This window comes from Puma concolor, chromosome C1, assembly GCF_028749965.1.
Source record: "Puma concolor isolate L17-30 chromosome C1, mPumCon1.1.hap2, whole genome shotgun sequence".
NCBI classification, from domain to species: Eukaryota; Metazoa; Chordata; class Mammalia; order Carnivora; family Felidae; genus Puma; species Puma concolor.
The window spans coordinates 21,519,545-21,807,902 of record NC_141674.1 but is presented as its reverse complement, the minus strand read 5'-3'; the positions used below and the strand labels follow the sequence as shown (position 1 = coordinate 21,807,902).

The window sequence follows — 288,358 nt, the reverse complement described above, 5'->3', positions numbered from 1 at the left end:
CCTGGGTGGCTCCGTCGGTTGGGTGTCCAACTTCAGCTCAGGTCATGATCTCACAGCTTGTGGGTTCGAGGCCAACATCAGGCTCTGTGCTGACGGCTCTGAGCCTGGAGCCTGCTTCGGATTCTGTCTCCCTGGCCCTCCCCTGCTCATACTCGATCTCTCTTTCAAAAAATAAAATGTTAAAAAAATTTTATTTCTATGAATCTTCTTTGCAGAAAAACCACTGATAATTAATACCACAACTTAGGTAATTTTTGACAACTACCTCTTATAACTCAGTATAGGCTCATTAAAAACAGTTCCTCAAAGAACACTCATCTAATAAAATCTGGCTATAATCACCTACAACTCATTCTTCCTCATCATTTGACTCCACACTAAATGATATGATAATCTGGTCAAAAACTGCAAAAACACATTCTGAAAGCCAAAATCCGCATCTAGTGATTTTCTATGTGCTCTTCATATCCCATACCTCAGGGTACTAGGTAATTGATTAAGACTTGCAGACATGAAAAGTCCAGAGTAAGAAAAGTAAAAGTCATGCTTTCATTTTCTTATCAACCAACACACTGAATATCCTAACACATATTTCTTGGCATAACACATGTCAGACAGTTGTAAACATTTTCTTTTGGTTACACAACATGCAGCCAATCTCTGGATATTTTGGTTTCCCTACTTAAGACTAGAATAACTCATCTCAAAATTAAACATAATTGTTTAGGTTAGAAATTTCCCCAGTAGACTTGATTTTCCAAAAAAATACTAATCTTTGAACCAAACATAACATCGAAACCAGTTATTTCAATCATTTCCCAAGAAACATTTTACTATCTGATTTCAGGTGATATATATTTTTTGAAGTTTATTTGTTTTGAGAGAGAGAATGAGTGGGGGAGGGGCAGAAGGAGATGGGGACGGAGGATCCAAAGTAGGCTCTGTGTTGACATCAGAGAGCCTGCTGCAGGGCTTGAATTCACAAACCATGAGATCATGACCTGAGCTGAAATCGGATGCTTAACAGACTGAGCCACTAGGCGCCCCTCAGGTGATATATTTCACTGTCTGTTACCTAAGTTTCATCAGGTGCTTCCAATAATTACTCTGACAGTTACACCCAAAGCAGAAAAGAGCAGTTTAAATTCAAGACTAACGTTCTCTACCCAATTTAACATTTGTTAACAGCTGTGGTAATTGGGCTACAAGACAGCCACTAACAACTCCTATAAAATGTTAAAGTCTTCGGAGAGCCTAGGTGGTTCAGTCAGTGAAGCACCCACCCAACTCTTGGTTTTTTTGGCTCAGGTCGTGATATCACGGTTTCGTGAATTCCAGCCCCACATGGGGTTCTGTGCTAGCAGCATGGAGCCCACTTGGGATTCTCTGTGTCCCTCCCCTGCTCATGCACTCACATGCGCTCTCTCTCTCTCAAATAAACTTAAAAAAAAAATACTTTCAGATGAATGGAAATAAAAACAAAAAATACTTATGGAATGCAGAGAAAGCAAAGCACAGAGGGAAATTCATAGATATAAACATCTACACTGAAGAAGAAAGATATCAAATCAACAAGCTAAACTTCCACTTTAAGAAATTTTCAGAAAGAAGGGCACCTGGGTGACTCAATCAGTTAAGCTTCCAACTTCAGCTCAGGTCACGATCTCACAGTTCATGGGTTCAAGCCCTGCACCAGGCTCCACGCTAATTTTCAGAGCCTGCTTGAGATTCTCTCTCTCCCTCTCTCTCTCTGCCCCTCCCCAACTTGTTTTCTCTCTCAAAAATAAGTAAACTTAAAAAAAAAGACTCTTAAAAAAAATTAGAAAAAGAGTAAATTAAACCCAAAGAAAGAAGAGAAAGAAAAAAATTGATAACAGTGGAAATAAGATAGAAAAAAACATTTAAATAGAAAAAAATTTTAAATTGGTTCTTCATAAAGATCAACAATTGGGGTGCCTGGGTGGCTCAGTTAAGCATCCGACTTTGGCTCAGGTCATGATCTCGAGGTTTGTGGGTTCGAGCCCTGTGTCAGGCTCTGTGCTGACAACTCAGCCTGGAGCCTGCTTTGGATTGTGTCTCCTTATCTTTCTGCCCCTCCGTGCTCACACTCTATCTCTCTCTCTCTCTCAAAAATAATAAATAAACATTAAAAATAATAATAATTTTTAAAAAAAAATCAACAAGATTGACAAGCCTTTGGCTAGACTAACCAAGATTAAAAAAAAGAGAGAGAAAATTGAAATTACAGAAATAAGGAATGAAAAAAAAGAGACATTATGACCAACTTTACAGAAAAAAAAAAAGAATTATAAGAGAATACTATAAACAACTGTATGCCAACAAATGAGATAATCAAGACAAAATAGAAAATTCCTAGATACTAACTACCAAAACTGACTCAAGGGTAAAACAGAGAATCTGAGTAGACCTGTAACAAGTAAAGACATTAAGTTAGTATTAAAAATCCCTCCCACAAAGAAAAGTCCAGGATCACATGGTTTTACTAGTGAATTCTTCCAAATGTTTAAAAAATTAACACCAATCCTTCATAAACTCTTTGCAAATAAATAAGTATGAGAAGGCAACATTTCCTAACTCATTCTATAAGGCCAGTATTACTCTGATACCAAAACCAGACAAAAACAATATCCCTTATAAATATAGACAGAAAACTCCTCAACAAAATACCAGCAAGCCAACTTTAGTATATAAAAAGGACTATTAACCATGACAAAGGGGGATTTATCCCAGGAATGCAAGGTTGGATCAACATAGAAAAGCCAATGTAATACACCATCTATAAAGACAAATTCTTCATGATGTAGAAAAAGCTTTTGACAAAATCCAACATGCTTTCATGATAAAAACTCAACAAATGAGGAACAGGAGGAAATTTCCTCCACCTGATAAACAGAACCTATGAAGACCCTAGAGCTAACATCAATATGTCCCATAAAATAGAGAAAAAGATTGAAAGTTTTTTTTTTTTAACGTTTTATTTATTTTTGAGACAGGGAGAGACAGAGCACAAACAGGGGAGGGTCAGAGAGAGGGAGACACAGAATCTGAAACAGGCTCCAGGCTCTGAGCTGTCAGCACAGAGCCTGACGCAGGGCTCGAACTCACAGACCGCGAGATCATGACCTGAGACAAAGTCAGCCGCCCAACCAACTGAGCCACCCAGGCGCCCCTGAAAGTTTTCCCTCTAAAATCAGAGGGAAAAAACTAGGATGTCTGCTCTTACCACTTCTATTCAATACTGTAGAGGAGGTTATAACCAGCACAATTAAGCAAGAAAAAGAAATAAAAAGCATCCAGATTAAAAGGGAAGAAGTAAAATTATCTCAATTTTCAGATGACATGATCTTGTATATAGAAAATTGTAAGCAATCCACAAAAAAAACCTACTACAACTAATAAGCAAGTTAGCAAGGTTACAGGATGTAAGTTCAAAATTCAAAATTCAATTGTATTGGGGCACCTGGCTGGCTCAGTCGATAAAGCATGCGACTATGGATCTCAGGGTTGTGAGTTCAAGCCCCACACTGGGCATAGAGCTTACTTAAAAAAAATTCAATTGTATTTCTATAATGCAGTAATAAAAAATCTGAAAATTAAATTAGGAAAACAATTCCATTTATAATGGCATCAAAAAGAATAAAATACTTAGGGGGCACCTGGGTGACTCAGTCAGTTAAGTGTCTGACTCTTGATTTCCACTTAGGTCATGATTTCACAGTTTGTGAGATCTAGCCATGCATCGGGCTCTGCACTGACAGCATGGAGCTTGCTTGCGATTCTCTCTCTTCTCTCTCTCTCTCTCTCTCACTCTCTCTCTCTCCCTTCCCCTGTTCACACTCTCTCAAAATAAATAAGCTTAAAAAAAAAGAAGAATAAAATACTTAGGAATAAATTTCACAAAAAAAGTATAAGACTTATACTAAAAACTACAACACATCAATGAAAGAAATTAGAGACCTAAATAAATGGAAAGGCGTCCCATGTCCATGGATTGCAAGACTTAATAGTGTTAATATGGCAAGATTCTCTAAAATGATCTACAGATTCAATGCAGGTGCTATCAAAATCCTAACTGCCTTTATGCAGAAATGGACAAGCTGATCCTGAAATTCATATGGAAATGCAAGGGATAACCAAAAAAATCTTGAAAAGTAAGACCACAATTGGAGGACTCACACTTAACTGATTTCACAGCTTACTACAAAGATACAGTAATCAAGACACTGTGGTACTGGCATAAAGACAGATTTGTAGGTGAGTGTAATAGAATGCAGAGTCCGTAAATAAACCCACACATCTATACCTAATTGGTTTTCAACAAGGGTGCCAAGACAATACAGTGAAGGAAAGAAAAATCTTTTCAACAAATGATGCTGAGACAATTGGAAAGCCACATGCAAAAGAATGAATTTGGACTCCTGCCTCATACCATATAAAAAATTAACTCAAAATGGATCAAAGATATGAATATAAGAGCTAAAACTATAAAACTCTTAGAAGAAATCATAAGTATAAATATTCATGATCTTGGATAAGGCAACAGTTCTTAGATATTTGGGTAGCATAAGCAACCCAAAAATTTTTTGATAAACCGAACTTCACCAAAATTAAAAATTTTTGTGCTTCCTAGACACCATCAAGTAAGTAAAAAGACAACTCACAGAATGGGAGAAAATATTTGCAAATCATATACGTGATAAGGATCTGGTCTACAGAACATATAAGGAACTCTTATAACTCAATGATAAAAACACAATCCAATTTTAAAATAGGCAAAGGACTTGAATAGAAATTTCAACACAGAAGGTATACAAATAGCTAATAAGTATACTAGAAGATGTTCAACATCAGTAGTCATTAGGAAAATGCAAATCAAAGCCACAATGATATAATGATGTACCATTTCACACCCACTAGGATGGCTTTAATTTTTTTTTTTTTTAAGGAAAATCACAACTGTTTGTGAATATGTAAAGAAATTGCTACCCTCAATTGGTGGTAGAAATGGAAAATGGTGCAGTCACTGTGGAAAACAGTGTAGCAATTCCTCAAAAAGTTAAACATAGAATTACCATATGAAACAGCAATTCCATTCCTAGGTATATACTCAAGAGAACTCAAAACAGGTATTCAAACAAAAACTTGTACATCAATGTTCATAGCATTCACAATAGTCACAAAGTAAAAACAAGACAATATCCATCAACTAATGAATGGATAAACAAAATGTGGTACACCCACACAGTGGAATATTACACAGCAGTAAAAAGGAATGGAGTACTGATACATGCTACCACATGGATGAACCCTGAAAGCATTATGCTAAGTAAAGGAAGCCAAACACAAAAGCCACATATTATATGATTCCACTTATATGAAGCATCCAGAATATACAAATCCATAGAGATAGGAAGTAGAATAATGGTTGTCAAAGGCTGGGGGGAGGGGGAAATGGGAGTGACTACTAACATGTAAGGGTTTTTCTTGTTAGGGTAATGAAAATGTTCTGGGATTGAAAAATAATGATATGAATACTAAAATCCACTAAATTATATATTTTTTGAATTATACATTTTTTTTTAATTTTTTTCAATGTTTTTTTATTTATTTTTGGGACAGAGAGAGACAGAGCATGAACGGGGGAGGGGCAGAGAGAGAGGGAGACACAGAATCGGAAACAGGCTCCAGGCTCTGAGCCATCAGCCCAGAGCCCGACGCGGGGCTCGAACTCACGGACCGCGAGATCGTGACCTGGCTGAAGTTGGACGCTTAACCGACTGCGCCACCCAGGCGCCCCTGAATTATACATTTTAAAATGGTAAATTTTATGGTATGTAAATTATACCTCAATTTTTTACAACAGGCTACAGGGTGGGGGGGGGGGGCAGTTGCACATGGTGAAAAGAATACTGTACAAAGTGAGAGAAAGCCAAGGATCAAGTTCTGCCTCAGCCATGACATACCCCATGTGCTCCAGGTTTAGGGGCCACACTTTCCTTATCTCTAAATGAGGAAATGAGCCAAATGATGTCTGGAGTTTCTTCTGTAGATTTGACTTCTAATTTTGACTATTAAGTATCAAATAATATGATAAACATGTAAGTCTAACCATTCAAAAAACTAAAAAACCCAAAGATAAGAATACGGAAAGTGGGAATTAGCTTTGCAATGTTAGAGAAAAAAAAGCAAATCGTGCCAAGATTGGAACAGCATAAGAAGGAAATGAGAGATGAATCATTTAATAATGAGAGAAGTAAGTTAGATAAGGCCATGAAAGATAAACTAAGGATATCTGATCAGAGAAGCAGTACTTTGCTACAGTAACTCTTAAGGAGAGAAACTACCTATGCCCTGGAAGCTCTATTAAAGGAAGATAAGGGGCACCTGGGTGGCTCAGTTGGTTAAGCGTCTGACTCTTGATCTTAGCTCAGGTCATGATCTCACAGTTCGTGAGTTTGAGGCCTGCATCAGGCTCTGCACTGGCAGTGCGGAGCCTGCTTGGGATTCTCCCTCTCTCTCTTTCTCTGTCTCTGCCCCCTCCCCTGCTCATTCATTCGCTAAATAAACAAACAAACAAACAAACTTTAAGAAAAAATAAAGGAAGATGAATATGGCAGGATACACTGGAAGGAAAAAGACTAAAGGCAAGAAGATCAACTAAACAGTTAATATACACATACTGGTTCTAATACTACTCTCCAATAAAAGGAACGAGGGCTCCTTGGAAAAATGACTGATTCTACAACTGGGGCAGGAGCGGCACCTGGGTGGCTTAGTCGGTTTAAGCATCCAAATTTGGCTCAGGTCATGATCTCACAGTTTATCAGTTTGAGCTCCGCATCCGGCTCTGTGCTGACAGCTCAGAGCCTGGAGCCTGCTTGGGATTCTGTGTCTCCCTCTCTCTCTCTCTCTGCCCCTCCCCTGCTTGCACTCTGTCCCTTTCTTTCTCTAAAATAAATAAACATTTAAAAATAAAAATAAAAACCAGTGAAACAGGAAAAGTGAGACTGGCCTTAGAAATGCCTACTGAACATCTCCCCTTAAGCCTCCCCTCCTTGTTTTCCAAAAAGGAATACTTTTTCAATTAGAATCAATTCTCCCTGTATTCATCTTTTTAAATTTTTGGTTTTTCATAAGTTGAGCTTTCCTAAATAGATTCAGTATGTTTATAATGCAATTTACATAAAAATCAGAATAGTGGTTGCTCCTGAAAGGGTTGAGTAGGCAGGAATTAACTGGGAAAGGATGTGAGGAAACTCACTGAGATTAAGATAATGTTCTAATCAGTGATTCTCAAATCCCCAGACTAGCATCATTGGCATCACTGGCATCATTGGGGACTTGTTAGAAATGCAAATTCTCAGGCCCCACTTAAGATCTACTAAATTAGAGACTCTGGGGATAAGGGCCAGTAATTGGTTTTAAAAAAGGCCTCCAAAAATAGAAAATCACCATTAGAACTCCACAGTAATAACTACTGCAGGCAAGATCCCTGGCAAAGATAAAAATCAACCCACGACACTTTAAGAAACATATTTGCATAGCTTCAAAGTATCTCCCCCAAAATATTTATTAGTTATTGTGGTGGTTTTAACATATATCCATAAATTCTTGCATACTCTCCCTCCAGGAGATAGGGTTTGATTCCCTCCACAATGAATGTAGACTAGACTTAATAACTTGCTTCTTAGAATATGGAAAGCAAAAAAATAGTAACTTTACAGTGGAGCAACCTAGCAGATACTACCTTAACCAGTAATAATTTATATAACCAGTAATAATAATTATTGATATCATATATCCCCTAATATGTGATAAGGACATATCGCCTCTGTAGTATTCTTCCCAAAATGCACAACCTACCTACCTAATCATGAGAAAAATCAAACATGGTGAGTCTGTTATCGCTGGGGACATGCCTGGGCTTGGCCTGGTAAGTGGACTTAAGGCCACCAGAGCCCTGTGTCCAGCCTCCTGCTCTTGTCCCACTCTCCTTGGGGGTCCCACCCCTGCCCACCTGGCTCAGCATCCAATCCCTGGACTTGTGGCTTGTTTTTCTGCCTTGACCCCAAAACAGGAACAGCCCAACTTGGTTTTTTTTTAACTTGTTTCTTATAACTCATTTTTCCTTTGTACGAGTAGCATGCCCTGATCACTCAACTGGAGTTGAGATTAAGGTTTAGGAACAAGTCACCCATTTCTTAAGAAACGGTGATTCAGGGTCACTGGGTGGCTGAGTTGGTTAAGAATTTGACTTTGGCTCAGGTCATGATCTAACAGTTTGTGAGTTTGAGCCCTCTGTGCTGACAGCTCAGAGCCTGGAACCTGCTTCAATTCTGAGTCTCCCTCTTTCTCTGCCACTCCCCACTCATGCTCTCTCTGTCTCTCAAAAATAAATATACATTGAGAGAGAGAGAGAGAGAGATGGTGATTCAGCCAAACTTTATTAAATGCCTACTACATATGGAAGCTTTCCAGTTTTTATAACCTGTTATTTCCAGTCTGCTGTGCATTTGTCTTAGACAAGTTTGCCCTACCCTCACCCCATAAATGCCTAATGGCAATATCTGCAACTTTTAAAGAATTCATTATGATCTCAAGGCAACAAGCATTAATGACAATATCAAAGTTTGAAGGATTTCTCATTTTAATCAATGTGCATGCATTACGAATTTAAAGTACATTCCTAAGTTATAGATTGCATTTTAGTACTATAAAGAAACAAAAGTGTAGAAATGTTCACCTGAAGCTAACCATCTGTAGTTTTTAAACCAAGCAAAGAGTGATATATTGGTGTCACAGGAAAAATAAATATTAGAAATAACCATAAAACCAACTTACTAGGTTTATTCTCCCCAATCATTTCTTTAGAAATAACCTATTTCAGGGGCACCTGAGAGGCTCAGTTGGTTGGGCGTTGCTCTTTAGCTCAGGTCCTGATCTCCCCATCCGTGAGTTCAAGCCCCAGCTCAGGCTCTATGCTGAAAGCTCAGAGCCTGGAACCTGTGTCTGTGTCTCCCTTTCTCTCTGCCCCTTACCCGCTTGTGTTCTCTCTCTCTCTCTCTCAAAAATAAACATTTTTTCAGGGTGCCTGGGTGGCTCAGTCGGTTGGGCATCTGACTTCAGTTCAGGTCATGATCTCACGGTTCATGGGTTCAAGCCCCGCACCGGGCTCTGTGCTGACAGCTCAGAGCCTGAAGCCTCCTTCAGATTCTGTGTCTCCCTCTCTCTCTGTCCCTCTCTGCTTGCACTCTGTCTCTCTCTCAAAAATAAATAAACATTTAAAAAAATGTTTTTAAATAAATAAACTTTTTTTAAAAAAAGAAAAAGAAATAACCCGTTTCAGGTGCCTGGGTGGCTCAATCAGTTAAACAACTGACTCCTGACTGTGGCTGAGGTCATGATCTCATGGTTTGTGGTTTCACCCCCACAATGGGCTCTGTGCTGTCAGCATGGAGCCTACTTGGGATTCTTTCCCTGTCTCTCTGCCCTCCCCTGCTCGCTTGCTCTCTCTCTCAAAATAAATAAATAAATATTAAAAAAAAAAAAAAGAAATAACCTATTTCATTTGAATAACAAGACTGACACTTTAAATTAGAATTTCCTTTCATTTTTCACGATTTTTAAGGTATTTAGAAAATAGTTATTCATCTTCAGGAGTAACAGAATTCTAGAAGGGACACTGAATATCCTCTAATTTGGACCATTTTTTTATGACAGTAATTTTTGAATTATACTCTACTGGTAACTCATCCTGAATTGAAGTTAATGAAAGATTTGTTCCAATAAAGTGAATATCAATTATTAAATGTTCTTTTCCCCAAAAAGAGTCATTTATTTTACTAATATGGTATTTTGCTTATGTAATATTTTATTATCTTTTTTAATTTTTTTAATGTTTATTTTTGAGAGAGAGAAAGAGACAGAGCACGAGTGGGGGAGAGGCAGAGAGAGAGGGAAACACAGAATCTGAAGCAGGCTCCCAGGCTCCGAGCTGTCAGCAGAGAGCCCGACACAGGGCTTGAACTCCTGAACGGTGATACTATGTCCTGAGCTGAAGTGGGACACTTAACCGACTGAGCCAGCCAGGCGCCCCTTGTTTATGATCTCAGTAAATGTACTGAATTTACCCTTTTAAATAAACTGCTCTTATATCTTAAGGAAAAAAAAAAAGGCAAGAAAACAATCAGACAAACTCAAACTGCAAGACATTCTACAAAATACCTGGCCAGTACTTTTTAAAAGTATCAAGGCCAAAGGGTGCCTGACTGCCCCAGTAGGTAGAGCATGCAACTCTTGATCTTGAGGTTATGAGTTCGAGCCCTATGTTGGGTGTAGAGTTTACTTAAAAAATAACTAAAACCTTTAAAAAAAAAAAAAATATATATATATATATATATATATATATATATATCTCAAGGCCATGAAAGGTGGAGACTGAAAAACTGTCACATAAGGAAGACATGACCACTAAATGCAATGTGGTATCCATAGACTGACTCCTGGAAGAAAAGACAACAGTGGAAAAACTGGTGAAACTGAAATAAAGACTATAGTTGTTAATAGTATCGTACCAATGTTGATTTCTTACTTTTGATAAACGTGCCAAGGTTATGAAGGATGTTAACATTATAGGAAGCTGGGTAATAGGAATGAAAATTTGTACTACCTCTGCAAGGCTTCTGTAGCAATGATTCTAATGTAAACTCAAGTTTGAGAACGACTGTGTCCTATATCTTTTTTTTTTTTTTTTTAAGTAATCTCGACACCCAATGTGGGCCTCAAACTCATGATCTCAAGATCAAAGAGTTGCATGCTCCACTGACTGGGCCAGCCTGGTGCCCCCATGCCCCACCTAGATCTTGATAAGGATGTGGGTTACACAAGTATATGCACTTGTCAAAACTCACTGTTCACGTTGAGATTTCTGTATTTCACCATATGTAATTTATACCTCAAAATTAGGTAACTGTAAAAATCCAATCACAAGTGTTTCCCTTCCCTGCCCCAACACACAATTTTGAGAACCAAACTGCTACATAATAATCAAAACAGGTAAAAGAATGCAAAACAGGCAAAGGAATGCACATAGACACTTAAATGAGTCAAGTATTTTACCAAGCAAAACATACTAATTCATGTAGGAGGCAGCTCTATATTAAGTATTTCATAATTAGGATAAGATTGACTATGAAAATTCTATTCATCCTCAAAAGTAAACCAATAATGAAAAGCTCAATGAAAAGTATTCAAAGCACAGTCTGGCACATAGTAGATAATACTTCGGCTCTTGGCTCTTCCTTAACTGTAAGATTGCATCTACTTCTCTAGTGTACATAACACAAAGTACCAATGCCTGGCAATATCAGAGCAAAGTTATCAACAGACTTTCTGTGTCATCCTTACCAAACATTATGAAAAAAAGAGATGTCTTATCTGTCTGTTCTATACCTGGACTCTCACCCTTCCCTTTCTATCATCTTAAAATGGAGACAACTGTTCTCTCATTTAGCAGGGCCTTAAGACTCAAAGTATGGCACAGACCAGCAGAATAGGCATCTTCTAGAACACATTAGATGGCAGAATCCCAGGACCAATCCCAGGTATCTACTGCATCAAAATCTACATTTTAACAAGATCCTCAGGTGATTTACATGCACATTAAGCTTTAAGAAATATTGAAAGAGGGCATAATTAATTTAGTATGATTTCACCCAAAATATTTTGCCTAAGAACACCATTGTAAAATTTCAATATAGATTACAATAAATTATGATTTCTGAAAATCTGAATAGAATGAAATGAAAGTTGGCCACTGCCCATCCATAGTAGAAGGAACTACCAAATCTAATCACCACGTTATAGAACACTTTTGGATCAGCTAAACCTGGATTTGTTTTAGCATTTGGTTATTAGTTGCATGAACTTCAGACAAGTTTCTTCACCTCCCCTAGCCTCAGTTTACTTACTTATAAAAGGAAAATACTACTACCTGACTCATGAGACTGCTATAAGAATACTAAGTGAAGTACTCAGCACAAGGATACCCAATAAATCTTACTTCTTTCCTTCTTCCCCCCTTTCCTGTTTTTTTGAGCAGAGTAAGATAGACTCAAAAGACAAATGTTACCATCTATTCAACATCAAAATACAATGAATATAGCAAATATGTTTTGATCCCAAATGCTTTTCTGATGTTGCTTTTTATTAATTCAAGTTCAAATATAAAAAATATATCAATGAAAGACAAAAATTCAAATATTCACGGGGACACATTATCAGACACTTTTCAGTGGGATTTGGAAATCATTTTCTTCTTTGAAATATTTAAGTGAATGTTTTAAATACAGCATATTATGTAAAATAATGCACTAAGAAGTAAATTACCTGACGTAAAATTAAATTTGGATTAGAATACGTAATGGTGCAGGGCGGCTCAGTTGGTTAAGTGTCCAACTCCTGACTTCACCTCAAGTCATGATCTCACAGTTCACAAGATTGAGCCCTGCACTGGGCTCTATGCTGACAGTACAAAGCCTGCGTGGGGATTCTCTCTCCCTCTTTCTCTGCCCCTCCAGCTTGTGCTCTCTTACTCTCCACCTCTCTCTCTCAAAATCAATAAACTTAAAAAAAAAGATGTAATGGCGCTTCAAAACTAAAATAAATAAATACACAACTATATACAAACTATACAAAATATACTGAGCTCAAAATCTAACTGTATTGGTCTCTCAATATGTATTTATTTTTAAATGTTTATTTATTTCTGAGAGAGCAAGAGAGCATGCATACAAGCTGGGGAGGGGAGGAGAGAGAGGAGACACAGTATCCGAAGCAGGCTCAAGGCTCTGAACTGTCAGCACAGATCCTGACACAGGGCTCAAACTCACAAACTGTGAGATCATGACCTGAGCCGAAATCAGATGCTTAACTGACTGAGCCACCCAGGCGCCCCTGTGCTCTTAAGATTTATTTTTTATTGAATTATAATTGACATACAATATCTTATTAATTTCAGGTGTGTAACACAATGATTTGATATCTTTATACATTATAAAATGATCTCCACAATAAGTCTAGTTACCATCTATCACCATACAAAATTACAATAATATTGACTGTGTGCTCTCCCTATTTAAATTGTCAACTGAGATATTTAAAAATCTAACAAAATGTTTAGACTTTTATGTACAAAACAAAGTATGTGCCTTGGAAAAAAAGCGTTAGTTCTTCGACTGTACTAGCTTCTCATATTTTTCTGTCCTATTTATAAACCACTGACCTCCAGAAAGTCATACTATCATGAAGCAAGTTTACTTCTAAATGACTTGCAGAGTATATAGTCTTTTAATACTGTACTTGATCTACACTAATAGCAAAAAAAGAGATAAACAGGATTAAAACTGACATGAAAGAATAAATGTACTGAGAGCCTGAACAAATAGACTATTTAGTCTGAAACTAAACAGAAGAGACATCTCAGGCTGAAAATTATATGGCTATATCAGACTCTGGCTTGGACTGTTTTTTATCCCCACACTAATACTACAAACTATTTGGGAAAGAAAGATACCTGCATTTGAAGTAAGGGGAAGGTGTTAAAAAAAAAAAAAAGGCTTTTGCAATTAAGGGTAATTAATACTGCACATTCCTGATAGAAAGATAAAGAAATGTATACAAATAAATTTATAATTGAATATTAAGTCCAAAAAATAATTATTCACAGGAAGTAATTTATACTAAACAATTGCAATCACTGACTAGAACACAGAAAAAGGCATATTTCAACCTTTTGGTTAATATCTTAAGATTACTTAGTATGCAGAGAGACATTTACTATAAAACTAAAGAAGCTTAAGTTTCAGGGCCCTCATTTAAACTGGTCCCTACCAAGACCAAGTGATACTACAAAGCCATAATATGAAAATCTCTAGAAGAATATAAACCCAGAAATTATAGGAAAAAATTTAAAATTTTTATGCTATTTTCTGAATTTCATGATGGTTGTGCTATTTTTCAGCTTTTAAAAATATGTTATTTGAGGCACCTGGGTGGCTCAGTCATTAAGCATCTGACTTTGGCTCAGGTCCTGATCTCACGATTCATGAGTCCCACATCAGGTGAGCTCGAGCCCTGCTTTGGGCAAAAACAGGAGCCTCACTTCACATGAGCCCTGCTTCTCTCTCTGCCTCTCTCTTTCTGCCCCTCACAGGACACACACTCTCTCTCTCTCTGTCCCTCACTCACTTGCCTTGTGCCCTCTCTCTCTCTCTCAAAAAAAAAAAAAAATTAATTTGTTGGGGCACCTGGGTAGCTCAGTTGTTTGAGCAACCAACTGGATTTCAGCTCAGGTCATGATCCCAGGGTTGTGGAATCAATCAAGCCCCCCATCCAGCTCTGCCTGAACATGGAACCTGCTTAAGATTCTCTCTCTCTCCCTCCCCTCCTCTGCCTCTCTCCCCTACTCTCTCTCTATATATAGAATAAAATTTTTAACAAACATAATTAGTGGATTTATTTTCTCATTCCAAATATTTATTTTCACCTCTAATTATGTACCCATCATCTTATATTCTTTTTCTTTATCTTTTTTTTTTTTTTTTTTTAAAGTAAGCCTGACTTAGTTCAACCTTGTGGAACTTTCTGTACTTCTATTTTTTTTATTTTTTTTAATGTTTATTTATTTTTGAGACAGAGAGAGACAGAGCATGAACAGGGGAGGGTCAGAGAGAGGGAGACACAGAATCTGAAACAGGCTCCAGGCTCTGAGCTGTCAGCACAAAGCCCGACGCGGGGCTCAAACTCACGGACCGTGAGATCATGACCTGAGCCGAAGTCGGCCGCTTAACTGACTGAGCCACCCAGGCGCCCCTATATTCTTTTTCTTTAAAAAGCCGCTGTTGTTAAGCATCTCAAGTACTGATGGAATAATTTAGCCTGCCTCATACTTTTAGTATCACTGTATTAAAGATCTATTTAAAGATCTCTCTTCTCAGGGCACCTGGAGGGCTCAATCAGTTGAGGTTCCAACTCGATTTTGGCTCAGGTCATGATCTCACAGTTCGTGGGATGGAGCCCCATCTGACAGTGCAAAGCCTGCTTGGAATTCTCTCTCTCCCTCTCTTGCTGCCCCTCCTCCACACATTCTCTCTAAATAAATCAGTAAACAAATAAGTAAATAAATAAATAACTCTCCTCTCATCACAGATTTTGAGTTTTCACCACCAGGTATACCATAACAAGGCATGGGTCAAATTTCAGTGGAATTTTACTTAGAACATTTATTTCTTAAAACCATTTTTACCAGAGGGGAAAAAAAATGGTAAAAAAAACTGATGAAATGGAAAAGAACGTTGCATGGATAGGTGTTACATATATAGAAAAATAGAGATTCATTTGCAATGACATTATCTGTTTAAGCAAGATGGGGTACAAGTAAACAGTAAGAATGTAATCAAAAATAGTTCCCCAAGAACTACTGGTGAAGATGGTTGATAGAAAACAGGAGAACATGAAATCAAAGAGAAGAAAATAGGGCACCTAGGTGGCTCAGTCGATTAAGCATCTGACGCTTGATTTCGGCTCAGGTCACGAACTCACATTTTGTGAGTTCGAGCCCCGCGTCGGGCTCTGCACTGGTAGTGTGGAGCCTGCTTGGGATTCTCTCTCTCCCTCCTCTCTGCCCCTCCACCACATACATGCTCTGTCACTCTCTCTCAAAAATAAATAAATAAACATTAAAAGAGAGAGAGAGAAATGGTTAAAAAACAGCCAAAAGCAATTCTTCAAAATGTTAACATAGAAGTAGGTACCGTATAACCAGCAATTTCACCCCTAGGTATATACCCAGGAAAAATGAAGACACATGTTCACACAGCATTATTCGTAACTGTCAAAAAATGAAAGCCACCCAAATGTCTATCAGTTGATGAATGGATAAATAAAAGGTGTGGGGGGGGTGGGGAGGTGCAACAGATAAAGATTAAGAGATATAAACTTTCAGTTATAAAATAGTCATGAAAAGTACAGTACAAGGAAGCAATAATACTGTAATAATGATGTATGATGACAAATGATGATTGCACTCATCATCGTGAGCAATACTATATAGAACTGTTGAATAAATACATTGCATGCCTGAAATTAATATAACATTATGTTAATTATAAACTGTTTTAAATTGGATAAATCAATAAAAATAAATAATAGAATGTGGTATATTCATATTCATACAATGGAATATTATTCAGCAATAAAGAGGAATGAGCTATTCATACACACTACCATGTAGATAAATCCTGAATATTCTAGGCTAAGTGAAAGAAGCCAGTCACAAAAGACCATATATTGTATGACTGTATTTATTTGAAATGTCCAGAATAAGTCAAACAATAGAAACACAAAGCAGTCAGTGGTTGCCTAGCACTGGAGTTGCAGAGTAGGGAATGGGAATTGACTGCTAATGGGTTTGGAGTTTCTTTTTTTAAAACTTTTTTTTTTCAACGTTTATTTATTTTTTGGGACAGAGAGAGACAGAGCATGAATGGGGGAGGGGCAGAGAGAGAGGGAGACACAGAATCGGAAACAGGCTCCAGGCTCTGAGCCATCAGCCCAGAGCCTGACGCGGGGCTCGAACTCACGGACCGCGAGATCGTGACCTGGCTGAAGTCTGACGCTTAACCGACTGCGCCACCCAGGCGCCCCAGGTTTGGAGTTTCTTTATGGGCTGACAAAAGTGTTCTAAAATTAGATTGAGATGATGGCTACAAAACCTTGTGAACATACTAGAAAACACTGAATTGTATAGTGTAAATGGGTAAATTGTATGGTATGTTCATTATATCTCAATAAAGCTGTCAAAAAAAAAAAAAAAAAAAAGCCAAGGTCAGAACATATATAAGTCAAAGTACAAGCTAGATTTTAAGGGAATGTCACTTAAAATAATAATTAGTTTCTACTTGTTAAGTGTCCACTACGTGTGAGGCACTATGTTAAGCATATTACATTTTACCATTGACTCAAGCAACATGAGTTTGAACTGCACAGATCCACTTATATGTGGATTTTTTTTTTGTATAAACACAGTACTGTAAGTATTTTCCCTTCCTTATGATTTTCTTGATAACATTTTCTTTTCTCTAGCTTACTTTATTATAAGAATTCATCTGTAATATATATGCCATACAAAATATATGTTAATCGACTATTTATCAGTAAGGCTTTTTTGGTCAACAGTAGGCTAGTAGCAGTTAAGTTTGGGGGAGTCAAAAGTTACATATGGATTTTTTACTGCGCAGGGGTCAGTGTCCCTAACCCCGAAGTTTGTTTAAGAGTCAATTATTTCTAATCTTTTCAGTAGTTCTAAAAGGTAACTTATAATGTTAAATGTTGTATAAATTAAACAGATGAAGGAACTGAGAAACAGGAAGGATAACATGCCCAATTACACACAGCTAATCAGTACCAGAGCCAGGATACCAAACCAGGCCTGTGACTCCAAAGGTCTTTGACCCTAATACTCTTTGGCTATCTTAGAAATAAGCCCATGAACCTTGTATCAATAACCTAGTTCCATATCCTCTTGCACAATTAATAGTCTGTGATACAAAGGACACCTCCTTTAACATTTAAACTCAAGCCTGCTCAGGGCACCAGGTGTTCCATTCTGATCGCACCAGCTATGTTCATCACCACTGTTCTCAGCCAAACTTTGGACCTAATTAAGTACTAGAATCTCCTCAACCAAAACTCTGAGATCAAAATTACAATAAACTAAAGGGTAGCTCCTCAGGTATCACACGGTGTTAAGAATCAAAGAATGGGAAGGGAATATTTATTCAGAGCTATTTTGTGCCAAATTACTAAACTATGATCAGAGATATTATGATCTGGGGTAAATGGTTAAAATGAAACTCCCCTCCCACCTCTACCCCAAATTCCCTCTACTGTTTGTGTTTCTCTTCAGTGAATAGTAATTTGATATTCTATGAGTAACCGTGGTCTCCCCTAAGAGTTGTAGAGACCTGGTGTTGATCACCAGCAAGGAATGGGTCTTCTCTCATATATAACCATATGCTGGCAAGATAAAGAATCCCTATGTCCTCTGAGCCTCCTCCTATGGGTTGAGAGCAATCTGGATATGCTGCTGGAGGCACTCCAGGTAGAAGAGTTAGAGACGGCTTCTGCCACTGAAAGGCAGGTATATGTGTTAGGGTCAAGAAGGGAGGTATTCCGATAGAAGAGCACAAATTGAAAAGGAATTTTATCTTGTGAACCAGATTATATCAAAGTGTACCTCTGTGTTTATTTCCTTTTGGTATCTCCTCGCCTCTAGTAAAGTACTAAATGTTCCAGCCTGGTCTCAGCTGTGTACTACAGGAGTATTAAGAGAAGACTTCACCTTTGGGACAGAAAATTAAAGAGAAAGGAAGAGTCCCTGAGGTCAGCAAGGCATTTCTCAAGAGAAATCTTGAATCTTTGGGCACAAAAATCCCTACTGTGAGCTCCAATTATTCCACCACATGTGCAGAATGTCCTTCTAAAGCCAACTCTGGAGGTTCTGGGCTTTTATTTATTATAAAAGAAAGGTTTTTTCCTATCAGAAACAATCTTACTGTAAACCCAGGTCTATCTGATTCCAAAACCCCTCTCTTTATTGACTGCTACATCACACTGCCTCTGAAACGCTATTAATAGAAAACTGTTCAGCAAGAGTATGAGAGAGAATCATTTAAGAAAGGAAGAGGAAGGAAGAAAGGGAGGGTATAAGAAGGAAGAAGAAAACGGTAAAGAGGAAGGGATTTCACCAAAGCAATAAAAACTCATTATGAATTGAATGTCAAAGATGGATTTATAATTAATATATGCACCGAGTTAGCATATATGGAGAGTATTACCTGATATATAGCTAGCGTTTGATATGTGTTAATTCCCTTCCTTAGGAACAAAGACAAGAGCCAACTAGAAAAGTAGTGTCTTAAGTTTTGACTTTTGAATAAGTTCAAGTATAATGATATTAGGACAGATATCAATAACAATAACAATAACAAAGAAGTCTGTACTTTCTCACTGAAAAATTATTCCAGGTAAAAAGAACCCAGAATTGAATTGGAGTGACTATAAAGTTATACATCAGTTTGCTGTTCAAACGAAAAGAGGAACACACTCTCACTTCTCCAATATGTTTAAATGCAAAAATATATGCAAATTCATGAGTTGGTTAAACTTCACAATCATTTGCTTTTTTTATTTACTTTAACCCATTAATGTATATCTTATTGTATCTGCTAAAAGTCGCAAAGATTCAAGGCAGTTCAGATTTCAGGTGGCTTGTGTGTAAGCTCCCCTGCAAAAATACCCTCTCAACGAAAATCAGCCAAACCCCTTCCTGTTTTTCAACCTCGTATGTTTACTTTCACATCTGCTGCAAAAGATAAAAGCAACAATGGGGACATCAACCACATGATCACGTCCTACCAACCCGGAAATGAAGCTATGAAGCCAGAGTTGCTGTGAAATGGGTCTTTAGAAAACTCACACTTAGGCTTAAAAATTTTATAGAAGTCTGAATCAAATGCAAAGATCACCACTAGACACACATAAAATCCTGTAGAGCTAAATTACATTTATTTTTATATAATAATCATAGATGCATGTAGATACCCAATTTAAGTAGAAAAAAGATATGGATCAAGAAGCAAAAATTATTCTCCTTAACTATAGATTATTTCCCATCTCTATGAGGCCATATTTTATCGAGGGGAAAAGGAACTAACACTGAGTATCTGTAGGCACACAATAATGTTTGTTTTTCTTTGTTATTACTATGTAATGTGGGTATCATCCGCACTTTACAGAAGAGGAATCTAAGGCATGGAAAAGTACTTTCACAAGAGCATAATCATTAAATCATTACCTTTGACAGAAGGCCTGTATCCAGATCTCTTTCCCTGCTTGCTCATGCATATACTGAGTAAGCAAAGGTGCAGCAGTAAAGAATGTGGCTTTGAAGACCATTTTCACTTGCTAATCGTCTAACTTTCTACAAGCTACTTAACTTTTTAACCTGCTCCTTGAAATGTAAAATGGGATTATAATCATACCTGCTGCATAGGGGATGTGGTGAGGTTTAAATGAAAAAATAATGGCTAGCATTTATCTGGTGCCAATGTTCTAACTACATATATTAACTCATTTAATCATAATAATCTGTAAAAGGTACAGATATTTTTATCATCCCCATGTTATATAATGAGTATTGAGGTGGGGCGCCTGGGTGGCTCAGTCGGTTGAGTGTCCGACTTCACTCAGGTCATGATCTCATGGCTCATGAGTTCAAGCCCTGCGTCGGGCTCTGTGCTGATAGCTCAGAGCCTGGAGCCTGCTTCCAATTCTGTCTCCCTCTCTGCCCCTAACCCACTGGCATTCTGTCTGGGTCTCTCTCAAAAATACATAAACATTAAAAAAAAAAAATTTAATGAGTATTGAGGTACCAAAATTAAGTAACTTGCCCACGGTCACCAAGCAAAGAGTGACACAACTAGAATTTAAAACCAGGCATCCAAGTGCTGGAGCTCACTCTTCAACAACACCTATGTCATATCTATAAAGCACACAACACAGAGCTCACTCAGTTCATATAGGTCATCAACAAACACTAGCATTATTTTATCTCACATATAATACCACTTAGTAAATAGTTGCTTGAAATGTATGAAATCAAGTAGAAGAGCGAGGATTTTAATCCAGGTTTTACTCTGTGCTTTTCCCATAACTACATGTCTTTCCATGACACAGTGCCTCTATTCTTAAGTTTTTTGTACATGTCCAGTCATTCCTACTAACACTAGATCATTAAACTTCCTTAAGACAAGAGTCACGTCTTCTACATTTTTGTGATCACATTACACCCACAGGGTCCTGCTCATTGTGCATAATCAATTAATATGCATTAAATGATCATGCCATTTCTCTGCTCAAAATCCTCCCACGAATTCCCATCTCAGAAAAAAACGCAAAGCCTATAGCATAGCCAACAAGGTACTACATGCACATCCCTTCTCCTACCTACAAGCTTTCTGAACTAAATTCCTACTATTTTCTCCTAGATCATTTTGATCCTGCCCCACTGGCTTACTTAACATTTCTCAAACACACCAAACATGCATAACCTTTGTACCTATTGTTCTTCTGCCTGGAATGCTCTTCTCTAGATATCATTCTACTGCTCAAAAGTCACCTTACCAGACAGGTCACCTCTGACCACTCTCTCTACTATCTAAAATAGCCACCCCAGGGATGCCTAGGTGGGTTAAGGGACTACTCTGTCTACTATCTAAAATAGCCACCCCAGGGATGCCTAGTCAGTTAAGCATCTGACTCTTGATCACAGGGTCGTGAGTTCTAACCCCACGTTGAACTTGTGACCCCACACCCAGCGTGGAGCCTACTTAAAAATATAAAATAAAATAAAATATCCACCCCATCTCCCTCACTCTTTATCCCCTTATCCTGCTTTCCCTGATCCTCACGAAAATCTTATACTTTACCCCTGATTTGTATACTTATTATTTGTTCTCTCCCACTAAAAGGTAAGCTCCAAAAGAAAAGACATTTCTACTTTATTCACTGCATGTCCCAATGCAATTAGGACAGTGCCTGGTAAATAGCAGATGACCAATAAAAATGTATTAAATTAATAAATGGTAGATGTATTAGTATCTATTGTACAACAAATTACCCCCAAAACCGGGCACCTGGCAGGCTCCATCAGTGGAACATGTGGCTCTTGATCTTGGGATTATGAGTTCAAGCTCCACATTGGTTGTAAAGATTACTTAAAAATAAAATCTTAAAAAAAAATTACCCCCAAAACTTGGTGGCTTAAAACAACAAACTTTTGTTTGTTTATTTTTAAATGTGTATTTTTAAGAAAGCGCGATGGGGCGCCTGGGTGGCGCAGTCGGTTAAGCGTCCGACTTCAGCCAGGTCACGATCTCGCGGTCCGTGAGTTCGAGCCCTGCATCGGGCTCTGGGCTGATGGCTCAGAGCCTGGAGCCTGTTTCCGATTCTGTGTCTCCCTCTCTCTCTGCCCCTCCCCCGTTCATGCTCTGTCTCTCTCTGTCCCAAAAATAAATAAACGTTGAAAAAAAAAAGAAAGCGCGAGCTCACACACAAAAGTGGGGGAGGGGCAGAGAGAGAGGGGAACAGAGGATCTGAAGGGTGCTCTGTGCTGACAGCAGAAGAAACTGACTCAGGGCTCGAACTCATGAACCATGAGATCACGGCCTGAGCTGAAGTTGGACACTTAACAGAGAGAGAGAGAGAGCCATCCAGGTGCCCCAAAACAACAAACATTTATTATTTTAGTTTATATGGATCAAGAATCCAAGCACGGCTTAGCTAGGTGCCTTTGGCTCAGGGTCTCTCACGACACTGCAGTCAAGTGTCAACCATGTTTGCATTCCTCTCAAGGCTCAACTCCCGCCTGAAGAATCTGCTTCCAAGCTCACTCACATGGCTGTTATCAGGCCTCAGAAGATCTGCCTCCAGGGGCGCCTGGGTGGCTCAATCAGTTAACCATCCTGTTAAGCATCCGACTCTTGATTTCAGCTCAGGAGCCTGCTTGGATTCTCTCTCCTTTTTTCTGCCCCTCCCTGGCTCTCTCACTCTCAGTCTCTCAAAATAAATAAATAAACATTTTTTTTAAAGTTCCCTTTAAAAAAAAAAAAAAAAAAAGGAAGATCTGCTTCCAAGCTCACTTACATTGTTGCTGACAGACTTGGTTTCTCACCATGTGGGCTTCTCTACAGGCTGCCTGTACATCTTAGGATATGGCAGCTGGTGATCCAAATGACAGGAAGAGAGCCAGAAAGTGCCCAAGATGAGAGGTCCCAAGACAAAAGCCAAAGCCTTTCTCAACCTAATTTTGGAGGTGACATCCCACCACTTGTGCTATATTCTATTCATTAGAAGTTAAGTCACCAGGTCCAGGCCGCATTCAAGAGGAAGAGATTACACAAGGGCATGAATACCAGGAGGCAGAAATCACTGGACGCCATCTTAGAGCCTGCCTACCACCGTAGGCATAAGAAAAGTCTAAAAACCAAACAAAATAGAAACACCTTGCCCTTTGGCCACCTGATATATTCTATAGTATATTTATTTATAGATGATGTTATGATTATTGCAATCATTCACCTCAATGCTAGTCTTTTCAATTACATAAAACATCAAAGGGAGTACTTAATTACTGAATATTTCTTGTTAAGCAGTGTTCATTATGGTCATATTAGAGACAATACAACTAGCAAGAATAAGTCAACAAAAATAGCATCTGGAAAAAAGGAATCATTGGATGAATCTTGCTAAGAAGATGACATTGGATTTGATATTGGTTGATATAGAAAGATTGTTAATTTTCTTAGGTATAATAATAGCATAATTATGTAGGATAATATCTTTATTCCTAGGCTATGCATACCAAAGTGTTTAGGAGTAGAGGGTCATGATATCTGTAACTTACTTTCCAAGAAAATATCTCACACACACACACACACACACACACACACACAGAAAGGCAATCAAGAGCAGTCAGAATTACAACCCAAGTCTTAAATCTTAATTACCCTGGGAATTCACATTCTCACTACACCTCTATACGTCTAGTGTGTCCCCTATGTTATGTCTCTAGCTACTGTACTATGCAATATCTGTGTTTGAGGTGATGAGGATGAAATGACAGGATACTGACACTCTGTCCCTCAGAAGCTGGCAATCTCATTGGGGAATAGCAGTTTTATATACAATATAAAACAAAACACAACAAATCTGATACATAACAAATAAATGCTGCACAAGTTTAGAAAAGGATACCAATAAGCCTTCAGAGAATAAAATATCTTTGAAACCTCTTTCTTCTAACAGGTTTCTTATTCTTGGCATCCCTTCCGTTAAGTACTTCTCCTTTATTTTATCTACTTGGCAACAACCAACTGATTATTTCCTACATTTTAACAAAATTATCTGGAGACCATCTAAAAATAAAATACATGTTTGCCTGTTTAGAACACAGGACATAATTTTTAAAATAAAATGCTATTTACATTTTCACTGGAAAAAAACACTAACTACACTATGTGGATTTTCTTGCCTTCAAAAGCAACTATGTTATTTCAGGAGTTGAGGATGCCAGAAAGCTTGAAGATTTAAAAATAACCTCACAAAGAGCTCATTTCCAACAGCAGATGGAAAGAAATTACTCTAAAGACACACATGTGGGAGGGCATATATACAACATCATATGACACCATGCAAAAGGTTTATATAATTACATAATACCATCAAGATTATCAGGACTCACAGGTAGTAAGTTAGCAACACTGTCAATTCTCTGAATCATTAAAAAAATTGATAAAAGGGCAAGAAATGGCAAGTGGGGGGGGGGGGAAGGGCCTTCACTTTTAAGATCCCTTCCATGAGTCCCTATTGCATACTGAAATAGTTGGCAGGTAAAATTTGAGGGCTTAAATTGTTGGAGCTCTTGACAGTTCTGCCTGTGTCTGTATGGTCAAAATTAGAGGGAAACATGAAATTCAACAACCTGTGCCAAGTGTATTATTAAGTAAAAAACTTCTCACTTGAATATACATAGAAGTTCAAATTGGTAAATTAAAATACTTGATAAGGGCATCTGAGTGGCTCAGCCAGTTAAGCATCCAACTCTTGATATTGGCTCAGGTCAGGAACTCTCAGTCGTCAGATCAAGTCCAGCCCCTGTCAAGTTCTAACGCTGAGTTTGAAGCCTGCTTAGGATTCTCTCTCTCTCTCAAAATAAATAAACAAACATTAAAAAAATACTTGACATACAAATTAAAATGGCAATTCTTGGGGCGCCTGGGTAGCTCAGATGGTTAAGTGTCCCACTTTGGCTCAGGTCATGATCTGGCCATCGGAATTCGAGCTCCATGTGGGGCTCTACGCTGACAGCTCAGAGCCTGGAGCCTGCTTCAGATTTTGCGCCTCCCTCTCTCTCTGCCCCTCCGCTACTCACACTTTGCCTCTCTCTCTCCCTCAAAAGTAAATCAACATTAAAAAAAATTTTAATGGCAATTCTTTATAAGATAATATACTCAAAGATTACTGTTAAGCTCTCATTGCGTTAAAATGATTCTAATAGGGGTGCCTGGGTGGCTCAGTCAGTTAAGCGTCCGGCTTCGTCTCAGGTCATGATCGCGCAGTTGGTGAGTTCAAGCCCCGCATCTGGCTCTGGGCTGACAGCTCAGAGCCTGGAGCTTGCTTCAGATTCTGTGTCTCCTCCTCTCTCTGCCCCTCTCCTGCTCATGCTCTGTCTCTATCTCTCAAGAATAATAAATAAACTTTAAATTTTTTAGAAAAATAAAAAATAAAAAAATAAAATGATTCTAATAGAGTTATTTAATTTATATCAGCATTAAGTAGTAGCTGAATAGCAATCACAACTCAACCTTGACATAGTACTATATATATTCATAAATTACCCAAAGTATGCATTTCTATTTCACTTGTGGCTCACAGGCTTAAATTTAACCAATTCAAAATAACCTTATGCTTTCTTTTTTTTGTTTATTTATTTATTTTAAGAGAGATGGAGAGAGCACTAGCGGGAGAGGGGCACAGAGAAAGAGAATCCCAAGCAGACTCTGCACCAGCAGCCCAGAGTCTGACGTGGGGCTCGAACCCACAAAACTGTGAGATCACGACCCTAGCGGAAACCAAGAGTCCAACATTCAACCAAATGAGCCACCCGGGCACCCCAAAATAACTCTATGCTTTAATGCTGTTAAATCACTGAGAATTATTCAAAACTTTTATAATTTTTTATGACAATACAGGTATTATCAAAATAGAATATAAAAGTTTTCTGTATGAATATTAATGTAGAAAGTATCTCAACCTCTATGTTGTATCCAGTTCACAATTCAGACGTATAGAGAGCCTACCAAAAGTCGGTTTAGGGGCGCCTGGGTGGCGCAGTCGGTTAAGCGTCCGACTTCAGCCAGGTCACGATCTCGCGGTCCGTGAGTTCGAGCCCCGCGTCAGGCTCTGGGCTGATGGCTCGGAGCCTGGAGCCTGTTTCCGATTCTGTGTCTCCCTCTCTCTCTGCCCCTCCCCCGTTCATGCTCTGTCTCTCTCTGTCCCAAAAATAAAATAAAATAAAAAGTTGAAAAAAAAAGTCGGTTTAGATAAGGACACTTTTATATTTTAATTTTTTTTTAATGTGTATTTATTTTTTGGAAATAGACATATTGTGAGCAGGAGAGGGGCAGAGGGGGAGACACAGAATCCGAAGCAGGCTCCAGTGTCTGAGCTGTCAGCACAGAGCCCGACACGGGACTCAAACTCACCAACTATGAGATCATGACCTGAGCCGAAGTTGGACGCCCAACTGACTGAGCCACCCAGGCACCCCTGGATAAGGACACTTTTTGTAGACGATGGAAGGTGCAAGAAACAGGCAGTCTGCATTTATAAATCAAAATTAACTTCAACTTCAAGAGTATACATTATACGCTATTTTATCTTAGTATTTCCAACTACTTCCAAAAAGAAACAGGTGTTCTTGTCCCTATTAATAGATAGTATTATTAGATAATAGAATTTTACAGAAACATTGAATATAGAATAGAATTAGATAATATTAATAGAGCTGCTGCTTCTACTGCTTCTTCCAATCTTATTTACCAACATAAATAGTCATTGTTCCTATCTATTCCATCAGATAATCTTGCCTTTTCCTACCCACTCTGCCAAGATTACTTTAACCCTACCCAAGGCTCCACTCCACATAGCTCAGAAACAATTTTAATTTCTACAGAGATTTCCCCAAGAGTTGAGAATGATAGAAGAGGGCCTAGATTAATTTGGTGGCAGTGACCCAAAGAACCCTCAGCCATGAAAGGGAGAGAGTCATAAACAATCACAGTTTAATCCATATGGATTTATTCTGGAGATAATTAAGAGATAACTGCAATATGAGAACTGGTCTTAATAAGTGCAATAACAAAATAATAAATAATAAAATAAACATGATGCCAGAATGGCTCTGGAATTTTCATATATAGGGGACTTTTAGGGATAGCATATTTACTTAGGGTAACTTTGAAGGATGCTGATAAAGATTAGGGGGTAGGGTATATTAAAGTGTCTCCAAGTCATTCATTGAATTGTACTGGCCACACACTATATTGGGATTTTGCTTTTCTTTAAAGTCCAAAGAGCTACCCAGTTTATTTTCAAATACTTCAAGGTGAATACAATCCCATTTAGCAAAAATAATTAACAAAAATAAGTACAAACAGACTTTCATCATAGTCAGATTCTCTCATTAAACTTTCCTAAAACCAACATGTGAAGTAGCGTCAGTGAGGCAGCTAATTCTAAATAAGATCAGCACTCAAAATAAAGTATCAAAGTTCTCCTTTCTAACGCCTCCAGTTTCTAAATACTGTTCATTGCTATAGCTTCTTTAATCTTTCTCACTGTGTATTCATTTTTTGGCCGCAGAGTAAATCAAAATACTAATTTAACCCAGTGAGTACAACAGATTATTTGTTATACTGCATTTTACTGAACATATCATAAATCCACTCATAAAAAGGACATAATGACATACTTTCAACAAACTTAAATAAAAAGCAAAAATTAACAAATGTATTTGGAATCTGGCTTTTCGCCAACTAAATGCTATTTTAAATATTATGAATCAATTACCTTCTAATAATTCTAGATTCTCTACATAAATAAGACCCAAACCTGATAAATTCAGAGACCTCTTTTAAATGTTTTTAAGTTTCATCATTGGGAGTGTTTGAGAAAAAAGCAAAGATGTCATTAGAAAAAAGCTCTTAAAATTATTGCTTAGCTCACAAAATAAGGTGATTCCATTCTCAAGCAATAGAGGAAAAAATAAGTTCTTTAGAAGTAGAGATGAATCTGAATCTGAATTTGCCATGTGACCAATCACAAATTTGATAAGGCTCTTGGAAAAATACACTGGCAGCACTTGGGCTGGACAGCTTCTTAGATAACAGGGAAACAGATTGTGGCCTAACCGTATGCTCCTCTTGATTTCAGAACAAAATTCGGCGGCCATGGCCACTGATACACCAAAGTTATAAAATCAGATCACCAATATTAAATTGGATTTGGACATTCAGAAAACAATATATGCAAGCCCTATCACTCACATCACAAATTATAGACCTATATCTTATTTAGATACATTTTTTAATGTTTATTCATTTATTTTTGAGCAGAGAGACAAAGTACGTGCACCAGCAGGGGAGGGCCAGAGAGAGAGAGGGAGACACAGAATCTGAAGCAGGCTTCAGGCTCTGAGCTGTCAACACAGAGCCCAACGCGGGGCTCAAACCCATGAACCATGAGATCGTGACCTGAGCCTAACCAAGTGAGCCACCCAGGTGTCCCTAGACCATATATTTTAAATTACAATCTATGGGTACACATATCAAAGTACCTGCAGAGAATTCAAGAATCCTGTGACTTTTAGGCAACACTTCTGATGGACTTAACTGTGAAGCTTTCTTAGCAAAAGTAGGCAGTAAACACTATAAGCACACCACGTCCCATATTATTATGAATTTGTTTAAAATTAAGACCATAAAAACTGAAGAATGGGATAGAAGGCTAGCTCTGTAATTTCCAAAAATGTTAAACTCAAGCTGCACAAGAGAAAACATCACACTGGTGAACTTTAAGTGTAGGGCACAAACCCGACAAAAGAGAATAACAGGAAAAAATATATAGGTCATACCTCAACAAATACCACAACCATTTTTTTCAGAGGAGACAGGAATCATTTAAAATCATTTGTTAATTTAGATATTAGCTTAGAAGTGTTTCATAAGGAAAAAAAGGGATAAGATGAAAGCACTTTTAAATATGCAAAGAGGAAAATTTGTGTATTATTTTGCTAACATCATATAAATTGTTATATTATGTTATTTCATATTTTATTTTGAGGATAAGCCTACTTTAAAAAATAGGTTTGTTCAACATATCTTCTACTTGACCACCACAATTATGATTTAAGTGCTTAACAAACATTAAGGAAATGCTGACCCTTAGACCACCAAGAAAGAGAAGAGAGACATGCATAAAGCAAGCAGAGACCTACCTAAAAGATGGGTCTATTAGCTTAGATTAGCTTAGTCTATTTATAGTAGCTTAGTCTATTTGCTGACAGCCAGAATTTCCAAGCATTAAACTTAAACTTACCAACTGGCAGAGTTCTTAGCTCTGAGTAGAATGGAAGCCTAAGTAGTTTTCCCAATCCATCATCGGCCATCATCTATTTACTAGTAAGGGCTGCACATATCAATGGGACACTTAGGACCTAAATCCTTTTAACAAACACCAGTTAAAGAAAACTCCATCAAGTTCCTTCCATATATGGAACTTTTCCCCCATACTTCAAATTACTAAGATATGGAGCATTTTTAAGGTAAAAGACTTTGAAAACAGTCAGGAAGAATATATATGACAAGCATAGATGGAACCGCATGGCCAAAGGGAAAGCACGAGTTTATTACTGAACAGTTCTTCTTGGTTGAAAAATACAAGTAATAAGGAGAATAAAGGTGGAAAGGTAGATTGGGGACTTATCTATGAGATATTTGGTATAAAACACTGGTATAAATGTTGGGAGAATTTTGGCAAGGCCTAAAAATTAAAAACATTATTTCTAAGCCTGAATTCAATTATAGAAGGGAAGAAAGTGTAGAAGAGAGAGAAATCAGAAGGCTAGCACGCTGAGCTTGGGTCTGTCGGTGAGCTCACTTTTAACAGTGGCAAAGATATACCCTACTTTGGCTTCCCCAGAGATATGAATAACTCCTGCTCTTTACTTTAATTATAACTTTCTTGTAGAAAGCACTCTGAATTTGTACCTTGATGCCAAGCAATCTGATGTTCAGTTGTATCCACTTTTTTATCTGTCATTTATTGAGTGCTGACTGCCAGCACCGCTATGTACTCTACGTGAATTATAACACCCCAAGAAACTATTTTACAAAGCCAAAAATTGTACAGCTGGCAAAGAACTTACGATGTTTCCAATTTACAGAAAAGGGAAATGAAGAGTACATCAAGTTCCCATGAAAAGTAAGGGGGACTATAATAATCTGCTTGATTAAAAGCATAAGCAAACTAAATTTTTTGCCAGGATTGAGAATACAGAAAACAGTAGTGAGTAACAGCATATATAGTATATCCTCAAGAGGAGCATAAATCTCTCTATAATAAAATCCAAGACACAAGACATAACCATTTCTTGCAATTTTCCCTAAAAACAGCAAGAACAAAATAGCAGCTGTGAAATCACCCAGACTACTAAAAAAAGGCTCAGCATCTCTTAAAACACACACAGACACGCACACACACACACAAACCCCTATCTCCTAATCAGCAGTACATGCCAAAAACGACAAGTCCCCACAGACTAGACATTTCTGGTAGGGCACAGTTAGGGGAACAACAGGATGACAGTGGCTATCATGTGGCCAGAAACGAATCCGTCAGCAATTTGCTGCACGTGAGATCACTTTCTCTCCAGAGAACGCCGGTTCCTGGGGACGAGGAACCCGGTCGGGCAGGCCCCCCACCCGGAACAATCGCCGGGTGGTGCAGCTCGGAGGGCGAGCCTACATCCAGCCTCCCCACAGGTAGAAGCAGCCCAGCAAGCAGGAGGAAATATTTCCAAGTCGACAGATGCAGGAACTGAAAAAGGAGGTCACGATGCTGAGAGAATAGATTTAACCCTTTGGTTCCCTGGGAACCGCGAAGACTACGGGGAGCGAGCGCGGCAGAGCCCCCCGGGGTCGGGGGATTCTTTGAACGAGGCGGGTGTCTCCGGCGGGAAGGTCTCCCAGTCCTCGCGGGGCTCCCTCCAGCCCTCAGATCGTGCCAGACTTCTCCAGACAGCCCAGCCACCCCGTCACGAAGAAACTGCTCTGCGGCTGCACCCAACACCTTCACCACCCGGAACCCGCAATCCTCCTCCATTTGGTTTCCTTCCAAGGCTCCTGCCCGCGGACAGTGATTGGCAGACCTCGTCAAAAACGGACCCCAAGCCCAACTTTGCAACGCTCCCTCCGCGCAGCCCCCGCCTCCTTCTCCTCAGGCCAGCCGCGTCTGGGCTCCAGCCCCTCAGCCTCTGGCGCGCGGAGGCCCCGGAGCCCGCGCCCCCCGGCCGGGGCCTGCGGGGGGCTGCAGACAAAGAGGCTGCGGCGCCGCCGCGGCCGCCCGGACCGTCCCCTCGGGGACGGTTCCGCGCCCCCCAACCCCGCTCTCGCGCCGCCGCCGCCTCGCCTCACCGGTGGCCCAGGGGCCCGGGCTCCCGAGCCCGCCGCTGCAGCCGCCCGACGAACAATAGCAGGAGAAGGCGCCGGCGCCGAGACTTGGGCCCTCTGCGGCTCGCGGGCCCGCCGGCTGCTGGCGGACTGACTGACTGACTAACCCACCGGCGGAGGGAGGGAGCGAGCGAGCGAGTGAACGAGCAGGCGGCCCCGGCGCGCGCCCTCCCGCCTTCCCTCGGTGAGGCGAGGCCGCCCGGCCCGCAGCCAGCCAGCCCGCGCGCGCCCCTCCCCCTCTGTTCGCCACAACATTGTAGTAAATTTCTATTGGTCGGCAACTGAGGGAGGGAGGGGGCCGGGCCCGCGGCCCGTCAGCCCATTGGCTGAGGCCAAGTTCTTGGCTCCTCTAGTTTCCCCCCTCCTCAAGGCCGGTAAGGGCAGGGGAGGGGAAGAAAAAGAGGGGGGAAAAGGCAAGGAGCTGGCCGCGTGTGCGCAAGCGCAAATCGAACTCGCTCTGGAGTCCCGGTGTTCCTGGCTCCTGCAGCACCCACGTGGGGAATGAGGTAGGTAGTGACCGGGACCGAGGTGAGGCCCTTTCCGCCCGGAGGAGGCCCAGGTAAGAGTCCGAGATTTGAAAGCCTCAAGGAAAAGCCGAGGCTGCTGTCAGGCTGCAGCAGCTGACTGCCTACTAACGCACCTCATGACCTTGGGTAAGTCACTCAGCTTTTCTGGGGCTCAGTTTACCCATCTACTAATTCGATGATCTCTAGGCGCCATTCCAAACCTGACATTCGTGGAAGCTTCACCTCTCCTGACAGCTGTGTAAGGCCTGAAACGGACGCCGAATGTTGTGGCCATGCCAAGATTTCACCTGTCTTTTGCATTTAAGGGTCTCCTAATTCCACCCTGGCACCCTCAAAATCATAAAAACCTAGCTTCCGAGATCTGGGCTCCACCTGAACTTAGAGTTGCTCTGACAATTGCCTGATGTGCCTTTATTTCCCTTCGGAAGTTTCAGAGGCCGCTTGACCCTTCACACTCCCTGCCAGGCTGGTCTCTGAACAGGCTGGGACCCCACAGAGTAGAATGAAGGCTCATGTTTTAAGCACAGTCCCTAGATGGTAAGATAGGTTCTGGTATTCCCATTTTAGAGATGAAGAAACGGAAGCAGAGAGGCTTAGACCTGCCAGGATAAGAAGCTGGGCAATCTGACATCAGAACCTTCCTATGCCAGCTTCACTGTCTCCTGGTATCTGATCACAGGCCCCTCCCATCCCAGCTCAGCCTCTAGAAACAGACACCTGCTGGGTTCAATTCTCAGCCTCCAGCCCTCCCTCATTGTTTGGACTTCTATGTGTCAGTTTCTAACCCCATAAAAGGGGATAATCATAGTTCCTACCTCATAAGAGTTATTATAAGAATTAAATCAGTTAAAATATGTAAAGGGCTTAGAATAATGCCCAGCTCATTGTAAGATCTACATAAGCGTTAATTATTACTGCTATTTAGAGACTAAAATATGGACTGAGAGGTGTAGAGCGGGCTGACATAATACTATGTTTGTTAAGCTCTCAATTGTTGTCAACACTGAGCTGAGCACATTACATGAATTATCTGTCTTAAACATCCTAAGTGAACCACTTGAGGACTACCTGACTACCCTATCTAAACCAGCCTCCACCCACACACCCTTGCCCTGATTTTTAAAAAGAGTTTCTTTTTAAGTAATCTCTACACCCAACATGGGGTTCAAACTCACAACCCCAAGATCAAGAGTCACATGCTCCACCAACGGAGCCAGCCAGGCGCCCCCCACTTTTTTTTTAAGATTTTATTTTTCACCTTGTCCTGCTTTAATTTGCTTCATGGCCTTTACTTCCTGACTTTCTATATATTTAATTATTTGTTGCTCCTCTCAATAAATGGTTGCAGTTTAGATCCACTAAACGGCAAGCTCCAAGAGGACAGGGATTTTGTCCCTCTTATTCATCTCCCAGAACAGTGCATACTCAATAAATATTTGATGAACAAATGAACAGATTATCCCCATTTTATATATAAGGAAGCCGAAGCTTAGTAAGGTCAAGTGAATTGGCCAAGTTCATTCTGTGGACAAGAGGTGAAGCACCTATTTTTGAATATTCTGGTCCCCTGCCTCAGGTTCTCAGGTTAAGCCATACTTTTGATTCAAGGAGCTCTAGCCCTACCATGTCTGTGCCTCAGAGGCTTCCTTCATATGGACCTGGAAATCTGGTACCTGAAGATCAATCACCAGATGGCTCGCCATGACCACTATGTTATCCAGCAAATTCAGATTCATCAAAACCAATATTCTCTATGCCATGAAGTGCTAGCCACTGATACATCATATTTAAGGAAGCTTGTTTGGGTGAATGGAGTGTGTAGTATTTAGTAATCGTCACCCTGAAAAAAAAAAGTAGGAGTTTCAGGCTAGGAAAAAACAGCTACACTAAGGCAGGTGTAAACCACTCTTATATTCAGAGTGCTGTGCAAAACCCCAAAAAAACTGTTGGCACAGGCTTTAGAATATCAAAGACCAGGAGCGCCTGAGTGGCTCAGTGGGTTAATTTCAGCTCAGGTCACGATCTCACAGTTCATGAATTCGAGCCCCACATGGCTGAGCCTGCTTGGGATTCTCTGTCTCCCTCTCTCTCTGCCCTTTCCCTTCTCCTTCCCTCTCCCTCCCCCACCCACACCCACACACACACACCCCCATCTCAAAAATAAACATCTGGGAAAAAAAAAAAAAAAGAGTATCAGAGACCTGAATTCCGGTCTTCCTTTTTAATTCTCAGCCTGGGGGCGCCTGGGTGGCGCAGTCGGTTAAGCGTCCGACTTCAGCCAGGTCACGATCTCTTGGTCCAGGAGTTCGAGCCCCGCATCAGGCTCTGGGCTGATGGCTCAGAGCCTGGAGCCTGTTTCCGATTCTGTGTCTCTCTCTCTCTCTCTCTCTCTCTCTGCCCCTCCCCCGTTCATGCTCTGTCTCTCTCTGTCCCAAAAATAAATTAAAAAAAAAAAAAAACGTTGAAAAAAAAAAAATTTAATTCTCAGCCTGGACATGAAAGGACTTTGTAAAGTACTATGCATGTATGACTGGTTTTGTTATTAATTAGGTTATACACCATCACCTATTAGGCAAAGTGCTCAATCCCTGAGCGTAGCTGGGCCCCCCACATAGTAGGTAGTGGGGGGCTAAGTAATGCCCAATCTGAAGGCAGAGAAACTACCCATACCCATATGCCCATCTGCCCTCTAAAAAGACTCCTCCACAAACCAGACATCTAGTTCTAGTTCACCCTGCAGAGGCAACCCCTGGGTTCCAAGGGTAAAGGTCCCAAGCATCATCCCTGAGTCTAATTTTCTAGGCAGAAACTCAGCTCCCTCCCTGCCTGCTCCATGCTCACATCTGGATGGCGGCTGTGCCATGCTCCAAGCCCCAGGTTGGGGTCTCCAGGGGCCATCTCTATCCCGCCTGCCAGCTGAGCCCGCCGCTGCCTCCTCCACCACCCCTCCTGTTCCTTCCTAGGGAATACAGGCCCTGCTAGCTGCCTGTCAGCCCCTGGAGCGGTCAAGGGCACTAAGAAAAAAGAGAAAAAGACGGCATGAAAGGGTCTTAATCCTTTCCCACTGCAAACTGGGCTCAAACACCAGCTGCACGGGAAAGGGTGAAATTAGATGGTGAAATTAGGTGGTGACCAGCAGGGAAGGCCAGGGAGGGTTATATGGGGCCTCCGATGACCTGGAAGAGATGAGATTGGGAGAGAGTGGGGGTAGCGTGGGGGAACAGTTGGAGTCCGAACCATTCCCAAATCTGGGACGTGGGCGGATTAGGGACACAGCTGGCCTTACGCCCCAGTGATAGGGCTCATGGAAAATATGTGTCTGTTGTGGGGGGTGGCTTAAGATGAAGAGGGCTTTTTGAAAAGCTGGGCCTACCAGGAAAGTGTTCTCACCAGTCACTATTGAATAAAAACCAATCCTTGTAACAAAAGTACATGAAGAATAGTTGTCTTTCCGTTCTGCCCATGGTCATAACATTGCAGTTATTTAGACCTTTTAAATACAAATGGTAAACAAGCTATGATAAGGCAGGAAAATTACTATTCATACAATGGTATGACTTTGTAGGCAATTATTTTTAGTAGTAGTATTTGAATTGGTCGTAGAAAATATAGCTAAATAAGGGGCACCTGGCTGGCTCAGTCAGTGGAGTGTGAGACTCTCAATCTTAGGGTTGTGAGTTCGAGTCCCATGGTGGGTGTAGAGATTTAGTAAAAATAAAATCTTCAAAAAAAAAAAAAAGGAAAAAAATATAGTTCAATAAAAAGAAAAAATTAAATCATCATAAACCATCAATCAGAAATAACCACCATCGGGATGCCTGGGTGGCCCAGCTGGTTAAGCATCTGAATCTTGATTTCAGTTCAGGTCAGGATCTCACAGTTTGTGGGTTTGAGCCCTACCGCAGGCTCTGCACTGAAGCCTGGAGACTGCTTGGGATTCTCTCCTCTCTCCCTGCGCCTACCTCCACTTCTGCGCACACACACTCTCTCTCAAATATAAATAAATAAACATTAAAAAAAAAAAAAGAAGGGCACCTGGGTGGCTCAGTTGGTTAACATCTGACTTCAGCTCAGATCATGATCTCACGTCTGTGAGTTTGAGCCCTGTGTCGGGCTCCGTGCTGGCAGCTCAGAGCCTGGAGCCTGCTTTGGGTTCTGTGTCTCCCTCTCTCTCTGCCCCTCCCCGACTAGCATACTCGTAAGCACACTCTCTCTCTCTCTCAAAAATAAACATTTAAAAAATTTTTTTTACTTAAAAAAAAAAGAAAGAACACCATCAATATTTTGGTGGGGGACTTCCCTTCTAGTACCTTTTGTTATACATATACTTTTTTATGTGTATTAAATTAAATCATATGAAATTGCTGATTTTATAAGTTAAAAATGATCAAATAGCAGCCATAGTGTATAGTTCAACCTAATGTGGTTTTTTGTGGGGTTTGGTTTGTTTTTTTTTTTTTTTTTTTGGTTTTTTGTTTGTTTTAGATCATACTGTTTTGGAACTGACTTTTTCACCTAATAATATACTGTATTGTGACATTTAACAGTGCTCTCAAGTGGATATACCACAGTTTAGTTAAATCTAAATGTTGGGCATTTAGGTTATTTCCCATTTTAATCTTTTATACTCAGTAAACATCCTTTTATCTAACCATACTCATGATTATTTTTTTTTAGGCTGCATTGACTGCAACATATTTTTTTTTTTAACTATAGCACACAGGTCTGCCTGTTCTGGTCATTTTTTGAGATAAAGGCAAAGGAAATCAGCATATGCAGTAATTTCATACAATATCTTATCTTTTGTATTTGAGCAGGCTTTGACCTCTTTGACACAACCACTTTGCTTACAATAATTGCATTAAGCTCAGTCCTAACACAATAAGAACAAAAAATGTGATTGAAATACATACATTGGAGTTGGCAAGTTATGTCCTTTTTGCTGTGGAGACACTCCAAGACACAAGAGCAGAAGGAAAGGAAGTTGAAAAGGTAAAAGAGGACCCAGTAGACGGTAGCTAAGAGATTCCTCTAGGCCTCTAGATTCACAGAATCTTAGAACTGGATAGGCCCTTAGAGACCATCAAGCCCAAGCTGCTAACTTTTAAACAGATTGGGAAATGGGTACAGAAACTGGAAAGCACTTGTCCAAGGTCACACAGCAAAGAGTGGCAGATCCCAAACTTGAATGCAAGGCTTCTGACCCTGGATTCTGTGGTTCCCTGCCTTCTTCTGAGCCCACCTACTTTTCCCTTCCAAAGCTGCAATCCAGGCTAAATTCTACAGCCATAAAAACCTAGGAATGTCTGAGCTGGAAGGGCCCTTAGAGATCATTTATTTTTTTATTAAAAATAAATTTTTTTTAATGTTTATTTATTTTTGAGAGAGAGACAGATGGAGCGTGAGCCAGGGAGGGTCAGAGAGAGAGGGAGACACAGAATCTGAAGCAGGCTCCAGGCTCTGAAATGTCAGCACAGAGCCCAATGCAGGGCTGGAACCCAGGAACCGTGAGATCACGACCTGAGCTGAAGTTGGACACTTAACCAAGGCACCCCTAGGCACCCCTAGAAATAATTTATTAATAAAACTAATGATAACAGCATTTATTAGGTATTTACCATGCGCCAGGCACATAGTAAGTACTTTATATGCATTTACTGCATTAAGACTCACCACAATCCTACAAAGTAATATCACCCTCAATTGCAGTTGAAAAAAACTACAGCCTAGAAATGTGAGGTGATTTTCACAACCTCACACAGCTTAAACTAGGTCCGTCTGATGCCACTGTCCTCTGCTGTGCGCTGCTTTCATAGCACTCTCAGAAGAGCAGTTTGGAAATGATATGAACGAGCAATACCAACATCTGTCCCAGGACTCCAAGGAAAGGCTGTTGTGACTACTTCTGACTACAGCCCTGGGACATTCAAGGCGGGACTCAAGGATCTGGCCTCCAGTGACCCTCCCCAAACCCCTTCTCTTGCCAGCTGGAATGAGTCTGATGGCCCTGATCCAGCAAAGCCTCCAGCTCACTCAAGCTTAACCCATTAATTCTCTCTCCCCGGGACCAGGTATCTTCTAGGTCTAGAGGGTTTCCCAAGAAACATGGGGAAAGACTCCGTGCCACCAGCTAGCCTGGCCCCTTCTAAACCTGTTAAAGTCAGCCTGGTGCAACCCTCACCTAGGAGAGGGCAAAGGAGGAGTTACAGGGAAGCAGGCAGGACTGAGCACCCCCTTCGTGTAGTCACTGGGGATCACGGAATAAATGAGATGGGTCCCCTGACAATAAGAACAATCGTCATTATCATCATCCCATAAATGGGTGATGGTAAGAAGTTAGAAGGCAGACAGACCTGAGTTCAAATCAAAGTTCCACCACTGAGATGCTACATGAGTCTAAGCAAGTCACTTCTGCCCTCTTCCTCATCTATAATATGGGGGAAACGTGTGCCAAACGCTGTGTACTAAGTACTTCTTATTGCAATATGTCACTGAACTGTCACAACAGTTCCTTGAAGAAAGCATGACTGTAATTCCCATTTTACAGGTGAGAAGGCAAAAAACTTACCCATGATCACCCAGCTAATAAGTGTCCAAGTTGAGATTCAGATCCACCTCTGCCTGGCTTTACTGCTAGTACGCTTCTTACAGTTTACAGATTGCCTGCATTTCCACAGTGGTCATTGTACTAATGCCAGCAAAGATATACGGCTCACTCACTAGGTGCCTATGTACCTTACCCACATTCTCTTAGTTGAGAATTTCCAGCTTTGGAAACTGAAGTCAGAGCGATGAGGCACTTTGCCCAATGTCATGTAGTTAGGGAGGGCTATGGTTGGGAAGCCAAGTTTGTCTGACTCCAGAACCCTATCCTTTGCCCACCACACTATCCCGCCTCTCTTTCCAGTGAGGCCAGGTAGATGTCTTTATCTCTGACAGATGAGAAAGCTGAGGCCTAGCAAGAGGTAGTGACGTGCCTGTAGTGACCCAACAATCAAGCAGCTAAGCAGGGACTTGAACGCAGGCTCCGGAGTGTTAAACCCAGGATTATTTCCTCCACCCATAATACTGTATCCTGACCATCAGAAAATGCCCCTGTCCACTGGATATTTAGAAACCTTATACCGAGCTTCCCCAGGGGCAACGGGGAACCCCTGCTATACCAGGCCAGGCATAGAGAGCTAAGGGTGTGGAGGAGAAACTTTCAGGATACTACCTGCGGAAGACAGCGGTTGAGCTGGTAGCCCAGATGCCCCTAGCTTTGGACACCTCGGTCTTGGTCTGCCTAAGGGATGGACCCATAGCTGGGAAGGGGGGAGTTACAGAGGAAGCTGCCTGAGGCCTGGGCTTCCCTGACTGGCATAGCTTTCTGCTGTGATTTCTGCTGAAAAACAAAAAGCTCAATCCTCTGGGCCTATGTGCTAATTACCAATAATGACATAATAACCATTGTGGGCCCAACAGCCAAACAGCCCCAACTAGAAATTCTGCATAGCTCAGGCTCCGGAACAAAAGATTTGGGTACTCCAAATGAAACTGATGCCCTGGCAGAAAATGTCAGAAGCAAAGGGCTTTAGGGTTGACCCAGACAAAGTATTATCTGGCAAATGGAGAGGATGATGGCCACTGAATACAATTATTTACTGAGAATTATTTATCTGCATAGCATGGTGCCAGACCCAGAGAGAAGAGGCTTCATGTTTTCATTAATTCACTCCACAAATATTTATTTAGCACCTACTATGAGCCAAACACTTTTCTAGGTACACGGGAATAACACTGAAAAAGACAGACAAAAATCACTGTCATCACTGAGCTTACCATTCCAATGCAGGTGACGGGGGGTGGGGGTGGGGGACAAACAATAAACAAATATTCCATAAAATATAGTATGTCAAAGGATGATAAGTGCTATGGAGAGAAAAAAGTAGGCCTGGAGGGAAGATAGAGAATGTTCGTGTTGTGGTAGGAAAGGGTGTTACCATTTTAAATACGATAGGAAGGTCCTTTCTAAGAAGGTGACATTTAAACCTTCTTAAAGGGGCACCTGGGTGGCTCAGTCGGTTGAGCACCAACTTCAGCTCAGATCATGATCTCACAGTTCGTTGAGGTCAAGCCCCACTTCCAGCTTGCTGCTGACAGCATGGAGCCCACTTCGGATCCTCTCTTCCCTCTCTCTTTGCCCCTCTCCCACTCATGCTTTCTCAAAAATAAATAAACATTTAAAAAGATAAAAATAAACAAAAAAATTAAGGACATGAGACAGCAAGTCATGAAAGTATTTGGAGGGAGAGAGTTCCAGACTGAGTGAATAGCAAGTGCAAAGGCCCTGGGGTGGAAGTGTGCCTGGTATATTCAAGGACTTGCCTGAGATCATAGATCCAGTCATTAACAGGGCTGGGAGAAGAAAGGAACCATACACAGACTAATCACCCACTGTGTACCTGAACTCTCTTAAGCCTTAGGACAACTCTGGAGGTAAAGATCACCATCTCACAGATGAGGGAGTGAGACCCAAAGAAGAGAAGTAACTGATCCACATCCCACAGCTAGAATAGGCAGGTCTGTTTGGCCCCAGCCTGTTGGTGCCTCCCTGCTTCTCTTCTCTATGTCTTGCCCATGCAAATCCTAAGTATTTGTCGAGTTAATTAAAGAATGAACAAATTAATTTCTCAAGTCATGCCCTTCCAATGAACTGCTTGCTGGCTGGCCTTCTTGTCTCTACTAATTATAGAATAACAACAACAATAATTCCAATGTGCTAGCTGTGGACTGAGTATTTTACCTGAATTACCTAATTCAGCCCCCCTTAGGTAATCTTAAGAGAAGGTGCTAATATTTTTCTCATTTTATTAGTAAGAAAACTAAAGCTCAGTGAGGTAGAACTCACTAGAGGTCCCACAGCTGGTAAGTGGTGAAGCTGGGATTTAAACCGAGGTCTGTCTGCTCCCAAATCCCTTCTTTTAATCCTATAATATTAGTAGAAACCTCTGACATCAATCCATCCCCTTCCTTTTATAAACCAGAAAACGGAGGCTCAGCAAGGGCAGGTGAAGAGCTAGGGAGGGGCGCAGCCCTCCAGCCCCCCCCCTCTGCCCCCCCATCTGGCCTCCCTCCTACTCCACCACATGGGGGCTGTGGACCAGGTTTTCTTTCCTGTGCCTGCCTGTTTCCCTGCCTCTGCAGAAATCTTGTCCTAGCTCCTTGAGGACGGTTGCAGGGAGCTTACACTCCACCTCTGCCCCCTCAGCCTTGGCCTGGGTAATGCAGGACCCTTCCTACTCTGCCTTCCCAAAGTGCTTGCAGTGGCATTAACCAGTGGCGGCTGCAGAAAGGAAACTGTCCCCGTGCAGCTCCTGGAAGAGAGACAGTGCAGGCTTGGCGCCAAGAGGGCAGAGGTGGGCTGGGGGCAGGGGCCAAAACCAGGCCGAGGGTGAGGCTAGAGTGTTCCAGCCAACCAGAAGAGGGGGGAACGGGGGAGGAGGGTAAAAGATCCTGAGCCTCTGGCTTTGAAACCAATTTACTGGGTGTCATTTGTTCAACCTTAAACTGTGTCAAATACTTCAAGTCCCTAGACTGGGAAGAAACAGGACAGAAGAAGGTTCTGGACAGCATTTATAACAGCATTAATACTTCGTACCGACCACTGAAGCCTCATAGTGCTCAGGACTGAACTGAGTGCTTTATCTACATTGTTGTTAATCCTCACAGTAAAATCAGCCCCGTTTTACAGCAGAGGAAACTGAGGCTCAGAAAGGTGAAGTGACAGCCAAGGTCACCTCATCACACTCATTCATAGGGTAGTGCCACAAGGGCCCGGAGACCTGGGTTCCTGCTGTGTGACCCTGCACCATCTACCACCCTCTCTGATTTGAGGCTCTTGCATGTATACCAAAAAGGACTTGCTCAGAAGCCTTTATTATAAAATGCAGGAGGCTCAGGGATCCAGTTCTGCCCAGACTATGGGGCCTCCCACAGATACAGGACATCACACTTACTCTCCTTCCCATCACCCCCAAAAAAAAGGGCCTGGGGATCATCTTCCAGGGGGAAAAAATAAAGCCACAGATTTTCAAAATATTTGTCCCTGTTTCAAGGCTACTGCTGGCTTTGGCCTCCAGCCAGGAAGGGGCCCCTGAGATGGGGAGTTGGGGGGAGCCCAGGCCTCAAGACTGAGAGTCCTTGGGCCTGGGGCCAAGGAGGGCAAGGGGCAGGAGGGGGCGAGCTCGGCAGTGGGCCAGGACCCCTCAAGAGATTTGGGCTTGTTTCTTAATCCTTTCCTCCCTTTGTTGGCCACAGCCAGCTGCCAGGAAAGTGGGGGGGGGTGGGGGGGGTGGGGAGGGAAGAAAGTGGGCAGGACCAAGGAGATTGAGGAATCCAAATAATGATGGCTGAACTGGAGCTCCTTTTCATGGGTGCCCAGTACAGGGAGACTGTGCAAGGCCATTGGTGAGGATTTTCTCATTGAAACCACTGCCTGTCCACATGAGGAGGGCCTGCTGTCCCTTTTACTGAGGTGAAAACTGAGGTGCAGAGAGGGCAGGTGACTGAAGGTCGGCCATACAGCTCATAAGCGGCAGAGCTGGCAGGGAACCCAGGTTGTTGACTCCCATGAGAGGCAGCCACTGGGATTGACTGGGGTGGGGGTGAGGTGGGGGGATAGGGGGAGCAGGGTGGAAAGGGCCCTAGCAGTCTCAGGAGAGCCGGCAGTTACGAGGGTGATCACCTCCAAAGTGACTGTCCCCAAAGCCCTGTATGATCTGGGCCCTGCTCCCCTGCCCAGCCTCAACTCCTGTCACAGCATCGCCTCTCCCTTTCTGTTCCGGCCATACCAAACTACGGTACAAACGTGCCCTGAGCACATTACGTGGCTTTAAGCCCTCACACATGATGTTCCCTATGCTTACAAAATTGTTCTCTCCACTGCCCGCCTAGAGAGCTCTTGCTTACCCTTCAAATCCCAGCTCAACTACCCAATGCCTAGAAGGAGTTAACCACCCACTCACCTGAGCTCACGCAGAAGTGCTTCAAGCACCCAGAGTGGCAGGAACCCCACCTGAGTCATCTTTGTGCCCCTAAGAACCCTGCACACAGTCAGTGCTCAGTAAGTGTTTGTTGTCTCTAAGTGCGTTTTATCACTGAATCTTTGAGGCAGGCAAAACAGGTTTTCTTGTCCTCTCTCTCAAGGCTCAGAAAAGGAGGGCAAGAGAGAGGGAGTGACTTCCAGAGGTCACGCAGACATTCAGTGACGTGACACTGGTAGAGCCGGAAGCCAGGCCTTCTCTGCACCACACAGGTCCCTGCCTGGCCCCCACCCCAAAGAGCTCCCTCATCCCTGCCAAACCAGCCAGGGTCACCACAAGGGGCCCCAAGGCAGGAGTGGGGGACATGGGCCCTGGTGGCCAGAGGTCTTGCCCGAGTGTCCAGCTAAGACATAACTGCTGCCTGCGGGAACCGACACAGAGGATGACAAAAAGCAGACAAGTGGCTTTATCCCCCAACCCCTCTTGGACTCGTCTTCCTGGGTATGTCCCTTCGCCAGAGACCCCAGCAGGCCCCATCCGCCCCACAGACCCCACCTCCTTCCTCTCCTGCCTGCCCACTGCAGTCTGTTATCACATCCTGCTGGCTCGGCCTCCTAAACAGACGTGCTCCCCATCCCATAGCTCAGTCCCAGGCCCCATTTCAGCGTCCCTCACCTGGAGAGTTGCCCCTACCTCTCCTCTCCCACTAGTCCTCCGAATCAAGCGACCCTCCCCAAATATGAGCCTGATCATGTTGTTCCCCGGCTTCATATCTGATGGCTCCCCACTGCCTCTGGGACAAATCCCCCTAACTCTCCTGAGCCTGTCCCTCTAGCTGCAATCCCACAAGGGCAGGTCATGACTCTGTACCTTGGCAAAACAGTTCCTTCCACTAGGAATGCCCTTTCTCCTGGTCTTTGCCTGAAAAGATATTCACGGTTCACATTTCGGTGCATCAGTCAAAGGTGGAGTTGGTAGTTCTGTGTCTTTCTCCCCAGCTAGACTCTGAGCTAGGACAGGGCGAGGAGGCAGAGACCACACAGATTGATCTCTGTGCCCCATGCCCGGCACAGGGCCTGGCACAAAGTGCGTACGAATGAAAGCAGATGGGTAGGAAAGAGAGGTGTGTCCTTACTTCCAAGAGGCCTCTTCCCTCCCTTCACCCACTGGTGTCTTTCAGAACCTGTCAGACTAGGTTGCTACCTGCCTGTCCCCAGCAGGCCCCTCCCAGACCTCATCTCCACTATCCCAAGAGGGATCCTAAAATAACACCCAAAGCTATAACTATAATAATAATTACATTGCTCAGCATGTACCTCATTGCATTATTTAATCCTCACAAGGACTCTAGGAGGTACACAGGTTCTTTTATTATCCCCATTTTATAGATAAGGAAACTGAGATTCCAAGAGGTTAAATGTCTTGCTCAAGGTCACACTGGTAAGCAATAGATGTGGAATGCAAAGCCAGATCTGTTTGACTCTCAACCACTATGCTATCTGGCCTTCTCTTGCTTTCTGGTGTCTCCTCTCTTCAAAACTCTTACAGCACCGGCCTGGGTGGGGTACACTGTGTGCGCATGTGCTTGTGCGTTCAGCAAACAGTCCTGTAGCCCTCACCAGCCCTGTGCTGAGCACTGGAGATAGAGAAGAATCAGGCACAGTCCCTGCCCCCTTAAGAATTTGGGCCTTGGGTTGAGCAGACTTGGGTCTGAGCTCCAGGTTTACCCCTAAATAACTATGTGAGTCTGGGTAACTCACTTGATTTACTCAGTACCGGTTCCCACATCTGCAAAGCAGGGACCATAATGCCTGGATTGCCAGGAGGACCAGATGAGATAATGCATCTGAAATAGCATATAACAACCCACCTAGCATATGAGAAACATCTGAAGGCAATAATACATATGATGACTAGAGACTCCCAGGATCCCAAGGCCAAGATGGGATGTAATTCTCCAGGGCCCTCCCTTGGAGCCTCCTCAGCCCGACCCAAAAGTAATAGTAATAATAATGCCTGATCCACCCATTCGCTCATTAAATAATTCTTCCAGGGAAGTGTTCTTTATTAACCCTCTTTTGTAGGTGAGGCAACCAAGGCCCAGAGAAGGTAGGTTACTGAATCAAGTCACACAGCAAAAGAATGGGACCTACTTTCACACTGGGTAGAGCCCAGCCCTTAGCCCAGGCCCTGGCCAGACTGCTTGAGAGTCTGGGGCTCCTGACTCCTAGATTCTAGTCCCGGCTGGGTGGGAAGTTAAAATAGTAGAATGGAGGTAAATAAAGGTATACTTTACTTAGCCCCCTCCCAGAAAGAGTTCAGGACTGGGTGGAAACCAATAATTACCAAACAGGGCCCTGTACTGGGCACTTCTCACCGGCTCCTTCCCACGCCCATGTGGGGGAAGTGTTATGATATGCATGTTGCAGACGAGGTCTCCAAGACAAAGAAGTCAATGGCTTGTCCACTGTCACACAGCAAGGTTAGTGGCAGTACTGGGGGGCAGAGTCCCTCCTCACCCCTCCCTCCTTCAGCCCCAGACCTTCCCAGCTGCCCCTCTCTTCTGATGACACCTAGAGGTTCTGTCCCTCTCTCCCCAGTTCTAAGCAGAGGCCCTGCGAAGGCCCTCTCTCTGCTGATTAAAGGCCCCACCCTCAATTCAGAGGACCCAGAGCTCACTTAACCGAGCCCTGGCCCTGAAGGAACTCACAGTCTAGTGAGCAAAGACAGAACACATTTCACTGAGCCCCTTTGATGTTGGTCATTTTATATCCATTAGCCATTTAATCCAATACAAAGCACATTGATGGGGCATAGTGACAGTGAATGAATAAATATGCTCATTCGTTCAGAAATATTCATTGAGTACATACTACATGCCATTATACCCTGAATGCTGGAGATATAACAGTGAATAAATAAACAAAGATCCCTGCCCTCAGGGGTCTTACATAAAGAAAAGAACAAACATACCGTGTCAGGTAGACACTGAGATTCCCATTTTACAGACATGAAACTGACATGCAAAGAGCCACCCAGCTACCAGGTGCAGAATGAGGATTCTATTCCTGACCAGTCTGGCCCCTAAGACCTTTGCATTGTGTTACGTGTCTCAAAAATCAGCCAGTGTGTTAAGCATCTGGAAAGAAGTCAGCTGGTTGTGGTAGGACCCAAACTTCACAGAATGCCCTCCCTCAGTTCCTCCACCCCTACTGCTGGGCTCCCTTTACACCTCCCAGTGGCCTGGGAGCTACAGGACATGCATTAGAATCAAGCCCCAGAGGCAGTCATTTAGCCAAACCAGTACTCACCCAGCAGCAGCCGGTCGGGGTCATACAGCCCGTCAGGGAGAAGTCGTGGAGCCATCACCGCAGGGGCACATGGAAGCAAAGGACAGAAATGAGACACAGGCACAACCACCCAATAAGCTCTTTGGGGCCCCTCTTCATCCTGAGCAGGGGGAGATCCTGCCTCTGCCTCTGTATCTGCCTCTGGGGTTCTGCTAGGGCAGGTACCCTGTTAGTCAGCAATCTGATAATCTGATATTGCACCCAGAGCTCCTCCTAGGACCCAGCCCACTGGAGGCAGCAAGATCCCTCTAGACAAATATTAACTCAACACCTAGGTGTTGGGGATACAGGATGAAAACAGACATGGCTGCTGCCCTCATGGAGCCTATGGTTCAGTGAGAAGGAGATCATGTAATTTACGAATGGATTACAACTGTGTGAGTGCTTCAAGGAGGAAATTTAAGAACCCAGGCTGGGGGGCACCTGGGTGGCTCAGTCAGTTAAGCATCTGACTTCAGGTCATGATCTCACGGTTTGTGAGTTCAAGCCCCACACCAGGCTCTCTGGATCCTCTGTCTCCCTTTCCCTCTCTCTCTCTACCCCTCCCCCACTTGCACTTGCTCTGTCTCCCTCAAAGTAAATAAATAAACTTAAAAAAGAGTCCCGGGTTCAAACCCTGGCCCTCACTCACTAACTTTGTGATATGAGGGTTCAGCTTCTCTGTGCCTCAATTTTTTCTCTGTAAAATGGGGATTGATTGCATTAGTGCCCACCTCCAGGGCAGTTGTAAGGATTAAATGACTTAATATATAAAAAACGCTTTGCACAATGCTTGGCACACAGTACACTGTTCATAACTGTTAGCTACTGTCATTACAGGGAGCTGGAGGCATGGGTTTTGGAGGGACCTAGTGTGGGCCAGACCACCACCTACCTGACAACATACAGATTAAAAGAGACAATAGAGGTGAAGCTCTGGGCCCAGTGCCTGGCACATGGTAACCAGACGATAAATGGTGATGGTATTCTTAGGGCTGTTCTCTAGCACATCCCCAGGGTACAGCATCTCAGCAGAGGCTGTCAGAAGTGCCCTCTCCCCACAAACGCAACCCAGAACTGCAACTCTGGACTGAAAAATAACCAGCATTCTCACCTAATGCTACAAATACCTCATCTCCTTTGACCTTCACAATGACCCAGGAAGTGGACCAAGGCAAAATTATTCCTATTCCCATTTTACATATGAGGACAATGAAGGGAAGGTACTCCTCTCTCTTGGGTGTGTCACTTCATGTCTCCAAACCTAGGTAAGTGGTCGAGCCAGGATTCCAACAGGCATCTGCCTGGATTTTGTTCTCCAGGTCTCCCCTTGTGTTTTTCCCCCAGTGCACAGCCCCACACAAGACTTGGAACCTCTCCTGCATCAGTCCCTTCATCTGAAATACTTACAAATAGCCCAGGATCCAAGCTGTTCCTGACCCCAACTCTTCTTCCACAGGCTCAGCCGCTGCTACTCTGACCCTGCCTCTAACCTTTTACCCCATCACCAACTCCAGCCACAAACCCATGGGCCAAGGAATGTCTGCACTCAACTACTAAAATCCATGTTTTACAGATGGAGAAACGGAAGTCCAAAGGTGGGCCACATATCCAAGGTAGCCTTTTGGTGCCCAGCTCTTATACCTTGGCAGTAGTCGGGTGCGGCTGGCCCTCTGAGGAAACCTTGGGTAGGGTCCTGACCTGCAGGTTGCACCCTCTGCTCTTCTCCCCCCCACACTGGGCCTGGTGGGCACCTGCACAGCCTGGCCCCCAGTTCCCCAGCCTAAATATCCCAGAGCTCTGAGCATACCCAGAAAGAGTCAGACAGGTTCCAGAGGTAAAGTCTCGGCATCATGTGAGCCTTGGTACCTTCCAGGTGGTGGCCTCCCCTTTCAGTTGAGTCTGGGCTTTGGAGTCAGACAACCTAGATTTAAATCCCAGGCCAGCCACTTCCCAGCTGTGTGACTCTGGTTAAGTAGATTCACCTCCTTAAACTCCTAAGAAATAGGAATAATACCTATTCCCTCATGGGGTTGTAAGGATATTAGCTAATGCTGCATATTAAAGGCTTAGCACAGAGCGCTGTGGATAGTAAATGTGGCTCTAATTATGATTAGAGAACACAGGCCAAGAACAGGACATGAAGGCCCATCACACTCTACCTTGCCCTTGCCCCATTCTTTCGCCTCCCCCTCCTGTGGGGTGGACTAAGCCCCAAAGCATGTCCTGGAGGCTATAATAATGGGTGCTGCAAGACCCTTTGAGGCTCTAAGCTCATCTCCCCTTCTCATTTCACACAAAGAGAAACTGAGACCCAGGGAGGAAAAAATGGGCCCACAGACTATATAGGAATAGAATCCTGCCCCCTCTAATAAACATCAGAATCCCAGGACCCAAGAAAAATCTGAAAGCCCCACCCTCACCAGGGAACGATCATAAAGACCCATTCTGCAAGCCCCCAACAAATCTCAGGCCACCATGACCTTTGTGGCGAGCCCTTTGTGGGTATCCTGTTTAGCTCTGTGGCTAGCAGACCCATATGTGGTGCTCAGGAAGGGCTTAGGGACAAACCCACGCAGTTCCTCTTCGGTTCCACAGAGAAATTCTGCTCAGGCTCCCCCTCCAGAGGTGTCTCCTTGCATCTCCCTTCCTCACTCCCACCCTGGCCTCTGTCTCACCCTGCAGCCCGGGTCCCATCAGCTGGGCGCAACCCCAGCCAGCAGAGCTCTGGGCCTCCAGAGGCCTGTACAGCGTCAGCATTTTCCCAGCCAGACTGGGATGTTCCTGCCCAGCACAGCCAGCCAGGCTCCTGGCCAGGGTCCACTCTGCAGAGGGGGTGCTGGCCCTGGCCTGCCAGGGGCCCCACCCCCACTGGCCTAGCGGGTGGGGCAGCCTGGGAGCCCTGGGAGCTTCTCTTGGCACCTGCAACCTACAAGAGGGAGGCCAGCCTAGTCTAGGCAGTGCAAGGATGGGCTGATCAAGAGACAGATGGGTGTGGTGCCTCTTCACCCCACAAGCAGGTGCTCCACCTGCACCGCACATTGCTGGGCCTGGGCAGGCCCTGCCCCCTAATACACAGAGGAAACCTCAGGACCTCCCCACTCCACTCTTAAAACACCCCACTGGCCAACTCCCAGACCAGCTATCGTTCTGGTCACTGCACACTTATTACCTCAGTTGATTCTGCTGCTAATGCCTGTAAGGTCTGGATTATTGGAGAAGGAAGAACCTGGGACTCAGAGAAGTGAAGTGATTCATGCAAGGTCACACAGCAAAGTGGCAGGGCCAAGATTTAAACGCAGTTCTGCTGCATGCAAAGCCTACAGGGCACCAGATGTCACCTTTCCTTCCACCTCTCTGCTCCCTAAAGCTTCTGGATCCCCGTCTTCCCAAACCTTCCACCTCTCTCTGCAAAGTCTCTCCCTCCACAGTGCTAGTCAGAATTAATCATTTCCCACCTCATGGCTGCGCTAGCACCCTGTTTACACAACAGCAGCAGGGTACAGGAGTTATTTCTGAGGTGTCTGCCTCACTGGCACTCAGAAGGGCCTTGAAGGCAGGGGGTGAACCCACTACATGCTCCTCAGACCTGAGAGTCTGTCACCCCAAACTCCACCCTCTCCCTACCCCCATGCAAAAGTCCTCTGACCTCCTCCTGTTGATCCCCTCCCCACCCCTAGCCTCCTGCCCAAGCCTGTAACTGGGGTGAAGGTAGGGAGCTTGCTAAAACCTCAGGGGCTCTGTGCCAGTGCTCTGGCCCCTCCTTCTCCCCTTCAGTAGCTGAAGGTGTGACCCAGACCTGACACCAGCCGGTTCTCACAGGGACTCCCAGCTGCCCTCAGCACCAAACCCGGCCAGACATTCCCCAAACCTTCTCCTTCTGGAGAAAAAGGCTCTAGAAGCAGAGAAAGGGCTGCCTTCAGCCCTAGTCCGGGAATTTGAGGGGTCACATTCAGCCACTGCCACGCCAGGAGACACTGTGGGCCTTGAAATAACCCCCCGCCCAAACCCTACCGGAATAGTCCTACCCTTCCCCCCTTCTGGGGCAAGCTAGGGCTGAGGTTGGTCTGGACAAGTCCCCGCCTCCAATTTGCCAGAGGGGAGAACTCTTGTTTTACCCCAAAAGAAGTGGGGTCTGCCGGAAAGTATAGGTTAGGACGAGAAAACTCCCGGGGAAAGACTGAGAACAGGGACAGGAACACAGACAGAGGAGAGATGAGGGACACAATGAATCGGGGGATGAGAGCAAGCAGGAATCTGAGAGCGATAGAGAGACTGGGGAGACCAGAGACAGAGGAAAGTCCCCGAGACCAAGCCTGGAAGGGAGCGTGTGGGCCGGGGCGGTGACGGGAGGGCCACCGTGGTAGGCAGAGCAGGCGCCCCAGCTCTCGGGTCCCTCAGTCCGGAAACCCGAAGTCAGTTACGTAAGGGGCCGGGCGCGGGGCTCCAGGCCCTGGGGGCCCCCTCCCGCTGCGCGCCGCCCGCCCTCCCGCTCCCGCCAGCGCTGCGGCGGGCCTGGCAGGAGCATGCGGGCCGGACAGGGCGGGGCTGGGGGGGGGACACCTGGGGCCGCAGCAGTCTGCAGACACCCGCCCGCGCGGACCTAAGCCGGGACCCCGGCGCCAGAGAGGCCGGCACTGCCTGGGACCGCCAGCGGCAAGCGTCCACCCCCGGACCTCCCTCTCCTCTCGCCCGCGCCCCTCCCCGCACCCTGAACTTGGAGACTTCCAGACCCCTGTCGACCCCCAGTTCGGACCTTGTAAGCCAGGACTCCTAGAGACCCTCTCCCCTGACCCTTAGACCCTAGTCTCGCCCCTACCGGGGCGTCCCGGGCCCTTGGGAGTGGGTTCATCTGTCCGTCACCCCGTCCCTCCCGGGGACCCAGGATCGTCCCCAGAAGGTCCAGGCTCACCTGGGCCGGACGGGGCGGGGACCTGGCCGGGCCGGGCCGGGCCGCGTTCTCGCTCTCCGCCGCTCTCGCCCTTTAAGAGGTTCCTGCCACTTTGCCCCGCCGGGGGCCTCCACCTGCACTGACAGGGCAACTCTGGAGTGAGGCCCCGCCCCCGACCCGGGAGACCTTCTGATTGGCTCAAGCAACTGCCAATCGGCGGGGCGGCGGAGCGGACGGTGCCGAGAAGTAGGAGCGTCGTCGCAACCGGGAAAGGGCTGGGGCTGCAGGTGCGGCCTGACCCGGACGCCGAGCTCTTGAGCGGCCCCGGGTTGATCCGAAGGCTCAGGAGAGGACTGAGTAGGGAGTTCCTGGATTGGGTGGTGTGGTGTCTGATGTCATACGGCAGAAGTATGATGCAATTTGTCACGTGATGCTGCTCCTAACCTAAGGGCTGGAAGGGTGGTAAGAAGGGAGTTGGTGGTAGGAAACCTAGGGAAGTGACCCTGGGGAGTCTCACCTCGATCACCTGTCCCACCATTTAGCCCTGTGTGACCTTGAGCAAGTCACTTCTCTGAATCTGAGTTTCCTCAACTATAAATCTTACAATACTTTTCTGAGCATTGGCGGTATACGTTAAGTGCCAAGCACACGTTTGGCACAGAATAGGTGCCATATATATATGGGGTTTCCTGTTCCTTTCATTCTTTCATCTTTCCACTCTTGTCAGAGACTTTCGCCCTCCTTATGGTCCATCCCATCAGCACTGGGAGGGGCTTACATGGTCACTGGTACACGTCCCCTGTCCCCTCGCTACCTCATTTTCGGGCAAATGGGCAAAACTGAGGCCCACTGAGGCCAAGTGGCTTCCTGGGAGTTAAGTAGTCCTCGTATTAGATGAGAGCTGGAAGCAAACTGCCTTGTCTCAATCCACAGCGCTGCCCTTACTTTGGGCAGGCTACTAACCCTCTCCACGCCAGTTTCCTCCTCTGTAAAATAAAAGTATTTTCCTCAAGGGTTGTTGTGAGAATTAAATGAAATGATCCATGTAAAGTATTGCCAGTCTCATAAGCATCCAAAAGGTGTTAGCATTTATTATGATTATAATGTTAATATTATATCAAGGTCATAAATTAATGTATTGCCGTGACCAAATTCACTGCAGCTTCCGAGTCCGGTTTTGTTTTAGGCATCAGGGCCCTGGTCCCTGCCTTCAAGAAGCTCACAGTCTAGCAGGGGGTCTGACTGAGCCCCTAGATCTAGGGGATGCTTTCTGAAATCGGTGGGTAGACTCCAAAGCACCAGAGAAGCTTTAGTTACTTTAACCAGAAATCTGGACACTTGAGACCTTTTCAGTCCCTGGCCCTGTAGACTGCATGGGGAAAGCTGACATGCACATGCAGGCTCCCAAGCGTGTTGACAAACCTTTCACTTGCCCACATTTTCACCCGCCCACTAGGTAGTAGTGATGCCCAGTGGTTAAGAGCTTGGGCTTTGGAAGCATTTGAGTCTGGGCTCAGCGATTCACCACTTTTGTGCCTTTGGGCAAGTCACTTTCCCTCGGGGATAAAATGGGATAAATAATAGCCCAAACTTTGTATAGAGCTGTTGCGAAAATTAAAAAAGAGAATGTGAAAGTACATATGCAAATACCCAATAATGCATCCAGTATTGTTTTTTTAATTGATCCCACATGTATTCAGACGACCCAGGAGAGAGCAGGCTGTGAACGCCTAGGTTCAGCCACTGCAAAAGGGGTTTCCTCTCTCCCTCCCCGCATTCTGACGCTCCGCCTCAGTCGAGGGGGCGGGGCGAGGAGGATCCCCGCAGGGCCGCAGGAGCTATTCCGAGGATCTGCCGCAGGCCCCGCCCCCCCGCCCGTCCCCGATTGGGGCGGGCTCGCGGCTCCGGCTTCTGGGGCCGAGCTGTGCGTGGGTGACTCAGCAGCGCCCGCGCCTGCCCCGGCCTGATAAGTGTGTGTGCGGTGAATGTGTGTGTTGGGGTGGCCGGGGAGGGCTCTGTGTTAACGAGTTTGTGCGTGGGGAGTACATGTGGGGCTGTGTTTGTGATCTTGATCTTGTGTGTGGCTCTCTGTGCACTTAGGTGTGTGTGGAGGGGTGCATCTGTGTCACGGTGTGCCCCTGTTGTGAGTTTGCATAAAGGGTGTGACTCTGTTTGTGTTTCCCTCCCTGTGTCTTATAAACATGTGTGCCCCCCTTACTCCGCTCCCAGGCCCTGGGGACCTAGAGAGCCACTGCCGGGTGGGGGTCTCTCTACCTAGGCAGCCTCTGTGCGTTTCTTGTTGAGATGATTTATGAACTTGTGTGGGTGAACGTTGGGCTTGTTGATCACTGGGAGGGGGAGGAGGGTTGGGGTGCTGTCACTGCCTGGACTTCAGGCCCTCCTGCCCCAGTACCTCTGCCTATAAAGCCTCCACCTCCCTTCCCAGACTGTAGAGAGCAATTTGGGGAGACCTCCAGAGGAGATAACTCACATTTAGTGATCTCTGTTATTTTACATGCATTTTCTCATTTGATCTGTCTGAGTCCTTACAGCCAAAAGTGTTCTAAAGAGGGTCTGAGACTTGAGAGAGTGGAAATGACAACCCAAGGTCGTGCAGTTTAAGAGCAATGGAGGCCGTCAAGGTAACAGAGGGCAGATCTCCTCCTAAGCTGAGCACCCAGTTTGCCTGGAGCCTGTGGGGCGCTGATAAGCTTGTGAGGCAAGGGAAAGAACCTGTTTGTGTCCCCCCTCCTCCTCTGAGTTTCCTGGGCCTCCAGCCAACTCCTTATCCTGCCAGAGCCTGAGCACTGCCACCAACTTGGATTGGGTGATTGGGTCTTGAGCTGAGTGATAAAAAAAAAAAAAAAAAAAAAAAAAAAAAAAAAAAAACCAGGGGACAAGCTGGGGGCTAGGGAGAGGGGCCAGGGCCAATGTAGAAGCATCTGTTACTTCAAAAAGACTTTATTGAGCACGTTATTAAAAACTGGCCAATACCCTGCTCTGTCTAGGAAGGGAAGAGAGTCACAAGACCAAGCCACAAGGAATGGTGGAGTGGGCAAGCTCAGGCCTGAGGCAGGGGGTGTGGCTGGGATCTGTTGCTGGTTTCAGTCCTGACTCCACCATTTAAGGGAGGCCCTGAGACCTGGCCAGTCATATTTCTCTGTTAGCCTGTCTCCCTGTCAGTCAAATGAGGTAATGGCGCTAACCCTACCTGCCTTCCCGCACTCCAAGATGCTAGGAGGGAAATACATTTATAAACAGTTGTTCTCCAAACATAATGGGCGGTCCTGTTGTGACTCATGGCCTCCTATGAGAAAGGCCTTAAGGAAACTGTATACCCAGAGCCCAGAGAGGGGAAAGGGTCCCAATGGAGGGACTAGGGAAGGCTGCCTGGAGGAGGTGACCTACTAGCTAGATTTTTAAGGATGAATTTAGTATATGGAAATAGAAGAGGGTGTCCCAGTACATAAAGAAATAGAAGAGGGGGTTCCAGCCTACATAAAGGCCTGGAAGTAGAACAGTGAAGTTGTATGTTGGGAACAAAAACTGGTTTGGTATATTTGGCACAGAGTGAATGCCAGGTTTAGACTGGAGCAGGTGAGGGGCCGGAGGGAAGCAGATGTGGGGACAGCCAGGAGGTCTTTGGTCCTGTTTGGCTGGGGTGTGGCAGTCCTTTGAGGAGGGCAGAGAGGAGAGGGAGAATGGGCAGGCATCAGTTCAAGGACCCCCCTCCCCAGAACAATCCATTTGCAGCCTGGGGCAGATCCCCAGGATGACATCGAGGTGGGCACAAGGCTGTGGAGCTCCCTCCAAAAGAAGGATGGAGAAAAAGATAAGTCAGATGCCCTGGTCCAGGGAACAATCCAGACATGGGCACAGAGGGTGCCCACGAATGAACATTTAAGGGGTCTGGAAGGCCCCGCTGCCAAGGAGTTCCTCTGGGTTTGCTCCAGTGTGGGGAGGGAGTCATTCCCACCGGGAGCACTCCTTCCCAGGGAAGGCAGCCTCTCCAGAAGCCCCTGTTGAAACAGCAATGGTTGGTAATGATTGATTAGCCTATTATGTATCTGCCAGGTACTTCGCTAACCTGTTCCCATGAGGTACCCCTGGTATACGGATGAGTAAAAGGGGGCTGAGAGGCGAACTGTTCTGTTCTCCATCACACAGCCAATAAGTGGCGAGGCCAGGACTCCCCGTTTCCTGAGATGTCAGGAAAGAGCTGATGGAGGTGTTTGTGAGGCTGAGATTCCGTGGGGCAGGAAACTGGAGGAACCCTCGCCAGGGAGAAGGAAACATGGTGTCTGCTGCCACCTCGTGGTCACAGAGCCACTTGGGGCAGAGGCGCAGAGCTGAGCTCACCAGGCTTCTAAGAGGGTGGCTGCTTTGGGTGCAAGGTGTCAGCAAGGGTAGTGAAAGGGAGGGCACGCAGGTGGGACTGCATCCTGGATTGTGAGACCCCAGGCATGCCTCTTTTCCTTGCTCCTCAGTTCTCAGTTCCTTCAAGAGGACTCAAAGAGATCAGAAGATCTTTCACAGCCTTTCCTCTGTCTTTGCAGCTGGGAAAACTGGGGACCCGGTGGATCCAGGATTGTGGGACCTAAAGCTTATCTGGGGGGCCCCCATTAAAAAAGAATGACGGGATGCCTGGCTGACTCAGTAGGTCAAGCAGCTCCTTTTTTTTTTAAATTTTTTATAACGTTTTTAATTTATTTTGTGAGAGACAAAGTGTGAGCGGGGGAGGGGCAGAGAGAAAGGAAGTCACAGGATCTGAAGCAGGCTCCAGGTCCTGAGCTGCCAGCACAGAGCCGGACGTGGGGCTCGAACTCACGAACCGCGAGATCATGACCTGAGCCGCAGTCGGATGCTTAACCAATTGAGCCACCCAGGTGCCCCCATTAGAGCAAGCAACTCTTGATCTCAGTGTTGTGAATTCAAGCCCCAGGTTGAGCACGAAACGTATTTAAAAAGAAAAAGAAAAAGCTAGAAATGCCTGGGGCACCTGGGTGGCTCAGCCGGTTAAGGGTTAAGCTTCTGACTCTTGATGATATCAGCTCAGGTTATGATCTCGCTGTCATCCCATGGTTGGGGTCTGAGGACTGAGCATAGAGCCTGCTTGGAATTCTTTCTCCTTCTCCTTCTGCCCCTCCCCCTCATGCACGTGCCCTTGATCAATCTCTCTCTCTCTTTCTCTCTCTCTCCCTGTCTCTCCTTCTCTCTCTTTCTCTCTCTCTCTCTCTCTCAAAATAAATAAATAAACATTTTTAAAGAAAAGAATACAAAATACCTGTAGGCACTCAAGACTATAGAACACAAATTGGAGGGAAGGGAAGTCAGAATGGAAAGACCTTAGCCAATTCAAATTAATATATTTTACTTTTGCAAATTTTACAGAAACATATGACTTTGTGAACACAAGACCAGGGTTCCTTTAGGGCCGATGCTAGTATGAAGTCTTGACTGATACATAAGCCTCACGGTGAGCCAAGCATGAGGTCCCCCATGGGAGATTTGGGGATTCTGAAGCCAGAGCAGGATCCAGATTCATGTGTCCCACCTCCCACCCCCTCCAGGCAGGCTTTCCCCTAGATTTTCCAGAGCTTTTACCTGGAAGTGAGTCCACTCTCACCCCACCTTCTGTGTGGCCACATACTAACAGTCGGATTTCTCCAGCCAGGACTGCTCAGGGATCCTCCGTTCCATCCGGTTGAACCCTCCTTTGCTTTCTAGGCATGGAGGTCCAACCGCATAAGCCCCGGGAAGCCTTCTCTGCCCACCCTTGCCTCCTCTGGTAGGGCCAGCACCGTGTGTGGCATGGAGGTCTGTGGTCAGTACAGAGCTGTTGGCTGAGTCCCTGCAGGGCTATCAGTCTAATGTCACCCACATGTGGGCAGTCTGCATGGACACATCCTGAGCCCCTCCTCTTGTAGCCACGCCTACAGAATTGGGGTTGAGAGACAGAGAGAGGACTCAGACCCAGTGCCAGCCCTCCTCCAGCTCATAGTCAGGTGACCAAGTAAGGCATGGACTGAGTCTTAAAACTTTTAGACCTGAGAATAACTTAGAGATCAACTAACCCAAGTGATTGTCTAACTCATTTAGCCACAGAAGCCCAACGTGGGAAACAGAGGGAAGCGGAGCTATTCGGAGTGAAGCAGTGGGTGTGTAATGGGTGGGGGGGGTGCCGTTTTCTGGGCTTCCCCCCAACCTCCCCCAGCCCTTCTAAGGAACCACGAGTTGGAACAAATGTTGAAGTTCAATGTCCTTTGCTTTAACTGAGGCCCAGCAAGAGTAAGAGATTTGAGGGGCATCTGGGTCAGTTGGTTGATCATCTGACTCTTGATTTCAGCTCAGGTTGTGATCTCACGGTTCATGGGATCAAACCCTGTGGTTGGGCTCTGCACTGATGTGCAGAGCCTGTTTGGGAGTTTCTCTCTCCCTCTGCCTCTGCTCCTCCCCTGCTCACATGCACAGCTTGCTCGCTCTCTCTCTCTCTCTCAAAATAAATATAAAAAAAATTTTTTTAAGAGATTTCACTGAGGTCACAAAACAAGTTCATGGCTAAGGCTCGATTCAGACCTAGGTCTGCCTGACTGCAGGTTTGAGGCTCTCTTTGCTCAACCTCAATCCTGGACATTTGGGGTGAACCATCCCTTCTGACCCACATCTCCCTGCTGTCACTCTGGATCCCCATCCACTCAGCACAGCCAGCAAAGAGAAGTTCAGAGGGGTCCCAGGGAACCCATGGGGGTGGGGCAAAAAGCAAGGAGCCCTTTTGGAGCTGCTGTGCTGGAATGAGGGCAGAGACTAGACTTCCCTCTGCTTGTTCACTGCTCATCCTCAGTCTGAGCACAGAGCCTGCTACACTGTACATAAATATTAGTTGAATGAATGAATTTGAAGCCATAATTCAGGGCAAGGGAACATTGCTGGGAGGAGAAACTATCCCGCCAGTGCCTCATCCACCTCTGGGCACTTCTCCTCTGCGGGTGGGATCTGAGCTGGGTCTCCACAGCTTAGTAAAGATTTTCAGCTTTGCTGCATCTTCCTTTTCTTTCTCTTCAGAGCAACACCTTGACTGTCAGAGGGAGCTGTTGTGTGACTTTGGGCATTTGCCCTGTCTGAACCCCCATCTCCTCATTTGTTAAAAATATCCTACATTAGGGGCGCCTGGGTGGCTCAGTCGGTTGAGCATGTGACGTGGGCTCAGGTCATGATCTCACAGTTCGTGAGTTCAAGCCCCTCATCGGGCTCACTGCTGTCAGTGCAGAGCCTGCTTCAAATCCTCTGTCCCCGTCTCTCTCTGCCCCTCCCCCACTCTCACACTTTCTCGCTTAAAAATAAATAAAACGTTAAAAAAAAAAAAACTTACATTGGGGCGCGTGGGTGGCTCAGTCGTTAAGCGTCTGACTTCAGCTCAGGTCATTCATGATCTCATGGTTCGTGGGTTTGAGCCCCACGTCAGGCTCTGTGCTGACAGCTCAGAGCCTGGAGCCTGTTTCGGATTCCGTGCGTGTGTCTCTCTCTCTGCCCCTCCCCCTCGCTCACGCTCTGTGTCTCTTTTCCTCAAAAATAAATAAACGTTAAAAAATAGAGAAAGGAAAAGGAAAGAAAGCAAAGAAAGGGGTAAAATAAGGTTGCTGATTCCAGGCATGGCCAGTAGGTGGCAGCAGCTTCTGTGACATGAGCTTGTCCTGCCTCCTTTCCTCAATTTCTTCGAAGACCAGCTGTTTGGCTGTGTTCACGTGCGCGAACATAGATGTATAAAGGAGTGTGTGCCCCAGTGGGAGGTGTGTGTACAAAGAAGTGTGTGTGCATGCCTGTGGTATGAACACACGTGTGCATGTGTGTGTGAGCAATATGTATACAAGTGCCAGGAGTGAGTCTGTGTGAGAGAAGAGAATGTAGCCAGTGGTGAGAAGCAGTGTGTGCATGAGGAGGATGTTTGTGCACAATCGGGTGTGTGTGTGTGTGTGTGTGTGTGGCCTCCAGGTCTGTGGGTCTATTTGCATGTGACTGTGTTGTGTGTATGGACCCCCCCCCCCCGCCCCCGCTCCACTCCGTGAAACACCTCTTAACTTTTCAGTCCTGGGCCCCCGGAACATCTAGCGAATCCTGCAGCCAGGCACACAGTGGCGCACACCGCACACACCCTTGCAGAGGGCTCTGGGATCACCTGGGAGCCGCTGGGGTTTCCCCTGGGGAAGGAAGAACACTCATATGCTAATTAATAGGATGGGGAACCATGGGTGATGTTCTTTACCTCTTCTTTTTCTTACCAGGTTTCTCAGTTTTTCTAACGAGCATCCTGTAATAACCATAAACACTGGGGGGAGAAAACCCACCTGTGTACCTTTTCATGGGTCTTTCCTTTCCCCTTAGGGGGTGGCAGGGTTCGCATATGTCTGGCAATGCAGGCCAGCGGCTTCCACGAGGGGGCCCTGATAGCAGCTGTGGCGGGATCTAACCAGGGCAAAGGATCGGTACAGAGCAATCAGAGAAGGCTTCCTGGAAGCAGAGGGAAGCGGAGCGGACCTGGAAGGGTGACGAAGCTGGCACATGACAGTAGTCTGCCCTGCCTGCTGCACTTTCTCAGAACTGCCTGCCCTTGGGCTGGGCCTCGGCCGTTCTCTTCCCGAAGTGCGTCCTCATCTCCCTCTGAGGGAGTTTGAGGTTGCAGGCAGGCAAGACTGAAGTTAGATTCCTAGAATCCCCCATTGGGAAGGGGCATGAGAGGTCATCTGGGTTTTTCAGGCAACTGGGAGCTATTGAAGGTTAAAGGCAGACTGTGCCCCCCCCCATCAATAATTCTGTGCCCCGCTTACCACGTACAGCTGTTGGGTCACTGGGTCTTCCGGAGACTCCTGGTACGTTAGCTATAATAATTATGCTATTTTACAAAAGAGAAAGTGATGCTCAGAGTGGTCATGCAGATGTGCTTCTCCTCAGGCCATACACAAAGGTGAATAAAAACCTCCACAACATGTACTGGGGCACCTGGGTGGCTCAGTCGGTTAAGTGTCTGATTTCGGCTCAGGTCATGAGCTAGAGGTTCATGAGTTCGAGCCCTGCATTGGGCTCTGTGCTGACAGCTTGGAGCCTGGAGCCTGCTTCGGATTCTGTGTCGCCCTCTCTGTCCCTCCCCTGCTTGCACTCTGTCTCTCTCAAAAATAAACAGTTTTTTTAAAAATCTCCACCGTGCACAAACACTAAGGTGCTCTCACACATGCTGTGCAATCTCCCTCTCTCTCTCTCTCTCTCTCTCTCTCACACACACACACACACACACCCTTCAGAGCAGTTCTTTCTGGCCTCAGTGGGAGCTCTGGGCAGAGGTGCCAGACCTCTGTGAAGTCTTCCGCACCTGAGTCCCTGTCTGTGAGCCCCTTCCCCATGCTGGGCAGTCCGCAGCCCTGCCCGTGCCCCTGCCCAAACTGTGCGGGGGTGAGATCCCAGTCTGGGTCAAGGCCACCCACCTGCATTGGTGCTCATCACCTTGACACAGCAGGCCCCAGGGTGGGCAGCCCCCGCTGAGGCTATGGGTCTCTGAAGGGAGGTTGCCTCAGCAGGGGAAGGGGGGAGTCTGGGCTCTGGCGCCCTCTTGAGGACCTGATCACACCTGGTGGGGAGACGGATCCTGGAGCAGGAATTTCCCTTCCAGAGAATTACTTATTAACCATCAGCAACCATTTGAGGCGGGAACATGGAGGAGGTAGAGGTCTCCTGGGACATCAAACCCCATGCCCAGGGCTGCCCTGAATGCACCCAGAGGAGGTTTGGGGCTTCTATGGCCAAAAGGAGGGCCAACAGGACAAGAGAATGGAACGGAGGTGGGAGTAGGGTGGAGAGAAAAGGAGGGGGGCTAGTGGGAACCCCAAGAGGCACGTGAGGTGGGCAGGACTCTGGAGGACAAGGGACTTAGATTAGGGGGTGGGCCACAGAGAAGAAGGAGGAGCCAATCTGGAGGGTTGGGGGAGAGGGGGCTCCTGGAAGCCTGCTTTGGTTTGGGGCATGCTCTAGGAAGTAGCTACAGCTACCTTGTGTATGTCTCTCTCCCATCAGATGGTTTGGTTTGGTTTTGTTTTGTTTTTTAGATTTTATTTTTAAGCAACCTCTATACCCAACACGAGGCTTGAACTTACAGCCTGAGAACAAGAGTTGCATGCTCTACCAACAGCCAGCCAGGCCCCCAGATGGGGTTCTTAGGGACAGTATTGCAGCTCCCTCCGAGATAGTCCTGAGCATAGGACTATTCTCTCATTGTGAGCAACCAGGTCTGTGTCACACACACACACACACCCCCAGACTAGCCGCACCCCCCCCCCATGAGGGGACCACAGAAGGTCAGCAAAGAAACAGCCAGAGATGTGGACACCGAGAATAGTGCTTTTCTTTATTGGGAAAACAGAAGGTTGGTCCTTGGTACCATGATAGGACCTGGGATAGGCAAAAAGCCAGGTGTATGAGTCAAGCTTCATTTTGACATGCCTGCCTCCCTCATCCCCAAAGCAGGGCAGCTCCAACTACAAACACCAGACCCCCAGGCATCCTTTCCTCTGCTTTGGACAAACGCCCAGTGGTTTTTACCAGCAGATGTCTGTTTCTGGGATCAAGGAACAGAAGGGAAAGTTCTCTGTTCTCTCCCAGCATGTCAGAGCCCTCAGAACCCATCAACTCCTACCTCTGTCCCTCCATTGTATGAGGCCCAGAGAGGGACAGAGGCCTGCCCAAATATACATAGCAGGAAGTGGAGGACAGAGTCAAACCCACGTTCCCTGTCTCCTGGCTTGGGACTTATTCCAAGAGGAGATCCTGGAAGATGAGCCCCATCAGGTGGATGTCACCTGCATGGACACCTGCCAAGGGGCTCCATCCCCATGACTCAAGCGTTCTGGCCAGAAGGCCCAGGCCAGTGCCACCTAGGGATCTTTCATTCCTCCCAGACTGTGCCTCCCTCTTAGGTGCCGGAGAGGGCAGTCTTGGTGAAGACAAAAGGGGACAGCTACGTATAAAGCACTTGGGGAGAAGACGTCCTCTTGAAAATTGCCTCTCCAATGCATGCTGTCCCATCTCCTGAAACTCGAGGAGACGGTTAAAAGAGAAAGTCCTTTGCTCCTGACCCACCTACAGCATTAAGAGATGTGGGTCAGAGCAGGTATAACCTAAAATGTTAGATCACATAAAAGCTCCACTGTTGAGCATTTACTCTGCATCAGATGCTTCTTTCATCCACTCAGGAGAATACTGTGTGCCAGTTACAGGCAACATTCGTGCGACTGAAACAGACAGGCCTTTTTGTAAATCTTCACAACTTCTTGTGTTGTCATCCACGACTGAGGAAAGGGGCTCCAAGGGTGAAGTGACTTGCCCAAGGTCATACAGCAAAGTCATAGCAGGCAGCTGAAAAATCATAGAACAAGCAAGCCTTCCAAGGCAGAGAGGGAATGGATGGACAGAGGGACCTGCCAAGGTCAAGGCAGTTTCTTGGGAAACTGGGAAACTATGACTACCTCATCACCTGCCCAGGTGATGAGACACAGAACCCAGCACAGGGAAGGCTCAGTCTGTGACTATGAGCTGGACACCCATCCAGTGCCCTCTGCGTAATCAGTTTCCTCGTGGGAGGAAGGCGGGGGAAAGCAGAGGAAGTGAACTTGACCGATCTAAGATGGGATCCTAGCTGGCGCAGCCATGGGCAAGCCATGTGGCCTTGGGCAGGCCACTCCCCTCGCTGAGCCTCAGTTTCCTCATCTGTAACGTAGGGGTAATCATTGTAATAGTGCCTACCTCATAGTCATGCTGTGAAGATGAAATAAATTACCCATGTAAAGTGCTTGGAACAGAGACGGGGGCTGTGTATCGCACACTATTCTTGCTCTACTGGCCTCTCACTGAGGTGGGTGGGAGAGCACTCTGCACCAGGTGGGGGGCTCATGGCCGGCACTGCTGATGGGGCCAGAACCCGCGCAGCACCCAGCCCAGCGCTCTACCATGTCAGGATAAACGAAGGCTCTCACCAGCCCCTCTGGGCCCCATTTTCAACTCTCAAGCTGCCTGCTGCCAGAACCCCACAGCGGGCTGTGCTAGTCCCCAGTCTCCTCCGGTCCCCCAACATCTGTAAGCTCGGAGTTGGGGTCGGGCCCAGGCCCTCTCTCCCCACACTCCCCGGAGCCGCCAGCACTATGTGCTCAGTGCCCAGGAATTAAAAAATAATAATGAATAAATAAGTGACAAGAGAAAGTTGTGTGTAGTGCTGTGTGTGAGTGCTGGGACCATGTTCTGGAGGTGGGGGTGGGAATGGGGTCACTCCCTAGGGGTTTGGAGCCTCTGAGCTGGTTCCCAGCCTGGATCTGCAGTAGGTCCAGGCAGAGAAGGTGGCCAGAGGCAAGGCTAAGGATCCACTGCTGAAAACAGAGAGGTTGGCCTTTGGGCAGAGGCCTGGTGGGGGCTCAGTCTGGACCATGCTCCTCCAAGTCCTCTCGGGGCCCTGGGGGCTTCCTCCACCTTGAGGAGCATTTCAAATTCCAAGCTAAGCAATCCTCCTTAGACAGCTGCCTCTGGCTCCCCACTATTGTCACAGAATAATTCTGTATTGGGGGCCTACTATGTGCCAGGCACTTTGGCAGGCACCTCCCTCACCACATCCCTAGTCTTCAGATGGGGCTCGTGGAAGTGAAGTTACCTGCCTAAGATCATACTGCTGGCAAGCAGTCAAGAATCCAGCAAAACCAGGACTCTTATTAGAGACTGAACATCATACTAGAGACCCATCCATTCCCTCGTCTTAGAGCTAAGAGAAAACATAAACTCAGAGAGGGCAAATCCCTTGCCTAGGTCACACAGCCAGTTAGCTTCAGAGCTTTGAATCCAGATTTAGGCCTTCCCAAGCCACATAGGAAACTCAACTTGAAGGCTGTCGTTTATTCCCATCACCCTCCTGCCCTCCCCACCTCCAATCTCTCTTCTATGACACCTGACATTATCCATCATTCCCTCCCCCCCGGGAACGCCCTCCTCCTCCAGTTTCCATGGCAACACATTCTCCCCATCCTCCTCCTGCTTCTCAGGCAGCTTCTCACTCTCCACTGTGGTTCCTGAGCCTAGAAAGCAGGGGGATCCCCAGGGTGGGTCCCCCGTCTCTTTTCTCTTCATTGCTGTCCCTGAAAGCTCATCAACTTTTCCCTCTAGGTCTCCAGCTCTGACCTTGTTCTGCAGCTCCACTTCTAGGTAATAAGAGCTACTTACCATGTGCTAAGAGCTTACCTGTGCTCTGGACCCCATCTATACATTAACTCATTAAATCCTCACAACAACCTTGTAAAGGAAGTCCATTCTGCAGAGCAGGAAACTGAGGCACAGAGAGGGAAAGCCAAAATCTGACTCCAGCTTTCACCACTACTTCTGTTACAAGAAAAGATACGAAATTGTAGGGCATTTTGAAGCCAGAAGCAAAAACTTGCTTCTACCTCCTGAAGAGAGAGGAATGGAAACCTTGGGGGAAATCAGACCTACTTCACTTTTGAGAGCCCTGTGATGATCTAGAATTACACTGTCAATTTGGAGCTTTAAAATGCATCATGCACTGTACATTTTGAAATGTGAAGATTTGGAGAGCTTCAGGAGGAACAAAAGGTCATGGAAAATTGCCCTTTTCCTTCAGATTTTTCCATTTGGTTTGAAGTCTTCGAAAATCCTCATCCCAGGGTTCCAGCAATTAAGGCTCTTCTATTTCAATGATGCCTGGGCTTCACCAGAACCTTGGACCCTAGAGTCCTACTGACCTGAGTTCTGCCACCACTAACAGGCTCTGTGACGGAGGGGTGAGTGGATTGACCTCTCTGAGCCTCTTGTGTAAACTGGGCTCTCATGAGGATCGGATGGGATAACGTTCATAAAGTGCTTGGCTCAGAGCCTAGCACTCGGAAGGGCTCGGTTAAGCCCCACGCTTCAAATGCACACAGCTTTTCTCAGGTTCACCAAGCACCGGAACATTTCCATGCTTTTGCACATGCTGTTCCCTCTTCTTGGTAGCCAACTCCTACTCTTCCTTTAAGATCCTTTGACTGACTCTTTTCTCTTCTAGAATTGTTATGAATGTGTTTTAGTATAAAGCTAGGAAAGGCACTTCCCTACAACACTCTCCCTGGGGCTTGCAGTCACTGCATGCATCACACTGAGATGCAATGATCTGTTCATGCCTTGTCTTCCAGCATGGGCTTGAACTTTCTGAGGGCAGGGCTGTATCTGACTTATTTCCAAGTCCCAGTGCCCAGTGTGCACAGCCCCTGGCGTGATGTCGATTTCAGTATGTTTGCTTTACCCTAGATGCACCTGGCCTGGACGCAGCCTCTGCTGACCCCAGGACAAATTTGGACAAATTTATGTATGAGAAGTAGTAAAGAGCAGCCAGATCTGTTACAGCCATAGGAAATGGCAGTGAGCAGACCCAGAGCAGCCTTGAGAGCGAGCGGAAGGGGACACAGTCCTTGCAGAGAGAATCAACAGCCCTGACTCCAATGTCACCTTCTTCAGAAGTGTTCCCCAGTTCCTAAATTGTCCCCTCTCTGTGACATCTCTCAAAGGCATTAGTAAGAGGAGTCCCATGTGATGAGGAGCGCCCCACCTTGCTGATACACCCCCAACCCCCATTCAGACACAGAAGTCTCTATGGTCACTGGGCACTGTCCTACATCTTCCCGGGTGCTACTGGAGCCATTTGCTGGAGGAAGAAAATTCCCAGGTCTGGAGCTTCTGGGGCCTCACCCTGAGAAGGGGGCTGTGCTTTGTCAACTAAGGGCATCCCTATCCCTAATGTGCAAAGCTCAACCTGGTGCCTAAGCCCGCAACCTCCTGAATGTCAGTTCAGCCCCTGCTGGAGTGACAGTCAGCCAGACAAGGGAAAGGCTTTTGTTCCTAGGAAATGACTGTCAAAGAGAAAGAGAAAAAGAGGTATCTTGTTTCCTTTTTTTTTTTTTTTTTTTTTTTTTTTTGTGGTTTGAGACAAAGACGTCAATTTCTCTCCATCTGTCCCAAAAAGGGAAGAAAGTTAATTTGTTTCTACAAGGATGTCAGCTCACTGCTTCAATAGGGAGTCAGGGGTGTGTGCGCCTGTGGGGGGAGGGGGCGGGGAGAGGCGATGGAAGCACGGGGGAGGCTCAGGGAACAAGGACAGACCCCCATATTCAGGAAAGCAAAGATCTGGGAATGCCTGAATAAAATGCCAAACACATGAAGAGAAAAACCTCTATGCCTTGCTCGGGGTGGACTCGCCCTCCGCAGCTTGAAGGGGGCAGCTGGGATAAGCGGGGCTGGGCGGGGCGGGGGGGGGGGGCGGGGTGGTGGTGGCTGGGGAGCACACAACATTGGAAACACTGGACACACTGGGCGCAGCCAGGGGTTGGGAGAAGGGAGAGGATTTCTCCTGGAGGTCCTTACCAGACACCCAAGACTGGGAGGAGAAAAATCCACATTGGTGCTTCAGATGCCCCTATCCAGTCCCAGGGTCCATGGAGCTCTAACTAGCGCGGTCCTCCGTCCTCCGGTACCTGGGCAGAGAAGTCAGGCCCCTGGGACACCCCCCCCCCCCCACACACACACACAAGCGTCTGTCCTCCGGTTTGAGGACCTAATGTCACAGCGGAAGTTCCCCAGCCTCAGCTCTGCCCGCCCACCGCCCTTGGCTCAGAGGCTGACTTGTAGCTCTGGTGTTGGAGCTGCAGGACCTCCTTCTTAGCCCCACAGAGCTCAGGGCTGGAGACCCTACCCCAGCTGAGGCCCTGCCTGAAGCCGCTAGCCCTGCTCCACTGTCATGTCCCAGGGCCCACTGGCACAAAGTGCTGGGGACACTACGTCGCTGCTGAAGCCATTCCAAGAAAATGGCTGTCAAGGACAGAAAAGGTATATTCTCTCTCCCTCTCTGTTTTATTTTCTCTTTATTTATAAAGTCCAGTTGGACCTAGGGCTCGGCAAGCCCCGCCTCTTGCTAGAACTCAGGGCTTGGGACTCTACCCCAAGGTTGAGGCGCCCACCCCCTGCACACAGGCCCTATCCTATCCTCATGACCCAATCTTGAGCCGCAGGCCGCCTCACTGTCCTGTCCGTCCCCCTCGCCCCCAGAAGAGGCCCGGCCCCACCACACAGAGACCCACTCTTGCAGCCCCTTTGTCAAGCCTCCAACTCTAGCACTGCTCCCTGGGTCCCGGGCCCAGTTCTTCAGGTCCCAGGCCAGCAAGCCTGCTCTGGCCAGAACCGGAAGCTGGCTCACCGCAGAGGCCCCGTTTGAGCTGCCGAGTCCCAGAGCCACAGGCCCTGCTCCACCAGGGTCGCCAGCTCTTCTCACCCAACACCAAGCCGACCGCGCCCCCACCCAGCCCGGAGGCACCGCGCCACCGCCTTGCCCGGTGCCCCGCCCCGCACCCGAGGTCCACCCCGCCCCCCCCTCCCTCGCAGGGGCTCCAGTCTCTCGGCCCCTGCCTCCGCTCCAGCACGGGCCCCCTTCTCCAAAACAGGGGCCCTGTTCGCCCCACTCCGCGTCGCGGCCCCGCCCCCTGCGAGCCCGGGGAGTCGGCCAGGTCACCCCGGGGAGTGGGAGGACGGCGGCGGGGCGGGCCGGCGCGGTCACGCGGCAGCCCCCCCGCCGGGACCGTCGGACGGGGTGCAGGCGGTGACCCGTTCGCGGGCCGTGGTTTCGCGGGCGCGGCTAAAGCTGCTCCGCTCCGGGCGGCCGCAGGGCATGCGGCAGAGCTGGCGGAAGCAGCGCTTGAAGTTCTCGTCGAGGAAGGCGTAGAGCACGGGGTTGAGGCTGCTGTTGGCGTAGCCGAGGGCGATGCACAGGTGCAGCGCGGCCACCACGAGCGGGTCGCGGCGGTCGATGTCCACCAGCGTCCAGACGATGACGAAGATGTGGATGGGCGCCCAGCACACCACGAAGGCGCCCACCACCACGAGCACCATGCGCGTGATGCGCCGCAAGCTTCGGTCCTTCTCCTTGGAGCCGGAGAGTAGGCGCACGCTGCGCAGGCGCAGCAGCATCAGGCCGTAGCACACGGTGATGATGAGGATGGGCACGACGAAGGCGAAGAGGAACACGCAGATCTTGGTCACCGTATCCCAGTACCAGCTGGGGCTGGGGAACTGGAGGGTGCATACCACTGCCCCGTCTGCCGGGGAAACAAGGAGAGACAGACAGCAGGTGAGGGTTGTGTGGGCCTGAGCATACCCTGCCTGCTTGCTACCCTTCTTGGTTTGGGCAGGTCCCACGCCTCCTCCTGGCCTTTGCTCAAGGTAATTCTTCTGTCTGAAATGTCCTCTTACACTTCTGTACTTGATGAACTCCTACTCATCCTTAAAGACCCCAGCGGGATTGGCCCTAATCTAGGAGGTCTCCTTTCTATATTTTCTTCCAGTCCCTTCCAAAGCCTCTACATCCATGGCCAGCAGCAATCATATAGTTTAGCCCAAAGCCCCCAAATGCCAGTTGTTGTGAGAACTCAAAACACCCTACCCATTTCCAGACTAGCTGCAATGGGGACAATACTGCTAAGATTGACCTAGAGAGCATGAATTAAGAGAACTCAGGCCTTACTAAACCTGTGGTGTGAACCTGGGCAAATTATTCAGCCTCTAGGAGAGCTTCCACAAAGTAGGACTGATAACAGTACTTAAGCCTCACAGGGTTGTTGCAAGGATTCAATAGGCTACGGCATGTGAAACATTAGTACAAGGTGGTTCAAGCTCTTGGTGTAGTCACAGGGCAGAGGGACAGATACATATAGGAGTCCAGAAGTCAGGGCTAGGTCAGGGAGGCAGATCTCAGCTTAATGGCAAGAAGAGCTGACTGCTAGATTTGTCCCCAGGTGTACCCAGGGTGGAATGAGCTCCCTGTTCCTGGAGTGTGGGTGTGGGCTGGATGAGCACCTTAGTGGATGTTTTGGGATTCAGAAACAGGCCTGAGACTCTCCTGGGGAGCTCCCAAGATCTCTTGGAACTCTGGGATTTGAGGAGCCATGCTGTGGACTTGGATCCTGAGAGTTGTAGAAAGGGTGCTGGGGATCCACAGAGGGGGTCCACTGGACACCAGGATGGCAGGACCCCCAGGGATGACTGAGTCCAAGGACTTCATTGTGCAGATGGCAGAACAAGGCTCAGAGAGGAACAGCACTTGTCCAAGGTCACACAGCAAGCTGCATACAGAACCAAGTGCTGAGCGGGGAGGATGTGCAGGGGATGGAGTGCGGAGAGAGGAGGCCCATCTGGTCTGACCCCTAGCAGGGCTACAGTTAATGGCCCATAAACTGAAGGCTGGCAGTGAGCAATGGGGCCCAGCTGCTGAGTCAAGACCAATTACAGGGAAGCTGTATGTGATGGTTAAGGTGGTCAAAAGGCCTCCCACCAAACCTATTCCCCTTCCACCCACAGCACGACCCTCTGCAGACCTCCAACTCAGGGGGCAATAGGAGTAACAGATACAAGGGCAGGAGCCTTGGGTGCTAGGCCAAGTTCCATCAAATGCCTAGCCACGTGACCCTAAGTAAGCCACCTGACCTCTCTGATTCTGGATGTATTCCTGCCTTGTCCTGAATATTTTACACATAGAGCCTCATTTAATCCTCTCAACACCCCATGATACAGTGTGGCTCAGATAGGTTAGTGACCAAGGTCTTTAACGTGGTTAAAACTACTTTCTGTCCCACTTCCTTATGTCAAGCAGGAGCCACATAACCAGCTATCACTAGGAGGAGATGGGCCATAACGTCTAAATGTTGGCCATACTCTATCACTCCTTCTCCATATTCATCTGCTGGCCAAATGCCAGCAGTGGAGGATTCCAAAACCTTCTTTAGGAGCCTGGGTTCCTGAAGAACTGTGGAATAAGAGCTCCTCCTCCTCTGATTCACGTTAGACGGTGATATGAGTGAGAAATAAACTATACTGCTAAGCACTGAGCTTTGGGGATTGCTTGTTACAGCTGCCACCCTGACTGATAGAAGTAGTTACTAAACTAGTTACCATTTTTACTCTGAGGGAATGTACCTGTTATTCTCTAACGGCCATTCTCTAGGGCTTGCTTTGGTCATCTGGGCCAGTGGTTTTCAAACTGGGGTGGAAGGGCATTTGGGAGGAGACTGTAGATCTTATGGCCTCCGCTGCTCCCTGGTCAGTGACACCCTCACCCAATTGGCCACCCATCTCCCTTTAAGCCAGTCATCCACACACTCCTGGCCAGCTGCTACATCCCCATAGATCAACCCTCCACCATCCCATTCATAAATTTCCGTTGGCCAGCAACCCATCTGACCACTGACCAGTCATCCGTTGTCACAATAGTCAACCATTCATGTCCAATTGGTTGACTACACACCCTCTCACTAGCCAGCCACCCACACTTTGATCAGCAATCCACACCTCTACTGGTATGGAGCCAACTACATCCACTCTAGTAAGTGGCCTGCATACCCACAGGGGCCCCCATGCTGCCTTCTGTGGTCAGTGGCTGTACCAAAGCTTCCTCACTCACTCACCCCGGGGGCGGGTCACGGCCATGACCATGATGGGTACACCAACACCTGAGGCCAGGACCCAGATGCAGATGTTGATCAGCTTGGCCTTGGCAGGTGTGCGGAAGTCCAGGGCCTTGACAGGGTGGCAGACAGCAATATAGCGGTCGACACTCATCATGGTGAGTGTGAAGATGCTGGTGAACATGTTGTAGTAGTCAATGGAGAGCACAACCTTGCAGAGCAGTTCTCCAAAGGGCCATGTCTCCATCAGGTACTTGGCACTCTGGAAGGGCAGTGTGCTGGTGGCCAGTGCATCTGCCAGGGCCAGGTTGAAGATATAGATGTTGGTGGCTGTCTTCATCTTAGTGTACCTTAAAAGGAAGTGCGTGTGTAATCGTCCCCATTTCACAGATTTCAGTTGCACATGAGACTCAGAGGAAATGATTTGCCCAAAGTCACACACAGAAGGTCAGTGGCAGAGGTGGGACTAGAACCCTAAACACTCTGACTCAGCATCACTCCTTCTCACTATAACAGATGCAAAAGGATTTCTCTGGCTGCGGGTGACTTTGGCAGAAAGTATTTTAGGAAAAAATCCTTTGTCATCTGAGGGGTACTAAGCAACATGGTTAAAAACAAAACTGGGCTCCAGAGGAAAACAGGTCTAGGTTCTAACCCTGCTTCTACTAGTTAGTAACAGAGGGACTCTGGGCTGGTAATTTGAACTCTCTAAGCCTCAGAGTCTGTAAATTGTAAAAAGGGAGTGATGCTTTTACCAACCTCATAGAGTTCATAGATCATACAGCACGTATCCCTGAGCCCAAAGCATGCAAGGGCTCACTATATGATAGTTATTATTCTTCATATGTGAACAATGAAGCTGGGGACTATACGAGAGTGACCTGACCCTCTGGCTTCTTCCACTGACCTTTTGGAAATATGACTGGCCAGCTCTGAGGAAGGGACTCTGCCTAGCAGACTGGCTGGGGCCTTGGACCTCCTGGGATGCCCTGTATGGTGGACCAGGGCTCCCAGTCCTTCCTGTGGTTCCTTCCAGACCTTCTTATCCCCATGCAGCTGGACTCACCCATACATCCAACCCAAGGCATGAGCCCCGGTGTCCAAGCCAGATGTCTGCAACTAAGCCTTCCTGCACCTGAAACATCCCTCCATGATCTACGCTGCCATGCAGCTGCCTGCACCACAGCTGCCCGCTTGTTTGGCCTACATTTCCATCATGGCCCTCTCTGTACCAGGGCCTGTGCTGGGCACAGGACATCCTGGGGAGGGGGGGAGCGGGGGCTGCATACACTGAAATACTGTCCCAGTGCAATGTGATCGGCGCAGAAACACACAGGTACACCGAGGCAGGGAATAGGACTTCTTTCATGCCCCTAGAGTGATCTGAGAAACCCAGAGAAGGGTTGCACGAATGACTCCTCAAATTTCAGAGCAGGAAGAGCCCTTGAGAGATTGAGGGAAAGTGATTTTATGCAAGTATGGTCCAAGGACTCCCTTCAGAATTCCTAGAAGTACAGACTTGGACCCCACCTCAGACCTACTAAAATCTGAATCTATGGCACCCAGGCCTAGCAATCTTCATCTGTTTTTTTGTTTTTGTTTTTTTTTAAGTAAGCTCTAGGCCCAACGTGGGGCTTGAACTCACAACCCCGATATCAAGAGTCACATCACATGCTCTACCATGTGAGCCAGCCAGGTGTCCCAGAAATCTTTAACAAGCACCACCCGCAAGTGATTCTTATGGGCTCTAAAGTTTGAGAAACACCACGTGGCCTAAAGCCCATCTTGAGAAAAGACGGGGAAACTGAAGCCCAGAGAGGGGTCATGGCTCACCCAAGATCACACAGCCACAGTGGCAGAGCCAAGGCGAGAACTTAGACCTCCTGACTCCCAGACCAGTGCTCTCTTTCCACTCTGCCCCAAAGGTGGAACCACACTGCCTGCCTCCACCCCTCTAGAAACCCCCTGCTACCACGCTGGCCCTGGGTACCCAGGACACTGTTGTGGCAACTGTGAGAACGTGCAATGAATGCACACTGAGTGCCCCCAATGTGTTTTAAATGACTGAATTAATTCGTATCAGCGAAATCTCTTCCTTCATGAAGGGACTGATTTTTTTCAGTTAAAAAAAAAAAAAATGGACTCTCTCATTGTCCTCCAGGGCCAGCATCTGTCTCACTCCCTCCCCGAATAGCTGTCATTTGCCCCAGGGCTGGAGAAGCAGAAAGTTTTGCTCAGAGACAGCAGAATTGCAAGTCTCGGGAAGCCTGTCTTCAGCGGGGTGCGGGATCACAGCTGTGTGGGAGGCGGTCTCAACCCCACAGCTGACTCGTCTAATTTCGCTTCTTTTACGCAGAACAATTAGCGGCTGTTCTTTGCCTGCTATTTTGATTTGTGAGGATCCTTCAATTCCCAGAGGGGGCTGGGATGCTGGGAAGTGGGTGATGAAGCTGCTGTAGCTGGTCCAGGCAGGGCTGAGTGGCACCGCACTGACTGCTGGGCAGAGCCCCAGAGGCTCCCGTCCTAACCAGTGCCCCCACATCCTCCTCAACTAACCGACTGCCAAGCCTGGCCCTACTGGCCTCTTGGGACAAATCATGCCGTTCTCCCACTCTCAACGCCCCCAGGAGCTCCCTGGGGTTCTCTCCGTATTCCATGAACTGGTTCCTACCACCTCTCAGGGCCTCGGCTCCCAGAACTTTCCCCTTGCCAGATGTGCCCCGCCCCCACCCCATTGGCCTCTCTGCAGTTCCTTGGGGCACAGCAAGCCCATTCCCACCTCAGGTCCTCTGGACTGCTCTTCCTTCAGCCTGGAACCCCACATTTTGCATGACTTGCTCCTTCCCTTAATTCAGGACTCTATTCAAATGTCACCTCCACAGAGAGGCCACGCCTGGCCGCCCTGTCTAAATACCCCTCTCCCCTCCATCTCTCCGTCTCCTTAAACTGCTTCATTTTTCTTTATAGCACGAGCCACCACCTGACTTATACTTCTTTTCTCTCCGTTTGCCTCTCTCACCCATGTAATCTCCCCGAAAGGGAGGGGACTTGGTCCATTTTGTTCCCTGCTGCATGGCTGGGCATACCAATAGCACCTGGCAAACAGCAGGCCCTTGATAGACATTTGTTTGCGTGCAGGTCTTAGTCCAGGCTCTCACGGAGACCATGCAGCCTCCTCCCTCCCCCACAATTCATCGTCCAGGTAAGTCAGGGTGCTCACTACAAAAGTAGATTTGCTCAGAATACTCTACGGCTTATTAGTCTTCCACGACTCTCCATTGCCATCTGGATGAAAATCAGACCCCTCAGACTGCATTCCAATGGGGTAGACTCCTTCCCCATAGTGCCTTCCATGTCCCACCAGATCTGTAGTTCCTCAGATGCCCAGTCTAGCATGTCCTTCCTGCTAAGGAAAGCCACTGTAATGGTTTGGTGGGAATCCTTCCAACACACACACACACACACACACACACACACACACACACACACACACAGATTTTTATAAAATTTTCTTTGCCAATGTAATGCAATTACAAATTACTTTGTGTAAAAAAGTCATATAGTACTATAAATGAAAACAGGTTCCTAACTCCTCTTTCCTGCTCCCCAAAGGCAACATTTTTAATATGTTTAATTATTCTTCTAGTGATTATCTCCATAATTCTAAGTAATATGCATAGTTGGCTATTTCTTAATTTATCAGTTTTAGACAGTATGTGTTGAAGTTTGTATCAGTTAAGCCAGGCTACACAGCAGTAACAAATATTTCAGTGGCTTCACACAATAATAAGTTTATTTCTTATCCTTTCAGACTCCATGCAGTGTCTCCAGGACAGCTATATTCCATAAGGCAATGCCAGTTCGTTTCAGACTTGTGGCTCTGCCATCTTAACCCAAGTCCTCCTTGATTAACACAGAGGAAAAGAAACAGCTGCAGGTGACTGACCAGAACTAGTCACGTGGCTCCACCCAATGACAAGGGGTTGAGAAGTACAGTCTTCTATGTGCCCAGAAGCAAGGAAAACCAGATATTAGTGAATACTAGTAATGTCCTCCACAACCCCTAATACACTAGATGAGTATTAATTCTCTTACACTACCCAGCTCCATTTCCTGTCTCCATCCATTCAATATAGTTTTATCACAACTTCTAAATTTTTAGTTAAATTAAAATCTGGGATATAATATCTCTTTTTTGGGGTTTACATTCTCACTACTTTATAGATATTGCCCATTGCTGAACCAAATGGTATACTATAATTAAGTTTATTTCTCTGTACATATTTTTGGTTTTCCTGGAGTTGACAATTGCCTATCTTTTCCTCATTTGCTTAGTTCTACGTACATATTGTGAAATCTCCTCAAACATTCCAGCAGACTTGTAAAATGCTTTTTCTACACAGTCACATAATCTATCAGTTCCTTTTGTTTTGCTAGTGACTCACCTCCTGGAATCTTCCTCCTCCCTTTTAATTTGGGACTAGTTGCTTTCTAGGCCAGCTGCATAGCTGTCCTCCTGTGCTGAAGAGCCTGATTCCTGGTTTGCAAGTCTTTTCTATCTTGGATAATGCCCTCACTTTAGTGAAACACCTCTTCTAGTCACTTCCTAAGAAAGGACACATAGGAAGTAAAATTTTATACCCTTTTTATACCCATTTACACATGTCTGAGAATGTCTTTATTCTATCCTCACTTCTGATTTGACTGTATATGGAACAGTAAGTTGGAAATAGTTTTCCACCAGAATTTTGAAGGCATGGCTCCCTCATCTTCTAGCTTCAAGTGTTGCCACTGAGGTATCTGAAACCATTCTGATTCTTGGTGATGTGTATATAATCTGTTCTCTCCACCTTCAAAACATTTAGGGTCTTCTCTTTATCCCTGGTATTCTGATATTTTGTAATGAGATGCCTTAGGGTGGTTGTTTTTCATTTGTATTGGTCCCTCTCATTCTGAAGATTCATGTCCTTCAATATGAAATATCCTCACTTCATATCTTTGATAATTAACTCCCTTCTGCTTTCCCTGGAATCCCTAGAAAATTTTCAGTCAGATATTGGGCCTCTTGATTGATCCTTTAATTTTCTTATCTTTCCTGTTTTCCATCTCTTTGTCTTTTTGGTACATCCTCTGGGAAATTTACTTTTCATTACCTCTCAACCTTTCTATTGACTTTTTTATTTTATTTTGGCTCTCATGTTTTATTTTCCCAGTGTCATTTCTCTTTCTTTTATTATTTCTTTTTTATATAGCATTTATAGCATCCTATTTCATGGATACAATATCTTCTCTTATCTCTCTGAGGATACTAATAATTTCTGTTTTGTATTTTCTTCTGCTCACTGCACTATTTGCTTCAAACATTTCTATTTATTTGTCTACTCTGGCCTCCCTCTTTTATCCTGGAGACTTCCTTCAAATATCTAGTGATATGTGACTAAGGTTGATCTTTGAGTAAAGCACTAAATAACTAATTGGCAGGTGTGTGTGTGTGTGTGTGTGTGTGTGTGTGTGTGTGTGTGCACATGCGCACATGTGTGCATGTGTGCATCAGTGTGGGGCTCCTGGCAACTGCTGCGCCTCACTGTAGGGGGACTAAGCAGAAACCAAGCTTTTATATTGGGAAACATCTAAATATCAATGTCAGCATGTCTCTTCTCTGGGACCTTGAGAAAAAGTCTTCTAACCTCCTGCCTGGGGAGCATACTTCTGGCTGTCGGGATTATGGTAGCAGAGCTGGAGAGGAAGTCTGTGGATCCCCCACTTTCCATTTGGTACCTCACTCTGATCCTTTCTGTGTCTGCTGGGCCCAAGTTCAGAGTTCCTCCAGCTTAACTTGAGGCAAAAACCCTTAACCTCCTGCAGAGTGGAGCATTAGTCACCTGACTGTGCAGGGTACAAGAGTGGGGGGCCTAAGGGTCTCAATGCTCCCTCTATAGATAATCCATCCCCTGCGCCTGTTTTCAGCCCTATACCTCACCCCTGCTCAGCCTGGCACTACCCTTCGAATTGCTCTGCATCATCCAAATAGGTGTTGACATCTCTTCAGGAACATAAACTGAGGCAAAAGAGATGAAGTGACTTGCCCACAGTCACATGACCAGTAAGGAGTAGAGCTGGTATTTAATTCATGCAGTCTAGTGCCAACATGTGGTAATGACTTTTCTATACTGCCCTTTAGTGCATGTTACCTTCCTTCCTGCCCCCCTCCCCTGCCCAGAGTTAGTGAAAAAGTCAAGGAATGTGAACTCACTACAGGTTGAGGTTTGTTCACTCTTCCAACAGGTAGGTTATTGATTAATAATCAAGCATCTGGTATGTTCCAGGCACTGAATAAGGAATACAGGAGTGAGGACGACAGTCTAGTTTCTTGAAATTCATGGTCTCAGGGAGGAGACAGACATTAAACAAATTGCTGCACTGATTAGTGTACAGTTACTCACTATTATGGCTCTACCATGAAGAATAAGAACAGGGTATGGTCATGGACACTACCCAGAGGGAGTGTGAGGGGGGTTTGTGGAAGGAGTCTGGCTTCGATTGGAAGGTCAACAGTGGCTTCTCTGAGAATGTGTGCTATGAACTGAATTATAAGAGACACTTGAGAGCTTGCTCCTCTCTCCCTCTCCTTCCCCTGCCCTCTCTTCTTGCCAAATGAGGACACAGCAAGAAAGTGGCCACCTAGAAGCCAGAAAAAGAGCTCTCATCAGAAACTGACCATGCTGGCACCTTCATCTTCCATTTTCAGCTTCCTGAACTGTGAGAAAATAAATTTCTGTTGTTTAGGCCAACCAGTCTATGGTATTTTGTTATGGCAGTTTGAGCTGATTAAGACAAGGTGACATTTCTACCAGGTTGGAAAGAATAAGGAGTCAGCCATGTGAAGATAAGGAGGTAGGTTGTTTTAGGCAGAAAGAACAGCATGTGTAAAGGCCCTGTGGCAGCAAAAAGCTCAATGAGCTGCAGGAAAGATCAGAAATTAAGTGTGACTAAATGGCAGTAAGCCCAAGAGGAAGCAACAGAAGATGTAGCAGGAAGTCAGCAGGGGTCAAGTCATGCACAGCAGGAAGTTTGGATTTTATTCTGAGTGCAACAGGAAGCCATTGGAGATTTTAAGCAAGAGAGTGATGTGGTTTGATTTGTGCGTGTTTCTTAAAAGATCACTTTGACTACTGTGTGGAGGCTAGATGAAGGGAAGAGCAAGACTGGGTGAGAGACTGAACTTTCTAGAAAGATAAATCATTTACTGCCCCACCCCTCAAAACCCTACTGTTGGTCTCTAATTTTTTTCCTATTTCAAAAAGCTGTAGATATGACATTAGATCCTTACCTTATGCCATATAAAAAAATTAACTCAATGGATGAAAGACTGGGCACCTGGGTGGCTCAGTTGGTTAAGCATCCAACTGTTGATTTCAGCTCAGGTCATGATTGCATGGTTCATGAATTTGGGCCCTGCATCAGGCTCTGCTCTGATAGTGCAGAGCCTGCTTGGTATTCTCCCTTCCCCCCCCCCTCTCTGCCACTTCCCTGCTCATGCATGCATTCTCTCTCTCTCTCTCTCTAAATTAATTAATTAATTAATTAACTAACTAAAAAAATGGATGAAAGACTTAAATGTAAGAGCTAAAACTATAAAGCTCTTAGAAGAAAATATCGGAGGAAAAGCTACATGATGCTGGATTTGGCAATGATTTCTTGGATATGACACCAAAATCACAGGCAATAAAAGAAAAACAGGTAAACTGGACTGCATTCAAATTAAACAACTTGGTGCATCAAAGGATGCTATCAACAGAATGAAAAGGTCCCACACAGACTGAGAGAAAATATTTGTAAATCACATACCTGATAAGGGCTTAATATGCAACATATATAAAGAACTTCTACAAGTCAATACTTAAAAAAAAAAAAGCAAACAACTGGTTTAAAAATTGGGCAAAAAACTTGCAAGAAATGCAAAAACTTGCAAAAAAACAACTGGATTAAAAACTTGGGCAAAAATAGACATTTCTCTAAAGATATCAAAATGACCAATAAGCACATGAAAAGATGCCCAACATCATTAATCACCAGGAAAATGCAAATCAAAACCACAATAAGATACCACTTGATACCTATTAGGATGACTACTATTTAAAAAAACAAACAAACAAAAACAAAAACAGAGGGATATCTGGGTGGGTCAGTCAGTTAAGAGTCCGACTTTGGCTCAGGTCAGGATCTCACAGTTTGTGAGCCTGAGCCGGGCTCTCTGCTGTCAGCACAGAGACTGCTTCAGATCCTCTGGCCCTCTCTCTCTGCCCCTCCTCAAAAATAAACATTAAAAAAAATGTCAAGTGTTGACAAGGATGTGGAGAAATTGGTACACTGTTCGTGGGAATATAAAATGGTGTAGCCACTGTGGGAAAACAGCAATAGCAATTCCTTAAAAAACCTGAAAACAGGATTGCCATATGGTCCAGCAATTCCACTTCTGGGTACATACCCAAAGCATTAAAACAGGGTCTCCAAGAGGTATCTATATACATTCAAAGTAGCACATTCATAATAGCCAAAAGGTGGAAACAACCCAAGTATCTATTGACAAATGAATGGATAAACAAGATGTGGTCTATACACACAACAGAACATTCCTTTTTAAGGAAGAAAATTCTGACACATGCTACAACATGCATGAACCTTGAGGACACTGTACCGAGTGAAATAAGCCAGTGACAAAAGGGCAAAAACCTCTGTGACTCCACTCATAATGAGGCACTTAGAGTAGTCAGATTCATAGAGGCAGAAAGTGGTTATCAGGAGCTGGGCGGCGGGGTTGGGGGGGTTCTTATTTAATGGGTAGGGAGTTTCAGTTTGGGAAGATGAAAAAGTTCTGGAGACGGATGGTGGAAATGGCTGCACAACAATGTGAATGTACTTAACGTACTTACAATTCGTTAAAATGGTGAATTTTATGTTACTTGTATTTGACCATAATTAAAAAAAAAGTGAATCATAAAGTGCTGTTATTGTGTCTGTTTTCTAAGTTTAAGAGTGTGGTGTGGGAATCCTTTAGAACTTGGCTCCTCAACATACTTATTACTTCACCTCTCTGAACCTGTGTCCTTGTTGGCAATTTCAGCATAACTGGCTTTTTAGGAGCAACACATGTGAAAGTATCTAGCTTACTGGCCGGCGTGTAGACAAGAACTGACAGCCCTTGGGGTTCTTTTTCCCCTGATACTATTCTGCTTTTTTCTCATAAGGTTCCCACTGGGTCCACCTCTGGGGGTGAGGATAGTAAGCCTGGCAAACCTCTACTGACTGTAAGATGCCCTGGGAAATCCTTTGCTTTTCTTCTAAGTCAAAACCCTCCATTAGGTCATCTTGAATTACACAGCTGCTAGGGGAGTTTGCTCTCTACAAAGAAGGATAATGATCTAGTTTCTCAGTCCTCAGTGAAGCCCCCTTTCTATGAAGGCCGGAGTGACCGGCCACGTTCATTCCACAGCCTTAAACCCATTCCATCATCTGTCGGACAAGCCCCATTGGCAGGGAAGATCATCACCACCTCAACGTGATGGAGACCGGGTGTGCTCTGTGCCTGAAGCACATTGTCCATACATGCTCCTGCGCCTCTGGAGAGCTGCACTTCTCAGCTGACAAACCCCTAGTAAGAATTTTCACCCCCGGGGAAAGCCACGCACTTGGTTAGAGCGGCTGCTATCTTAGTGCCTGGTGCTCAGAAGGTTAAAACGCTCCCTCCTTCGTGCAAGGCCTGCATGGGACGGGTCTGACAGCTTTGGGTCGGTTGTTTGCGTTCTTTAAGCAATATTCTCTGTGTGTCTTTTCCTTCATGGGCCAGGCACCATGCCAAACCAGTGACTGCATGACTTCATTTCCTTCTCACTGCAGCCCTGAGTGCTAATTCCGTCCTCACTCCACAGATGAGCTAAGATGGACGGCTCGCCCAAAGTCACGCAGCTCAAAAGTGCCAGCAATGGGATGCAGCCTTAGATCTGGTCTCTGCACTTTGCTGTTCACTGTCCCCCAGCCTCCCTGCCACCTGCACTAGCTCATCAAACAGTAGCCAGGGAGAGGGGCCCAGCCTGGAGGCCAAGACCAAGTGGAGTAAACGTCTGGACGTGGGCTAGCTCCACAGCGTCCTTCTGTTTTTCACACATTCCTGCACCCTGCTATGGTCTGGGAGTGTGGAGACAATCTGCTCACAGTCCAGGTGGGGTTGGGAGAGACAGACCCACAAACCTCAGAACAATGTCACAGGCACAATGGCGACACATGAGGAAGAGAGGTCAATTCAGAACTAAACGTACACAAGGGGGTGGCAACCAGCATTTACAGACAAGCACAATGTGCCGGGTCTTTCCCAGGCATGATTTTCCATACTCTGTACACCTGAGTTTTGTTTATTTTTCTTTTTTTTAATCTTTATTTTTGAGAGACAGACAGACAGATTGAGAGCAGGGGAGGGACAGAGAGAGAGAGACCCAGAATGTGAAGCAAGCTCCAGGCTCCAAGCTGTCAGCACTGAGCCCGACGCAGGGCTCAAACTCACGAACCTTGAGTTTATGACCTGAGCCAAAGTTGGGCACTTAACCAACTGAGCCACCCAGGTGCCCCCCTCTTTTTTTTTTTTTACTAGATAATAAGCATTTATTGGACACAGAAGATGTGCCAGGCATGGGGAAAACATTTTCCATCATTTAGTCCTCCCAACACCCCCACAGGGTAGAAAGTATTTATTATTCTCAATTAACAGAGGGCAGTAAAGGAGCAAGGTTGCAGAGTCAGAAAGAGACTGAGTAGAGATTCAAATGGAGTGCTTTTCCCTGAAAACCCGGCACCTTCATTTTAACTTTGGTTTCAGCTTCTCTCCCAGGGACCCAAAATACTCTGTGCCCCCCTCACATACTCTTGTTGACAATTAAAATATAAGCTCTCTAAAGGCATGGTGTTTCTCTTGCTCACCACTATGTATCTAGAACCCACAGCAGTTCCTAGTACAAATAATAATGTGCTCAAAACCCATTTGTCAATGAAATAAATGTCATTGTGTGTCTTCCACACTAGACTGGGGCATCCTTCAGGCAGGAACTGTGTCCCCTCCATGCTGTATCCCAGGTCTCAGCACAGGGCCAGGTCAGAGGAGACACAGGATTTACTGGAGGAGGCCCAGTGGGACGGAGGAGTCCAGGTGCCTAATCCTTGAAAGGAACCAGCCACAGACTGAAGAGCTCACACTGAGCCAATTCTTCCTCCCCACCTCCTCCTCACTTCTATCCTCAACCCAGACCAACCCAGGTTCCCTGAAGGACACCTGAGCCTGACCCTGTTTGCCCTGAATCTGAAGTGACTCAGATCTGCCGTGGCGAAGGGAAATGTCAGATCATTTATCCAAAGCAGCTAATTTGTTTCTAACTAAACAGAGGGGTATTTTCTCCCCTTAAGACACCACAGCCCATGGGGATCAAAGTGGGGGCAAGAGACCTGAAAAGAAAAACAATAACGGCAACAAGGTAGGAGCACCACCCTCAGTCCGATCCAACCTTGGGGACAAATCAAACAAAATGGCTTCAGCCTAGATCGAAACACATTTGGTTCCAAACAGCATGGTTTGCTGGAGTATTTAGAATCAATTTTGTTCCAAATGCTTTTTGAGATCTCAAAAATAATAGCTGCTCACTATAAAATGTTCAAATAATACAGAAATCATTTAATAAAGAAAATTTAAAACCACTATTAACATTACAGGCCATTGTTACAGATAACTTGCAAACACTCATACCCTGTTTTATATAAATGGGATCTTGCTCTAATACTGTTACATAACCTGTTTCTTTCTCTCAAAAGTATGCTGTGACCATCTCTCTATATCCATAGATACAAATTAATATAATTTTTGATGACGGACTGTTATTCTAACCCAGAGGTCAACAGACTTTTTCTGTAAAGGGCCAGAGGGTAAATATTTTAGGCTTTCAGGCCACATAAGATCTCTGTTGCATATTCTTGTTTTGTTTTTTTACAACCCTTTCAAAGCATAAAAACTGTTTTTAGCTCAAGGACCACAGAAAAACAGACTGCAGGCTGGGTCTAGTCTCACTTATGGACACTGAAGCTCCTGCATGAAATAATTTAATAAATTCCCTATTGAAAGATATGGACGTTGTTTCCACTTTTTTGTTATTATAAATAACGTTATGATAAACTCCTTTGTGCACTCAGATATCTGTTGGTCTCCTTGGGAAAAAGATTCCTAGAATCTCAGAGCTGGAAGGAACCTTTACAGTGACACGGGCATTCCTTCTAAGGCACTCCAGACAAATGGCCTTGCAGTTTCTGCTTGAGTGTGCCCAGAGAGGGGGAACTCACCACCCGCAGGCACAGTCCAGCCCACTGTTGGGACGACTCACAGGGTAAGCAAGTTCTCTCTCTCTTTGTTGGAACTAAGGGCTGCCTCTTTTTCACCCAGTACTATTGTTCCCCATGCTGCTCATGGAATCACAGAATCTAAAACTAACCCTTCTCCCTTCTGACTGTTGGAAAATAGGAGGTATTAACAGTGCACATCTCAATTGTGGCTCCGTCGGTTAAGCATCTGACTTCGGCTCAGGTCATGATCTCACAGTTCGTGAGTTTGAGCCCCATGTTGGGCCCCCCTGGGGCCTGCTTCAGATTCTGCCCCCTCTCAGAGATTCTCTCCCTCTCTCTGCCCCTCCCCTGCTCGTGCTCTCTCCTGTCTCTCTCAAAAACAAATAAACATTAAAAAATTTAAAAAGAAAAACCAGTACGCACCTCATCCAGCTGTGGTGAGATCAGAGCTAATACAAGTAAGTGCTCAGTCCAAGTGAGCTGTTATGGCCGGTTGGTTAGCTGCCTTCTCAGCATCACAGGGCCATACCTGGAGCCCTCAGGTACGCTCCTGACTATCTGAGTAAATAGGATACCCTCCTCTTGGGTTAACGGAGGGCCAGAGATGATGCAGGTAAGCTACATGGCAGGCACACAGATGGTGCTCAGGCCTGGCCTCCTCCCATCTCTCTAAGCAAGTAAGTGAGGCCAAATCCATTTTCTGTGGGATCTAAAACCTCAAATCCATTAACGTGGACATATGCCCCAGCAAGCAGGGCTGGCCTCTGCGGACAGGTGTCCAGGTTTCTGCCTCGTGACTGGCTGCATTCTGCCCATACCCAGATGAGGTTTCCAGTGTTTCCTACCTCACCCATCACTGCTGGTGGGGCATCAGCTTAGGCTGCACCCCCTGTCACACAGGCCCCCAGGTGGGTCTCCTCAGCTCACAACTCTGTTCATCTCCTCCTTCTGAACTGCTCCAGAAATTCCCTGCCCCCTGCACATCCGCACTGTGGGCCAGGGGCTCAGCAGAGATACTGTCACCACCAAGCCTTTAATAACTGTGGTGGGTGGAATGGTGGCCCCGAGAAAGACACTTCCATGTCCCAACCCTTAGGGCCTGTGAATGTACTGAATTTACTTGGAAAAGGAGTCTTTGCAGACATCATTAAGGATCTGGAGATGAGACCATCCTGGATTCTCTGGGTGGGCTATAACGCCAGTGACAGGTGTCCTTGTAAAGGTGCAGACAGAAGCAGAGGCTGGGGTGATGCAGCCACAAGGCAGGCCTGGAGCCACCAGAAGCTGGAGGAGGAGGCAAGCAAGGACTCTTCCCAAGCGCCTTCAGAGGAAGCACCGCCCTGCAGACACCTTGTGGACTCTTGGCCTCTAGGACTGTGACAGAATACATTTCTGTTGTTTTAAGTCCATGTTAATTTGTTAGGGCAGCCCTAGAAAACTAAGGGAGGTGCAGCCCAGAGAGAAGCATGGCCTTTGGCACCAGGTACACCTAGATTTAAGCCTCAGCCCTGTCTCTAACTAACTGTACAACCTTGGGCAAGTTCTAACTTGTCCCGAGCCTCAGTCTGCTCCTCTGCGAACTGGGAATAATGATCCTTCCTCAGGAGGGTGTGGTGAGTACCAAATGAGTTCATGCTTATGATGTCCCTAGCACACTGCTTGGCACACTCATATCATAGTGGCTTCTCTTGTCCAGACAGGGGAAAAGGGCCCAGAATGATACCTGCTGACCTGCCCTGGGGGTCCTGGGCTCCCTCCTGGCTCCTGTGCTGGCCTTTGGTAACCTGTCACCATTTTGGTGAGACACAGAGCCCTGTGCTGGAACTTCAGCACTGGAAGAGGCTCTGATCTATAACACTGAGTTCTAACCTCCTCTCCCCCTTTACAAATTGGGAAACTGAGGCCAGGAGAGGCAAAGACAGTTACACGAGGTTACGCAGAGTGTCAATTCTCCTGACTCCCGAGAGGCCAAGTTCTTTCTTCTCTACCAAGCTGTCCTCCTAGTAGCTAACTCTCAGATGAAGGGTTCAGGTGGCTGAGGCCAAAGGGAAAGGGGCGCTCCCGTCCAAGGCTTCAGCATTCCTGATGAAGGCCTGGGCTCTTACTAGATGCCCACATTCTAGGTCCCTGTGTCCAGTGATTAGCCAATGTCAGGGAGGTCCGTGGATGGAACCATCCCCCTCCCCATCATTTTCACCATCTCTATCACAGCAGCTACGCTGACTCAGTGCTTACACGGGCTTGACATAGTCTATAGAATTCTATCGTGACATTTACATAGATTACCTTGTTCAATTGCTCCAACAACCCTATGCAATTGCTCCATTATCATCCTTACACACAGGAGGAGAATGAGACTCGGGGAGTGTACTGGGTTGAATAGGTCCCCCCCCAAATTCATGTCCACCTGGAACTTCAGATGTGACATTATCTGGAAATAGGGTCTTTGTAAATGTCATTAAAATGAAGTCATACTAGATCAGCATGGGCCCTAAATCCAATGTGACTGGTGTCCCTATAAGAGGAAGCACAGAGACATACACGGAAGGAACATAGCCATGTGAAAACAGATGCAACCACTGCAGAGATGCAGCACAAGCCTAAGCGATGCCAAAGATTGCCAGCAACCACCCGAAGCTAGGTAAGGGGGAATCCTTCCCGAGAGCCTTTGGAGGGAGCATGCCATGCCTGATTTCACACTTCTGGCCTCCTGAACTGTGAAGGATACATTTCTATTGTTTTAAGCCACCCAGTTTATGGTCATTTGTTACGGCACCCCTAAGAAATGAATACAGAGGGGTTAATTGTCTTGCCAGCCGTGGCCTCAAACACAGAAGCAATCAATGTCTGTTAAAATGGCTCCACTCCCCAGTTCTCCCAACAAAGGGACTTTTTTTTCCCCTCCCATCGGGAATATAGAATGTTAGCACTGAAAGGAAAGGTGGCTGGTGAGAGTATTTACTGAGCACTTACTATGTGCTGGTTGTGCTGCTAAGTAAGTGCCACAAGTGTGTTCCTATCCCACTGAATCTGCACAGGAGGTGAGCATTATCCCCATTCCACAGGTGAGGAATGTTGAGACTCGGGGGGTGAAGAAACCCACCAGAAGTCCCACAGCTAGGAGTGGCGGGATTCGGCCTTGGCTCCCACTGACTCCAGAACCCACTAGCTTAACCTCTACCCCATCTTCTTCTCCCAGTTTGTCAAGGTCAATCCCTCTGCTTTACAAATGAGAAAACCGAGGCACAGCCACAGCAGTGATCACAAAGGCTCGGCCCACTGTGGGGAATAAATAGCTTAAATAAAGCATCTGCCAGCCAGCCTGGGTCCAGTTGGGGCTCCCTGTGTTTGTAGACAAAGGACGGTTGCTCTTCCCGCTGATAAAACAAGCCAGGCTGGGCAGCAAGGGCTGCAAGCTGTGTCCCTGCCCACCATTTAACAGGAGTGGCAAGTCGCCAGAAATTAATTAGCTGTCTCAGTTTTGGCAAAGCCTAAGGAAGGAAAGTGGTTAATTATAACAAGGCATGTCACAGGAGATGATTAAAGGCTGGAACATGGAAATAAAGGGCCCTGAGTTGAACATGAGTTAGGGGGCAGGGAGGTCAGGTCAAGCTCAGCAATAAACAGAGCAGACACCTTGTGCAGTTCATGCTCATGTAAGCCAGGGAAGAGAAGCTCCTCTCCATCAGCCCAGCTCTGCTTCTGGCTTAACGATGGCTGGACCAAGGAATGGGGCAGCCAGACACAACAGAGGCCCCAAGAAAGCAGAGCTCCTCAAGTGTGGCATGTCAGCCCATGGGTCTCTGGAAATAGGACACATCCCTCCTACAAACACCTACGGACATGCTGCCTGAGGGTCAGACCCTAGGTTGGGGCTCCAGCTCTGAACAAAGGCTACTCCCCCTGCCCCACACCTGCTCATCTGAAGAGGGAGAGATGAGCAGTCAAGTGTTTGGAAAAATATGTGCGGACGGGGGACACAGGACACTGGTGGGAACACAGAGGAGGGGGGTCTGTTGGCCTGGGGGCAGCAGAGAAGGCTCCCTGGAGGAGAGATTTACTAAGCTGAGAGGCAAAGTGTTAATCTAGAGAGAAAAGAGGTCTGAGGCTCCCACACATCTTCCCTCTTGTCTTGTAGTTGGAGGATTTTTATTATAGATCCCAACTACTCCATAGAGAGAAGCTCATTAACAAAGTGTCAACTAGATATTTAGGAAACAGAGATGTCTCCTTAGGACCAGGGATTGAACTAGGAAATAGGATAGAAGATGAACGGGGCACAGTTCCCACCCTCCAGGAGTCACCAGTGTAAAATGGAAAGCAAACACCACATTACAACTAGAAAACACTGTGTCATGACCATGTGTGTCTCCCCTCATTCTATGCGACAGGCACGGACAAAGGCACTTGATTTACATCATTGCATTTCACCCTCACAACAAATGACTGTGGTGAGCACTATCGCTGCATTTGGCAGACTAGTGGACTGAGGCTCAGAAAGGCAGAGAAATTTGCCCAAGGTCACACTGCCTTTAGGTTGTAGTACCAGGACTTAAGCCAGGGTCTGTCTGATTCTATGATGATTAGTTTTATGTGTCAACTTGGCTGGACTATAGTACCCAATTATTTAATCAAAACGAATTTAGGTGCTGCTGTGAAGGTATTTTGTAGATGTGGTTAATATCTGCAATCAGCTGACTATAAGGAAATTATCCTTGGTAACGAGGTCAACCTTAAGAGCAAAACTGAGCTTTCCCAGGGGAAGAAGAAATTCTGCCTGTTGATTGCAGCATAAGCTGTTGCCAGAGAGTTTCCAGCCGGCCACCCTATCCTACAAATTTCAGACTTGCCTTGCCAGACCCCACACTGCATAAGCCAATTGCTTGAGATAGATGCTACTGGTTCTTTTTTCTGGCAGGACTATGTCTGATACAGACCTGAAAGCCCAAACTCTAGGCTAAGGTTGATGCTGGGAGCCACACACTCTCCTCACGAGAAAAGGGAAATGACACCAGCCACCATGCAAGCGTTGTAGAGGCTGAGATTTCACAAGGTCCCCTGTATGCAGCCTTATATCATTACCAAAGCACATGCTCATTTTTGCCATAGTTGTATGTGATGGATCCTTGAATTATTCTGATTCTGAGTCCTTCCACTGCTAAGTACATGTCCCACAATTCCATGTAAAAATATTGCACACCAGGTTGTCATTCTTAGTGACCACTCTGTGGGTGATACAGGGATGGTTCAGTTTGCCTAACCTGTCCCCGGCCCCCAAGGGATATGCTTTGAGGACAAGGGGCAAGGCAGGCCCTGTGCAGAGGACTTCACATCCATTCTCTCCTTTGACCCACACATATATTCCCACTTTGTTCATGGAAAGAAACTAACCCACAGAGGAGAGGTGCTTATCTAGGAGTTCAGAGTGGACAGAACCAGGATCCAAAGTCAGATATTCCAAAAAGCCCAGGTTTTCCACCTCTAGGCCTCAGACCATGCTGTACATTACTTAGGACATATCCCTCTACCTGACACACGGAATTTCACCTGTATTTTATTTATCAACAATTTATCATTTTAATGACTCTACAACTCAGTCTACCCTGCTCCGTGGCCTCCCCTAAACGCCAGCAATATACAAAAGTCATTTTCCACAGTTGGAATCAGAGGGTGTCATGAATTTGACCTTCTTCTCAGCCATTGCTTCACGGTCTCTTTGCACACGCAGGCTCTGGGAGTTATGGGGGCCTCAGTTCAAAGGCTGACTGCCATTTATTAACTGTGGCCCTGGGCAAGTGAATTATCATCTCTGAGCCTCAGTGCCCTCCTCTGTCAAATGGAGAGAAACATGGTGCCAACCTCATAGAGTCGGGAGGATTAAATGAGATAATATACAGGAGGCACTCAGCACAGAGGTGGCCACCTTGTCAGCATTCAAGAAAGGTCAGCAGTGCTATTTCTGGTGTGAAGCCCTGTGGAGTCAATATGCCACGCTTTGCCATTGAACCCTCTCTTATCTGGGATGACAGGACTGAGCAGGTGAGGAGAGTGTCTTAGGACTACTTGCCCCTCCCAGCAGCATAGCCCTGTGGCCATGTGCTGGCCTCCACTTCCTGCCCTGCCTCTCCCAAGGAGGAATGGAAAATCACTAGATGTGGGGCTTTCCCAGCACTCCAGGAGGATGAGTTTTTGTAACCAAGGGAAACAGATCATCTCCATCTGTACTGCAGGGGCATCTGGGCCAGACGAAGCAGGTTTTCTCCCTCAGCTTAATCCCTGTCCCAGGTTCCCAAGAGCTGGGAAACCAGCCAGAAGACATCATTATTACCAACAACTTCCTGTTCCGGGCCAGGCCCTGAGCTAGGGCCATACATCATCTCCCTTAACCTTCACTGTTCCCTCTGCCCAAAACACTTCCACCCAGGGACAGGCCTCTGCTTAGTTGTCTCCTCCTCCCCAACCTCACTAGACACAACTGCAGCCCCGCCATTCTCCCTCCCCAGTGCTGTCTTAGTTGGCTTCATTGCCTATAGCCTTGGCCTTACACCAACTTATGTATTGTCTATCTTTTCCCCCACTAGAACGTCAGCTTCATGAAGGCAGGGACTGTGTCTTGATCGCTGTTACATGCCCAGCCCCTAGAACCATGCCCAGTAGGAGGAGGGGCTGCTGAATGTATGCCTGCCACAACCCCACGATGCACGTGATGGTCTATCATCCCCATTTTACAGATGAGAAAACAGGCTCAGTGAGGTGAGCCCAAGGGTGGATGGCCAGCAAGAAGCAGACCTAGGTTTGAACCTCAGTCTGTCTGCCCCTGACAGATGTGGCCACCTTGCCAGGTGCTAGCTCTGCCCCAGGAATCTTGGACTTCTCTGGGCCCGTGAGATGTTGTCAGTGGCCCCCAGGCCAGGCTGCCCTGAGCAGGAACCCACTGCCCTTGCTCCTGGGTACAGCTATTTCTAGATACCCTTTGGCTCGCCCTTAGCCCAGTTAATCCCAGGTGTGGAAAGAGATGCAATAAGGGATAAGGGGTTAGGAAAGGCAAGTTCCAGTCCTGCCCTGACCACTAACTCAAGAGACACTGAACCTCTCAAGCCTCTGTTCCTTCATTTTTGTTTTTATTTTTTTAAGTATTTTTCAAATGTTTATTTTGAGAGAGAGAGAGAGAGAGAAAGACAGAGAGAGAGAGAGAGAGAGAGAGAGAAACATGAAACGGGGAGGGACAGAGAAAGGGGGAAAGAGAATCCCAAGCAATCTTTGCACTATCAGCGCAGAGCCCAATGTGGGGCTTGATCTCACCAACCATGAGATCATGACCTGAGCCAAAATCAAGAGTCAGTTGCTTAACTGACTGAGCCACTTCGGCACCCTGGTTCCCTCATTTTTAAATCGGAGGGGCTGAACTTGACATACAGGTGGCAGAAGATAGGGTAATGGTTAAGAGTATGGGCTCTGAGATCAGAATGACCCAATTTCAATCTGACTCTGGGCCTTTGAGCAGGTTGTAGAATTTCTCTGTGCCTCAAGTTTCCTCATCTATAAATGTGGGCAACAAACTCACCTCATATGGGTCTGGGAGATTAAATTGGGATACTGTATATACATCTCTAAGCAGACTGCCTGGCACAAAATAAGTAAAGAGAATCATCATCCATGATTCAAAGCTCTAAGCCTTGGTGAAAAGGTTACCTCTGCAGGGGAGAAGGGGGTGCCGTCTCCACCTCTCCCTGTGTTGTGTTTATTAGATGGGGCTTTTTGACCTCACAGGACTTTGAAGTTTGAGTTCTTTCAATTTATCAAGACTCAGAAAGCTACAGAAGACAAGACTCTTTCTGTACACACCCGCCCTGGCCAGAGACAAAGCTGTTGATTTCTGCAGCTGCACTGGGAACTATAAATCAATAGAACCCAACCCAGACACCCCATCCCACCCCATATCCCCCAGCTGGTAACAGGGCTGCTGCAGCCTGCATGATGGTAAATTGCTAATTTAAGCCAGGCTTTCTGCTCAAGCCCACGATTATCCCTCTTCCTGTGCATGTTATGATGTTCTGGGTAGCCAATTGGATTTAAAGGTCCCAGGACTCGGAGGTTAATGAAATCATGCCTTGCCCTTGCACAGCTTCCAGGCATCATCTGCCAGGAAGGGGAGAAGGGAAATCTGAGATCACAGCATCTCTGAATTTCAGATTTGGGAAGAGGAGCCTAAAATTATGTTTATCTTTTCTCCACCCAAATCCCCAGTGCCATGCCTCCACCAGGTGGTTTTCCAGTGTCCTCTTGCATACCTTCAGAGATGGGAAGCTCCCTACATTACACAGCAGCCCGTACCTTCTTGGAGAGCTTTGACTGTTAGAAAATTCCTTGTAAAAATAATAAGAGGTGTGCACAAATGTAAGTGTTCAAGAATGTTCACAGATGCATTGTTTAGATTGACATAATATTGGAAATAACAGAAGTCCCCCCCCAAATAGAACACATTTATACAATGCAGCCATCAAAAAAGTATGTTTTCAAATAGTGTTGATAACTTGACAACATGCTTATGATATAATGTCAAGTGAAAAGACAGCTTACAAACTACTGTATATAACATGATCACTATTCCAATACTGTGATCCTGATGTTATTAAAACACACAGACACAGAAGCAGAAAGAGAGAGAGAGAGAGAGGGAGAGAGAGGGAGAGATGGGAAGGAAATACACCAAAATAACAAAGCTTTTCTCCTTTAGTGAGATTAGGGGTAATGACTGTCTCTACTTAAACTTCTCCATATTTTCTGCAATAACTACTGTGTTACCTCTACAGCAAAAGAAAATTTTTAATATTGAGCTAATAAAACTTCCCTGTAAGATCTACCCAATAATTCTAGTTCCTCTGGGGCTCAATAAATGTTGGTCGAATGAATGAGAAGCAAGCCTTTGAAATAGACACGACAGAAAATGTTCACTGAAAACTTGCCAAACGCCTGGTTCTGTACTGAAGTCCTTCACATCACGCCTCATAAACTTCTCAAAACCACCCTATGAAGGTCTAATGCTACTCCCATTTCACAGATGAGAAAACTGAGGCTCAGAGAGGTTGTGCATGTATTGCCTACGCTCACTCGCTTAGGAAACGGCACAGCTGGGCCATGATCCCAGGTCAGTCTTGCTCTGATGTCAGGGCTGTCGACTGCTGTCAGCCCACACAGAGGCCTCGGAGATTTGCAGACAGCAATCCACCAGTTCCTCCCTTGCTCTAACTAGACGTTGCCAGCTCTCGCTCCATGTGTCTCATGGACAGTGGTGGCAGAGTGGACATGGAGTGCGTTTGGAGTCAGAAAGGCCTGGGTTTGCACCTTTCGGGCTGTGAGGGCCACCTGCTCCCTCTGCGTCTCCTGGTCCTCATGTGTAAATAAGAATCTACAGCCCCCATTGCAGGGCTGCAGAAACCTCTGGCACATAGCAGGGCTCAGGAGAGGCTTCTTGGTGCCCTTGGTGACTCTGGGCCCACCCCAGCAGATCTGTGAGTTACATGCTCCCCAGGGAACGAACCCGAGAGCTGGAAAAGTGTCCGGCTGGGGGCAAGGCCAGGAGAAGCAGTGGAACACGGGCCAGGGCAGCCGCTTGCCTTCCCCGAGGTCTCACCAGGGCTCACCTGGCCCAGCCTCCGGCCTTCTTGACAGTCTGACAGCATTCCATTTTAGAAAGGGGACAACTGAGGCCAGGGTTTGATGACCCATTCAAGGTCCCACAGCTCTCTCCTGTCACCCTGAGCCAGCCTCTCGGGTTTCCCTGCACTGAGGCCCTCCGCCTCCATCCTGCCCCGTGCCCATCCACACCCAGTTCATCATCCTCTTGAACACCATTCCGCACAGATCACTCTGAAGTCCTCTTCACCATGACCTGTGACTCAAAGCTCCCACATTTCCCACTATGGTCCCCTTCCCGTGGAACCTGAGAACCCATCCAGCCTCAGCTCCCACTGTCCAGACCTGCAGCCTCTGGCCCCTAACACAATCATGCCACCCTGTCTCCAGGCCTCTCCTCAGACGCACCTCATCCTCCCCACCAGAGCAACTCCGTCCAATTACCTGGGGCTGGGCCATGTTGCTCTTTGAACATTCCTCTAACACTGGGAATTGTGGAAGGCAGAGACCAGCCCGGGTGGATGCATCACTGGCTCCAGGGCCTAGCCATGCTGAGGACATCTACTTGCAGGGCATATGTTGCTTTTGTCCCTGAAGCCTCTCTGCTTTCACAGCCCCCTGAGCCCCTGATACTCAGCTCAACCACTGTGACATTCCCTGCCCTCAGCAGCTCTCCGTCATCCTGCAAACCTCTCTTTGCTCTTGCTGTTCCCTCTGCCTGGAATGCTCCACCCCCACCTCTCCAAGTAGCCAACTGCCATTGCTGCTTCGCGACTCAGCACCACTCAGCACCCGCAGTACCTCCTCTGGCCAGGTCAGGGGCTTGCCCTGGACTCCCCACAGCTCCCAGAAGATTCGATTGTCCCTGGAGCTGTAACTAAGGGGCGGGGGGTGGGGGATGCTGTGTTAGAAGCCAGAGGCCAGGCTGAAGCTTAAGCTGAGGGTCTGGGCCATGGGACCTAAGGCTGGATAGACCCGGAAGGGGTCAGCATCAGCTGATGCTTGCTGTATGAGTAAATGGGCAGACGATTCAGGAAGCAGGAAAGAGTCCAATATGGAAAATGTAAATAATCAGGTCCCACAGTCATGCTCTGTCCGCCTGGAGCAGCTGCAGGGGTGCTGGTTAATCATAGCACCTGACACACACTGAGGGCCTACTATGTGCCAGGTGCTGTGCTGTGGCCTTTACATGCATGAGCTCATCTAATCATCCCCAAACCTATCCTGATCACCCCAGTTTCACAAATGCAGAAGTGAGGCTCAGAGAGGGTAAGCTGTTTGCCCAAAGCCACACCACTAGGACATGGTCGGGCTGGGATGGAGACCTGGCAATACCTGATCCCCAGATGTGACCTCTACCACTGCACCATGTCACCTCAGTGGGATCTCTCCTGGCCTAGGGACCCTGGGTCCACAGACCCCAACCCAGGCAAGAGAGGGGAGGGAGACAAGAAGTTAATGGCCTCCAAAAACAAGATGGGGACTCAGAGCTCCCAATCCTGCAAAGTTGACACTTTAACACCTATCCCAGCAACCCCTGGCACCTCAGTAGTAGAAAGAGGGGACACCCAGAACCCATTCACCTGTCACAACCCTGCCCCAGTCCATGCTGTCTGGCCCACCCTCCTTTCCCTGCTCTGCACTGCAGTTAGGATGGGAGGGAAAACATGATGCTTCACCAATATCAGCGTGTCATCTTTAGGAAAAAGGTGTTTATGAGTCAGATACTATGATCCACATTTTGCAAATGAAGAAATTGAGGTGCAGTGTGGCAATCCAATTCATTAAAGATCTTAGTAGGTGGCAAAGCCCGCACTTGATACAGGAGTCGTCAAAAGAGACAGGGGCCGAGGGCGAGACCAAGTGGCAGAAAAGCACATGGCCTAAAACAGTCACGAAGAGGCAGGCTGGGCTAGTTACATGCAGCGGGCAGGGTGGGAGAGGTAGGGATGGTCTAAGACACACAGCAGGGTCCAAACCCCCTGAAACCAGGATCTGGGAGAGGTGCAGGCAGGGAATCAGGGCAGGCTGTGGAACAGACAGGAGGCCATGTGGAAAAGCATCAACTCCATTCTCCTGCCTGGATTCTGGGGCCGATGAACCAGGAAGTCCTGGGTCATGCAGAGGGAGGATAGACAGGGTCACCTGTCAGAGATGGGGACCTGCTAAGCCCTTCACACTCTGGCCTACCCAGTGAGCCACCAGTGGGAACTCCTGGATTCCAGCCCTGCTCAGGACACTGACCACCCAGAAAGAGGGGCTGTTGGGAGACTGCTCTGAGGACCCACAGGGCCACCATACTGGCTGAACTCACACTGCAGGACTAAGGGGCGATGCTCTGCCTGGGGACTAGATGTCCCCCCAAATCCTGCTCGTATTCACAGAAGCCTCAGAAGCCACAGGCCATTTGTTAAGAGCACAATTCCCAGACACCCCTCTCATGCCTCTGGAAGGATGAGTGGGTTTCTCAAACGGATGCGTGATGTAGGGAGAGGGCCAGAGTGTGGGGGAGACAGGACTGGAGGGTGCTTCGTGATGTGGGATTCCAAGAGTCTTTTTTCTCAGCCCCTCATCCATGTCAAGCTTCTCATCAGGGGCTCCTCTCTTTGTTTCTTTTTTTTTTTTAATGTTTTATTTTTTGAGAGAGAGAGAGAGAGAGAGAGCGAGTGGAGTGCACGACTGGGGGAGGGGCAGAGAGAAAGGAGGACAGAGGATCCGAAGCAGGCTCTGTGCTGACAGGCTGACAGAAGAGAGCCCATCTCGGGGCTCCAACTCACAAAGTGTGAGACCATGACCTGAGCCAAAGTTGGACGCTCAGCCGACTGAGCCACCCAGGAACCCCCCTCTGTTTCTTATTACCCCCTCCTCATCCTTCAGCTCCTCAGAGACACACATCAGGGGCTCCCAAAGCCCCCCCCCCCGCACCCCCCCGCACTGTCTCATCGCCTGCTACAATTACAAGTCTGTTAGATGACTAGCGGATGATTGTCATTTCTCCCACCGTGAGGGCAGGGATGGTGTACTTTCCTCACCATTGTATCTCAGCATCTAGCACAGTGTACCATAGAATTTTCTTGAATGAGTTAATTCTTTTCATTCCTTTGCATACAGACGATTCCTTTCTCAAAAGCAGTAAATGGCTCAGCTACAACATGTTAATCCTCACCACAGCCCCGGACACATTGTTCTTATTCCCACTTTACAAGGGAAGAAATGAGCTCCAGAAAGGTAAAGTCAGTAGCCCAAACACACAGCAGGTAAATGGCTTTGAACTCAGGATTCCAACTTAGATATGTCTGGCTTCAGAGCCCCACCTCTGCCACTGTACCAACCTGCTCTCCCACCCTAAGGGTTTCCCTTTGGAAACCTACCCCTGCCCTCAACTGCTGGAGCTCAGGACTGGCACGCAGAATCCATTCCTTCAACCATTCATTCATTCAACCAATCAGCTAACTCACTTTTTGGTTGTGCCAAGCCCTGCATGGGGTGGCAGGAAACCAGACAGATCAGGGGCCTCTCTTCAGCCTGGGCTCCCTTCTCTCCACTGCTCTCAGGACTTTGCCAGCAGAAAGAGAGCCCCAGGCAGCTGCCCTACCGTTAGTCTCTCCATCAGTGGGGGAAGAATTAAGTGCCAGCCCCATCATCACCCCTCCCTCCAAGGACAGCACCCTAAACTACACAGGCCAAAGAATGTGTAGGATCACAATCTTTTTGTCTCCATTGTTCTCTGATGATTCTAGGACAAGAGGAGGAACAGAATTCTGCCCCCTTCTTCCGTGAAATTCTTTGACTGTCCTCTACCCCAGACAGCTCTGGAAAAAGTTCTAGACTTGGAGTCACAAGACCAGGGTTTTCGCTCCAGGTCTGGAGCTAGCTGTAGGACCTTAAGTCACCCTGTGTCTCTCTGAACCACAGATTCCACATCTGTAAAATGGAGGCATCATATTGAGGATCTGATGCTTATCCCACAGGCTTATAGGTGAGGATTAAATCATTCAGACCCAGAGATAGCTATCACATAGATGATTGGCCCAGGAAATGTCTTAGCAACATGGGGACCTATGGGGGCCAGCTATATGGCTTGCAAGAGGCATTCGATGATGGGATTTGGGGAAGGTTGGTTGGAGCAGCCCTAGCAAGCTGAGCCCAGAGCATACGCTGAGGGGACCCTCAGAAGTGAGAGGCCTTCCCCTGGCTCACAGGTAGTGGGGGAGATGTGCTCATCGGCCCAACATCCAGAGCCCCCGGAGAAGAGGCCGGGAATGGCACTGAGCACATTGACAGGGCTCTTCCCAGACTCCAGCACCTAGAGTTCCCCAGAGAGCATACGTGCCAGGAACCTGTAACTCAGAATTTTAGCTGCCCTCAGGCCCACTTAGGACAAGTACCTCCTTCTTTAAAAGGCACTAGATTCCGAGGCATCTGGAAAATTCCTCCTCTTCATCACACAGACAGCTTCCATTTATCGGATCCAGGCACCAGGCCAGCTGCATTTTATATGTTTGCTCACTGACACTTCCCAAAAACTCTGTTGAAGAAGGTTCTATTATTACCCCATTCAAAAATGAAGAAACTGAGGCTCAAAGCGGTTAAGCAATTTCCCCAAGTCACAGAGCCATTTCGTGGCAGAGCTGGGATTAATACTCAGGTTGGCCCCACTCTAAAGCCTGTACTACCTCCAAAGACAAGGTGAGGAGAATGATGAACAAAAATGCACAGCAAAGATCAATCCTGTTGTGCTTGGGGGAATTTTCCCAGGGTAGCTGGTAATGAGTCATTGAAAGCACAGGAGATTCTTGTGCCCTCCACTCTTCCTGGGGGAGCAAAGATTCCCCCAGAGATAATTGATGCCAAAGCTCCTTCAACACCCACACACCCATCCGATGCTCCAACGCACGTGGCCCTCCCCTGCAGAGACCCCATACTCTGCAATTCAGACTCCAGACATCGGGTCTCCATTCTTCAGACAGGGAAAATGAGACAGATGGGGCAGATGGTGTGGGACAAGAGGACTGGGGTGCCCTCTGTGATGGGCATCAGTGACTGGACTGAGACCACAGTTCACATTCCCAACCTCTGAGTCCACAATCTGCCCTCTGCCCTGCTTGGTGGCACCACAGCCCAGAGAGGTTTAGGGCTGTGCCCTTGGTCAACCAGCATGGATGACCCATTTCCACCTAACAGTAAATACAAGGGCATCTTTGTTGTTATAAGGATAGGAGGTTCCTTTCTATCCTTTTTTGCCCATGTCTGAAATAGCAGAACTGGGTCAGGAGGCTGCTGCTTCCAGGCAAGCCGATGATGTTTTAGATTCTCTGAGAAAGTCCCAGCACGCTACATAGACACCAAGAAGAGAACTTCTCTTCCGGAGGCAAAAGCTCAGCTCCACTCCCACCCAAATAAAACACCGTTGCCTCTAGCAGAAAGAAAAGCCTGTTAGAGAAGAGGAGAGAATGAAACAGGGCATTTGTGAGGAGCTGAAGCCTCGCTGAATCGCATCCAGACCTGGAGAACAGATGGCCACTGAGGAGGGAAGCAGATTACTACCTGGCTGGCCCACAGCTGCTGCCCCCTGCACCCAGGAACCACAGGCCCTCCATCAGCAAATGCACACACAGGGGAAAAAACACAAAGATCCGAAGCCACTCCGGATGCTCTCCTCCCCCTTGGGTTTCAAAGATTTGACAAGAAACAACACAGTCACGGGCTCATATAGAGAGAATCACCAACTGACAGTGTGGGACAAGCACACACCAACACAGGAACCCCAAGAGACGGGCATCAATGGGATTTGGTAAGTGCCCCCACTGAATGGTGCAGATACACAAGCACTCCCCTGTCCCCCGACCAGCACAGACAGCTGTCTCCCCAGAAGCCCGCCCCCAGGACGTTTTTAGAGGTCCAAACATTCAATACATTTGTACCGTCACAAACACAGAATCACCCACTCATATACTGACAGACCACTAACTGTCGCCAAACTATCCCACATAGCCTAATGCAGAAGCAAGGGGGGCGGGGGCGCGAACAAATGATCAAATGTTATTTAGACACACACACACACACACACACACACACACACTCACTCACTCACTCACTCACTCACTCTCGGTGTCCGTCTCCCAATGGAAGCGGTCTCCTAACTGGCCCCCGGGCTCCCCCTGCAGGAAGTGCGGGGGCGGGGGGCCCGGGGAGCCCCGGGCCCGAGGTCAGGGGGGGCCGGTCCCCGGTCCCCACCGTCACCCCGGGGTGCCAGCCCGCAGTGGACTCACCGGACGATGCCAAACATGACAAGAACGTTGCCCAGCAGCCCCACGGCACACACGGCCGAGTAGAGCGCGGTGATGGCGATAGCCAGGGCGAGGGACGAGGCGCTCCGGGCGCCCGGCGGCCCCGACGCATTGGCGCCGGCGCTGGGGAAGGCGCTGGGGAAGGCGTCTGAAGAGTTGGCTAGGAGCGGGGGCTGCAGCTCGGCGTCCGCAGAGGGGGACGGCTCCATGGCGGCCGGTGCCGCGTCCCTCCCCGCCGTGCGCCCTGGGCGCAGAACCCCGGTGCGAGGGACGCGCCGAGGGCCAAGGCCGGGGCCCCGACGCCGCGGGCTGCAGCGCCCGGGCCGCCGGGCTGGCCCCGCGCCCCCTCCGTGCGCCTGGCTTCCCGCCCGCCTGCCCCCGGCGCCCGCCCGCTCTCCTCGCCCGGAGCGCTCTGAGCGGGAGCCGCTGCGGGCTCCTTGGACGCGCCCGCCGCGCGCACCACGTGGCCCGGAGGCGGCCGCCAGACTGCGCCCGCGACCGGGGGCGGGCGCTGCACCACCGGTTTAGAGCTGGGCCGGGGAAGCTTCCCACTCCTCCCTAGGGATGCTCCGCGGGTTCGGGTGCACCCCTACCCTGGACGGGGTCACCTCCTCACCCTTTGCCGCTTTGGAGTCAGAAGGACCTGGATGTGAATCCCACCTCCGTACACTAGCGAAAAGTGACCTTGAGCTAGTCACTTAAGCTCTCTCAACCTCATTTTCCTCGTCTGTAAAAAGAGGATCATCGGACCACCTCTCTCAGAGGGTTGTTGTGGAGATTGAGAGGACTGGAGTAATGAGTGCCAGGCACAGAGTAAGTGTTTCATAAACATTATTAGCCATGATATTCTTGCATCCCATTCATTTGTTCAACAGTTATTTTGGGGTTCCGAATATAAGAACCGGGTGCTATTGGGGATCTATCCATTAGAGCACAAAAACAGATGTGAAGCCTATTCCCTAGGGTTTACAGCTCATTGGCGAATCAATCCTAAGATTATACTACTGAAGACAAAGTGAAGCAAAGCAAGACATTCCTGTGGCAGGATCAGCAACACCCACAGGTAAGCACAGTTTCCCCGAGGAAATGACAACTCAAGCGAGATGTGAAGTTTGGGAAGAAACTAACTTAGGGAAGAAACAAGTAAAGGGAATTCCAGACAAAGGGACCACAGGTACAAAGGCCCTGTGGTCAGAGGAACTAAAAGGAGGCCAGGAAGAAGAGAAGGCACAGAGCAAGTGTGTGGAGAATGGGATGATGCAGTAGGCAGGGTCTCAAAGACTACCTTAAGGATCACTCTGGCTGCTGTAGGAGCACAGGGAAGGGGGAGCACTTCCTATACCCTTGCCCTAACCTGACCAGCCCAGACCCAGAGCCATCCTCCTTATTGGGGCTCCTGTCCTTCCCAGAACATTCTCTCTACCAATCATTACTGTGTTCCAGGCACTGTGATAAGCACTTTATCTATGCATCAACACTTTGAAGTAGATTCTATTACTAGGGTGCCCATTTTACAGATGAGAAGTCTAGGCTCGGTACTAAATTATCCCATAGGGCAATTATTTCTATCTGAGCTTGTTTCCTCCTTGGGAAGACCAGGCCTGATCAATTCCCACACCCAGTAGAGGGCTGGGGTCACAGTGGCTGCTCAGGAAATGCTGGCTGGATGAATAAGAGTCTGAAGGGGGAATGGAATGGGCTAATGTTGAGGTTCCTAAGCTCTAGGCTCTAGGGAGATGCTCTTGGCTTTGTAAGTGGCTGGGCAAGGACCCCTCACTCATACCACTCTCCAACCTGAGTCATCCATTTATGTGCAAGGCTCTTACCTTTTCCCAGGAAGAGCAAAGCCGAATTTCCCAAGTTCACCCTCCTCTTCATTTTCTTTGCCTCTCCCAGCTGCTGTCCAACCCCCTCTACCAGCTACAGCAGACTCCTATCCAAGGTTTTCCCACTCAACCATCTAAGGACTCATCAACTAAGCAAAAATTTTAAGGTTACTTTATTTTTTTTTTAAGTAAACTCTACACCCAACGTGGGGCTTAAACTTATGACCCCAAGATCAAGAGTCACATACCCTACCAAGTGAGCCAGGCAAGCACCCCTAGATAGGCAATTTTTGCTCTGTAGTCACAAGGGCTGCCAAAACTCTCCCTTGTCCCAAAGGGCCTGGTACTCTGGTGGCAAGGGAGAGAAACTGGGATAGAAGGAGGAGGGCTACTTTAAAAAAAAAATGTAATATTTAAGCTGAAACTTGAAGGATGAATAGCATTTAGCCTGGAGAATTGGCTGAGCCTTGCAAGTAGAAGAAATAGAGTGTGTAAAGGTCCTGAGGTAGGAAAAAATGTGGCTTATTGGAGAAATAGGGACTGGGGCAGAACTCTAATAATGTTTATTTTTGAGAGAGAGAGAGAGAGAGATAGGGTGTAAGTGGGGGAGGAGCAGAGAGAGAGAATCCAAAGCAGGCTCCAGGCTCTGAGCTGTCAGCACAGAGCCTGATGAGGGGCTCAGACTCACAGACTGTGAGATCATGACCTGAGCTGAAGTTGGACGCTTAACTAACTGAGCCGCCTTAAATATTACTTCTTCCATGAAACCTTCACTGACTGTTACCCCCAACTAGAGCAGGTGCCCTTGTTATTTGTTCCCATGGCATCATGTGCCTCTTCTTTACAGAAGTTCCCACATATTTATTTGTGTAATCATTGGATTTTTGTGCATCACCTTTACAACAGGTCTTGTGAACTTGTGTACCCCTGCCTTAGTACAGTCCCTGGTGCTCAATGAGTAATTAAAATAGGAAATTCAATTCCAACTTTGGCGAACTCCCATTTTGATGAGGAAGAAAGATATAGCATAACATAGGACTTAGGAATCCTTTTAAGCAACTAAAACGCGTTGCATAAATTCTGCAACTACATCTTATTTGGAACTGAAATACTAGTTTCCAGTTCCATCCCTCCTCTCATTGGCTGGCTAGCACCAAGCAAGTCTGTCTAACTCCTTAGCATTGCGTTTGGGGCCCTCCCAAGTCTGATCCCAACCAGGGTTTATCGCTGCCCTCTTCTGACTCCTTCCCTATACTGGGCTGAAGGGAATTTTTAAAAACTGCATTCCACAATGTTTTTTGAGTTCCTCCTGGGTACAGAAATGCTATGGTGCCACGGCTATGGTGGAGGCAAAAGACAGAAAAATAATCCCCTTAACTTCTCTGAGCCTTAGTTTTCTCATCAATAAAGCAAAGAGGTGCAGAATTGGGATGAGGATTTGGTGAAACAGCAGATGCTCTGCCAACCAAGAAAGGCTACGTGAGCATAAGACCATTGCTGTCTTAAAGGAGCTCACAATCAAGAAGCCAGGAAAGATATGTAACTGGCCAAGTACATGAACAAAATAATTTGTAGGGAAACATACATGCTGTTATGGACTGTGCCTTTTAAGAGTTTGCTTGCTGTCTCTGCTGTCTTGTGTGAGAATACAAGTCAGCAGTCTGCAACCCAGGAGAAATTTCTAACCAGAACCCAACCATGCTGACGCCCTGATCTCTGACTGCCAGCCTCCAGAACTGTAAGAAATAAATTCCTGTTGTTTATAAACCATTCTGTCCATGGGACTTTGTTGTAGCGGCCCAAACTGACTAAAACATATGCCAAGTGAGTATGAATTGCCCCCATTGAGGACACCAGAAGAACACATGGAAACTTGAAAGACATCTAAAGGGGTTTCCCCCATGGCCTCCCCAAGTGGGTACTTTGAAGAGATCAACTCTTACTTGAATGTAAGCATTCTAGTCTATTTATCTTTAAAAGGCAGTCTCATTTCTGTGGTTACAACTCATAGATAATCCTATTGGCTACCACTTATAGAGAGTTTGCTACGTGCCAGGCACTGGGCAAGTGCTTTGTGGATTATCTCATTTAATCTTAACAGCCCTATAGGTGTGAGGTTACTACTATTACTATTCCATTTTACAGAGGCTAGGTTAGCTGCCCAAGCCGGATCTGGGATGCCAAGCCAGGTCTGTGTGACTCCAAAAGCCAATCTCCTGACTACCACTCAACACTGCCTCTCAGAGCGAAAACTAGGAAGTCCCCCCACCAAAATATAAGAACCCATCACTTCTGTCTCTGCTCAGCAGAATTTCCCCACTATGGAGGATGATGAGTCACTTGGAGCTCAGGAGATTCTTGAGTCTGACTCTGCTCTTGGAGCAGTTTAGACACAGCCCTCCACCCCTAGGTTACCAAAGGGTTTCGCTCTGCATGGGGCTCCTCCCCATTCTTGATTTCAAGGGAAAACAAAAACAAAAACAAAAATGGATGGGAAATCCTCGGCGAATGTAGGCATCAGCAGGCAGGCGTCAGCAGTAGAGAAGCAGAAATCATTGAAGGAGTCAGAGCAGAAAGGAACTCCCTGGGGAAGCTATTAACAATTTAGTGTGTGGGAATGTGGCTCCCACCTGCCAAAGAGACAGATCTGCCTGATGGAAAATACTGTGAGTGAGCGGGCAGCTCCCCTGGGCTGCCTTTCAGTCTGGCTTTATCTGCAAGCCCCAGGAGGGCGATGACCTTAACCATCACCATAAAATAATAACCACTTGCATTTGCAAAGCACTTTTGACTTTCCAAAGCACTTCCAGATTGATTACTTCATCTTATCTTGACACCATCCATTCGCATGGGGAGGTCAGGTTTCATTATCTTCAGTTTCTAGCTAGGAAGACAGACATCTAGAGAGCCTGGGTGAGATGCCCAAAGATACACAGCAGATTGGTGAAGGAAATAGGGTTGGCACCATCCATCTGGCTGCCCAAGCCAGAAACCTGTGAATCATTCTTGACTCCTCTCTCTCTTCCCCCTCACCAACCCCCACTTCTAAGCAATCACCAAGTCCTGACCATTCTTCCTGGATAACCCATGCAACCATGCTGCCACTGTGCTTAATTCTTACTAGCATCTTCCCAGTTGGACGTACCACCACGTCTCACCGAAGCTACTGAAATCGCCCCTGAAGCAGCCTCACTGTACCCAGGCTTTGCTGCATTTGAGCAGAACTATGGCTGCAGGTGCTCCGTCCGTCCCTTCACTCTCCCTACCTCGCTAGCCCCTTATCCCACCTTCCCCTTCACATGCTGTGCTCCGGCCAAAATAAGCTGCTTGTGGTTTTCCAAACAACCTGCTTCTCCCACCTCCGGTTTCATCCAAATAGTTAAGGGGACAGCGGTTGGTTTGGAGACAGCTGGTTGAAATCCCAGCTCAGCCACTTACTAGTTGTATGACCTTGGGTGAGTCATTTGACTTCTTCCATAAGCTTCATAAAATGGGGACAACAGAAGCACCTGCTTTACAGCACCCAGCATGCAGGCAGTGTTGAATGTGTGTGAGCTACTGCCGTGGTGACGGTTCCTCCACCTGAAGCACTCTACTGCAGGCTCCCAGCCTCTTGTCACCTAACCCACTCCTACACCACCTTCACATCTTAGCTGAGATGTCGTTCCTGTCCCTGCCCCCCCCAGATTAGTTTATGGCACACACTGTCTGTTCCCTTGAGGCACATCTCCCTCCTGGAAGCATAGTCAGGTCCTGGTTTTCTAGAAGACCATCCCACCCAGATGTTGCCAGGGCGGTGTAGGTCTGTCCAGAGGAAGTGGGAGTGGAGTAGATGAGGGAGGGTGACTCCCTGAGGAGAGGATGGAGGAGGTTGTAGGTTTCTTGAGTAAGGGCTTTGATGGGTAGTAAGTAAGAGCCTGCAAAATGTCTGCAACAAGTTCAGGGTCAGGGGAGGAGAGATAAAGGCTCCTGCTCTCAAGTGGACCCCTAGGTCATAGACAAAAGCACCTTAGAGTGCTTGATGGACAGAATGCCAAAGGCCTCATGTTTCCTGGATCATGCAAACCTCAACGAAGGAGAATGCCTAATCCATACCCCTGCCATGCCCTCTAATGTCTGACACAAGATTTTCCCACAACCCTGCTAGATGGGAACAGGGGCGGAGTTTGTTTTGTTTGTTTGTTTAAAGATTATTTATTTATTTTGAGAGAGAGAGAGCAAGAGAGCAGGAGCAGGGGAGGAGCAGAGTGAGAGGGAGAGAGAGAATCTCAAGCAGGCTCTGCACTGTCAGTGTGGAGCCCGATGGGGGGCTCGAACCTACAAAACATGAATCATGACCTGAGCCAAAACCAAGAGTCGGACACTTAACTGACTGAGCCACCCGACACCCCTATTTATTTATTTTTAAAATTGTTTTTGTAGCACTGAATGTCAAGGAGGAAAAGTATATACCTGTTAGAGGAACCATCATGAGGCCCTGACCATGCATGGACACAAAGACAGACGAAAATCACTGTCTTCAGAAGAAAGAAGGTGATAGGGAGACATCCAAGCTGCAAAATGTCCCATCCCCTCCTCGCACCTGGGATTAACCCCCTGTCTAGACACTATCAGCCACCTGCCCAACAACCATGTCTTCCCCTTATTCTGTGCAGCTGAACTCTGACCAGGGGTAGGTATGTGTTCCCTTGATTTGGGGGAAGAGAGCTCCTTCCCTGCCTCAGGGGGTGAACCGGTCCAAATACATCACAGTAATCTGTAGTAGATTGCAAAATGGTCGTGATTCTTCATTCCTCTCCATGTCTAGGCCCTTTGGAATGTGACTTTACAATTTTTCCCATCAAGCAGTGAAGTCTATTTCCTACCGCTGTACTTGGGCCAGCTTTGTGACTTGCTCTGCCCAAAAGATGGGATGGAAATGACAGCACACCAGTTCAGAGTCTGGGATCTGAAGTCCAGAGGCCTTGTATGTCTTCCAGCCAACCTCTTGGAACTCTACCCCCACCATGAAAACACGCTTGGGCCGGCTTGCTGGATGAGAGACTCACCATCCATCACCCCATTTGACAACCAGCCAACACTAGGCATATGAGTACATAAGGCCATCCTAGACCAGGCAAACCCTAACCCACCCGACAGCTGACCACAGGCACACAAGGAAGACCAACCAAGATCGGCCAGGTCTGACCCCGATCACAGAACTACTTAGCTAGCTATTGGCAGACAGCTGATGGGTAATAAATGGTTGTGGTTTCAAGCCACTATATTTGGGGATGGTTTGTGAAGCAGGAGCCACCATAATACATACTTTCCTATATCATCCTGCATCCTAGGGGTGGATATGTAACCAATGAGATGTAAAAACAAATCTGCTGATGGGCTTTCCGTATCTAGGATAAAAACCAAAGTCCTGCCAGAAGAAAACTGTTTGTCTAAACCCTTGGGATGCTGATATGATGCCTGGAGCTATAGCAGCCATCCTGCAATCATGAAGCCATAAACATGACAATGAAAAGCCAATATGGCAAGGTTGGCAGTGGGAAGACAGGACAAGCCTGGGTTTTCTGTGATGTTGTTGAGCTCTAAGTACACCAGCTCTGGACTGCCTGCATCAAGAAATCTTGTGTAGGGGCACCTGGGTGGCTCAGTCAGTTAGGCGTCCAGCTTCAACTCAGGTCATGAGATCTCACAGTGAGTTTGAGCCCTGCGTCGGGCTCTGTGCTGACAGCTCAGAGCCTGGAGCCTGCTTCAGATTCTGTGTCTCCCTCTCTCTCTGCTCCTCCCACACTCACGCTGTGTCTGTCTGTCTCTCAAAAATAAATAAACATTAAAAAAATAGTATGGATTTTGGGGTGGCTCAGTCAGTTGGGGTGGCTCAGTCTGTTGAGTGTCCAACTCTTGATCTCAGCTCAGGTCTTGATCTCTGGGTCATGAGTTCAAGCCCTGTGTTGGGCTCCATGCTGAGTGGGGAGCCTACTTGAAAAAAAAAAAAAAAGAGTATGAACTCTGGGTTTGAACACTGGGTCTGCCACATGCTAGTTATGTGACTTTGGGTAAAGTTACCAACTTTACCAAGCCTCCATTTTCTCCTCTATTAAGAGGAAATGATAGGGGGGTCTGGGTGGCTCTGTGGGTTAAGCATCGAACTTTTGGTTTCGGCTTACATCATGATCTCACAGTTCATGGGTTTGAGCCCTCCTTTGGGCTCTGCACTGACAGCGTGGACAGAACCTGGTTGGGATTTTCTCTCTCTCCCTCTCTCTATGTTCCTCCCCCACTCACTCTCTCCCTCTCAAAATAAATTAAAAAAAAAAAGAGGAAATGATCATAACACATATTTTATAGGATTATAAAGGAGATAAATGGGGGAATGCAAATATGGAGCTGGTTACCATGCCTGACACACTGGAAACATTTGATGATTTCCTATCTTGGCTAGTAGTAGTATTACAATAACCATGTTTATATCAACCTTCCTTTCTCAGTGTGAGGCAAAGTAATCCCACACTGAGATGGATCCCTCCCTGGGATATGGCCATTGTCGGGTACACGTACTGAATAGTGTGCTGGGTCCTGCCTGGACTTAACTTGCACGCGTCAAATTGCAGGATTTGTTTCTTTAGAATGGGGGGTGCTGGGGCGCCTGGGTGGCGCAGTCGGTTAAGCGTCCGACTTCAGCCAGGTCACGATCTCGCGGTCCGTGAGTTCGAGCCCCGCGTCAGGCTCTGGGCTGATGGCTCAGAGCCTGGAGCCTGTTTCCGATTCTGTGTCTCCCTCTCTCTCTGCCCCTCCCCCGTTCATGCTCTGTCCCAAAAATAAATAAACGTTGAAAAAAAAAAAAAACATTAAAAAAAAAAAAAAAAAAGAATGGGGGGTGCTGAGGCGAGGCGTAGAAGGGACTTGAGTGAGCAGCAGGGAAGGGACCCTGGCTGGGAGGGGAGTATGAGACGGGCTGAATTCCCCAGGCCCGTGCCAACTAGAGATGCATGAATAGAGGCCTCGGCGTTACAGAGGGGAGGCAATGGGCCTCTGAGGCATGGGGCTCCAGCAACCCAGGCAATGGAGTGTGACGCGGTGGGGAGAAGGGCCTTCTGGAGACTTCTACTTGGAGAACATGCACAGTGCCTCGGCTGCCTGCCTCCTGGGGGGAGTGGGGGGGAGCTGCCTGAGGGAAGCACATGATGGCAGAATGAACATGCTCTGTCTCCCATTTTTTCTATCAAGCTGTCATTTTCCTTAGACAAAAAATCAGTTCTCACCTTGCCTTTCTCTACTTTTTCTTCTCTGCTCCTTCCCTTCAGCTTCTCTCCCTATCCCAAACCCCCTCCTACCTCCATTTGGAGTTCCCACTCCCTCCACTGGAATCACCCCCTGCCTTCCCTCCGCCTCCTTTATCCTCAATAATTACCCTCTGGAGCACGGAAGCTGCCCATCTCTCATCTGCACGTTCTGATGCTGAGGGTATTAATAACTGCTTTCACCTGACCTTGTCAGATGGGTACTCACTACTGGGAAGTCCCAGTCTCCTTCTTCCAAAGTATCCCCATCCTCCCCAGCCTCTCCCCACAAAGCCTAGGCAACACCCTGAACCAGAAAGGGGTGCCGGGCAGCCAGACGAGTGCCCACAGCCCCAGCCCTCATGGTAAGTTCCTACCCTCAGAGGCATCTCTCTCTCCTAAAATGGCCCTCAGGCTCAGGGAGCTGGCCTTCTGGCTGGGCCCCAGGGCCATTCTGGTAGCAAGACAGGGTGGTGTGGTAAAGCAATGACAGCTTAGGGTCCCTGGGATTAGCATTTTGTCACCAGATGCACAGAATTGTAGAACTGGAAAAAAAAGCTTAGGCATCGTTTAGTCCAACCCTCCTTTGGTTTATAGATAAAGATGCTGAGGTCCAAAGCAGTAAAGGGATTTACACACAGCAAGTCAGAGTCAAGATCAGAACCCATGTCTCCTGAATCTGGTAACAATGCCCCTTCTCCTACACTGGGCAAGCTGACCTTGGGCAACTGCATCATTCACATGGCAGGCACTTTGTAATTTTATGTACATGGTTTGACTTAATCATTCATCTAACTCTTTCAAGAGAAGATGGCCATGATCCCTAGTTTACAGATGAGGAATCCAGGGATCAGAGCAGTTCAAAAGCTTAACGTCGTGGGAGCGCCTGGGTGGCTCAGTTAGGTATCCGACTTCGGCTCAGGTCATGATCTCAAAGTTTGCAAGTTCGAGCCCCACATCAGGCTCTGTGCTTACAGCTCAGAGCCAGGAGCCTGCTTCAGATTCTGTCTCCCTCTCTCTCTGCCCCTACCCCACCCATTCTCTCTCTCTTTCTCTCAAAAATAAATGAACTTTTTTTTTTTTTTTTTTTTGTAAAGAGCTTACTCAATGTCATACAGGGGCTGGATTGGAACCCAGGTCTCAGTCCATAGAGCTTCCTGGTCCAGGTACAAAATCTCTCTGTGGAACTCTAAGCACACTGGCCTTGGTTTCCTCACCTGTGAAATGGAGCAATTGGACTCGATGGGCCCAAGACCCACCTGTGAGGCACTGAAAGAAATTTTGAGGAGAGGCAGACTGCCAGTTGCCCACATTAGTGAGAAAATTTCTCTGTTTTCCCCATTTGCTTCAAAACAGCTCGCCCCCAGGTTTACACTGAGAGGAGCCTGGAGAAGGTGCCATGGCAACCACAGAGGCTCCTAAGAGCCAAATTTGCCTGACTCGGCCAGACTGGTAAACTGAGTGACCTGAAGCCTGCGGTGCCCAAGGAGGTCAGCAGGACCAGCCCAGAGGGCATGAATCAGACCCCAGAGGGCCTGGGAGAGGGATGAACAGTCTGCACTCTGCCCCTGATATCCTGGCTGGGCAGACAGAACATGGGTTTGCAGCCTGAAAACAAGGCTCTGTGGTCAGATATGTGACATATAAATTTGGGGATCCTGGGCAAATCACTTACTCTCTCTGAGCCTCAAGGTATTTTTTTGGTCACCTAGCACATAGAATGTACTTAAAATAAATAGAAGCTGCTATCATTATTACTAATATCCAAATTTTGAAGAGTTGGATGCCCATCAGATAATGAACTTGAAAATGCTCTGTAAACTGCAGCACCACACAAATGCAAGAGATTATCATTACCCAGTAAGAATATCCGCATTCCCCTGGCTGTGTAGAACCCCTTGCTTGCACATAATAATTGAACGGAGCACTTTCTATACAAAAGACAGGGTAGATACTATGTTTGGGGAGAAGTACAAAGATGAATCATACTTGAATTTTTACAGCCTAGAAGGTGACATGTGAGATAGAGGGGAGGGGTGTAAGTGCTACGAGAGAGGGTCAGAGGAAGTTGCTGGGAGTTGACAGAGACCATCAGAAGCCCACTGCAGGTAACTTAATCCAACAGAGATTCATTTTTGTAAATCTTTATTCTTTTAATGTTTATTTCTTTTGAGAGAGACAGGGAGCGTGCACGTGAGCAGGGGAGGGTCAGAGAGAGGAGAGAGAAGGAATCCCAAGCAGGTTCTGCACTGTCAGCACAGAGTCCTATGGGGGTTGGAACCCACACACCGTGAGATCACGACCTAAGCCGAAGTCGGGGCTTAACCAACTGAGCCACCCAGACGCCCCAAAGGAGATTTCATTTTAAGGCAACAGGGGTGTCTGGGATGTAGATTACTTCTGGGAAGACCCTGTGATCCAGCACTCTGTGCTTCTCCATTCTCTGTCTGCACATGGCCCTCCTCTGCGGCTGCAGCCACAGTGACAGTTCTGACCACCTCCCCCAGCTCCTAAATTCTCAGGTTTAACACTCAGCCTGGTACAGAGCAGACAGGGTGACCAACTTTCCGGGCTTGCCTGCGACTCTCCTAGTTTTACCATAGAAACCTCTCAGTCGTGTAAAAATCGGCACGGTTGGTCAGCCTAACAACAGCTGCCAGGGGGCAGTTCTACAGAGTTAATGAATGTTCTAGTGCCAGGACCCATTCAGCGGTCCTGAGAGAGGGAAACCTCTCTTGGTCCTGTTGAAGCCAAGTGATCCCCCTGGGCCAATCAGCCATGGCCGCAGGATGGGCTCACGCACCACAAACATGGCTGCCAGGGGTCAGCAGCCCTGGAAGGTAAAAGAGTCCCTGGGGAAAGTAGAGGGGAGGGTCATTGATTCATGGTTCAGGTACATACCGCAAAAGGTGTCAGCTATAATTTCTGCCTCCCCGCCAAAATAATGAACTCTTTAGGACAAAGGACCGTGCCCTATGCATCTTCATGTGCACAAAACCTAGCACATGCCTGACAAGTATGCGGTACAGTTTGTTTGGAGTTTTTTCCTCTGTTCTTCTAACAAATCAAGCCTGCTCTGCCCTACACCTTGGCACTTGCTGTCCCCTCTACCTAAAACGTTCTTCCACCAGTCCCCAGGTGGCTGGGGGGGTCTCCTCAAACACCAGCTTTGAGTTCATCTCTCCCCCACCCTAGCACTATCTTTCAGCTTGTTGCAACCTGTTATTACTTCCTGGCTTTCTTCCCAGTGCTAATCACCACCTGGAATCATCTTCTTCATTTACAGCTTGAGTTGTGTCTGTTTTCCCAGTACTAGAATGTGAGTTCTGGAAGGGCCGGCACCTTATCTCTCTCGCTCATCACTGTATGCCCAGTGCAAAGATAGTACCTGCCCCCTTAGGTGCTTACGAAATATTTATTGAATAAATAAATAAATGGATGAAATATAGGGGGAGGTGCATTCCAGGTGTGGTAACAGTACCAGATGAAACAGGAAGAGGGAAATTAATTGCAGGGTCTGCACAGGGAGCAGGAAGTAGCTTAGTTTGGCTGGAAGGTAAAGAGCACAAAGGGAAGTGGGCAACAATGTACTGGGCAGGTAAGTGAGTTACGGCCAGATCTTTGCACCACAGTGACTAGCTCATTGCTGATTCATGTGGCAGGAGATTTTAGGAAAGGCTCTCCCTTTAGTAAAATAATTTTTTAGTTGCTTCAGGTAACACAGGTGAAAATTTGTATCAAAAGGCCTACTTTGTAATAATTCTAAACAGGAGTGTTTTGTAATGACGTGAGATGTGAGCATAAACCTTTGTGGAATGTCAAGAGCTTGCAGGAGAAAGTAGGAACCATACAAGTCCGGTTCTGGTCACTGTTCAGAAAAGCCATGTGGTGGGGTGGTGAGAACAGCTGCCTGCCTCAAGTTCAGAAGACCTGCACCTACTTAGGGGCACCTGGGTGGTGCAGTTGTTAAGTGTCCGACTCTTGATCTCAGCTTAGGTCATGATCTCACAGTCTCTGGGTTTAAATCCCACATCAGGCTCTGTGCTGATGGTATGGAGCCTGCCTGGGATTCTGTCTCTCCTTCTCTCTGTCCCTTCCCTCGCTTTTGTGCATTCTCTCCCTCTCTCCCTCTCTCTCTCCAAACAAACAAAACAAATAAACAAACAAACAAATATAAAAAAGCAAAAAAAGAAGACTTGCACCTACTTTTTGCCAGCTGTGTGACCCAGGCAGGACTCTCACCCTCCTAAAGCTCATTCATTCATCTATTTATTTATTCAGCCACTCATTCAACAAAATAGTTAACATGTGCCTTTGTGATGGTTAATTTTATGTGTCAGCTTGACTAGGCCACACTGCAAAGTTATTTGGCCAAACATTATTCAGGGTGTTTCTGTGAGGGCGTTTTGGATGAGTTAATATTTCAATTGTTGGACTTTGGGTAAAGCAGATTGCCCTCCATAAGGGAGGTGGGCCTCATCCAATCAGTTAAAGACTCGAATAGAACAATAGACTTCCCTCCCCCGAGCAAGAGGGAATTCTCCAGGGTGACAACCTTCAGACTTGAACTGCAACATCAAGTCTTCTGTGTGTCTAGCCTGCCAGCCCACCCTACAGACCCTGGACTTGCCAACCTCCATAATCTCATGAGCTAATTCCTTAAAACAAGTCTTTCTCTCTATATATATTTATACACACCTCTTCATGCCTCTGTGTCTTTGGAGAACCCTGAATAATACAGTTTACTAAGTGATTAATTCCAAAAACGGAGCAGTGAGCAAAACAGATCCAGTCTGTGACCTCACTGAGTTTACATTCTAGTGGGAGGAGTAAACAATAAATGAGAAACATGAAGCATGCCATTTCGAGCTGTTTGCAAGTGTGTAGAACCCAGGGAACAGATCTGACTGGCTGGGAGACCTAGACAGGTAAAGATCTGGGCAGATCTTAGGCAAAGGCCGAGGCTTCATTTCAGCTCCTCTTCTGTAAAATGGAGAAAAGAAGATCAGCTCTGTTGTCATAGAGAATGTTTAGAATGAGCTCATTTTTGTTTTAAAAAAAAAAAAGACATGTCTAGCAGGATGGAAGGAATTATCGCCTTAGCAGATGGCAGCAGGCTCCTTAGAGAAAGAATTGTCTCTCTTTAGGATAACACTTTGATAAACCACTTGAAGGGAGAAGCGCTATGCACCCAAGAGCATTAGCTCTCAGTCAGATCAGCTTAAAAGGTGCACTAGAAACAGTATGCTCTCGGGCAGGACCTACAAGGAGGAGAGGAAGGGAAGGAGGGCAGCAGGGCAGGCCCTGTCAGAGGGCCCAAGGGCTTTTCCCAACAGCAGGTCAACCTCAGTTTTATTTATTTCTCTTTATTTAAAGTTTTATTTATTAAAGTAATCTCTACACCCAACATGGGGCTCAAACTCACAACCCCAAGATCAAAAGTCTCCCGCTCTACCCAGCAAGCCAGCCAGGTGCCCCAAGTCAACCTCAATTTTAAATGGTGTGTATTTCTGCAGTGTAACCTCACTCTTTGTCCCTCTGACCTTAAGAAGGTTTGAAATACTTATGTGGCTTCTTGTGAATGAGAATTTTTCTGGAAATGGAAGAAAGGTGCTAAAATTCCTGGTCTCAGCTACTACCAGACCTTGTTGTCCTAGAAGTTAGACACCAGGACAGCCAAAAGGATGCAGAGACAAAGAATTAAGTGGTTAGGGGTGCTGCAGTGGCTCAGTTGGTTGAGCATCCCCCTCTTGATTTCGGCTCAGGTCATGATCCCAGGGTCATGGGATGGAGCCCCAAGTCAGGCTCCATGCTGAGCATGGTGCCTCCTTAATATTCTCTCTCTCTCTCTCTCTTTCCCTCTGCCCTCCCCCCCCCCACTCATGCTCTCTCTCTCTTTCTCTGTCTAAAATAAATAAAATGGAAAAAATTCACGGACTTCAAGCTGTTTTACAAAGCTATAATCATCAAGACATTATGGTACTGGCACAAGAACAGACGCTCAGATCAATGAAACAGAATAGAGAACCTGGAAATAGGCCCACAAACATATAGCCAACTAATCTTTGACAAAGCGGGAAAGAATATCCAATGGAATAAAGACAGTCTCTTCAGCAAGTGGTGCTGGGAAAACTGGACAGCGACATGCAGAAGAATGAACCTGGACCCACTTTCTTACACCATACACAAAAATAAACTCAAAATGGATGAAAGACCTAAATGTAAGAGAGGAATCCATCAGAATCCTCGAGGAGAAAGCACGCAAAAACCTCTTTGACCTTGGCCACAGCAACTTCTTACTCAACACGTCTCCAGAGGCAAGGGAAACAAAAGCAAAAATGAATTATTGGGACCTTCTCAAAATAGCAAGCTTCTGCACAGTGAAGGAAACAATCAGCAAAACTAAAAGACAACCGACAGAATGGGAGAAGATATTTGCAAACAACATATCAGATAAAGGATTAGCATTCAAAATCTATAAAGAACTTATCAAGCTCAACACCCAAAAAACAAATAATCCAATGAAGAAATGGGCAAAAGACATGAATAGACATTTCTCCAAAGAAGACATCCAGATGGCCAACCAACACATGAAAAAATGCTCAACATCACTCATCATCAGGGAAACATAAATCAAAACCACAATGAGATACCACCTTATACCTGTCAGAATGGCTAACATTAACAGCTCAGGCAACAACAGATGTTGGCGAGGATGCAGAGAAAGAGGATCTCTTTTGCATTGTTGGTGGGAATGCAAGCTGGTGCAACCACTCTGGAAAACAGTATGGAGGTTCCTCAAAAAATTAAAAATAGAACTACCCTAGACCCAGCAATTGCACTACTAGGTATTTATCCAAGGGAGACAGGTGTGCTGTTTCGAAGGGACACATGCACCCCAAAGTTTATAGCAGCACTATGAACAATAGCCAAAGTATGGAAAGAGCCCAAATGTCCATTGACAGATGAATGGATAAAGAAGATGTATATATACACAATGGAGTATTAGTCGGCAATCAAAAAGAATGAAATCTTGCCATTCACAACTACGTGGATGGAACTAGAGGGTATTATGCTAAATGAAATTAGTCGGTCACAGAAAGACAAATGTCATATGACTTCACTCATATGAGGACTTTAAGATACAAAACAGATGAATATAAGGGATGGGAAGCAAAAATAATATAAAAACAGGGAGGAGGACAAAACATAAGAGATTCTTAAATATGGAGAACAAACAGGGGTGCCTGGATGGCTCAGTCAGTTGGGCATCCGACTTCAGCTCAGGTCATGATCTCGCGGTCTGTGAGTTCGAGCCCCGCATCGGGCTCTGGGCTGACAGCTCAGAGCCTGGAGCCTGTTTCGGATTCTGTGTTTCCCTCTCTCTCTGACCCTCCCCTGCTCATGCTCTGTCTCTCTCTGTCTCAAAAATAAACAAATGTTAAAAAAATAAATAAAAATATATGGAGAACAAACAGAGGGTTCCTGGAGGGGTTGTGGGGGGGGGGATGGGCTAAATGGGTAAGGGGCATTAAGGAATCTACTCCTGAAATCATTGTTGCACCATATGGTAACTTAGATGCAAATAAAAAAATAAATAAAAATTTTTAAAAAGAAGGTACACAACTGGAAAAAAAAAGAGTTTTAGAATTCTAAAAAAAAGAGAGAGAGAAAAAAAAAGAAAAAAATTTGGCAGTTAATAAATAGGAGCCACAGGTGACACACCCAATTATGCTCAAAAAGCTGTTTTGAAGAGAGAGTGGAATTTCCACTGGGTACAGAATAAAGAGTTCAAGCCCATTTTATCTCATTCCTCTTTTTTTTTTTTTCCAACGTTTATTCATTTTTGGGACAGAGAAAGACAGAGCATGAACGGGGGAGGGGCAGAGAGAGAGGGAGACACAGAATCGGAAACAGGCTCCAGGCTCCGAGCCATCAGCCCAGAGCCTGACGCGGGGCTCGAACTCACGGACCGCGAGATCGTGACCTGGCTGAAGTCGGACGCTTAACCGACTGCGCCACCCAGGCGCCCCATTCCTCTTTTTTTTAACCTCAGTCTTTAAAAATTTTTTGAATATTTAAATTTTTTTTAATAATTTTTTTTGAATATTTATTTTTGAGAGACAGAGACAGACGGAGAATGAGTAGGGGGAGGGGCAGAGAGAGAGAGAGAGGGAGACACAGAATCCCAAGCAGGCTCCAGGCTGCTCAGAGCCTGACGTGGGGCTCAAACCCACAAACTGCGAGATCATGACCTGACCCAAAGTCAAACGCTTAACAGACTGAGCCACCCAGGTGCCCCCCCATCTTATCTCAATCTTAAGAGCCCAGCCGTCTTCTGGGTCATGAATGCATAAGAAAACATGCATAAAAGAAAACAAAGTGTGGAAAACTTGACACTCTGGATGATGGAATGACAGGATTTTGTTGTATATGTGCAACACCCTAAACCTTTTACAATAAGCAGAAAATATCCAAATCTATCCTTATTTTTCTACAAGTTAATAAATGTCCTCCTGCTGCCAACCCTGCCCAAGTGGCCGAGACATCAGGTCTCTCCACACCAGGAGGGGACACAGGGAGAAGCTGGGTCTCCTTCCTCCATTGCATTTGGAAACATGACCCATCCCACTCAGTCAGGCTTCTTTCTGTGAAAGTGAAGAGAGCTCCCAGAGAGACTTGCAAACTGCCCGTCTCTCTCTCTCTCTCTCCTCCCTTTCCACAGTGACAATGAGAGGAACCTGTCCTGCTCTTCTCCCGGGACAGCTAATTCCCAGCCATTTGACGGCCAGGCACACCTGCCTCCCACTAGCTCTCAAGGCCAGACAAGTTATGAGGTGGGATTTTGTTTCCATTACTTCTCCTCCCAGTTCCATAGTCAGGCCTGGGATCTAGAGATCTCCAGCACCCTCCTGAAGCCCCCAGCACTTTGTGGCCCACAGACCTTGATGTCAGAGGGAGCCACAGGCCTCAGAGGAAGCCAGGCCTACCTTCTACTTCCCTTCTGCCTGACCCTGGCAGCATTTCCTTTTTTTCCACAGCCCAAGTTACATAAGATTCCTCCTCACCTGCCTCCACAGGACCAGCCTCCTCCTCAAATTACGGTTCAGGTAAAATTTGGTTGCAAATGGCATTTGGAGAGAGGCACCTGGCTGGCTCAGGTGGTAAAGCACACATTGTTTGATGTTGGGGTCATGAGTTCAAGCCCCACATTGGGCATAGAGCCTACTGAATAATAATTAAAAGAAAAAAGACATCTTAAGGTCCCTCCGCCTCCCTCCCCACCCCCACTCCCTGCACGTTAGTGGGGACTTCTCAGCTCAGATCAAAGTCCTCTGTCCCTGCCCTTTCTTCTCAGTGTCCAAACTCATTTCCTGGGTCCTCCAAGGAAGAAAAAAAGGACAGCATTTATAACCAAACAGAAGCAACAACCTAACAACCTTCCCACCCTTTATCTCATGGTGCACCGTGTTCAGTTATTTCTTTTGGTCTCAGCTTCACTTCTCCCTGCACATTCATTCCAAAACTTGCTCTGCGTAACTGAAAGGCCAAGTAGGTATGTTGTCCCAAAAAAGGCAGTCTTTCACCAAGATGAAGTCTGGCTTAGTATAGAAAATGCTGTCAGGCAGCACTTTTTTTTCGTAGTTAAATATACATAACATAAAATTTACCATTCCAGGCAGCTTTTTAAAATAGCATTTTTCCTCTTCCCTGCTATGTTATGAATAAAATGGGCAAATGAAGTCTGAGAAGAATGTGAATGATGGGCGGGGGGGATATCATTTTGCCCAGCAAGTGGCCCCAGGTGCCCAGCAGGTGGCATGCACTTCTCCCAGGTACCCCCTGAGTTACTGCCTACCTACCTGGTAGCCTTGCTGCTAAGAGTGGCCAATGAGGAGACTGCAAAGTTGTATTGAAGCTCTGTTGTCGAGGCATGAAATGTTACTTTTTTAATCCATGGGGAGCCATTGAAAGTTCCTGAGCATTATCAGAGCTACACTTTACTAAGATTCATCTAGTATGAGGGTAAAGAATAGCATGAGAGGCTGGGGGCGGAGGGGGGTTGGATGGTTTAGTCGGTAGAGTATATGACTCTTGATATCAGGGTCATGAGTTCAAGCTCCACATTGGGCAGAGATTATAGAAAGAAAGGAAAGAAAGAAAAAGAAAAGAAAGAAAGGAAGGAAGGAAGGAAGGAAGGAAGGAAGGAAGGAAGGAAGGAAAGAAAGAAAGAAAGAAAAGGAAAAAGAAAAGAAGAGAAAAGAAAAGAAAGGCAGGGGAAGATTTTCAGGGTGGGGAGATGAGTCAGGAGATGGCAAAGGGGCAGGTGAGTCCGGGTTCTAGCGGTAAGTGATAGAACTGAAACCCTCATGTGAACCAGGACCCTCAAAGGACAGTGCCGTCAGTGAAAAAGATGAAGGAAACTCTCCGCTGGCACAGGGAAACAAAAAAATTTACATGGCGAAGCCTGAGTGGGAGTGTGAGGGTGGGTATTTCCTGGGGAATTTACAATCCAAGCTCAGGTTTGGAGTTCGACTTTACACTACTCACATGTCTGGGAATCACAACTGAAGAATTAACCTAACACGTGTCCTGGACCATAAGCCTGCTCCAGAGAAACTCATGTTCAACCCAGGCTTGTATAGCCCAGGGGCAGTGCTCAAACTCTCCTCAGAGGTGGAGGGATCCCTAGGGGGACTTCCAAGCAGCAGAAGGCTGGCTCAACACCTTCTGTCTGGGTCGTTCCTCATCTTCGTGCTTTCGTGCCAGCCTTGCCCCTGGGGCTGGGACTGCACTCAGCACCCTCCCCAGGTTGAGAAGCAGAGCCAGGTGGATAACCCTGGACTCCTGACCTACATGACACAGCCTCATGCAGAGCCCTGGACTAGGTTCTGGAAGAGATGCCAAGGACAATGAGCTATTGCTCTCATTGGAAGACACCAAACGAGGAATTCTAAATCACCTGTGAAATATGCGCTACAACGGAATGCATGCAAACCACGGGGCTACAAAATAAGCCAGTGAAAGTGCTTCTCAGAAGAGACATGTCTACGCCAGGTTGGAGAGAAGGGCCCTGGGTGGGGCAGATGAGACAGACTTTTGCGATTGGCTCTGCCTCCTCCTGGCTGTGTCCTTGGCAAGTCCCTTCCTTTCCCGCAAGCCTCTGCTTTCCCATCTAAGGTCTCCTCCGATGCTAAGATTCTATGTCCGACTGAGGAAACAGACGGGAGGAGAGAGTTCCAGAGAGAAAGCTCAGCTCTTAGGCAGGGGGTAACTGAGGAAGGGAATGGGAAGCCCAGAAGCGGCCAAGGGCAGTAACAGGCCAGGTCAGGAGGTAGAGAGCTTGAACTGGAGCCCTTTGTTCTCATCCTCCTGAAACTCCACATCCTCGGCACCCACTGAGTCCTTGGCTCTCTGCAAACCAGGCTGGCCCCAGCACACTCCTGAAACTGCTTTCTTCCTCCTTCCCAGTGACCCAGGCCCAGAGCCCTTTCTTGGTCCTCCTCCTCAGTCTCTCAGGAGCAGTTGACACTGGTGCTTACTGTTAGCTGGCTTTGGTCCCAGCTTCCTGCTCCACACGGTCCTCTGCTGGGTACCAGGTTATTCTTCCTAAATTACGAATAGAAAATCTCATTCCCTTGCTCAAAAACCTCCAGTGGGTCCTTTCGCCCACCAGTCTAAGTACAAACTCATCACCCAGGCATGCAAAGCTCTCCACAATACCTCAACCTGCCCTCCCAGCTTTTCCTCTCCCTGTTCCCTTGCATGAGTTGTGTACCCCAAGCTCCTCCTCACCATCCTCTCCTACCTCCCTACCTTGGGCGTGCAGTGATTCCCACCTGGAATCTCCTTTCTCTGCTGGTCAAATTACCTTTCATCATCCCTGTCCGTGCCACTGCCTCCTAGAAAATCTGCCTTTTCTTTTCTAATGGAGGTCTTTTTTTTAAGGTTTTTTATTTGTTGTTGTTGTTAAATATTTTCTTTATTTTTGAGAGAGAGAGAAGGGTGGGGGGGGGCAGAGAGATAGGGGGACAGAGGATCCAAAGCACACTCTGCCCTGACAGCAGTGATCCTGATGCAGAGCTTGAACTCGCGAACCACAAGATCATGACCTGAGCCAAAGTCTGACACTCAACCGACAAAGCCACCCGGGTGCCCCAAGGTTTATTTTGTGCGTTTGGTTTGTTTTGTTTTGTTTAATAGTCTCTGCACGCAACACAGGACTCAAACTCACAACGCTGAGATCGAGAGTTGCGTGCTCTTCTAGCTAAGCCAGCCAGGCACCCCTGGAAAACCTGTCTTGATCATTTCCAAATGTACCTGTATTAGCTAGGCTGCTGAAACAAACACCCTAAAATACACGGGTTTGAGTAAGCCCTCCCTGATTCCTGCCTGTTCTCTGACCCTCATTCTCCAGTTTTTCTTTTGTTTCTGTGAGCTATTTGATAACCTTCTAATAAACTCCTTCTCTGCTTAAGCTATTCAGAATTGGTTTCTGTTGCTTGCAATCAATAACCATGACTGATACCCCTGCCTCCCTCCTAGATTGCTATCGAGTGAGATGCTGTGTGCACAGGTGCTTTGTGAAGAGTGAAGCCCAGCAGAAATGTGATTTATCATTCCACTCTCTATTCCCCATCCATGGCCTCCCATCATCCCGCTGCCTCTGACAGAAGAGAACCAGCAAAACAACTAGCAATCACATTTAGGCAAAGGGAATGAAGGGCCAGAAGAGCTAGCGATGAAGCCCAAAATAGAACACTCATGTTACACTTGATAATTACCTCCCTGAATATGACTTTTGCAATTATATAATCCTAAACTTTTTTTTTTTTTGCATTGTAAACAGATAGCAAATAATCTCCAAAACCACTTACTGATGATTCCTGACTCCATTAAGGTAAGTTTAAGTGCTTTGTTTAGATCCCCTGTTACTGAGCCACCAAGAGAGAGAAAGTGGCTATTTCCCCCCTGCAGTTCCTCTCCAGGCCATGCAGCCTTCACTGTCCACTTATGCTAGAAGAAATCACTCCCTTTTCTAAACTCCTCTGACACAATTTTCTTCCAAATATCATTTACATACAGTAAAGTGCACAAATCTTAACTGGACCTTTGGTTAAATATTTACATATTTTGCATATGCCCAGGATTCCACTACTCAGATGAAGACACGGAACATTTCCAGAAGGTTCCTTCATGCTTTCTCCCAGCCAGTACCCTAATATGAACCTCTGACCTCTATCACCATAGATTGTTTTGCCAGTTCTAGAACTTCATAAAAATGGAATCATGTAGGAGCACCTGTGTGGCTCAGTCAGTTGAGTGCTCAACTTTGGCTCAGGTCAGGATCTCACTGTTCCTGAGTTTGAGCCCTGCATCAGGATCTGTGCTGGCAGCTCAGAGCCTGGAGCCTGTTTCAGATTCTGTGTCTCTCTCCCTCTCTCTCTCTCTCTCTCTCTGCCCCTCCCCTGCTCACGCTCTCTCTCTCAAAAATAAATAAAAATTAAAAAATTTTTTTCTTTAATGGAATCATGTAATATATGCTCTTACTTCTAGCTTTTTTCATTCAATAAGTGTTTTAGTCTCCTGGCTTTTTTTTTAAATAAAATTTATCACCTTGCACATGAAATCTTCCTCACTTATAGACATGTTTTCTCTCTTCTACTAGACCTGGGGTCTGTGTCAGATGGCAGTCCCTTCAGAAGCCCCTGCAAATTAGATGATAAACAGTCCCCAGATGATTTCACCAGTGAAGATCAGAACTGTGGACACCATTTCTCTGTCCCCCTTACCATCTCTGTCATGATGCTGTGCACATGTATTGGGTACTTACCATGTGCCAGGCTCTGGGCTGAGTCCTTCATACACATTAACTTCATATAAGTGCCCACCATACCCCCAGATGCAGGTATGACTTTGTCCCCATTTTCTACATGAGGAAACTGAGACTAAGATGTTATAATACTTCCCCCATGGCCAACTTCCTAAGAAGTGACAGAGCCACGCTCAGACCCTGCTGTCTCTGACCCAGTACCCAGACTGCTAACCACTATCCCACACTGCCTTATGGTTGGGAAAAAAGCTAACATGAATGGTCTGCCTGTCCTTTGTGACAGCTTGTGAACCCCTCCCATCAGCCCAGCAATGTGCATATTATTATGCCCATCTTCACAGGTAGGAAGGCTGAGGGTCAGAAAGGTTGAATGACCTGATCATATAAGCAAGTAGCCATGGCTGAAGACCAGAATCCCTCTCAGGGTAGGCCTGTGCTCTTTGACATTCATGAGCCTCCTTTCTGTGGGACAAGCTAACTGAATGAAAGGGCCTTAGCAGCACATCTCTGTGTGGGCTGGGTATTTGTTTTCTTGACTCAGGGAGATGTCAGGATCAATAGTCTCCTTTAAAGCACAGCATTCGGAACTGACTGGCTGACTTGACTGTGCAAGGCTGACTAGGGTGACTGTGTCTATGGCAACATTTAAGATATACTCAAATATGGAAAAAAAAAGTTTTCAATGTTTATTTATTTTTGAGAGAGAGTGGAGGAAGGGCAGAGAGAAAGGAAGGCAGAGGATCTGAAGCAGGTTCTGTGCTGACAGCAGAGAGCCCAACACGGGGCTCAAACTCAAGAACCGTGAGATCATGGCACAAAAACAGACACATAGACCAATGGAATAGAATAGAAACCCCAGAACTAGACCCACAAACATATGGCCAACTAATCTTTGACAAAGCAGGAAAGAACATCCAATGGAAAAAAGACAGTCTCTTTAACAAATGGTGCTGGGAGAACTGGACAGCAACATGCAGAAGGTTGAAACTAGACCACTTTCTCACACCATTCACAAAAATAAACTCAAAATGGATAAAGGACCTGAATGTGAGACAGGAAACCATCAAAACCTTAGAGGAGAAATCAGGAAAAGACCTCTCTGACCTCAGCCGTAGCAATCTCTTACTCGACACATCCCCAAAGGCAAGGGAATTAAAAGCAAAAGTGAATTACTGGGACCTTATGAAGATAAAAAGCTTCTGCACAGCAAAGGAAACAACCAACAAAACTAAAAGGCAACCAACGGAATGGGAAAAGATATTTGCAAATGACATATCGGACAAAGGGCTAGTATCCAAAATCTATAAAGAGCTCACCAAACTCCACACCCGAAAAGCAAATAACCCAGTGAAGAAATGGGCAGAAAACATGAATAGACACTTCTCTAAAGAAGACATCCGGATGGCCAACAGGCACATGAAAAGATGTTCAGCGTCGCTCCTTATCAGGGAAATACAAATCAAAACCACACTCAGGTATCCCCTCACGCCAGTCAGAGTGGCCAAAATGAACAAATCAGGAGACTATAGATGCTGGAGAGGATGTGGAGAAACGGGAACCCTCTTGCACTGTTGGTGGGAATGCAAATTGGTGCAGCCGCTCTGGAAAGCAGTGTGGAGGTTCCTCAGAAAATTAAAAATAGACCTACCCTATGACCCAGCAATAGCACTGTTAGGAATTTATCCAAGGGACACAGGAGCACTGATGCATAGGGGCACTTATACCCCAATGTTCATAGCAGCACTCTCAACAATAGCCAAATTATGGAAAGAGCCTAAATGTCCATCAACTGATGAATGGATAAAGAAATTGTGGTTTATATACACTATGGAATACTACGTGGCAATGAGAAAAAATGAAATATGGCCTTTTGTAGCAACGTGGATGGAACTGGAGAGTGTGATGCTAAGTGAAATAAGCCATACAGAGAAAGACAGATACCATATGGTTTCACTCTTATGTGGATCCTGAGAAACTTGACAGGAACCCATGGGGGAGGGGAAGGAAAAAAAAAGAGGGTAGAGTGGGAGAGAGCCAAAGCATAAGAGACTGTTGAGAACTGAGAGCAAACTGAGGGTTGATGGGGGGTGGGAGGGAGGAGAGGGTGGGTGATGGGTATTGAGGAGGGCACCTTTTGGGATGAGCACTGGGTGTTGTATGGAAACCAATTTGACAATAAATTTCATATATAAATAAAAAAAAAAAAAAAAAAAGAGAAGTCAGACTTGTACCAAATCGTCAAGCACCTGGAAGTAAATAAAACTTTTACCTAGGAAAAAAAAAAAAAAAAAAAAGAACCGTGAGATCATAACCTGAGCCAAAGTTGGATGCTTAACTGACTGAGCCACCCAGGTGCCCTATCCTCAAATATTTTTAAAAAGCAGATCCAAATGAAGGGGCGCCTGGGTAGCTCAGTTCGTTAAGTGTCCGACTCTTGATTTCATGGCTCAAGTCATGATCTCATAGTTCATGAGTTCGAGCCCCGTGTCAGGCTCTGCACTGTCAGTGCAGAGCCTGCTTGGGATCCTCTCTCTCCCTCTCTCTCTGCCCATCCCCTGCCCATCTCTCTCCCTCTCCCTCTCTCAAAAATAAATAAATAAACTTAAAAAGAAAAGAAAAGGAAAGAAAAGAAAAGAAAAGAAAAAAGCAGATCCAAATGAAAAGGACATGTGCTTTCATTCAAGCCTTATGTACTGAGTTCATGATAAGAGCTCAGCATAGTTCCAGGTACTGGTGAACACGGAAGGCCTGGTTTTCAGTCTCTTGGGGCCTCTGGTCCCAAAGGGGAAACAGACATGAGTAATGAAGGGCAAGTTCAGGACTGCGGCAATCCACAATAGGCGTTCCTAACTAAGCCTGAGTTAAGGAAAGCTTCAGAGAGGAAATGACATTTAATTTTGGTCTGAATGATGAACTGGAGCTAGAGGCTAAGGCAGTAAAGTGTGTATGTTGGAGAAGAGAGTTCAGGCAGAGGGAGCCACATGTGAGAAGAGCCTGAAGCAGGAAGAGAAAACACCAGATACTTCATGAGAATGAAGTCTTTCTCCTTGTTCACAATGGTTCACACACTATTGGCATAAATTAGGCACTATAAATTCCTGGTTACCGGAATGAATTAATGAATGGATGGGTGGGTGGATGGATGAATGAATGAATGAATGAATGAATGAAATTCAAACTGGCTGGAGCTGAGAACAGAGCAGCAGGAGATGGAGGCTGAGAGGTGGTCCAGATCATACAAGGTCTTGAAGGTCATGGTTAAAGGGCTTGGATTTTATATAAGGGAAATGGGAGAGTATTTGAAGAATTTTGAGACATGATCTTATTTGAATTTCTAAAAAGTCACCTTGGCTACTGAGAAGAGAATGGCCCCCAGAGGGGGCAGCTCGAGATAATGGCAGTGGTGGGGATGGAGAGCAGTAGAAGGACTCAGGAGTTATCAAGGGGGTGGGACGATCAGGATTTGAGTCAAGGATGACTCACACAGGCTTCTGGCTGCAGTGACAGCTGTGTGATGCGACCATGCACCATGATAGGGACCCTGGAGGGGGAGCAGGTGGGGAAGATGAGGAGTTTTTATACATGTTGAGATTCAGATGCCTAAGAAACACCCAAGTGAAAAAGTCAAGTGGGCTGGTTGTTAGATGTGTGGGCTGGTGCTCAGAGAGAGAGCTCCGGAGAGAGCTCTGAGGACTGTTGACATCTGAATAGTAATTGAAACCTCAGGAAGAATTAGCCCAGGAAGAGAATAAAGCAGAGGAAGCTAGGGCCCAGAACTCAACCTTTAATGGCTACAGACAGGAACTGGAGAAGCTGGCAGATGAAACCAAGAAGAGAGACACAGGTGGTAAACTGGAGAGCACAAGGGTCACACAGGTGGGAAGAAGGTTTGGAGAAAGATGCAGACTGAAGTGTTTCCAGTGGATTTAGCAATATGGAAGCGATGGATAACATCAGCTATAAAATATAACTAATGATTACTGCTATCTAGTCCTAAGGAAGGAGACTGTGTTCTAGGGACAGGACTTGAAAATCCTCTATAAGGCTCTGGATGCCAGGTTATTGGAACCTGGACTCCCCCTTGGGGTCAGGATTTCTTGTCTTTGGTGGAAAGAAAAGCTGCCTGTGAAGAGCTTTGGACACAGAAGGAAAGATTCTTGGAAAACCTGCTCTTAAAACATCAGTAAGGACATGTGATTTAGCAAAGAAACCACCTGAAGTTCCATGATTCATTCCCTCAACAACACGTTTATCCAGCTTCTACTATTTACCTGATACGTAAATCTCAATCCATTGACTATTTCTTGAGCCCTTACTGTATGCATTAACCAATCTATAAGTCTTTTGTTATTTAATCAAAAATGTAAACTCTTGGGGTACCTGACTGGCTCAATTGGTAGAGTGTGTGACTCTTGATCTCGGGGTCATGATTTTGAGCTCCATGGTGGGCATAGAGTTGACTTAAAAGAAAAAAGTAAACTCTCAGAGCAGAACTTTTTCTTTACCCTTTTATCTCCCAACAAATGGGGAAAACCCAGCAATCCTTGTCAATTTGCCATTCTCCCAATTTCCCGGGAGTCTATTCCCTCTACCTAGAATGTCCTCCAACTGCGTAAATCCTCATTTTGAAGGCCCAGTTTGGATGTCACTTCCTCTGTGAATTTCCCCCAAAGGCCTCAAACAAATTTAAAAGGTTTTTCTCAGGGGTCCTAAGGGTCAGAAAAGCACTTGTCTTCCTATGCAGTGTTGATCTCTGTGTGGGGCTTCTATTTCCCTGTTCCAGCTGTGCCTCTTCACAATCCCTGCTGCCTAGCAGAGCACTTAAATTTGTCAAAAATCAACTACCCTCTTCCTTGGTCAAAATAGGGCTGTGTTCCAGACTGAAAGGCTCAGGCTCAGCCAACAACTCAGAAAACACTCCTCCAGCGCCACCTCCTGGCTAGATGGGGTATGATAGCTCCTGATTCCAGGCTTTCTCTCCTTGTTCTTGGTGCCCTCTCCTTCAGCTTTTATTCTTCCATTCACTCTTTTGTTCATTCTATGCCAGGCTCTGAGTGTACTAGTGAGCAAGACAAAGTCAGTTCCTGAGCTCAGGGAGTTCCGAATCTAGTGCAGAAGTCTCCTAACTGGAGCGTGCTACTACAATCTGTGATCCTGAATGTTTTGAGGTGGCAGGAAAGGGGCTGCTTTGCCTGTCCCTGAGGCTGCCATCCCCAGAGGCCATGACTAGAGCATGACCGAAACAGGACATGGCCCTCCCGTGGCTACCTGAGCTCTCACTTGGGAAGTATATCTGTGCCAGGCAGGTTCTCCACACTCCACTCCACACACTCCACATTCCACACTCCACACACTCCTCCACACACTCCTTTTTTTTTTTTTTTTTTTTTTTAGCTTATTGATCACAACAAAGAAAAACAGTACACCACACCACAGAACATTCTGGTATCTCTCTTGGTGCCTCTGAATAGCTAGGCCCTGGGATCCATGTCTCATATTCTTTTTTTCTTTTTTTCTTTTTTTTAAATGTTTATTTATTTGAGAGAGTAAGGGGGGAGGGGCAGAAAGAGGGGGATACAGAGGATCCGAAGCAGGCTCTGCACAGAGCCCAACGTGGGGCTCAAACTCACGGACTGTGAGACAATGACCTGAGCCGAAGTCGGACCCTTAACCGACTGAGCCACCCAGGCACCCTTCCATGTCTTACATTCTTGAAGCCCTAAGATTAGAACCACAGTGTTAGAGCTGGAAGAGACCTTCATTCTTTCTTCCATTATTTCTGTAAATACTTACTGAGTACTAGTAGGTGCCAGACATGGTTTTAAGTGCTGAGGATATAAAAGTGAACAAGGAAAGTCATGGTATACACTCTCAGAACATTTATATTCTCTTTAAGGAGATAGGAAACAGAGAAAGTACACAACTTTTAAATATTTACTGATTTTTAATAGGTGGTACTTTATGTGATTCAAAATACAAAAAGATGCACAGTGAAAAGCCCCCCACCCCTCCCCTAGCCACCTAGTCCCCTCCATAGAGGCAAGCAATGTTACCAATTTCTTCTGTACCAATCCAGAGATAACATATGTATATACAAGTAAATGTATTTTCCCCCCACCCTTATTATACAAATGGTGGTATGCTGTACACTCTGTACTGCACTTTGGGTTTTTTTTTTTTTCCACTTAACAGTTTATCTTAAGACATCATTCTATATCAACACATAGATTCCTATCTTTTTTACAGTGGCATGGTATCCCACTGTGTGTTGCATGACTGAAAATAATGTTACATTGTAATCAATGTTATGATGCAAACAGAAAGTAAGTAGTGAGCTGAATTTTAAAATAACAAGGGAGATCTGGCTTTAGATAAGGTGGTCAGGAAAGGAAGTTTGCACTTAGGAAATGACACTGAAACCGAGTCCTAAAATATGAGGGAATCCACCAGGGGAACACAAGGAGGAAGAACATGCACGCAAAACAAAGGATTGCCAAGGCAGGACTGAGCTTGGCATACTGGAGGGGCTGGAACTATGGCTGGAACCAGATGGGAGAGAGGAAGCACAGAACCAGATGGTGAGGGGCCTTGTAGGCCAGAGGGCGCAGCACGGGGGAGATTCCAAGTGCAACAGGAAGCCAGTGGAAGGTTCAAGAGAGAAATGGGCATTTATATTTGTAAAAACACTTTACTTGGGCAGCTATGTGAAAGGTGGAATAAAGGACGGAAGTGAACTGGGGAGATCAGTAAGGAGCTGAGGCAGTAGCCCAAACAGGAGAGAACAACAGCACGGAGAGAGGGTGATGGCAGGGGGATGAGAATCACTGACAGCGCTGGGTGGATTCTGGAAGTAGAGTTGACAGGATTGGAGGTGAGTGAACCTCATAGGTCACTGGGCCCAGCTCCTGCCCTTCCCAAGCTCACCAAGCCTGACTGGCTTGCCACAGGTCACAGAGCTGCTTAGTGACGGATCCAGGCCTAGTTTCCAAGGTTTCCCAGCAGTGCTCTATCACTCTAGGAAAGCAGGAGTTGGAATTTAAGGTTAGAAATCGTTTTGTTTTGTTTTGTTTTTTAATTGTTAACCAGAAATTTCGGATTCGACTTTTAAAACTTTTAAACTTGCTTGACAACTTTTTATTAGCTTCCTGGTCTCCCTGCCTCAGAGTAGAAAGAGACAGATCCGGGGTGGGTGCAATTTCAGGTCCACTGCTGGCTATGGCGACACAGGGTGTGAGATGGGGACAGTGAATGTAAACAGGGTAGTCAGAAGAGACCTCGATGATAAAGACAACCCTGCTGAAAAACCGGAAGGACATGAAGGAGTGAGTGGGCCTCGCAGATATATGAAGAAAGGTATTCCAGGTGGCAGACACAGCTGAGCAAAGACCCTCTGACAGGAACCTGGCATGTTTGACGGTCTCAGGGAGGCCAAGGTGAGTGGAACACTTGAAAGCAGTACACAAATAAGCATGGAGAAGTGTGGGATGAAATGTGGGAATGCAGGGTCAGACGCCATAAGGCCTTGTGAGCCATGGAAGGCTTTGGCCTTTATTCTGAGTGAGATGGGAGCCATGAGAGGGTGTAGGCTGAGAAGTGGCATGATATGACATGCATGTTCACAGGAGCTCTGTGCTGCCATGTGGAGGACAGACTGTAGGAAGCAAAAGTAGAAGTGGAAACCCACTACGAGATTGTGGCAGTCATCAAAGTGAGAGAGGAGAGTGACTTGGCCCATAGGATGTGGCAACAAGTGGTCAGCCAATAAGATCTGCTGACAAATATGATGCAATATGTGAGAAAGGGAGTCAAACATTACTCCCAGGAGAAATGGGAGAGATGAATTTGTTACCAAACGAGATGGTGTAGGGGCACTGGGGTGTTCAGTCGGTTAAGTGTCTGACTTTTGATCTCGGCTCAGGTCATGATCTCACAATTCATGAGATGGAGCCCTGAGTCTGGCTCTGCACTGACAGTGCGGATCATGCTTGGGATTCTCTCTCTTCTGCGCTCTCTCTCTCTGCCCCTCCCCCACTCATGCATGCTCACTCGCTCTCTCTCAAAAATAAAATAAACAAACATTAAATCAGATAGGGCAGATGAGGAAGGAAGGGGTTTGGGTTTCGGAGTGTTAGGTTTGAACTGTTGGTAAGTCATCCAGTGGAGTGGCTGGGCTAGCAGCCGAACATACCAGAGTTCAGGAGACACATTTAAACTGGTTCTAGGGCACCTGGTTAAGCATATGACTCTTGGTTTCAGCTCAGGTCATGATCTCACAGTTTTGTGGGTTCAAGCCCCACATCAGGCTCTGCGCTGACAGCATGGAGGCTGCTTGGGATTCTCTCTCCTCCCCTCTCTCTGCCCCTCTGCAACTTGCACTGTCTATGTCTTTCTCAAAATAAATAAATAAACTTAATTTTTTTTTATTTAAATAAGAAATAAAGTAGTTCTACTTGGGAGATATTGGCTCATGGATGGTGTTTAAAGTCACAGGACTGGATGAAATCCAGTGAGTGTACAGGGTCAAGGACTGAGCCCTGGGTCACTCTAGTATCAAGAGGACAAAAAAGCAGAGGAGGAACCAGCCAAGGAGACTAAGTAGGGACAACCAGTGAAACCAGATGAAAATCAGAGGAGGTATGCTGTGCTAGAATCCAAAGGAAGAAAGTTTACTAAGGAGGAAACAGCAACAATGCCACATGCTGTTTATAGGTCGAATAAGAGGACTGAAAATTAACAATGTGAGGTCCCTCATGACCTTGACAAGACCAGTTCCACTGGGATGAAGAGGATGAAAGCCTGACTCGAGTGGGTTAGAAAGAATGGAAGGAGAAATAGAGCCAGAGAGTAACAGCTTCCTCTTTGGGGGTTTGCTGCAAATAGAGAAATGGGTGGTAACTGGCAGGAAGAAAGGGGGGAAACAACAGCATGTTTGCATGCTGGTAGGAATGATCCGATAGAAACAAGTAAAATTGGGATGTGGAAGAAGGGAGATGTGGTGGAACCATGTTGAGTTGGTGAGAAACTGGGGTCTAGTGCACAGCCAGAGGGATTTTCTAGGCAGAAACATGCATAGCCCAAGGGCATTGCTTCTCAAACTAGAAGGTTTGTTAGAATCACCTGGAGCACTTATTAAAGCACAGCTTGCTGGACCCCACCCCCTGAACTTCTGATTCTGTAGGTCTAGGGTCCAATAATTTGCCCTCTGACAAGTTCCCTGATGGTGCTGATGCTGCTGGCCTGGAGACCAGGCTTCAAGAAACATTGATCTACAGTGATGTAAGTGAGTAGATGTAGTGGAGGGAGTCTGTGGTGTTTCATTTTGATTGCTTCAGCTTCCTCAGTCAAGTAGGAAGTAAAAACAGTAACTGAGAGTAAAAGTGGGATCTGAGGTGCTGAAGGTTTGAGAAAAGGGAGAAGGTATGAAATGGTTGTCTCGTGAGTAGGAAAGTGAATACAGGAGAAAATGTCAGTGATTCCCCTTCTGAAACTGATAATCAAGAAATTAAAATAGGACACTGCTTGCATGTTTTTCTCCAACCACTCTAAATGGCACAGGTACAGGTAGTGAAGAGTTGTATGTAACATAGATTGTAGTTTGTCAGTTAAAATCAATGAAGTGAGAGGTGCCTGGGTGGCTCAGTCAGTTAAGCGTCCGACTTCCGCTCAGGTCATGATCTCACGGTTTGTGAGTTCGAGCTCCACATTAGGTTGTCTGCTGTCAGCACAGAGCCTGCTTCGGATCCTGTCTCCCTCCTCTCTGCCCCTCCCTTGCATGCACTTTCTCTCTTTCTCAAAAATATACATTAAAAATAAAAATGGGAGGGGCGCCTGGGTGGCTCAGTCAGTTGGGCGTCCGACTTCGGCTCAGGTCATGATCTCACGGTCCGTGAGTTCGAGCCCCGCATCGGGCTCTGTGCTGACAGCTTAGAGCCTGGAGCCTGCTTCAGATTCTGTCTCCCTCTCCCTCTGCCCCTCCCCTGCTCATGCTCTTTCTCTGTCTCTCAATAATAAATAAACGTTAAAAAATTTTTTTTTGTAAAAAGTGGGAGTGCCTCACTCTTCAAGTTGAAAGGCTTTGGGGAATAAGAAATTCGGAAAAATTTGGATTCCAATGCTTCAGAGGAACAAGGTTAGAAGGACAGGCTTCTGCCAAGTTGCTTTTGATGACAGAGACCTAGGCCCTTGGAGTGCTGCTCACCCCAGGATGCTAGAAGACCATCCATATTAGATCGTCATAGAAGACATGTGTCCTTCTTTAGCAAACCAAAATAAAAAATTCATGGAATTGTGACTGGGAGTGGTGAGGGAGGAGGACCCTGCAGATGGTTGGGTGTTGTTCTATTTTTGTAAAATAACTTATGTGGGTTACATATATTTAGGAATACACACATGCTATATGTATACACTGATTTTGTATGTGTCATAAAGCAAAAAAAAAATTTAAGTTTAGAAAGATATATAGAAAACTGCTATATCAAGATATACACCTTTTTATTCTATATATGTAACTGTCTGAACTGGTTATTTCATTTCTTTCATCAGAAAAGCACTCCTAGGGGCGCCTGGGTGGCGCAGTCGGTTAAGCGTCCGACTTCAACCAGGTCACGATCTCACGGTCCATGAGTTCGAGCCCCACGTCGGGCTCTGGGCTGATGGCTCAGAGCCTGGAGCCTGTTTCCGATTCTGTGTCTCCCTCTCTCTCTGCCCCTCGCCCGTTCATGCCCTGTCTCTCTCTGTCCCAAAAATAAATAAACGTTGAAAAAAAAAAAAAAAAAAAAAAAAGAAAAGCACTCCTAGTTAAAATGAATTTAAATCTCTCAAAAATCATACATCAACGAGCTTCAGAGGTCATTTCCTTTTTCCAGTGAGGAAACGTGTGCAGAGCAATTCCCTGACTTGCCAAACATCACACAGCGCCTTCATCATGGAGCAGAGTGCCTAGGACTGAGCTGAAGCTGTGCAGGAGGATGAAGAGGCAAGGGGCGCATGCGGTTTCCACTGAGTGAAAAAAGGCGAGGAAGGAAAATCCAACACAGAAAAGGCTATCTTCTGGATAGATGCCCCTCTTCTCTTCTCGCAGCATCCTGTATCTCCCCCAGCATCAAACGGTATTACAGAGGAATCCTTAAACTGAAGTCTGAGAGGACGGGAACCTCCTACTTCCCTCTCTCCGGTGCCCAACAATAGCACCCACAGCGGCTCACAAAATACAGGCCAAATAGACGGATAAACCAGGAGTACACTCACACGGCAAACTGGACAAACAGCAAAACTGAGAGTTTCTTCAAGGAGCTTCCCCTTAAAGGGCAATTTTTAAGTAACTTTTTCTTTTTTGAGCACACGAACTGCTCCTGTGGCCAGCAGGTGGGTTCAGGGTAACAGCTTTCCAAGCTTCCGCTAGCCAGCCACATATTTGAGCATTATTTTAAACTTAAAATTTTTTTATGTTTTTTTTTCTTAATTTTATTTATTTATTTATTTTTTTTTTTGGACAGAGAGAGAGAACGAGAGCGGGCGCGAGCAGGGGAGGGGCAGAGAGAGAGAGGGAGACACAGAATCCGAAGCAGGATCCAGGCTCGGAGCTGTCAGCACAGAGCCCGCGGCAGGGCTCCAACCCACTAACCGCTAGCTCAGGACCTGAGCCTAAGTCCCACGACGCTTAACCGGCTGAGACAGCCAGGCGCCCCATGAGCATTATTTGAAAAGGTATTAGAAAGCAATAAACCATGCATGACACTAATGACATCTCTGCCCCGTTAGCAAGTTAGTGCGAAATCCCATTTGCCGGCCCCTCAGGCTACCTGGCTTACCTGTGAAGGTAAGGGGTTTGGCACAGGGGGAGAGACCGCATCCTGAACCCAGTTTCTGGAGGTAAAATAGCCATTCCGTCAGGGCAGGGGAAAGGCATACAAAAACGAAGGTATGCAGAACAGCCCCTTAGGCTGCGGCGGCCTACTGCAAGCCAGGTCGCAGTAATATGGAGAATCAGGTTAGCAGGACGCAGGCTCGCCCGACCGCGGGTGAGGGAGCGGCGCACGCGCCGTCCAGGGTCCTAACCCGGCGGCTGGGCGGGGCGGGGCGGAAGGTCCGCCCTAAGCTCCCCCCCCCCCTCCCCCGCAGAGGGGCTGCAGAGCCAGTCCCGGAAACGTGAAGGCAGGGCCCTGCAGGTTTGTGAGACCTTCTCCAATTCAGTTAATCTCGCTGTGGTATCTTACCCCACAATGACGTCAGCGTTCCACACGCAAGCCCAGCAGCTACTGTAACATAACGGTTCTAAAGGCAGGCTTCTCAGAAGGAGTGTCACCAGCTGCCTAGAAACCACTAAAGATGAATGACACAGTTTTAAGTGGCATTACTTTCCAAGGCAAAAAAAAAAAAAAAAAAAAAAAATCAGAATCCTAGGGACACTATAACTCTTTATCAGAAGGGTCCTACATTCGTGACACAAACATTTCAAATATACATCTTCCTCAACTTCTGATGGGGTTAGATCCTCCTGATAAATCCATCAAGTTGAAAATATCCTGAAAACATTTAATACTTAACCTATGACAGTTTTGCCTAGCATACCTTAAATGTGCTGAGAACACTTCCATTAGGCTATAGTTGAGCAAAATCATCTAACATAAAGCCTACCTTAAAGTGTTGGATACCTCATATAATTTATTGAATACTTTACAGAAAGTGAAAAACAAAACGGTTGTGTGGGCACTAAATGGTTTAAATGTATCAGTTGTTTACCCTCCTGATCATGTGATGGGACTGGCAGTCACACCAGCTGTGCTGCCCAGCACCAGGAGAAAGTATCTTTCTTCTGGCATAATGCTAGCCTGGGAAAATATCAAAATTCAAAGTATGATTTCTACTGAATGCCTATCACTTGCGCACCAGTGTAAAGTTGAAAATCTTAAGTCAAAACATCCTAAGTCAGGGACTGTCTATGTATCATTTTTCAAACAACAGTCAAAAGAATTGGCAGTATCCAAGTGCCATATTAACTCATGAAATACAGAAAATTTTAGTACTCATTTATTTTCATGCAGGTAGAAAAATCTCTGAAAAGTAAGTGAGGTGGGGTGGAAAATAGTTCTTCCAACATTTGGGGTCTCTATTTACAAGGCCAAAAGTAAAAATTATGGAAGGGCACAAACCAACCCACATTTACTGGGCCTCACTCTGGGTGAACCATGATGCCAAGTGAAAGTTCTCTCCGTAACTCCAGAAGATTTATACATTGCTATGAAAAGGACAGAAAAGGGGCGCCTGGATGGCTCAGTCGGTTAAGCGTCCCACTCTTGATTTGGGCTCAGGTCATGATCTCATGATTTATGAGATTGAGCCCAGCATCACACTCTGCACTGACAGTGCAGAGCCTGCTTGGGATGCTTTCTCCCTCTCTCTGCCCCTCCCCTGCTTGCATGCATGCTGTCTTCAAAACAAATATTTAAAAAATAATAAAGGAGCTCCCAATTGCCAAAGCTGGGACAATTTGTGCAACAGAATAAATGACAGCACTGACCCATGGAATTAAATATCCCTGAGTCCACACTGATACAATTTTTAAAAAATGGGGAAGACAGCTCCTCCTTATAGGATTCTAGTTGGTATAAATGTAAAATACACAGTGAATAAACATGTGGCAAATGCCACAGTAATACAGGCAGTAACAATCCAGATGTCAAAATCAGTGAACCCAAGACTGATTTTGAGTATACTCAAGTTACTTATTAATTACAAAGGGGAAATCAGTAACTACAGTGGAACAGTACGGCAGACACTACCTTAAACACCAAGTGATCAAAGTCAACAGTAGTAAGACATATGGACATCATGTTTGTTAATACAGTGCAGTGAGAAGGGCACAGAACTCTTTTGGTATTCTTGCCCAAAAAACCCTCAATCTAATAGTGAGAAAATATCAGACAAATGCAATGCAAGGGGCATTCTATAAAATACTTGGCCAGTTCTCTCCAGTGTCAATCATAAAAGGGAAGATTGAAGAACTCACAGGCTAGAGGCCTAAAGACAATTAATGTAATATGGAATCATGGACTGGATCTGAGCCAGAGAAAAAGGGACATTCCTTGGACAACTGGCACAATCCATAGGTTAATAGTACTCTATCAGTAGTTTTTTGATAATTGTACTATGGTTATGTAAAACATTGACAGTTTGGGGAAAGTCGAGTGAAGGGTGTATGAGAACTCTTGGTACTATTTTCACAAAAGTCTAAAATTATTCCAAAGTAAGTGTTTTTTTTTTTTTTTTTAATGGAATGATGTTAGAGGAAAGTAGCCAATCAAATGTGACTAAGATTAAATTGAATGAATTTAAGATTTATGCATTTTGTTCATCTTAAAAGTCAGAATGCTTTGAATCAACACTGGTATGCGTGGTAAGATTGTTCAGTTCCCGGGGCACCTGGGTGGCTCGGTCGGTTAAGTGTCCAACTCCGGCTCAGGTCATGATCTCGCAGTACGTAAGTCTGAGCCCCATTTTTGGGCTCTGTGCTGACAGCTCAGAGCTTGGAGCCCACTTCAGATTCTGTGTCTCTCTGCCCTTCCCCCGCTCACATACTGTGTACCTCTCTCTTTCCCTCTCAAAAATAAATAAACATTAAAAAAAAACTGTTCAGTTCCCCCTCAACAACGGAGAAACAACATGGCTATCCAAAATCTTACATTCACAAATGACAGAACAAAATAAAGCACTGAGGGCAAACAATTTCCACTGGCAAAGTGGTCATTGGCAAGTAAGAGAATTCATTTTAGCTGCACTGGGGGTTCTGCATCAAACCAACTTTTGGACCAAACTTAGAGTGAACATAATCTCGTTTTTTATACTACAAAAGAAAGCCTCTGTGTGTGTGTGGTTTTTTAAATACACAAATCTAACATCTGGACCTTTTCAACCCTCAGGGAGAGCTAGGTGAGCAGCCTTTAGAGAGGCTCCAAATTCCTTTCAGTTTGCCCCCAAAATCATTCCAGTATTTCCTATGATGTGAAAAGAAAAACTGGGAAGCACTGGCTTAAACTTACATTTCAAACTGCAAAAACAACATCCTGAATGATCTCATATCCAACTTGAACACAAGGTAGAAAAATGAAAGTAAAATTGCTTTTGAATTTGCTTTTCTCAGGATATTTTCCCTTTTGAAGGTGAAATACTGGGCAATTAAGCCCATGATAGTGCTCTACATGTCACAGAAGTTTGAACTAAAACTGTAAACAATGAATGTTAAATTTCTAAATTCAGAAATTGGGCATCTTCAAACTGAGCAAAGGACTCCCCAATTTTGGGTGAAATGTATTTTAGAAAAAGTTTGGCAAACAGGAATACCTACGTATACTGTACTGTGCCTCAAGCAGAGAAAAGTTCTCAACTCGAAGCGACAACTATAATGCTAGTCGCTAATTAGCATTATTACTTTTATCACATCCTATATTTAGTAGCCTGGGCTGTGCAGAATAGCCAAATGAATAAGTCATTTGAGGACAAAACACTGTCCAACATCATTAAAACCCATTTTCAGTACCTTTTCTTATTACATGAGTTTTCACACATTTAACACACATTTAGCACAACTGGGACATCTTAAGAACTAAAAATCTTTTACTTATTTATTTCATTTTTTAAAGTAATTTCTACACCCAACGTAGAGCTCAAACTCACGACCTGGAGATCAAGAGTCCCATGTTCTACCAACTGAGCCAGCCAGGCACCCCAAAGGGCTTAAACTCTTTAAGGCAGAGAAGCCCCAAACCTTGGGAAATAAACAAAGATGAACCAAATACCATTATGTTTTTATGGTTCACAAAGACCCAAGCCTTACTGGGATTTATGCTTGGACCTGCATCCACATGAATTACTCTTTAGATAAGCCACATTTCAAATTAAACACTTACATCCTTGATACTGGACTCTACCTACTTTGCAAATAAAATTATAAGCTATCTGGCCAGATTTCTACAGGGTTAGACAAGTGCCTGGCACCTAATAAGCACTCACAAATATTTGCTGAATGATTTCCCAGTGGCTCTACCTTCTTTGGGAAGCATTATGAATTCTGGCCCACCTTTTTCTTTACAGAGGTCCCGGATACAAAAGCAAACCTGAACTGTTTCATTTCAGCAAACTTTCTAAACATAGTTGCCATCTCACCTCTTAAAAGTCCTTACATTCCAAATCTTTCATTAAAGATAGTAGACTCAAATCATACTAATAAATGGTACTAGAAGTGATGCTCAACAGGATCTCACGTTTATTGAGAAGTGATTAATGGTAAAAAGAAAGGCAATGCCCTTTCCTCATTGGCTGAACAAGAAACTGAAGAAACATTCACTACACGTTTTACAATATTTTTCTCTTCCAAAATGCATTTCTGTAAACAAATTTTTACCACTGTTCTTAGCTTTGAAATCAAATTAATCCTGACTTAATCAGTATAATGTACAAGAACAGAAAATTTCTTAGGACTCCTAGTAGTTTACTTTGAGTAACAAAGGGTCAGAGAAAATGAACCACCCTTAAAGACACAACCTTGGGTAACACTGTTAAATTCTCCAAGACAAAAATTCTTCATAAAAATGTTCTTCCAGTTCGGAAGGGGAAAAACCAAATTCCCACTTTCTGGGGTGGAGGCCCAAAATCTTCGAAACTCAAGTGTTCTCCAAGTGCAAATGTCAAAATGGGGAGAGGAAAGGGTTTAAAAATTAGAGAAAACTGTATGCACTTACGGACTTTAAAATCCGAAAAACATAGTAAAAAGACAAAAAAACAAAGCATTATGCTCTGAAATCACAACCAAAGCCAAAATAAAAGGGACATTTTTCACCTAAACTACCTAGAGGGATTTTTTGTTTAGTTTTTTCTTTTTCTTTTTTTTTTCATTTTCCAGTTAAGTCCTATGTCTTTTGTGAAATTCCAATACTTAAACTGCAAGTCTGCAATCGTCTCTGAAGTCAATGAGATTAAGAAAAAAGTCCTAATTCTCTTGAAGGTCATTTTTTTCCTCTTAGGATATGCAGATGCAACCGTTGCTGCAGTCTGTGGAGAACTGCCTTTTATTTGCCACGACCTTGACGTTCCTACAGAGGTTAAAAAAAAAATGAAATCATTAGTTAAAACTTATCTGAACATGCTTAAAAATTAGAACTTTATAAACAACTCAATAGAAATTTAGTTATTTGTGCTAGATAGAATACTCCTTACAAATAAAAACTTTTACTTCCTGTATTTTAAACCAAAGTAGTAACACTCAATCACACCAATTAATAAAAAAAATGTTTTTCACTTTAAAATTTCTTACATGACTGAACAGATTTATTTTCCAACTATAGTTGGTTTAGGCTAATACTTGTCAGTCCCCCAAAATATGAACCCTTGGAAGTAATTCAAACATAATCAAAAGCCTAAAGAAGGAAAGCAGCATATAAGGAATACTAAAAAAAACAAACAAAAAAAAAAAACAAAAAAAAAAAAAACAAAGAACACCTAACAAGGCTCTAGGCATATTCACAGGTTTCAATTTCCTTCTTTTATGAAATGAGGATACATATCTCACAAGACTGTGGAAGAATTAATGGACTGACATACAGAAAGCTCTTAGTCCATAACAAGAAAGAAAATTATCCTCTTAACCCCTAGGGACAGTTTAAAATCCACTTAGAGACAGAATTTTGAAAATTGACTGCAATACTTAAGTTTTCCCTGAAAAAAATCTACATGCTTATTTCTTAGTAAAAATCATTCTTTATGTGCCTTTCATAAATTTATCCTAAACAGCCTCCCATTTCACACACTACCTCATGTATTAGAATTTTTTAAACTATGATTCAATCCATGTGCCTTTTAAAAGCGAAAACATTAAGAAGCACAAGGCCTGAACTTATTACTTGATTCATCAATCTGTTGGAGTAGAATCAATCATCTGCTCCCATTTACCCCATGATAAATACGATTCCTACTAAGAACAGCAACTACCACTTATGGGATTCCATGTTCCAGACACTGTACGTAATAATGATCTTCATAACCACCCTGTAAAGACTATTATTCCTGTGATAAGAAAACTAAAGTTCAAAAAATTTACTTGACCAGGATTACCTAATAAGAACCAAGATTCAAACCTAGGGCTATATATGACTATATAGGCTCTTTCTCTACACCAAGTTATTACAAATATTTATATAAAAATCAACAAAGTGAAGCTTTGTGATGAACAGACTACCCCCACCACTAAATTAATCCATAGATACAAAAACAGTATTAAGAGCAGTTATCTTTTTCTTTAAATAGACTCCCAGCATAGAGCCCAATGCAGGACTTGAACTCACAATGCTGAGATCAAGACCTGAGCAGAGATTATGAGTTGGACACTTAACCCACTGAGCCACCCAGGTACCAAGTTACCTATTTCTGATGTTCCATTTCACATATCTGGAATTCAGGGATAAACTCACCAACATACCAAGATGTGGGATGGATGGATGGATGGATGGATGGATGGATGGATGGATGGAGATTATAGAAGTTTTATTTATTTATTTTGAGAGACAGAGTGCGCAGGGTAGGGCAGGGGCAGAGAGAGAATACCAACCAGGCTGTCACTGTCAGTGCGGAGCCTCATGCGGGGCTCAAACTCACAAACTGTGAGATTATGAACTGAGTCAAAGTCAGAGGTTTAACTGACTGAACCACCCAGGTGCTCCTGGGATATTATTTAAGTCATTGTAACATTTCAAATTTAATAAAATAACTCACCCATACACTCCTATCTCTTGAAATTAAACCCAATTCAAGAATAAGAAATTCAGTCCAACACAAAAAAGACCTCAAAAGTTTTGATTCCCCTCATTTTTTTGCCCTTCCTGTATAATCTTCCAAAGTTTTGGTAATAAACATACTGGTTATAATAGGAAATTGCAATTAAAAAAAAATCTATGCAGCTGACCAAAGTCAAGCTTTATTGTTTATTTATTTTTGACACAGAGAGAGAGAGAGAGAGAGAGACAGAGCATAAGCAGGGGAGGGGCAGAGAGAGAGGGAGATACAGAATCCGAAGCAGGCTCCAGGCTCTGAGCTGTCAGCACAGAGCCTGACGCAGGGCTCAAAGTCACGGACTGAGATCATGAACTGAGCCGAAGTTGGACGCTCAACTGACTGAGCCACCCAGGCGCCCCCTAAGTCAAACTTTAAACAGCACTTCACTTCTCATTAATTTTAAGCTCATCTACCTGGTTTTATCCTTCATAATTTGGATGGATACGATTTACCTAACCTGTCTTCTATTATGGACCAAAATCTACCCTTGGGCTTCAGAAAATCTGGATTTTTCTTTTGTTTTTTAATGTTTATTTTAGAGAGAGAGAGAGAGACAGAGATACTGCACACGATCAGGGGAGGGGCAGAGGGAGACACAGAATCTGAAGCAGGCTCCAGGTTCCAAACTGTCAGCACAGAGCCCGACGTGGGGCTTGAACCCACAAACCAGGGCTTGAACCCACGAACCCCTTCCTTCCTTGATACTTAACTACCACAGTTTGCATTATCCTTATAAAATCTGCACCCACAATTAAAAAATTAAATTGCATTATTGTTTTATGTAAAATTAGTCCCAACTCAATCAAGAGCTCCTACAAAGCAAATAGGTCTTCAACTAACCTCACTCACAAACTACTTATGAATTTAGCAATAGGTAACAGGCTACAGCTGACATTTATTTATTTTTAATATTTATTCATTTTTGAGAGACAGAGAAAAACAGAGCATGGGGGGGGCGGGGGAGGGTGGCAGAGAGAGAAGGAGACACAGGATCTGAAACAGGCTCCAGCTCTGAACTGACTCAGCACAGGGCCCAAGGCGGGGCTCGAACCCAGGAACCATGAGATCATAACCTGAGCCAAAGTCCAATGCTTAACTGACAGAGCCACCCAAGCACCTTCCCTACAGATGACTTTTAAATAAAATTCTGGTGCTCATCACAAGAAAACAAATCATTAACTATGCCAAGTGACAGATGTTAACTTATTGTGGCAATCATTTATATCTAACCATTACACTGTATACCTTTAAACTAATACAATGTTATGTCAATTACATCTCAATAAAACCAGGAAAAAAATTCTGCCTACTATCTCTTATTTTAATATAATGTAACCCCTAGGAATACAAATAAACGTATGTACCCCAAACTGCACTGCTAAATTAGAAAAACTAGAATTTGCTAAGAATGCAAACTGGTGCAACCACTTTGGAAAACAGTAGGAAGGTTCCTCAAAAAATTAAAAACAGAACTACCCTATGAGCCAGCAATTACACTGCTAGGTATTTATCCAAAGGATACAGAAGTGCTGTTTGGAAGGGGCACATGCACCCCAATATTTATAGCAGCACGACTGACAATAACCAAACTATGGAAAGAACCCAAATGTCCAGCGACAAATGAATGAATGGATAAAGATATGGTACATATACACAATGAAACATTACTTGGTGATCAAAAGGAATGAAATCTTGACATTTGCAACAACATGGATGGAGCTAGGGTGTATCATGCTAAGCGAAATAAGTCAGTCAGAAAAAGACAAATATCATATGATTTCACTCATGTGGAATTTAAGATACAGAATGGATAAATATAAAGGAAAGGAAGCAAAAATAATATAAAAACAGGGGGAGACAAAGCATAAGAGACTCAAATACAGAGAACATACTGAAGGTTGCTGAAGGGGTACTGGGTGGGGGTATGGGCTAAATGGGTAAGGGACATAAGGAGGACACTTGCTGGGATGAGCACTGGGTGTTATAAGTAAGTGATGAATCACTAAATTCTATTCCTGAAATCATTATTACACTATATGTTAACTAACTTGGACTTAAACAACAACAAAAAAAGATATATATATTTATGTGTGTATACATATGATGTAATCATCAAAAAAAAAAAACCTAGACATCGCTAAATTTGTTTTTTCCTAATATAGTTATATGTAAGTTTATGAGCATGCTTAGTAACAGCATTTACAGTATTTAGTCAGAAGAAACTCAAACCAGCATTTTGCAATTGCACTTACTGCATCATCAGATTTTTAAAACTAAGTCTTTTCTTCTTCATAATGTGCTAAGTCCCACAAATATCTATGCTCAGTTTTGCCCCAAATACAATATAAAACTATTCCTGAATCTTAACTACACAATGATACCAAGAAGGCAAGTACAAACTTCTGTCCTAACGTAAACCTGTATGCCAGGTTTATTTTAAATTACACAAATTACATACAAATACATGACATTAGTGGTCTTAATCTCCTGATCAACATCAAGAAAGCATTACACTGATACAATTCAGCAAGCTGAATTAACTGGTATTCTACTTCCAAATACAGCTTTGATGTATACACGAAAATTAAGCTTATATATTTACAAATAATAAAGATAACATCCATCTTCTCAGAGATTATAAAGATATTTAAGCATTCACATCACACTACCTTGAAAAGTAAAATAAATTTAGCACCAATAAAAAAGCAATTCACAGGATTTTAAATACTAGATTTTAAAAATATTTTCATTAGGGTGCCTTGCTGGCTCAGTCCGCAGAGTATGCAACTTTGCAACTTTTGATCTTGGGGTTGTTGAGTTTGAGCCCCATGCTGGGTGTAGAGATTACTTAAAAATAAAAAAAATAATAATAAATCAAAATTAAATATTTTCATTAAAAAATTATAGATTGGAAACAGAAGCAATGGGATCTTGCTTGAAGGGCTTCCCACTGCCCAAATCTGTGACAATTAGAGCATTACATAACCTTAATATAATAAGTAAACTATCATAGTAATATCTGAATTAGGCAACAATCAGCAATGGATGCTAAAACTAAAGGGTGAAAATTTGATGAGGAATAAGATGTTTACAATCTCAAACTATTTTCCCAATTAAAAGAAAAATAGCTTTATCTTCGAGAACTTGATGACATTTTAAATAAGTGATCAAAATTAACATTCCCAGTAATGGAATAAACTGTCTTCTAATGTGAGGCACTGAGGACACGAAATCACTTCTGTAATTCCTGCCAGAAGCACAATCAGAATGTCCATAATGAGGAAACCTTAGACAAACTGAAGGACATCCTGCAAAAATAAACACCATAGGGGCACCTGGGTGGCTCAGTCAGTTAGGCGTCCGACTTCAGCTCAGGTCATAATCTCACCTCAGGTCACGATCTCACGGTTTGTTGGGTTCAAGCCCCGCGTCAGGCTCCGTGCTGACAACTCAGAGCCTGGAGCCTGCTTCGGATTCTGTGTGTCTCTCTCTCTCTGACCCTCCCCCATTCATGCTCTGTCTCTGTCTCAAAAATAAACGTTAAAAAAAAAATTTTTTTTAATAATAATAAAAAAAAGACCAAAAAGACATGAAAACTAGAAGATTCTGGACTGGAATCTGGACCACTAAAAAATGGCTATCAAGGACATTAAGATTTACTGGTAAAATATAAGTAAGATCTGTAGATAACGGTATTGTGTGTCAATGTTAAACTTCCTGATGTTGATAACTGTGCTGTGGTTTTAAGTGCATGTTGTTTTTAGGAATTAAACAGCAAAATATTCAGAAGAAATGGATCTAGCTGCAATTTACTCTCAAATGGTCAGAAAATTACACATGTATCTCCAAAGAGAACGATAAAGTAAATGGGGCAAAACAATACACTGGCAAATCTGGGTGAAGAGTATACAGGCATTTGTGTACTATTCTTGAAATTTCTCGAAGTTTGAAATTATTTCAAAATAAAGTTAATAAAAATGGGAAGAAAATGACAATTTTCATTTATTCTTCTGCAAAGAGTGACTACCCTAAAAGTTATGTTTAATAATTCATAAAACTTTGAAATGAGTTTTTCCTGAGACCTACACTTAAAGTCATTAAACACAGGGTATTTTAGCAAAAATTAAAATAGGGGTGCCTGGCTGGCTCAGTCAATAGAGCATGCAACTCTTGATCTCAGGGTTGTGAATTCAAGCCCCACACTGGGTGTAGAAATCACTTAAAAATAATAATTTTTTAAAAAGAGTATAAAAAACCAAAAAGTTTACACCTAGCAGCTTTTTACAAGTCTTTCAGAATGAGAAAAGAAGACAGAGAAGGTAACACAAAGACCATCATATTTCTATACACTTTTGGACATTAAAACCTTTTAGGCTTGGGGCGCCTGGGTGGCGCAGTCGGTTAAGCGTCCGACTTCAGCCGGGTCACGATCTCGCGGTCCGTGAGTTCGAGCCCCGCGTCGGGCTCTGGGCTGATGGCTCAGAGCCTGGAGCCTGTTTCCGATTCTGTGTCTCCCTCTCTCTCTGTCTCTCCCCCGTTCATGCTCTGTCTCTCTGTCCCAAAAATAAATAAATGTTGAAAAAAAAAAAAAATTAAAAAAAAAAAAAAAAACCTTTTAGGCTTCAGGGCACCTGGGCAGCTCAGTTGATTAAGTGTCTGACTCTTGATTTCAGCTCAGGTCATGATCTCGTGGTTTCTGAGTTCCAGCCCCGCGTCGGGCTCTGCAGTGACAGTGCACTGTCTTGGGAGCCTGCTTGGGATATTCTCTCTCCCCCACCCCCCTTCCCTGCACTCTCTCTCAAAATAAACAAATAAAATAAACTTTAAAAAATAAAAATAGCTCAGGTCATGATCTCCACAGCTCGTGAGTTCAAGCCCCACATGGGGCTCTGTGCTGACAGCTCAGAGCCTGGAGCTTGCTTCAGAGTGTGTGTCTCCCTCTCTCTCTGCCCCTCCTCCACTTGTGCTCTGCCTCTCTCAAAAATAAGTAAACATTAAAAACAGAAGACTTCTCTTACAGCAGCTTTCACTTTTATGACTATTTCCTATTACCACTGAGAACAATTCCACTAAATGCTTTGACAATTTATGGTAAAAGGGCTTCACTTGTAAGTCAGCTGTATTTATTGACATTTCTAGTCAACCAATCCTACCCTAGTAAAAATAAAAAGCAAAGGATGGGGGAACTAGGGAAGTGATGGTGGATATATAATAAAAGGAAGAGAGAAGAGCACATAAAAGCAAAAGGGTCCAACTCCCAGCCAGAATTGCCATGAGCAAAACATAATTTGTCTTGTTGGAACACTCAAGCTTTTAACATAAAGATACTACTGACTCACTGCAGCAGGGAAAGTGGTATGTCAAGTTGTTTTTCACCCATGGTACTGTCATGTGGAACCTGCCTACCCCTTTTTTTAACCTACTGCTCCTAGAGCCACAGGCTAGACAGTTACAAGGATATCCGTGTTAAGAACAGGCTGAAGCGGTCAATCGAGGTTAAGCTCTTGCCATGGATTTGCTGTCCACAGAGAGGTAAACCTAAGATCCTCAAAGCACAAACACAAAATTAATTATAAAGTCCCAGTTAAACCAGAAAACAGCCCAAATGCTAGAAGGGCAGATACATGCATTCCTAGGGCTTTAGGATATTATGCTGCTAATAAACAAAGAATAGAGGAAAATCGTAGAGCAAGATCTTACTGAATTCACACCCATCCCCAAAATCTCCATTAGGACATTCATTCTAATCTCTGAATCAATCCACCATCTCAACAAGAACAATGAAGAGACTAAAGAAACAGTCTTAAGAAATAAATTTAAATATAGTAAGAAAGTGTAAACCAAGGGAAGAAGTTTCTAGCCCTCAGTATCTGGCCTGACACTTAAATAGAGGTAACCACGCATCCCTCCTGAGCCCCTCCCCATTTTACACCTACTAGTGTAAAACACAAAATTTCCTAAAAATATCCTAAAAGCCACAAGGTGGCAATGTTACTTAAAATCTGCACGTTTGAAAACTCTTCCTAGAATACATATAGATCTCATTTTTCCTCCATTTAGCTTAACACCCTTCTCTCATGTTTCTACCACCCACTCCCTACACTTTTAAGAAGCCATGAAACACAACGGAGGCATATATTTATTTGTTGGCTATGATTTTATTAACTTTAAAATCTGATATTCACCCCCCAAATTAAATTTACTTATAAGCCCTCAACTAATTTTCCTATGTCCCCAGGGGCCTTGATAGAACAGAAATTTCAGTGTCTCTGGCTGAAAATTAAAAAATGCTGAGATAGGCTAACATGAAAAAAATTTTAATGTTTGTTTATTTTTGAGAGAGAGAGAGAGAGAGTGTGCATGTGGGGGAGGGACAGAAAGAGAGAGAGATACAGAATTCAAAGCAGGCTCCAGGCTCTGAGCTGTCAGCACAGAGCCCGATGAGAGGCTCGAACTCACTAAACTGCGAGATCGTGACCTGAGCCAAAGTCAGATGCTTAATGACTGGGCCACCTAGGTGCCTCTATACTAAAATCACTCTAACAGAGACATATACCATATGATTTATTCACTTGTATGTAAAATCTAAAAAAACAAAACAAATGAATAAAAAAACAAAAAGCAGAAACAGACCCATAAATACAGACAACAAACTGATGGTTGCCAGAGGGGAGGTGGGAGGAGTAGGCAAATAAGTGAAGGAGACGGATAGTCTTCCAGTTATGGAATGAGTAAGAGGATAAAATGTATGGCAAAAGGAATACAGTCAAATGGGACTATAATAGTCTTGTATGGTGACAGTTGGTAGCCACATTTGTGGTGAGCAGAGTGTAACATATAGACTTGTCTAGTCAAATCACTATGTTGCACTAATGTAACACTGTGTGTCAATTAGACCTAAATTTTAAAAATTTGATAAGAAAACAAAAGTTAAAAAAAATCACTTTCACGGCTTTATGTGGCTTATGAAATCAACCTTTGTAGTCTGTGGTGCTGTGAATGAGTTAAACGAGCCTAATGACAGTTATATACAATATTCCACCATCTATAGGTGGAGGGAATAAAAATATTTTCCGTCAATTTTCCAATTTAAAGCTGAGCTATAGTATTTTATTAAGAATATTTTCTACTGGGCACTGCTGGATGGTTCAGTTGGTAGAGCATGAGACTCTTGATCTCAGGGTTGTAAGTCTGAGCCCCACATTGGGTGTAGACATCACTTAAAAATAAAGTCTTTAAAAAACATATGTATTTTTATTTTTTTATTTTTTCAACGTTTTATTTATTTTTGGGACAGAGAGAGACAGAGCATGAACGGGGGAGGGGCAGAGAGAGAGGGAGACACAGAATCGGAAACAGGCTCCAGGCTCTGAGCCATCAGCCCAGAGCCCGACGCGGGGCTCGAACTCACGGACCGCGAGATCGTGACCTGGCTGAAGTCGGACGTTTAACCGACTGCGCCACCCAGGCGCCTCTGTATTTTTAAAGATAAGACAGATAAATCTTAATCTTCTACCAAAAATATTTACCTTCTACCTTCTCAACCCCTGTTAAGTTTTTACAGGTACAGAAATGTATACTTATTTGGAATGAATTTCTGGGAAATGAGCAACAAGATGAAGTTAATGTATTAACTAATAACATTTCCTACTATCAAATTTTTTCAAGACTGCTAATTAGAAGCTGAACTCCTATCCACATTTTACCAAAAGGGTTGGAAGTAAAAAGCCTAGATAATCCACTATATTCAGTACCTGAATAATAAAGCTGACTAATAACAGAACAAAGGGTAAAAGAAATGATACATTAACATTTTTTAGCTTAACTGAAAGTAAAATTAGCAAACACTAGCTCCAAATCAAGTGAAATCGTTTGACAGGCTTGATACTCTCTGAATCACTCCCTGGCTTTCCAGTAAAAACTATATTTGAACCGAAACTAATTTCACAATAAAACCAATTTCTCAAAACACTTCAGAATTAAACAAATAAGTTTTTAATAGCTTGTCAAATCCCCTCTATTCCCAGTACAAGTATATTTTGCATTCGACAGATAAATTCAGAATGAAGTAGTCATTAGAATATGCTTCCAGCATTCTGATGATATTCCCCAGCTCCACCTCCAAAAATTTCCTGTAACCATCCTCAACACCTCCATTAATACCTCTCTAGTCCAAGCTATGGTCATCTCTCACCTGGAATTTGCCAAACTCTTAACTGACCTCCCTTTTACTCTCATGCCTTCTTCATGTATTTTAAGGGTTGGACCCTAAAATAGAAACTCAGTAGCACTATTAAGTACCATGCCAAAAGTTGTTGAAGAATTTAATGAATGATCGAAAATAAACAAAAGTATGTGCATTATACATATATGTGTATATGCCTAATACCACAAATCACAATCATTCATAGAAGACCTATATGCAAACAATTCATACATAATTTAATCCTAACAACACAATAGTATTGTGGTATTTTTCTGATTTTTAAAAAATACTAAGACTCAGAGTTTACTTGCTCTAATCATAGTGGTAGATACAGTATCAGATCTTCTTCTAGAGTCCTTAGCCTTTCTGCTACTATACATTTGATACATTAACAAGACCACAGAATCTAGGGTTCATGCTCTCTATGAATAGTATCAACCTAGTATACACACCTAAATAATTTAAGGCCCACAATATGTAACATACTTTATAGAATCCCTTCCCCCATCTGAAGAAAAAAACTGATCACCTTTAAAAATCAGCCTTGAAACATCTTACTTTGGGCAACTTCAAGATGGCTGGTGGCCACAAAATCTTGTAGTTAAATCTTATCTAACAACTCTCTAAAAAATTAATGTGCCAGGGCACCTAGGTAGCTCAGTCGGTTGAGTGTCTAACTCTTGATTTTGGCCAGAGTCATGATCACACGGTTAGTGAGTCTGGCCCTGAGTTGGGCTCCCCTGCTCTCTTGGTTCTCAAAATAAATATATAAACAAACATTAAAAAAAAAAAAAAAAAGTTTCAGGGCGCCTAGGTGGCTCAGTCAGTTGAGCATCCAACTACTCTTAGTTTCAACTCAGGTCATGATCTTGCAGTTTGTGAGATCGAGTGCAAAGCCTGCTTGGGATTCTCTCCCTCTCTCACTGTCCTACCACTTGCGCTCACTCCCAAAATAAACTTTAAAAAAAAAGTTTCATTAAAAAAAAGTTAATGCCCCTTAGAGCCGTAACGCCTCTAAAAAGTGGATTATAGCATCAAGTTACAGATGTAGGATATTAAGCCAAAGAGACTGCCACCTTTTAATGAACAAAAAAATATAGGCAACTCACTAGAGACTCATAATATTGATAGCTGATTTAAAAAGGGCAGGGATAGGGGCACCTGGGTGGCTCAGTTGGTTGAGCATCCGACTTTAGCTCAGGGCATGATCTCGTGGTTCACAAGTTCAAGCCCCGTTGTCGGGCTCTGTGCTGACAGCTCAGAGCCTGGAGCCTGCTTTGGATTGTGTCTCCCTCTCTCTCTGCCCTTCCCCTGCTGAATCTCTCTCTCTCTCTCTCTCTAAAATAAATAAAACTTAAAAAAAAAAAATTAAAAATGGGCAGGGGTGACTGGGTGGCTCAGTTGGTTAAGCACTGACAGCACAGAGCCTGCTTCGGATTCTCTCTCTTCCTCTACACTCACACACACAGGCTCTCTCTCAAAATAAATAAACTTTAAAAAAAAAAAAAAAAAAAAGGAAAGCAAATTGGGGTGCCTGAGTGGCTCAGTCAGTTGAGTGACTCTTATTTCAGCTCAGGTCATGATCCCAGAGTCATGGGATCAAGCCCTATATTGGGCTCTGTGCTGAGCATGGAGCCTGCTTAAGATTCTCTCTCTCCCTCTGAACCTCTCCCCAGCTCTCACAGGCTCTCAAAAAAAAAAAAAAAAAAAAAAAAAAAAAAATTCAATTAAAAAAAAATGGGCAAACGGCTCAAAAGATCATCCTTTCAGCCTTAAGACAGACCCCAACCCCAGTACTGAAAGGCACAGCCAGGCTTATCAGACACAGGTGAATTCTAACATTGCTTTTAAAGATAAAGTCTTGAGACAGAGACTTTTGAGGGGGAAGACAGGACTACAATACAAAGAAACTTTAGAAACCAAACTTGGTAGAAAAAAATGCATGAGGAACTTAGGTAAGAGGCACACAAACCACTGACTAATGATATACATAATCTACAAGTTCTCAAACTTTAAAAATATGAGAGTCACCTACAGAACTGGTAAAATGCAGATTCCAAGGCCTTGGCTCCAAAGATGCTTACTGAGTAGGTAAGAGAGAACAGGAATCTGCAGTTTCAGTATTCACAGATGGTAATTTATGTAAATTGAGAAACTTCTCTTCCATCAACTTTTAATCCCATAAAAAATGCCCAGGAAGCTTACTAAATTAAATTTCTACTTTAGTAAGTCTGGGTGCAGAGCCCAGTTATCAGTATTTTTACAAATACTTTCCAGATGACTCAAATTTGACTGTCAGTAATTATTACCATCTTTGTGTGTATTCTCTGAAGCACTCACATAGGTCCACCCTGCTCCCCTCCTCATCCTTCTACAGGCTTATGGATTCCAAGTAAAGTAACATTTATCATAAATGACTTGAATTACCCAAGAACTTGTCTAGGTGCTTGTTCTGCCTCTCCCACTAAACAGAAGTAATCTTGTGGCACCTCAGTGGCTCAGTCATTTGTCCAACTTTGGCTCAAGGTCATGATCTCACAGTTCGTGGGCTTTGTGCACTGACAGCTCAGAGCATGCTTCAGATTCTGTCTCACTCAGCCCCTCCCACTCATGCTTTCTCTCTCAAAAATAAACATAGAGATAATCTTGCAAGTTCATGTACAAAATAAAGAGTGGGGTAGAACAAAACCTTCCAATTCAACTTTATAACCTTTTCAGTGTACATTATAGCCAGAGCTACTTGTGTTCCTCCTTATTCCCGATGCCTGTCATTAGCAGCAACTTAAACAAGGTTAGAGTAGATCTAATTAGCTCCATTTTGATGCTAGTGATCAGGGAAGTACAGCCTGAGTGCTTAAACAAAGGTTTAAGTTTCAATTAATTATGCTCGCCTCATATACCCACAGAGAGGTGAATGGCATCAGTAGGTAACAGAACATCCTTGTTAGCTGTTTTAAATGATAAATGTGGGGGCACCTGGCTGGCTCAGTTGGTAGAGCATGCAACTCTTGATCTCAGGGTTGTGAGTTGGAACCCCATATTAAAAAAAAAAAAAAAAAAAAAGACAAATGAAGGAGTGCCTGAGTGGCTCAGTCTGTTAAGTGTCTGGCTTTGGTTCAAGTCACGATCTTACAGTTTGGTTCCTGTGTTCAAACCCCACACTGCGCTCTCTGCTGTCAGTGCAGAACCTGCTTTGGATACTCTGAATCCCTCTATCTGCCCCTCCCCCTGTGCACACCCATGCGCAAGCATGCGCTCTCTCATTCTCTCAAAAATAAACAGAGGGACCTGGGTAGCTCAGTCAGTTAAGCCTCAGACTTCAGGTCGTGATCTTGCAGTTTGTGGATTTGAGCCCAGCGCTGGGCTCTGCACTGACTGCTTGGAACCTGCTTCGAATTCTGTGTCTCCCTCTCTGACCCTCCCTCGCCACTTGCACTCTCTCTCTCAAAAATAAAAAAAATTTTAAAAAAATTTAATATCTAAAAATAAAAAATAAACATAAAAAAATGATAAATGTAAAGATGCAGCAAAGCAGAAGAACAATAAAAGCGCTGGGGCAAAATAAATTCTAGCTCATCTACAACTTAGCTGGTGATCCTGAGGAACTTACACCTTCCCTTTTTTTTTTTTAAGACACTTCTTTTTAAGTAATCTCTACCCAACGTGGGGGGTTGGACCGACAGCCCCTACTAGGTCAAGATCTGATCTACTGAATAAGCCAGCCAGGTGCCCAGGAAGTTATACCTTCCAAATTACAAGTTCCCTAACTGTAAAATGAAGATAATCTTATAAAGATTATTAGAAGGGATCAGAGACAAGATATGAAAAGTGCCTAATACACAGATGTCTAAAATATGGCTAAATATGGGTATATACCTACTAAAGTATTAAGAGGAAAAGGCAAGACAAAATACTATACAGAATATGATTATTATTGTATAAACCACTTGAATAAAATAAAGACAAGGAAAAAATATCAAAACAATAAGTGGTTTCATCAGAGTAAAGAAATCACAGGTGACTTTTTCCATTTTCTATACGTTTTATAATTTGGTTCTATTTTACAAGAGATAAATGTAAGGGCAAAATTTGTGATTATTAATATAAAACTTGCACACTGCAAATTTTTCACATACAAACATTTTAAAAGTTCTATATGCTACCCATACTGTTTACCAAAAAAGTTCACATAAAGTCAAAAAACTTATTACTAAATCTAATGTGTATTACATAAGTGACATGGTCAAATTTTTAACTTTGACATACATAGTACAAAAGTAAATATCTCATAAGAACCATCAGACCTTATAAAAGCAGTGCAAAGGAGTTGGAAAGATTAACTGCCTGCCTCTTCCCTTTCACCACCTACCTTATATAACAACTGAAACTTGGGGTTTAGACATTTTCTTTCTTCGTTTTTCCACTATCTTTCCTATCCATTCTTCACACCCAACTCAAATCCAGTGTTCCATTAATATGTCTTGACTCTAGCCCTAACTAGTCTTGTTATTCTTCTCTTCTACATTTGGTCTCATATTGTAAAATTAACTTTTTAATATACATTGTCCTACAGTGCTTCTTTTCTTCTCCCTATGGCTAACTGTAGTTAAATCAGTTCAATTAGGAACTATTTATTCAACAACAGATGAAAAACATTAGGGCACTATTTACTGAACTAGTTATGTTATAGAGAGAAGATGTTGGTCCACAGGAGGTGGCAGCAGCAAGCAAATTTAAACTGAATTACTTGCTTCTGTGGAGAAAGGCAGGCGAGATGATCTGAGTTGATACACTCAAGGCTTTTCTCCTTGCTTATGTGCAGACTTGCAGGATTCAATGGTGAAGAAAAAGATCACTTTTGTTTGCCCTAATTCAGGGAATAGAGCTTTTTCCTCCTCTTCTGCATGAAACTCCTGAACAGTCTGCAGGTAACAGGGTAGTCATACTAGGGCAGTCAAAACCAATGCTACAGCCTACTCACTTCTTAGGAGATGTAGTCTTCCTCATATCTCCCTCCCCCCAGACTAAACAAACCAACACACCTAAATGATGCTGAAGCTGCAGAAATTTACATTTCTTCAATTTCAAAACAGATCCACCCCAACTTCCATGTACCATCCCTTCATTTAAAAGAATTCATATCAGCCAATAGGTTCCAAATTATGCTTCAGAGGGGAGATGTTTTGGAGATCTCCGGGGGCAAGGGGTGGGGGAGCACCAAAAGTTAGCAATTCATGGGGTTTTGAGTAAGGTTTTGTTGGGAGGAAAAGAAAAATTCACAGCTAAAAAGGTTAAAAATTGTTATGGGACTAATCTTTACTCCTGGCAGGTAAGCACAAAGGCTTGCATCTGAGTAATTCTTGGTTTACACTATTCAAAGTAGATAGTAAATGATTCTAGAGTTGCTAACTAACCTTATCCCAAAATGGTGATGTTTGGAAAAACAACAGTCCCCTCTGGATCAATCTTTAGCCATATCAAAAAACAAAAACAAAAACAAACAAAAACCAGAATACTATCATTTTTAATACCTAATTGAATTTCAGACATTTTTATATGGTCTAATTTATCATAAGAGCCCATACTAACTATATAAAAACCGGTCTTGGGGCACCCGGTGGCTCAGTCAGTTAAGCGTCCAACTTTGGCTCAGGTCATGATCTCACAGTCTGCAAGTTCCAGCCCCACGTCAGGCTCTTTGCTGGCAGTGCAGAGCCTGCTTGGGATTCTCTCCCTGTGCTCCTCCGCGACTTGTGCACATACTCTCTCAAAATAAATAAATAAACTAAAAAAAAAAAAAAAAAGCTCTTACTTCCAGCAGCTCAAACTTCACTAAATCTCTTTAAGGCTTGGAACACTTTGTGGGTGGAAAGGAAACAATACAGAAAAAAACAAATACAAAGTCTGTTGAATGATATATAGACACCAAAACCTTGAAACACCTAACAACAAAGAGCTCTCATGTTACTGTTATTCAAGAGAGCCACTGGCATTCCCAATCATCAGTTACCTCTCTGCACTCTCTGAATAAGTTGATTATACTCCACTGCTCTATTTAACCCATCCTGCAAACTGGGTTATGGGGGTTCTTTCTCTGGCCCTCTTCTCTGTGTGTTGGCTCTAGAACCGGACTGCAGAAACAAGTACAACAGCTCGGCTTTCTCAGCTTACCTGACTTCACAAAGTTATTCTTAATATTATTTTTCTTTTTAATGTTTACTTTTGAGAGAGAGAGCATGTGCACAAGCAGGGGAGGGGCAAAGAGACAAAAGAATCTGAAGCAGGCTCCAGGCTCTGAGCTGTCAGCACAGAGCCCGATGCAGGGCTCAAACCCACAAACCATGAGACCATGACCTGGGCTGAAGTCGGACGGTTAACCGACTGAGCCACCCAGGTGTCTCCAAAGTTATTCTTTTTTGTGCTTCAGTGTCTTTATCTGCAGAATCAGATAGTTGTACCTACCTCATAATAATTAAATGAAAACTTACAAATATGTAAATTAATCAGGACAGATGTATGCTTGATATTGTATAGTGTTCAATTTCAGCCATTGTTTTTATTACCAATATTCTTAAATAATCTTAAACTCTTTCATGCCTTTAGCTATACTGAGGTCTATAAATACAAATTTCCATCAACAGTTTTCTCTCCTGAGCTCCAGACCCTACCATTACCTTACTGCCCCCCACATGTACCCCAAACACTATTTCCAACAACCAACACATCTCCAAACCCTAACCTTAACCTGGTGTTCATCCTATATTCTCTATTTTTTCTTTTTTTTTGCAGTAACTACTCAGCAAACAGGTCAACATTCTTCAAATCCACCTTTCCATCCTTAGTGGGTCTTTTTCTTCCAAACTATTATAAAAGCCTCTGATTTGGTCTTTGAGTCACCTACACCTATCATATAATAGATGAGTTTACATAAGGTGCTAAACTAAGTTTCCATTTCTCTATTTGTACATATAGGATATTGCCTCCCAGGGTTAGCATGAGCATTAGAAGACTATGAAAGTGGCTAACAAAGGCAGTACTCAATAAGTAGTTCACCCTTCTGATCATCCAAACTAATTCCACATTAACTATCATCCCTTACAATCCAACTAACTATAAAATAAAAATCCAAAGCCCTTCCAATATACTATTGGGCTCAACCAACCTCTCCAGCTTTATCACTTATCATTCTTTTCCACATTAGACTTCTCATTACTCTGAGAACATAACCTAAGCATTCATGAGATCATGTTTATAAACACGATGTCTCCTCTTCCTAGAATGTCTTTCTTCCTACTTCTCTACCTGGCAAACTCCATATACCACATAATGGTCATGGTCTTTGGAGGACAGAGGCTTCTGTGTCTATTCAAGTGTAGTTCCAACATTTTCACTTATCATTTATTAAGACAAAAATGAAACAAAAACAGGGGTGCCTGGGCAGCTCAGTCAGTTAAGCGTCCAACTTCAGCTCAGGTCATGATCTCACGGTTCGTGAGTTCGAGCCCCACATCAGGCTCTGTGCTGACAGCTCAGAGCCTTGGAGCCTGCTTCAATTTCTGTGTCTCCTTCTCTTTCTGCCCCTCCCTCACTCATGCTCTCTCAAAAATGAACATTAAAAAGAAAAAAATGAAACAAAAACATGTCAGAACTTCACAAGTTCATCAATGATTTGAGTAACTTCTCTGCCAAACTGGATAATAATTTTCAAATTCTGGAAGAGTATTTCCTCAAATTCTTTGTGTTATTCGAAATATGTCAGAGCTACAGACATGACATGCTTAATTTAATCTGCATTCGTATTTTCTCTATCACTGTAAGGCTAGACAACTTAAAAAAAACAAGCCCTGATATGTATATATAGCATTTCCCAATTTCCATGGTGTAAGTAACATGGCATATTTCAAGCTACCAATGTTGACACCCCTGAATGTGGGGTTGAGATGTGCAATTGCACAGTATCATATATTGATACAACAGATGTAAATAACCTCAAGAATGATAGATTTGAGTATTAGTTTGAATAGTAACAGTGGCATTCTAAGTTTATGTTGTTTAATTTTTATTATAAACCAGTTTATAATGCATTTAATGTAAATACAAAGGCATTTAGGGGCGCCTGGGTGGCTCAGTCGGTTAAGCATCTGACTCCGGCTCAGGTCATGATCTCACGGCTCGTGAGTTCGAGCCCCGCGTCGGGCTCTATGCTGACGGCTCAGAGCTTGGAGCCTGCTTCGGATTCTGTGTCTCCCTCTCTCTCTCTGCCCCTTCCCTGCTTGTGCTCGCTCACTCTCTCTCTCTTTCAAAAATAAACATTAAGGGGCACCTGGGTGGCTCAGTTGGTTGAGCGTCCGACTTCAGCTCAGGTTATGATCTCACGGCTCGTGAGTTCGAGCCCCACGTTGGGCTCTGTGCTGACAGCTGAGTGCCTGGAACCTGCTTCGGATTCTGTGCCTCCCTCTCTCTCTGCCCCAACCCACTCACACTCTCTCTCAAAAATAAACATTAAAAAAATTTTTTTAATACAAAGGCATTTAATCTTTTAATATAATGTATTTAAAATTTTATGTCATTTAATAATGACTTTTTTTTTTAAATGTTTATTTATTTTTGAGAGAGACAGCACATGAATGGGGGAGAGGCAGAGAGAGGGAGGAACAGAAGATTCGAAGCGGGCTCCACACTGATAGCACAGAGCCCGATGTGGGGCTCGAACTCGCGCACCGTGAGATCTCGACCTGAGCCGGAGTCAGACGCTTAGCTGACTGAGCCACCCAGGCGCCCCAATAATGACTTTTTAAAAACTAATGTTTAACAGCCAGCTTACTAAAATTCTTGAAAGCTAAATTTAACTTACAATTAGCCAGCCCCAGCACATCACTGACCTAACTGAAATATCAATTCCACCACTTATTAAGCTATGAGACCTTACATAAATAACCTCTTTGAGCCTCTTCCTCATCTAAAATGGCAATATACTAAACTTTTATGTGCACTATGTGCCAAGAACTGTGCTATCATCTGAGTGCTTATTACTCATTCTATTTGACATGGTTCAAATGCTATTTCCAAACACATGGGTGGCTCAGTTAAGCATCCAACTCTTGATTTCGGCTCAAGTCATGATCTCACATTTGTGAGATAAAGCCCCATGTTGAGTTCTGCACTGGGCATGGAGCTGCTTGAGATTCTCTCCCCCTCTGTCCCACTCCCCCAACTCATACTCTATCATACTCTATCTAAAATAAAAAGTTATTTTCTCTATGAAGCCTTCCTTAATTTCCCTCATTTATCACTCTCTTCAGAAAGCTATTTTTTCATTCCTCTACTATAGCTAATATCCCATATTTTATCCATTCTGTTGTCCTCCTAACAACACTGTCTGGTCCTAAAGCAAAGATGGTGCCTTGTTTATCAATTAACACAAATATTTGCTCAAAGAGATCCAAATTCAGTGTCATCTATTCTCTTCTAGTGTTCCTTTAAGAAAGCTGTAGAAAGGCATTTTATCTATCCACAAAGTAAGGAAGGTGATGAGTAACACAAACAGAATTTCTTCAACACTTTCGGCAAAGACAGATAAACTTATCTGCAAAACAGAAGTAGACATAAATGGCCTTAGAATTTTACAAAAAGTTCAGGTTTGCTACCCCATTAAAACAGGGTGCCTGGCATTTAAGCCAGTGGTGGAGCAGGGAAATACTAAATGGAAAAAACCAATACACCATGGGTATTTATTCATATTTATTTAATACGAAAACATATTTGGCTAAAGTGGTATTTTCTTTCTTTTATGTCACAAGTTTTACTTACATATTTTAAATTTTTTTCTAAAGTTAAAAATGGAGGGGCGCCTGGGTGGCTCAGTCGGTTAAGCATATGACTTCAGCTCAGGTCACACATGATCTCTTGGGTTCGGGAGTTCAAGTCCCATGGCAGGCTCTGTGCTGACAGATAGCTCAGAGCACGGAGCCTGTTTCTGATTCAGTGCCTCCCTTTCCCTTTGTCCCTCCCCCACTTGTGCACGCGCGCGTGCTCTCTCTCACAAAAATAAACATTTAAATAAATAATAATAAAATAAAGTTAAAAATGGAGCAGGGCGTCTGGCTGGCTCAGTAGGTGGAGCACATGACTCTTGATCTCGGGGTCATGAGTCTGAGTCCCACGTGGGGTGCAGAGATTACTAAAAAAAAATAACTTTAAAAAAAATTTGTTTTAAATAAAAAGAAAAGAATATGGAGCCAAGGTTGCTTGCTTCAAATATTTCCCAAGGGATTAAATGCCCAAATCAAAGAATTAGGGAGGAAAAAGATGGCCACAAAGAAGAAAAAAACTTCCTTATAAAGACAAGCATTACTTGCACCAACACCACAGGAAAACTACTTTTAAGAAAAAGGAAACAGGGCCATCTGGGTGGCTCAGTTGGTTGAACGACCAACTTCGGCTCAGGTCATGATCTCATGGTTCACGGGTTTGAGCCCCACATCAGGCTTGCTGCTGTCGGCCTGTCAGCACAGAGCCCACTTCTGTCTCCCTCTCTCTGCCCCTCCCCTGCTTGCACCCTTCAAAAAATAATATTAAAAAAAAAAAAAAGAAAGAAACATGTCTCTTAAATAATCACTTCTATATTTTTTTAGTAAGTCTTCAGTATGTGGGCACCTGGGTGACTCAGTAGGCTAAGCGTCCCGATTCTTGATTTCAGCTTAGGTCATGATTTCACGGTTGTGGGTTCGAGCCCCACTTGGGGCTCTGCACTGTGTGTGAGGCCTGATTAGGATTCTCTCACTCCCTTTCTCTCTGCTCCTCCCCAGCACATACACACTCTCTCTCAAAAAAGTAAAAATAAACTTAAAATTCAAAAAAAAAAAAAAAAGGGCTTTAGTATGTTTTAGGGGCACCTGGGTGGCTCTGTCGGTTAAGTGTCCCACTCTTGATTTCGGTTCATGGTGGTGAGATAGAGCCCCATGTTTCCATTCTGGGCGTGGAGCCTCTTTAAGATTCCCTCTCCCTCTCTGACTGCCCCTCCCCCTCACACACACATATGAACACTCTAAAAAAAACCCAAAAACTTAAAAAAAAAAAAAAAGTCCTGGAGTGCCTGGGCGGTTCAATCGATTAAGTGTCTGTGTTAGGCTCAAGTCATCTCACCGTGGTTCATGGGTTTAAGCCCCTCATCAGGCTCTGCTGACAGTGCAGAGCATGCTTCTGATGCTGCCTCCCTCTTTCTCTCTGCCCCTCCCTCACTCTCTCTAAAAAACAAACATTAGGGGCGCCTGGATAGGTCAGTAAGTTAAGTGTCAAACCTCAGCTCAGGTCATGATCTCGTGGTTCATGAGTTCTCGCCCTGCACTGGGCTCTGTGCTAACAGCTCAGAGCCTGGAGCCTGCTTCAGATTCTGTCTCCCCCTCTCTCCCTGCCCCTCCCCTGCTCGTGCGGTCTCTCTCTCTCTCTCTCTCTCTCTCTCTCTCTCTCTCTCTCTCAAAATTAAACATAAAAAAAATAAACATTAAAAAAAAGTTTATAAAAAATAAACCTTCAGTATTGTTTTAGATAACTTTTTCATTAATACTAATACAGTAACTATATTAAAAGACAACCACCTACATACCTTATCTGTGCTAAGATTTACTGGAAATCTGCCAATCTTTTCTGTCATTCATGTCCTTCTAGCCTTGAGACCTTTATTCTTTTTATAAGTAATAAGTTATTTAGGTCAAAAATTATAGAACAGAAATAACCTTCCTGAAAAGACCTGTTTAGGAGCATCAATTCCTCTCTGTGAATTTCACACGTTATCTTGGGCTGGCTAACCTTACCCTGGGTTTATCTGGTTAGACTATTCCACATATAAACTTTCTTTACAATGTATCTAATTAAAGTTCTTTTGGTCTCTTCTTGAAACCCTCTTGTGACTAAGAACTCCATTTTTAGAAAGTTCTCCCTTTTATTTACAAAACTCTTCCTATAACCTCTATCCATTGGTTCTGGTGCTGTTTTCTGGCTTGGAGAATAAACCTACAAAGTTGTTGTGGGATTTTGTTTGTCTGTTTGTTTGTTTAAGTAAGCAACATAAGGCTTGAACTCATGACCCTGAGATGAGGAGTCACATGCTCTACCAACTGAGCCAGGCACCCCTAAACCTACTGGTCTTAAAAGTATTTGATTACACTTATCATATTCCCCTTCCAAATCATCTCTTCTAAGCACACTAAGGCATCTGATGAGAAATACGATAATGTGTATGAAACACATCACTGGAAAAAGTAAGCTGCTAGTATTTAGTAATGGCATCTATTACCATATACTCGTTCACCTTTACTTCTACAAGCTCCCCATTGCCTTCCATGCAAAGCTAACATCAAGGAGAGCATGGGCTGGTATATGGAATTGTTGCATCACTATGCTGTACACCTGAAACTAATACAACACTGCACATGAACTGGAATTAAAATAAAAACTTAAGAAAAAAGTAACATCAATGAGTTTCTGATTGAAATTAGGTCTTATTCTTTCTTTTAAACTCTAGAATTTAAGCCAACTTTGTACCTGACTCAGTAAGTTCCTTCTATATCAAACTAACTGCATAAACATTTCATTCAACTTCCTTTTCCTCATCTCCAACAAACTTCCATTGTAGGGAAACCCACTCCACAAATACCAATTAAACTAGCTCTTGGACTGTACAGGACTTCTTGTTCCAAGTTATTATCTATACAGTGTCACAGACGTGAGCTGTCCTGAATCTGTGTTCATTCTTCCCCAAACATCTCTGGCAACCTTCTATACATCTTTGAAGGCTCAGCTCAAAAGTCACCTCTTCCAGGATTCTTCTGGGACCAATCCACCTATATACCCCAGGCTGGGTTAGACAATCGTCAAGCTTCCAAATTGGCATTCTGCACATATCTTGAGAAAAATACTGTTTTGTACAGTTACCTGTCATGAGTATAAGGCTCCCTGACAACACACTCCTGCTTTCTCAGTAATATCTAGCACAGAGTAAAAAATTGTTCAAAGAAAAGGCAAATAGCTTCATCTCAATTCTTAAGCAGCATAATGAATCTTAAATATATCCAAACACATTCCAAGTCACTATTTTTAGGTCTTCTGCTTGAAAATAGGAATAACTCTAGAGGTATTTAAGAAATCCTGCTATTTTTATTTAATAACAATGAAATTTTTAAAGATACATACCTTGAGCCATTGTCACTATAATCATATCTTCTCTAGATCTATTTCTCTCCCATTAGCTTTCCAATTATTCAGAAAAATCATTTACCCAAGTGCCTGATTAAATCTAACACGAGGCCAGGCTTTAAAACTTTTTTTTTTTTTTTTAAGTTTATTTATTTTGAGACAAAACGAAGACAGAGAATCCCAAGCAGGCTCCGTGCTATCAGCACAGAGCTTGATACTGGGCTTGAACTCAAGAACTGTAAGATTATGACCTGAGCTGAAGTCAAGAGTCAGACGCTTAACAGACTGAGCCACCTAGGCACCCCAGGGGCTAGGCTTTAAGAAAATTATGCAGTCCTTGTTCCCCTCTACTCTTCCTACTTTTACCTACAGTTGAAAGACTAGACATACAAGACAAATATTAAACTATTATGAAGCTTATAAAAAAACATTATCACTTATGCAAGGAGTAACTCTCCCTTTATGCAGACTATTCTAAAGTTGAAATAAAGAAGTTAACTCACTGTTGTCTTCTTTTGACAGTGATTCTTTCAAAATTTTCAAAAAGAAAAAGCCCCATACGGCAATATACAGCACAGCCAAGACCTTCAAAGAGCATACACCCTTTGACCCAACAATAACACTAAAGGACAGGTGTAAATCAGTATTTATATCATGGATGTTCACTGCAGGGTTATTTCAGCTGGAAAAAAATATAAAGACGCTGACAAATCTAACAATTAAGATTTGGAAAATTATAATACACCTATGATAGAATATTATGAAGCCATCAAAAGTGATGTCACAGAAGAATATTAAACAATTAAGGAAAAGTTCTAAATAATTGCAGAAAGCAGGTTACAAAGTAGTATCTGAAGTATACAAAATAAACAACACATGGAAAAGGTCACTAAAAGCTGCTCAAGTTTCAAGCCATAGATCCAGTGCTTGAAGTTTCTATGATACTACTGAAGTAGATCATGGAACAGAACAAGTCAGTAATACTAGGCAAAAATGGCTATAGTTCTGCTTCAGTGTGTTCTGCCAAGATACATGCCCAATCATGGAACTTTAGAATAGCTGTGACATCATCTTCAGGATAAAGCTTAAGTATTTCTCTACTTATTGAGTTACCATGCCCATCTGGCACAATTTTTTGCAATCTTGTAAATAACACAAAGGTACACAAACACCCTAACTAAAGGAGTCTACTGCCTCAATGAGCTATCAGTTTCACTCTCATGAAACTTGTTTTGTATTGGAAGCCTAATAAAGACTGGCTTTAGAGTCAGTTATGTAAGGATGTTAAGGATAACAGCGGGCAAGAGAAGGCAATACTGACTGAAATGGTAACTGGGTTTAGAAGCAATCATAAGGACCTTCCTGAAACCCCAGCAATCTCTTCTCACAAAAGGTAAACTAAAAAGTAATCTCATGCAAGTATAATCGAAGCTTTTTTTTGTTTGTTTTTACTTTTGGTGGTTTCACTAACCTGAGAACAATTAGTATACTCATTCATCAAAAGTCTTTATGGAATAGCTTTAAGACTGATCCATTAATCGGCTAAACAAAGACGCTAAACCTTGATTATTATTACTCACTGTGAAAACATCCCAACACTGGTCAATTCCAATTTGTGAATCTTACACCTCCTTATGAAGTTCAATTATTATTCACTGAACCACTCAAGTGAATTTAATACAAATACAAACCTGATTGAAAGGTTACATAAATTAACAGCCCTTAAATTTGCTACTTCATTTTTATTTTTTTTAATGTTTAAGAAAGAAAAAGTATGTGCAAGCAAGGAGAGGGGAAAAGAGAGGGAGAGAATGCCAAGCAGGCTCCACACGATCAGTGCAGAGCCTGACCTGGGGCTCAATACCACCCCCACAAACCTCAAGATCATGACTTGAGTCAGATGCTCAACTGACTGGGGTCACACAGGCAACCCTGCTACTTCATTTTTAAACCCAAGCTTCTCCACTAGTTCTAACACCTACAGGTTGATCTTATTATCTATGCTGTACATTCCTGAAAACATTGAAATCTTTGCTTTCCTACTTTTTAAAATATTTTTTTTTTTTGAGAGAGAGCATACACATGAGTGGGGGGGGGGGCAGAGCGCAAGGGGGACAGAGGATCTGAAGCGGGCTCTCTGCTGACAGTGGAGAGCCTGATGTGGGGCTCTCTCACAAACCGTGAGATATCCTGACCTGAAGTTGGACACTTAACCGACTGAGCCACATAGGTGCCCCTGCCTTCCTATTTTTAATCACAAGATGTAGACAGAACGTGCAGATATATGCAAGCAGATTTATAATACGGGATTGATATTATGCATGTTTTGAGTGGTTAAACTAAGCACCTGAATGGCCCTCACATACAATAATCTGCTGTGTCAATACATGATGCTTAAAAGGCCTTCCCTTCCTTGTTCCTCTAGATTCAGAAGTCAGTTAAAACATCTTTTGAGCCTTTCACATGTCTAGCAAAACTAATCAGTAAACTATCTTTCTACAAGATGAGGGCAGGTTTTAAGTTACACTGTTAAAGTTTGGGGAAGGGAAGAGAATTTAAAGGACAAAAAAGGAGTGGTTTTTTTTCTGACAGGCAACTTTTCAGTAGTGTGGCTCTGTATCCCCAATACTTTTAGCATCACTGACAAGCATATCTCCATTTTTTATTCAACTGCACACACTAGAATGGCAACCATCCTACTTCAGTTGAACAACCATGCCCCTGATTCTTAGGTGTTATGGAGAAGGAGAATCTAACCAAAGAGCCATCCTCCCAGTGCTCAAAAGTTTTTACAAAGATATAACAAGTACCTCAGATCCTAGATCAAATATATAAAATCCCTAGGAATTCATCACATCACAAACATAAAAAAATATATTTACATAAGTTTATTAGGTTTTATTTTACATTTGAACCTGACCACTTAGAATTCTCCCAATCATTAATAATCTTTAAAAAGAAACTTCTCTTTACCCACAATAATCTTTTCACCTACTTCCAACATTTAAATAGGTCTAAATCCTAGACAACGTATGCTCTGCCCCAACCAGTACTTTATCATTCTCTACCATCTTAAAGTTTACATTCACTCAAAACACACAGACCAAGCATTACCAACACTTTCCAGTAAATTCCAACATTTTAGTTTGGACCTATTCTCCATGATTCTGCCCAAGACTCACTTGTTACAGAGAAACAAGAGAAGATTACTCCTCAGGAATACAGGAGAATTTTAAGAGCAGAAGACCAGCTTTTTCTAATCATGTTTTCAAAGTTTTATATAATAAATATTACTTTTCCAATGGGAAAAAGGTTTGGGGAAAAAACAATTAAGTAGAACACTAAGGATAGGAATAAGGAAGAAAGTTCTGAAAAATACACTAATACTGCCAATGGTCAAAGGCAAGCAGAAAGTGATGTCAGGGCTGGTGACACACTAACTCTGATTTAACACTGTACCCAAGTTAGGCCAAAAGTTAATTACAACATAACTTTTACCTTTTCTCTGCCATATTACAGCCTCAATCTTTTCCTACTTTCATTTCCATGGTTCTATCACTTCAATTATGCTCTCTGCATTTCTTTTGGCTTTATTCACCTCTTTTGCATCATTTAAATTCAGTTTCTCTACAGTTTCTGCTTTCCGTTAATTTAAGCCCACATTTCTATACACTAAGTCAAACAGTAACACCAATTATACTTCCACAAAGGCTTGAATTGTTAAGTGATACGCTTGTTACTTACAGAGCTTTTATTAACCATTCAGTATAATAACTCTCCTGCTCCCTCTCGTATGTTTTTCCTTCTCTAAAAGTCTTAATAATGGTAAACCGGTTACCTTTTTAACACTTTCTTCTTCCTCTTGGCGTTTCTCATAGTGTGAGAAGTCATCAAAAATCGAAGTGGTGTGCTTGTAGCTGGCTATGATTTTCAACACCTGCTTAGCCTTTTCCAGAGGCACTTCTTGAGTGTCCCTGGAGTTGGTCACTGGTTTATTCTCGTTGTTCTCTAGGCGAATGTGTCGCAGTTGGCTATTGGGAACGTCCTTCACAAAAATCCACCTGACGTCAAAACGACCCTTCCATTTGTCCTGGGACCACACACCTGCACATGTGTTGTAGTCCACAGCAGATTTCATTTCTGCAACGCCACAGAAGTGTCCACTGCCGTTGACACTGAAAAGTAAGTAAACGGGGCCTTTCCCGTTCATGGAGCGATAAGCAGCATCCAGTCTCTTGTTACCGTGCTCTGTGCTGCACCAGATATTATACTTAATGGAACGGTGGATATCGTCCTCAGAGTAGCTCTTAATGATGAAAACCCGGCCATGTTTCAGATTCCAGTCAAAATCCTTGGGGTTATAGTTATTAATAGACCGCAGCTTCTCCAACACTGGGTGAGGTTCTGAAGGAGTAGATCCAGATCCGGCCTGAGACGGTCCTACTCCATTACCATCCACCCCATTATGACCGAACCCACTGCCACGGTTCCGAGGTGCTACCCAGCGGGTTGGCTGAGTTGCTTGTTGCTGGACTGAGAGCTGGGCAGGCTGAGGTGGAGGTGGGGGCAATGGCTGTGTCTGTTGCCCAACTGATGCCTGAGCCACTGGTGGGCTATTGTTAGCCTGCTGACCTACAGGCTGGGGAGACCCCTGGGTTGGCTGTTGACCTAAATTCTGAACCAAAGCCTGTGAGGGGGCTTTTGCCACAGGACCCTTGTTATCCCAAGTTCCAATATCCATGTTATGCTTTATTGGGGGTGGTGGAAGACTTGACCCTGCAATGCCATTCTTGGTCTTCAACTTAGGCTGCTGTTTCGCAGGCTTGCTAGCAATATCAGCCCAAGACGCTGGTTTTGGAGGAGCAATAGTAGCTGGAGGCAAACTATTGGAAGCCACGATGTTACCAGTAATGGACCCACTACCAACTGCAGAGCCTACAACTTTTGGAACATTGCTTGCAACTTCTGTGCTACCCAACTTCAGCGCTGCCATCCCTTGGTCTATAGTATTCATGCCAGGAGCCTTATTCAGGGTCTCACTGGCAAAAGCTGACTGTCCATCAATCATGGCTCCACCTAAGGAGCTAGGTGCATAAGCATAATTGCTACTATATCCAGAGCTTTGAGTAGACTGTCCCTGAGAACTGTTATTTCCCCAAGCTGAGAAGTCAATCCCACTGGGAAAGAAATTAAAACCATGTTGACCAAGAAATGGAGTGCTACCTAGGGCTCCTGGTTGTCCAAACATTGCATCTGGTAGGAAGTGAGGCTCTCCGTTGCTCAGCTGTCCATAAGAAGTTAGATAGGGCATGGCTGTATCACCCCCAGTAGACCAAGCAGCTTCACCCAATGAATAGGAGAAGCCAATGGAGGGACTGTAGTAACTGGGTAAGTAGGAATCTGACATGGCAGTATATGCATTATTCTGTGGAAGGAAAAAAACAAAACAAACAGGCAAATCACAACTAAACACAAAAATTAATAAAACAACAATCAAGACATTTCCTCTCCCAATTATTCATACAACTCAAATTCAACTAAAAAAGCAAATGACCACCTCAGGTGGTCTCTTCCCACAAACTTGCTGGAATTTTTACACTGTAAGAGATTTTGGTTTAACAAGTGAAATGTTTAAACACTTCAAGTTAAAGTGACACACAGTGATGTGGACCTTAACTTAAGCACTATCATTCAGTGAAGGGAAAACCCAGCATCTCATCAACAGTATTAATGACAGTATTAATAACAGTTTTACAGAACTGTTGAGACGATGCTTCTACTAAAAGCCGTTATCTCTGGATTTCAGGAGTGGGAATTTTGACACATCAGGAGTGTTCCTAAGAGTTTTCTATCAAAACCATACAATAGATAAAACAACACAAAAAGACCTGGAAATTACAGGTTCTATCCAAAAATCTGTGTTGCCATTCCTCAACCATAATCCAAGGTTCATTACACCTAGTTTACATTGCCAGCCTCTTGGCAAACCATTTGGGAACATCAACAAATGCCACTATTTAATTATAACCTGGAAAGGAAATGTACAATGAATTCCAGAGTTTAAAACTAGAAAAACCTTGCTACCTGTTGTACTTCACCTATAAAATTATTGGCTGTAAGCTCAAATGCACACCTAACTTTTCCATTAAAAACAGAATTCCAAAAACATGGTAAAGTTCGACTCTTTAAAAAAAAGAATTATCCTAAAGAATTTCCCAGAAATATAAACTTACATTCAACTAGTCTCCACACTGGAAGACAGATTACACTGTAAAAACATCATTCTTGATCTTACTTTAGTTTATGAACAGTATCTTAACTTTTCTATAAATGCTAGAATTCACAGACTAGTCCTGTGAGAAGCTGGAGATACAAAAAATTGGTCTCTGTAAATATGGATACAGCTCAATTCAAAATAGAGTACTTTACCCTAACTTGAAAATAACTCTAGTACAAGAGTACACTTATCTTGATGAGCACAGAGAAATTTATAAAATTGTCGAACCACTGTATTATATACCTGATACTAATATAACACTGTATGTTAACTACACTAGAATTAAAATAATAGCTCTGGTACATAAGAATCCATTAACTAGTGAATAGAGAATTTTACTCTCAAGAGACTTGGATGACCATAACTATGTTAGGCCTTAAGTTTCTATTCCCAAAGCCAAAAGTACTTCTCCTAGCCAAACGTATCTCTTTAAAATTAAATGTTTCGACTAATGCAGCCTGATAAAATGGTACTTTTCTCTGCCAAAATTTTCCTTAAAAAAAAAAAAAAAAAAAAGGAAAGGAAGCTAAGCCTTTTCACACATACCCTCAAGTTTAAGAGAAGTCTATTTTTCTCGAAGACAGTATTAAAATTTAACAGACTCAAATCCATTATGAGTAAGAAATTCAGTCTATAACCAATGGATTAAGCCTGAAGGATTATTCCAACATTAAGGCGATGAATAATGGTTAAAAAGCAGATGAATTACTCTTGACGATTAACTACAAAGGACAAAGATTCTCAGGTTATCCATCTATTTAACTATGATTTCTATTCCCCTCCCCCCCAAAATTGTTTTAAGACATTTAAGCTTTAGCTTACTTGAGAAATAAAAAGCATGCACTTAATATCACAGGTTATGCCATTATATAGCTGAATGCCTACACCTGAACTGGCAGGTTCCCACATGTCCCTGAGCTCAAAAATCTGAACTACACATTATTTCACAAGAGCTACCTAGAATTATGTTTCCAAATGCTCCCACTCTCCCTGTTATAATGATTATGTAAGGAAAACTACTTCAATAGCAGGAATTTATTAATAGTTCATTCCTCTACTTCCTTTCCCATTTTTCCTGATTAACTGGTCGATTTCTGAAAACTTTTCCCAATCCCTTGCGTAAGTGGTTTCTACACTCTCAATGCAGAAAATTTTACATAAGAGATCTAAAAGTTTTATGTAAGAATTAGGCCCAAATACGGGCATGCACCAATATTTCAAGTTACTCAAGACTTGTATCTATCGTACAGCATCTGTTAAATGCCCCATAAGCTTTTTCATCTTTTAGGGTATTTTAGATGGGTTACTGTCAGTTTTCCTTTTGGCTTATTAATCTGTGGATTTATAGACATTAGCTACAACCCAAAATACTAATTTAAAAGAACTGACAAACCAAAGCAGTTTCTATATGCACAAGTCTTGTCAATGTATGAACTTACATGGAGCTAGAAGACATAAAAACAGATTACATCTAAAACATCAGAAGACAGATAACATGTCAAAAACCTTAATCATTCTCGATCTTCATTTGTGTGTGCCGAAGTGTTTTATCTTCCTTTAACTCCATTTTAGAAATCCTATAGCTCCCATAAGCGAGAAACCAGCGGTGTACAAAGTTGATCTCTACAGATACATTTCAACTTGAAAAACGAATACCTAAGTCTAAAAGTTAGGATAATCTAAGAACCCACTAACTAGTGACCAGATGAAAGGGAAGAGACCAGTTCTGCAGCACTGAATAAAGTTCAGGTGATTTTACATTAGTTTTTCCCATCACATATGAATCCAGTTTTCTTAAAAGAAAAAGGTTTTGGGGGTAAAAAGTCAGAATATTTAAACTGGAAAGTATTCTTCAGTTTTCGACTGTTACACTTTTGGTAAGGAGAACTACTAACAGTGCTGTCAGTATACCGTGAAGTGTTATCAGTCAGTCTCATCTCAGAATGTTTGCTGGCAACAGAAATGAGAATCTTAACACTGTCTGCAACATTTGTAATAACTCTTCTTACAACACAATGAGTGGTATTAAGAAAGCCAACCCCTGAAAATCATATTTACTGATAGGGCAGAGAAAGAATATGGTTTACTACACCCTTTGATCAGGCATGTAAATGGTTAACTACTCACGGGCCTTGCCTGTGGACTCAAGTAAGGTTCAAAATCATCATCATTTAATCCATCCTTTTGATGTACAGATCCATTTTGTACTAAAGGGAAAAAAATTCAAATAAATTACAGAAATGTCTTAGTCGTACCACCTACCTCCCAAATTAGTCAAATATATTCTAACCAGAGAAAAACCTTACTAAACAGAGCAAGTAAGTGTGAATTTCAAACGGATAAAGACGAGAGTGACTGCTGAGCAGCAATAATCAATGAAAATGTCTCCCTCCACCCACAGCAAGTTGATCTAAAAAGGTCATTTTATTGGCTCCTCTAGATTTCAATTCCCTCCCGCTTCCCCTCCCCCACCACATGTGAGTACTTCCAGAGTGTGATCCACGAGGATGAAAAACAAAGGCCTTCTAAGACCTACAGGAAACTAAGGACCTGGGACATTTCAAAACCGAATCCACCCCCACCCTTAATGAATTACTCCTTGTTCACTGAGAAGCTGTTCGCCAGCTGCAAGAACACACCGAAAGGGTCAAATACTTAAGTGTGAGGCACCTGCGAACTAAGCGGCTGCCGAAAGGTCCTCTCCCTGGGGCGCCTCCCGGAGACCCCGCCCCCACTGCTCAGCGTCCCCCCCCCCACCCCCTACCCCCACCCCCCCCCACCCCCACCCCCCAGCCCAGGGCTACCGGCAGAGCTGGGCTCACCTTTGTTTCCTTGACCTTTTGGTCTCTGCGGGCGAAGGAAACGTCGCCGAGCAGCAAGTCGTCCGAGGAAGAAATGGAAAAGAAAAGACAAATTAAAGCCGGGCCCGAGAAGGGAATAAAGGAGCAGGCCTGAGGGGAGGCGTCAAGAATGGTGGTGAGGGGGAGGCTGAAAATGGGAGGCGGGGAAAAGCGCAGGCCGGCGGGGCCCGCTGAGAGAAAGCGGGGGACGCGCCAGAAACAACGCGAGCGGACTAGGGCTTCAAGGAAGGGGAAGGAAACAAGGAAGAAAAGAGGCCTGCTGAGAAGAGGGAAGGCGGCGCGGCCGGTGGGATCCGAGGCCCAGGGAGAAGCGGGAGAAGCGGCGAGTACGGGCTGAGGGCGAGGCGCTGGGTGCGGCCGGCCTGAGAGGCCCGAAACCCGGCCCGCGGGAGGCGCCGCCTCTGCTCGGCCCGACCGGGGGCGGCGGGCCCGGGCCTAGTCGGACTACCTCTCGCCTCACACAATGGCCGAGGCATGCGGGCCGGGCCTGTACCTGCTCCAAGAGGCTGCTGGCCGACATGGCTCTCGGATCCTCACGGGTGGCGACAGCTGTGGACTCTCGTCAGGGCGGCGGCGGCGGCGGATGAGCCCTGGCGGCGGGAGCAGGCGGCGCGGCGGCGGCTTTTGTCCCTGACACTCGGGGGCCTCGGCGGACGCAGCGGAGACACAGCGCGCGGCTCGGGCTCCGGCTCCGACTCGGCGACGCTCTAGCCCGAGAACTCAACGCCCGTCTCTATGCCTTTACGCGCGCGCCCGCCCCTCGCAGCCGAAATAAGAGCGCCGAGCGGCGGAGGCGAACGGCGCGCGCGGCGCGACGCTGACTCTCACATTCACTCACCCACGCGGAAGGGGCCCGGCGCGAAGCACCCCGGGAAGGAAGAGGCGGGGGTGCCGCGCCCCCTGGTGGTCTGGAGGAGCGGAAGCGGCGAGTGCGGCCTCCCCGCCCCCACCGCCTCAGGATTGGGGCCTTGTAGGAAGGTGGGGGCGGCCAGGGTCGTGCCGCGAGGTTTTGACTAACACCTGGATAGAGTAGTTTTTAGCTTGAGAAAACCCACAAAAGCCTGTTTTCTCAAAAAGCGACCCCCGGAGCGCCAGAGACCTCAAAATAAACCAGCCTCCCAGCTGCAAATGGCACCCCACCCCCATGTGGGAGGGAACCCTGCGAGGGGTCACAGCCCCCAGGGAAACTTAATGGGGGCCCTGCCCAGAGAAAGACACGCCGCCACCACTACCACCAGGGACCTGATTATCCTCCTCTGTTGGACTTAAAAAAGAGTGCCCAAAGACTAAAACATCCACAAAAAAAATCTGGTCCCCTGCAAAGGATATTTGGCATTGCAGAGATCATCTACATTGCTAGATCATCTAGCTCTTTTTTAAGGAAGTCATTGGCCCGCCAGGATACTCTGTTAAAGAGTGGCTTTATTTTCAGGAAAAGCAGACCTCACTCATCTACACAAAATTTTCCATGTATGTTCAACAAGTCCAGAGAATCTATAAAACTATGGACTTCCAAGAGAGAATGTCCTTACTCTGGGAAAGGAGGGAGATTAATTCTAACTGAATACCTGCTGTAGGTTAGGTATTGTTGATAGGTTCTTTAAAACATTTAAAAGCTAGCAGCAGCTTCAAAATAGTTGTCAGTCTGTTTTACAACTGGAGAAACAGAGAGGTTAAGTAATGTGCCCAAGGTCACAAAGCTATTAAATAATCATGTGTATCTGACACTAAGAGAAACACAATAGTGTACTTCCACCCTCAAAAAAAATCCTGTTTTCAGGAATCATAATCCAGAGGAGATCCAAAATATGGGCAAAGACATTTTTAATCAGCAGCAAACCTAATTCATGTAGGGATATTTGATCCTAGGGCACCCATCTCCTAATAGCTTTTGTTATTGCAAATAGTAGTAAACAGATAAATAATGCACTATTCCGTGTCAACTTGATACCATCCACTCTCTGGAAATAGGAGGCTTTGGTGGACTCAGTAGTAAAATAAATGATAACACAGCACCTTGGATTTTGCATTATAATTTTGCTCAAAGTGCTCAAAGCATTTTTTCTGCACATCATCACATTTATGGTTGGAATGAATAAGGCCAGGCATCAATATGTAATGGACTTCTGACAGAAACCATAAAATGTCAAGTCTCAGAGCATAGATCCCACCAAGGAAATAAGAGAAACCTAGTAATCCTTTTTTTTTTCTTTTTTAAGATAGTCAGCCAGTTAACCTCATAGCCCAGACTTTTGTATAAATTGTAAGCAGTTGCCTATACTTGAAAGCAGCACGATATGATCAATAGAGGATTGACCAAAAGTCACGTCCTGGGAAGGGGAGGCTTCACCACCAGATTTGCAATATTAGGTAAATTACTAGGACTTTCAGAGATTCCCTCATTTGATAAAGGGGATAATAACATCTACCTAACAGGTTTGTTGTGTGTGTTTAAAACACACACACACACACACACACACAGAAGCAAATCTGGTACATTGAAGATTCCTTTCCTATAATCCGATTAAGGGATAATAGTGAAAATTCCCTCCTTCCAATGACTTTTGTGGTGCCTGAAATTTTTCTTACAGTAGTTCTCCCTTATCTGAGGTTTCACTTTCCACGGTTTCAGTTACCCACGGTCCACTGTGGTCCAGACCAGATGATTCTTTTGACATGTGTCAGAAGATCAATAATAGGCTAATGCTAGGTCACAATGCCTACATCTTTTACCTCACATCATCTCATCATGCAGGCATTTTATCATCTCACATCATCACAAGAAGCGTGAGTATATTGTAATAAGAATGGTGGGGGGGGAGGGAGGTGCTACTTATTTATGACAAATATCCCACGTCCTTCATCCTCTCCAGTCAGAAATTCTTTGAAATGATGCTGTGGATCTTGGCCAGTCAGAGGATGGAGTCATCTGACTCACCCATCCTGCAAATGGCCCCACAGATAGCAAAGGTTTCAAACGGACCATTGAGGGGATGCCTGTGTGGCTCAGTTAAGCATCCAACTCGACCTCAGCTCAGGTCATGATTTCACAGTACGGGGGATCGAGCCCCACTTCAGTCTCTGTGCTGACAATGCAGAGTCTGCTTGGGATTCTCTCCCCCCCCCACTCTCTTCCCCACCCCTGCTTGCACTCGTGCATGCTCTCTCTCTCAAACTAAATAAATAAACTTAAAAAAAATAAACACACCATTGAACTTACCTGTCACCTTGTCAGTCTTGGCTATGTTCATCTGGATGGACCTGTGGTCCTTGGCACTGATGATGTGGTTGCTGGCAGAGCATTTCTGCTGCACATACAGGTCCATGAACTTGCCAGCATTGTTATACATGTCAAGGGCACCCTTGCTGCCACTGCCACAAGCACGAATGCAAAAAGCTACAATAAGATATTTTTTGGGTTTTGTTTTTTAAGTGTTTAGTTACTCGTTTTGAGTGGGGGAGGGGTGGAGAGAGAGGAAAAGAGAATCCCAAGCAGGGTTTGCACTCTCAGCACAGAGCCTGCCACAGGGCTTGATCTCGCAAACCATGAGATCATGACCTGAGGCAAAATCCAGAGTCAGACACTTAACTGACTGAGCCACCTAGGCACCTCCAGCTACAATAAGATATTCTTAAGAGACCACATCCACATAACTTTTATTACAGTATATTGTTACAATTGTTTTATTATTATCGTTAATCTCTTGTGCCTAATTTGTAAATTAAACTTTATCATAGGTATGTATATATAGAAAAAAAAACAGTATATATAGGGTTCAATACTATCTGCAGTTTCAGACACCCATAGGGAGGTCTTGGAACATATCCCCTGTGGATAAAAGGGGACTTCTGTAGTTCCTTTGGGGTTATTTTCTGTCCTCCAGGATTTCCCAGTTAAAATGCAAATATCCTTGAAAGAAGGGTAAACTCTAAACCTGGATTAGTTCACCAAATTGGCTATAACTGGCCCCTGAACAGAAGAGGGATAATTTAATCACTGGGAAAGGAAGAAGAAGTCTGGAGAGTGGGGTATCATCTTACAGGGACAGACCCTTCATGGTTTGAGAAAAGAATACTGTACTGGAAATGGATTTAGGTTCTAATTCCAGTTCTGCCTTTGGGTGGAGGGGCAGGGGGAGACGGAGAGAGAGAATCTTAAGCAGGCTCCCTGCCCTGCACAGGGCCCAGCGCAGGACTCAATCTAACAAACAATGAGCTGAAATCAAGAGTTGGATGCTTGGGGCACCTGGGTGTTTCAGTCGGTTAAGTCGGCCCGACTTCGGCTTAGGTCATGATCTCACAGTTTAGGAGTGTGAGCCCCGTGTCAGGCTCTGTGCTGACAGCTCAGAGCCTGGAGCCTGCTTCGGATTCTGTGTCTCCTTCTCTCTCTGCCCCTCCCTCACTTGTGCTCTGTCTCTCTCTATCAAAAATAAATCAATGTAAAAAAAAAAATTTTTTTTAAAGAGTTGGATGCTTAACTGACTGAGCCACCCAGGCGCCCCTCAATCTCTCTTCTAGCAAGTATTTATTGAGGTCCAGACAATGTGCTGGAGAGAGAGTCAAGAGTTCACTTACCTCTGGAGCTTATACGTCAGGGGAGATGACAGGGAGCAAATAGTTATTCAGTTACAGTTGTGCAAAGTGCAATGAGAAGGCACAGATGGATCTCGCCTAGTCAAGGAGCTAAGGAACTTTTCCCTGAGCTCATAAGCTTCAGCTAAAACCTGAAGGGTGACCAGAAATTGACCACACAAGGAGGGAAGGGAAGTTGGGAACGGTATGTGCAAAGGCCCTATGTGGGGAAGGAGCTTAGCACTGGTGAGGAACTGAAAGAAGGCCAGCATGCCTGGCACATAACGAGAGCGAGGGAGGCACCAGATGAGACTGGAGAAAGGAGAAAAACAGGGACTTTAGTCATTAGCTGCAAATAATGATCAGTGTGAGTTTTGTGTTTTAAGAAGTTCCTTCTGGTTGCAGTGTGGAAAATAAACCTAGGGAGAAGAGAGTAAATTAGGAGTTAGAAGAAGATTGTAGTAAGTCTGGGCAAAAGATAATGGTCTAACATAGTGGCAATGAAGACAGAAATGGACTAAATGAACATTTTAGGAGGTAAAATGAGAGGTCTTGGTGATGGATTAGACTGGGGGAAGGGCACTAAAGGTGAAGGAGTTATCAAAGATGATACCTGATTTTATTTGAGTAGTTGGATGGATGAGGTGGCATTTTTTAAGCCTATTTATTTATTTTGACAGAGAGAGTGTGTGTGTGAGCAGGGGAGGGTCAGAGAGAGAGGGTGAGAATCTCAAGCAGGCTCCATGTGCAGTCAGTGCAGAGCCCAACTCGGGGTTTGATCCTACGAACCATGAGATCATGACCCAAGCTGAAATCAAGAGTCAGATGCTTAACCGACTAAGCCACCCAGGCACCCAGAGGTGGCATTTTTTAATGTGGGGACATTTGTGGGAGTGGAGAAAGATCATAAGTTTATCTTTGGACATAGTTTTCAGGAGAACATAAAACACCAGATAGAGATGTTCTGTAAACAAAGGGCAGAGGACATAGAGAAACATAGCGGGAATACAAATCTTGGAATCTTTGGTGTAGAGATGTTAGTGGAAGTCAAAGGAATCCATTCAATTTCCTCAGAAGAGAGAGAGAGAATAGCAAATGGCCCAGTACCCTACCAGAGAGACAGAAGGGGAGACGAGGAGAGTAAATCATTCCCTCACTTGGAATCTACTTCCAAGGCTATAAAATAAGGAAATTGGATCAAAATAAATTCTAAGGTCCCTTCTGGTTCCACCACTTTAGATGTCTAGAAGGTAGAAACCTAAGCAATCCTTCCTCATATTTGAAGTGAGGAGTGGGGATAAGACAGAAAAAAAAGTGAAAAAGAGGACAGATTGTACATACTCCAGAATTTTGCCATGGGCTGGGGCTGGGTCCTAGAGCTCTAGTTCTCAAAACTTTCTAGCCTTCAGGAGCGGTAGACCTCACTGCCCAAGTCACCCCCTTAGTAAGGCAGGAATAGAGAAATGTTTACACACAACTGACAGTGTAAGAGCTTATTTTTGAAGATTTCTGCTGGTTTTCTATAGTCTACTCAACGTGTACAAAGCTTGCCGCTCTCTGGCTCTGTGTATTTCTCACTGTGTACTTATGCCCCAGCCACACTGAACTTTTTCTCTTTTGTTTTTTTTTTTTTTAACATTTATTTATTTTTGAGACAGAGAGAGACAGAGCATGAACGGGGGGAGGGCCAGAGAGAGAGGGAGACACAGAATCCGAAGCAGGCTCCAGGCTCTGAGCTGTCAGCACAGAGCCCGATGCGGGGCTCGAACTCACGGACCATGAGATCGTGACCTGAGCGAAGTCGGACGCTCAACCAACTGAGCCACCCAGGCGCCCCTGAACTTTTTCTCAAATACACTTTTTTTTCCCCCTGGAACCCACAATTCTGCACATGCAGTTTTTTCTGCCTCAAATACCCTTGTCATCTCCCCTACCCAGCTCCTGTCTTTCAAGACCCTCATCAAATGATGCCTTATTTCTTCCCCCAAGGAGAAGCGTGCTCTATTCTTTGTTCACCCATAATATTAGTCATATTTCGGGGCGCCTGGGTGACTCAGTCGGTTAAGTGGCCGACTTCGGCTCAGGTCACGATCTCACGGTCCGTGAGTTCGAGCCCCGCGTCGGGCTCTGTGCTGACAGCTCAGAGCCTGGAGCCTGTTTCGGATTCTGTGTCTCCCTCTCTCTCTGCCCCTCCCCTGTTCATGCTCTGTCTCTCTCTGTCTCAAAAATAAATAAACGTTAAAAAAAATTTAAAAAAAATTAGTCATATTTCCTTACTGTAACATTTTAGTGTATTAAAACTGCTTACTTCAAAATTTATTTTTCTTTTGGAAGTCTTGGATTCAGTTGAGACTCTAATGGGAATAATGAATTTTCTCCTTAGGAAAAGGTACATGCACCCAAATTTTTGCCAACAATCTCATTAAGCAGTCCCATCCCCAAGCCATCTATCCCATGGACCCCAGGTTAAGAGAACCAACTCCTAGCTTACATATTGTTTCTTCAATAAACCTATGACTTCTTATAGGACAAGGAGTATTGTTATTATTGATCTTTATATTCCAAAGCTAAGTAAATATTTGTTGAATTAATTTGTTATTTTCAAAATTCTCCCTAGTAATGTCAATCCCCATTTTATCAATGAAAGTCTGGTGGGACCAACATATGTTAAAAAGTGAAATGTGCAGGGGTGCCTGGCTGGCTCAGTCAGAAGAGCATATGACTCTTGATCTCTGGGTTGTGAGTTTGAGCCCCACATTGGGTGTAGAGATTACTAAAAAAAAATACTAATAAATAAACTTTAAAAATAAGTTAAATGTACAGACTTAACTAGCTCAATTGAATGTTAAAAGAAAGGCACTTTGGAAATCCCAAGGTAAGTGGATGATTGGCTTTGTTATGTGCAGGTGTGTGTTATGACTGGCTGGCTGGAAGCATGAAAAGAGCAATGTGAGAACGTGGCTAAAGGAAGAAAAGACCTGCAGCTGGGCCAGGTGGCCTTCGGACACTATTCACAGCTGTGTGTATCCAAAGGAAGCTGTTAGAGACAGCAAGGGCAGAAAAGAACAAGCACCAAGAAAGAGCCAGCAGTAAAAACGCCTTGAAAATTCAATTCAGAGTCTAGAGGAAATTTTCACCAGTCCTTCAGGAAGAAAAGTAATGATCATGTGATGAGTTTTTCATAAAGCTAAATGTATTCAATGCAGAGGACTGTTCCTTATTCTGAGATTATTTCTTTTTGATGTAAAAATGCCCTTTCTTTTCAAATTATGCCAATAAGAGTTGGCCATTTACCTTTCTCTTTCTTTCTTTCTTTCTTTCTTTCTTTCTTTCTTTCTTTCTTTCTTTCTTTCTTTCTTTTCCTTCCTTCCTTTCTTTTTCTTTCTTTCTTTCTTTCTTTCTTTCTTTCTTTCTTTCTTTCTTTCTTTCTTTCTCTCTTTTCTTTCTTTCTTTCTTTCTTTCTTTCTTTCTTTCTTTCTTTCTTTCTTTCTTTCTTTCTTTTCTTTCTTTCTTTCTGTAATTCTAAGTTGAATTATGCTGAGTCAGTATACCTTTTGAAATGTTCGGCAGGGGGAGGGGGGCACCTGGGTGGCTCAGTCAGTTAAGCGTCCGACTTTAGCTCATGATCTCACAGGTCACGATCTCGCATTCTGTGGGTTCGAGCCCCACATTGTGCTCTGTGCTGACAGCTCAGAGCCTGGAGCCTGCTTCAGATTCTGTGTCTCCCTCTCTCTCCCTGCCCCTCCCCTGCTCATGCTCTGTCTCAAAAATAAAAATAACAACATTAAAAAAAAATAAAAAATAAAATGTGGAGACAAGGAGCGCTTGGGTGGCTCAATGGGTTAAGCATCTGACATCAGTTTAGGTCATGATCTCATGGTTCATGAGTCTGATCCCTGCATGGGGCTCTCTGCTATCGGTGCAGAACCTGCTTTGGATCCTCAGCCTCCCTCTCTCTGGTCCTCCCTACCCTCAAAAAACAAATAAAAATATTTTTTAAAATTAAAAAAAAAAGCATGTATTAAAAAATAAAATAAGGGGCACCTGGGTGGCTCATCCAGTTAAGTGTCAGACTTCAGCTCAGGTCATGATCTCACTATTTGCGATTTCGAGCCCTGCAATGGGCTCTGTGCGGACAGCATGGAGTCTGGAGCCTGCTTCAGATTCTGTGTCTCCCTCTCTTTCTGCCCCTCCCCTGCTCATACTCTGTATGTGTGTCTCTCTCTTTGAAAAATAAACATTAAAAAAATTTTTTTAATAAAAAATAAAATGTGGACACAGAAAGGATATATTTTTTTAAGTTTTTTTATTTTATTAAATCCCTAAAATAAGGATTTTTTAAAGGGGCTCCTGGGTGGCTTGGTTGGTTAAACATCTGACTCTTGATATAGCCTCAGGTCACGATCTCAGGGTTTGTGAGTTTAAGCCCCACATCAGGCTCTGTGCTGAGGGTGCAGAGCTTGCTTGGGATTCTCATTCTCCTCCCTCTTCCCCTCCCCTGCTCACTCTCTGTCTCTCTCTCAAAATAAATAAATAAACTTAAAAAAAAATCTTTAGGGGCGCCTGGGTGGCTCAGTCGGTTGAATGTCCGACTTCGGCTCAGGTCATGATCTCGCGGTCTGTGAGTTCGAGCCCCGCATCGGGCTCTGTGCTGACAGCTCAGAGCCTGGAGCCTGCTTCGGATTCTGTGTCTCCCTCTCTCTCTGACCCTCCCCTGCTCATGCTCTGTCTCTCTCTCTCTCTGTCAAAAATAAATAAAACATTAAAAAAATTAAAAAAAAATCTTTATTTGGTAAAATGTAATGTGAACTCCAGGTCGGTTCCTAAGACTTTTTTCTCTCTCTCTTTTTAAGTTTATTTTGAGAGAGAGAGAGAGAGAGAATCCAAAGCAGGCTCCGCTCTCAGCAAAGAGCCCAATGCAGAGCTTGATCTTATGACTGTGAGATCATGACCTGAGCAGAAATCAAGAGTCAGTCGCTTAGCCAACTGAGCCACCCAGGAGCCCCATTTTTTCCCCTCTTTTATTGATACATAAGACCTAAAAGTCTGAGTAGCAGTGTACCAGGGAACAGCTACAGTCTCAATCTGATAATCAGAGAGAAAAATGGAGGGCAAATGAGATTTCTGGAGATAATGCCAAGGGGAAATGAAGCCAGGGAGGGCTGGTTCAATTTTAAGTTTGTGCCAAGAAAAAATAAACCAATGACTGTGTCTGAACTATTTGTGACAATGTTTTACAGATAAATCCTTCCTTGGTCTTTGGGTGGGAGCTACAGAGAATTTAAACAAGGCAAGAATATGAGTCCAGTTTGCTCAGAAAGGCTAACCGGAGTGTCTCAGTCAAAAGCAGTGTGAACCTAGCATTTCTGTGGCATAAAAGTTCCATTTTGTTCCTGGACAAAGGGAATATTTGCTTTTTGCTCAGTTAGCAAAGGCTTTACAGTGCTATCGATGTTCTATGGAGTAGGGATCCTATGTAACAACTGGCACAAGGGGTTGGGCTCCACAGAGGAGGACCTTAACAAAGAAAGAAAGGAGTTCTAAGCAGGGACCCTGACACCGGCAACATCTCAAACAGGGCCATTAACAAAGTGATAAGTCAGAGGCACCTGGTTGGCTCAGTCAATAGAGTGTGCAACTACATCTTCAGGTCATGAGTTTGAGCCCCATATTGGGCATAGAGATTACACAGATACATAGAAATGTAAGTGTGATAAGTCAGTACTTCCTGTGACTGACAGATGATCTGGGTTCTAAAATCCTTCATTAAGTGAACTTTCCCTCCCACCAGTACTTCCTCCCTGGAACTCTGGAGAGACAGCACAGGGGACTTGCTGCCTAGCACAGATCACAAAATCTTATCAGCTACCACTGCCCCAGATCTCTGCAATCCTAGCCAAGCTGCAGCCTGATCAAGACTCAGTCCTACAACTGAAAATTTTAACTTCGGTAGTAACTAAATATGTCTTCAAATAAAACACCATTATTATAAAATGATTCATTGAAGGGCTCCTTTTAGGTATTAAGTTCTGTAGGACATTTAAAGACTCTGTTTAATAAATTTCATGAGTTACAATGCTTCCAATGTATCTATTGTTTTGAGTAGAATGTAAATATGTTTCTTCATTGTAAAATGAAGTAAATAATGTTATCTACCACATAGGATTGTTGTGAGGACCAAATGGGTTAACAAATGTAAAGTGCTTAGAACAATGCTTGGTACATAGTTCCCCTTCAATGAGTATTGGCTATTTAGTATTCATGCATCAAATATCTATTCAGCTTCTACCACATGCCAGGCACTGTTCCAGGGACTGTAGAAACAGCAGTGAGTAAGAGACCGGAAAGATCCCCTGCTCTCACGGAGCTTCCATTCTAGTTTGGGGAGGGGGGAAAAAAAAAAAGTATGTCAGATAAGTAAAATGGAGGAAAATAAAATAGGGTAAAGAAAACTAGAAAGCATAGTGCAGGGGAAGTTGCCATTTTTTAATAGGGTGGGTGGTCAAGGAAGTCCTCTCTGATAAGGTAACATGTGACCAGAGACTTGAAGGAAGTGAGGAAATAAGCTTTGCAATTATCTGGGGGAAGAGTGTCCTAAGAGATTACTGAATCAGAAAAACAGGCTACCAAATAAGAAAGTCTAGGTCCATAATAGGAACAGGGTCACATGGTGAAGAAACCATGCCCCACCAGAGACAGGAATCAGTTCCAGTCAAGTGTTGCTGTGAGGAAATATGGACCCAGTGTTGTCAGTTCTTCTGGGTTTTTTTTTTTTTATTATATTTTTTGTTTTTGTTTTTTAAAGAGGTGTATCTTGAATTTTGAATTTTACATGTGAACTGGCCTAATGTTTGAAAGACTATGTAGGCATAAATGCATATATATGTTCATCAAAACTCATGTACAAGAATGTTCAGAGGCATTATCTATAATACCCCCAAACTGGAAACTACCCAAGCACCCATCATTAGAATGGATCAGCTATGGCACAGTTAGTTTCTACAGAGCAATGAGAAGGAACCAATTACAACTTCACACAACATCAAGGGTGAATCTTACAACATCATGCTGAGTGAGAAAACACCAGTCACAAAACAATTCAAAAACAGGTAAAACTGAGCTATGGTGTTGAGAGCTAGATGTTGGTTATCCTGGCTGGGTAAGATGCTGGTAACTTTTTTTTTTTTTCCTTCTTGATTTAGTAGCTGATTTCATGGGTGTGTGTAGTTTAACCTTTTCAAATTGTACAGTCATTTGTGCACTTTCCTATATGCATTTATATTTCACAAAAAGTTAAAACAAAAATGTGGACCAAACAAAGTCTCAGGCTGAATCAGGGCTCTGGGCTTCCAGTCTGCTCTATAATACATAGATTTCTTTAAAGAAAACAGCAGAGAAATTTTTAAAAAACAAACTTATACTTCAAAATGCAAGTAACCCTCTCTGTATGCTTTCTTTAGAAGCTCCTACAAAGCCCGTTAAGGAATTTGTCTTTCCTCTGGGTCATTACCCAGCTTCATGTTTATCCTTAGATGTGATTCAATACTATTGTTCATTTTTGTTCTCAAAACTAGAAAAATAAATCCATATATACCATATTATAAGCCATAACTATCAGTAAAGAATACAGAATTGGAAACCACAGATGCAAGAGGAGAACCCAGAGGCAATTTCAAAGCAGGTTGTAGTCTACTTTTAGGCTGAGAGGCTCGTAAAACATAACAGAAATTTCAAGTAGTTGTGAAGAGGCAGTAGGAATCATACTTGGCTGAAATAATCTATCCAGGAAACAGGCATGTCTTAGCCTGGACCATGAGCCATAGATACAGAATCAATTGGGTATAAAAGATAGGTTTTAGGGGCACCTGGCTGGCTGAGTGGGTGGAGCATGTGACTCCTGATGTTGAGGTTGTGGGTTCAAGAACCATGTTGGGTATAGAGATTACTAAGAAATAAAACCTTTAAAAAAAATAAACACAGGTTTTAGAATCTATGTGTTCTGGAGAACTTACCTATAGCCACTGCATAAGAACATCCCAAAGTTGCTTCAATTCAGGTGGCTGATTGAGTCAGGGAAGCTGTTTTAAGTAGAGAAGACCCAGACTATGATTGGTGTATACTGAGGTTTGGCTCTTGGAGGTACCTTGACAAAAACGATGGTCTCAAGTTGAATTACTGACATGGCAGAATTTAGGAACTAAATCACCTTTGGCTCCCAAAAGCAAGGGCCAGGGAAGTAGTAGTATGGGAATGGAAGTTAGAGGAAAATAGAACCTTCTAGAGGAAGTTAAATTGTATACATCAGGACTAAGAAAGTTGTTCCGGGATTGGGAGGGAATCCTAGAAAGGTCTCAATTAGGGATGCTGAAGAGAAATTCCAGGGGCAAAGAGTCCAAATCTAGCAGAATTGATTGTCTCAGGTAACAACCTTGGTTGTTATTGTAATACATTACAAACTAGGTAAGAATTTCCCCAAGAGGTATCCTAGGGGTGAGGGAATCCGTAATCAACTATACTAGGGAAATTGTCTGAAAATGCAGGCTAGCCTAGCATCCGAATTTCTTCTCAGAGAGGACTATTTCCTCAGGAGTATTGCCCAAAGTGAATCACAACCTCATGCCTATTTTCAGAATTCAGCCTTTTCTTTATCCTTTCCACCTCCTTAATAGTGCTAAAACCTGGACCAGTTATAATTCAGTGAACTGGTAATTCTGTATCTCATGCTTGATTATACTATCTTTATAATCAGATGTTACCACACAGACTTACCATAGGGCCTTTCATGAAACGGGATAAAATGCCACCACCACAGTGGCAGACCACCTGAACTGAGTATCAATTTCCAAGATAATTGTATTAACATTAGTCTTCCTTCCCTAATGTGGACAGAAGCGTGCAAGAAACTTCATGTGAACTGGCTTTGAATCTTGATTATTCAAGTATATTGTCCATTTTTTTTTACTTCAGAATAACTGGGAGTTGTTTTGTTTTGGGGGTGGGAATAGGGAAGGAGCCTAGCAATTGAAAGGAGAAGAATGAGGGAGGGACATAACTAAGGTATGACCGTTGTACAGTTGACTCCAAGGCCTTTGTGGAAACCACATGGCAGGAAGGTTTGGGACATTTACCTTCTACCAGCTAACCTCCAGTCCGGCACTGGATTCCTCTGATGGAAATTCTGAGAAGCTGACGCATGACTCGGCTTTTCCTAGTGGGATGCTCTCAGGAGACAGCCCATGCTGCTGATTCTGCCTAGCTCTGGAGGCAGAGGCAGCAAAAGACTAAGGATTTTTTCCCCCTCTTGTATAAATAAGACCAACTACTTGAAATAGAGTACAAAAAAAGAAAAAAAAAACACCTAGCCAAAAATGGTCTCTGCTAAATTAGTTTAGGTATACACCTTCTCCAGGAAGTACTCCCATATTTGCTGACCCCTGTCCCTAAGCTGGGTCAGGTCCCTGATCCTTTCTTCTCAGCTCCCAGCCAGTAGCTCTATCGCTGCACTTACCCCAATATGATGATGTTTCAGTATCTCACTAGAAAAGGCTTAACTTTGTTGTGCCTCTCGTAGTCTGTCGAAACCTATGGGCTAATTTGCAGAACAATGTTTTTCAGTGCATGGAATAAAATACATAGGATTACAAAAGAAACCAATTAAATTGAAATATAGTTCTTAACTCCAGACAACCTCCGAAGTATGAAGTCCTTGAGTGCAGGAACTCTGTCTTCATCTCTGTACTGCCAGTGCCTAGCACAAAGCCTGGCACGTAGATGGTACTTATAAATGTTTATTTAATGAATGAACAGAAATATAGATGGCTACTGCCAAGTCAGCCTGAGGAATGATTCATTGCAACTGCTTGTGCACATACCAATGGCTTGCATATTTCTCACGCTGTCTGAGATCATTTAGACCAGGGCTCTGAGGAAACCCCCACACAACAGGTGCCACAGCAGCTAGCAATAATGACAGGCTATTGGAAGACCAGGAAAACAACAAAGCTTGTGTATTTCCACCAGCCGAATATTCAGATAGTGCAAGTAAACAGGCTCTGTCTTTAGGAGGAAAAGATCTCTTGACTTTGGAAGCATGATGCTCACACTGCTTTAAAACACTACCAACAACAGCTGACAGAAGAAAGAAAGGAACCTGAGCTAGTGTGTGGGTGTTCTCCAGGGCTCCCCCTCTGTCCTGAATCGGACCTTGCATCTCTGGGAAAGAGAAAAGTGTCCCTAAAAAAACGATAGGGGTGACATGTGCCTTCCTAGGGTCAAGTAGCAGTTTTAGGCTTAAACTGAAATTTTGGTTTTGTTTATGTACCATCAGAAAACCTAAAGAAGCAATAATAAAAGCCACTTCCCTCGCTAAAGGGCCAAAGGTTTGTTCTAAGCTGATTGCTACATCTATTGAACATTTTGAAGAGAAAAGTAAAACCCCAGACAATTTTAAAGCTGAAAGCCACAATTATATGGGGTTAAGAAATCTCACCCTTAAGGCTTTTAAGATTGCCCTCCCAAGTTAGAGGGCTTCTTTAGCTATTAAAGCCATCTGAAAGACGGCAGAATGCAGTCTTCACTTGCTTGACAACAAGGTTTCCAACATCTGTTGGAAGAAACATGGCTTCAAGTGGGTGCCCTCTTAAAAAAAAAAAAAAAAAAAAAAAAAGGAAACTATAAGCCAAAGTTTTGCTTTTAATTAAAAAAACAAAAACAAAAAAACCTCCCACTCCTAAGGTGTGTGCTTTCTTTTTGACCTCTTTTTCCTTTAAATTGTCTGCAGTTTCCTTATATTTTATCTAGTGCAGTAAACAATGCAATCAAAGAAATAAAAACCAGGGTCCACTCTTGCCCCAAACACTGAAAATGGTCAAAGAGCAGGAATCACAGCACAGAAAATGGCCCAGCTCTAAACATACAAACAACATAAAAAAAAATAATAATAATAACAACACCCCCCAAAGATATTATTATTGACATTCCTGGTACATTTCCTATAATATAATGTTGCAGACAATGCTTCTTTCCCAGGGAGTCCAGCTCGCTCAGGAGGAGACATCTACTTGTTGCCTCAGGATAGGCTGGGGCTGTTGAGTCTTCTCTGCCAAGCCTAAGGTGGTTTTTTTTTTTGTTTTTTTGTTTTTTTTTTTAAGAGCTCAATATCTCACAGAAACATCTGTGGTATAAATGAATCTAAAGGAGGATGAAGGCAGGCAGACACCTGTCACTGTTCTCCAAATCAGCCAAAAAGCTGAAGAGCGTGGGATCCAGGAGACAGATGCCATTAACAGTTGAGGGATGGAAGGGAGAACAAGAGGAAGCACCAAATGAGTGGCTGCTTTTGGTTCCAAAGCCAAAAAAGGGCCCCACCAAAAAGGGCAGCTGGTCTGGATGAGGAACTACCCTGCACCAGAGTCATGCAATAAAAACTATGGCCTTGGAGCCCCACCTCCATGACAGCCACAGTCCAGGAACCAGAGAAATTTACACCACATCACATAGTTTGCAAATGAATGGATTGATCCTAGTTTAGGGGGGTTAAGTGCTTTGACAAAATTGGGGAAGGAGGGGAAAGTGAGCTTGAAACCCAGATTTCTATTTCTGCAAAGTCACAGGCCCCAGGCCCCTGATGCCACTTGCACGGAGATGTACCCTTCCACTTATTACTGGCCTCTCCTCAAAATGGCACCCATGGTAGTAACCCCTTAGAGATATCAAAAAGCATCAGTTGCACTTCTGGAAGTAAGATAATTTCCTTGCCCCATCCTGACCAAAGCACTTCCCTTTTCAAGCTGCTGCTGGTATGCCACCTTCCCCTCCCAGCACAGTTCAACTTGCTTTTGTTTCAGAGTTTTGCACTAGCCTCTGAGGGCCCTTTCCAGGATACAAAATAAAGTATCCTCTGCATCCATGTGCAGGTGGGTTGCCTTCCAGTGTCAGATCTGCGTCCCAGAGTTTGGCCAATGCATCTTTACAAAAATAAAACCGCACGTGTACACAGACAGACTAGCCTGGAAAGGGCTTTCCGGACAGGGTTTCTGGTTGTCTGGATGCCTCCCCTAAAAGAACTAACTTTCTTTGCGTAAAAGGATTTAGACATTGAGTGACCTACTCTCAACTTCCGGAAGGACAGCTTGTTTTTGTCCGTTTTTCAATGAGGGGGAGGGAGGGACCCAACATTTTCAGTTAGAACAATGAGATTTTGTTTTAAAAAAAGGATCCTATGTGGAAATGAGTGGGACAATGATAAAAATAAACAAATAATTAAAATTCCAAACCAAAGCATATCTCCTGGCCCTGAGATCCCCAGTTAATCCTCTAAGACCACAATCTCCACATTGTGGACTTGATGCTGGTGGTCTTCCATCTCAGCCACAACTTTCTCCTCAGTCCTCAGCTCTGTCTCCAAAATAACTGCTTTGCCCTCAGTATCCTCAGCCTCTGGGTCTGGGGCTGGGTCAATCTCAATGATGGTCTGCCCATCTTCCGAGGTGCTTTCAACAGCCTGGATTGCCGAGGTCAAGCCGGACTCCATGGCCACCAGCTCCACGGGGCTCACCATGGTGGTCATGTTGCCCAGGGTACTCCCATCCTGCATGGCAGTGGAGCTTAGCAGTGCTAAGCTAGATGAAGGATGGATGGTCACTGTGTCTGGTGAGCTGCTCTTGGCAGAGGAGACCACTGTGGCATAGCGGAAGAGCTGAGGGCCAGAAGGCAGTGTGTGAACAGTCACAGGACTGGAGCCCTGGCTGAGGGTGGCCACTGGAATATTGCCCATGGAAAATGACTGGCCCACTGGGGTGATGGTGATGGGTGAGATGACTGTGAACTGAGGCTGCTGGACCGGAGGAGAAGGGCTCAGGACTGTGGTAGAAGCTGGCCGCTGGAGCCGGGGCCTTTTTGGAGGCTTAGGAGTGCTCACAGGCATCAGTACCACATTTTGAACGGTCTGGGATTTCAGCCTGTGATCCTGAGCTTGCTTCTTCTGCTCTTCCAACTGGCGTTCCAACTCTGTGGAAAAAAAGACAGACTTTGTATGGAGAGAAGTATAGTCTTGGAGAGAGTAAACAGAGTCAGGAAACCTGAGGTCTTGTTCTGGTTTTGCCACTGTGTAGCTTCATTGTTCTCAAAAGAAGAAACCAAACTGGATGATTTAAAAAATCCTTGCAGCCATTGCATTTCATTGCTTGATTATAGGCAGGGCAACGATTCAGAATCTTTCTCGGGCTGTGATCCTACTATAGCTCATCCCTAGAAGCACCTGTGGCATTTTGTCACCTGTCACCAAAATGCAAAACAAGCCTCCAGTTGATTTTACAGCTTATAGATACCCACCTTGGGTCTATAGGTGAAAATAAGGAGTATCTGCACAATCCCTTTGGAACTAACATGGGCCTACAGAGGAGCTACAATGGCTGCTCCCCCCCAACCCAAAAAACAAAACAAAACAAAACAAATGATTCCTAAACTGTTTTTCAAGACAGGATCATCTCTCTGGTAATCTTAGTCTACCAATGGTCTTAGTCTACCATTAGCACCCAGAGAAGTATACAGAAAGTTACAGAAGTCTCTAGGAATTACAGAACTAAAAGAGGTCTTAGAGTTTATTTTTTTAATGTTTATTTGAGAGAGAGAGAGAGAAAGCGGGCGATGGGGCACAGAGAGAGACAGGGACAGAGGATCAGAAATGGGCTCTGTGCTGACAGCAGTGAGTCCAATACAGGGCTTGAACTGATGAGCCATGAAATCATGACCTGAGCTTAAGTTGGACACTTAATCAACTGAGCCAACCAGGCACCCCTTTAACACATTAATTTTAACAGGGATCCATAGGGGTAAAGTCACTTAAGGTCTCAGAACTTGGGCCAAGGCAAAAGTCTTCTGATGACCAACCACAGAAGTGGTGGGTGTGCTTTCCCACCACAATATGTCTATCACTATCTCTCTCCCAATGTACAATCCAACCTGGTGACCACTGGTGAGTCTGGTTCTATACCAGAACTTCCTCTATTGCTTAGTACCTGAGAAGCATTCAACAAATAATCAGTTACAAATGTAGGGCACTTTGTTCCCTTTGGAACACCAAGAGCAAGTTAATTCCTTGCTTGGAATAAAAGGAGTAAGTAGGAATCAAGAACATTCAAAAAATTTTAAATACTGCCTTATAAGTTACAAAATATTGCATTTTTTCCATTGTCAGTAGTAAGCAAAGAAATGTGAACCTCAAGAAGATAACAACTACATCTATAATTTTTTAAAAAGTTAAATCAGAGAATATTTTAAGTAACAGCATCCAATGTTTGTGTGCTCAAAATGGTGACATAAGTTGGTATAATCTTGGAAATTTGGCAACAGGTCACAAAAATGCATTAAAAAAATTTTAATACCATTTAAAAAAAAATTTTTTAATGTTTATTTTTGAGAGAGAGAGAGACAGGGCACGAGTGGGGGAGGGGCAGAGAGAGAGGGAAATACAGACTCCGAAGCAGGCTCCAGGCTCTGAGCTGTCAGCACAGAGCCCGACACGGGGCTCAAACTCACAGACCGTGAGATCATGACCTGAGCCCAAGTTGGACACTTAGCTGACTGACCCACCCAGGTGCCCGATTTTTTTTTAACTTTTTTTTTAATGTTTATTTATTTTTGAGAGAGAGAGAGAGAGAGAGAGAGAGAGAGAGAGAGACAGTTAATACCATTTAACCTGAAGCTTAGTCCTGGGAAGTAGTTTAAAAAAATTTTTTTTTAATTTTTTTAATGTTTATTTATTTTTTGTTTTTTTTTTTTGTTTTTTTTTTTAATAAGATTTTTTTTTTCAACGTTTATTTATTTTTGGGACAGAGAGAGACAGAGCATGAACGGGGGAGGGGCAGAGAGAGAGGGAGACACAGAATCGGAAACAGGCTCCAGGCTCTGAGCCATCAGCCCAGAGCCCGACGCGGGGCTCGAACTCACAAACCATGAGATCGTGACCTGGCTGAAGTCGGACGCTTAACCGACTGCGCCACCCAGGCGCCCCTAATGTTTATTTATTTTTGAGAGAGAGAGAGACAGAGTGTGAGCAGGGGGAGGGGCAGAGAGACAGGGAGACACAGAATATGAAGCAGGCTCCAGGCTCTGAACTGTCAGCACAGAGCCCGACATGGGGCTCGAACCCAAGAACCGTGAGATCATGACCTGAGCCGAAGTCGGAAGCTTAACCGACTGAGCCACCCAGGTGCCCCTAAAAAAATTTTTTTTATGTTTATTCATTTTTGAGAGGTGGGGGAGGGGCAGAGAGAAAGGGAGACACAGAATCCAAAGCAGGTTCCAGGCTCCAGGCTGCCAGCACAGAGCTGGAACCCATGAACCATGAGATCATGACCTGAGTCAAAGTCAGTCGCTTAACCAAGCCACACAGGTGCCCCAATCCTGGGAAGTAGTTTAAAAGAGCATAAAAAAGAGGCACCTGGGTGGCTCAGTCCATTAAGCGTCCAAATCTTGATTTCGGATTAGGTGATGATCTCATGGTTCATGGGTTCAAGCCCCACATCTAGCTCCACACTAAGCCTGTGGAGCCTGCTTGGGATTCTCTCTCTCCACCCCTCCTTCGCTGCCCCTTCCCTACGCATGCGCACGCACACGCTCGTTCTCTCTCTCCCTCTCTCAAAATAAATGAACTTTAAAATATTTAACGTATAGGGGCGCCTGGGTGGCGCAGTCGGTTAAGCGTCCGACTTCAGCCAGGTCACGATCTCGCGGTCCGGGAGTTCGAGCCCTGCGTCAGGCTCTGGGCTGATGGCTCAGAGCCTGGAGCCTGTTTCTGATTCTGTGTCTCCCTCTCTCTCTGCCCCTCCCCCGTTCATGCTCTGTCTCTCTCTGTCCCAAAAATAAATAAACGTTGAAAAAAAAAATATTTAACGTATATTTTATAATATAAAAATAAATTTAAGACAACATAAATTGTTCTTCTCTTGCTGAATAATCTTTTGCCTTTTGGCTTCATGACAGTAATATATCTTACATCATTCAAAGGGTGATAATCCATACCTCTGACTTGTTTTATATTTTTCACCTGCCTTACCTCCCCAAAACCTTTTCTTAATTCTCTCCAGGTATAAGTGACAGCTCCCTTTCTTCTTCTACCATACCCACTATATGCCTCAGTTACTACTGATAATTCCTTGAATTACTTAAAGACCATGTGGAGAGTGGGGCTGTCTCAGTCAACATGATATTTCTAAAACCTAGTCTGGCACTAGCACAAATTAATTACTTGATAAAAAGAGTTAAATTATTTATGTGTTCATAAGTTCTGATTACTGCAAATAATGGAGAAGGTGCTAAATTTATATTTATCAAAAGATGCAGTATCAATAATGTAACAAAGACAAAGGCCAATTTGTTTCTTCTGCCACTAATGTTATTGGATTAATGGAGAAATTGAGCAGACATCTTAATCCTCCAAAAGATACAGAAGGAGGAAGAAAGAAAAGAAGCCAGTCCCAACAGAAGTCCAAAAAGAAATGGCAAGATTCAAGGATATTAGTATAATATCATCTAAGAAGAGACAGAAGTTATACACACCTGTCAGAGTGTAGAGAAACTGCTCTTCTCCCTGCTCTACTTGGTTCCTTCTGTTGTCCAAAACCTTCTTTACTGTGTCCATCAGGCCAAATGTATGTGCTACATTGTTGAGAACAGCAGCATCTATTTAAAACAAAGACATGCCTGTCAAGTTAAAACACAAGTGTTCCCCCAGCTTTCTGTTGTTCTGCTTATAAATATGAAACAACCCAGAAATGATGGGACTATTCTAATTGCATTTCTAAAAAAAATTAGCCAAGATTTATCACATGTATAATTAACTTTGATTTAATTGTTACAAATTTATACATATTTCCATATAAATAAATACAAAAATAAGAAAAAAATCCTGTATCTGGCTGTAAGTTATGACTTTTGGTTTAGAAAACACGGTGACTGTGCTAGATAGAACTAAGTTTGAATCTTGGGTTTACAATTTCTTCCTATCTGTATGAACTTGGATAAGTCATTTCAGTCCTTAGTTTTCTCATCAGAAACAAAGGGGATTAATAATACTTACTTGGCAAGACAGATACGAAGATTAGAAATATCATATTTTAAGTGTGGAATGGGAACTAGTATGCAAGGTTATTCATAGTATTATCTCTCTTCCTTTTTATACAAAACTTCTTGAAAGAGTTGTCATTAGTTGTGGTCATTACTTCCTTAACTCAGATCACTTCTCCACCTACAACTCTTTTCCACAGTCATCTCATCCAGTTCCATGCTTTTAAATAACACATGCATGCTGAGAACTCCCACATGCAGGTCTCCAGCCCTGACTTCTTTCCTGCATACCAGATTCATAATTCCATCTAGCTCAGTGACATCTCCATTTGAAGGCCTCATAAGCATTTAGCAAGTCAAAATTCATTTTTTTCTTTCTTTTTTTTTAAGTAAGTTCTATGCTTAACATGGGGCTTGAACTCATGACGCTGAGATCACAAGTCACATGCTCTGACTGAGCCAGCCAGATGTCTCAACTCAAAACTAATTTTGAGGGGCACCTGGGTGGCTCAGTTGGTTAAGTGTCCGACTCTTGATTTCAGTTCAGGACATCATCTCACAGTTCGTGGGATCAAGCCCTGTGTTGGGTACCACACTGACAGTGCAGAGCCTGCTTGGGATTCTTTCTCTCCCTCTCTCACTGCCCGTCTTTCTGTCTCTCTCAAAATAAATAAACTTAAAAAGTTTTAAAAACAAACAAACTAATTTTGAGGGGCACCCGGCTGGCTCAGTTGGAAAAGAATGTAACTCCCGATCTTAGGGTCACGAGCTCAAACCCCACAATGGGCATGGAGCCTAACTGAAAAAAAAAAAAAAAAAAAAAAAAAAAAAAAAAAAAAGCAGGGGTGCCTGAGTGACTCAGTTGGTTAAGCATCTGACTTCGACTCAGGTCATAATCTCACAGTTCGTGAGTTCAAGCCCCGTATCAGGCTCTGTGCTGACAGCTCAGAGCCTGGAGCCTGCCACAAACTCTGTCCCCTTCTCTCTCTGTCCCTCCCCCACACTCGCTTGCTCTCACTCTCTCTCTCTCAAAATAAACATTTAAAAACAAAAACAAAAACTTGATGTCCTCTTCCACTGATCTTCACCTCAGGAAATGGTATCATCATTCATGGCTCAGGCCAAAAATGCATGAGTCCTCCTGGATTTCTTTCTTTCTCTTTTACCCTATATCCAATCCATCAGCAAGACCTGTCAGTTCCACATTCAAAATATATCCCCGATATGATTACTTCTTGCCAGATCTACCACTATTCACCCTAATCCATGCCACCATAATCTCTTGTCTGGATTAATTCCTTCAGAAGTCTCCCAAATGATTTCTTGCTCCATACAGTCTGTTCTCCATATAGCAACCAAAGTGATCTTTTAAAAATCTAAAATAGGGGCGCCTGGGTGGCGCAGTCGGTTAAGCGTCCGACTTCAGCCAGGTCACGATCTCGCGGTCCGTGAGTTCGAGCCCCGCGTCGGGCTCTGGGCTGATGGCTCAGAGCCTGGAGCCTGTTTCCGATTCTGTGTCTCCCTCTCTCTCTGCCCCTCCCCCGTTCATGCTCTGTCTCTCTCTGTCCCAAAAATAAATAAAACGTTGAAAAAAAAAAATTTTTTTTAAATCTAAAATATATAAATATATAAAAAATTATAAAGAGGGGCACCCGGGTGGCTCAGGCAGTTAAGCATCTGTCTTCAGCTCAGGTCATGACCTCACAGTTTGTAGGTTCAAGCTCTGCATCAAGCTCTGGGCTGACAGCTCAAAGCCTGGAGCCTGCTTCAGATTCTGTGTCTCCCTCTTTTTGCCCCTCCCCCGCTTGCACACACTCTCTCTCTCAAAAATAAACATTAAGAAAATTTATATTTGTAAATTGTATATTTGTAAATTTATGTATGTAAATAAATAAATAAATCTGGTGCACCTGGGTGGCTCAGTCAGTTAAGTGTGTGACTTTTTTTTTTTTTTTTAAACGTTTATTTATTTTTGAGAGAGAGAGAGACAGAGAGAGAAAGGCAGAGTGTGAGTAGGGGAGGGGCACAAAGCGAGGGAGACACAGAATCCAAAGCAGGCTCCAGGCTCCGAGCTGTCAGCACAGAGCGCAACACGGGGCTTCAACCCACAAAGCGTGAGATCATGACCTGAGCCAAACTCGGATGCTTAACCGACTGAGCCACCAAGGTGCCCCAAGTGTGTGACTCTTGATCTTACTTCAGGTCTTGATCTCAAGGTTGTGAGTCAAGCCTCATGTTGGGCTCTGCGCTGGGCATGAAGTCTACTTAAAAAATAAAAAATAGGGGCGCCTGGGTGGCTCAGTCGGTTAAGTGTCCAGCTTTTGATCTCAACTTAGGTTATCTCACAGTTTGTGGAATCCAGTCCTGGGTAGAGCTCTGTGCTGACATTGTGGAGCCTACTTGGGTCTCTCTCTCTTCCTCTCTCTGTCCCTCCCCTGCTCCGATTCTCTCTCCCTCTCTCTCAAAATAATTAAACATTAAAAAATACTAATAAAAATTTAAGAATATAAATCTTGTAATTACATCACTCTCCTGCTCAAAATCAGTATGATGGCTTAGCATCACCTTAAAATAAAACCAAAGTTCTAACAAAGCTTATCTAAACTTTGCTCCCTATTCCTCTCCAGCCTCATCACCTATCACTTTTGTATCTTATTCCACTGTGGTGGAATCAGAGCTTCTATAATGCTTGAAACGTATCAGGCCTATTGCAACTTCGAAGTCTTTGTTCCTTCTGCCTAGAATGTTTCTTCTCCCAGCTCGTCACATGAGACCTTCCTTGACCACCCTATCTAAAAGAGTCATCCCTGCTTTCTATATTACTTGCCTTTTTTTTTTACACTCCAAGCACATAAAGTTTTACTGTAAAGTTTAAGTGTATTTATATAATGTATGAATTATAAAGACACAATAAGATAATAAGACACAACTAACAACTTTAAGATCTCACTGACACACAAGGTTATGAGATATCATTATGACCCCCCTCTCTTTTAAGTAAACTCTACCCCCAATGTAGGGCTCAAACCCAAGACCCCGAGATTAAGAGTCACATGCTCCACTGACTGAGCCAGCCAGGTGCCCCATCATCATGACCCTTTTGTATCAGATGATTAGAACATCCTTTTACATTATGCACAGCAGCAAGAACCCTATGGGTATTCAGAAACAGCTATTAAGTGAACACAATAGTTCTGGAAACCTTAAACTAATAGAAGATGAGACTTGTCTAAAACCAGATAGATTTTTCCCAATTTTTAGACTGACTCACACTCTCCCTCTCTCTCTCCCTATATATGTGTGTGTGTGTGTGTGTGTGTGTGTGTGTGTGTGTGTGTGTGTGTATATATATATATATATATATATATATATATATGTAATAGCATGCTTTCTGGCACCATTTATAAAGGCAAAAATTACCTATGGAAAAAGCATGACCAGACTTGAGTTCAAAACCTCATTATGAATTATGGACAAACAACCTTTATGAGCCTTAGTTTCCTAATCTGTAAAACTAGGATCATAATGCCTATATGCCAGTGTTTTCATGAGGCTAACAAGATCTGTCTACACTTGTTAACATTGAATAAAATGATCACTACTGCTAGAATTGGTGTACTTACCTGTTACCTGGAAGGGAGCCTGAATGAGCCGCTGCTGAACTCCCCTGAGTAGCTCCTCTATTTCCTTCTGTATATTGCAGACAACCTCTTCCATCAGTCCTACATCAGCTATTCCTTTCCAGAACATCAAAGTGTCCTCTGACACAAGAGGGATAAGACAGAGGGTAAACAAGGGATGCTACATACACCTAGGCACATGTCTTCAAGTTAAACTCGAAATTACTTCAATTTGAAATAATTTCTTGTTGGGCCATTTCTCGGAAAAGGGAAGAAGCTTTTAGGGTACCGGCTGCCTCCTTGAGTTGGCACCCAGTTATTTGGCCTCTTTGGCAACATAGGGACTTGAGATAATTGTCTCAATTTGTCATGGCTCTGGCTATAGGGGGCAGGTATCTTCCTCTAATAAAGATATTACATTAAACAAATATTAAATATTATTTACTTAAATAATTTAAAATTAAATAGTCTTTAATATCTTAAAAGTTAAACAATAAAGATATTAAATTAAAGATATACAGTTAAGCCTTGTACAAGTCGGTTTGAACTGTGAGCGTTCACTCATATACGGATTTTTTTTTAAATACAGTACAAGTGATGTCAATTTATTTTTCTTATGATTTTCTTAATAACATTTTCTTTTCTCTATCTTACTTTATTGTAAGACTATAGTATATAATACATATAACATATGCTAATTGACTATGTTTTCAGTAAGGCTTGTAAAGTTTTCGGGGAAGGGGTCAAAATTTACACACAGATTTTCAACTGCACAGGGGGTTGGTGCCCCTAACTGCCACGTTGCTCAAAGGTCAACTATACTCCCTCTAGTACTATACTTGCAAAAATAAAATGAGACAGCTGAATAGGGGGGATTATAAGCTCCCTGAGGGCAGAGGCTATGCCTTTTCATCTATGTTGGCAACAGTGTCAACTGAAAATAGGCAGCAATAAATACTGTTTAAGTGAATTAACGAATGGAGGATGATGTGAAACATCTCCTGGTCCCCTGTAAGTGAATCATCATTAATCATCATCCTCTATACCACCTGCTACCTAATTTTTTCTTCTAACATCTTGCTACTTGGTTTATCTAAGAAACGTTCCAAAGTTGGAGGCTGACAGGATGAAAAGCATTGGACTACAGAGTCAAACAGCTGAATTCAGCTCTGACACTACTGCTGGTGTGACAGGTCTTAGGCAAGCTGCTGAACCCTTCTGAATCTCAATTTCTTCCTATGTAAAATGTGACTGTGCAGGGCTGTTGTTGCATGCATTAAAATACAATGTTTGCAGCTATAATTAGTATTAATATGCATGAGAAAAACCAGCAAAAGTAATTAAGAGGCCTTCTGTGTCCATAATCATAATGGTGAGAAGGGGCACAAAACCCTGCAAGATATCTCAGCCTCGTAGTAAAGTACCTGAAATTTCCTCTGAGTCTTTCTTCACACCCTCCTCTGTAGCCATGGTGACAGCAGCAGTGAGAGCTGAGTTCCATTCCAGGCCTGCCTCTTCCATGCTCTCTTCCGAGATGGCAATCTGTGTGATGCTACCTAAAAGCAGTCCATTAGAGGTAAAGTCAGTGAATTTCATGAAAAAGTCATAGCTATCCTTTATCTCATATAGCTAAAAAAAAAAACAAAAAAAAAAACCCTGTTATTTTAACATTCTGGCCTTTTGCCTGTAGGTCCATATATTAAAACCTAGAATTGTAAGCAAGGATGAATATTGGATATTTTTCTTTAATGTTTATTTATTTTTGAGAGAGAGGGAGAGAATGCGTGCACATGTGCAAGCAGGGGAGGGGCTGAGAGAGAGAAAGACAGAGTATCTGAAGCAGGCTCTGCGCTAAGAGCAGAGAGTCTGATGCGGGGCTCAAACTCATGAACCCGAGAGACCATGACCTGAGCCAAAGTCAGACACTTAAAACAACTGAGCCATCCAGGCGCCCCAAATGCTGAATTTTCTAAAGAAAACCTGCCTTGCAAAAGAGAATGCTTTCTTCTTACTCTGAATAGAAAGTGAAAGATAACTTACAAAATCACAAAAGAGCAATTTGCTCCCTGAGCAGGTATATTTTTGAAAGACTGAAAGAGAGCACGATTGCCAGGCTGGCTCCCCCAGACTTAGTGAGGATAAGAAGAATCTAAAATGATTTAAGAGAAAAGTATGGTGCTTAGCCAAGAGCCCTACTACAAGCATGTTTGATACTAACCATCTAGAATATCAAAAGTTGCTGTCGTTTATTTATCAGGCTATATAAGAGAAAGCAAGAGAAATGAGACCAAAACAAATCAGAGAAGAAGAGATCCATGAATATCAGATTCACAGATAAAAATAAATTTTGCTATTAATATTGTATAATAACATTTTATTTTTTAATGTTTATCTTCGAGAGAGAGTGGGGGAGGGGGAGAGAGACAGAGAGAGAGACAAAGAATTCAAAGCAGGCTCTGTGCTGACAGCAGAGAACCCAACATGGGGCTTGAACTCATGAACTGTGAAATCATGACCTGAGCCTAAGTCAGAGGCTGACTTAACCGACTGAGCCACCCAGGTGCCCCTATTATTTATTTATTTATTTATTTATTTATTTATTTAGCATTTACTTATTTTTGAGAGAGAAAGACAGCATGAGCAGGGGAGGGGAGCTGGGGAGGGGCAAAGAGAGGGGGAGACACAGAATCTGAAGCAGGCTCCAGGCTCTGAGCTGTCACACAGAGCCCAGCGTGGGGCTCGAACTCACAAACCGCGAGATCATGACCTGAGCTGAAGCCGGACACTTAACCAACTGAGCCACCCAGGCGCCCCTTATTTTTTTATTTTTTATTTTTTTAAGCAATCTCTCCACCCAACATGGGGCTCAAACTCACAACCCCAAGATCAGGAGTTGCATGCTCTACCAACTGAGCCAGCCAGGCACCCCTCCTATATTAGGATTTTAAACAAAGACAATTGAGAAAAATCAAATTGATCCAGGTAGATACACGGACAAGTATGGACTCCCCATGCTAGAGGATATCAATAATGAAGCAAAAAAGTAATATTGATATGGACAATCAAAACTAAAGGAATTTTTGCCAAATAAAAAGGAAGTAAATAATTTCATCGTTTTTACTTTCCAAGTGGAAGAATCACATGACCAAAAATTCAAACAGCTAGACATTTTATACTTTCCTAAAGGGAACTTAAGTTCCAAGAGATTTGGCTTCTACTCACCCAGTGGTTACTCACAGAATATTAGGGCTGACCACAAGAAACCTTGAGAGGTCATTTTTTAAAAATGTACTTCCCTTATATCCATTAGTGTCCTTGTGACTCTGTGAAACACATATGTAAGTCTTCTGGAAGCAGCTGAGACAGTCCAAGAATCTTAGCTGTGCTAAGTCTTCAGATGGACTAACTGAATCCTTTTTTTTCCCCTAAATTTGTTTGTTTGTTTAAGTAATCTCTACACCCAGCGTGGGGCTTGAACTCATGACCCTGAGATTAAGAGTTGCGCACTCTTCCAACTGAGCCAGCCAGGTGCCCTGGGACTAACTGAATCCCTAATAATTATCTCACATGAGTCCATCTTCTCTGGAGATAGAGAGCTCTAATCCCAAGGTCAGTGATACCAAAGTTAAGTGTATGCCCATCCTGCCTCATTTGTGAGGAAGCCTCAACATGATTATCCGGATCCCTTCCAGGCAGAGCTCTTTGATCCTTATATCAGAGTCTTTAGAGTCCAGTCCAGCCAACCATACATTATCTTTGATACATCTCAGCTCAACAGTTGAAAACCATTCACTATTTTAATCCACCTTCCTGCCTTGACCACTAGTAGAGCAAAGGATTTTCAAAACAATCTAATTTCAAAGATCCGCCAAGTGGCACCAAAGTGAAACCATTGAATAAGCATAATAACCACTGAACCATCTTTCTAATGTTCACCATGCATTATAGGAAAGAAACACGGAAGGAGGTCTGGCCAACAGGAATCATCTAGGAGAAAACAGATCTATTTCTAAAGCATGGAAGTGTACCCAAGATTAGCATACTTTACAGGGACAACAATGCTCATGAGAATTGAAATTAGGAAACACAAAAGAGAAATAAGGGGAAAGTGTTACTAAAAAACACAGTGGGTTTTCAGGTGGTTTCCTACCCCCTACCATCGGCCGAAGTGGGTGTCTGCACCACACTTGTCTGCTGTCCTGGCACCGGAGCTCTTGCACTGCTGATAAGAAGATCAAATTTGGTGCTTCTGCAGGTATTGGAGCAAACCTTGTCATGTTGGTAAAAATCAATCTGTCCGGAGTCCATCATTTTCCTGTGCAAAGGGAGACAAGAAGTATCAGTTCAGCCTGCACTTCATCTAGATGGAACTAGGCCTCTGGGACAAAGAGAGACAAAGTTGCTGAGTCTACTCTATAGATTAGCATTAAGTCATTAGGTTGCAAAAATTCTAATTGGGATTATAATTTTCATTGGTCCCACCCACATTCCTAGTCTGCTCATTATGAGTATTCTCTCATTTCCCGTTATCACCAAGCTTTAGGTCCACACTCCTGACAACAGCTGAGTTTCCCCATAGAATCTCATTGAAACCAAACCCAAAAGGGAAAAGACTAGTTCATATCCCAGCACAACTGAGAAATGCTACAGGGGAATAAGAATTTTGTGATGAGATTTTGATGTATTAGTATTCCTAGACCAGCAAGATCTGTTGCCACTTTTGGAGACATAAAACTTCAGCAATTTCTTTCCTTAAAAAAAAAGGTAGCAACTCTCCTATAAACACAGAGCAAAGATGGATAGCAACTCTCCTATAAATACAGAGCAAAGTTGATTATACTAAACCCTACTATAAATCGCCCTTATAACTGGATTCACAAGAGATTGTTATTATAGGCTATGAACAAACCCATGGGGTATTTTAATTATAGTATACTCTGTGTTATAACATGACTTGGCTTTCACTAAAGATCTTTCAAGCATTCTAATTCCTTTTTACATTTGGGGAAAGTTGGCATGTGCTTGTTTTTTTGGGCAAAAAAGAACCGGCCAAGAACAACAAAAATAAAAGTTAAAAGTATTCCTTCCCAATTTCCTTCAACCACTGATTTCTGCATACAAATCATCTGTAATGAAAATTTTTTTAATGTGTCTCTATTAAAATAATATTTGAAGAAAAAAATTAACATTTTTCTGTGGAAAATACAGAAAACTATAAAGAAAACAACTGCCATTTAAAGAATCCGACAACACAGAGATAACTAACATTTTGGCATATTTTCTTCTACTAAAGTTTACATACATAGGTGTCTAGGTTTTTTTGTTTTTGTTTTTATTGAGAGAGAGAGTAAGCATGCATGTGAGCAGGGAAAGGGTAGAGAGGGAGAGAGAGAACCTCAAGCAGTCTCCATGCTGTCAGCGGGGAGCCCCACCTGGGGCTTGATCCCATGAACTGAGATCATGACCTGAGCCGAAATCAAGAGTCAGACGTTTGACCGACTGAGCGTCCCCATACATGTGTTTTTTAACACAACTAAAATCACATTAATTGTGATTAAACACACATATGTGTCATCACATTGTTTAATCAATTGCGTGTGTGTGTAGACACACACATACACACACACACACACACACACACACACTTTTTTAAGTAATCTCTACACCCAGTATGGGGCTTGAACTCACAACCCTGAGATCAAGAGTCACAGGTTCCACTGACTGAGCCAGCCAGGTGCCCCCAATGTTATGTTTTGTTTTCTTTCTTTCATTACATCATAAGCAGTTTTCCATGTAAAAACTCTTCAGAAATATTTTAATGACCCAGGGGCACCTGGGTCAGTGGAGCATGCAACTCTTGATATTGGGGGTTGTGAGTTGGAACCCCAGGTTGGGTGCGGAGATTATTTAAAAGTAAAATCTTAATTAAGAGGTGCCTGGGGGGCGCCTGGGTGGCTCAGTCGGTTAAACATCTGACTTTGGCTCAGGTCATGATCTCACAGTTTGTGGGTTCAAGCCCCACGTCAGGCTCTGTGTTGACAGCTTGGAGCCTGGAGCCTGGAGCCTGCTTTGGAGTCTGTGTCTCCCTCTCTCTCTCTGCTCCTCCCCCACTAATGCTCTCTCTCTCAAAAATAAATAAATATTAAAAAAAAAAAAATTAAGAGGTGCCTGGGTGGCTCAGTTGGTTGAGTGGCGGACTCTTGATTTTGGCTCATGGGGATGGAGCCCCGCACTGGGTTCTGCACTGAGCGCAGAGCCTACTTGGGATTCTCTCTACCTCTGCCCCTTCCCCCACCCCCACTTGCTCATTTGCTCTCAAAAAAAAAAAAAAAAAAAAAAAAAAATTAGGGGCACCTGGGTGGCTCAGTTGGTTAAGTGTCCAACTTTGGCTCAGGTCATGATCTCACAGTTCATGAGTTCAAGCCGCACATCAGGCTCTGTGCTGACAGCTCAGAACCTGGAGCCTGCTTTGGATTCTGTGTCTCCCTCTCTCTCTGCCCCTCCCCTGCTTGAACTCTGTCTCTCTCTCAAAAATAAAGGTTAAAAAATTTTTTTTAATTAAATTAAATTAAAAAATAAATACAATTTTGGGGCACCTGGATGGCTCAGTTGGTTAAGTGCCTGACTTCAGCTCAGGCCATGATTTCATGCTTCGTGAGTTCAAGTCCCACATTGGGCTCTACGCTGACAGTGCAAAGCCTGCTTGGGATTCTCTTTCTCCCTTTCCCTCTGCCCCTCCCTCACTCACTCTCTCAAAATAAATAATAAACTTAAAAACAAACAAATAAATAAAGTAAAATCTTTTAAAAAATGACCTCAGGGTGCCTGGGTGGCTCAGTTGGTTAAGCGACTGACTTCGGCTCAAGTCATGATCTCGCAGTTCATGGTTTCGAGCCCTGCATCGGGCTCTGTGCTGACAAATCAGAGCCTGGAACCTGCTTCAGATTCTGCGTCTCCCTCTCTCTCTCTCTCTCTCTGCCCCTCCCCCACTCGTGTTCTCAGAAATGAACATTAAAAAAAATTTTTTTTTAATTACCTCATTTTTTAATGACATCATAATATCTCATAGTATATACTCATATATATTTAGATGAGCCACAAGTTTACTTTAAATATACCTTGAATATATATTAAAGCAGACTATAATTTTCAACATAATAATGTTGCAATGACATTTTTTTTTTTAATATTTTTGACCTTTATTTATTTTTAGTGACAGAGAAAGACAGAGCATGAGCAGGAGAGGGGCAGACAGAAGGAGACACAGAATCCAAAGCAGGCTCCAGACTCTGAGCTGTCAGCACAGAGCCCGATGCAGGGCTCGAACCCACAAAGTGTGAGATATGACCTGAGCTGAAGTCGGATGCTCAACCAACTGAGTCACCCATGGGCCCCTGCAATGAACATTTTTATGCCTGAATCTCTACAAGCACTATAGATTTTTCTTAGGACAGATTCCTTAAAAAGAATTAAAGACAGGGGCACCTGGATGGTTCAGTCAGTTGAGTGACCAACTTCACCTCAGGTCATGATCTCATGGTTCATGAGTTCAAGCTCCACATTGGGCTCTCTGCTTGTCAGCATAGAGCCCACCCCACTTTGCTTTGGATCCTCTGTCTGTCACACTATCTGCCCCTCCTCCACTCAAGCTCTCTCTCTCAAAAATAAATAAACATTAATTAAAAAAAAAATTAAAGATAAAGAGTAAGATGTTCTCAAAGCTGTTGATACATGTTCTGTGGGGCACTTTCCATTCTTGACCACAATTTAAAATTTTCTATCAGTAAGTGAGTGCTCAAGAATTACCAAATAATGTTAATCTTCACGGGGGGCGGGGGGATTACAATAATAAATTTGCTGTATAAAGAGATAGGGGTGATGGTATTACACATCCTTTTTTTGTTTTTTACTTTTTTTAAATGTTTACTTATTTATTTTGAGAGAGAGGGAGGAGAGACAGAGAGAGCACGCACACGGGGGAGGGGCAGAGAGTAAAGGAGAGAATCCCAAGCAGGCTCCATGCTGTCAGCACAGAGCCCAACAAGGGGCTCAAACTCATAAACTGTGAGATCATGACCTGAGCCAAGATCAAGAGTCCGATGCTTAACTGACTGAGCCACCCAGGTGCTCCTAATTTTATTTTCATGTTTATTTATTTATTTTGAGAGAGAAAAAGAGCCTGAATGGGGGAGAGGTAGAGAGAGATTTCAGAAATCTCAAGCAGGCTCTGTGCTGTCAGCGCAGAGCCCAATGTGGGGCTTGAGCTCACCAACCATGAGATCCTGATCTGAGCTCAAATCAAGAGTCAGACACTCAAGTGACTCAGCCACACAGGTGCCCCATTTTTTAAAAATAAGGCTTCATAGGGGCGCCTGGGTGGCGCAGTCGGTTAAACGTCCGACTTCAGCCAGGTCACGATCTTGCGGTCCGTGAGTTCGAGCCCCGCGTCGGGCTCTGGGTGGATGGCTCAGAGCCTGGACCCTGTTTCCGATTCTGTGTCTCCCTCTCTCTCTGCCCCTCCCCCGTTCATGCTCTGTCTCTCTCTGTCCCAAAAATAAATAAAAACGTTGAAAAAAAATTAAAAAAAAAAAAAAATAAGGCTTCATGCCCAGCATGGAGCCCAACATGGGGAGTGAACTCACACACTAAGATCAAGACCTGAGCAGAGATCAAGAATCGGACGCTTAACTGACTGGGCCACCCCGGCATCTCAAGGGCATTACACAGTCTCAAGTTTATTTCTGTGGTTCAATGATGGCAAAGATTGCATTCACTAAGCATGACTATTACTTATCAACAGCACCCTCCATTTTACCATATTATCCCAGAACTTGTCAGCCTATACTTTTCCATGGTCATCATGCTTCCTCAGCACCAGGCTTAGCTCTGCCTGCCCTTGGTGATCTCAAGTAGCACTGTCATCTACTCCCAAACTTCTCTGTCCATAAAGGATCCTAACATCCTGACATTAGAAAAAATTTGCCTTAAATGCTGGGAAGAATTAATTTAATTCAATCTTCCTTTTCTTACAGGGATTTTAAGAACAAGTTGGGGTGCCTGGGTGGCTTAGTCGATTGAGCATCCAACTGTTGGTTTCAGTTCGGGTCATTATCTCATGGTTCATGGGTTCAAGCCCCATATCAGGCTTTGTGCTGACAGTGTGGAACCTGCTTAGGATTCTCTCTCTCTCTCTTTTGCTCTCTGCCCCTCCCCTGCTTGTACTCTCTCTGTTTCAAAATACATAAATAAACTTAAAAAAAAATGAAGAACAAACTGATGAAAGTCAATACCTGGGTTGTTCAAGCCAATTCTTCAGAGGGAATAAAAATTTCAAACTGAAGAGAAAATATGGAATTATCTATATTCTACCATAATTAAGTGCCCCAAAGTCAGTTGAAAGGTATGTGCTTATTTTTTTTAATTTTTTAATTTTTTAAAGTAATCTAGTAAATTGAAAAAACAAACAAACAAAAAGTAATCTCTGTACTCAACGTGAAGCTCTGAGATCAAGAGGTGCACACTCTTCTGACTAAGCCTGCCAGGCACCCTGGTATGTGCTTGTTAAAAGCTCACCTGAGCATGATTCCACCCAGACGAATGGCTCTCTTCCAGTCCTTTAGGGTAGACTTGCCAGCCAGATGAACAAAATGCTTGGGGCTGATCAACTGATCATTGAACTAAAGGAAAAGGAAAAAATCCAAAATAATCAAGGTCAACTGACGCAGGCCAAGAGGGAAAGAAAGGTAACTCTACTTGTTACATACGAAAAGTGCCCAGATGGCATCTTAAGTCATAGCCTTGTATCTTCCAGCCTTCTGCCCTGTTGTACCAGAGAAGATGACCCTTCCCTGGGCATAGTGCCCTGTCTTGGTACAAAGCTACAGAAGACACGAGGATGATCAGAGATTAATATACTGATTAACATCTGAAATCCATTTATGCCCTAAATCAGGTACTTGGGTTCAATGTTGCAAAGGCTGTTTAAATAAACTGAAATAACCTACCTAGCCCTAATGACAAGATTCAAGATATGGTAGAAAGACTAGCATAGAAACCATTATCACTGCAGAGCTTCAAAATTCTGCAATCCTTCATGATTCTAGGATGATACCAAAGGTGGTGACTACTATCTACGGGTACCGTCGTGACTACCACTGGAGACAGAATAAGCAATTATTTCCACATTGTGCTCTCCTGAAAATTTATTTTTATCAGTGATAAATTTCAATAACCTCTACCATAATGCACACTTGTGTAAGGCATTTTACACATATTATCTCATTTCATGTGCTAGCAACCTTATAGTATGTGTGTGTGTTGTGCATATGATTATTCGTATTTTAACATACGAGCCTCTATGGGGCAACTGGGTGGCTCAGTCGGTTAGGCAGCCGACTTCGGCTCAGGTCATGATCTCACGGTCTGTGAGTTCGAGCCCCGCGTCGGGCTCTGTGCTGACAGCTCAGAGCCTGGAGCCTGTTTTGGATTCTGTGTCTCCCTCTCTCTGACCCTCCCCCATTCATGCTCTGTCTCTCTCTGTCTCAAAAATAAATAAGCGTTAAAAAAAAAAAATTAAAAACAAAAAAAAAACATACGAGCCTCTGAAATATTAAATAACTTATTCAAGGTCACCTAGCTAGTCAGTCATAGATATGGGACTTCATTCATTCATTCAACAAATATTTATTGATAAATATACCAAACATCATTCTAGGTGCTGGGGATACACTGATAAACAAGACAAACAAGTTCTCAGCTCTTATAGATCTTGTATTCTGCGTGGAACTTGAATCCAGGTCAATTTCCCTCCAAAGTCCTTAATTTTTTCTACCGTGACAGCACGGGACTACAGCCACAAAACTGAAAACACTGATATGGTAGACGAGAGAGAAGAGGTACTGAAACTATACTCTTTGAAAACAAGGGGCCCCAAAACAGGCCCCAGCAAGGAGAAAAGACAATTACCTTGACACATTTCACATTTATTCCTGGACATACAAACTTCTTCCAGAGGAGAATGGCTTTGCTCTCCCCACAAGTTATGGGGTAAGCAATTTCCATATCCTCATTTGCTTCTATAGTGCTTGCATCTGAAAACGGAAAAAAATATCAATTATTTATTGAACACTTTTCCCCCAAAAGCTTAATTCAAAATCTCTAGTTTCCTGGTTCCTCTAAGGAGCTAACAGTTCACATTGGCTGGTATTGTTTAGGAATCTTCTGCAAGAAGTTTGGCACACCAGCTTTCTTACCAAGCTCACACTATGTGTCAGACACTGTCCTATGTGCTTCTACATGCTTAATCTTATTTAGTTCTTACAACAATCCTGTGAGGCAGTGATTGTTTCCTATGTAGGCATGTGGGACTTGGAAAGGTGAAGTGACTTTCCCAAGGACACACAGCTAAGAAGTGAGAAAACAGGATTTAAAATCTGGTTTGCCTAATTTCAAAATTTGTTTGTTTGTTGTTTCAGTTTCTTTCCACTGATTGCCTTCCAATCAACACCTGATAAGTCCTCATCAGCAACTTCTCTAATGACAGGATCAACCTTGAGGCTCCAATTTCTTTGTGGAATTTTTGTAGATAAAAAAATCTTTTCAGCATCCTAGCAAATTGATGTAAACAATCAACTGACAGCTCTAGCATCTTAGTGGTGTCTCTAGATGCGCCATCAAATCGATGGCTGCGGCATTGGTGGGGCATACTGGGTATGGGAGGGGGGACATAAGGCATAAAAGGCAACAAATTTCAACCAAGGAAGCTAGGGTCAAAGGCGAGAAAATAACGAAAGACTTACCAATCCCTTCTTCAATTTTGTGAATCGTGTGAGTTTCTACTGCCACGACTGCCGTGTTGTTCTCGGACCCAGGTTCATAAATCCTGTTGTAAAAGTGTCCATCGATAAACAAACTACATAAATCATGAAAAAATTAATATTCACAGCATGGAGTTAAGAAATTTCTTATAATCTATCTCAAAAGGAATAAAATAAATACACTTTACAACACTATGTTAGTGCTTTGACTAGTTCCCCACTGTATTTACATTCCAAGCTGCCGAGGACAGCTTAGCAGCCACTACCATGCACAAGAATCAATAACTTTCCTCACCTCAAAGCCAAGTTCCTCTTGCTACTGTCCTTACACCAGACTTTTCCCTTCCTAAATTTAAACACTTCTGACATAAAATGTTGCTTCAACTATAAGACTAAGTCATATTATAGAATTATCCTAGCAAGATTCAAAAGTAATACTGTTGGACAGTTCAAGACAGGAAGAACCCATTGACCACACAAGTTGATGTCCTTTGTTGGAATCTAGACACTTCAGTCTTTTTTAGCACTTCTGCATTTTTCAAAGACTCATAACCAAACTATTGACATGAGCAGAGCCTAGTTAAAAACTATGCCCAAAGTAACTAGCATTAGAGATACCACCTCAGGGAAAGTCTCTAAATGTCTCTACCTTCTAAGAAATGTGCTCAAATAACCTAATAAAATACGCTGATGACCTCTGTTTAATTTTTATAATAAACTTAATGCATTAACTATTGCATCTTGTTTGAAAGCACTGCCTGAATAATATCCCTTGTATCAGTGATCACCCACCCCCATGGTGACACCTTTAGCACAGACCTCTCCTCTAAATTTCACACCAGGATACAATTAACTGCTAAATGAATAAATATATTTGGATGTACCGCAGGACTTTGTGGAATTCATTATGTCTAAAATAACCAAGTTCTCTTCCCTCTCCCAAACCACTCTTCTATTCTCTATCTTTCTTAATGGCACTCCTAGCATTCTATAGCCTAAGACAGAAGCCTGGGAATTTCATCAGATTTCTCCCTCCTCCTCCTCACCTCCCACATACTCAGCCACCAAATCCTACCAGATGTATCTCCTTAACACCAGCCAGCCTCCCTGTCTCTTTTTCCACTGCTACTGCCTTAATTTAGGCTGCATCATTTCTAGTCTGAACTAGTCTCCTTGCATCCACCTGATCTTCTATATTCCTACCAGAGTGATCACAGAAATCCCTTCGGAAAACCCTTCAAGAACCCTCTACTTGCTGTTATAATAAAGCCCCAAATCCTTAATAGGATATTTAAGTTGCTCTAAGATCTGGCCCCTGGTTTCAGCTCTCCCTAAACCTCACCTTATACTCCAAGCCCCACTCATACCAAATTATTTGTGGTTTTCAGAACTGTCATGTTCTTTTATACCTTCTATCTTTGTTCTTATTTCCCGCTTTCCCCAGAACATGCTTCCCCATCTATTTGTGTATTTGTGGGGTTTTAAAAAAGATTTTATTTATTTATTTATTTATTATTTTAAATTTTATTTATTGTGACAGATAAGGAGAGCACACATGAGTGGGGAAAGGGGTAGAGAAAATCCCAAGTAGGCTACATGCTGTCACCACAGAGCCGACACAGGGCTCGATCCCGTGAGCTGTGAGATCATGACTTGAGCCAAAATCAAGAGTCAGAAGCTCAACTGACTGAGCCACCTAGGTGCCCCAAGATTTTATTTTTAAGTAATCTCTACACCCAACATGGGGCTTGAACTTACAACCCTAAGATCAAGAATTGCATGTTCTACTCACTGAGCCTGCAAGGTGCCCGTCTATTTGCTTTGTAGTCAGTAGCCTCTATGATGCTTTTCCTTCCATATCAGTCCCTCCAGTATAATCACCTACTTCCTTCTTTTGACCCAACTGTACTTTATGCCTTTGTTACAACACATATAACACTTCATATTATATGTTTGTTTACCTGTCTGCCTTCCCTTGGGCATGGTCTAAGAGGTCCCTGAGAGCAGAGATTATGTCTTATTTACTTATTCAATTTGTATGTCTACTGTGTCAAATACTAACTGGAACACAACAAAGCACCCAATAAGTGGTTGGTTGGTGAATGAGGATTATGATAAACATGAATAATCACTGCTTCAAATAAGTTCAGTAAACTCACTCTAAATTGACCAATATGTGCAAAAATCCTTTTTTTTTTTTCCTTAGGGTGAAATTCTTGGGGCGCCTGAGTAGCTCAGTCAGTTAAGTGGCTGACTCTTGATTTCGGCTCAGGTCATGATTTCATGGTTCATGATTTGGACACCCACATCAGGCTCTGCACTGATGGCATGGAGCCTGCTTGGGATTGTCACTCTCTCCCTCTCTCTGCCTCTTCCCTGTCATGCTCTCTCTCTCTCCCTCGAAATAAATAAACTTAAAAAAAAAAAAAGAAATTCTTATTTATACATAATTTCAACAACCAGTGAATTGCACTTGTAGTGGGAAGTAGGTGCACAGTCTATATTTTTATGAGTAAACAAGGTTTTATCGAGAAAAAATTTCTAGGGCACCTGAGTGGCTCAGTTGGTTAAATGTCTAACTCTTGATTTTGGCTCAGGTCACGATCTCACAGTGTGTGAGATTGAGCCCCACATCAGGCTTTGTGCTGACAGCATGGAGCCTGCTTGGGATTCTCTCTCTCTCTCTGTTCCTCCCCATCTTGCTCACGTGCATACATGCTCTCTCTCTCAAAATAAACTTTAAAAAAAAAAGAAAAAGAAAAAATTTCCTAAAGCAACTCAGAATAGTAATGGATTTAGCTTAATTCTCTATATCTACTACAACTATAGTAAAAAAATCATAAAATATGTTGAAATGTTAAGGGACTGTAAGATAGTGACATGCCTTGTGAATCACCAAAGGAAGGTAAAATTATGTTTACTAGAGCTTTAAAATTAAGTCTGCATCATTGTATTCTAATTCTCTGAAAACCCACATATAGTTAAGTTCTTTTTTTTAAATTTTTTAAATGTTTATTTATTTTTGAGAGACAGAGAGCACAGGCGGGGGAGGGGCAGAGAGAGAGAGAGGGAGACACAGAATCCAAAGCAGGCTCCAGGCTCCGAGCTGTAAGCACAGAGCACAATGCGGAACTCGAATCCACAAACTGTGAAATCATGACCTGTGCCAAAGTCAGATGCTTAACCAATTGAGCCATGCAGGTGCCCCTATAGTTAAGTTCTTTTTATCCAGAATGTTAAGGGAAGAAATTCTGATTAACTGATTAAGATTATTACATAAACTAAGTGGTACCTTACTGATTTGAAAGAGCTTATAATATAGGCTTTAAACTTTCTGCTAGAGAGGGAGAGAGGGATCTGAGCATGAAAGGGAAAGTAGGGCCAATACTCTTCAAACTGAACTATTCCAATACATTTGGATTGAATGTCCTCTACAGGAGAAAAAAAAAGCTAGTCAGGACGCTCAGTAAATTTACGTAGTACACTAAAATCACCAGTCCCTGGTGATGTTAAAAACTATTATGAATCCATACAAAACAGATGAACATAAGGGAAGGGAAGCAAAAATAATATAAAAACAGGGAGTGGGACAAAACATAAAAGACTCTTAAATATGGAGAACAAACTGAGGGTTACTGGAGGGGTTGTGGGAGGAGGGATGGGCTAAATGGGTAAGGGGCACTAAGGACTCTACTCCTGAAATCATTGTTGCACTATATGCTAACTTGGATGTAAATTAAAAAATTAAATTAAATTAAAAAAAAAAACTATTATGAATCCAAAATGAATTGGACAGCCAAGAACAATGAAGGAATCATAGTACCTTCACTCCCCTTGATAACTTTTTTTTTTAAACTAAGCCCTATGCCCAATGTGGGGCTTGAACTCACAACCCTGAGACCAAGAACTGTGTGCTCAACCAACTGTGCCAGCCAGGTACCCCCTGCTCCCACAACTTTTTGAGTATAAGAAATTATATTTGAAAAAGTTAATAGCCATTTTATTTTTTTTAGAGAAAGCACATGCTGAACAAATGTTCTATGCTGAAAATCTCCTAGGATTAAAAGCCTTCTAGATACTTTAGTATCTATATTAAAAAAAAAATAATAGAGTTAAATGTGGACATATTTTAAAGCCAATCTAGTGTTATTATGAAAGTGTCATAAAAAAAAAAGTGTCATCTTATTCAGTATGTCAGATTCTATGTATTTATATCAAGAGAACATTACCAGACACGCTACTTTTGCTTGATAATGTATTCCTGGAAACATGTATATAATGCATACTTGATAAAGTATAAAATATCATATATGTAAAAGTTAAAAAAGACATACAAGAGGAGTTCTATATATTGAAATCTAAAAATATTTACAGAGGGGTGCCTGGGTGGCTCAGTCAACTAGGTAACCAACTTTGGCTCAGGTCATAATCTTGCAGTTCGAAAGTTCAAGCCCTGCATTGGGCTCTGTGCTGACAGCTCAGAGCTCAGAGCCTGTCTGAGATTCTGTGTCTCCCTCTCTCTCTCCCCTTCCCCAGCTTGCGCTCTGCCTCTCTCTCTCAAAAATAAACAGTAAAAAACATTTATAGAAAATCTCTATTTTTTGCCTTTTGAATATCTTTTCCAATTTATTCCCAGCAATTCATACATGTTCTTTGATCGTTTCTTTCCCTCATGCTTGAATCTGTAGCCAATCAGGTTACGTGTGACTGAGGCTAAAGACCTCATGATTTCTATCTTTGTCTCAACAGTATTAAATTGATGAGGCCTATACCTTTTCCTTGGGTGGGGAGTATAGTTGACATATAGTATTACATTAGTTTCACTGTGTACAACAAAATGGATTCGACAAATTTATACATTATGCTGCCTGCCACAAATGTAGCTACCATCTGTCCGTATACATCCCTATTACAATTATCACTGACTATATTCCTTAATGCAGTCCCTTTTATGATGTGACTTATTCATTCCGTAAGTGGAAACCTCTATTTCACACCTGCACTTCTTATCACTAGTATCAATATTTCTGTTCTCTGCTAAAATGCAACAAAATATCCAAATAATTAAAAAATACAGGGCCCCTGGCTGACTCAATCAGTAGAACCTAGGACTCTCAATCTTGGGGTTGTGAGTTCAAGCCCCACATTGGGCTCAGAGATTACTTAAAAATAAATTAATTTTAAAAAATATAACTAGAGAAATCAATTAAATATTGATTGGCAGGCATCTCAAAATGCAGAACCTGAAAATGTATCACTAGCTTATATGGTAAATTCAGTGTAAACAGTAGGTTGGGGAGGGGCGCCTGGGTGGCTCAGTTGGTTGAGCATCTGACCAACTTCAGCTCAGTTCATGATCTCGCAGCTTCTGAGTTCGAGCCCCGCGTCAGGCTCTGTGTTGACAGCTCGCAGCCTGGAGCCTGCTTCAGATTCTGTGCCTCCCTCTCTCTCTGCCCCAACCCACTCGCATTCTGTCTCTGTCTCAAAAAAAAAAAAAATAAACATTTTTAAAAAATTAAAACAGGGGCGCCTGGGTGGCGCAGTCGGTTAAGCGTCCGACTTCAGCCAGGTCACGATCTCGCGGTCCGTGGGTTCGAGCCCCGCATCAGGCTCTGGGCTGATGGCTCAGAGCCTGGAGCCTGTTTCTGATTCTGTGTCTCCCTCTCTCTCTGCCCCTCCCCTGTTCATGCTCTGTCTCTCTCTGTCCCAAAAATAAATAAAAAAAAAAAAACGTTGAAAAAAAAAATTAAAAAAAAAAAAAATTAAAACAAAACAAAACAAAAAAAACCCAGCAGGTTGGGGAGTCCATATGTAGTACAAAGATGTCTAATCAGGCAACGAGAATTTTCCCGAAAAGACAATGCCATTTGGAAAATTAAAAAAGACATATGCACACACAAAATAAGTGGAACTAATCTTCAAAATAATTAAGTCTCTAAGTAGTTGAGAAGCGTTTTCTGTCTCCAGAAGGGATAGGAAAGCGACAACTGGAGCACTTTAGAAAAGATAGAAGAAACAATGATTCCAGGAGAAAATAAAGCTGCCATGCACAAAAGAATCTTCCTCATGTTACCCTTCCTCAAAGGGTAACAACTACAAGTATGTGTGTGTATGTAACAAATGAAATCCCAAACAAGTGATTTTGAATAAGTATGCATAATCTTTTGGTGCCACTTAATTGATTAAAATTTTTAATCACTTTATCCATTATATGTCAATACTTATTATTATTATTTAAAGATTTTATTTTTTTAAGTAAGCTCTACTCCCAAAGTGGGGCTTGGACTCACAACCCTGACATAAAGAGTCACATGCTCCACTTACTAAGCCAGCCAGGTGCCCCTGTCAGTAATTATTTATATCAACTTTCCCTTACAGATCTTAGAATATTTCCTTCAATATTCAGAAATGTTAGCAAACTATGGATATATATATATATATATATATATATATATATATATGTTTATTTTTGAAAGAGAGAGAGAGAGGGAAAGAGAGAGAGAGTGCATGCTAGTGGGGGAGGGGCAGAGAGAGAGGGAAACAGAGGATCCAAAGCAGGCTGTTTGCTGACAGCAGAAAGCCCAATGCAGGACTAGAACTCATGAACCTCAAGACTATGACCTGAGCCTAAGCCAGACGCTTAACTGACTGAGTCACCCAGGCACCTGATGAAATTTCTTACACTAAAAAGTTTTTTATGTTACCAAGAGAGAGGTTAACTATCTTTCTCCAGAAGTGTTTAAGACAAGGTACATTACTTAGTAGATTGGGATTGGATTATGTGTTTGCCCAAGAACATTTCTTTTTCTTTTTGTAAGTAATCTCTACACCCAACATTGGGCTTGAACTCAAGACCCTGAGATCAAGAGTGGCACACGCCACTGACTGAGCTGGCTAGGCACCCCAAGAACATTTCTAATCCTATGAAGAATGTTTTATACATTCCTCAAGATAAAATAACTCTCTCTCCCTTCTCTCTGTAGATCTAATTCTTATTTAACCTTCAAGACCATTTAAAAATCTTATCTCTTCTTTCAAATTCATAGTGATCCTCTGAATTCAAGCTACTTTCTAACCATGACACTCAGCACTTCTTAGATTTTGCCATGTAAGTGACTTCTTTATTTACATATATGTATTTTTGGTTTGTACAACTAGACTGCAAGCTCCATGATGGTGGGAACCATGTGCTATATTTCTTCCAACACTTTGTAATATACTTCCAACACTTTGTAACACTTTGTAATTATTTGATTAACTAAGCTTGATTAATTTGTCCATCCTTTAGGGTCCAGATCCCTTCTGGTAGGAAAAGTTTTGCAGTTGCCTTGCCTAATCTCCTCTGACTCTAACTACACTGTCTTTCGGTAAACATGTATCAAGTCCCTATGCTAAACTGTGTGGATAAATAAGAAGAGGGAGCTATGTAACTTACCCTCAAAGAGCTTACAGTACAGAAGAGGGAGAGAGACAAAGACACAGTTTACTGTTGTAATAAGTATTAAAATAACAAATAGAGCACACGATACATTATAAATACGTTCTGAAAGATCGGTGCTAAATGTTCCATTGTGCTAAGCAACCATGAAGTTAAAATTTCCCCACTCTTTAAACCTCCCAAATTTTTCAGACTGCCCAAATCTTTGGTTACTTACCCTTGCTGCACAGGCTGTAACTGCAAGATCACTTGGGTTTTAGTGTCTTCAGGGTTCTCCCCTTCATTTCCTTCAGTGGGAACCACAACCACATCCCCCACTGGAACACTTACTTCTGCATTAGCCATCTTTCACATGAAGTCAGATAGCTGGGCTGTTGTCAGAAACAAGAAGCATCAGTGACTGTCTGGTTTTGAAAAGATAGCAACCCTAGGAAAGGAACATCAGGATAATTAAGACTACCCATTCTAAGATCACGGTCCTCTGAAAAGGATGGGAACTGTGAGAAGGGGCTGACAGGCTCTGATCTTTCCAGACATGCTTTCGTACTCACTTACTGATTTAGGTTTTCTTAGTATATGTGATTCACCCAGTGCTGTGCTGGAGCCTGCTCCTGAGAACCAATTGTGCACATCTCTTCCCAAATCTGAGTTTAGTGACAGCAAGTTGGTAGCTTGAAATCAGTGATGCTGGGAGTACATACACCACAGAAACTGGCAAGCACTACAAATCAGGGTTTTGTTTTTTTTTTTCTGGAGAACTGATTTATAGCACACCACTAGTTCCAACCCCATCAGTAAACTCCTAGAGAGTAAGAATCACCTCTTTTCTTTGCAACCAGCCATTATGCTTCACCAAGCACTCTGTACTTTGTGAGCACTTCATAAGTATCTGCTAACTGAAACTGTACAGGAAGAAAAATGATTTGCATTGTGTGGTTGTTTAATAAATACTGAATCCAACTGTATGACCTCTAGAAGTTTCTTACTACCTCTTTGCCTCAGACTGAATGGAGAGATGATCTTGCCTGACATCTCCCTTGCAGACTTGTTGGGGAAACCAGTGTCCAACACCATGTGCTCCTCGACTCTAACATAACTCAAAGCATCATCCCCATTTTTTTTAAGTTTATTTATTTTTGAGATAGAGAAAGTAGGGGAGGGGCAGAGAGGAAGAGAGAAAGAATCTTAAACAGGCTCCTCAACGTCAGCACGATGTGGAGCTCAATCTCACAAACTGTGAGATCATGACCTGTGCAGACCATGACCTGAGCCAAAAATCAAGGGACAGCCGCTTAACCGACCGAGCCACCCAGGTGTCCCAGCATCATCCCAATTTTAACGAAAACTCAGAGGGCCCCAGAATATTTTGCAGTAGTTAGTCCTCACAGTTGCAAAGAAGGGAGTCACTAAAAAGAGTACAGGTTAAGAGCACTGTGTTTACTTTCACGTGTAGGGACACGGTGGACACACATTTGAATATGTGACTGATAATCAGACAACTGAATCCACATCGTGGCTCATATTGCCTATAATATGCATACGTAAGCACAGCAAGCAAAGTCTCCCTCATTTGGCCCCAAAATATTTTTCCCGTTTTATCTGCAACAGTAATTCCCTGAGAATCTGAAGTGCCAGCCAACCCAGCCTCTGCCCGTGCTCTGAACAGACAATATGTACCTTCAGGTTTTTAGACCTTTGTTATTCCTTAAGCCCAAACTCTCTTCTCCCTCATCTCAGTCTCCCTTCAAGGCCCAGTTCAAAGCCCACTCCTCCACAGAGGCCCTGCCAAGCCATTTTCTTTTCTACAGTCCCCCAACACTTCACATGTAGCTTTCCTCTAGTGGTTATCACACTGTGCTCTGTATTGTCGTTAATTGAACAGACCTCTATCTCCATAACTGCACTATACTCTCTATGAGGGCAGGTGCTGCTTCTCTTAAAAAGCTGGTCTCCACAGCCCTGATCATCATGGCACTGACATGTTGGTTCAATCAATTTTTGTTTGTATATAATCTAGTTAAAATTGCTCGTAGCAGACTTACGCTTCTGCCTTTTGTGATTCTCACATTCAAACCTCTTTCCTGAATTCTCTACCACCTGTACCCAAAAGCCTCTTATAATTTATCTTGTAAGCACCTTAAACTGAACTCACGTTCTCTCACAAACCTGCTCGTTTCCCTCCTCAGTAAATGGCACTATCCTCCACCCATTTTCTCAAGCCAGAAACTAAGGAGTTACTTTTCATTCTTCTCTTTATAAAATCTAATCAACTACCAAATCCTATCCATTCTATCATCTATATTTCTCTTTTAACCATCCCCCATTCTCCATCTGTGCTGCCACCATATTCTGAGCCACACACTACCACTTGATTTTTTCCAGCTGCTTCGCATCAGTATCCTTATCTCTGATCTTGCTCTCCACTCCACGATCTACAGAGGAGACAAAGTGATCTTACTGAAGGCCACAAGCCATTTCCCCATTTCAGAATCCTTCAGAGGATTCCCTTTGCTATTAAAGTGCAAGCATCTTAACAGTGCTTATAGAATCCTCCAAATCTGTCCCATCTACGCTGCTAACCTCATTTCTCATAGTTCTTCCTATCACATTGTGGTCTCCTGTCATTGAATTTTTTTTTTTAATGTTTATTTGTTTTTGAGAGAGAGAGAGAGACAGAGTGCAAGTGGGGGAGAGGAAGACACAGAATCCAAAGCAGGCTCCAGGCTCTGAGCTGTTTGCTAGCACAGAGCCCGACGCAGGGCTCGAACCCATGAACTGCAAGATCATGACCTGGGCCGAAGTTGAACACTCAACTGACTGAGCAGATGCCCCCCCACACACACTTTTTTTTTTTCAATTTCTCAAACATGCCATATTTCCTCACCTGAGCCTTCACGCTTGTTTCCTCTACCTAGAATTCTCTTTTCCTTCCTTTTTGGCTAGTCACTGCTAAACTTTTATAACTTATTTAAAACATTACTTCCTGGGGCACCCGGCTAGCTCAGTTGCTAGAACAAGAGACTCCGGATGTCAGAATCATGAGTTCAAGCCCCACCTTGAGTTTACTTTAAATAAATAAATAACTTCCTTAGGGAGGCCTGTGACTTCCTTGACTAGATGTGAGATTGTGTTCTTAGTACCTACAGCACCCCTGTCATAACCATCATCCCACTTTGTCAGCCTCTCCCCACCAGACTATATCCTGGGAGAGCAAGGATTGCCTTTCTTTTTCAACGGCTCCCCTACCCTTAGCTCAGTACCCATGACACAGGAGTACAATAACCAGTTTTCAAATATCAGACTACTATTTACAAAACTGTCTACTTTGGATATGAAAAGGGAGAGTACCTGCTCTTCAGGAACTAAACAAGGGAAAGAGATGCATACTAGAGAAAAAAATTAATTGTAAGATATTACAGTACACTATCTGAACTTCTACAATTTAAAGGTTTAAAACTAGGGATAAAAAACAGAATCAATGAGGGGCACCTGGGTGGCTCAGTTGGTTAGGCGCCCCACTTCGGCTCAGGTCATGATCTTGCAGTTCGTGGGTTCGAGTCCCGCATCAGGTTCTGTGCCGACAGCTCAGAGCCTGGAGCCTGTTTCAGATTCTCTATCTCCCTCTCTCTTTGCCTCTCCCCTGCTCACACTCTGTCTCTCTCTGTCTCAAAAATAAATAAACATTAAAAAAACTGTTTTAAAACAAAATCAATGGACTGGTTCAGCTGGCTGCCAACAGCAGAATCAAAACAATTAGGACCTTAGAGTCTAGAAAAAGACAAAAAGGGATACAATGAGGCATAACAAATGCTATCAAATCCTACAATAATCGAACCAATAGGTATCTTCAAATTTTGAACCATTAAAATGTAGCTTGGGAGTGCCTGGGTAGCTCAGTCAGTTGAACATCCGACTCTTGATTTTGACTCAGGTCATGATCCCAGGGTCTTGGGATCAAGCTTGGAGCTTGATCTGCAACAGCACAGAGCCTCCTTAAGATTCTCTGTCTCCCTCTAAATAAGTAAATAAATAAATAAATAAATAAATAAATAAAGCTTGAATTAAAATAATCACAGCTAACATTTGTTGGACATTTATTGTCAAGCACTATTCTGTTATTACATACTTAATGAATTTAAAAGATATAATACTTTAGCATGTAACATACTTGTGAAATTATTATTCTAAAACAGTGTTTTAGGGGTGCCTGGGTGGCTCAGTCAGTTGACCGTCCGACTTCAGCTCAGGTCATAGTCTCGCAGTTTGTGGGTTCAAGCCCCGCGTCGGGCTCTGTGCTAACAAACAGCTCAGAGACTGGAGCCTGTTTCGGATTCTGTGTCTCCCTCTCTCTCTCTCCCCCTCCCCTGCTCATGCTCTGCCTCTCTCTGTCTCTCAAAAATAAATAAATATTAAAAAAAAAAATTAAAACAGTGGTTTAAAATTTTTTAAGTAACTTAGGTAAATAAATGGGTTACAGGAGGAGAATTAGAAGGATGCTTCTAGTTTTAACCTTCTACCCTAAGGTTGAGTCCTCTCTACAATACTCTGAATAAGTGGTTAACTACTTGATTAATACTTTCCTCAACAGGAACTCATATTTTACTCCTTAGCCCTCCTACTCCTTAGAACCCAAGAGGAATGTTCTCTAACCTTCTGAGTTTATCTGAGAAGGTAATTACAATCATCCACAATATGTTTCTCAGTGTCAGTAAGAGACACAGGTCTGATCCAACATGGCAACTCTTACATTCTTTAGAGAAGCAAGTTTAGGTTGAATATATCTCATTACCCTAAATACCACATTCTTAACAAGTAACCTGAAACCAGACTCTACAGACTACACTGGCTAACTGAAAGGTCATCTCTTTGAGGTGAGTATGATCTGAAAAGTGGCTCTTGTTTATAGCAACAAAAACTCCTGAGGCGAGATGACTGAGCTGCTCCTTTGGGTATTTCATGGAAGGGGCCTTAGAGTATTCACTGTGTAATCACACAACACTGTGATTCTAGGGGAACACATATAAAGGAAAGATGTCACACCCACATGAAAAAAAATTATTTTGTAGTTCTTTTCAAAGACAAAAAAGACACCTTGATCAAGAGTAAGCACATGACCATTGACATAACTATTGGAAAACTAAACAAATGACATCTGACCTACTCGAGATTAAATTCATTTTTTGTGTTCTGAAAACAAAGGTCTTTTTTTTTTTTTTTTTTAAGTAATCTCTATACCCAACATAGGGCTCAACCTCATGACCCCGAGACCAAGAGCTCCACGCTCCATCGACTAAGCCAGCCAGGCACCCCTGAAAACTAACGTTTAAAACGTGGCAAAATCATGAGTGTCACATGATTGCAGGGACATCGGAATTGATAGTGGAAAAGGTAAAAGAAATAGATACCCTGAAACTTTCTAACCCCAGAATGTATTTATTCCATACTGTATTATAATTTTTGTAGATTGTGTAGTCTATTAAGAAATTCCCAAGTTATAATGAATTATATAATCATCAATATAATCAATAAAATTAAAACTTTATTACTTGAGGCCAAAACTCGATTTTTTCCTTCTTTATTCCTTCTCATGCATTCAGTAGGTGATCCAGGGTGCTATCAAATGTAATAAAGCCGACAAGAAGGCTACACAGGACCACTGTGAGGGACAGAGCCAAAGCAAATGAAGTTTGGGACAGGTCACATTTTGAAGACTACTATATAGGTGTTTGGGGAAGCGATGGGATAAAGGGTTCTTTGAAGCGTCATCACACTAGACTCTAGGGGACTTCTGCCTAGGACAAGAGCAATTTAGGGCCCAAGCTAACCCAATGAAGTTGAGTACAAATTAGCTACTTAATATGTTTGTTGAGGTAAATATGAATGGTTGACTCATGACTAATGAAAAAAGTCATCAAGTCAGTATATACTAAGTATATATTAAAATATCCATAATTGATAAAAGGCTTACGAATTAGGGAAGACAGTCCAAACATTTAATGAAAAGGTCCTCCAAAAGCACTTTGGTAGCATTACCAGAGGCAAGGGAGAAGAATCCCTCTGAGAGTCTAGAACGATCTGATCCTCCCTTTCCCCAATCCCTAGGTTGAGGAAACCTAGTTCTTGGTTCTCCTAAATAGACACCAAACAAGGCCCTTTCTGTGTCTGTTAGGAAGTACTTTTGAGATTTCTCTCATCTTAAGAGAATTCAGACCTCCTCTTGTTCCTTGGACGGTCAAGCCCTGCACCGCCCCCGCCCCCCATCCCTACTAGGTCAAGGCTTGACACGCCTTAGTCTGGTCTGGTGGATCACTCTCCAGGACTCTCAGGTAAGATTCTGCTCTCACCGTTCCTGCCCCTCAATTAGGAGACAGCTGGCCAATTCCCCTGTCATTTCTCAAAGTAGAAATGTCATTTCTTCCCCTCAATTATCTTCTCTCCGGTCCTCCAAAACACGGGTTTTCCCACCCCCTGACATACCAGACTGTTCCGTTCTCTACCTATATACTTCAGAAGATCCTCAGTCTCTCATTCCCTCACAGGTTTGGACCCTTCCCCTTCCTACTTGAGGAGGCTGAGGCGTCTTCCTACCGCCCCCTCATCTCCGGGAAGGCAGGGGCCTGTTCACTTTCCCCTGGAGCTCTTCTTCCTCGTCCCCTGCTCACACTACCCATACTGTCACCACGCCTTCGGAACAGCACCTGCCTCTTTTCCCCTGGACTGAAAGGCCGAGGCCTCTAATGCGCCCCTCGGGTGAAACTCGGGCCTCCTTCCCTCCGCAGAACCCACTCTCCGCTCTTTCTCCCCCGCCAAGCTTCCAAGGGTCTCCTCCCGGGCGGGCGTGCAGGCTTCCTTCACCTTTCGTACCCACCCCCTACTTCCCCCCACCTCCCCCACCCCACCCCCTGCCAAGCGCGACCCAGGCCCCTCCCAAGCTCTGTATCCAAGGGCCAGCTGCTCCCCGGGCCCCGCCTCTAGGGATACCCCGGGATCCCCGGACCCCTCGTCGGGGTCCTGGGCGTCCGGGCCTCTCAGTCCGGAGTCGCTCCGGCCCCTCTGGGCCCCTCAGCTTAGGACTTCCGGGGCCCTCGGTCCGGGGGCGCTGGGCCCCCCCAGCGCCCCGCTCGCCGGCGCCCGCCGCCCTCGGCCAGGGGCCGAGCCCGGGCGGCGCGGCCGGCCGCGCTGGGGGCGGCCCGGCTGCTCGGGCGGACCCAGCGGCAGCGTCCCCCCACCCCCCCGCGGCGCCGCGACGTCCGCTCGCTCCCCGGCGGCGGCGGCGGCACGCACAGGGCGTGGGGAGGCGCCCGCGGAGGCAGCAGCCCCCCGCCCCCTGCGCGCCCGCCCGCCCTCGCCGGCCGCCGCGCGGCCCCCGCGCCCGCCCCCCCGCCCCCACCCCACCCCGCGCCCGCGCCCGCGCGCCCACCCCTCCCCCTCCTCACCGTCTCCGTCGGGCGGGCGGGCGGCGAGCGGCCAGGGCGGGCGGGCGACGGAGCATGCGCAGAGGCCGCCACGGCCGCTACTGCCACCGCCGCCGCCAGGCCGAGCTTCAACACTTCCGGCCGCCGCCGCCGGCGAGCTGGCGCCTTAAAGGGGACGCGTCCTTATTGCGGGCCCCGCGGAGGATGAATCTCAGCCGGAGGAATTTGAATGAACCTTTACCTGAGAAGGGGTCTTTTGCTCTGGAGAGTCAGTATTGGGAAGGGCTCTGGGGACCCTAATAACTCTTCTTCCCCAACTTCAAGGTGAGGAAAAGGAGGTCTAAATTAAAGGTTCATCTCATCCGCAATCAGGGGCAAAGGCAGGTCTCTCGACTCCTCTGGAGGACTGCCCATTTCACCTCCCCAAATCCAGTTTTATTACAGACCTTCAGAAGTAATGCCCCACTATCAATTCGGAATCAAAGATCTGGTTGAGTATAGAGTCAGTGACTGGTCACGAGTCGTTGAGCAAGCTGCTTGCATTCTCTGACCCACGCATTTGCCAAGCCTTGCCTGGTAGTGAGGTTATGGATTCAAGTCTTAACTTCTTTAGGGGTATTATTAACAGCTCCAAACCTGCATTTCGCGTAAGGTATAAGGTTGTCCTGAGTGTTAAGAGGTGATACTTGAAAAGTGCTTAGGAAATTTCTAGGAGCCAGTAACAGTAATTAGCAAGTATTAAAACCTTTCTATATGTCCAAGCGTTGGGGAAGATGCTTTTGTCTCCTATAATATTCCCAGCGGCCCTACTAAGTAGCTTCTTTTCACTCCCGTTTTACAGGTAAAACAAAACAGGGGAGTAAGAGAATTAGTTAATTCCTCAAGGTCACATAACCTTAAATGGCATAGGCAGGGTCTCAATTCAGGCCCTTCCTTCTCCAGAGTCCATGGTTGTAACCGCTGAGATGGTTCCTCTTATTAGGAACAAATGTGGTGGTATGGGCACTTTTTTTTAAGGGGGTAGGAGAATTGATTCCCCGTCTTGCCTCCTCCTGTCATGTCCCCTCCACCACCAGGAAGAGGTGACAGGAAGTCTTACAAGTTCTTGATTCAAGGACAGGTAAGAATGCCCAGGGGTCAACGATGGAACTGAATTTGGGGGCTCAGGGATGTTGACCAAGTCTCACCTCTTTTTTAAAAAAATGTTTATTTATGTATTTTGAGAGAGAGAGAAAGACAGAGAGCCTGAGTGGGGGAGGGGCAGAGAGGGAGAGAGAGAATCTGTCAGTGCAGAGCCCCACTCAGGGCGCAGTCTCACCAATGGTGAGATCATGACCTGAGCCAAATCAAGAGTCAGATGCTCAACCCACTAAGCCACTCAGGCGCCCCAAGTCTCACCTCTCTTAAGCCCTGGTTTACTCTTCTGTAAAATAGAGATGATTTTCCCACTGTGCCAACCTCTTAGGGCTGTTTCCAGTATCAAAATAAGGAGACTTAGTGCCCACATTGGTACCTGTTCTTATGATCAAGGACTTAAACATTATCAGATGATTTTGAATATAATGGGGGCTGGTCATGACTGGAGTCTGGACCTATGTGAACTATTCCATAGTGGGACCATCTATATCTTTTGATCATGCATTGAACACCCACTGAACACTCACTGAACTGTCCTTACCTTCCAGAAGCTCTTGTTCACCTTCTTCAGAGACAGAATTGTAAACATACAAGACAATACAGTGTGTTAGATGTTATCCTAGAGATACAAACTAGGCACTGAAAAAGTTCAAAGAGCTCTCCCTGGAAAATTCCTGAACAGCTTTAGAGAGGAGGGGGTATTTGAGCCTGGCCTCAGGAATGACTAGTCCATCAAAGGGAAAGTGAGGAAGAGCATTCCAAAAAGTACAGCAGGTGCAAAGACAAGAAATGATGGGAGCTGGGCTGAAGAGGGAGGCTAGAACCAGATGGTTGTCATAAGGAGTACGAAGCCAGCCTGCAGGTATTCGGGACCCAAAGAAGGCTTATGTTCTCTCCGACTGCACTGCTAACACCCAACCCAGCCCACAGGGCTTGACCAGGCCACTGCAGTCTCAGCCACACTGTCCACCTCAACTCCAGATGCACTCCACCCTATGCACCTAGAGGGAGTAATCTTTTGAAGAGACAAAGTCAAATGTGACTTCCTTGCCAAAAACTCGTTAATAGCCTCCCATTCCACTTAGAATAAAACCCAGTCCCCTAACCAGGGCCCCCAGGCATGATCTTCCTGCCCTCCTCCTTCCACCTCTTACTGTGCCCCAGACCAGACATCCTGGGCTCCTTTGTGTGCTGGGAACTCTCTCGGCCTTATCACTAGCTCTTCCCTCTACCTGGAAAGTGCCTCTTTCAGCTCTCCAGAGCTCATTCTCATCCTTCATTCCTCACAGGCCTTTCCTGGCTCCCAACCTGAAGTTGTGTCCCAGCCACATTCTTCTCTATCATCGCTGCCCCCGGTTCCATCAGGACAACTGTCATGTTGATCTGGGGGGACTATTCCAGGGCAAAGACCACCTCTGAGAGAACTCCCCTCCCCATGCCCTACTTTCTCTCAATCCCCCTGCTTACTTTTGTAGCAGTCCCATAATTTGAAATCCCCTAGAGGGGTGCCTGGCTGGCTCATTCAGCAGAGCACGTGACTCTTGATCTTGGGGTTGTAAGTTTGAGCCCCATGTTGGGTATGGAGATTACTTTAAAAAAATAAAATCTTTTGTGGTTTTAGGCACTTTGGCGGCTTGTGATTTTAGGCACTTAGAGGCACTTTGGTGGCTCAGTCAGTTGTGTCCAACTTTTTTTTTTTTTTTTTTAACGTTTATTTATTTTTGAGACAGAGAGAGACAGAGCATGAATGGGGGAGGGTCAGAGAGAGGGAGACACAGAATCTGAAACAGGCTCCAGGCTCTGAGCTGTCAGCACAGAGCCCGACGCGGGGCTCGAACTCACGGACCGCGAGATCATGACCTGAGTCGAAGTCGGATGCTTAAACCGACCGAGCCACCCAGGCGCCCCAAGTTGTGTCCAACTCTTGATTTCAGCTCAGGTCATGATCTTGCGGTTGTGGGATCAAGCCCCATGTAGGGCTCAAGCTGGGCATGGAGACTGCTTGGGATTCTCTCTCACCGTCTCCCTCCACTCCTCCCTCTGCTTGCGCTCTCTCTCTCCAAAAAATAAATAAATAACAAAATAAATAAAATCTTTCAAGAAGAAAGAGAGAAATCCCCTAGATTATTTACCTATTTTGGGTCAATCTGTATGATTTACCCCTCATAGTATTTGGAGCAGAGTTTGTGCATAGCAAATGTTTGTTGACTGACTGAAGGAATGAATAATCAGAAAAATTATAAGGTATGGACTGGGGAGGAGAAAGATCAGGAAATGGAAGCTATGTCAGGGAGACTGCTATGATCCAGGCAGGAAAGAGGGGGCCTCCTGCAGGGCAGAGGAAAACATATCAGCAGGGAGCTGATGGGTTCCAGACACAGTTTCAAATTGGAACCAACAGGTATTAGTGACCAACTAGACATGGGGAGAATGAGGGAAAGAATGAGACAGTGATGACTTCCAGGGAAGGAACAAAGCAGGAAGAGTTGGTTGGGGTTGAGGGAAAGTAGAAATGATGAGTCGGTTTGGACTTGTTCAGTGTGAGTTGTTTGAGGGACATCCAAATGAAGGTGTTCAGAAGGAATTTGGATTGACTTACCTGAGTCAAGAGGCGAGGGCTGGGATATAGGAGCTGTCATGTAAATGGGATCATACAGGCCAAGAGTGGATGAGGCCACCCAAGAAGAGTGTGCAGAGAGGTAGGGGGCTAGATGTCCAAACCTAGGGAACATTAAGCTGAGAGGAATCTGCAGGGACCAACCAGAAGTGGTCAGAAAATTAGGTCCGTGGACAAAGGGGAGAAAGGAAGCCCAGATGGCAGGCAGGGAGCTTACAGAAAGGGGACAGCACCAAGCCTGTCTGATACTGCATAAAGCTCTGGCAAAGAAAAAGGAAAAGCCCCTGGATTTGGCAATTAAGAGTTCATTGCTGATCCTTCCAGGGTGGAGTCACCTCCAGAGTTAAGGAGGAGGCCAGATTGTAGTGGATCAAGTAGTCAATGGGAGAAATGAAAGAACCAGCCAGTGGAGACCATTCTTTAAAATTTTTCGATAGAGGGGGTGCCTGGCTGGCTCAGTTGGTAAGAGTGTGTGACTCTTGATCTTGGAATTGTGAGTTCAAGCCCCACATTGGATGAAGAGATTACTTTTAAAAAGATTTAAATTTAAAATCTTTTAAAAATAAGTAAAATTTAAGAAAATTAAAAATTTTTGATAGGAGGAACTAAGACATAAGGCAATTAGAAGATTAAGAGGAAAGAAAGGGTGCCTGGGTGGCTTAGTTGGTTAAGTGTCCAACTCTTGGTTTCAGCCATGGTTCGTGAGTTCAAGTGCTGCGTTGGGCTCTGTGCTGACAGTGTGGAGCCTGCTTGGGATTCTCTCTCTCCCTCTCTCTCTCTGCCCCACCCACACTCATGCTGTCTCTCTCTCTCTCAAAATAAATAAATAATTTTTTTTAAGAGGAAAGAAAGTCATGTGAAGACTTTCCTTTTTTATTTTTTCACTTAGTTGTTTTTCCTATGAAGTACACATTCACTATACAAAATTGTAACGTGCATAAGAGGATGGAGAAGCAGAGAAAAAAAGTGTTTCTTTAGCATCTAGCATATTTCCTTTCAATCTTTTTCTATGTATTTTTTTTTCTTTACCTGGATGAATTATCTTCAATGTACAGTTCCGTGTTGTGCTTTTGTCCCCCACTAAACATTGTTTCCTAAACATTGATGGCGGTTTTTCTTCTCCTTCTTCTTATTCTTTAATATGAGACACTTGAATGGCCACTCAGCTCTGCCCTCCCCTCTAGCATCCTTGGGGGGGTCGCTCTGATTTTTCAGCAGACAATTTTGTTTGGGGGATAATTCTGTTAATTTGGGGGGGAATAAAAAAGGCTGAACAATAGAAGGGACAAAAATAAAAATAATTTGGCAGGGGGAGGGGCAGCTAACAGGGTTAGGAGAGGGATGTTCAAGGTATCCAGGCCCGGGTGGGGAGACCATGAGTGTGAGCTGGATGTAGGCCTGCGGTGTTTGCAGTCACTTTGGAAATAGCAGGGCAACTGAGGAGTGCTGATGTCCAGGCCTGCCAAGGGCTTGCTAGCTGCCACACACTGCTGTAAGCACTTAAGGTCTATACAACCTCCCAGGTCCTTTTATTAACCCAGTTTAACATGAGAGGTTAAGAACTTGCCCACATTTATACATCTATTTAATGGCTTGGTTGGATTTGAACATAGGCAATTGTGCTGCAGAGCCCATGCTCTTAATTATCTCTCTACTGTAGAGCTCCTATTCTTGGCTGCACGTAGAATCACTTGTGGAGATTTTATAAAATACCCATACCAGGGCCCCACCCCACATGAATTCAGATGAGATCTCCGAGGATAGAGCCCAGATATGAACATTTTTTGTTAAAAAAAATGTTTTTTGAGTTTATTATTTTTGAGAGAAGGAGAGAGCATGAGCTGGGGAAGGGCAGAGAGGGAGAGGGAGACACAGAATCCCAAGCAGGCTCCAGGCTCCGAGCCGTCATCACAGAGCCCAACATGCGGCTTGAACCCATGAACCGTGAAGTCATGACCTGAGCCAAAGTCAGACAGACACTCAACCTACTGAGCCACCCAGGTGCCCCAAATATTTTTTTAAATGTCCCTAGAAGACTCTAATGGCCATCCAGGTGTAAGAACCAATCTAATCCTTGCTGAGTGCCATGCCATTTTAAACACTTTGTATTAACTTATTTAATTCCCAGAAGGTAGGTAAGAGTAGTGTCCCCATCTTACAAATAGGACAACTAAGGTTGCATAGTTGGTAAGTGGTAGAGCCAGAATCTGGACTTTTATTTTTCGTTAATGTTTATTTATTTATTTTCGAGAGAGAGCTGGGGGAGGACAGAGAGAGAGAGAGAGAGAATCCTAAGCAGACTCCACACTGTCAGCACAGAGCCCAGCATGGGTCTGGAACCCACCAACTGCAAGATCATATCTGAGCTGAAATCAAAAGTCAGATGCTTAATGGACTGAGCCACTCAGCATCTCCAGAATCTGGACTTTTTACCTCAGCCTATGCTATGACCCAGCCATTCTGATTTCCTGAGACTAGTTGCTCATCAGATTGAAAGGAGCAAACACTGCTTGAGACCCTTCTCTGTGTCTGCCAGTGTGCTAGGAGCTTTCCCAGAGATGAAATTCTAGCTAGTGAATGTTAGCCCCATGTTTCGGAAGAGGCAAGACAGGCTCCGTGAAATTAGGTGGCATTGCGAGGCTGAGACACAGGAAAGCTGCCACTTCCAATGAATCCATCCAAAGTCCAGGCTTTGTGCCAGGACAACTTTTTCCCCTTCTCTGGTGTCACCTCCTAGCCATACCAGAGGTTGAAATCAGTGCCACCAGGACCAGACGTTGAGCAGGCCTGCTGGGGTTGGACCAGCTGGAGAGTTTGTGCCCGATCTGGAGGGGCAGCAGCTCCTCTACCAGTCTGCCGTGGAACCAGAATGTGGGCCCAGTGTGGCTTGCCCAATTTGGAAGAGGAGGTAGAAATCCTAAGTTTTATTTGATGTCTCTGGATATGTAAGTGTCAATAACCAATTTCAAAAAAAAGAAAACAAAACCAAATGTCAGACCTCTTCTGGGCTCTACATTGTCCATCTGTAAAGAGGTGTGGCCTGTGGGTCCCAGGTAGCAGTGTCTGGTCTCGCCTCCCAGGCATCCGCTTCCAGCCTGGAACAGTGCCTCCAGCTGCCTGACTGCAAAGTCAGCATGTCCACCCTGACTCATTTCTACCCTGTCTCACCTTAGATCCTCCCTTCCCCCACCTCTTACCTCCTCCACCTCAGAGAATGATACTTCCATCACTCAGTCGCCTCCCAGAGACCCCTCTGATACCGCCTCCTCTCTGAACCCCACCTGGTCCACACCACCATCATCACCTGCCTCTGCTGCCTTACAGCCAGAACCTCCTGATTGGTCTCCCCACTTCCTGCCATGCTGCCTCCCAGCCTTCACTGTTTACTACTCCAATGGCCTCTCTTCCCCTTAGAATTAACCTTGAACTCCTCATCATGGTCTACAAGACCACTCATGAACTGGCTCTGGGATCTCCGCTTGACTCCTTTTCTCTCTGTCACCCTGCTCCAGCTTCATTGGCCTTCCTCAAGTGCCTCTGACACATGGGTTTCATAACCTTTGCCCGTGCTGTTTCCCCACAGAATCCTATAATGCTCTTCTCCCACATCTTCAGCTGGCTCCTTTCTGTGCTCCAGGTCTCATCTCAGCTGAGCCAGGCCTGCCCTGTCCTCACTGTCTCCAGTTGTGTCTGCTCCCCAGTCACTCTCTCTCACATCCCCTTTATAGCCCTTACTGACACCAGGCACATCTTCCTTGTCTGTATCCACTCTCCTTCCCCTCTCTCACTTCCTTTTCTACCCTATCCCCCTCTCTAGCCCTAACCTGTCACTCACATGCATATAAACCCTGTAATGGAATCTCCTTGAAGGCGGAGACAAAGTCTGTTTTATTCAGCCTCTAGAACATTGCCTGATACCAGATAGCTCTCAAAACATACTTGTTGGGGCCCCTGGGTGACTCAGTCGGTTAAGCATCCAACTTTGGCTCAGGTCATGATCTGGAGGTTTGTGAGTTCGAGCCCCACATCTGTGCTGACAGCTCAGATCCTGGAGCATGCATCTGTGTCTGTCTGCCTGTTTCTCTCTCCTCTCTCTCAAAAATAAATAAACATTAAAAAATTTTTTTAAATATTTGTTTATTAAGGATTGCCTACCCTTTTGTATCTACCTCCCCTCCCCCACAGCTTACCCTATCTTCTGCATCACATTTGCAGAAGCCAGAACCCACTAACAGATGGGGAGTGAATCAGAAAAAGAGGCAAAGAGAGAAAAGGAGGAAGTCCTGCTGGTGGGTGCAAAAAAGAAAGAAAAAGAAACCAGAAAAAAAAATCTGGGTTGAAACTAGATTTGGTCAAATGAGTCACCTACTCCCCCACCCCAGAAACCCCTTCAGCCACTGTCCACCACCAGTACCAAACCAAAAGGCTGGGTTTCTGTTTTTGGAGTCAGAGTGGACAAGATTCAAGGTATGCTGGCTCTGTGAACTTGGATCGGTCTCTGTCTCAGCGTCAGATTCTTCACCTGAAAAAGGGAGATAGTAATGGGACCTCACTCACAGAGGAGTTGTGAAGAGTAAATGAAGAATCCATACTCACAAAAAGACTAAGAATAACGTCTGGAATGTAGTAAGTACTCAAGAAATACCAGCTAGTATTACTATTAATATTCCAACTGGCACCACCTCCCTGCCTTACAGAACTCAGAGTCCTGTCAGCTGCCTCCATTGGCTACAAGACCTCTCTGGGCCTCAGTCTTCTCATTTGTGATGGGGACCATTAGTAGCTACACTTATGAGCACGTGCTGTATACCAGGCACTTGGCATACACACAGTTTTGCCGACTTAGGGCAACCTCCCTGAGCTGATGATCAGCTTCCAGTCCCAGTGCTGGAGATACCTTAGACACACCCAAAACCTTGCTCTTCACCATCTTCTCTTTTCTTTAAAATTTTATAATCTTAATTTTTTAATTTTTAATTTTTAACATTATGATAGGAGCGCCTGGCTAGCTCAGTTGGTAAAGCACATGATTCTTGGTCTCGGGGTTGTAAGTTCAAGCCCGACATTGGGTGTGGAGATTACTGAAAAATAAAATATTTAAGATAATAATAATAAAATTAAATTTACATTAAAAAATAAATTGTGGCAAAATAGATATAACAGAAAAATGTAGCATTTTAACCACTTTCAGTGTGCACTTGAATGGCACTAAACACATTGACTTGGTTGTGCAACCATCACCACTGTCCATCTCCAGAACTTTGTCATCATCCTCAGCTGGAACTCAATGCCCACTACACAGTAACTTCCCATACCACCCCCCTTCAGTGCCTAGTAACCACTCTCCTATTTTATGAATCTGACCATTCTAGGTATCAACAAATAGTATTTGTCCTTGTGAGTCTGCCTTATTTCCCTTAGCAGAATGTCCTCAAGGTTCATCCACGTTCTAACATGTATCAGTACTTCATTCTTTTTAATGGCCAAGTAATGTTCCATGACATAGATATTTATTCATTTTGCTCTTCCATTTATCCTCTGATGGGCATTTGGATTGTTTCTACTTTTTGGCTATTGTGAATAATGCTGCTATGAATATGGGTGCACAAAATTATCTTCGAAACTCTGCTTTCAGGGGCACCTGGGTGGCTCAGTTGGTTAAGCATCTGACATCAGCCAGGTCATAATCTCATGGTCTGTGAGTTTGAGCCCCACATTGGGCTCTGTGCTGACAGCTCAGAGCCTGGAGCCTGCTTCCGATTCTGTGTCTCTCTCTCTCTGCCCCTCCCCTGCTCATGCTCTGTCTCTCTCTCTCTCAAAACTAAAATAAACATTAAAAAAATGTTTTTAATTGTTTAATACCAGGATTTGATACAAGGATTCTCTATTCTTTTCCACTGGACTATATGTCTGTCTTTATATCAATACCACACTGTTTTACTTACTATAGCTTTGTAGGAAGTTTTGAAATCAGGAAGTGTATTCTTCCAACTTTGTTCTTTTACAAACAGTATTTTGTAAAAGATAAAAAAGATACAAAAGATACAAAATACAAAAACATTTTGACTATTAGGGGTCTCGAGATTCCATCTGAATTTTAGGATGGGTTTTCTATTTCTGCAAAAAACGTGTTAGGATTTTTATAGGGATTGTATTGAATCCACAGATCGGTTTGGCTAGTATTGACATCTCAACAATAATATTAAGTCTTCCAGCCCATGAACATGGGATGTGTTTCCATTTATTTATGTCTTCTTTAATTTCTCTCAGCAGTGTTTTGTAGTTTTCAGTGTACAAGTTACACTCATCCTTGGTTTAGTTTTACCTCCTTGGTTAATGTTATTCCTAAGTATTTTATTTTTTGATGTTATTATAAATTGAATTGTTTTCTTAATTTCCTTTTTGGATTAGTAGTATATAGAAACACAATTTTTTTTTTAAATTTTTTTTTTCAACGTTTATTTATTTTTGCGACAGAGAGAGACAGAGCATGAACGGGGGAGGGGCAGAGAGAGAGGGAGACACAGAATCGGAAACAGGCTCCAGGCTCTGAGCCATCAGCCCAGAGCCTGACGCGGGGCTCGAACTCGCGGACGGCAAGATCGTGACCTGGCTGAAGTCGGACGCTTAACCGACTGCGCCACCCAGGCGCCCCTAGAAACACAATTTTTATGTGACCATCGTTTCTTTTCAGTGGTCACTTATCCCAACCTAGGGGAGCTCAGGGACCTTTTTGGCTGTTTTTGGTTTTGTTTTTTTAAGTAAGCTCTGTGCCCAACATGAGACTTAAACTCATGACCCTGAGATCAAGAGTGGCATGCTCTACCAACTGAGCCAGCCAGGCGCCCCCAGATTTGGTCAGTTTTGAGAGAGGAGCCATACTTCTATCTGCCTACCTGAAGGTTAGAAACTTCCTCTTATCTTCTGACAAATTGACACTCTCTTCCCCTCCACCCTTAAAATGCCAAAGCTTCATGGCCCCTCGAAATCAATTTCCCTGAACCACCTCCCCTGCCCCCCCCCCCCCCCCCGGAGTAAACCCATCCTGTTGGGAGTCTATGACCTGAGTAGGAGTTCCATTTTAGTTACAGAAGGCAACTTCCTTACAAGTTGTGTAAACTTAGACTACCTATAAATGGGAAGACTGTTGTCCTACTTCTGAGAATGGACAGGAGCACACTGTCTTGCTACACCCATATGCTTGGACATAGCAGGTGCTTAATAAATAGCAGCAATGGGGCGCCTGGGTGGCTCAGTCGGTTGGGCGTCCGACTCCGGCTCAGGTCATGATCTCGCAGTCCGTGAGTTCGAGCCCTGCGTCGGGCTCTGTGCTGACAGCTCAGGGCCTGGAGCCTGTTTCAGATTCTGTGTCTCCCTCTCTCTCTGACCTTCCCCCATTCATGCTCTGTCTCTCTCTGTGTCAAAAATGAATAAACGTTAAAAAAATTTTTTTAAATAAAAAAAATAGCAAATGTATGTACATAAGTACTTCATGACATATGAAGAGCTCTACAAATGTATTGAATGCCTACTAAGTGCCAGGTACTACATCAGACACCCAAGGATGCAAGTGATATATAAGACACAGGTTCCATGCCCTCACCCAGGTGACATTCTGGCTGGGGAATATAAATATTGAGCAACTAACTTTACATCAAGTGTAAATGCATTAATAACAACTATGATGATGTTCTGCTGCGACGTAGATGGTGCCATGAAAGAGTGTAACAGAGTGTGAGGGAGCTAACCTAGTGAGGGGTGGGGAGGTCAAGGAAGGCCTCCCTGAGGAAGTAACATTAGAGATGAGATGTAAAGAATGAAGAAGAAGTAGCCATGATGGGAAAGGGGTAGAACCTGTTGAGAAAGAACATTTCCAGCTAGAAGGAAGAACTTTCTGGAGGCCCTGAGGCGAGGAGAGAGTAGTGGCCTCAGAGATACACAGAGAAGACCAGTGTGGCTGGAGCCCTGAGAACGAAGAGGATGGTGAGTCACAGAGACTTACAGGATGTTAAACCAAACTAGTTAGGCGCCACGGAAGGGTCTTAAATGAGGGGGGTAGTGACATAATCAGCTCACACACAGAGACTCGGCATGCAGGAAATCCACTAAGGTCAAGTTTCTAAATTAGAGAACTTATTCCATAAACTGATTACAGTTCAGGCTCCTAGCTGTGTATATTCTCCTTTTAGCCCTTGAAAAAAATTTTTTTTAACATCCTTATTCAAGTATAATTTACATACCACAAAACTTACCCATTTTAAACGTACAGCTCAATGATTTTTAATAAATTTATAGAAGTGTACAACTGTGACCATAATGTATTTTTACGACATTTCCTTCACCCCCAAAAGATCTCTCATGCCCATTTGTAGGGCATGCCCACGCTCCCCACCCACCATGGCCCAGCCACTGGTGTAAATGCCCACACCCACACTGAGCTCAGGTCCACTTTGGGGGAGGGCCCAAGTGGGGGCCATGCCTTTGTCCAGACTCTTGCCCTGGACCCTGCACTTTGACCTAGGCTGGGAGCTAGAGGACCCTCTACCTGGTCCTGCTGGCTCTGTGGGAACTGGCAGTGCCTGTCCCAGGGGGTCTCTCTGGTGACATTCACTTGGGGCCCTGATGCACTCACTGAGACCCCCCTGTACCTCCCACAGACCCCAAGATGGGGGAATGGCAGGGGCCTGGCTGGGGTCCCCTTCCTATGCCCAAGGGTTTGGGGTCCAGCCCAGCTGCCAAGTGACCTTGTCCCAGCTCCCCCTCCCCAGGCTGGTGTGAGTGTGTGTGTTCGCACCCAGCTTCTATTTCATATTGCAAATGTAAATAAATAAAGGTGCTCCCACCTCCAGCTCCAGGCAGCCACTAACCTGCTTTCTTCTGCTTTCTATCTCTATAGATTTGCCTTGTCTGGACATTTTACATAAAAGGAATCATATAAAATGTGGTCTTCTGGGACTGATTTTGTCATCATTTGTATTCCAGTGACTATGTGTCTCCATTATCTAACTTTTTCATATATCCTATATTTTCATAGAAAATAGGGAAAAAATGGGGGTGCCTGGCTGGCCCAGTCAGAAGAGTGTGTTACTCTTGATATTGGGGTTATGAGTTTGAGCCCCACATTGGGTGTAGAGATTATTTAAATAAATAAAACTAAAAAAAAAAAAGAAAAGAAAAGAAAAGAGGGAAATATGGATGAGCAAAATGAAAAAGCTTCACTTTCCCAATAAGTCTTTCCTAACAGATTCCACTATAGTTGACTTTCTCCTGGGGCATTCTGGGCAGTCAGAGACCTGATTCCTGTCAGAAGACCTGGGCTCACCTTTTGACTCTGCTATTTTCTCGCTATGTGATCTGGGACTCTTGGAGTTTCTGTTTTCTAATCTGTAAAGTGAGCAAAATAATACTACCTACATCATTGGCTTCTATGATGAGTAATAGGAGCTAATGCATGCTAAGTGCTTAATATAGGGACTGGCACTCGATAAGCACACCATAGAGGTGAACCATTATCATAAATATTCCTATGCAACATTTTATTTTTATTATTATTCATTATTTTTTAAGTAAGCTCCACGCCCAACATGGGGCTTGAACTTGTGACCCCAAGATCAAGGGTCACATGCTCTGTTGACAAGCTAGTCAGGTGCCCCTCTATGCAACATTTTAATGAGTAAATGGTATTCAGTTTGTGGCTATCCCTTAGTCGGTTTGAGTTCTTACCGCTCTTGAATATGTAGGCCAGGGGCCAGTGAACTACAGCTCAAAGAATGGTTTGCACATGAGATGCCTGGGTGGCTCAGTCGGTTAAGCTGTCCAGCTTCGGCTCAGGTTATGATCTCCCGGGTCAGTTCGTGAGTTTGAGCCCTAGGTCTGGCTCTGTGCTGACAGCTTGGAGCCTGGAACCTGCTTTGGATTCTGTTTCTCCCTCTCTCTCTGCCCCTCCCCTACTCACACTCTGCCTCTCTCTCTCTCAAAAATAAACATTAAAGAAAAAAAGAATGGTTTTCACACTTTTTATTTTTTAAATATTTATTTATTTTTGAGAGAACGTATACAGGTGAGGAACATAGAAAGAGGGGACAGAGGAGCCGAAGCAGACTCTGTGCTGACAGCAGCGAGCCCGATTCAGGGCTCAAACATCATGACCTGAGCAGAAGTCAGACGCTTAACCAATTGAGCCACCCAGGCACCCCTGGTTTTCACATTTTTTTTAATCATTTTTTTTTAACGTTTATTTATTTTTGAGAGACAGAGCACAAGCAGGGGAGGGGCAGAGAGAGAGAATCCAAAGCAGGTTCCAGGCTCTGAACTGTCAGCACAGAGCCCGATGCGGGGATCGAACTCATGAACCATGAGATCATGACCTGAGCTGAGGTCGGATGATCAACCGACTGAGCCACCCAGGCACCCCTGGTTTTCACATTTTTAAATGGCTCGCAGGATTTTAAAAATAAATCAAAATAATATTATTTCATGACATGCGAAAATTATATGAAATTGCAATTTCAGTGTCTGTAGGTAAAACTTTATTGGAACACAGCTACACTCCCTTGTTTGTATATTGTCTCTTACTGTTTTGCAACAGCAGAGTTGAGTGGCTAGTAGATACCATATGACCACAAAACCTAAAATATACACCATCTGGCCTCTTTACAGAAAAAGTGTGCTGATACATGGTGGAGATAACTCTTCATCCCTTATGCTTTATAAAAAAAAAAAAAAAAAAAAGTACTGCAAAGGAACATCCAAGGCCTGTGAGACCAGAAGTCAGTGGCCTCTTCAGGCTGCCACCCGGCTGGTTTCATACTGGCCTTTCTGGTCTTTCAGCTCTTGGTCTGTCTGCGGCACATTGGCTCCACCCTCAAGACTTTGCCTCTGCCTAAACAGCCCTTCCCCCCCACAACTTTGTGTGGGGGTCTTCTATTGCTTCTTCAGGTTTCAGTTACAAAGTCTTTGCTTCAGGAAAGCTTTCCCAGATCTCCTCCTCCCAGCCAAATTCAGCACAGTAGTACTCAGTTTGCTATTCTCTCCCCTCACTAAGCCTTGTCAAGTCAGGCACTGGATCTATCACTACTACAGTTGACCTTGAACATTGCAGAGCTTAAGGGTGCCACCCTCCCACCATTTACCCACTGTAAAAAAAAAAAAAATAGTATAACTCCTCACCCAGTATAACTTTTGACTCCCCCCAAATTGCCTTCTGTTGACTAGAAGCTTTACTATAAAACAGTTGACTAACATGTCTTTTGTATTAGATGTATCATATACTGCATTTTTTTTTTAATGTTTATTTCTGAGAGACAGAGACAGAGAGAGTGTGAGCAGGGGAGGGGCAGAGAGAGAGGGAGACACAGAATCAAAGCAGGCTCCACGCTCTGAGCTGTCAGCACAGAACCTGACACGGGGCCTAAACGTACTGCAAGATCATGACCTGAGCCGAAGTCCGGACGCTTAACCGACTGAGCCACCCAGCAGCCCTAACTCAGCTTTAGAAAGGCATAGATATATGCATACATATCATATAGTCCTGGTTAAGGGGGAACATTATTTTACAAAATAAGTTATGTGTGATGATTCAATCATCCCTGTAGACAGGTACCTAGGTGGAAGCCCGATATTCTCACTGAGTAATTCAGAGTACTCTTAAGTAAACTTGTAACTTGTTTGGTTTAAACCTCAATTCCTTAACCTGTGATACGGAAAACAGCCGCTCTTCCTACGTCAGCCATCACCTGAGCAACTTTTCCACAACCAACGCTGCTGTGAATACGCCCTGGCGATCACAACTCCTTGACGTTTTTCAGTAACTGATTGACTTCCTAGAAAAAGACGTGCGTAGAGATTTTTTTCCAGTTACCATTTCACATACTAGCATTTAACCCCCAAAAGAGGAACAACAAACAGCGCTCGTAATTACAACATTGCCATACAAGCAAAACCGGGTTTGAAAGTCTTTCTTAACGCACTGCTTCAAACAGGGGCGCCGGGACCAACGATCACCAGCTGCCCGGGTACCAAAAAATTATGCTTCCGAAATCTCTTGATGTCGATTCCGCACGAAGAGCAATGGAGCTGCCCTACGTGTGCCACTCACGACAGAAGCCCTTTTTGCCTTGACAGGAACTAAGGCAGGGTGGCAGCGTTGGCGAATCCCTCTTTTGCTAAAGGTGAAAACAAAGCTGAAGTAATTTCCTATTTCTTGTTTCTCTGGGTAAGGGGAGGAACTGCAAGACATTCTGGCCCGGAGGGCAATCTTCACAAAAAGACTTATGATTTGTCCTTTGGGTTTTTATATAGTAGTAAAGGCAAGGAGGTAAATTGATATGCAAATATGAGCGGTGCTTGCTGGGAAGGGGCCGGCAGGCGCAGAGGGAGTGGCAGGGAAGAGCGTTTGTAGGAGAGGGCGGGAGAAGCTGTCGCCAGCTGCAGTAGGCATGGGTGGCACCTGTTGTATGCTGCGCGGGAGATCCGCTTCTGGGCGGCTCTGGGTACCTGTCTGCGGAAGACACGAATCCCACCCTATTAAAATTGAAAACGCACAAACTTGTGCCACCCCTAGCCATCGACCCGGATGGGGCCCCACCAGGCGAGCACTGGAGGCAGAGCTTCCCTTATTAAGAGAAAAATTGGGAAGAACCTCCTCTTCTGCTAACGGATTAGCAGAGCGTTGTGTGTTCATAAAGTGGAACGCCATCTGCTGCGCTGCCAGGAGTGAATTAGACACCAAAAAGCATTGAGTGACAAGAGTTGCAGAATAAGGTACAGCATGACGACCATTAACGTGAAGGGGGAAAAAAAATCAATACTACATTTGGATTGATTGAAGTAGATCTTTATCAACAGACATAAAAAAAATGAGTGAAGGTGTTGAATAGGGTACCACATTAAATGATCAGTGTAACAAAGAGCATACACGTGTGCACATAAAAACCCAGTGCTATATATTTTCTGACGCCACATACTTTATTAACTTTCTAAAAAAGATTTGCAAGAACATACATCAGTGATTACCTCTTGGAAGGAGGGAAGGATGAGACTCATGACACACAAGACTTTAGATTTACCTGTAATATTCTAATTATTTTAAAAAGCATAATGAGCTATTTTATTACTTGTATAATTGAAATTATTTTTAAAATTGTTCTTGCTTTTGAGGGCACCTAGGTGGCTCAGTCAAACATCTGACTCTTGGTTCCAGCTCAGGTTATGGTCTCATGGTTCATGGGATAGAATCTCAGCTCTGTGCTGACACCGTGGAACCTACTTGGGATTCTCTCTCCTTCTCTCTGTGCCCCACCACCACCTCGTGTTCTGTCTCTGTCTCTCTCTCAAAATAAATAAATTATTTAAAAAATTGTCCTTGGGGCACCTGGGTGGCTCAGGCGGTTGAGCGCCCAACTTTGACTCGGGTCGTGATCTCAAGGCTCGTGAGTTCGAGCCCCGCATCGGGCTCTGTGCTAACAGCTCAGATCCTGGAGCCTGTTTCAGATTCTGTGTCTCCCTCTCTCTCTGACCCTCCCCCGTTCATGCTCTGTCTCTCTCTGTCTCAAAAATAAACATTAAAAAAAAAATTGTCCTTGCTTTCTATATTTTCTCCCTATATTTCATTTTCTAAAGTCAGGTTTGTTGACATGTAATTTATATATAAATATACCTTTTTTATCATATAGTTTAACAAACTCCTATAGACGTGTATCTGGTACCAAGATCAACCAAATATCAAACATTTCTATCACCCCCAAAAGCTCCTTTGTCTCCTTTTGTAGTCACCTTCCCGTAATCCCAATCCTGGTAAGGAGTGCTCTTCTCTGGTCCTGTAGTTTTGCCTTTTCCAGAATGGCATAAAAATGGAATCAATCACACATCAGTTTTAATATAAAAACAGTATGTGCTAATTGTAAAAATGCTGAAACAGTACTGAAATGTGAGAATGTTTTCCCCAAACTACTATGAACAGTTTAGTGTTTCTCTTGCCAGACTGTTTCCTATGTACATACACACAGATTTTTTTTTTTTTTAGTGTTTTATTTATTCTTGAGAGAGAGACAGAGCATGAGTGAGAAAGGGGCAGAGTGAGAGAGGGACACAGAATCCGAAGCAGGCTCCAGGCTCCGAGCTGTCAGCACAGAGCCTGATGTGGGGCTCGAACTCACAAGATGTGAGATCACGACCTGAGCCAAAGTTGGATACTCAACTGACTGAGCCACCCAGGCGCCCCTACACAGATTTTTTTTTTTTTTTAATTTTAACTTTTTTTTAGAGAGAGTGTGTGAATGCTCGAGTGGGGTGGGGGGAGGGAAAGAGAGAGAGAGAGAGAGAGAGAGAGAGAGAATCAGAATCTCCAGTAGGGGCTCAATCTTACGACCCTGGGGTCATGACCTGAGCCGAAATCAAGAGTCCAATACTTAACTGACTGAGCCACCCAGGCTCCCCTACATTTTAAAACAAAAATGTAGACTGTCAGGCATTTTACTCTCCTTAAAATATTTTATTTTTAATTTAAATTTTAGTAAGTTAATATGCAGTGCAATATTGGTTTCAGAAGCAGAATTCAGTGATCAAATTCAGTGAAAAATATGCAATGCTTCACAAATTTGCGTATCATCCTTGTGCAGAGGACATGCTAATCTTCTCCGTGTCGTTCCAATTTTAGTATATGTGCTGCTGAAGTGAGCACCTTAATATATTTTAATAATATATAGAGGTACCTGACCTCTACAATTTAGAAGCTGCAAGAGAAGGAAGTCACATAAAAAGTTCCTACACAATAATAGGAAGCAGACCTGTAGTGTAAACTGGTCGAAGCCTAGATACGGGCACTGTCAGTTGTGTTTGTTGGGGGCTTCTCCTATAATCAATCTGCTAGTCCTCTCTTAAAAACAAATCATTACTTGGGGCACCTGGGTGGCTCAGTCAGTTGAGCGTCCGACTTCAGCTCAGGTCATTATCTCACAGTTTGTGGGTTCGAGCCCTAAACCTGGCTTTGCACTGACAGCGAGGGCCCGCTTCGGATTTTCTGTATCCCTCTCTCTGCCCCTAACCCCCACCTCTCAAAAATAAACATTCATTTTTTAATTTTTAATTTTTTTAATGTTTATTTATTTTTGAGAGACAGAGAGAGTGACAAAGTGTGAGCGGAGGAGGTACAGAGAGAGAGGGAGACACAGAATCCAAAGCAGGCTCCAGGCTCTGAGCTGTCAGCACGGAGCCCGATGCCAGGCTCGAACCCACGGACCGTGACATCATGACCTGAGCCGAAGTTGGATGCTCAAGCGACTGAGCCACCCAGGCGCCCCCAAAATAAACAAACATTTAAAAAATTAAATCACTGGGGCACCTGGGTGGCGCAGTCGGTTAAGCGTCCGACTTCAGCCAGGTCACGATCTCGCGGTCCGTGAGTTCGAGCCCCGCGTCGGGCTCTGGGCTGATGGCTCAGAGCCTGGAGCCTGTTTCAGATTCTGTGTCTCCCTCTCTCTCTGGCCCTCCGCCGTTCATGCTCTGTCTCTCTCTGTCCCAAAAATAAATAAACGTTGAAAAAAAAAATTAAAAAAAAAAAATTAAATCACTATTTCACTCCCCCTTTCAACACTCTAATGGCTTCCCATTGCACAATAAATAAAACCTCATGTCCTCACCGTAGCCTGCAAAGTCCTGCCTGAGCTGAGCCCTGCTTGCCTCTCCCAACTCTACCCGCCACTCTATCACTTATTAAATTCCAGCCACCTTGGGGCGCCTGGGTGGCGCAGTCGGTTAAGCGTCCGACTTCAGCCAGGTCACGATCTCGCGGTCCGTGTGTTCGAGCCCTGCGTCGGGCTCTGGGCTGATGGCTCAGAGCCTGGAGCCTGTTTCCGATTCTGTGTCTCCCTCTCTCCCTGCCCCTCCCCCGTTCATGCTCTGTCTCTCTCTGTCCCAAAAATAAATAAACGTTGAAAAAAAAATTAAAAAAAAAAAAAATTCCAGCCACCTTGGTCATCTTGGTCCTTGAATAAGCTTCCTTAGCTCAGGGCTTTAGATCACCCAGCTAGTTAAATCTGGTATCCTCTCTTACACTTTTGTGTACTTTCTGATGGTCTGTTTCCCACTCCAGATTGTAAACTCTCAGAACAAGGATATTTATTATCTGTCGTATCTACTAGCATATATACCCAGGACCTAGCAAAAAGCTTGGCACACAACAAGCACTGTTTGCTGAATGAGTGAATGTACATTTAAACTGGTCTTAAAAAGATGGAGTGAGAGGGAAAAAAGTGTGCCAGATCCTTAGGAGAATGAAGAGAGCTGTAGCAGGGAAATTAGGCTAAGGAAGGCCATTTGAAGCCTAATGGTGAAGGGGCCTTGAATCTAAGAATTTGCATCTGGTGGCAATGCAGGTGATTGGGAGTTTGGTGGGCCAAGGATGAGAAGATGTAAAGATAAGGAGGGCACCTGGCTGGCTCAAAGAGCCTGTGACTCTCGATCTAGGGGTTGAGTTTGAGCCCCGTGCTGGATGTAGAGATTAATAAAAAATAAACTTAAAATATAGGTGGGGGGAAACCTCTTCCTGATTTCTGCAGGCAGTTACTATGGCTCACTTTGGGCTGTCATGGCCCTTTGTATATTCGTTTGTGTCTGCAGGTTCTTCATTTTAGTGTGAACATCACATTGGTTGGGACTGGGTCTTACATGCCTAGCACCTGGCATAAGGTAAAAAATGTTATCCCAAAGTGATGTAAAAACTAAAACCATCAGTTTAATGGTTACACACAGGACAGGATTAGGCTTTAAGTGAGAGTTCAAGTTGAGACTGCACTTATTAGAACCTTACTTAATCTCTCAGGGATTTTAAAGTTGTTTTTTTTTTTTTTTTTAATTTTATTTTGAGAGAGAGAGGGAGAGAGAGCAAGAAAGGGGCGGAGAGAGGGAGAGACAATCCCAAGCAGGCTCCATGTTATCAGTAGCGAGGAGCCCCACGTGGGGTCTGTAACTCACCAAACCGAGATCAAAACCAGAGATCAAGAGTCCCACACTTAACTCACTAGGCCACTAGGGCGCCCCTCTCAGAGGTTTTCTTTAAATGATTACGTGATATAGGGGCACCTGGGTGGCTCAGTCGATTGAGCATCTGAGTCTTGATATTGGTTCAAGTCCTGATTTGGGGGTGGTGGGATCAAGCCCAGCGTCAGGCTTCATGTGGAGTCTGCTTGGGATTCTCTCTCTCCCTCTCTGCCCCTCCCCCATTTCAAAATAAATAATTTTTTAAAAGATTAAATGATGTATCGGAGTTAAGAGGCTTAGCAAAGTTCCTTGATGACAGTAAGCGCTCAATTAATACTATTTGCCAATCCATAGGTACAACCCGTCTCTCGTCTCCACGCTCTTGTGCTGCCAATTCCCTTGTTAGAGTTCAACGGGATTATCCACGGGGTGCTTCGGTCCCAAGTGGTATCTCTGTCTAGATACGACCATAAAGGCAACTAAATCAACTAAAAATGGCGACCTGTAAGACATCCAAGGGCGTCAATTATCGGCCGTGCTAGCGTATACGATACGCGGAGACTGAAAGAAACAGCAAGGGCAGGGATCGCAACGCCGGGGTAGAAGGCAACGAGTTCGCCCACGCTGCCACCCAACCACAAGCAAGAACAACCCCAACCGCGGGAGCGGAGAAACAGCCTAGGACCGCGACCACGTGTCAGAGAGCACTCTGCGCATGCGTAAGCGAGGCGCGCGCCCGCCGGCCGGAAGAGCCGCGCGTTTCCGGGTTGGAGGCGGGGAGCGGTGCCGGAAGTACTCGGGGAGGGCCGAGCAGTCGGACCGGCTGCTGAGACGAACGCTTCACTGGGGCAGTCTCCGCATATCATGGGGAGATAGACGCTGCTGCCTGTGAGTCTTGGGCCCTGGCAGTTGAGGAAGAAGAGCGGGAGGAGGGAGTCAGGACCCAGACCCACAGTGGGTCAGTGTTTGAAGAACTATGTTGTGGAGGATACCGGGTTGTGCGAGGAATCAGGCTGTTGGGACGGGACTAAGGGGCTCCGGGCTCGGAGAAGACGCGGCTGTGGGGACCGGGGCTATAGACGGGACTTAGGGAACCGGGACGAATGTGAGTTCTCCGGCACCTGAGGGAAAGCGATGTGAGGGGAACAGGATTATGAGGACCCGTACTCTTAAGAGGAGAGGGTCTGAATGGAAAGGGGCGTGAAGACACGGGCTCCTGAAAGGTAAAAGCGGAGCTATGAGGACTTGGGCTCCTAAGAGACAGAAGCGGGACAGTCAAGACCCAGGCTCCTAAGGATTCAGAAACAGATTAGCGAAGACTTAGGTTCCTGAGGGGCAGGAGCGCTCAGAGACCACTTGGGTTTGGAAGGAACGGCAGCGGGCAGTGAAGACGGGCTTCTGTGGGGACGGGATCAGGGCTTGGAGACTCCGAAGTACCTGAAGGAACAGGGCTGTGAGAACCCGAGCTCTCCAAAGCGGAGAGTATAAGGGGCCATGGCTGCAGGGAGATCAGCCTCCAAAGGAAAGGGAGAGTTTGGAAAAGATGTAGTGATCCATTTTTTCCTTCATATTCTCTGAATCCAGAGTGGTAAAGGATGTATTCAGGGGAAGACGACCCTTCCTTCGCGCTGCCTGCTTGGCTTTTGGCAGGCTTTTCTTGTGTCAGATACTTTTATCTAGGAAAGCCCACATGCAAGCATCTTCGTTTTCTGCTTCATTCTTACAAAGCTCTGATGTGAAGTTGAAGCCGTTTGAACTCAGTTATATACTTGATAAGTGCTTTAAATACCATTCCACCGAACCCTGATTGAGCACAGATCTCTGCATCTCAAATAAAAGAATGTTAGAGATAGGGGGACAGGATGGCCCAGAAAGATAATCTTTGTAAAACTCCTGTTTTATAGGTAAAGAGGCTGAGGTCCAAAGAAGGCTTAGGATCACATGAAGCAATGATTGATTCGATCATAATTTTGATATAGTACCCTGCTGTGCCTAGCAAATAGGAGATCTTGGCTAATAATATCCTTGAAAACACGCTTCTAGAATCTTTGCTTTAACGTCAAACTCAAGAAGGAAATTTTTACAAATTTAGTACTTTATTTCAAGTCTTGTGGCTGTATTGACATCAATACAGTGAATGTCACCATTTAGGGAACCTTTAAAGGAACGCTTCTCCTCCCCCTCCCCCAACCCCAATATAGTAAGCCATTTAGAAAGTTGCAGATAAATAAGTTATATCCTATATTTTAGTATCAGGATTTATTGGAGATGGCTGCTTTTAGATAAGAATGTCAGGGATACCTGGACCAGTTACTTCCCTTCAATAATATCTTTTACTGAAACCTACACAGGTTAATCAGGCACTATCGTAAGCACTTTCTTTTTTTTATATTAATTTTTTTTAACGTTTATTTATTTTTGAGACAGAGAGAGAGAGAGAGAGACAGAGCATGAACGGGGGAGGGTCAGAGAGAGGGAGACACAGAATCTGAATCAGGCTCCAGGCTCTGAGCTGTCAGCACAGAGCCCGACACGGGGCTCGAACTCACGGACTGGGAGATCATGACCTGAGCCGAAGTCGGCCGCTTAACGGACTGAGCCACCCAGGCGCCCCCATAAGCACTTTCAAGTGTTATATTATTTAATTCTCACAACTCCACAAGTTAGATATTGTCAGTCCCATTGTGCAGATAAGGAAATTGGTTCAGAGAGGTTAAGTACCTTGCCTGAAAACACATGGAAATAAGTGGCCCATCCCCAGTCAAACCTTGTATATGTTTGACTAATTTTGTCTACTTTTCTAAGTGAATTCCTTTCCATATCTCAGTTTGCCCATCAACAAAATAGAAGTAACAGTTAAACAAAACATATTGAATGAAAGCACCTCCTCCTCCTTAAGATTTCTATTAATACCAAGTACTATAACTTGCTAGGGTACTTATATAGTGTAGTATTTGAGAGCTAAATTTCTTTGTTTTTAAATAAGCATAGATATTCAAGATCTAAAAATGGGACCTGATTAGAACTTTTCCTTACAATGGAGAAAGATATATTTAATTTTAAATTTAGGAGGCCACAAAAGACCAATTTGAAGAACAAGGACTTAAATTGGATTAACTTTACAATTAATTGCAACATGAACTAGATGATTAGGGAAATTGGGCTAACTTAGTTGAAACTACTGTGTTTTTTCCCCAAAGGGTTAGCTTATACTATTTTCAAGTGCCTCTACTATATACAAGTGATCAAAACTTACCCCAAATTATGAAGTAAAGCATTCCCATGACACCATTTCAAAATACTTGGTTTAATTAATGACAATTTATTCTTGAGTTAACATTCTCATCTACATTTGCAAAAGGTACTTATTTCACTCATATGTAGCTCTAGCATTGAATTATCATAATAGTGTTTCAAAGTACCTGATCAGAAAATCATTGTGTTAGAGAAGATCTGAACATGGAACGTATTACTTTTGATCTAAGGTCTTCATGGAAAGCCCCAAAATACTTTGGAGACTATACACAACCAGTGTTTATCAGTCTGTATTGTGAAATAGGTGTGCCAGTGGCAGAAGACAAACTGAAATCTGTACATATGGACTTAATCTAAAATCTTACATTAATTGTTAGAGCTGTAAGGACTTAAGAATTCGGATCCCACTCTTAATTATAGATGTAGAAAATTTGGTCAAAGGGAGCTCCTATAACTCTGTGGCAGAAGTAGTATGATACCCAACCCTCCTGACTTGGGCCTTCCCTGTGCCATAGTACCCCTCATCAGCCTCCTTTTGACCATTTACCACGACCATTTTTTTGCAGTCACTTTTTTTTTTTGTATTGTTTTTTAAGTTTTTTTTTTCAAAGCTTATTTATTTATTTTGAGAGAAAATCCCATCCCAAGCAGGCTCTGCAGTGTCAGCACAGATCCCAATGTGGGGCAGGAACTCCCAAACCTTGAGACCATGACCCTAGCCAGAATCAAGAGTCTGATGCTTAACTGACTGATCACCCAGGCACCCCACTTTTTTTTTTTTAAATATCTGAAGTCATAAAAATGGTTATAGGATGCCACCAACACATACTACAATGGTTGAAAACCTTTAGCTTTAATGCACTGATTTTTATAACTAAGATTTAGAAGAGAGGAGCATATATATTATAATATTAGCAAACATGTTTATTTGTACTTTTCATGTGCCAGGCACTCTTCTAAGTGCTTTCTATACATAAATTCAATGTACTGTCACAACAGTCCCATGAGATATATAAAATGTGAATGCATTTTTCACATGAGGAAACTGAGGTATAAAGAGATTGGAATAACTTGCTGAAGGACGTAAAGCTGATTAATAAGTGGCAGAGTTGGTATTTGAACCCAGACATTGCCACCAGAGTCTGTCCCTTGACCACTGTACTGTATTGCCTTTCTGTTAAGCCAAGACCACCTAAACAGAATCAAACTAGTCAAAAAAACTAATGGAAAGAAATGTTCCTCTCAAGTTTTACAGAATGCAATTAATGGATTTTTTTTTTTAAGGCTGGGAAATTTGAGCTCATTTAGATACATCTAGAAGCCAGTGAGAAAAGAAACAGATAGAAAACCCAGTCATTTAAGTCCTGTACCACAGTGATAGGGCTTTTATGCCATCAGCCTGGTAGTCCCCTTTACTCCACTATTTGGTTTAAATAATTCCTAAACATTTCAGAAGTGAAAGGGTTTTATTTTTTTTATTTTTTTTTTTTTAATTTTTTTTTTTTCAACGTTTATTTATTTTGGGACAGAGAGAGACAGAGCATGAACGGGGGAGGGGCAGAGAGAGAGGGAGACACAGAATCGGAAACAGGCTCCAGGCTCTGGGCCATCAGCCCAGAGCCCGACGCGGGGCTCGAACTCACGGACCGCGAGATCGTGACCTGGCTGAAGTCGGACGCTTAACCGACTGCGCCACCCAGGCGCCCCTGGAAGTGAAAGGGTTTTAAAGACAATCTGTTCTTCTATTCCCCTATTCTCTTCACTTAAAAAAATATATATATACATATATGTATATATATTTTGGACTGGTTCAGTCCAAAGAACATGCGACTCTTGATCTCAGGGTTGTAAGTTTGAGCCCCAATGTTGGGTGTAGAGATTACTTAAACTATTTTTTAAAACTTTTTTTTTAAAGTTTATTTTCTGGGGCGCCTGGATGGCTCAGTCGGTTGAGCTTCCGACTTCGGCTCAGTCATGATCTCACGGTCTGTGAGTTCCAGCCCCGTGTCGGGCTCTGTGCTCAGAGCCTGGAGCCTGCTTCAGATTCTGTGTCTCCCTCTCTCTCTGCCCCTCCCCCATTCATGCTCTGTCTCTCTTTGTCTCAAAAATAAATAAACATTAAACAAAATTAAAAAAAAAATAAAGTTTATTTTCAGAGAAGGAGAGAGAGAGAGAACAGGGGAGGAACCGGGAGAGAAAGAGCGAATTCCAAGTAGGCTCCGCAGTGTCAGCTCAGATTCCAGCGTGGGGCTGGAACCCAAAAACCATGAGATCATGACCTGAGCTGAAATCAAAAGTCGGATGCTGTACCGACTGAGCCACCCAGGCACCCTTTGTGAAAACTTTTTTTTTTTTTTTAAGTTTTATTTAAGTAATCTCTACACTCCAGGTGGGGCTTGAACTCACAACCCCAACATCGAGTTTCATGCTCTTCTAACTGAGCCAGCCAGGTGCCCCCCAAAATAAAATATAAAAAAATATCTGTTGGGGTGCCTGGGTGGTGCAGTCTTTTAGTGTCTGACTTGATCGCAGCTCAGGTCTTGATCTCAGGGTCATGAGTTCAAGCTCCGTGTTGGACTCTCTGCTGGGCATGAAGCCTACTTAAAAAAAAAATTGCTAATGAAACAGATGTCTAGAAAAGGCCATGGTCTTATAATTACTACAAGGTGTGACCCCCTCCCCCCATCTCCTAACCCTCTGAAAAATCAGAACCTCATAGTACAATGATAGGGTTGCAACTGGATTTCTGTTTGAGGTACAAGCTGTTAAAAGGAAAAGCAGCTAAGGCTGTTATCCTCAGCCTGTCACCCATAGTTTAAATGTAACTGGTGAGGAGGAGGGAGGATAGACTTGGTATTTAATTGAACTCCCAGCCACACAATCTTGTTTTGATAAAATTATGAAGTAAGTTTTACTGTAGATTACTGGGGCATGGACTCTCTGGACATAATTTCGTAAAAATCCCGTAGCATGTGATTTCCACATAGTAGGTGCTAGTAAGGGTTTACTGTTACAATTGTTCTCTCAAACTGTCCCACAATTAATGTCTCTGTTTTTACACAGTAGTACTTCCCTATTTCTTAGCATTCCAAGTAAGTGAGAGTTAGAAATTTGAGTAGCCCAAAGGCAACCATGGTATATTACATAACAGAATTTAGGTTATTTACAGTCACTTCATGGCATTGTGCTTGGTCAGTATCATCCACAATTGGACTTGATGAAAGTTGTCAGTAAACAGGTGATTTGGAAATGGAGTCATTGACCATTTCAGAATGGTTATGATGTTTTGTTTTTAAATTTACATACCAAAAAACACACCCTTTTGGGAGTGCAGTTCTATGAGTTGTGACAATGCACACTTTCATGTAAGCACCATAACACTGCTCCCTAAAAGTTCCACCATCCCCAGAATTTTCTTCGTGCTGCTCCTTTGTAGTCAAACCCTAACCCACTCCAAGCCACTGGCAACCACTAATCTGTTCTCTCCATCCATATAGCTTTGCCTTTTCCAGAGTGTCATATAAATGGAATCATATAGTAAGTACCTTTTGTCTTGCCACTTTCACTTAGCATATGCATTTGATTATCCATGTTGTTGCATGTGTCCGTAGTTCTTCCTTACTATTGCTGAGTAGTACTCCATTATATAGATATATATTTATAGTTTATCCATTCACCAGTTGAAGGACAATCTATTTTTCCAGTTTTGGACAGTTATTAATAATGTTGCTGTAAACATTCACACACCAATTTTTGTGTGAATAGAAGTTTGCATTTCTTTAGTAAATACCTTAGGAGTGGGATTTCTGGGTCATATGATAAATATGTCCTTCACTTTATAAGAAACTGCAAACTGTTTTCTAAAGAGATTGCACCATTTTACATTCACACAGAAATGTATGATGATTTCAGTTGCTCAACATCCTCTCCAGCACTTGTCTATTTTTAAAATTTTTAAATTATTCTAATAGTACTTAATGGTTATTCATTTCCCTCATTGCATTCTCCAGATGACTAATGATATTGAATATCTTTTCATGTGTTTGTCATCTGCATATCTTCTTAGGCATAGGGTCTGTTCAGATCTTTTGTCCATTTTTTAATTGCATTGTTACTTTTCTTGTTGAATTTTGAGAGTTCTTTATATAACCTGTATACAAGTTATTTGTCAGATATGTGATTTTTAATATTTTCTCTTCATGTATGACATGTCTTTATTTTCTTTTATGGAGCAGGAGTTTACATTTTGGTGAAGTTCACTTTATCAATTTCTTTCTTTTTTTTTTTTCACAAAGTTTATTTATTTTGAGAGAGAGAGAGAGAGAGTAGGGAGAGGCAGAGAAAGAGGGAGAGAGAGAATCCCAAGCAGGCTCTGCACTATTAGTGCAGAGTCCAGTGCGGGGCTGGAACTCACAAATCATGAGATCACAACCTGAGCCGAAGTCATACGCTTAAACGACTGAGCCACCAGGCACTCCTCAATTTCTTTCTTTTGTGGATTATGCTTTTGGTGTTACATGTAAGAACTCTGTCCTGACCCAAAGTTATGAAGATTTTTTTTTCCGTATATATTTTCTTCTAAAAGTTTTGTAGTTTTACATTTTTAATTTTAAGTGTATGATCAGTTTTGAGTTTGCTTTTTTATAAGGTATGAGATATAGGTTAAATTCGTTTTTGTTGCTACTGCTGTATTTTTTGTTATATTTTTAAAAGTTGTCAGAACTACCTATTTTTTCAGAGGAAACAAACCAAATACTACTTTAATTCTTTTTTTCATAGGTAGCATATACACATGGTACAGAATTTAGGCTATATGATGAAAAGTAAATCTTCTCCCACCTTGGTCCCATAGGCCACCCAGATACTACCATTCCCTTCCCTACCAAGATAACTGCTGTTATCAGTTTCTTATTTATCTTTCCAGGAATAATTTATGCATTTACAGTTATATGTCTTTTAAGAAATGATAACAAATTATTCTCACTATTCTGTACCTTGGATTTTCAGTGAACAGTGTATTTTAGAGGTCCTTTCATGAGTTTTTTCATTTTTTTTTCTTTTTTTTTTTTTTTTCAACGTTTATTTGTTTTTGGGACAGAGAGAGAGCATGAGCGGGGGAGGGGCAGAGAGAGAGGGAGACACAGAATCGGAAATAGGCTCCAGGCTCTGGGCCATCAGCCCAGAGCCCGACGTGGGGCTCGAACTCACAGACCGCGAGATCGTGACCTGGCTGAAGTCGGACGCTTAACCGACTGCGCCACCCAGGCGCCCCAATTTTTTAAAAACAGCTTTATTGAGATGTCATTGACATTATCATACAATTCACCATTATCAGATGTACAGTTCAATGGCTTTTTTATACATTCAGGGTTATGCAACCAACCATCACCATAATCTAATTTCAGATTATTTTGTCCCCTCCTAAAATAAACCCTTTACCATTAGCAGTCAATCCCTATTCTTCTCCCTTACGCTTCAGCCCTGGCAACCACTAATCCACTTTCTTGTCTTGATAGGTGTGTCTGTTCTGGACATTTCATATAAATGGAATGATACAACATGTCTTCTGTGACAGGATTCTTTCTTTTATTTATTTTGTTTAATTTTTAAGAAGTTTTATTTAAGTAATTTCTACACCCAACATGGGGCTTGAACCCATGACCCTGAGATTAAGAGTTACAGCTCTTCCAGCTCAGACCTCGGAGAGTGATCTCCTCTGAGCCCCTCTGGTGTAAAATAAACCTCCTGCCTTCCAAAAAAACAAAAACAAAAACAAAACAAAACAAAAAAGGGTTACAGCTCTTCCAATTGGGCCAGCCAGGTACCTCTGGATTCTTTCATTTAGCTTAATATTTTCATGAGTCTTATTCTTTTTCAGTGTATTTCATTGTGGTTATACCCTGATTTATTTAACTGTATCACTTTTGATGGACATTTAGGCTGATATTCCTTGTATGTACAGTATTATTTTTACATAGAAGTTCAACTGTAATATAAATTGCTAAACATGGAACTGTGGGGTCAAAACAATATATGTTTTTTAATTTTGGTAGATACTGCTAAGTAGCCCTGTATAGAGACCTCTAACAAATTTATATTCCCCCCACTCCAACAACAGACGAAATGACTATCCATAAAATTTTCAGAGTACATGTAAAACTTTTTCATCATTGCCAGAGGAGGAATAAATGGTTTTAATCTGTGTTTTTATTATGAATGAGAATAAAGGTAATTTCATTACTTTAAGAACTATTTGAATTTCTTGTACTGTGTTTTTTTGTTTTGTTTTTTGCAATTTTTCTTTTGGGTGGTTGGGTGCCTATTGATGTCTAAATATTTTTTATATGTAAAAGAAATTAGTTCTTTGTCTTTGATATATATATTGCATATATTTTTGCTAGTTTGTCTTTTTGTCCTTTATTATGTTTGTTGCCATGCAGACATTTTATTTTTGTTTTTTTAAAAATTTTATTTATTTGTCAGACAAATAAAATTACATTTTATTTTTATGTAATTGAATATGTCAAGTATTTTATGGCTTCTGAGCTTTGGGTCATCTTTATTTTATTTATGTATTTTAAAATGTTTATTTATTTTTCAAAGAGAGAGTGGGTGCAAGCAGGGGAGGGGCAGAAAGAGAGGGTGACAGAGGATCAGAAGCAGGCTCCATGCTGACAGCAGAGAGCCCAATGTGGGGATGGAACTTGTGATCCTGGAGCTCATGACCTGAGCTGATGTCAGACACTTAACTGACTGAGCCACTCAGGCGCCCCCTTTGGGCCATCTTTAGAAGGGCTTTTCATTTACTGCTGAGAATTTTTTTTCCCCAATTTTAAAAATTGAGATAATTGTAGATTTATTTGCAGTTATAAGAAATAATACAGAGTGGAACACCTGGGTGGCTAAGTGGGCTAAGTGTCAGACTTTGGCTCAGGTCATGATCTCTTGGTTTGTGAGTTTCAGCCTTGCGTTGAGCTCTGTGCTGGGATTTTCTTTCTCCCCCTCTCTCTGTCCCTTCCCCACTCTCTCTCTCTCTCTCTCTCTCTCAAAATAAATAAATAATTTTTTTAATTAAAAAAAAATAACATACAGAGATCTCTTGTATACTTTGCCTAGTTTTCTCCAGTGGTAACATTTTGCAAAACTGTTGTGCAGTATGACAATCAGGATATTGACCCTGATATAATCCACCAGTCTCATTCAGATTTACCCAGTTTTACTTGTATTTGTTGACTTGTATTCATTTGTGGATGTATGTGGATTAAGTCCTATACAATTTAGTCACTTTCATAGGTTCTTTTTTTTTTTTTTTAGTGTTTATTTATTTATTTTGAGAGAGAGAGAGAGTAAGCAGGGGAGGGGCAGAGGGACAGAAAATCCCAAGCAGGCTCCACACTGTTAGCAAAGAGCCAGCCCATTGTGGGGCTTGAACCCACGAACCACGAGATCATGACCTGAGACAAAAATCAAGAGTTGGTCATTGGTTGGTCATTGGTCACCTCACTGACTGAGTCACCCAGGAGCCCCTAAAGGTTCTTTTATCTGTCATCACAGTCCAGACACTGAATGATTCCATCACAAAGGTCCCTCATATTGCCCTTTTGTAACCACATCTGCTTCCCTGCTACTCAGTGCCTAACAACCTCACGAATCTCTTTCCTGTTCCTAAAATTTTGTCATTTCAGGGGCTCCTGGGTGGCGCAGTCGGTTAAGCGTCCGACTTCAGCCAGGTCACGATCTCGCACTCCGTGAGTTCGAGCCCCGCGCCAGGCTCTGGGCTGATGGCTCGGAGCCTGGAGCCTGTTTCCAATTCTGTGTCTCCCTCTCTCTCTGCCCCTCCCCCGTTCATGCTCTGTCTCTCCCTGTCCCAAAAATAAATAAACGTTGAAAAAAAAATTAAAAAAAATAATAAAAAAAATAAAATTTTGTCATTTCAAAGATGTTATATAAATACATTTTTGTATTGTCTTTTGCTCAATGTAATTCTCTGGAGGTTCATGTAAGTCGTGTGTATCAAGTTTTTTTCTTTTTATTGATAAGTAATTTTCCATGATCTGGATATACCAGTTTGTTTAACCATTCACTTTTTGAGAGACACCTGAGCTGATTGCAGTTTTTGACTATTACAAATAAGGCTACTATGAATATTCATGTAAAGGTTTTGGTGTGAACATAAGTTCTCATTTCTCTAGGATAAATGCCTAGGACTTCAATTGTTGGGTCGTGTAATAGTTGCATATTAAGAGTTCTTTTTTTTTTTTTTCTGAGCCAACTTTATTGAGGTATAATTTGTGTACAATAAAATGCACATTGTAAGTATTTAGTTTGATGGGTTTTCAGAAATGTATGCAGCTGTGTAAGCATCACCCCCCTCAAGATATAGAGCATTTATATCTACCTCACAAACGTCCCCCATACCCCTGTTCAGTCTCTGCCCCATCTATTGCTAGAGTTTAGTTTTTAGATCATTAGAGATTAGAATTTCATATAAACGGAATCAGGGGTGCCTGGGTGGTGCAATCAGTTAAACGTTGGACTCTCTTGATTTTGGCTCAGATCATAATCTCATGGTTCATGGAATTGAGCCCCAAGTTGAGAGATTCTCTCTCCTCCCATTCTCTCTGCAGCCCCCCTCAAAATGAATAAACTTTAAAAATGAAATACAAATACGGGGTGCCTGGGTGGCTCAGTCGATTGAGCGTCCGACTTCGGCTCAGGTCATGATCTCACAGTTCGTGAGTGCTAGCTAGCCCTGTGTTGGGCTCTGTGCTGACAGCTCAGAGCCTGGAGCCTGCTTCAGATTCTGTGTCTCCCTCTCTGTCTGCTCCTCCCCCTTTCATGCTCTGTTTCTCTCTCCTTCAAAAATAAAAACAGAAAACAAAATTTTTTAATGAAATACAAATTTAAAAATTAAATAAATGGAATCATAGAGTATTTCTTTTGAGACTGGATTTTTTTTTGCTTAAATATTTTTTGAGATTCATCCCTGTTGTTTTGTGTATTAATGGTTTGTTCTTTTTTCCCCTTTTTTCTTTTTAGAGTAGGCTCGACACCCAATGTAGGACTTGAACTCCGACCCTGAGATTAAGAGTCGCATGCTCTACCTGCTGAGCCAGCCAGGCACCCCCCCCCCCTTTTTTTTTCTAATTTTTTTTTTTTTTACTTTATTTTTTTAAATGATTATTTATTTTGAGAGAGAGAGAGAGAGAAAGACACACACATACTCACACATACACACGTGCATGCACGAGAGCAGGAGAGGGGTACAGAGAGAGGGATTGAAAGAATCCCAAGCAGGCTTTGCAACGTCAACACAGACCCCATCTCAGGGCTTCATCTCATGAACCATGAGATCATGACCTGAGCTGAGATATAGAGTCGGATGCTCACCCGACTGAGCCACCCAGGCACCCCTAGTTTTTTAATAAACTATTTCTTAGAACAGTTTTAGGGGCACCTGGGTGGCTCAGTGGGGTAAGCATCCGACTTTGGCTCAGGTCATAATCTCGTGGTTCATGAGTTCGAGCCCGCGTCAGGCTCTGTGCTGACAGCTCAGAGCCTGGAACCTGCTTCGGATCCTGTGTCTCCTTTTTTCTCTGTGCTCCTCCCCCACTTGTGCTCTGTCTCTCAAAAATGAATAAACGTTAAGAAAAAATTTAGAACAGTTAAGATTTACAGAAAAATTGGGAAGGTAATAGGGTTTCCATACACCCAGTTTCTCCATAGCAATATCTTACATTAGTATGGTGCATTTGTTAAAACTAATGAGCCAATATTAATACAGTATTATTAACTGAAGTCCATCATTTATTCAGATCTTAGTTTTTCCATTTGTCTTCATGTCTCTTTAGGCTTCTCTGTGACAGTATATCCTTAGATTTTTTAAGAAACTGCAAACTGTTTTAGAGTGGCTGTCCTGTTTACATTCCCACTTGCAATGTGCTAGTGATCCATTTTCTCTGCATCCTTGTCAGTATTTGGCGCTATCACTATTTTTTATTTTAGGCATACTTCTAGGTGTGTAGTTTCATCTTACTGCAGTTTTAATTTGCCTTTCTTTAATGACTAGTGATGTTGAATACCTTTTCTTGTGCTTCATTTGCCATCTGTATGACTTTGGTGAAATATCTGGTCAGGTCTTCTGTGCATTTTGTAATTGAATTAGTTAAAAAAAAAAAGACGTGTTGAGTTTTGAGAATTCTGTATACTTTATAGATACTAGTCTTTTGTTGGATATGTAGTTTGTAAATACTTTCTCCTCGTCTGTAGCTCGTCTTTTCATCCTTTCTACGTAGGCTTTCACATAGGAAACATTTTTAATTTGATGAAGGCCAATTTATCAATATTTCCTTTTATTGATTGCATTTAGTGTCAAGCTAAGAACTCTTGTCTAGCTAGAGCCCAAAGATTTTCTCCTGTTTTTTCTAAAAGTATTATAGTTGTACATTTGATATTATTAAAGTATACGATCCATTTTGGGTTAGTTTTTTTTAATAAAGTGAGAGGGTTATATTTCTGAATATTTTTTAAATCTATATTCTAGTATTTTATATTTAACATTTAAGATAATTCATTTTATATTTAAGATTTAAATATTTGATCTGTCTGCAATAAAAGAGTGTATGAAGGGAGGAATATATATATACCCTCCCTCATTCCAGATGGGTCAAATATTTAAATTTTAAACACGAAACCAGATGTTTTCCAGATGTACTCATATACCACCATGTATTCAATAATCTATCTTTTCCTTATTGATATATGCTATGAACATGAGAATATAGGTTTGTGTGGGAACACAAGTTTTTATTTTTCTGGGATAAACGCCTAAGAGTGCAATCCTTTATTTATTTGGGTGGGGGTTGGGTGATTTGGTTTCCTGTCCTTAATAGTGGTATAATTTGTGTATACAATAAAATGCACAGATCTTAAATATTCAGTGTGATGACTTTGACATTGTGTAAATCCATGTAATCATCACCCATCCAAATATGGTGTTTTAAATCCAACCAAATAAAGGAATAGTCTAGGAAACTATGGGCAGTGTCAGTCTGGTAATGAGTGGTTATCATCTGCTTTGTTTTGTCTTGTTTTAATGGAAGAAATAGCTCACCTAACAGAATTATTGAAAATGCAGAAGTAATGTTTGCTTCTCAACAAAACAATACAGTAAATTGCAGTCTAGTTTCTTAGGGAGAAACTTTGATGTTTCTTATATTGTATGGATTCCCCTTATTTCATTAAAACAACTTATTTCATTAATAGTCATTGGAGCTATTCCTTAATGTTAATTCCAAACTTGACATACGATTATTCATATTTGGTGCTGTGTAGATTGTGTTCTTGTCTACAGGTCTTATTATAGAAATTCCCATTATGCAGAAATCTCTATTACAAAAAAAGTCTTCTACTTATTTTGAGCAATACCCAGTACTCTTTGGGAAGTCCCTTGAAGGTTATGGGAATGTTATTTGAAGGGTATAATATGTTCAGTGTGGTGAACATACTGATAATCTTTAATAAGTCTCTTTCATAAAACTTGCTGTGGGTAAATAGTTTGTTTTTATAACATTAAAGAACAACTATTAACCACATTCTCAGTCTTTCCCTCTCCTGATTCTTCTGTTGGTACCATTTGTGGGTAAGGGAGAAGGAGTGCATACGGTTAAAAAACAAACCAGTGATCTTGATGCTCTGCTGTCCCCCTCAGCTGACTCTTGGCCAAGTTTCTCTTGATCATTTAACCAGTGCATAGTTAGTTGCTGTTCTTAAGGGTAAACCAGGAAAGGTGATTTCTCATGTTAGAAAGTTAGACGGTTTGTTGGGGAGGAACTCAGCAACTGGGGCAAGAGTTCACACGTATAGATGCTCATTTAGGTTGCTAAGCTTCACCACGTTCTGATAACCACTGCCATGATTCCTGCAAGTTCAAGTTTCACAATTTGGCCAATGAAGTTTCCATATGCTGCTAGTTTATCCCTAACGCTAGAACATCCGTTTCATTAGAAGAGAATTTATATTACTATAATCTTCATTAATTTTAAAAGCTGCGTATGAAAGAGATGGAGATATTTCTCTTGGTAATGAGTAAGAATAAGGAGACAGGAATATGGATGCGTTTCTCCACATCCAGTTTGCTTGGATTCTGGCCCATGAAGATGTGCCAGCCATGCAACTGAAATGGTTCTGTGGCAAGAGTGGTGCTTGATGCCAGTTGTTCATTTACAGGTAGCTTTTGAAAATGGCTGCCTCTCAGTTCACCGGGCTCACAGCTGTTGCTGATGTAATTAAAGATCTAGACACTCAGATAGCTGTAAGTAAGCTCGTTGAGGCTGCTGTTGACAGAATTTGGTAAATGTGCTTCTGATCTTGATGACACCAAAGCTGCTGTCCACAGAGTCTACCTCATGGCTTTAAAATTTAGGAGTCTTGGCTACTCCAGGCTAGGGACTCTGCATGTACTTAAAGATTGCTAACACTCAGAGAAAATTTGCTCTTGATGACAAAGAACAGCTTATTTTTAACAGTTGCTAAAAATCGTGTTGATTAGACATAGCCCTGACATAGATTTAAGCATGTTTTGAAGTGCCAAAATGAACTAATCTGTTTTCTGAAGTTTTGTGACTGGTTTTAAGTATGTGATTGTGCCATGATTTATTTGAATTTAACATTATTTGCTGTTGAAAAATAACACATTTAGTACTTAACCAAGTATTCTATTTTTATGAAGTCTTCAAAAATGTCTTACTCATTCTAGTTTATTTTTGTATAAGATTTCTCATTTCATTTACTTATTTAATTTTGTGGACTATTTCATTTAGATTTTAGAGAAAAGATAGTTTCTAAATATGAGGTGAGAGCAATGAACATTCCTCATTCCGTCCATTTTTAATGTGCAGGTATCACATGGTCACTATCCCAGAAATCCTAAAGACCCTTCAAGTCCAAGAGACTTTATATAAGTTTACTTTCAAAACTTACCCTTTATTAAAGATGTTTCTGGAGTTAATTCTCTTGTTTTCCTTCTACAGTTGATTGGCCTTGGTCCTCACAGCTCCAAAAAGAAACAGGATCTTGATAAGCTCTATGAGCTAAAGTCCAAAGCTCGGCAGATTATGAACCAGTTTGGCCCCTCAGCCCTAATCAACCTTTCCAATTTCTCATCCATAAAACCGGAACCAGCCAGCACTCCTCCACAAGGCTCCATGGCCAATAGCACTACAGTGGTAAAGATACCAGGCACTCCTGGGACTGGAGGGCGTCTCAGCCCTGAAAATAATCAGGTATCGTTTCTTATTTTTGGTTCTTTATAGGTACCTCTTATCTGTTATTTGAACCAATAATGCTTTGGGAGATGTCTGTCTATCTCAGATGCTGCTTCTTCCTTTTAGCTGGAAAAGGTCTTTTCCCTCCTTTGGACTTCTTTATTTTTTTTATTTTCTAATTTTGTTGTTGTTGTTTATTTATTGTTGAGAGAGAGAGAGTGTGTGTGAGCAGGGAAGGGGCAGAGAGAGAGAGAGGGAGACACAGAATGTGAAGCAGGCTCCAGGCTCTGAACTGTCAGCACAGAGCCCGACATGGGACTCAAACTCACAAGCTGTGAGATCATGACCTGAGCCGAAGTCGGACGCTTAACCCACTGAGCCACCCAGTCGCCCTATTTTTTTTAAATAGGTTTGTTAGGGGGTGCCTGGGTATCTCAGTGGGTTGAGCATCCAAATTTGGCTCAGGTCGTGATCTTGCCATTCATCAGAGCCCTGCGTCGGGATAGCTGCTGTCAGCACAGAGCCCACTTTGGGTCCTCTGTCTCCCTCTCTGTCTGCGCCTCCCTTGCTCACACTCTCTCTCTGAAAAATAAAATTTAAATTTAAAAGAAATTTAAAGAGTTTTACTATTTATTTATTTATTTATTTATTTATTTATTTATCTTTAGCTTATTTTGAGAGAGAGTGAGAGAGCAGAGGAGGGGCAGAGAGAGAGAGCAAGAATCCCAAACAGGCTTAGGCTTGAACTCACGAACCGTGAGATCATGACCTGAGCCAAAACCAAGAGTCAGACACTTAACCATCTGAGCCACCCAGACGCCCCTGTCCTTTGGACTTCTGAAGTTCTTTATGAAATTATCATGTACAATGTTTATCAGTGTTTATAGTGTTTATGTGTGTGATGTATATTTACATACATCCATATACACACACTAACACAACATGTTGCCTATGATAGGTTTTTATATTTTTATGTATAAATATATATATGCTTTATAATTGGTAAATAAAATAGCTAAATAAAATAACTAATGCATTCATTATTCATTATTCCTGTAATTAAGTACCATTGCCTCCAGTCTTTTCTCCTTCTAGTTCATTCAGCTGCTGCCATTAATTTTCTGCAGTACTTCTAAAATCTGCCCCCTACTTTCTGGCCATGATTCTGATTCTGCTCTGCAGACCCACAAGAGATAAGAAATAAGTATTATCTCTTAACTTGAACCTTGTAGGCTGGAATAGGAGGGAGAGACATTTCAAGAAAATAGGGGGAGGGACCAGTAAAGGTGAATGGGGAAGGTTGGGCAGATAGTTGGGAAGCCAGCTTGTGTTGAATGTGTAGTCTGTTGGAGAAGAGCAGGAGGTAAGACAGTTTAGGCTGGATTATGGCAGAATAAACTGAGCATATACTAGTCAGTTTCCTTTGGAACTTTTAGTCATTAGACAATCTTTGCAAATATTTAATAGAAGAGTAAGTAACATAATAAAAGTAGTATATCATAGGAGGATTAACTTGGTAGTAAGTGGATAAGAAAGGTAGGAAAGGGGGCAGACTGAGAGGAAGACCAGGTCTAAGACTTCTGTAGTAAATCAAGATGTGCAGTAAAGGCTTGATGTAGTGGTAATGTTAGAATGGAGAATGGATAGATCTGAGAAATCATGAACAAATATGTATTTTAAAAATTTCTTTTTTCTTTATTTCCAAGATTATACATGCTTATCACAGAAACTTTAGAAATACAAGAATAAATAGCCCATAATTTTACCATCACCCCAAAATAACTATGGTTAACATTTTTTTTAATATGAAGTTTATTGTCATATTGGTTTCCATACAACACCCAGTGCTCATCCCAACAGGTGCCCTCCTAGATGCCCATCACCACTTTCCCCTCCCTCCCACTCCCCATCAACCCTCAGTTTATTCTCAGTTTATGGTTAGCATTTTAATGTATGTCTTTTGATTATTGTTTAATGGTATATGTATGTAACATGACATTTCCTCTCTGAAAAAGGGATCACAGTTGTACGCACTTATACAAATATTATATGGAGATGAACACATGGTCCCTCCCCTCAGGGAGCTTTCAGCCTACTGAGTCTGAAACAGGCAAGTTTATGGGGTGCCTGGGTGGCTCAGTCGGTTGAGCAGCCGACTTTGGCTCAGGTCATGATCTTGGGGTCCATGAGTTTGAGCCCCGTGTTGGGCTCTGTGCTGACAGCTCAGAACCTGGGCCTGCTTTGGATTCTGTGTCTCCCTCTCTCTCTCTGCCCCTTCCCTGCTCACACTCTGTCTCTGTCAAAAATAAACAAACATTAAAAAGAAAGAAAGAAAGAAACAGGCAAGTTTACAACTACATACAATGATAGAAGGGTGCACAGAGTCTAGTAGAGGCCAAAGGAGGAAGTGGTTCCTTTTACCTGGGTGGGCTAGGAAAAGCAGAAAGAAGGCACCATAGACTGAGCAGATAGGAAGAAGGGTAGAAGAGCACGTCCAAAAGCAACAGAGGCACATACAAGTTGTGATGGTCAGAAAATTGCGAATTATTTAATGTAGAGGGAAGGTAAGGCATAGTGAGCAAGAGATGAAGCAGAAATAAACTGACAGATGTTGGCCTCTCGGCCACACTGCTCTTGTGGCCTTTCCCTGGGCTACTTCTGTCTTGAGAGTACAGTTTTGTAGAATACAAGTCTTGTAGGCCAGACTGCTGACTTTTGGAAAGTAGAAACTAAACCCAACACAGTGACAGCCTTTCTTCATTACAGGGTAATAAGGGGTTTTTCTCCCTTAATACTTACTGAAAAAATCTTCTCCCAATTAACTTTAGGTATTGACCAAGAAGAAATTACAAGACTTAGTCAGAGAAGTGGATCCTAATGAGCAATTGGATGAAGATGTGGAGGAGGTAAGGTGGGGTTGGGAACCCCAGAATCTGTGTCCCTGAGAGCTAATACAGAATATTGGCTCTTTAGAGGCAGACAAATCTGAATTTGAATGTTGGCTCTGCCACTTACCAGTTCTGTAGCTGTGGACAAGTCACGTACGCTTTTTGACTCAGTTTCCTCTTGTGTTGGCAGGGTATGGTATTATTTACCCACAGGGTTATTGTGAGGGTTCCCTGGAATAACTTGTACAAATCACTTAGGAGAATGCCTAGCACTTTCTACCTAGCAGCTGCTGCTGCTTTTGCTTGGTGAAAAAGGCTTCGTTTGTTGTTCACAGGCAATCACTTTCAACAGTTTTAGTTGTTTCTATAATATTCCTCCATATTTTTAAGTAATATACTGAAACAGATATTCTTTGATTTCTGTCTGTTGACAGAATTTTGTTAAACCACTCACATCCATACATGCTTCCCTTTCCCTCATTTTTCCAATATAGTTTTGTCACAACTTTTAGATAACTCAGAAATCAGTATTTACATTATTCTGACCAAGTAAATATTGTTCACCACTGAACCAAGTCCTGTTTTGTACTACTTACAAAGTTGATAATTGACTCATTTTTATTTAGTTTTATTTTGTGCCTTTTTTATTCGACTTCTGCTATCACCTCTGGTGTACACTTTATCAACATTGTTTTCCAAATGGAAAAATAATCTGCAGATTTTAGTCTCTCCCCCGCCCGCTTTCCTGACTTGGAGATTTCACTCCCAGAATCCTCCATCGTCTTCTGGTCTGATTAATTTTAGGTCACTTGAACAAACCTCTCCTGGGTCTTCCTTTTGCTCTTTTTTTTTTTTTTTCCTCTTTGGATCTCTTGTTTCCTAGATCCTACATCCTCTTCTTACTTTATTCCCTCTTTTTGTTAGAACACATTTTTATTACTGTCTAAGAAGGATAGATGAGAAGTAAATGTCTGAAAATATCTACATTCTAACTTCACACTTAATTTTTGGTTTGAAAGAGTTTAGAATTTGATTATGGAAATCATTTTTTTCCTTTCAGTTGTAAAGGCATTGCTCCATTGTCTTTGAAAATCTATTAAGAAATCTTATGCAGGGTGCTTCATGCAACTCTTGATCTCAGGGTCGTGAGTTCAAGCCCCATGTTCGGCATGGAGCCTACTTGAGAAAAAAAAAGAAAAACAGAAAGGTCTTATGCCATTCTGATCCCAATTTTGGTTTTTTAGAGTCTTTTTTCTTTCCCCCCCCTTTTTTTTTTTTTAATATTTTCTTTTTTAAGTAATCTCTATACCCAACCTGAGGCTTGTACTCAACCCTGAGATCAAGAGTTGCATGCTCTACCAACTGAGCCAGCCACGTGCCCCTAGAGTGTTACTTTTTTTCTATTCTGAATTTTCATATGAGCTTTAGTGCTATCTTTTTTCATTTGTTGTGCTGGGTTCCTGGAACCTTCTTTTATTTTAGGGACTTGAGTGCCTCAATTCTGGGATGATTTTGTATATTTTGGGGTTTGGAGTTTTTTGTTATTTGTTTTGCCTTTGCTGAAGAGTATGTAATGACAAGGAAAGGAAATACAAATTATAAAAAAAAAAGTATAATTCCATTTTTATTTTTTTATATTTTATTTTATTTTATTTTTTATTTTTAACGTTTATTTTTGAGACAGAGAGAGACAGAGCATGAACGGGGGAGGGTCAGAGAGAGAGGGAGACACAGAATATGAAACAGGCCCCAGGCTCTGAGCTGTCAGCACAGAGCCTAACGCGGGGCTCGAACTCACAGACTGTGAGATCATGACCCAAGCTGAGGTCGGACGCTCAACCGACTGAGCCACCCAGGCGCCCCATCCATTTTTATTTTTTTTAACCAGAGGGAAAAATACTTGCTGTCTTTGTGTGTGGGGAGGATGGGGGAGTGGTTGAGGGGGTAGCAGCTTTATTGAGATATAATTCATATACCATAAAATTCACTCATTTGAAATCTACAGTTCAGTGGTTGTTAGTCTCTTCACAGAATTATACAACTCTCAACACTGTCATTTTTAGAACATTTTCATCACCCCTAAAAGAAACCCCTACCTATTAGCAGTCACTCCCATTTTTTTCCAACCCCACAGCCCTTAAGCAACTAACTACTAATCTACTTTCTGTCTTTACAGATTTGCCTGTTTCTGGACATTTCAGATAAATGGAGTCATATAATATGTGGTGTCTGTGACTGGCTTATTTCACTTAGTGTAATGTTTTTAAAGTTCACTAAAGTTCTGTAGCAGATATGAGTACCTCTTTTCTTTTTAGGGCAGAATACTATTCTGTTGTATGGACATACCATTGTTTATCCATTCATCAGTTGATGGGTTGTATCCACTTTTTGGTTATTATGAATGTTGCATGAACATTCATGTGCAAATTTTGTTTTTTTCCTTTTTTTAAAACTCGTGCATAAGTTTTATGTCGAAATATGTTTTCATTTTTCTTGATAATATACTTAGGAGTGAAGTTGCAGAGTCATGTGGTAATTGTTTTTCCAAAGTGCTACATACACCCTTTAACATTCATACCAGCAGTGTGTGAGACTTCCATTTTCTTATATTAGTTTTTTGATAATTTCTTTTCTGTTTTTGCTCTTTCATTCTGTAATGACAATTGGTTGGATATTGAATCTTCTGCATTGGTCCTCTTAGGGTTTTTTGTCTTTGATTTCCTATTTTTCATTTCTTTATAATTCTAAGTTCCACTTGCTAGGGAGATTTTTCTTAGTTTATCTTCTAAACTTTGTAAGTTTTATGGTTTTTTGCTATAAAAATTAGAATTCTTATGAGGTTTTCTTGTTGACTAGTCCTTTTTTTGTTTGTTTGTTTCTTAAAGATTTTATTTGGGGGCACCTGAGTGGCTCAGTTGGTTAAGCATCCAACTTCAGTTCAGGTCATGGTCTCGCGGTTCATGAGTTCAAGCCCCAAGTCGGGCTCTGTGCTGACATCTTGGAGCCCGGAGCCTGCTTTGGATTCTGTGTCTCCCTTTCTCTCCGTCCCTCCCCAACTTGTGCGTGCTCTCTCTGTCTCTCAAAAATAAAATTTAAAAAAAAAAAAGGAAAGATTTTATTTTGTAAGTAATCTCTACACCCAAGGTGGGGCTTGCAGAATCCTGACATCAAGAGTCATACTCTTCCACCAGCTGAGCCAGCCAGGCACTTCTAATTGGTCCTTTTTTTCCCCAAGCCACTCTGTTCTTATTTTATGGCTGTAATATCTTCTCTTACCTTTCTTTCCAAGGAATTCCATTTTTTGACATTTTCTTCTTTTCCCTGCATTGTCTTAGTGTCCCCTGGGCCCTTTTTTTCTCCTTGGTTTGCTTATTTTCTTTTTAGTATTGGAGATTTCCTTCACATGTTTGGTGTTCTTGACGATCTGTTCTTAAAGACTGAGCCACTAAAAAGCTGATGTGAAGCAGAATTTACTGATTGGCTTCATCTAGTAACGTACTGTTAATGTTTAGCAACAAATTTGGTGGAGGAAAAGGCCCTAATTTTTAGCGTTTCCTAATTTCTGTGGTGTAAATATTCCCAATATACCCTATTTTAAGCTATCAGCATGTTGCTGAATGCAAGATTGTGAAGAAATGCATGTAATTAATTGACTTTTATGAGCTCCTCTCAGCTGGCTTTAGCAAACCACTGGCTTCACTCCAGAATAATTTGTCCACAAGTCAGCCTTCTTATTGGAGGATCTCTACATCTCAGCATCTGTAAGTCTATTCTCTGGAGTCATTTGGTATCTCCAGAAAAGAATCCTCCAGGCTCCTATCTGGAGGGTTTATCTCTAGCTTCTGACATCCTGAAAGCAAGGCAAGAGAAAGAGGCTGTATCTCTCCCCTGCCATCACTGTGTCTGATGTATTCTAATCCAGAGCCATGGCTATTCAGTGTTCTAGGGAATAAACCTGCTGAGTTCTGGTATGTGTGGGGAGGAGTCACTTGGCTGCTTTTGGAGTGTGGAGGGAATGGGGACTAGTCTGTATATAGACTTGTAATACTTTCTCAGATTTTAGTTCCGTGCCTCAGCCCAATCTTTTATGTAAATAGCACTTCCAGAAGCTGGATCTTTTGGGGGCTGCAAGGGGCAAATCAGTTTAATTCTCATTGGTGTCCCCTTTATGGGCACTTATGTTGTACATTCCATCTGCAGGTCAGATCCCACTTTTCCTCTGTTATCTCCTTGGCAAAAGTTTACTTTAAAAGTTTGTTGGAGGGGTGCCCGAGTGGCTCAGTTGATTAAGCATCTGACTTTGTCTCAGGTCATGATCTTGTGGTTTGTAAATTCAAGCCCCACATTGGGCTGTCTGCTGTTAGCACAGAGCCTGCTTCAGATCCTTTGTTCCCCTCCCTCTCTGCCCTCCCTCACTCATGCACTCTCTCTCTCTCTCAAAAAATAAACAAATAAAAGTTTATTGGAATCTCGTGTCTATTAAATTTTTCTCTCCTGTTGTCTTTGTGGATTTATATGTCTTTTTTCCCTTTATTGTTATTTTAGTGGATTTAGGGAAGGAGAGGAGGTCATTTTTGGATTTGATTTGCCATGTTTAATCAGAAATCTCTCTGTTAGGAGGTGCCTGGCTGGCTCATTTAGTAGAGTATGTGACTCTTGGTCTCAGGGTGGTGAGTTCAAAGCCCCATGTTGGGCGTAAAGCTTACTTTAAAAAAAAAGAGAGAGAAAGGGGTGCTTAGGTGGCTCAGTTAGTCATCTCTTTTCTTCAGCTCAGGTCATGATCTCATGGATTGTGAGTTCAAGCCCCATGTTGGGCCCTGTGCTGACAGTGTGGAGCCTGCTTGGGATTCTCTCTCTCTCTCTCTCTCTCTCTCTCTCTCTCTCTCTCTCTCTGCCCTTCCCTCACTCTCTGTGCATCTCTGTGGATGGTATCCATTTGGTTTCATAGAAAAGATAACAATGCAATAATAGTCTAACAGAATAAGGTATACCTGTCTATGATTGTAATTCATTTTATTTTTGGTCAGCAGAGGAGGCCAAGGTATTGACTGATGAAAACTCCAATTTTTAGCTTCAAATTCTGATTTTACTCTTCACATAGTCCAGGATAAATGATAATGAAGTGGGAAGAACCCAGGATTTGGACATGGAACCTGGAAGTTGAATCCTGCTTCTGGTGCTTAGCAGTTGCATGGCCATGAGTCAGCATCCTTCTGTATAGAAGGAGGATAAAATCCATGCCCCATTTTTTTCACAGGATTAATATAAGGACTAGGTGAGATAATGGAAATAAAAATGCTTTAGGAGACTGTGAGTGAGGAAGTATAAAGATTCACTTTTGTTTTCCCACCTAATTCAGAAGAAAATATGAGAGTGAGGGATTGGCCTGATTGATTCCTGCCAGGTAGGAAGTACAGAAAGTAACATCCTCAGAAAGGTGTGAGTTGTGCTCAACCTGGTTAATGAGTTGATGTGTTTTTAGTGTTGTTCTCACTCCTCTTCCTCCTCACCTTAGCCCAAATGCTGATTCCATGGCTTCTAATAGAAAGCCTGACTAAATATGTGATTCAAGCAGACACAGTTGTCCCAGCAACAGGAGCCTACTCTGCCAGTGTCATGGTTACTCTCCCCCACTTTTGTCTTCCCCAGATGCTGCTGCAGATTGCTGATGATTTTATCGAGAGTGTGGTGACAGCAGCCTGCCAGCTTGCTCGGCATCGCAAGTCCAGCACCCTGGAGGTGAAAGATGTCCAGCTGCATCTAGGTATGTGGTCTTGTTTCTCCCTGAGGCATTCACACTGTTGCTCCTTTAGGACCACCAGAAAGATCTAGTCAGAGGAACCTTCATGTCAGAATTAGGCTATTGGGCTCTGGGATGTATGTATTCATTCCATAGCAGATTTACATAGAGAAGGGAAACCCATCCATGGTAAGGAGAATGAGCCAAGGCATTGGGTTTGCCACTTTCTGTCTGTATCACCTTGTCCTTCCTACCAACTTTCTCTTAGAGCCTGTTTCCTCATTTGTAAAGTGGAGATCATAATATCATCCTTGTAGAGTGATCATGAGAATTACGGGTTATGTTTGTCAAGTGACTGGCACAGGACCTGGCACAAAGTAGACTTTTATAAATGTAGCAATTATGTCTCCACCATTTAAATAATGGTGTTTCTCTTCCAGTTTTTAGCCTATTTATGCATCGCCCCCCTCCCCCAAATTGTAATCATAATATACATATAATTTTGTGTTCTGTTTTTCTACACTAAATTCAAGCTTGGGTTTTTCTGAGATAACATTGATAACCATAATTACTTGGGAAATAAACAAGCCCCACTCTGCATTGGTTACAATGCAGTTCAGAAGAAAGTGAACAGTCTTGTGAGTACAGAGATAGTCAAGCCAACTGAATGAGGCAGATTGAGGGATTCGGTATAGATCAGCCCATGACTGATTACTGAAAAAGGCTTCCTTCCCAGTGTCAGGAAGGTATAGCTTAGGGAGACGCTGGTAGTCTTGGTGGAGTAAATAACACACTTCTGGTTAACGTTGCTGGTATTAGTAATAGAGGACAGATATTCCAGTTATGTGTTATTGGGTAACAAACTGCTCCAAGACAGTGGCTTAAAACAATAACGATGGTTTATTTTGTTCATAAGTCGGGGGTGACTGGGCTTAGCCAGGCAGTTTTGCTAAGGGGTTTCTCACATAATTAAAGTCAGGTGGTGGCCGGGGCTGAGATTGTTTTGAAGGAAGATGTATTAGTCTCCTAGGGCTGTCATAACAAAGTACCATAAACTAGGTAGCTTAAAAAAACAAAATTTATTCTCTCACAGTTCTGGCGGCCAGAAATCTAAAATCAAGGTATCAGCAGGGCCATGATCTCTCCAGTGTTACTGTGGAAGAATCTTTCCATGCCTTTTCCTAGCTTCTGGTGGTGGCTAGGAATCCTTGCCTGCATATAGCTGCATCACTCCGTCTATGCCTCTGAGTGACCTTCTCTCCTGTGTGTGTCTCTTGGTCTGCCTCTTCTGCTCTTCAGGATGCTAGTTATACTGGATTAAGGGCCCACCCTACTCCTGTATGACCTTATCTTAATTAGTTACATCTGCAGTGACCCTATTACCAATATATTCTGAGGTGCTGGGGATTAGGACTTAAACATGTCTTTTTCTTTTTGAGGGACACAATTCAACCCATAACAGGGTTTCATCATGTCCAAGTCTGATACCTGGGCTAGATGCTCTCAAAAAGCTGGGACTCCACAGGTCTTCCTTTGTCTGCAGACTCCCTACATGATCTCATCCCGTGCAGTCCCGGGATGGCTAGACTTCTTTTTTTTTTTTTTTAATTGTTTTTTAATGTTTATTCTTGAGAAAGAGAGAGAGAGAGAGACAGAGTGCAAGTGAGGGAGGGGCAGAGAGAGAGGGAGACACAGAATCCGCAGCAGAATCTAGGCTCTGAGCTGTCAGCACAGGACCTGATGTGGGGCTTGAACTCCTAAACCGTGAGATCATGACCTGAGCTGAAATCGGACGCTTAATTGACTGAGCCATCCAAGCGCCCCTGGCTGGACTTCTTACATGGTGGCTATAGGCTCCCAGGATGAGTATCCTATAACCACCTGGCAGAAAGTGCACGGCTTTCACTGACCCAGTGTCTGAAGTCCCTCAGTGTCACTCCACTGAATTCTGTTCTTTGAGGTAATCTCCACTCCTTAACAGGAGGCATGTAAAGGAATTTGCAGACATGTTTTAAAACCACCATAATGCAAATGGATAGAAAGTAGAATGGTGATGATGAGGGGCCGTGGGAGGGGGGAGATGGGCACCGCTTTAATGTGTACAGAGCATTAGTTTGACATGATGAAACGTTTTGGAAATGAGTAGTGATAATGGTTGTACAACAAGGTGAATGAGCTTAATGCCGCAGAACTGTATGCCTAAAAATGGTTATGGGGCGCCTGGGTGGCTCAGTCGGTTGGGCGACCGACTTTGGCTCAGGTCATGATCTCGCGGTCCATGAGTTTGAGCCCGCATCGGGCTCTGTGCTGACAGCTCAGAGCCTGGAGCCTGTTTCAGATTCTGTGTCTCCCTCTCTCTCTGACCTTCCCCCATTCATGCTCTGTCGTTCTCTGTCTCTAAAATGAATAAACATTAAAAAAAATAATAATAAAATAAAATAAAAATGGTTAAAATGGTAATTTTTATGTATATTTTGCCACAACCCTCCCCCACACAACAGATTATATTACTTTGAGAGTTTAGCATTCCTATTTTTAAATTTTTTTAAGTTTATTTATTTATTTATTTGAGAGAGCATGTATAAGTGGGGGAGGGGGCAGAGAGCAGAGGGAGCAGAGAGAGAGAGAGGAAGAGAGAGAATCCCAAGCAGCCTCCATGCTGTCAGTGCAGAGCTGATACTGGGCTCACTCAGTCTCACAAACTATGAGATCTTGACCTGAGCCGAAATCAAGAGTCAGATGCTTAACTGACTGAGCCACCAAAGCACCCCAAAATATTTTGTATTTTAATTATTAGAAATAACATTGGAATGTTAGTTTATTCATTATGGGTGAGAAGTAATTGTCACAAAGATAGGAATACTCACAAGTCTGCATTGCCAGAACAGCTTCTGTAGCAGGCCTAGGTGGAGACCGATGCATAATCAGATCGCTTGGGGGGCATGGGATCGGAGCAAGGGGAATTGAGGAACCTGGTATTGAATGGCACCTGACCACCCAGGTCTGCTGCACACCACCCCCAACAAAGTTAGACTTGCAGATGGGGATGTAAAATCTGGACATCTCCTCTCTTCTGACCGACTGGGATGGGTCCTGCCAGGTTTGCTTCTCACCTGATTTTCTGTACTTGCGTAGTTAAATAACCTCCCTTTCTGACAGACAGAGTCTTTAGAAATGTGGAAGTTTAGGAGCACCTGGGTGGCTTAGTTGGTTAAATGTCCATCTCTTGATTTCGGCTAAGGTTATGATCTCACGGTTCGTGGGTTTGAGCCCTGCATGGGGCTCTGTGCTGACAACTTGGAGCCTGCTTGGGATTATCTCTCTCTCACTCCCTCCCTCTCCTTTTGCCTCTCTCCCTACTCGTGCTCTCTTTCTCAAAATAAATAAACTTAAAAAAAAAAAGAAATGTGGGAGTTCAATGAGATAATGTACATGGAATGCTTTGTACAGTGCTGCTTTATTTTTATATTTTTAAATGTTTTTTAATTTATTTTAGAGAGAGAGAGACAGAATGCAAGCAGGGGAGGGGCAGAGAGAGAGGGAGACACAGAATCCAAAGCAGGCTCCAGGCTCCGAGCTGTCAGTGCAGAGCCTGACTCAGGGCTCGAACTCATGAACTGTGAGATCATGACCTGACCCAAAGTTAGACACCTAACCAACTGAGCCACCCAGGTGCCCCTACAGTGCTGCTTTATACCACACATTTTACTATACCTTTTAGTCACTAAATGATTGTTGTTGCTGTTACATTAATGTAATACAAAATATAAATATACGCATATTTAAAATTTTTTAAATTTTCATTTATTTTTGAGAGACAGAGAGCAAGCCGGGGAGGGACAGAGAGAGAAACAGAGGATCCAAAGCAGACTCTGCACTGAGACTGGAGAGCCGATGTGGGGTTCAAACTCACAAGCTGTGATCATCACCTGAATCGAAGTCAGACACCCAACTGAGTCACCCAGGCGCCCCTAAATATATACATATTTACATATATTGCTACACATACTTAACATGTGTGCATTCTTGCCTGGTAGCTACTATCTTTTTTTTTTTTTAAGATTTTTTTTTTTTTTTAAGTAATCTCTACAGTGTGGAGCTCAGACTCACAATCCCGAGATCAAGAGTCGCATCCCCTACCAACTGAGCCAGCCAGCCTGGCTGTTCTCTTTCTTTAAAGACACTCTACATATCCATATCCTGACCCACTTTTATTGATTGTAAAGTTTAATTCCCAGAGAATAATCTTTTTTAAAGGCTCATTTTTTTTTCTAAGTTTATTATTTTTGAGAGAGAGACATAGCGTGAGTAGAAGAGGGACTGAGAGAGAGGGAGACCCAGAAGTTGGCTCCAGCCTCCAAGCTGTCAGCACAGAGCCCAATGTGGGGCTTGAACTCGGGAACTTCGAGATCATGATCTAAGCTGAAGTCGGACACTTAACCAACTGAGCCACCCAGGCACCCCGGGAATAATCTTAGTTACACTTTCTTTTTTTTTTTTTTTTTTTTTTAACGTTTATTTATTTTTGAGACAGAGAGAGACAGAGAGAGACAGAGCATGAACAGGGGAGGGGCAGAGAGAGAGGGAGACACAGAATCTGAAACGGGCTCCAGGCTCTGAGCTGTCAGCACAGAGCCCGATGCGGGGCTCGAACTCACAGACCGTGAGATCATGACCTGAACCGAAGTCGGACGCTTAACCGACTGAGCCACCCAGGCGCCCCATTAGTTCCACTTTCAAGGACTGACAACAAATATTATTTGCAGAAGGCTTCAGATATTTTTATTTTCAAATAAATATTGGAAGAGAGCTGTATATAAAATTATTCTAGAACCAAACATAAATCATTTATTCACCCAATACTGTACAGTAGACACAAAGTATAACTATAAAATCACTAATACTCAATTTGATTTAAGTAAGTGGCTGCCTGGGGCAAAACAGATTTGCAAAACAAATGTTTTCAGTGCTTTAGGGCATATGATAAAGTATCTTACTCCTTTTGAATAGGCTTATTCCCTAAATAATCTTGTGTAGGTATAATTTTTTTATATTGGGTATACTTAAAGTGCCCCGCACTTTTATTCATGGGTTTGGGCGTCCGTGTAGCTATGCCAATTACTGACATACTCTAATAAACAAAATCTCTTTGCCCTCTTGGAAACTTTAGGGACACTCTTACAGGGATGACCATATCCAGTGGCACCAGAACACAGGGCTGTGCTATGGACATACCTATGTCTATATCCATATCTCTGTGCGTTTATCCCAGGCTCTGGGATTGCATTATGTCATTGAATGCTTTCAACCACCCTATGACATGGTTATTACTGTTGTTACTACCATGTAAAAGATGAAGAAACTGAGACCCAGCGTCATACAGCTCTACAGTGAAGCAGCAGAACTGGGACTTGGCTCTTAACTCCAGAATGCTCAAAATGCCTTTCTCCTCCTCCTCTTCCTTTGGGTTTGAGAGGAGTGACTTTGAACATAGGAATAAGACAACTGAAGGTGCCTGGCTGGCTCAATGGGGAGAGCATGTGACTCTTGATCTCAGGATCGTGAGTTCAAGCCCCATGTTAAGTGTGGAGCCTACTTTAAAAAAAAAAAAAAAAAAAAGACAACTGAAGAAACAAATGACTTTTCTGTTCTCTTGAGCTGCATGGAAACCTTAGGGCTCATAACTCACAGCCTGGACTCATTTCCCTCTTTTGTCTTTGCATGTAGGTCGAATGGTGTCATTTCAAACCTTGGAGGCACCACATGTGATTCCCCCATTTGTATTCCATAGAATCCCTCTGCAGGGTTACTGCTAATTAATATAGCTGATTGCTCAGATTAGTGCTCCCTGACCCTTGTCCAAGGGTCCCCCTGCACTTTGATGCTGCCTTCCCTGTCCCCTTATCTCTGTGCTGGCCTCTTCCTTGCAGAACGCCAGTGGAACATGTGGATCCCTGGATTTGGCTCTGAAGAAATCCGACCCTACAAAAAGGCTTGCACCACAGAGGCTCACAAACAGGTGAGGAGCTGTCAGAAACCCAGGGGAGTCACAGCTGATCCTTGAGCTGTGTCTCCAAGGGAGCAAGACAGCACACACAGCTACTATCACTGCAGTTGTCACTTCCCTCACACAGTAAGCTCCACTCCCTGGACCACAGATCAGAGAGGGCAAGAAGCACAGGGCTCCATGGGAGAACAGTGAGATACATCTGTGGTACTTTGCTGTTCCCACATGTGGCCTCAGTTTTTTCTCTCAGGCCTGATGGGCGCCACTTAAAGCTGTTGATTGTAGATTCTTCTAATAGGGACAGAACTCGCCCCTCCATGTCTCCCTAATGAAATCCTCCTGCACTGTTGCTGTCAGAACATCATATGTGGCCCTCTGGGTAGAGGGCAGTTTAAAGAAAGGAGAGATAAGCCATACTTGTGCAGGAGGGTCGCGCCCAGACTGCCGTGCTAGGCATTCTGGCCTCTGTCCCAGCTTCACCTTTGTTCTCTGCCCCTCTGACTGCAGAACTGAGGGGTCAGTATGAGAACTAACTCCACTTCTGCTGTGAACAAGTTGTCTCTGTCATTGGTCAATCTGATAGCAGTGATGGCTTCCTCTTGACAACATCTTAATTTAGCTGGTGCTCTGATTTCAAAAGTGAGTTCTTTCCAAGCTTAATGGGCATAGTTGGGTGGTTGTAGCTGACTGTCCCTTGCTTCCTGGGATCTCCGGAGTGTGTGTGTTTACAAAGCTCACAGAGGAAGCCCTACACGGAAGCCACTGATAGCCTGAATCAAAAGATCACAGTATTCCTCAGAAGGCAGTCCTTCAGACAAGGGATGGTCATTTTGGCTCTGTTCCCAAATTATCCACTTTTCAGCCCTATCTCCCTCCCCGTCCCCCTCTCTCAGCAAGTATCATAATATTAGGACAATCTCTTGGTCAAAGAGTAAGCAAAGCCAATCAGTAATTTGGCCAGTGGCTGGAAATAGTAAAATTTGAAACCTGTGACCTGAATGTTTCCCTGATGGGTTGTGGTGGAAATTGTTAGTGTCAGTTTCCTTCACTATAGGTCATCAAGAGTGAAATATCAGCTCCCTTTATGTGTGGCAACAGTCTTGAAACAGTCCCCTTCCCTATTTTCTTCATCCTCAGAGAGATTGGACTCTAGAATCCTCAGAGATTAGGAGTCTAGAAAACATATGCTTTGATGACCTATCCCCTAAGTCCCCAAAAGGCAAGAGCTGTCACCTTCTGTTTTTAACTTTCTTGCCATCCTGCTAACCTACAGTAGTTTGGGTCTTTTGGTCAACAGAATGGACCTACTGGCCTGTCCAAACATCTCTTGGGGTCCCGAAGACTGCTCTTAAGCTCAAAGGAGCCTGCTGAGCTGCGCTGTGCATGTAGGTTCCCAAGGGCTCCAGCTTGTGGTATAGACCATGCCACACATGGGTGACTAGGACAGTTCCTGACTCTAACCTGTGTTATTGGTTATTTCACTCTCCTTTCAGAGAATGGCATTGATCCGGAAAACAACCAAGAAATAACACATGGAAAGGTCAGGGAATGGACAACAATGTATTTGGAGATACTTGAGCTGAGACCTCAGCCATCTCATCCTTGGATTTTTTTTTTTAATGCTTTACAGAGAAGCATATATTTTTTATTAACAGTACAGCAATATCTATAATGACTGAGAGGATCTGCCAAAAGAATAAAGCCTCCTATCCCAACTTCCGGTCCCTTTTCCCTGCCGTCTCAGAGAGGAACAATGTATCTTCCAGAGAAGATTTTATTTGTGGTTTATTATATAAGTGATTGAATATGGAACAAAGCATTACGGTCTTGTTTGGTGAGACAGTATTAGCAGGATTTGTAGAGGTTTTTGTTTCCTTTTCCCTTCCCCTTTTCCCTGTACTTTGTAATGTCAGTGTTTATATGAATATGACTTTCATTTGCTTTTCCAGAATAAAGAAGTTATTAATCGAAGAACACAGGGTATACGTGGCTTGTAGCCTTTGAAAGGCCAGAGAGAGTTCAGAGGACAAGCGAGGCTGGATGTAGCTCTCTGTCAGCAGGTGGCAGCACCACTATTCATTCTGTGAGGAGAAAAAAAACCCAGACATTTTTCTATTATTTTACTCCAAGGAAGGCCATACCGTCAGTAGGAGTTTGAGTCCAGTTTCTCTGCCATAAGAACGGGACAGGGTGACTCTCATGAGCCCCAATCTCAAGAGTTTTGGCAAAGTCTTTTTTGACCTGCTCTTCTAGAACTCCTGATGTTCATCCTTGGCCCCAAGAAAGGATGGCAGTAGCTTGGGGAAAGGCCCATCTGTGCAGGTGCCTGTCTGTTCTTAGTTGTTGATGTCCCTGATCCCTGTATTTTCAACATCATGCAGAGGAAACCAGGCACCTTAAGAACTCAGGGTCATGACCTTCAGTGGTACCTAGCATCACCCTGTCCTGAGCCCAGTGTAGCCCTTGTGGATTGTGAGGGTTCCTTGGGCCTCAGGGGGCGTGGGTGTTCCATCCAGAGATCACCAGCATGGGTATACCCACCTTGTCCTGCTTTTCTCCTCTGCCTTGAATCTTGGCCTGAGATGGGACCCTGCTTTTCATTCCCTCCCACTTGGAATTTGGCCCCATAACCCCTCTCTTAAGTGAGCAGCCCAAAGGCTGTGCTGATGCTCCTGTTGCTCTTGGCCAAGGTCTCAACATGGCGAGCACCCAAAGAAGCAGCCAGCTTCTCTTCCTCCAGCGTCACCTGTTGCTTGGGTACCAGGTCACTTCTGCGGCCTACCACCAGGAAGAGGATGTTGAAGAGTTTCACTTTTTCCAGAACCTCCTGATACCACTGGGTGACATTCTCAAAGGATGTTCTGTTGGTGATATCAGACAGCAAAAGGCCTCTCGCTGAGTTCCGATAGTAGGAGCGAGTCACTGACCTTGACAACCAAGAAGGAACCCAGAATTAGTTTTGAAACCTTCATTAAGGACAGAAAGGGACAAAAGAATTGAGCAGTTTAATGGAAAGAGCTGGGGTAGAGTCAAAAGATCTCAATTCTTGATCAGCTGTGTGACAGGTAAGTGGCTTCATCCATCTTGAGCCTTGTCCTATCTGTATATGGAGGGGCTTGTTCATTCAGCAAGTATTTATAAGCTGGACCTGGGCCTGTGTTGGTGAACAAAAACATGGAGCAGTCCTGCCATAGAGTGGGTGTAAAACTGCCTCTGTGCCTAGGGCTGCAAAGGAGAGGTTCACAGGACTGGGGGCAGTCGGTCTGACCAACTGAGTTGAGTGACTCAGGTGAAGGCGTGGAGATCTCTTTGAGGGAGAGAGAACTGCATGGAAGCCAGCCCCGAGGCAGTGTAGTGAGGTGAGTCAGGCCAGGTCATGCAGTGCCTCGTAGGCCCCAGCAAGAGTGTACTTTACCCAAAAGGTAACAGGGGCCACTAGGGGATTTTCATCAGGTTTGCAGTTGTTTTTGTTTTAACAGAATGCCAAGATTTTATTTATTTTTTCTCTTTTTTTTTTTTAATTTTTTTTCAACGTTTTTATTTATTTTTGGGACAGAGAGAGACAGAGCATGAACAGGGGAGGGGCAGAGAGAGAGGGAGACACAGAATCGGAAACAGGCTCCAGGCCCCGAGCCATCAGCCCAGAGCCTGACGTGGGGCTCGAACTCACGGACCGCGAGATTGTGACCTGGCTGAAGTCGGACGCTTAACCGACTGTGCCACCCAGGCGCCGCTCTTTTTTTTTATATTAAATATAATTTATTGTCAGGTTTGCAGTTTTAAAACATCACCCTGGCCAGGCAGTGGAGTACAAATAGCCAGGAGGGGGGAAGGGAGAGGGCAGGTGTGGAAGCAGAGAGATTCATTAGAAGGCTGTTGCCTGGATGGCGGTGGTGGTAGTGAAGCGGAGGGCAGGGGGGATTCTGAAAGATGGTTACACGGCGCACTCACAGGCTTTGATGACTGTGTGTAGGAGTACAGGACAGGGGCACCACCAAGTGATCTGTGAGGCATCTTCTGACTTGGTGTGGCCATCCTTGGTGCAGCTCACCCGCACCCTGGGTTCGAGGCCCTCTTCCTCATTGACTGAGAACCATATCCAGATTCCCAGAGCCTAGCCCAGTGCTGAGGAGCTCAGGGACAACAGGGCTGATGGACTCCAGCATCCTTGTAGAGGATCCTTGTAGGGTGCTTACAGGTGCCTCATGCTGTGCTAAGTGCCTTCCATAGATAAGTGCATTGTGTTTTCCCAGCAAGTCTGAAGAAGGAAGAATGTGCTTGGCCTGTGTCACACAGTGTAATTGTAGTATCTTATCTAATCCCATGTTCCCAGGAGGAAACTGAGAGTTAAAAGTTTAACTTACTCAAAATCACACAGCTTGTGTTGGTGCTGAGGCTTCAGCCAAGTCCATCTGACTTCCGGAGCCTGCCTCTGCCCTGTCTCCCTAAGTCTTATGGAGACAAAATGGGGGTGACTAAGAACAGCATATGCAAAGGCCCAGAGGTGTAAAGAGGTCAGTGCATCATGTGGCTCAAGCACAAGGTGTAACACTGGGAGACGATGTCCAGAGATGAGCAGCAAGTAAACTTGAGAGGTGGACAGCTTGCAGGCAATAGTGTCAAAGTCTTCAGAGGCTGCTCTGTGTGTGTGTGTGTGTGTGTGTGTGTGTGTGTGTGTGTGTGTGTGTGTGTATCTGTGTATCTGTCTGTCTTGCAGGAATGGGAGGGTGTAGTGTTGGTGGCCCAGAAGGCTGGCCTTGGGCTTCCCACCCCTCTTCAGCCTGAGCAATACCTTTTCCTAATTGGGGGACATTTTTAGGACTAAAAGATAAGAGGATTCTGATGCTAAAAATAAGCATATAAACAAAAAGTTTGAAAACTACTGTCCAGGTGATGGGGAGCCAGTGGAGGTTTAGGGGGAGGACTAATGTGATTGTGTTTCCATGTTAAAAGCCTTGCTCTGGCTGCCAGTGTGGAGAATGGAGTTGGAGGCAGGTGGGAGGGGTACAGCCAGGAAGTTGCTGCAGTTAATTTGAACTAAAAGTAAAGGGATATGGCATGTGAGGTTTTCCTAGGAAAGTATTAACCAAAAGATAGAGGTAGGGTGTGGCTGCAACAACAGGAGTGAGTTTTGAGGACACAAAAGGAAGCATCTGGTACCAGAAAGTCATCCTGGAAAGTCCCGTGTGCCTGAATGAGGGGAAGCAGGGAGGAGGAGGCCAGAGCTGGACTGAAGCCTCACAATTACCTATAGTTAAAAAAGGCCCCAGCATCACCCAGTGCTGCCCTTTATTTTACTGGTAAGAACATTAAGGTCTGGAGAGGTCATTATGACCTGTCTGAGGTCACTGGGCAGGCTAGGACTCAGACCTGTGCTCTTGGCCCAATGTCTTTCCTTCTCATGGAAACTGTGGCCTTGAAATGCTAGAGTCTAGTGGGGCAAAATGATAAGAGACAGCAGAGCCTGAAATCTCAAAGAAGGGAGCCACTCAGGTGCCCTAAAGGCTCAGAGAAGGAACTGATACATTAGGTTGGGCCAAACCTTGAAGGATGAACAGAGTTTTGACATAGATGGAGAAAGGACATTCCAGACAAGGGATGGGCACATGAAAGACCCAAAGGGAGCTTGTTAACAGAAGGAAGTTAACACTCATTGGGCACTTAACACATGTCATCATATTTAATCCTCTAACAAACCTGTGACGTAGGAATTGTTTTCATTTTACCATAAAGGCTGAGGCTCAGAGGTAGAGAGATTAGACTCCCACCCCCAATATCTTCAGTTCCAGCTTCATGTGTGGAGAGCAGGATGGGTCTTCCCTCTTTACCCACTAGGTTTCAGTGGCTCCCAGGGCAGGCTGGATCTTCAGAAAGGGCCTACAGGTAGCAGACTTTGGCTCTGTGCCTTCTAAAGGCCAAAAAGCATGGATCCAGGCCTGGGAGCTTGACCATGCGGAAGCTGCTATGGCCAGAGAGGGTTTAGCCAGGGTGCTGCTTTGGAGAGGGAGTTTTGTGTGTTCAGACTAGCCTAGGGATAGCCCCGAAGGGACGATTCTGGAATCTCACCCTTAATAAGAAAGCAGAGCCCAGTTCACATCTCCGGGTCTGGAGGCAGGGAGCAGGGTGGGGGTGCGGTCAAGATCTTTTAAGATCTTTGGTAGAGTCTGGAATCCTTATTTACCCAGTGTTTACTTTGGTAGTCTCTGTTCCCTTACAGTGATTAGGAGCAAAACCCTCAGGGGAAGAAGGGGACCTCCATTTTGTGAATTCCTACTGTGTGGCCAGCACTGCCTTAAATTTCTCATCTAATCTTAAGAAAGAAAATTTCTTTTTAATCTTTATTTTTGAGAGACAGAGACAGAGACAGAGACAGAGCATGAGTGGGGAAGGGGCAGAGAGAGAGGGAGACACAGAATCCGAAGCAGGCTCCAAGCTCTGAGCTGTCAGCATAGAGCTTGATGTGGGGCTCAAACCCACAAACTGCAAAATCATGACCTGAACCGAAGTCACACGCTTTAACCAACTGAGCCACCCAGGAGCCCCTCATCTAATCCTTTCTAAAACCCTGTGAGTTAGGTATTACTATCCTCTTTTTCCAGAGGAGTCCACTGTGGCTTGCAGAGACGAAGTGAGTTCCCCAGGGTCCCACAGTTACACAGTGGAGCTGAGAGTCAAACTTGACTGCAAAGCTTACCCTACTTTTGGCAGCTAGGATGATACTATGGGTAAGAGGTGATCCTTGGGGTGCCTGAGTAGCTCAAGTTGGTTAAGCATCTGACTCTTGATATCATCTGACTCTCAAAATAAACTTTAAAAATAGTAGTAAAAGAGGAGGCAGTGCACAGCGAGACCCACCCTGGCCCATCCCCTATGGGGAAGAAGCTAAGAAACCCACCTAGACTAGAAACCTCCCAAGAGCCCTTGGAAGAAGGGATTATCAGTCACATGATACTGAAGAGGAATCTGAGACTGAGTAAGTCCCCAGGTCACAAAGTGAATTAAATGGTTTTGCTCTTTTGCTGTGGCAACTGTCCATGCACTTCCTGTGCCCACTGGCACAATGACACCTCTCCTATACCTGCAGATTCTTCTTCTTCTTCTTCTTCTTTTTTTTTTTTTTATTTTTGAGAGAGGGAGAGAGACAGAGAAAACGTGAGAGTGGGGGAGAGGAAGAGAGAATCCTAAGGAGGCTCCCGGCTGCGAGCACAGAGCCTGATGCCATGCTGGGCTCAAACTCATGAACCCTGAGATCACGACCTGAGCCGAAATCAAGAGTTGGATGCTTTATTGAGCCACCCACGTGCCCTACACCTGCTGAGATTCTTACCAACAAAAACACCATCTCCAGGAAGCCTCCCCAGATTGCCCCAAGACATTTTCTGCCTAGCAGTTCCTGTTCTCCAGGAGGCAATTTCTGAGATGAGGATTAGTGAGCAGATATGGATTAGGGTATTCTGGAGAGCAATATCTGCATGGGGGGGGGGGGAGGTGCAACTAAGCAGAGGGAGAAGAGCTGTGATGTTGTAAGAACAATGGCCTCAATTTGCCCCATGAAGACTGACAAAGCTGGGTTTGACCTTCTGAGTTGGGGCAAAGAAAGCCAGGCTTTTAAACACTCCTCCCAGCCCCAGTGGATTCAATAGATTAACATTGGATGTGGGCAGTTTCCAGAGGGTGCTGTGAACCCACCATCAACACCATCGCTGCCCTCCCAGGGACAAATGGGTGGGGGTAGGAGGCTGTGGGTTCTTCAGCTCCAAAGGAACAACTTGGTGGCTAATCAGAGTGTCCACTGTGTGCCTAACCTAGGAGCTGGCCCCTCGTGTTCATCCCTGCCTTCCAGATCCAGATCAGGCACCTGGCCTTGGAGTAGGGGTTCTGAGCAGCAACCCTGAGTTTCAGGGCACGCATTTAAGACTCATCCAAGCCTGAGGACCTAAGGAGGCTCCGAGGTAGGCTTGCCCTGAAATTTCCTGCCCAGTCCTTGCCTGTGCAGCAGCTTCCAGACGCGGTGCGTCTCAGCAACTGAGCTCAGAAACACTGCCAGAACTGTCCAAGATTGGAAAGAGTGATGAGGACAGTTGTTATTCAGTTCTTACCGGATGGCTGGCTCTGGGCTGAGCATGTCCCCACATTCATTGTCTCATTCATGCCCACACACTCCCACCCCCCCACACCCCCACCCCCTGCCGTGATGTGGGTCTTTAATGAGCCCCACTGACAACTGAGGAAACAGGCTGAAGGACAGGAAGCCGCTGTACACGTGACTTCTCAGAGCTTGCTGGAAGAAAATCTTTCTGGAAGAAAGTCCCTGAGACCCCAAGAGTGACTGCTAAGATACTGTTTATGTTAACCCTTTGGATACATCCTGCCATTTGATCTCCAGAAAGATCCTGCCACTCCCCATTCCAGCAGCACTTCTGAGGTTGACAGAGGTTTAACCCTTTCCCTCCCAGAGTCAACACTGACATGGGCCTGGGGGCTGCTTCCTGTGGGGGGACCTGGGGACTTGGGCCTTGTGGATGAGCCGGACACCCCCCCAGTCCTCCTCCAGCTTGATGTCCCCCTGCTCCAGAGCCTGCTGGATGGCGTCAGCAAGGGTGTTGAAGGCCAGGTCCACATTGCAGTTCTTTTTGGCCGAGGTCTCCATGAAGGCCATGCCCAGGGAGGCAGCCAGCTCCTCTGCCTCCTGGGCTGAGACAACACGGGTGCTCTGCAGATCACTCTTGTGGCCAACCAGTAAGAAGATCACCTTGTTTGGGCCCTGAGTGGCCATGGCCTCCTGGTGCCAGTCGCAGATATGTTCAAAGGACTTCCTGTTTGTCACATCAAAGACCAGTAGGACACCTACCACATTCCGGTAAAAGGACCTGGTGATGCACCTGAAGGAGGGGGAGTGAGCTGGGCGAGGTTTATGCCTTCAAGACCCCCCACCCCCCAAAGACAGGGCTTCCCTCAGGAGCACTGACTGCCCCACAGGCCCCATAGCTCATTTCACACTGCTCAGTACTTCTCTGCTCCTGGCATCCGTGTCTCCCAAGAGAGTGCCTGCGCCCCTCAGCTAGGGAGCAAGTTCCGGTCACATACCCTCTGGACCATTCCTCCATTCCTGGAGGAAGCCTGATGTTTTCCTGATTGCAGCTTTTTGCTTCCCGTTTTCTGGCAAATTCCTATGATTCCTTCCAGGCCCACCCAAATCTCTCATCCTTTCACGGCTCCCTGACACTTCCCGCTCTGCTCCGTGGGCTCTCTCAGCAGCCAGGTCACCCATCCCTCTAGCTCTCCAGAGCAGGGCCCTTCTGCCCTCCCAGCATCAGGGTCTCAGGCCACTGGCTGCATTTGTGTAAGGACTCCGAGTGAAGGGCTAGAGACCAGGGCATTCCCCAGACCTGTACCTGGGCCACTGAGGCAGACCCCGCTGGGGGTAGCCGTGGGGGCCGGGGACACTGACCACCCAGAATCTCTCACCCCGCCCTCCCCGCACCTGTAGCGTTCGTGGCCCGCGGTGTCCCAAAGCTGCAGCTTGACGGGCGGCCCGGCCGGCAGCTGCAGCTTGCGGCTGTAGAACTCGACGCCCACTGTGGGCGCCCACTCGGGCTCGGGCTCGGGTTTGGGCTCCGGGGCCCCGGGCGCTCCCGCCACGTAGCGCCGCAGCAGCGACGTCTTGCCCACGGCCGCGTCACCCAGCAGCGCGATCCGGAACTGGTAGTGGCAGTCCGGTGCCTCCATGGCCCCCTTCTCGCCGCCCCGCCGGAGGCCAGCGGTCCGGCCTCGCCCCGCCCCGCGGCCCGCAGGCTGGCGCCGCCCTCTGGGCCCCAGCGCCGAGACACGGGACCGCGGGCCGGGGGCGCGTTGTGCTAGTGACCCACCCCGGAGGCCCGGCGGCCGAGACACCTGGGCACGTGCTCGCCTCTCTGAACCCCAGTATCGTCTTCCAAAATGGGGATAATAACCCCTACTTCTTAGGGTGAGAGATGAAAGAAGGCAATGTGGGTTGGAGGAAGAGCGAGGAACGAGAACGAGACAGGCACTGGCCCAAAACTAACACAGCCAGAGTGTCCACCTCATTCAATCGACGCTGCTGCTGTGCTGGCTTCTCTCTCCAGCCCCGCTCTCCAGGCAGTTCCCCGGTTGGGCCCCTGCTGCTGGACCTGGAGATGCCACTCTAGAAAGTTGATGGTTTATAGATGCCCCTTCCCTGCCCAGGTGCTCCTTTCCGGGAGCCCCACTGGCCCTGGCCTAGGGCCTCCTGTTCCATGGTCAGGTTCAATGTTTAACAACCCCACTGCATCCTTAGCACCTACCTGGGCTGGGCCTCAGGGCCCAGAGAGAGACTTGGACAGGGCTAGTAGAAGAGGCAGGACAGACAAATGTGATTCCAGAGGAAGTGCAGTTGGTCTGGGGCCTTGACAATTAACATTTAGGAGGCCAGATGGTCAGTTCTTCACATTCTGTGGGCAACAATTTTGAGAGGGCCACTGTGTGCCCATTTTAGAGCTGAGGAGACTGAGGCTTGTCTCAGGTCACAGAGCACAGCTGAGACTCACATCTCAGTTTGTCTCCATCTTCGTTATCCCCTCGATGCCACGAAAGGGGACTGCAAATCAAGTACCAAGAGTTTCCAGGTCACAGTGGTCAGGTCTCACTTGGGTGAGTGGCAAGGGTAAGGCGGGGACACCTGCTTCCAAGATCCACTCTATTCTCCCCAGTCAGGCCTTCTGGAAACCCAAGGTATCAAGGCTGAGGTGCTGGCTGGTCTCACACAGCTTGTCTATTGGTTTAATCCCACTGTCCAATGTGGGTGGATTTTATCAGTTTAATTTGTTTTGGCAAATTGGTGGTGAGGGGAGATCCTCACTGTTGCAAACAATCATGTCATATTTCCTTCTCACCTTGTGAGTTTTAGGTGTTGTTCTGCTCATTTCCACAGATGAGGAAACTGAGGCTCAGAGAGATTAATCCAAGATCACTCAGCAAGGAATACATTCTAGCTGCCAAGTTTACCCAAGGGCAAAGCCTTGTTTGGTATTTCTGTTTCTGGCAGGATCTAGGAAGGCCCAATTTTCTTCTAGCTAACTCTTTTTTTTAAAGTGTATGTATGTATGTATGTATGTATGCATGTATGTATGTAAGTAATCTCTACACCCAGCATGAGACTTGAACTCACAACCCTGAGATCAAGAGTCACATGCTCTACCAACTGAGCCAGCCAGGTGCCCCTCTTCTGGCTAACTCCTAACAAATCAGTAAGAAGCCACTTTGAGGGTCTCCGCGTAATCTCAGTCATTGGTCACCTGCATGGTAGAGCCTGAAGGGGCCCATGTCTCTGCTCCTTCCCTACCTCTAGGAGTAGGAGAGAGGAAGAGAAATCCTTCCTACCAGGTTTCCCCAAATTAAGAGTCTGCATCACTCCCACCTGCCCCACTGATACCTCCATCGAGATATTCTCCCCACCTCTGTTCAGATGGAAAATTATTTTTGTGTCAGATCTCTATGGATGCACCAGCCTCCTCCTCCTCCCCCTCCTCCCTCTCCTCCCTCTCCTCTTCTCTCCTCTTCTCTCCTCTTCTCTCTCTTCCTCCTTTTTTAAAGTTTATTTTGACACACAGAGAGTGCCTCCCACCACATACATGCTTGCACATGTGCTTGAGAGGGTGGGAGAGGGGCAGAGAGAGAGAGAGGGAGAATCCCAAGTAGGCTCTGTGCTGACCGTGCGGAACCTGGACCACGAACCTGGACCAGGAACCATAAGATCATCACCTGAGCTGAAACCAAGAGTCCGGCAATTAACCAACTGAGCCACCCAGGCACCCCAGCCCTTAAGCCCCTTCTTTACCCACCACTGGTACTCTGAGCTCCAGCCATACTGAACATCTTTCCTCTTCTCAACCCTCTGCCAGGAACACACTCTCTCTCTTCAAAGGGCTAACTCCTACTTCATACCTTAGATTAGATCCCTGTCCTCAAGAAGCCTCTCACCACCTGGCCAATGAGGTCACATGCCCTTTTGTCCACTGTGCTGTCTCCCTCCTAGGTTACTTGAGGGCAGTGATCTATGATTGTATCCTCAGTGCTTGGCACAAAACAGGAACTCAGTAAATATTTATGGCTTAATGAATGAATAAAAGCAGGTAAGTGCTATTTATTCATTAATTCAGTCAGTCAAATCCCACAATAGGGCTGGGCTCAGGGAGCTACAGGGTCAGAGAAGACCTCATGCAGGAGGTGATGCTGAAGCTGAGTCCCCAAGGACAAGTAGGAGCTGGGGAGGTCAAAGAGGAAGGGCACTCCAGGCAGGGGCATCTGGGCAAAGGCAAAGAGGCATGAAACAGCTTGAAATGCAGTTTGAACCCAACATTGCCAGAAGGCTTTGTGGTTAGCACATATGGGCAGTGCACTGTCAGCATTGGACTCTTTGAACTTCCTCTCCTGGACACTCCTGCTGTGGGATGGGGTCATGTGCCTGACCTCTGCACCTAGCACCAGAGTCCAGATGTCAGCTGACCTTGCCATAGACTATGTGATTAGGGGTGAGGAAAGTGATTCCCCACCCCCTGCTTCCCCTTCTGCTAAGTAAGGCAAATCACGGTGCCCACCTCATGAAGTAGTCATGGAGGAACTGTATAACATAGCAGGTAAGTTATGCACATTTACATTAGATAGATCTAGGTTTTAGTTCCAACTGCCACTTACTAGCTATGTGGCCTTGGCCAAGTTTCATTAATTAATTCATTTACTTAGTAATTGTTTCAATAAGTGCTGTCTCTTATATACCAGGCACTTATATAGCAGTGAAGATAAAAAGACACAATTCCTGTTATTGGCAGCTCACATTGTAATGGGGAAGACAGAAAATAAACCCATGTATAATGTGATGTCAAGAGGCAATAAGTGCCATAAATAACAATCAAGCAGAACAATAGCTTAAAGGGTGGCAGGGTAGCTATATCAAAATAGGGTGTCCTGAGGAGGTTACATAAAGTGAAGGAATGAGTAGGTGGTTGTCTCTGATATCCAGAGAGGATAGTTCCAGGCAAGAAGAACAGCAAGAGCAAAGGCCCTGAGGTGAGATCAGGCAATGATGCTACAAGCAGAGCAGAGAGGCTGAGAAAAGGGAGCAGAATGAATGAGGGAGCAAGTGGTGGGTGATGAGGGCAGAGAGGAGGAGGAGCCAAATCATGTGGCTTCAGAGGCCATTATGGAACTTCAGCTTTTATTCCAAATGTGT

The 288,358-nt window shown here is 44.1% G+C and overlaps 7 protein-coding genes, 3 non-coding genes and 1 pseudogene across 40 annotated transcripts in view; 1 reads left to right on the top strand and 10 right to left on the bottom strand.

Moving 5' to 3' along the window:
• Positions 1-51,415, bottom strand: part of EPB41 (erythrocyte membrane protein band 4.1) — a 202,852-nt gene extending 151,437 nt beyond the window's left edge. For 20 of the 22 annotated variants that reach the window (XM_086716243.1, XM_086716221.1, XM_086716230.1 and 17 more), the window contains exon 1: positions 31,395-31,535. The gene's annotated coding sequence lies outside the window, so the exon portion shown is untranslated. Of the gene's footprint in view, positions 1-31,394; positions 31,536-46,292; positions 46,914-51,222 lie in introns of those variants that run through there. The other 2 variants (XM_086716229.1, XM_086716222.1) reach the window with 2 other exon arrangements.
• Positions 51,416-67,692: 16,277 nt separating this feature from the next.
• Positions 67,693-99,429, bottom strand: OPRD1 (opioid receptor delta 1). 2 transcript variants are annotated; one of them, XM_086716219.1, is made up of 3 exons: positions 99,002-99,429; positions 70,719-71,068; positions 67,693-68,357 (listed from the first exon to the last, which is right to left on the bottom strand). In XM_086716219.1, the coding sequence occupies exons 1-3, from the start codon at positions 99,226-99,228 to the stop codon at positions 67,816-67,818; spliced, it is 1,119 nt and encodes a 372-aa protein (XP_086572345.1). In that variant the 5' UTR covers positions 99,229-99,429; the 3' UTR covers positions 67,693-67,815. The 2 variants fall into 2 exon arrangements, with proteins under 2 accessions (XP_086572345.1, XP_086572346.1); XM_086716220.1 differs by lacking the exon at positions 99,002-99,429 and adding an exon at positions 83,517-83,717.
• Positions 99,430-138,194: 38,765 nt separating this feature from the next.
• On the bottom strand, positions 138,195-172,152 carry YTHDF2 (YTH N6-methyladenosine RNA binding protein F2). 3 transcript variants are annotated; one of them, XM_086716216.1, is made up of 5 exons: positions 171,810-172,152; positions 171,278-171,302; positions 170,592-170,662; positions 166,017-167,603; positions 138,195-139,043 (listed from the first exon to the last, which is right to left on the bottom strand). In XM_086716216.1, exons 1-5 carry the CDS (start codon positions 171,834-171,836, stop codon positions 139,020-139,022), a joined length of 1,734 nt encoding a protein of 577 aa, XP_086572342.1. In that variant the 5' UTR covers positions 171,837-172,152; the 3' UTR covers positions 138,195-139,019. The 3 variants fall into 3 exon arrangements, with proteins under 3 accessions (XP_086572342.1, XP_025790039.1, XP_086572343.1); XM_025934254.2 differs by having other exon boundaries at positions 170,583-170,662; positions 171,810-172,151; XM_086716217.1 differs by lacking the exons at positions 170,592-170,662; positions 171,278-171,302; positions 171,810-172,152 and adding an exon at positions 169,002-170,556.
• Positions 172,153-174,189: 2,037 nt separating this feature from the next.
• LOC112848352 (small ribosomal subunit protein eS21-like) lies at positions 174,190-174,666 on the bottom strand (annotated as a pseudogene).
• Positions 174,667-185,660: 10,994 nt separating this feature from the next.
• Positions 185,661-223,391, bottom strand: GMEB1 (glucocorticoid modulatory element binding protein 1). 6 transcript variants are annotated; one of them, XM_086716213.1, is made up of 11 exons: positions 222,811-223,051; positions 221,376-221,485; positions 216,047-216,200; positions 208,374-208,486; positions 207,541-207,665; positions 206,149-206,252; positions 200,733-200,890; positions 198,000-198,131; positions 196,579-196,716; positions 192,449-192,571; positions 185,661-188,896 (listed from the first exon to the last, which is right to left on the bottom strand). In XM_086716213.1, the coding sequence occupies exons 3-11, from the start codon at positions 216,172-216,174 to the stop codon at positions 188,196-188,198; spliced, it is 1,722 nt and encodes a 573-aa protein (XP_086572339.1). In that variant the 5' UTR covers positions 216,175-216,200; positions 221,376-221,485; positions 222,811-223,051; the 3' UTR covers positions 185,661-188,195. The 6 variants fall into 6 exon arrangements, with proteins under 6 accessions (XP_086572339.1, XP_086572337.1, XP_086572340.1 ...); XM_086716211.1 differs by lacking the exon at positions 222,811-223,051 and adding an exon at positions 222,174-222,696; XM_086716214.1 differs by lacking the exon at positions 222,811-223,051 and adding an exon at positions 222,327-222,696.
• A 15,586-nt stretch (positions 223,392-238,977) lies between these two features.
• Positions 238,978-239,111, bottom strand: LOC112849164 (U11 spliceosomal RNA). Its single transcript, XR_003222590.1, has one exon. It is a non-coding gene; the product is annotated as a U11 spliceosomal RNA (small nuclear RNA).
• Positions 239,112-241,571: 2,460 nt separating this feature from the next.
• On the bottom strand, positions 241,572-241,678 carry LOC112849021 (U6 spliceosomal RNA). The gene has a single exon (XR_003222472.1). It is a non-coding gene; the product is annotated as a U6 spliceosomal RNA (small nuclear RNA).
• A 3,046-nt stretch (positions 241,679-244,724) lies between these two features.
• On the top strand, positions 244,725-277,104 carry TAF12 (TATA-box binding protein associated factor 12). 2 transcript variants are annotated; one of them, XM_086716209.1, is made up of 7 exons: positions 244,741-244,863; positions 259,459-259,543; positions 260,262-260,513; positions 263,324-263,401; positions 269,033-269,147; positions 275,054-275,142; positions 276,624-277,104. In XM_086716209.1, the coding sequence occupies exons 2-7, from the start codon at positions 259,472-259,474 to the stop codon at positions 276,657-276,659; spliced, it is 642 nt and encodes a 213-aa protein (XP_086572335.1). In that variant the 5' UTR covers positions 244,741-244,863; positions 259,459-259,471; the 3' UTR covers positions 276,660-277,104. The 2 variants fall into 2 exon arrangements, with proteins under 2 accessions (XP_025790597.1, XP_086572335.1); XM_025934812.2 differs by lacking the exon at positions 259,459-259,543 and having other exon boundaries at positions 244,725-244,863.
• Positions 277,105-277,768: 664 nt separating this feature from the next.
• LOC147577872 (ras-related protein Rab-39A-like) lies at positions 277,769-283,255 on the bottom strand. The gene is made up of 2 exons (XM_086715162.1): positions 283,230-283,255; positions 277,769-278,057 (listed from the first exon to the last, which is right to left on the bottom strand). Exons 1-2 carry the CDS (start codon positions 283,253-283,255, stop codon positions 277,769-277,771), a joined length of 315 nt encoding a protein of 104 aa, XP_086571288.1.
• A 201-nt stretch (positions 283,256-283,456) lies between these two features.
• On the bottom strand, positions 283,457-284,905 carry LOC112848858 (ras-related protein Rab-42). Its single transcript, XM_025912661.2, has 2 exons — positions 284,615-284,905; positions 283,457-284,012 (listed from the first exon to the last, which is right to left on the bottom strand). Exons 1-2 carry the CDS (start codon positions 284,857-284,859, stop codon positions 283,589-283,591), a joined length of 669 nt encoding a protein of 222 aa, XP_025768446.1. The 5' UTR covers positions 284,860-284,905; the 3' UTR covers positions 283,457-283,588.
• A 1,367-nt stretch (positions 284,906-286,272) lies between these two features.
• Positions 286,273-286,345, bottom strand: TRNAK-CUU (transfer RNA lysine (anticodon CUU)). The gene has a single exon. It is a non-coding gene; the product is annotated as a tRNA-Lys (tRNA).
• Between the last annotated feature and the right edge of the window lie 2,013 nt (positions 286,346-288,358).

Excerpts from the sequence above, each read along its gene's own strand:
- LOC147577872 (XM_086715162.1), bottom strand. The coding sequence starts at position 283,255 with ATGCTCAGCCCAGAGCCAGCCATCCG. Across the intron at positions 278,058-283,229 it reads AGCCCAGAGCCAGCCATCCG|GTCAGTGACTCGCTCCTACT; the intron begins GTAAGAACTGAA and ends TTGGTTGTCAAG.
- OPRD1 (XM_086716219.1), bottom strand. The coding sequence starts at position 99,228 with ATGGAGCCGTCCCCCTCTGCGGACGCCGAGCTGCAGCCCCCGCTCCTA. Across the intron at positions 71,069-99,001 it reads GTCATGTTTGGCATCGTCCG|GTACACTAAGATGAAGACAG; the intron begins GTGAGTCCACTG and ends CTTCCTTTTAAG. Across the intron at positions 68,358-70,718 it reads GGCCGTGACCCGCCCCCGGG|ACGGGGCAGTGGTATGCACC; the intron begins GTGAGTGAGTGA and ends TTTCCCCGGCAG.
- TAF12 (XM_086716209.1), top strand. The coding sequence starts at position 259,472 with ATGGCTGCCTCTCAGTTCACCGGGCTCACAGCTGTTGCTGATGTAATT. Across the intron at positions 263,402-269,032 it reads TGGATGAAGATGTGGAGGAG|ATGCTGCTGCAGATTGCTGA; the intron begins GTAAGGTGGGGT and ends TGTCTTCCCCAG. Across the intron at positions 275,143-276,623 it reads CCACAGAGGCTCACAAACAG|AGAATGGCATTGATCCGGAA; the intron begins GTGAGGAGCTGT and ends CTCTCCTTTCAG.
- GMEB1 (XM_086716212.1), bottom strand. The coding sequence starts at position 216,174 with ATGGCTAATGCAGAAGTAAGTGTTCCAGTGGGGGATGTGGTTGTGGTT. Across the intron at positions 198,132-200,732 it reads GACACCCACTTCGGCCGATG|GTAGCATCACACAGATTGCC; the intron begins GTAGGGGGTAGG and ends GACTGCTTTTAG. Across the intron at positions 196,717-197,999 it reads AGACTCAGAGGAAATTTCAG|AGGACACTTTGATGTTCTGG; the intron begins GTACTTTACTAC and ends CTCTTGTGTCAG.
- YTHDF2 (XM_025934254.2), bottom strand. The coding sequence starts at position 171,836 with ATGTCGGCCAGCAGCCTCTTGGAGCAG. Across the intron at positions 167,604-170,582 it reads TGAGTCCACAGGCAAGGCCC|AATAATGCATATACTGCCAT; the intron begins GTGAGTAGTTAA and ends TTCCTTCCACAG. Across the intron at positions 139,044-166,016 it reads AAGAAGAAAGTGTTAAAAAG|GAACGTCAAGGTCGTGGCAA; the intron begins GTAACCGGTTTA and ends TAACCTCTGTAG.
- LOC112848858 (XM_025912661.2), bottom strand. The coding sequence starts at position 284,859 with ATGGAGGCACCGGACTGCCACTACCAGTTCCGGATCGCGCTGCTGGGT. Across the intron at positions 284,013-284,614 it reads GCGGGCCACGAACGCTACAG|GTGCATCACCAGGTCCTTTT; the intron begins GTGCGGGGAGGG and ends CCCCTCCTTCAG.